General features: G+C 35.5%; 31 protein-coding genes, 2 long non-coding RNA genes, 1 other non-coding gene and 4 pseudogenes across 59 annotated transcripts; 21 read left to right on the top strand and 17 right to left on the bottom strand.

The window, feature by feature from the left end:
• Positions 1-5,845: 5,845 nt before the first annotated feature.
• LOC125578443 lies at positions 5,846-6,499 on the top strand. Its single transcript, XR_007316557.1, has 2 exons — positions 5,846-5,963; positions 6,181-6,499. It is a non-coding gene; the product is annotated as an uncharacterized LOC125578443 (long non-coding RNA).
• A 347-nt stretch (positions 6,500-6,846) lies between these two features.
• LOC106358853 (probable pectinesterase 56) lies at positions 6,847-9,701 on the bottom strand. Its single transcript, XM_013798650.3, has 3 exons — positions 9,250-9,701; positions 7,699-7,963; positions 6,847-7,616 (listed from the first exon to the last, which is right to left on the bottom strand). Exons 1-3 carry the CDS (start codon positions 9,415-9,417, stop codon positions 6,922-6,924), a joined length of 1,128 nt encoding a protein of 375 aa, XP_013654104.2. The 5' UTR covers positions 9,418-9,701; the 3' UTR covers positions 6,847-6,921.
• Positions 9,702-18,613: 8,912 nt separating this feature from the next.
• Positions 18,614-20,569, top strand: LOC106441224 (E3 ubiquitin-protein ligase AIRP1). Of its 2 annotated transcripts, none has more exons than XM_022716289.2 (5): positions 18,614-18,886; positions 19,503-19,598; positions 19,682-20,015; positions 20,108-20,217; positions 20,309-20,569. In XM_022716289.2, exons 2-5 carry the CDS (start codon positions 19,560-19,562, stop codon positions 20,330-20,332), a joined length of 507 nt encoding a protein of 168 aa, XP_022572010.1. In that variant the 5' UTR covers positions 18,614-18,886; positions 19,503-19,559; the 3' UTR covers positions 20,333-20,569. The 2 variants fall into 2 exon arrangements, with proteins under 2 accessions (XP_022572010.1, XP_013738508.1); XM_013883054.3 differs by having other exon boundaries at positions 18,616-18,901.
• Positions 20,527-25,159, bottom strand: LOC106441216. The gene is made up of 4 exons (XM_048741153.1): positions 24,725-25,159; positions 24,201-24,303; positions 23,368-23,863; positions 20,527-23,200 (listed from the first exon to the last, which is right to left on the bottom strand). The coding sequence occupies exons 3-4, from the start codon at positions 23,779-23,781 to the stop codon at positions 20,807-20,809; spliced, it is 2,808 nt and encodes a 935-aa protein (XP_048597110.1). The 5' UTR covers positions 23,782-23,863; positions 24,201-24,303; positions 24,725-25,159; the 3' UTR covers positions 20,527-20,806.
• Positions 25,160-29,635: 4,476 nt separating this feature from the next.
• On the bottom strand, positions 29,636-32,120 carry LOC106441208 (short-chain dehydrogenase TIC 32, chloroplastic-like). Its single transcript, XM_013883032.3, has 8 exons — positions 31,861-32,120; positions 30,946-31,177; positions 30,777-30,856; positions 30,553-30,706; positions 30,397-30,475; positions 30,221-30,308; positions 30,084-30,130; positions 29,636-29,945 (listed from the first exon to the last, which is right to left on the bottom strand). Exons 1-8 carry the CDS (start codon positions 31,964-31,966, stop codon positions 29,757-29,759), a joined length of 975 nt encoding a protein of 324 aa, XP_013738486.2. The 5' UTR covers positions 31,967-32,120; the 3' UTR covers positions 29,636-29,756.
• Positions 32,121-33,399: 1,279 nt separating this feature from the next.
• On the bottom strand, positions 33,400-33,563 carry LOC125579302. The gene has a single exon (XR_007317288.1). It is a non-coding gene; the product is annotated as a U1 spliceosomal RNA (small nuclear RNA).
• LOC106374447 (tetraspanin-5) lies at positions 33,400-35,255 on the bottom strand. Its single transcript, XM_013814473.3, has 3 exons — positions 34,670-35,255; positions 34,115-34,434; positions 33,400-33,956 (listed from the first exon to the last, which is right to left on the bottom strand). The coding sequence occupies exons 1-3, from the start codon at positions 35,159-35,161 to the stop codon at positions 33,920-33,922; spliced, it is 849 nt and encodes a 282-aa protein (XP_013669927.1). The 5' UTR covers positions 35,162-35,255; the 3' UTR covers positions 33,400-33,919.
• Positions 35,256-36,561: 1,306 nt separating this feature from the next.
• On the top strand, positions 36,562-40,148 carry LOC106441199. 4 transcript variants are annotated; one of them, XM_022716270.2, is made up of 8 exons: positions 36,562-37,394; positions 38,109-38,224; positions 38,298-38,384; positions 38,467-38,697; positions 38,814-38,969; positions 39,084-39,134; positions 39,291-39,437; positions 39,615-40,148. In XM_022716270.2, the coding sequence occupies exons 1-8, from the start codon at positions 37,385-37,387 to the stop codon at positions 39,978-39,980; spliced, it is 1,164 nt and encodes a 387-aa protein (XP_022571991.2). In that variant the 5' UTR covers positions 36,562-37,384; the 3' UTR covers positions 39,981-40,148. The 4 variants fall into 4 exon arrangements, with proteins under 4 accessions (XP_022571991.2, XP_048597097.1, XP_048597093.1 ...); XM_048741140.1 differs by lacking the exon at positions 36,562-37,394 and having other exon boundaries at positions 37,423-38,224; positions 39,291-39,347; XM_022716269.2 differs by lacking the exon at positions 36,562-37,394 and having other exon boundaries at positions 37,429-38,224.
• A 1,991-nt stretch (positions 40,149-42,139) lies between these two features.
• LOC111214118 lies at positions 42,140-44,198 on the top strand. The gene is made up of 7 exons (XM_022716267.2): positions 42,140-42,333; positions 42,453-42,539; positions 42,636-42,863; positions 42,979-43,134; positions 43,326-43,376; positions 43,476-43,622; positions 43,733-44,198. The coding sequence occupies exons 1-7, from the start codon at positions 42,178-42,180 to the stop codon at positions 44,108-44,110; spliced, it is 1,203 nt and encodes a 400-aa protein (XP_022571988.2). The 5' UTR covers positions 42,140-42,177; the 3' UTR covers positions 44,111-44,198.
• Positions 44,199-45,292: 1,094 nt separating this feature from the next.
• On the top strand, positions 45,293-47,561 carry LOC111214120 (annotated as a pseudogene).
• Positions 47,562-47,793: 232 nt separating this feature from the next.
• On the bottom strand, positions 47,794-49,021 carry BNAA01G13000D. Its single transcript, XM_013883007.3, has 5 exons — positions 48,686-49,021; positions 48,482-48,548; positions 48,334-48,382; positions 48,169-48,213; positions 47,794-48,023 (listed from the first exon to the last, which is right to left on the bottom strand). Exons 1-5 carry the CDS (start codon positions 48,905-48,907, stop codon positions 47,957-47,959), a joined length of 450 nt encoding a protein of 149 aa, XP_013738461.2. The 5' UTR covers positions 48,908-49,021; the 3' UTR covers positions 47,794-47,956.
• Positions 49,022-53,083: 4,062 nt separating this feature from the next.
• On the top strand, positions 53,084-55,736 carry LOC106441165 (cysteine-rich receptor-like protein kinase 24). Of its 2 annotated transcripts, none has more exons than XM_013882982.3 (7): positions 53,084-53,878; positions 53,973-54,092; positions 54,300-54,397; positions 54,489-54,699; positions 54,794-55,031; positions 55,103-55,256; positions 55,354-55,736. In XM_013882982.3, the coding sequence occupies exons 1-7, from the start codon at positions 53,131-53,133 to the stop codon at positions 55,657-55,659; spliced, it is 1,875 nt and encodes a 624-aa protein (XP_013738436.2). In that variant the 5' UTR covers positions 53,084-53,130; the 3' UTR covers positions 55,660-55,736. The 2 variants fall into 2 exon arrangements, with proteins under 2 accessions (XP_013738436.2, XP_013738434.2); XM_013882980.3 differs by having other exon boundaries at positions 53,087-53,878; positions 54,276-54,397.
• Positions 55,737-59,192: 3,456 nt separating this feature from the next.
• On the top strand, positions 59,193-61,966 carry LOC106441177 (cysteine-rich receptor-like protein kinase 24). Of its 2 annotated transcripts, XM_013882995.3 has the most exons (8): positions 59,193-59,536; positions 59,624-60,043; positions 60,223-60,342; positions 60,495-60,616; positions 60,717-60,927; positions 61,013-61,250; positions 61,322-61,475; positions 61,570-61,966. In XM_013882995.3, exons 1-8 carry the CDS (start codon positions 59,305-59,307, stop codon positions 61,873-61,875), a joined length of 1,803 nt encoding a protein of 600 aa, XP_013738449.2. In that variant the 5' UTR covers positions 59,193-59,304; the 3' UTR covers positions 61,876-61,966. The 2 variants fall into 2 exon arrangements, with proteins under 2 accessions (XP_013738449.2, XP_013738445.2); XM_013882991.3 differs by having other exon boundaries at positions 59,195-60,043.
• A 1,609-nt stretch (positions 61,967-63,575) lies between these two features.
• On the bottom strand, positions 63,576-67,532 carry LOC106441119 (putative cysteine-rich receptor-like protein kinase 23). 3 transcript variants are annotated; one of them, XM_048741063.1, is made up of 7 exons: positions 65,683-67,532; positions 65,464-65,598; positions 65,241-65,362; positions 64,752-64,962; positions 64,430-64,667; positions 64,197-64,350; positions 63,576-64,113 (listed from the first exon to the last, which is right to left on the bottom strand). In XM_048741063.1, exons 1-7 carry the CDS (start codon positions 66,827-66,829, stop codon positions 63,796-63,798), a joined length of 2,325 nt encoding a protein of 774 aa, XP_048597020.1. In that variant the 5' UTR covers positions 66,830-67,532; the 3' UTR covers positions 63,576-63,795. The 3 variants fall into 3 exon arrangements, 1 of the variants encoding a protein (XP_048597020.1); XR_007316516.1 differs by having other exon boundaries at positions 64,096-64,113; positions 64,197-64,362; XR_007316520.1 differs by lacking the exon at positions 63,576-64,113 and having other exon boundaries at positions 64,430-64,691; positions 64,843-64,962.
• A 232-nt stretch (positions 67,533-67,764) lies between these two features.
• On the bottom strand, positions 67,765-71,292 carry LOC106441111 (putative cysteine-rich receptor-like protein kinase 23). Its single transcript, XM_013882904.3, has 7 exons — positions 69,885-71,292; positions 69,612-69,746; positions 69,389-69,510; positions 68,879-69,089; positions 68,555-68,792; positions 68,320-68,473; positions 67,765-68,239 (listed from the first exon to the last, which is right to left on the bottom strand). Exons 1-7 carry the CDS (start codon positions 71,017-71,019, stop codon positions 67,922-67,924), a joined length of 2,313 nt encoding a protein of 770 aa, XP_013738358.2. The 5' UTR covers positions 71,020-71,292; the 3' UTR covers positions 67,765-67,921.
• Positions 71,293-71,758: 466 nt separating this feature from the next.
• On the bottom strand, positions 71,759-94,404 carry LOC106440399 (putative cysteine-rich receptor-like protein kinase 20). Of its 5 annotated transcripts, XM_048741043.1 has the most exons (22): positions 93,323-94,404; positions 93,061-93,195; positions 92,847-92,968; positions 91,038-91,901; positions 90,547-90,948; positions 90,306-90,446; positions 90,173-90,220; positions 90,027-90,095; positions 89,864-89,938; positions 89,699-89,767; positions 89,482-89,631; positions 89,320-89,391; positions 89,170-89,241; positions 88,969-89,103; positions 88,802-88,870; positions 88,622-88,708; positions 88,185-88,544; positions 87,673-88,101; positions 87,284-87,537; positions 87,115-87,196; positions 86,607-86,991; positions 85,999-86,510 (listed from the first exon to the last, which is right to left on the bottom strand). In XM_048741043.1, exons 1-22 carry the CDS (start codon positions 94,161-94,163, stop codon positions 86,245-86,247), a joined length of 5,127 nt encoding a protein of 1,708 aa, XP_048597000.1. In that variant the 5' UTR covers positions 94,164-94,404; the 3' UTR covers positions 85,999-86,244. The 5 variants fall into 5 exon arrangements, with proteins under 5 accessions (XP_048597009.1, XP_048597000.1, XP_048597007.1 ...); XM_048741050.1 differs by lacking the exon at positions 91,038-91,901; XM_048741048.1 differs by lacking the exons at positions 89,170-89,241; positions 89,320-89,391; positions 89,482-89,631.
• Positions 73,250-76,978, top strand: LOC106385933. Its single transcript, XM_048741113.1, has 3 exons — positions 73,250-74,654; positions 74,738-74,848; positions 74,943-76,978. The coding sequence occupies exons 1-3, from the start codon at positions 74,343-74,345 to the stop codon at positions 75,117-75,119; spliced, it is 600 nt and encodes a 199-aa protein (XP_048597070.1). The 5' UTR covers positions 73,250-74,342; the 3' UTR covers positions 75,120-76,978.
• Positions 82,341-83,923, bottom strand: LOC125578438 (protein AGENET DOMAIN (AGD)-CONTAINING P1-like). Its single transcript, XM_048741110.1, has 5 exons — positions 83,414-83,923; positions 83,234-83,332; positions 82,703-83,152; positions 82,572-82,628; positions 82,341-82,501 (listed from the first exon to the last, which is right to left on the bottom strand). The coding sequence occupies exons 1-5, from the start codon at positions 83,501-83,503 to the stop codon at positions 82,388-82,390; spliced, it is 810 nt and encodes a 269-aa protein (XP_048597067.1). The 5' UTR covers positions 83,504-83,923; the 3' UTR covers positions 82,341-82,387.
• A 1,255-nt stretch (positions 94,405-95,659) lies between the features above and the next one.
• LOC106440456 lies at positions 95,660-98,854 on the top strand (annotated as a pseudogene).
• Positions 98,855-100,728: 1,874 nt separating this feature from the next.
• Positions 100,729-103,925, top strand: LOC106366223 (cysteine-rich receptor-like protein kinase 24). The gene is made up of 7 exons (XM_048741097.1): positions 100,729-101,639; positions 101,798-101,920; positions 102,141-102,238; positions 102,310-102,546; positions 102,610-102,857; positions 102,939-103,092; positions 103,188-103,925. The coding sequence occupies exons 1-7, from the start codon at positions 100,820-100,822 to the stop codon at positions 103,518-103,520; spliced, it is 2,013 nt and encodes a 670-aa protein (XP_048597054.1). The 5' UTR covers positions 100,729-100,819; the 3' UTR covers positions 103,521-103,925.
• Positions 103,926-104,808: 883 nt separating this feature from the next.
• On the bottom strand, positions 104,809-105,351 carry LOC125578440. Of its 2 annotated transcripts, none has more exons than XR_007316548.1 (3): positions 105,274-105,351; positions 105,135-105,191; positions 104,809-105,058 (listed from the first exon to the last, which is right to left on the bottom strand). It is a non-coding gene; the product is annotated as an uncharacterized LOC125578440 (long non-coding RNA). The 2 variants fall into 2 exon arrangements; XR_007316547.1 differs by having other exon boundaries at positions 105,268-105,340.
• A 1,442-nt stretch (positions 105,352-106,793) lies between these two features.
• On the top strand, positions 106,794-111,209 carry LOC106440473 (annotated as a pseudogene).
• A 512-nt stretch (positions 111,210-111,721) lies between these two features.
• On the top strand, positions 111,722-115,342 carry LOC111198029 (cysteine-rich receptor-like protein kinase 24). Of its 2 annotated transcripts, none has more exons than XM_013882067.3 (8): positions 111,722-112,973; positions 113,152-113,271; positions 113,351-113,413; positions 113,500-113,624; positions 113,718-113,931; positions 114,014-114,251; positions 114,318-114,471; positions 114,561-115,342. In XM_013882067.3, exons 1-8 carry the CDS (start codon positions 112,232-112,234, stop codon positions 114,891-114,893), a joined length of 1,989 nt encoding a protein of 662 aa, XP_013737521.2. In that variant the 5' UTR covers positions 111,722-112,231; the 3' UTR covers positions 114,894-115,342. The 2 variants fall into 2 exon arrangements, with proteins under 2 accessions (XP_013737521.2, XP_022549274.2); XM_022693553.2 differs by having other exon boundaries at positions 111,723-112,973; positions 113,503-113,624.
• A 145-nt stretch (positions 115,343-115,487) lies between these two features.
• Positions 115,488-118,204, bottom strand: LOC106353175 (cysteine-rich receptor-like protein kinase 5). The gene is made up of 6 exons (XM_048741119.1): positions 117,398-118,204; positions 117,116-117,291; positions 116,910-117,031; positions 116,230-116,440; positions 115,911-116,148; positions 115,488-115,829 (listed from the first exon to the last, which is right to left on the bottom strand). The coding sequence occupies exons 1-6, from the start codon at positions 118,195-118,197 to the stop codon at positions 115,616-115,618; spliced, it is 1,761 nt and encodes a 586-aa protein (XP_048597076.1). The 5' UTR covers positions 118,198-118,204; the 3' UTR covers positions 115,488-115,615.
• A 5,019-nt stretch (positions 118,205-123,223) lies between these two features.
• LOC106440447 (cysteine-rich receptor-like protein kinase 19) lies at positions 123,224-127,020 on the bottom strand. The gene is made up of 8 exons (XM_048741086.1): positions 125,732-127,020; positions 125,431-125,568; positions 125,228-125,349; positions 124,659-124,719; positions 124,474-124,623; positions 124,149-124,386; positions 123,914-124,067; positions 123,224-123,828 (listed from the first exon to the last, which is right to left on the bottom strand). The coding sequence occupies exons 1-8, from the start codon at positions 126,549-126,551 to the stop codon at positions 123,514-123,516; spliced, it is 1,998 nt and encodes a 665-aa protein (XP_048597043.1). The 5' UTR covers positions 126,552-127,020; the 3' UTR covers positions 123,224-123,513.
• A 2,387-nt stretch (positions 127,021-129,407) lies between these two features.
• LOC106440404 (putative cysteine-rich receptor-like protein kinase 16) lies at positions 129,408-132,427 on the top strand. The gene is made up of 8 exons (XM_013882062.3): positions 129,408-130,272; positions 130,488-130,619; positions 130,702-130,743; positions 130,825-130,946; positions 131,053-131,263; positions 131,362-131,599; positions 131,689-131,842; positions 131,949-132,427. Exons 1-8 carry the CDS (start codon positions 129,498-129,500, stop codon positions 132,282-132,284), a joined length of 2,010 nt encoding a protein of 669 aa, XP_013737516.2. The 5' UTR covers positions 129,408-129,497; the 3' UTR covers positions 132,285-132,427.
• A 26-nt stretch (positions 132,428-132,453) lies between these two features.
• On the bottom strand, positions 132,454-135,230 carry LOC106440439 (cysteine-rich receptor-like protein kinase 10). 2 transcript variants are annotated; one of them, XM_013882105.3, is made up of 7 exons: positions 134,313-135,230; positions 134,033-134,170; positions 133,836-133,954; positions 133,549-133,759; positions 133,219-133,456; positions 132,990-133,140; positions 132,454-132,911 (listed from the first exon to the last, which is right to left on the bottom strand). In XM_013882105.3, exons 1-7 carry the CDS (start codon positions 135,130-135,132, stop codon positions 132,582-132,584), a joined length of 2,007 nt encoding a protein of 668 aa, XP_013737559.2. In that variant the 5' UTR covers positions 135,133-135,230; the 3' UTR covers positions 132,454-132,581. The 2 variants fall into 2 exon arrangements, with proteins under 2 accessions (XP_013737559.2, XP_048597041.1); XM_048741084.1 differs by having other exon boundaries at positions 133,836-133,951; positions 134,313-135,214.
• A 1,174-nt stretch (positions 135,231-136,404) lies between these two features.
• On the top strand, positions 136,405-145,492 carry LOC106440500 (cysteine-rich receptor-like protein kinase 10). Of its 3 annotated transcripts, none has more exons than XM_048741070.1 (8): positions 136,405-136,593; positions 142,786-143,560; positions 143,725-143,862; positions 143,942-144,078; positions 144,197-144,407; positions 144,500-144,737; positions 144,811-144,961; positions 145,043-145,492. In XM_048741070.1, exons 1-8 carry the CDS (start codon positions 136,549-136,551, stop codon positions 145,364-145,366), a joined length of 2,019 nt encoding a protein of 672 aa, XP_048597027.1. In that variant the 5' UTR covers positions 136,405-136,548; the 3' UTR covers positions 145,367-145,492. The 3 variants fall into 3 exon arrangements, with proteins under 3 accessions (XP_048597027.1, XP_048597032.1, XP_048597029.1); XM_048741075.1 differs by having other exon boundaries at positions 136,406-136,593; positions 143,963-144,078; XM_048741072.1 differs by having other exon boundaries at positions 136,406-136,593; positions 143,960-144,078.
• A 1,122-nt stretch (positions 145,493-146,614) lies between these two features.
• Positions 146,615-149,663, top strand: LOC106440492 (annotated as a pseudogene).
• A 4,952-nt stretch (positions 149,664-154,615) lies between these two features.
• LOC106440522 (glutamate--cysteine ligase, chloroplastic) lies at positions 154,616-158,031 on the top strand. Of its 2 annotated transcripts, none has more exons than XM_013882217.3 (16): positions 154,616-154,799; positions 155,000-155,302; positions 155,370-155,520; positions 155,605-155,712; positions 155,809-155,901; positions 156,026-156,109; positions 156,183-156,251; positions 156,338-156,408; positions 156,488-156,556; positions 156,675-156,768; positions 156,866-156,955; positions 157,038-157,118; positions 157,211-157,303; positions 157,388-157,468; positions 157,557-157,626; positions 157,709-158,031. In XM_013882217.3, exons 2-16 carry the CDS (start codon positions 155,010-155,012, stop codon positions 157,795-157,797), a joined length of 1,536 nt encoding a protein of 511 aa, XP_013737671.2. In that variant the 5' UTR covers positions 154,616-154,799; positions 155,000-155,009; the 3' UTR covers positions 157,798-158,031. The 2 variants fall into 2 exon arrangements, with proteins under 2 accessions (XP_013737671.2, XP_013737677.2); XM_013882223.3 differs by having other exon boundaries at positions 154,692-154,847.
• Positions 158,032-159,904: 1,873 nt separating this feature from the next.
• Positions 159,905-161,123, bottom strand: LOC106440536 (pathogenesis-related protein R major form-like). 2 transcript variants are annotated; one of them, XM_048741039.1, is made up of 2 exons: positions 160,614-161,123; positions 159,905-160,310 (listed from the first exon to the last, which is right to left on the bottom strand). In XM_048741039.1, exons 1-2 carry the CDS (start codon positions 161,060-161,062, stop codon positions 160,064-160,066), a joined length of 696 nt encoding a protein of 231 aa, XP_048596996.1. In that variant the 5' UTR covers positions 161,063-161,123; the 3' UTR covers positions 159,905-160,063. The 2 variants fall into 2 exon arrangements, with proteins under 2 accessions (XP_048596996.1, XP_048596994.1); XM_048741037.1 differs by having other exon boundaries at positions 159,905-160,307; positions 160,611-161,122.
• A 5,992-nt stretch (positions 161,124-167,115) lies between these two features.
• LOC106440551 (RHOMBOID-like protein 7) lies at positions 167,116-169,035 on the top strand. Its single transcript, XM_013882254.3, has 4 exons — positions 167,116-167,879; positions 168,110-168,437; positions 168,522-168,775; positions 168,914-169,035. Exons 1-4 carry the CDS (start codon positions 167,623-167,625, stop codon positions 169,014-169,016), a joined length of 942 nt encoding a protein of 313 aa, XP_013737708.2. The 5' UTR covers positions 167,116-167,622; the 3' UTR covers positions 169,017-169,035.
• A 101-nt stretch (positions 169,036-169,136) lies between these two features.
• Positions 169,137-172,385, bottom strand: LOC106440542 (protein IQ-DOMAIN 22). Its single transcript, XM_013882244.3, has 4 exons — positions 171,691-172,385; positions 170,313-170,525; positions 170,137-170,214; positions 169,137-169,929 (listed from the first exon to the last, which is right to left on the bottom strand). Exons 1-4 carry the CDS (start codon positions 172,270-172,272, stop codon positions 169,300-169,302), a joined length of 1,503 nt encoding a protein of 500 aa, XP_013737698.2. The 5' UTR covers positions 172,273-172,385; the 3' UTR covers positions 169,137-169,299.
• A 17,380-nt stretch (positions 172,386-189,765) lies between these two features.
• Positions 189,766-193,783, bottom strand: LOC106440561 (protein DETOXIFICATION 49-like). Its single transcript, XM_013882265.3, has one exon. The coding sequence runs from the start codon at positions 191,400-191,402 to the stop codon at positions 189,864-189,866; it is 1,539 nt and encodes a 512-aa protein (XP_013737719.2). The 5' UTR covers positions 191,403-193,783; the 3' UTR covers positions 189,766-189,863.
• Positions 193,784-197,817: 4,034 nt separating this feature from the next.
• LOC106374226 lies at positions 197,818-200,237 on the top strand. 2 transcript variants are annotated; one of them, XM_013814301.3, is made up of 3 exons: positions 197,818-198,624; positions 199,224-199,320; positions 199,517-200,237. In XM_013814301.3, the coding sequence occupies exons 1-3, from the start codon at positions 197,905-197,907 to the stop codon at positions 200,035-200,037; spliced, it is 1,338 nt and encodes a 445-aa protein (XP_013669755.2). In that variant the 5' UTR covers positions 197,818-197,904; the 3' UTR covers positions 200,038-200,237. The 2 variants fall into 2 exon arrangements, with proteins under 2 accessions (XP_013669755.2, XP_013669763.2); XM_013814309.3 differs by having other exon boundaries at positions 199,526-200,235.
• Positions 200,238-204,969: 4,732 nt separating this feature from the next.
• Positions 204,970-209,274, top strand: LOC106440569 (UDP-galactose/UDP-glucose transporter 2). Its single transcript, XM_048741009.1, has 7 exons — positions 204,970-205,417; positions 205,814-205,842; positions 205,935-206,136; positions 206,222-206,464; positions 206,565-206,666; positions 208,682-208,789; positions 208,893-209,274. The coding sequence occupies exons 1-7, from the start codon at positions 205,295-205,297 to the stop codon at positions 209,121-209,123; spliced, it is 1,038 nt and encodes a 345-aa protein (XP_048596966.1). The 5' UTR covers positions 204,970-205,294; the 3' UTR covers positions 209,124-209,274.
• A 3,405-nt stretch (positions 209,275-212,679) lies between these two features.
• LOC106440583 (SPX domain-containing membrane protein At4g22990) lies at positions 212,680-219,032 on the top strand. 6 transcript variants are annotated; one of them, XM_048741001.1, is made up of 11 exons: positions 212,898-213,095; positions 213,183-213,234; positions 215,845-215,900; positions 215,979-216,099; positions 216,180-216,491; positions 216,896-217,464; positions 217,538-217,845; positions 217,926-218,101; positions 218,171-218,361; positions 218,441-218,574; positions 218,677-219,032. In XM_048741001.1, exons 3-11 carry the CDS (start codon positions 215,848-215,850, stop codon positions 218,913-218,915), a joined length of 2,103 nt encoding a protein of 700 aa, XP_048596958.1. In that variant the 5' UTR covers positions 212,898-213,095; positions 213,183-213,234; positions 215,845-215,847; the 3' UTR covers positions 218,916-219,032. The 6 variants fall into 6 exon arrangements, with proteins under 6 accessions (XP_048596965.1, XP_048596954.1, XP_048596962.1 ...); XM_048741008.1 differs by having other exon boundaries at positions 212,680-213,234; positions 217,929-218,101; XM_048740997.1 differs by lacking the exons at positions 212,898-213,095; positions 213,183-213,234 and adding an exon at positions 212,687-212,879.
• Positions 219,033-220,759: 1,727 nt separating this feature from the next.
• On the top strand, positions 220,760-223,120 carry LOC106440611. Its single transcript, XM_013882329.3, has one exon. The coding sequence runs from the start codon at positions 221,235-221,237 to the stop codon at positions 222,948-222,950; it is 1,716 nt and encodes a 571-aa protein (XP_013737783.2). The 5' UTR covers positions 220,760-221,234; the 3' UTR covers positions 222,951-223,120.
• Positions 223,121-223,706: the final 586 nt, after the last annotated feature.

The raw sequence follows: 223,706 nt of genomic DNA, 5'->3' as shown, positions 1-223,706 counted from the left end.
CCGCTGCTTTACTTGAGTGATCAAGATCAAAGTAAACTATGTTGTTCAAGAGGCCATCATAGTCATCAAAGATATATTTAGAAGATATCCAAACACGTAAGTCGGTTTATATTTCTGTGGCAACTTAAAGTGCTATAACCCTCTTTAATCTTGATCATTCATAGCAACGTACAGGTATGAGAGTCCATAATTGCAACACTATGTGAGAGTTTAGACACATTGGGCGAACCAGAAGCTAAGGTAATAAACAAATTTGTTTGTGTGGTGTAAAATAGCTGGAAGCTGCTAGAGCCGTAGTAAATCTTATGTCAGTGAAACTCATACTCTTGCTATGTTGGAATCTTGATAGATGATTTGGATCATTGGTGATATGCTGAAGGAGTCAACACTCGACTTGCTTGCCGCTTCAAACATGTTCTTCACGGAAGCCAAGAAGTGCTCGGTTGGTCAACCCGGTCTCAATATGTGCAGTTAAGACTCCAACCCCTGAGATAAGCTCCTCTTATTTTTTTTGTGAAGCCATCGAGATTCTCTGCAGGCCTTGACTTAGAGCTTTATATTGTAAGTATTATTTTTTTATTCCTTCGTTGATTAATAATATTCACATTTCAACCAAAAAAAAACAAGTGATGAACGTTTTTTCTGTTTTCCCTCGATTAATATTAATACTGATTTAAATATTAAAAACGTGGCATTGTAATTTAAACTCTTTTATTAATATAAATAAATAATGATTAAAGCATAACAAGCGTGTTTCAAAAAAAAAAAAAGATTAAAGCATAACAAGCTAAGAAAAACAATTTGAATGAAAAAGCTTATAGAAAAAGACCAAACAATATCATTAGTTAGGGCTAATGACTGCATAATCTACTTTCTTTTCTTATGAAACATTCAAGAATCGTTAAAACAATGTTAGACAGATTTTCTGTGACAGTATTCTTTGTGATCAAGGATTGTGGTACTGGCTTTAACGTTGACAATTCCTCATTGCACGTAATCATATTGTCCGAGGCAGCTCCGGCATTAATGTTTACGGTGTCATAATCCTTGGCTGCCAAAGCTTTTAGAGCAAGGTTATCACGATAAAGAGAGCTTTCCTACATCTCTTTGCATAATTTGATCGTCTGCCAATCCGTCGTATTGCCTTCATGCAACTTTAATTGCTTCAACGTATCCGAAACGTATAATTGGTCAAAAAGTTGGCGAGGCCAGTAAAATCCAACTTTGGGTTTGGTTTTAGAACCTCAAAACAGAGTGTAGAATCGACATCTTTTATGTTGCATATGGACTCGATCTCACCTTCTGTAACCATCATGCTAAATCTTACGTATGATGAGACAACAAGAAGTAAACAATCATTAAAAAAAAGGGTTCTTTTGGATGTGTGTAACCATTTTTTCTTCTAACTTATTTTCTTGCGTCAAAAAAAGTTGGGCAACTTATGAGAATTTATAATGGTCGGCTAACTTAAAAAGCTCCATTTTTTGTAGAAACGAATTAAATATATAATATACACAGATTTTCTTTGATTTTCTTTCCTTTGCTGCGGTAGATGCTAATAGCTAGTATGCCATAATTAAATAGCAAATTTATGTGAAACTTGTGAAAATTTGCAGATTTACAATAATGTTAAAGGAAATAAAAATAACACAGATATGGAAAGTATCACCCAAAATTCTGCTTAAACTTAAAAAAGACCGGTCCAAATTGGAAAATTCGGATGAACCGACTCAATGTTCAAACCATCAGCGGTCTTGATTGCTATATCCTCAGCCGCCACCACATTTCGATGAATGTTCTTTTTGTTTTCCCTCGATTGATATTAATACTGATTTAAATATTAAAAATGTGGAGTTGTCACTTAAACTCTTTTATTAATATATAAAAATACTGATTAAAGCATAACAAGCTAAGAAAAACAATTTGAATGAAAAAACTTATAGAAAAAGACCAAACAATATCCTTAGTTAGGCTAATGACTACATAATCTACTACCTTTTCTTATGAAACATTCGAGAATAGTTAAAACAATACCAGATAGATTTTTTATAACATTATTCTTTGCGATCAAGGATTGTGGCACCGGCTTCATTGTTGACAATTCCTCATTGCACGTAACGATGTTTTCCAATGTACCTCCGACTTTAAAGTTTACGCTGTCGTAATTCTTGGCTGCCAAAGCTATCAGAGCATGATCATCCGAAAAAAGAGAAAGGTCATACAACTCTTCGCATAGTTTGATTGTCTGCAAATCCGTCGTGTTGCTTTCATACAACTTTATTTCCTTCAATACATCCGAAATGTTTCGAGACGTATAATTGATCAAAAAGTTGGCGAGACCAGTAAAATCCAACTTTGCAATTGTAGGGTTTGGTTTTAGAACCTCAAAACAGAGTGTAGAATCGACATCTTTTTTATTGCAAATGGACTCGATCTCACCTTTTGTAACCATCATACTAAGTCTTGCATATGATGAAACAACAAGAAGTAAAACAATCATAAAAACCAAAAAAAAGTTATTTTTGATGTATGCAACCATTTTTCTTCTTCTGGCTAATTTTTTGTTTGGGTCGAAAAAAAGTTGGACAACTTATGAGGATTTATATAAGGTATTCACAGATTTTCTTTGATTTTCTTTCCTTTGTTGCCGTAGGTGCTAATAGATAATGTGCCATAATTAAATAGCAAAATTATGTGAAACTTGTGAAAATTTGCAGATTTACATTAATGGTAAAGGAAATAAAAATAACACAAATTTAGAAAGTTGTGTCTTTGGAACACTCACAAATTTGGAAAGTACCACCCAAAATTCTTCATAAACTTGTGGTTAAATTATTATTATTTTTTGCGTACTTAAAAAACGATCCGGTCCAAATTGGGAAATTAGAATTTGCCGATTCAATGTTCAAACCACCGGTTTAGGTGGGTCATAATTAAATGAGTCGAATTAATACTCATTTTTGTTTTTGAAGCCATCGAGATTCTCTGCTGCCTTTGAATTTTACAATAATAACCAAGTGAGAACGTTCTTTTTGTTTTCCCTCGATTGATATTTATACCGATTTAAATATTTAAAAATGTGGAGTTGCACTTAAACTCATTTAATATATATATATATATATATATATATATAATGATTAAAGCATAAGGATGTTATTGGGAGGTTGATTCATGAAGAGTTTATGGATTTGAAAAGTTTATAGATTTTTGAAGAATTGGAAAGTTTTCATGGATTTTAACAAACAAGTGCATCCATATTTATAGAATGCATACAACTTTCATAGACTGTCATGGATTCATAATTACATTAATTTTTGTTATTGTTTATATAAAATAATTATATAAGAATATTCTTCTAGAAAATTTTCATATAATATGTGAATGATGTGTTGAAAATATATTGAACGTTAAATATATATAATATATCAATTTCCATGGTATTCAATCTTTGAAAAATCTGGGGTTTGTTATTTTATAATTTTTATGGTATTAACTTTTAGAAAGACAATACATATATATGAAAATATGGATTTTGTTATTTTATATCAATTTCTACGGTATTACTTTTTCAAATACATGTCAGATGTGCTATAATGCCACCATTCAATCTCTTTTTTATTATTATATATTTATGCCTTTTTTTATTGGTATAATAGATCTATATTTTTTATTGGGAATTTTTTTAATTTTTATCATCCAAACTTTGAAAATACCATCTAAAACTCTAGTATTTTGAAAGTAGTAATTGATGAGTTAAAAATGTACAGAATCATTGTTTCAATAACACAAAAGTTTAATAGAATTGCAAAATCTAAAAATACTCAACTTTTTGAATAACAAAAGATTCTACAATGAATTACAAAATCATACCAATAACTAAGGATTTAATGAGAATTATAAAATCATCACATCAATAACAAAAGATTTGATTAAGACTTTAAGAATCACTAAACCAATAACAATAGAATCTTTAAATTCTTCAAGTTCTTAAAAGTTGCTCTCCCACTAACTCCCCCTAAGAAAAAAAAAACATGAATGATAAAAAAAAAATTAAAAAAGACCAAACAAATGTCATTAATTAGGCTAATGACTGCATAATCTACTTTCTTTTCTTATGAAACATTCAAGAATCGTTAAAACAATGTTGACAGATTTTCTATGACAGTATTCTTTGTGATCAAGTATTGTGGTACTGGCTTCAATGTTGACAATTCCTCATTGCACGTAATCATATTGTCCGAGGCAACTCCGGCATTAATGTTTACGGTGTCATAATCCTTGGCTGCGAAAGCTTTTAGAGCAACGTCATCACGATAAAGAGAGCTTCCATACATCTCTTTGCACAATTTGATAGTCTGCCAATCCGTGAGTTGGATTCATACAACTTTAATTTCTTCAACGTATCAGAAACGTTTCGAGACGTATAGTTGATCAGAAAGATGGCAAGGCCAATAAAATCCAACTTTGGATTTGGTTTTAGAACCTCAAAACAGAGTGTAGAATCGACATCTTTTCTGTTGCATATGGACTCGATCTCAGCTTCTGTAACCATCATGCTAAATCTTGCATATGATGAGACAATGTTCAAACCACCGGTTTGGGTCAGTCTTAATTACTATACCTCAGCTGCTTTTGATGAACGTTCTTTTTGTTTTCCTTGGACTGATATTAATACTGATTTAAATATTTAAAAAAGTGTGGAATTGTCATTTAAACTCTTTTATTAATATAAATAAATAAAGATTAAAGCATAACAAGCTAAGAAAAACAACTTGAATGAAAAAAACTTAAAAGACCAAACAAATTCATTAGTCGGGCTAATGACTACAATAGATGCTTCCCTTTCTTATGAAACATTCAAGAATCGTTAAAACAATATTAGACAGATTTTTTATAACAGTATTCTTTGCGATCAAGGATTGTGGTACTGGCTCCATTGTTGATAATTCCTCATTGCACGTAATCATGTTGCCCAATGTACCTCCGACATTAAAGTTTACGCTGTCGTAATCCTTGGCTCCCAAAGCTTTCAGAGCATGATCATCCCAAATAAGAGAAAGGTCATACATCTCTTCGCATAATTTGATTGTCTGTAAATCCGTCGTGTTGCCTTCATACAACTTTATTTCCTTCAATACATCCGAAACGTTTCGAGACGTATAATTGATCATAAAGTTGGCGAGACCAGTAAAATCCAACTTTGCAATCGTAGGGTTTGGTTTTAGAACCTCAAAACAGAGTGTAGAATCGACATCTTTTTTATTGCAAATGGACTCGATCTCACCTTTTGTAACCATCATACTAAGTCTTGCATATGATGAAACAACAAGAAGCAAAACAATCATAAAAACCAAAAAAACGTTATTTTTGATGTATGCAACCATCTTTCTTCTTCTAACTTTTTTTTTGATAGGGTCAAGAATAAAGTGGGACAACTTATGAAGATTTATATAAGGTCGACCGACTTAAAAATTTCCATTTTTTGGTGAAACGAATTAAATATATATATTCACAGATTTTCTTTCCTTTGTTGGGTAGATGCTACTAGATAATGTGCCATAATTAAATGGCAAATTAATGTGAAACTTGTGAAAATTTGCAGATTTACATTAATGTTAAGGGAAATAAAAATAACACGAATTTGGAAAGTATCACGCAAAATTCTTCGTAAACTTTGTGGTTAAATTAAGTTTGCTTTCCCCTTTTTTGCGTAAACTTAAAAAAAAGACCCGGTCCAATTCGGAAAATTCGAATTAGCCAATTCAATGTTCAAACCACCGGTTTGGGTCGGTCTTAATTACTATATCCTCACCCGCCACCGCTGCTTTCGATTAAGCTAAAATGAGTTGAATCTTTTGGTGGATTCGATGATGGGAGGGAGATTTTGGCCGTCGGAGGTTGGCAGCACTCCGACTCCGATTCGTCGCCGCAGGCTAGCGACTATAAACATTTCCGGCGTGAATGTGAGTTCTCTCTCGAATTGAATTTTGACGATTTTCTGGATTCTAGCGATATGTTTCTGGTTGTGGAGTAGCCACTTTAAGTCGTGTTGTTTCATTTTGATTATGGGTTTTAGGGTCACGACAAGGATAGTGTAAATGATTGTTGTATTGGGTCAAGTTTTCTGATGAATTAAATTAATAATGCCTCTCTCTCTGTTGCTTGTTCCTAATATTGAAGATGAATCTGTTGCTTGGACGGCGTCGTTTGTAGCAAACTCCGAATTTGACCTGCCTGCAAGGTTGATTGAGTCACTTTAGATACATGTCAAGGAGTTTCACGTGAGAATATATTATTTTTAGTTTAATTGGCTAAGGCCATCATTTCTCTCTAGCATATTTAGACCAAGATGTGATCTCATCCTTTGCTTCATTTCAAGATGTGTGATATTTGTTACTTCCACTTATACTTACGTTTCATTATGTTCTTGTAAGACACATTTGTAAGGAAATGATTCTTACTTAGTTATTGTATCTGTACTATCTCTGATTTTCTCCCTTTTCTCTGAATCTCTGATGGGCATTTGGTTTCTTCAGTTTCCAACTAAGTACTATTTATATGGCTTGAGTCCAAGTTTTCTTACCACAACATTAGTTATGCTTTGACAACATTGGTTGGTCACATTCTGTTTACAGATTACTTTACAACTAAGTATTTATATGGCTTGAGTCCAAGTTTTCTTACCACAACATTAGTTACGCTTTGACAAACATGTACTCGATCAAACAAACAACACGAACGATGATATCCTGTTATATATCAACCACCAAGTCATTTATATTTTAATAATAATAACCTAATAAGTCATCAATTAAAGTACGAATAACCACAACTCCAGTAGAATTCAGCCACAACTAAGCTTATATTGTAAACAATTAAAGTAAGCATATTATAAGCATATATCCTTATACTATAAAGTGATCAGAGACCGGTTTCATACGGAACTCCAGTAGTATTCAGCCACAACTCCCCATGTATCAGTTGACCAACTGTAAACCGTTCAGCTTCCTTTGGATCTTGTATTGCCCTAAATCCTTTCCATGTCACACGTTCACTTGTGTTTGCTCCAGGGCCATAATTACCAAACTCCCCATAGTATATAGAAGGTGAAGGTTCTTTGCCGATGTCCCATGGATACCAACCGGCAGGGTCGATATGATCATCGATAAATGACTCCATCACAACTACTGTTGACATAACACCCCAAGGACGACCAAGATACGTCTTCACCGTTGACTTGACAGGAGAAAGATCCGCACTTGCGGTTATGTTGCACCGCTGTAGTGTGAATCCTGATTTTTGGTCTTGAGTGTCGCGGTTCTGAGCCGTCACCATATTGCTCTGTCCGTGATTAGGCTTTCGTGCCACTATTTGACAGTACTGAAACACAGCCGGCGCATGTCCGAATATGAAATCAACTGTTCCGGTGATGTAGCTCTTGCGGTAGAACTGGCTTCCACTAAAAGCGTAGAGAGTGTCTTGATAACCGTCGATGCGGCAGCGATATATGACGGCTCTTTCAGCACTCACACGTAGTGCTACGGCCTGAGACTTTGAGGGCCCCGCAGTGTTCTGAAAGCAGAGATCTTGAGCCACAAATCCGTCTCCATTAACGGCTGCAGAACAAAAATCCAAACAAAAATCAAAAATTGCATATGAAGAATGGTTTGGCTAAAAAACAGGGAAAAGGAACAATACCAACTGTGGCAGAGAAGAATGTTTTAACACCGTCTTTCTTGTTAAGACTCCCAGTGAGTATGGTCCAATCCTGGCCATCTCCAACAAAGGTGATGTTTGTTTTTGCAACCCCGATCTCAACAATCTCCGAGTAAACCCCTTGTTTGATGTAGATGATAAGTCGCGTGGGGCTATTCTCCGGAGCAGCTCCAACCGCCTCCTTTACGGTCACATAGTCACCAGAACCATCTTTTGCCACGACAAGGTTGGCGTTCATCTTGAGTACCTACAGAATAGTTTCACAAAGAAACAATTATAAGTTTGATCAGCTAGTCAAAGTCAATAGAAGCATCTGTTATCAGACTTCAACACAAATCTACTATTGACAAAATTTCAAAACATATTACCACATAAGTTTATCATGCATGATCAAATAAAATGGAACAGGTTATGGCAGTATTTCAAAACAATAACAAGTTTGATCAGCTAGTTAAAGTCAATAGAAGCAGAACAACCAAAATTGAAGATTTATCCGTCGAGAAAAATTTCAAAACATACTACCACATCATTTTTACTATGCATGATGATTATATTGATAATAAAATCTCCCCTGCAAGATCAAATCCAATGAAACAGGTTATGGCAGTATCTCATAACAATAACCCTTAATGACTCTCCTGATGTACTACTGTAACACTAATGGGTTTATAAATCTCATCAGAGATACAAGACCAACTGTCTTAAGGAACAAGATTATCTGGTTGAAAAGAGGCATATTGCAGCTCGACTCTCCACAAAAGAGGCTTAGCCAAAACAGGAAACATCAACAACTTGTTACCTCTGTGAGTGCAACAACAAGCGCTTATACAACAAACTTAAATCATTTTTGTGTTCTACTAGTGCTTATACAATGAGCTTAGTGTAATATAAACTCGTACCTCAAGTATACCGTGAACTAGTTAGTGACCTCAGCTTTGACAGCTACTTTAAGTTTTGCCTATTAATGTTTCATGAACTTAACATTTAGTAACTTCAATTACAGTTTTTTAATGAAAAATTGAATAAGAAATAAGTTTAAATTTTAATATACGAAAATGTTATAGAATTTAATAGTTTTATGAAGTCACTGAGAAAGCGATGTACAACTAATAAACAAGTCTTTACCCTTTTTAGTTAATTAATTACCAAAACTGTCACACTGCTCTGATTTTCTTTGCTTTGTCTTCAAGCTCATAAAAACACAGAGTTCCTAGTTTTCAGAGATTATCAAGAAGCAAAGGAGAAGACATTGAAACAAAGACAAGAGAGACAGATATGGCGAGAAACAGTTTGCTTTGGAAGGAATTTTTATGTGATCATACAATAAACATATTCGTCGGTTCTTTATAAACATATTCTTCGGTTCTTTATAATGGGCCTAGACTCTCTATAAAAAATTCTTAATGACTTCCAAGTTTTTTTTTTTTGTAAAATGGTCAAATCTCATATCAAAACGAGCAGAAGAAACTCAATTCATTAACACATCACACATGCAGGGGTTTATCAAATGTAGAATAAGATCATTTTTTTTACCTTGGAAGTTTGGAGGAAATTCTTCTCGATCCATGAAGGAAATTCATCAACAGCCAAAGCCAAGCAACTTGTGAAGATCATGAGAAAGATTAAGGGTTTGGCGAACATCATTTTTGAGAGAAAGAAGAAGTGTAAATGTGAAAGATGAAGGGTTTGGTACTTACACATATATATATAGTAGCATAGGTTATACTTATACCTGTATATAACTTGTGGAAACTGTTAAAGCTGTATTAAGTAGCTTTTATATACAGGTATAATTGTATAACATACATATTATGATATTAACGTACGAAAATACATATTATGATACAAAACAAATACTTATGAAACATTATTATAAAATCGTATTCAGACGTTATTGGAATACTTAATACTATATTTTGCATGCATGCAAGAAAAAGAAATAGACGGTACTGAATTTTCTGTGATTATATTTATAAGGGTTGGGTTGATTCAGATTCATGAGGGTTTTGAGTTTTCGACCGCCTAAGTTTAAGTCCTATTTGGAAAATTTTAAAAATCAGGTCGGGTTTAATTAACAGATTTAATGTTCTTTCATTTTCGAGTTTGAATTTTTCCGGATATTTTATTTTTTCCGGTTTTTGTTTTTTTTTAATAAAAAAACTGGTTCGAGATTTTTGGATTATGTTCATAGAGGCTTTCATGTATTCGTTTGGGTGGAATTTGAATATATGTGATAAACAAAATATCGCCTAACAGGATCCGTTCAGTTATGTTTATAAATCGGTTCGGTATTTTTGGTCAGACGCGGATTTCGGGTTTGATTACTTTTCCGGTTTTCCCCATCCTAAAATCTATAATGATTGGCACACAAATTTTCATGTTTGTGAATGATAAATTGATAATACAATGAATAATTATGAAGTCATGCCTAAAGGATAATTTGTGTGCGTTACAAAAAGAAATATAACTATATAAGTATTGGTCAGCTTGCAATAATATAAAGCATATGTTTCTTGCATATACTAATTACGCACTATTTTTAATCTAAGCGGCGCTATCCAACTAATCGATTGCTAGATTTTAAGCTACTTCTAACAACATTTTAAGCACTTTCTGAAGAATCCTTATGGAATGGAAATCAAACGGATAATATAATACTAAGCGTATACGATGAGTATAGTAGATTTATGATTTATCATTACCGGTGCTTTGATGAAACGCAGAGAATGGACCACTGACACCTATTTTCGTAGATTAATGAAAGTCTTTCTGTTACAAAAAAAAAAATGAAAGTCTTTATGTTATGATGTATGACTAATTTATGCAGTAGCCTAGGTATACTTAAAATGTTCACCAGTTCTTCTGTTAGTTTTCGTTGTTGTTAACTTTTCCAATTTCTTAGTCATCCGGTATTTTTTTTTGTTAAAGGGTTTATATTATTAATTATTTAATTTTTATTTTTTAAACTATATTTTTATAAAGTTATGTCACCTAAACGAAGAGCAATGGATGCCGCCGCATTATGTGTACCCAATTAAATAAATTCTCAGTTGTAAAAGTATCCAGGTTCAAATTTGGATCATCTGTAGTTTTATGCATAAATTTTTGTGTCTAGTGTTAGTTCCAGTAAATTTTTATATACAGAAAACGCAATTGGTAATGATGAGACCTATAGATAGTTTATATAGACAACGTATATAGCTACAGTCTTCTATTTCTGAATTTTAATAAGGATAAAAAGATAATTTACATACGACAATTTATTGAATAATGTTTCTCAAACAGTTTTTGCTTATTTTTTCAAATCAAGTATATATATTTATAAAAAGAAAAGAATATTTTGATTACAAAAATTACAAAGTTTGGTAAGTATCACTATAATCTGATAAGAACTTGTTTAACCAAAAAAAACCGTTGTTTTACTGCAGTAAAGAAATTAATTTAATTTGTGTCGTAACATTAATAAAGATTCCCTGTCAACATCTACTTGTCTTGTATAATTTTATTCAACCCCTAAACTGCTAAAAACTAAAATTCTCTAATGTGGTCTCTGATCATTCCAACGTCAGCAGGCAATAAACGAAAATCAAAAGGTATAGAGGTAATCACATGCGATAGTCGTGTGGTGTGGGTGTTAGAAGTGGAGGTTATCGTATGGCGTGCTATGGGCAGCAACGATATTTCCCCGATCATTGGTCTTTACTCGGTTCGAAAGTCTGTGAAATTGTTGTTTAAAATTCTTATGTGGTAGTTTATATGAGTTTTGGATTATTTTTAAGCTTTGTTTCAGTAAGTTGTCCCGGTGTGGGCTTTAGTTGTCCCGATGTGGACTCAAGTTGCCGCTTCTTATGGGTTTTCGGTTCTGGGACTATCTCGTTTTGTCGCCGGTGTATTATGTATGAACTCTTGTATTTTATGTTGGAATAATAATATATTTGACGGAAAAAAAAAAAAAAAAGAGGTAATCACATGCAGCTTTTCAACGTATTCATTTTCACATTCTAATTCTAAATTGTTTTCTAAGACTTTTAGAAATAAGCGTATTAAAATAAAAACATATGTCAAGGACTAGAAGAAATATAATGTTGACTTCAAGTCGTACTGAGATAGACAAAATAAATATTCCTTCATATATACTTACTAGGTTAAGACCCGCGCCTTGCGCGTGATGAACATTATATATATAAATTATTTTATATATTATATGTTTATAACATATTATGAAATAATAAATATATATTGAATAATTAAAAAGTCATTATATACTACTTATATAATTAAATTGGTGCGAACATATAAATAAATTTTATAAATCAGAAAAATATTTTTTTTATTTGATATGATATATAATTAAATTTAAATGATAGTAACATATATGTGGTAAATTTTAATATTAATATTTATTAGATGATGCTTTTTGCTCATAGTTTTTTTTATCATTTGTATCTGTTATAGCAAAAAGTCTAATTAGTGATAACAAAATTTTTACTGTGGGATTAATGGTTTAAATAATGTATAATATTTTAAAAAATTAAGTTGTCAATATTTTTCAAATTTTTTATCAAAAAAATGTTCAAAGTAAATTTCAAAATTAAGATATTTATGTATTTTTATATGGCATATAGTTTAATTTAAAATGATACATATATTTATATATCTTTTATTTTTGATACTTATTAAATGAGACTTTCAACTTATATTATTTTTTAATTATTTGTATCATGTCATAACAAATGTTTTAAATCATAGATCACAAAATTTGAATGTGAAACTTTTAACAGTTTTAGTAATTTATACTCGTTTTTAAAAATTCAAAATATAATATATAAATAATTTTAATAATTTTTATTATATGGTTACTATGATTGTTTAATTTATTTTAATAGTTTAAAATGAAACAAATATAATTATAATACACACTTATTTTTATCAAATCTTTATTATTCAAAATCATTAATTGTTATATATACTTTAGCCACATTAGGCAATTCCGTAATTTTATTTAAGGAAATAATGAAGCACATTAATAATGTATTTATTGTGGTTTAATAAAAAGCTTATTATATATTTAGATGAACCAACATATTTCTCTAAGGATTCTAAGAATCATTCTAGTGATGACACGTGGCTACAAAAAAATGTTGCAATGCTTCTCAAATAATATATAGGGGATATATATATATTTGTTGTTAATAACCAGCTTGCAAAATTATCCCTTCAAATCAGCTTCACATGTAAAATGGTATAACAATAAACCATTGTGCTTCTTTTATTTTCTTTGGATTAAGGATTCGGTTTTGTCTAATAACCAGTTTTTTGGCTACGGTCGTAACGTTTTATCGATTAACACCACCATATTTTTCCTCTCGGGACATTAAAGATAATTTTTTTAGAGTTCCAAAAAAAGGAGTAGTAACTAAGATCGTTGTTCAATTTTAACAAAATTATTTATTTTGGTAAAATACAATCTAATAATCTTTTTGTTTTGTTATTTTGAACAGTGTGCTCGCCAAGAAGACATCAACCTTAATACTAAAACCAAAAAAACAAGAAGACTTCAACTGATTATTTTAAAAATATAAAATAGTTTGAGACGCCCCTCCGTACACTTTCCTTAAACTCTTTCCTTTTGAACCCCAGGCTAAAGTGTTCGATACGCCCCTCCGTACACTGTTACATACCCGTTTTCGATTTTGTAGCACTTATATTATCCTTGGTTACCTTCTTATCTTTCCTTTTTTCCCCAAAAATTTATATTCTCATATTTTATTTTGGCTATTTGTAAAGACTTTGCTCCAATATTTTCTTTAATGTCTCCTAAGACCAAAAAGATGGTTATTTGTTTTTCTAGTTCAATTCTTGCAACTGAAATTAAATCATTTTCACTTTCTGTTCAAAATTTATATATGATAACATTTAAATGTATAGTTCATACACAGAGGTGTGCCTGCAGTATATTGAAAAAGACATTCGCTTTAGGCCTCGATTAATATGAGCTTTTTTAAGGCCCCAAAATTTAAAATAATTTATAATCTAATGGTTTAGATTTATTTTTTAAAAACCATTTTCACATAGTAGACTAACTAACCTTCTGAATTCATGTATTTTTTCCTATATGACATAATATAGCATAAACTTATTTTTTTTATTAGATTTGTGTATTTGGTAAAAGCGATATATCATATTGCAAAATTGTTTTCATGATAATTGTAATAAGTTTATTTTTAAAATTTGCCTACTCTTCGCATGGCACTGTTCATACACACGGTAATATACCTTTTCATACATTTATATTGAGGCAAGTTTCCTACTGAAGTTTTGAGAATAATATGTTAAATACTGTATCTAATTATATTCTTTAGCGGTATTATACTTTTCAAACACAAACTTGATCAAAACTAATGTGAAACTATGGTCCGGGAAAAATATTTATTAAGACCATCAATAAAGGATATGTATAATTATCCATGCATATATCGGACATGAGTGTTAATATCAAACCAATTTGTTTTTTTTTTAACAATCTGTTACATATAAAGGAAAATTAATATAATAATAGAAAACTAATATAATAAAAGTCTTTGGTTATTTCTTTACGCAATGAGATTTTCTTTAGAAAGGGCACTATATGATAATAAAAATTATAGATCTGCTATTTACACTTTTCAGTGGATGTGAATTCTCCACATTTTAAATGTTTAAAACTCAGTTTGAAACTTGGTTACATATATTCTCAGTGGACGGAGAAGTAAAACACACATATATCCATCTCGCCAATTGGATTTGGAATATAAATTGGCGCAACTGACTCACTGGAAGAGTGAAGAAGCGAGAATGTTTCAAGTGTCACGATCTATTTAAAAAAGAAAAAAAAAAGACATTTCGGACCAGAATCTAAGACCAGTCGGCCAAACTGTGGTTTTTATTAACATGCGACACTTACGCTTAAAAATAGAGTAACAATCTATTCGTGGATAGTGAAGCTCGTCATATACGTTCACATGAGGTCTAATTTTTGAGTTAATTAGGACATAATGTATATGGGAAACTATTTATAGTGCAAAAAGAGAGTGTAAAAAGAGGGAATTAGCTGTTCCCATGTGAGTTCACTGAGTTGTACAGAAGAGATTGTTGTTCCCGGAACGTCCGACGGATGCAGATAATATGGGGAAAGTAACTAACTCTCTTTCGGCTTGGATTCTTCGATGGAGGATTTCGGTCACTCATCTTTCTTGGTGTTTAAGGAGAAAGAAACTCTCTTTGAAAAGAGACTCTCACGCGCTAAATTTTGATCTAGCTATCTCTGCTACCATATAATCTTAGGATCGATTGATTTATTGCGTGACCATAAGGTCTACATTATTATACCGGGTTGTTTCTCCTTAAAGAGCTCTGGAGGACTAGCCTTGAAATTTAACAGCTCGTCTCTACAAGTAGACGCCGTTGCAAGCGTAGAGCCAATGTTAATGTTAAAGGTGTGGCTGCCAAAGTTGGACAACTTATGAGGATTTATTTAGGTCGACAGTCGACTGACTTGTTCTTTTTTCGTGAAACGAATTAAATCTTTGCTAAATATTCACATTCACGGATTTTGTTTTATTTTCTTTCCTTTGTTGCCGTAGTACTAGTTGCTAAATAGGTAATGTGCCATAATTAAATAATTCTGCTAGCAAAATTTGCAAATTTACATTTATTTTAAAGGAAGTAAAACAACACAAATATGGAAAGTATCACACCAAATTCTGCTATCGAACGTTGACTTTAAAAAGACCCGGTCCAAATCGTAATATTCGACCCGGTTCAATGTTCAAACCACCGGTTTGGGTCGGTCTAGAATTTAATTAAAATCAGTCAAAATCTTTTGGTGAATTCGTTGACGTGAGATTTTGACCGTCGGAGGTTGGCAGCACTCCGAGTCCGATTCGTCGTCTCAGGGCTGGCGACTATATGAATTTCCGGTGTGAACGTGAGTTCTCTCTCTATATGGAGCTCATGTGTTGAACTAAGTATTTTATTTAATCTTGGAAATTTACATGAATATGACCCGGTTCAACGATATTTGTCCGGAGTTGCGAACCGGTTCTACAATCTCTAATTTACGGTTACGCGTTTGTAGCTGGCTTCAACATTCAATAGGCCCCAGTTGGAATGAAAATGAGTTTAAGAAAGAAGAGATAGTTCGCTAATATAGGTTGGATTTAGGGGTATGTACGCGAATTTTCTTGTTGATTTGATTTACTTCTGTGATGGTGACTTCTTATACTGATAACTGATAAGCAAAATGTTATTTAGTATTGAGTTATTAACATAAATAGACACTTTCTATCTTTTTATTACACAATCAGACACATTCAACTACTGAGGTAGTTTGTGGAAGTAAAATGACAGCACTAACCCCTAACGACATTCACCTTTTGTGGTGTGTGAAAAAAGATTTAATTAGTTTAAAATATTTCAAAGGCACAATATCTTTTTCTTTCTTTTATTTACAGCCATACCTTTTTTATTAATAAAATTGTTTTTTTTTCTTTTTCATCACCTTCTTCCTCTCTCTCTCTGTGTCGATAAAATGGTTTTGATGGTGGGGTTTTTCTGCAAAGTCTTGATTCGTTGACTCTAACTTATTCTTCTCCACCTCTACCTTCAACCTCCACAAGAATAACCACAAGAGAAAGATCATAAAAACGAGTTGTAACCATAAGTACAAATGAAGGCAAAGGAAAAGTGGCTAAGAAATCCGATGTATCTCCACCTCCTGCTCAATCTCCGTCTCAGCCACAGTTGAAGCTAGATGATGTAAATCCGGAGAGATTGGAACTAAGTTGACGGCAGCTTGGCGAGGTAAGATTATCCATGTGTACGCCTCCTATAAGTTGTCCATGTGTACGCCTTGTGTAAATTGTCCATGTGGACGTCTCAGTTGTCCATATGAACGATATTTGGTGGGAATGCCTTGCTACTAAGTAATATTCTTATGGTTTTTTTTATTATGAAAGCCATGTATAAAAAATATCAAATGTTGTATTGCCCATACATATAATCTTGAACACTTGATTGGTATTTTGACTGAGGTGAGCTTAAGAAATCAGAATCAGTTGTAAGCACTCCACTCTATAAACGATTCCCATACATCACTCACATACTTTACAAATTTTTCTCATCTGTTAACTCACATACTTTGCAAACTCCAACCTTTTTTTCATCAGAACCTCTCACATTTCAAATACATATGAGCCTATGGCCATCATTACCAAAACCTTCTGAAAACCAAACCTTTTGCGTTATTTTTGTTATTTCCAGTTTTCTTTGGTTTTCTTTAGTCTCAGCACTCTGTCGTGTATGTCTTTGCTGTTAATTTTGTCTACGTCTCCGTTGTTGTCTATGGTCGATGTCGCATGTCTCCACTGTGGTATGTCTTCGCCATCATCTACATCTCTACAGTCATTGATACAGCTTCTGTCAATGTCACCGCGCTTTCATCTACATATTCACCGTGCTTTGCCCTCATCTACGTCTACACCGTCATCTACGATATAGCTGCTGTCTTCATCACTGAGCTTTGCCATCATCTACGTCTTCACCGTCATCTATGTTTTTGTTGTCATCGATCCAATAGCTTGATGTATCTTAAATTATAGATTAAACAACATAGATAAATGATTTAAGATAAGCTCTCTGGACAAATGATTTTGGAGAAAAAGATTTTGATTTAGAAAAAAAATAGAGTTTTGAAGAAAGAAGATGAAGAAGAAAGATAATGAAGAAGAAAGATAAAATTGTATTTCCCAATCTACCAACGTGTTTTGACTTTTTTAGTTAGGATAGAACTAAATTGAATAAACAGTAAATAAATAAAGGAAGAGAAAGGATATGTTGGAAATTTGTATGCTCAATATGTATCGATCAGTGTGAAAAACTACCTCAGGAGTTAAAAGTGTCTGATAGTGTAATAAAAAGATTCACTGTAATTGTTTCTTTAGTATTTTTTTGTGACCGACATGTAATCAAAAAGTTCACCAAGTGGAAACGAAAGACATTCCTACACGTAAACTACTTGTAATGTTTGAAAATTCGGTATTTTCTTCACAACATATATGCACAGATGGATGCATATAGACAATGTGCTCGTTATGCCGACGTTGAGTTAGTATGAATCATTGTTCTTATGTAACATACGGCTATAAGCTTCCTGATATTGTTGATATGATGAGTGAAGAAGATTCAGAGACCTACATAAGGTCAAATACAAGGCTCATATTAGCAAAATCTAATACAAAAACCAAATAAAATTGAATCCGTAAACATGAGGACAGTGTAGTAGCGTGACATGGAAGTAATGCCACCGAATATAAGGGTTTAGTCAGGCGCTTTGTATTAAAAGAATAAGCAGCTTCCGTAACCGAGCGTGTTTGCTATATAGTGGTTAGGATTGTTTTATACTCACGATAAGATATTGACCAAATTGTTTTTATCTTATTTTGTAATTTGTTTTGATAAACTTTACATTAAATCTTTAAATATATGAACGTAATATCTAGATTATCGACAGCTCGGTTTCATGTATTATTTCTTCGGTATCAATAATTAGGTTACTAATTCTTATACTAGCGTACAGTTGGGATTTTATATTTTCTTTCATTTTATATCAAAAGATTTTTTTACTAATTGAATAAAATATTTACTGGCCCCACCAAGATATTATATTAATTTCTCTATAGATAATGTTTTAAATCTAGTGATTTCATATCCAACATTTTTAATGTGTTAAAATATTTGCTGATTTATTAATCTAATTTTTTTCAATTGATTTAAGTAACACTAATTAATATTAAGAATAAACTAGGAGCGTGAATAGGCAATAAAATGTCTCATAAATCCGGAGGCTTTTTCATGTTTTTTGTCAAAGAAGTAAAAAAAAAGACGAGTTTCCTTGTACGATATGGTTTGTGATTTTTTATGAATATAAATACAAAAAGTTTGATTAACAACCAAAAATAACCATTAAAAATTAACGTGGTTTTGATTTTCATCTCTTTGATAAAGTCGCCTGCCTTGGCAGCCCAGTGTTTCTTCTTCTTCTTCTTTCGAGCTTTTTCTGAAAATTCTCCCTATTTTTTCTTGTTCAACACAAAGCCTCAAGAGCTTCCCAGGCAGGAGGATCCTATCAAAAGTAAGGACCTTTAAGGTAAAGATCGAAGCTTTTTTGCTGTGTTTCTGGTAATTTAGTCTTCTTACTTCGTATTCCCCTTTCCAAAAGAAGTACCTATATTTTGTTTTGTATGATCACGAACTCTGTTTGTTCTCTTTTTATTTTTTATTTTGGTAGTTTTGAGGTAGAAGGTTTTTTTGTTGTTGTTCTGTTTCAACCCACTTGGTTTAGTTTCTTGTTCTACTGTCTCTTGTTTTTATCTCTCTGTTTTTCTTTCTTTTTTTCTTAGTCAATTAGGGTTTTGTAATTGATTTTTGGTAGTTAGTCTCTCTGGTATAGTAAACCTAATTGAGGGTTTACTAAACTATCATGCTTAATTTTCTTTTATCTGTAAGCTTAAGATGTTCTAAGGATCATATTACTTTCCATGACTAATACTATTGATATCTATATAGTTTTGAAATTTGATTACACAAGAGTGTATGTACAATTGTATTGTTTTTGAATCTCATGGCTAGCTATTATCTCATCGTTAGTGCAAAGCTATACGTTACATTGAAGTGTTTAAATGTGGTTTCTCAGTTACAAAGTCATGATCATAGAGCTCGTTTTAATATATTTGTTCTGGTACTTTCAGGTCTTAGGAACTCACTGATATTCGAATAGTCGAAAACTTGGTATAACCATCCAAAGAATGGGTTGCTGCTGCTGTTGTTTCCCGATTCTACCCGAAGTAAAACTCTCTTCTAAATGATTCTGAAAATCTTGTTTTGGTTTTACTCTCTTGTTGATGTTTTTATTGTTGTTTTTGTGCAGAGCTCAAGAACTATAGATGAGCATGTTCCTCTATCTCGTGCCCCTCCTTCCTCTGTTGTACCTACAGGAGAAGTAGATAGAAATTTGGCCTCTAATCTATACACTTCTCTTCAGCCGCCTCTTCCTGTATCAGTTGCGCCTAGAAATCTTCAAACTCCATCGAAACTCCCAACAACTCAGACCAACTCGAGCGAAGGGTCTCGTGTAATCACAACAAACAGTGTTCCGGAAAAGGTTTCAGAAAAGGAAACATGGCGTGCTGATGATTTTACTGATATTGATCTAAAGAAAAAGAATAGAGAAACCATCGACGAGTGTCCAATTTGCTTAGAAGGTATGTTTTGTTTTTATCATTCAAAGTTGCATAACCAAAGATAGCTTTAGTTAAATGTCTTCATATTCTTCATTTTGTGTTCTGTCTTGCAGAATATGATTTTGACAACCCGAAGTTGCTCACTAAATGTGGCCACGATTTTCATCTCGCGTGCATCCTTGAATGGATGGAAAGAAGCGAGGCTTGTCCAGTCTGTGACAAGGTTTGTGTCAGTTCAAAAACTCCATTTACCACATGTTTTCTTTTACGAGTCACTTTGACAACAGTGTCTCTTTCTTTTGTTCTTTGAGCAGGAATTGGTACTCACTGAGTCATAATCAAGACAAAGAAAGGTACAGAAGATTTGATTAGGTGGCATTAGGTGATAGTGTGGTGGTATATGGTGAAACATTGTTTGCTCTATTTCATTCATCATTTATGAAGTTTCCTTTTGATTGTTTTTTTTATCTTCTTACCAATCTTTGGATTATTCACATCAGACAAAAGATACAGAAGAAGACATTAGCATGTAGACAGAAATTACATTTTGATTGTTTAATATACTTTGAAAAATTCTTGATTTGTTTCTAAATCAGTTTGAGAATAGCCTGAAAATACAGAGATTTTTACTGTGTAAAAAGAAGGATTCTCTGACAATTTTTCTTACATAATAATAGTTTTCTTTATTACTAAAGCCTCTGTATAAATCTAACTCTTATAACTAAAAAATAATGATAATTATGACAAAACCAAGAAACTCTAACCTTTTATAACTTTTACAACAAGACACAGCCCTAAGAAACCTCTATCTATCACGGCGAACTGTTCTGAATCTGATGAACATTGGATAAGAGTCTAGTTAACTTACTCAACGTCTCTCGAGCCGACACAGTCGCAGGATGATCCTCTCCTGAGATCGAAGTTCTTATAAAGATGGCTTTTCTAATCAGATCATCAGCCACACCGAACTGCCCACCTCTTAACATCAGCTTAGCTCGAGTCTCTAACACAGTGGCTCGAGTCAGCGCAAGCTCTTCCCAAAGAACAGGGTTTAACTGTGCGCTTGTCTGAACCGGTCTCCAACAAAGAGACTTATCTAGCCACTTCTCCACCGGCGTCACCAGCGTTTGGTCAGCCGCTTCGAGAGCGTTTGTGCAGACTCTAAGCAGCTCAACAGCAGCGCTGCACCGCGAAAACGTTATGAAAGTTCTAATCGCTAGAGGCAAGATTACTTGCTTCACAAGAAACAGCAGCTCTGTTATCTTCAGCTGAATGGTTGGAGCTTCGTTGCCGAAACCGAACAGCAAGAAGCATACCCCCCACATCTGCTCTGCTGTTTCAACCGTCGAGCCGCGGCTTATCACGGCTCGAACCATAGCCGGAGCATTCTCATTCACCACTACTCGATTCCTCGCGTAGAGCTTCACCAGCTCGTGTATCTGTATAAACCCTAGCTTGACGCTGCTGGTTCTAGCAATGTTGAACCTAAGCAACATAGAAGCAGCTTCAGCTCCTGATCGTTTCGACTTAGAAGACGCGAAACCACAAGTTATAGCCCGTCGCAGTCTCCTCCACAGCCGTTTCGGACCCTTATGTTTCTCAGGGAGTTTATAAGCAGCCAAAGCTAACAAAGAAGCTGGTACAGCCCCTGGAGCTAACCACCCGCCCGCAACGACCATTCTAGTAGCCAAACTCCTCGGTCCATCCGCGTGATCAAAGATCGAAAAACACACTTCAAACAGCTGCAACAGAAACACACTTCTTCTCAACAAGCTCCCATCCCGACCACTAGACATCTCTCTCAACGGCATTCTGTTTATAGTATCCAAAAGCCTGCTAGGGTTGATAGGAAGCTCCGACAAAATCGCTCCCACGACAGCTAATCCCAACGTTAACCTCCCAAGCTTCTCCTCAATCGCCCTCAACGCGTCCATTTCAGGGACAGGATAGTCTTTATTAACACTGTTCCCTTGCATCAAAGCCATAGCTTCAGCGCCGGATAAGTAAGAGAGCTTCAACGGCTCCATGTTCATAACCCGGGAGAGACGCGTAGATATCAAAATATGCGTCTCTCCCCCGAACCTAGGAAGAAGATCCATCACCAGCTTCGAGTCCCACCAGTCTTTTTCGCTCTCCAAGTTATCGATAACAACCAAGAACGGTATGTTCCTCATCATCTCCTTCCTGATCCTCGAAACCGCGGCGTCCTCCTGCTCCTCAAAGCTCTTCATCCTCGTCTTATCGGAACAATTCTCGACGCCGACATCGACCTCCAAGTAGTGGTGAAGGTTGAGATAGTTCTGCCTGATGTACCGGCTCTCGCCGCCTATCCAAAGCACCATCTTGTACCTCTGGTGGTGCCTGTAAGCGAACTCGAGAAGCAGCTCGGTCTTACCGATCCCGGACTCGCCCGAGACGCACGCCACGCCTTTCCCGTAAGCGATTTTCGTCGACCGTTTCCTCCTTCTCGCGTTGTTCCGTCTTAACTCGATCTCGATCTCTTTGTCAGACTCTTTCCACACGACTTTCTCTTTCCCTTTCTTGTTGTTCCACCCTAACGTCACATTCTTCTTCTTCTTCTTCTTATTCTTCCTCATTGCCTTGAGCTCGAAGTAATCTCTCTCGGAGTCTTTCCCAACGTCTCCGAATAAAACGAACTCTAACTCAGATAACTCCTTCTTCCTCCCGACGAAACCATCGTTCCTCGGATAAGGAAACTCTTCTTTCTCAGCTTTATCGCGCCATCTGCTCAACCTCTCGACGATACTCCTCCTCCCTAACCTCATCGCCAGCAACGTAACCGCTCTGAAGACACAGTCTCTCCAGTTACCTTCGTGAGCTTCGAGCTTCCAATCATCAACTACACGAGATAAACCGTGAACAGCTTCTCTCCACTCTCTTTCAATCCCTCCGTAACACTCCCAAACCTCGCCTCCGTGCTTCTCCCACACCTCTCCTCTCTTCTCCACTATGTCGCGGACGAGACACTCTCCTTGTGAGAGATCGAAGAAGACCGGGACGAGGTTCTTCTTCTCGGAGAAGAATCTTAGCTCCTCGATAGCGTAAGGGGATTTGAAAGACTTTCTGGTGAGGACGATGACTCCGAAGGAGGCCCCGTCCATGGCTTTCTCGATGATTCGCTGTTTACGCGAGCTTCTGCACTTTCCTCTGTCCGACATGAAACAGCTCATCCCTTGGAACTCTAGCTCGGCTCTTAGCCAGTGGCGGAGCCACATGTAACGAGACGGGGGCCACTGAACCCAACAACATTTGAAAATTTAGTGTAATTTGTTAAAACCTAAGCTATATGCACCCATTTTAAATATTGTAGGTTAGTATTCATGCCCCCAACAAAATTATTTCCTGCATCCGCCACTGCTCTTAGCCAATCAGCGAACCGAAGGAGAGAAGGTTTGTTACCGTGGAGGCCTAAGAACACGTCGCAGCATCTCACCCTGTTGTAAGAGACGGAGACTGAAGATGTCTGAGTGTAGGAAGACGAGTCATGCCCTCCTCCTCTGGGGAATCTTGGGATCACGCTGCTCGAAGGTTCGAGATTCTGAAACACGAGGTCGGAGCTGGAGGTGAGGGGATCGAAGCTGTCGCGTTGAGGATCGGAGCGAGTTGATTCGGAGTGTTCTTGGGGGAGTTTGGGAGATCTTGGGGAGAAGAAGGGAGATTGGTTAGCTGAGAAGAAGGCTGCGGAGGATGATGAAGACATGTTCCTGGAGGGCTTTGTCGGATACTGATGATGTCCGAACCTGGAACTGTCACCTCGTGAATCCATAATAATAACCACTGTTTTTCCTTTATTGATAGTCTATCAAATCCCATCAATGCTGCTGCCCTATCAATCCATCGAACCTAATCTGATTTTAAAAAAAAGGAAACAAAAAAGTCAAGATTTGGACAGAACAAGGAAAGTTAACAGCTTATAGTTTGGTAAGAAATTGAACATTACACGGTGATGAAAATAGTCCACAGTATATACTTTCTATTTTTGAGTGAATAGTTGCACAAAATAAAAACACTTTCTCAAAAGCAATAATAATAAGAAGAGAAGAAATGATGATTCTTTTTATTAAGGAAAATAATTGATTTTTGAGGACGTTGCAGATCTAAGCAGAAAGGGAAATAAAATAATCACTTTTAATGAAAATGAAAGTTTTCTTATTCGTACAGAGGGATTTAGATCTGAGAACTTACATAGCTCGACGTCCTGAAGATCTTCTTGAGCTTTTTGTGTTCAAGACTCAGCCAAAGCTCAGGTACTTCAGAAGCCACTTGAATGAAGAATGAGAGAATCCACCTGAAGAAGAAGAAGAAGCCAGCTCGAATTAAAACGACGTGTGTGAAGTCTTTTAAGAGAGTGTATCAATCAATGAGAAAGGAGTTGAAAGTGAGAGGATGCAAATGAGAGAAAGAGAGAGAATAAAGAAGAAGAATTAAAACACTAGAAAAGCTTTCATAGAGTTGTAGTCGAATGCATCGCCATTTACAGATAGACTTTGAAAATGACTCTCTTTTTATTTTATTTTCTTTAAACAAAAACAGGGGAGACAAAAACTGAGATATGTCTTAATGGAATATTCAAAAGATAAAAAAAAATTCGAATTTGAGCAAAAGCCAAGATGAGAACAAGCAGTGGTTCCTAATACCCACAAGAGGAAAAATCTATCAAGCGTGGGGTTTTTAATGATTTTTGATCAATTTAGAGAAGAGAGGCTTACAGTTTTGTGTTTGAAGCAACCGAGAGAGAAGATAATATGTGTAGGAAAAGGTTAAGTCTTTAGGGGGTTCTTATCCAATAAACAGAAACATGGGCACTGTCAAATCACATAAAGAAAACACAAAGTCTCACTCTTTCCCCTCGCTGTCTTGAGATTTGGTTCTCCTGTTCGCTCTTGAAATGTTATAATTGTTACAAAAGAAGGAAGAAGAGAAGAGACAGAGAGAGATTGGGAGAAGTGAAATTTCGAAATTAAACAAACAAAGAATTGAGACCTAAAATGAAAAGAGAGATCAAGGCTTGTGGGCTCCACCTCCACATCACAATACAAGTCTCATTTTTTTCTTTTTATATATTTTTCAATCCTTTCTTTCTGTCTTGAGACTCTCTGATGAACGATATTTTTGATAAGAAAATTTCATAAGTTTAGTCTCTGGGGGTAGAAATATAAACAGAGTTTCATTGTCACGTCCCTCCCCTATCAGGATATGGGCGTCACTGTGCCTTTTCGCTGCTATACTGTTGATAATTTTTTAAGTGTATATATAGTCCAACTGATGTATTTTCTCCATCTTGCTGCACATTAATGGGTAAATACAATTTGATAAAATATTCTTGAAATAGTAAAATATTTCAAAGAATAGTAGAAAAACACTTTATTAAGTAGAAAACAACTTTGACAAAAAAAAAGTAGAAAACAACTAGAAAGAGGAGTAGATTAATTTCACTAATACGATAGTTACTATTGTGAAAAGTTTATTAAATAACAATTAACAAAAAAAATATCAAAACATAGATTTATGATATCAAATAGCTCACTGAGGTAAAATCAGCAGAAAAAAGTTTAAAATATACATTTACAGTAATAAATTCAAATTTTCTATTCAACTTTTTGTTAATTATTTTAAAAATTAGGTTAAAAATTTAAACATGTATGTTAACTTTTAAGTTTAATAATGTTTATAAAATTGGAGTAACACATAAAGAGATTAGCTAAATATATAAAACATAATATCAACTATATGACAAACATAATCAAAATAAATATTAGTATTTTCATAAATAATTAAATATGATGCGATTCAGATTTTTTTTTTGCCAAATGCAATTCAGATTATAATTAAGGTTTTATGATTATAAATTCTATGTGAATTAGACGACAAAGTCACAAAGTATTTAATCAGCTGTAAAACCAGTTACATAACTGTCAAAAATAGTTACATTTAACTACACATGTGGTTTAGTACGTAGTAGATGGATTCTGATGAGTTAAACGACTCTAGTTCGAAATAACCCTACGATATTAAACATGTGTGGTCATGCTGATATAAATCATTTTTTAAATCTTTTTTTAAATATCCGAGAAAAAAGTAATCTGTGGATTGTACTTTTTGGAGATTAATTAGTCAGAATTCTTTCATAGATTTTGTATCCCTAATTAACAAAAAAAAATAGTTACATATAGCTAAAATTTATTTGAATTATATTTAATTGCATGGTAAGTTTCGACCGAGATTTGATAAATTTTTATAGTGTATAGATTTGGGATTTTTTTTTCTTTTTAACAGTACTCTTTTTTCTTCTTCTTTTTTTGCTTATAACAGTACTCTTTTCTCAAACATGAATTGTAACGTGTTAACGAACAAATGATTATATTTGCAGTAGTATGACTGAAAATATATAATTATAAAAAATGATTGAAAATGTTAATCGTATGATTGTTACTTGTATATGTTGTTGACATTGACAAAATGACAATATATATATATGACTTTAAAATCTACATGAATAGTTGACACAACAATAAACGTTGTGACGTGCAAGTCGTAACCAAAAGGAATCACGTAGATAAATTCGTTGCATGAATTATCCATTAGAAATGGAATATGGTGGGGCTTTATCAATAACAACGATATGAAACTTATTAATAGATAACTATTAGTAGTTTATTGTACTATTACTATTATGACGAACCTTGCATAGTTGAATACTTGCATTACAATAAACAATCTATTAATTAGATCATTTCTTTGTTAATTTGCCTACTAACGGTCGGGTCAATTCAAATTGATAGATCACACGTTCTATATAATGGCACGACAATATTAGAAACATATTATAATCGTTTGGTTTGATTTTTCTATTAATTAAAGTGTGCTTCTTATTTGTTTGTTTATGACAATATACTTCCATTTGACATAACATTTGATTTGATTCATACATTTTAACGTACTATACATCTACTATTCAAATGATCTCAAAGATTTGTTGCTTTTGTTATACTTACAAGCTAATTTAAATATGACATAAATAATTCGATAATATGTAGTACTAATTAAGGCTTCTTTTTCATTCGGTTAATTCATGTGCGAATATTAAACCATATATATTACATTCATGATTCTATCTACCTAGTCCATAAGAAGTCGTAAAACTAATGTTCTAGTCTGATCGGAATGACACACATGTTATCACATTTGGGTCGTAATTAGTATTAATCAGACGTGTTGACGACAAATGTTTTTGTGGGTGGGTCAATAATTGAAGACGTAGACCTTCCCATGAACGCAGTTCATGCAAGTCTCTGCCGTTCCAATCAATAATTATTGAGCCCCTTAAATAAATTCCATTACATTATGTTTATGATATGTATATATTTATGCTAGAGCCTTAAAATTGGGCTTACAGCTTAAATTTTGGTTAACAAAGAAGACGAATAATCTAGACGTGGCTCAATTTGCAAAAGGGTTTAACTACTAAACGTATAATACGTATAATCTGAACTAGTTTCAATTATAGTAGATGTATTACATTTTTCTTTTTTCTTCTTCTTTTTGTACCCCTTATGATTGCTTGGTCAAAGCTTGGCAATGAACTAATGCCTAGCCCTAACTCGAATCTTGAGAAGATTAGATGGTTATACAATGTAGTAAGATGTGAAATCAACAATAGGCAACTGTCTTGTTATTGACACCATATGTTTTATTGGGAGTCACAAAACCAACTCAATGATATGTGTTGTTTTCATGGTACACCGAATGATGTTCGATGTTTCCCTCGTTGCTTCCCAAGTCGGTCCAAAAGATGATTTTGTATCTACATGCTCACTCCCCCACGTGTCTTCACGTGATATTTAACCTACGGTCATGATTCCTTCGACCACTCCATTTTCACCCGAGTCATCCACGGCTCCAAATTAGCGCGTCTGCAACACTCGCACTTCAAAATTAGAAAGTGGCCCATCATCTTCATGAAAGCACACTATTAGGTTAAAAATGAAAACAAACGCTTTAGGTTTATCTTAATTAAGAAAGAAAACTGGGCTTAACCAAAAAGAGTAACGTCAAATGAGCTCTCTCAATTATGGAGCTTAGTTGTACTATAATTTACCTTTGATGTCAAACTGTAGAAAAGTACGTATTATATAGTAAAATGTTATACTGTATGCACGGCAGAAGCATACAACGAATGCGGCCGAATGGTACATGTACTTATGATAATACAACATGCATGATTGACTTTTTGGTAATAGTAAAATGTAATAAGAAATATGGAACTTACTATTACCAAAAATAAATTACATTGTAGTACCACGGATTAGTTTGCATAGAGAGTAAAACCAAGGTGTGAACTAGTATCCTTTGGCTGCTCTGCTCAGAGAGTTCTGAAATATTACTATTGTATATTCATTATTAGTGCAACCCCCAACGAGCCGATCTATGATTGTGAAACATGTTATTTTGAATATAGTTTTTCTATTTATTTATAAATAAAGGGTGTGAACGTTGTTTTTTCCATCTAAATTTCATTGATAACATTAGAAAAATATAAGGTTGAAACATTGAAGCCGGCGGAACAGATAGATTTCCCTGAAAATTAAATCCAAAAAGGATCGAAAACTCAAACACACGGGTGATACATGAACAACTAAAATATAAGCCAAATCCTAAACTCTTTCAACAAACCCATAAACAAATCAACACTAACTAAAAGGGGCAAAAACTTAACAATCTATGACTAACCCGATTTCTTACTATGAACTAAGCAAGATAAATTTCTACAAAAAAAAAACAGAGACTTTATTTGAACCCCAAGTTCACAATGACAATGTTCTTTTACTAGAGATAAGTATAAATAATTAAATATATATAAAATATGTTCCCTCTTAAATTAGAAACCCATCACCTCCAAAATGTAAAGAGGTCTATGATTATTGATTGGACTTCTTGGAAGTTAACTGTTTTGATGTTTCTGACGATAGCAATGAATTGTAATGTTTCATTGTCACTGAATCTAGTGACAAATATTATACCTCTTCAAACTGGAGCATGTGAACTTCATGGAAACATTTTCTTGTTGCAAACAGTATTTACATACAAAAGATAATTATAATGCACAGTTTTACTATGTCCAATGTAGCAATCACAAATAGTAGTATACTATAGATTTGAACATTTAGATATGCAAAATCATGTGAATATCGTTTGGTCCAAAATCAAACAAATAAAAAAAACTTATAGGGACAGACAATTATACATAGAGGTGTGAACAGAATTAATTACAGAGACTCTTCTATAAGAAATAACACTCCATGTCAACAAACCTGCACGTTAATGCTCCAGTCTAAACACAAAAGATTAATTTAAAACTCAAAAAGTTAATTTAGCTAAGAAGAATTATTAAAGGGTGATTTTAAACTAAACTAATCCTCACTGATATTCATTTCTGATGTCTCTTTATTAATGCATTGGTAGTACTGTCTCCCCTTAGCTTCTTCTGTTTGAATTCAAAAGTTGTCTTTAACATCTTTCTCATGATTGTTCACAAAATGTTTTAACATTTTTCTTGAGTCTCTCTGCTCTCTATTAGAATATACCAAGGAAGGTTTGGTGAAAGCTAGAAGCCAAACCGGTTAGAACCAAAACTAAACCAATATTTTGCAGAGTTGAAACTGATTCAGATTTGTTATTACATTTTATTTACTTTGGTAAAGGCTCAGATAGAAATCACAACGTAAAGATTCACTGAACATTTTAATTTGAAGTACTACTTTCTCCTGACTGGGACTCGGTAAGCTTAGTGCTGAAGTCCCAAACCTTCTTGGCCAATTCTGAATCTTTGGCAAGTGATATTGGTTTAGCAATGTTGCTGTCCAAGAAGTATTCCCCTGTAACTCCTGTAACCTGAGGACTCAATGCCACATAGCAAGTCGTTGCCGCCCCCTACAAAGCCAAAGACATGACAAACCAAATCAACACCTAAAAGCTACACCAGTTCATCTTTAACTTAACCGGAAAAATCTTGTGACCGGTTTTTAATTCATTGGTTGTTAGTGTGAGGTTTAGAATTTGGAAGCATACCTGCGGAACAGTCTTGAGCACATATTTAGCCACTGCACCAACAGCTCCTGCATCAAACCAGTGACAGAGAAGATCAGAAGCAAATCAAAAGTATATGTGGAGTTAATGAACGTGGAATCAGAAGAAAGAAGTTATACCAGCCAAATAGCTGTTGAAGTAGCGGCCAAGATTAGTCATAATGGCTCCTGGATGAAGTGAGTTTGCTGTTATATTGACTCCATCTTCCTGTTTACATTCATACCATTATCGAAGTCAAGATAACAATGGGAACATAGATTCCTGCTCTGATAGATCCTGTTGTGTTGTAGTTTACCTTCAGTTGCTTTGTAAGCTCGTTGGCGTGCAATATATTGCAGAGTTTAGACTGTCCATATGCTCGTATGCTACTGTAACTGCAGTGGAGTCACAAAACCAAGGAACAATGTTACATTCCGAAGTAAGGATTACTATTTGGTTTCACCATTAGTACCTTGACTTGTCATTGATCTTATCAAAGCGGACTCCTTCTGGATACGAGTACCGATGAGCTTCTGAAGATAGATTCACAATCCTGCCTTCTCTTTTGCTCTCACGTGATGTGTTCTTCATTGTGTCTAGCAGTAGCTTTGTCAACAGAAAATGACCTGAAACATATGATGATGAGTTCAGAAATTTAGGACAACGTCATAATGTTGTTTTGGTTATCTAACTCACCTAAATGGTTGGTTGCGAATTGAAGCTCGACGTTGTCCTTAGAGAGCATAAAGGGACATGCCATTATCCCAGCATTGTTGCTTACAAGATTGAGAGAATTCAATAACATTACTAAACCAAGAAGTTAATAGAATTCAAAACTGATATCACGGTGTTTGTGATAGCTTACATCAAGAGGTTGAGAGGACGACCAGATGATTTGTAATCAGAAGCAAACTTCCTGACAGAGTCCATTGAGCTGAGATCTAACTCCATGACATCCAGTTTAGCTCCAGGGACACGGTTGACAATATCTTCTTTGACTTTAGCACCAGAGCCAGTGTTCCTCACAGCCATAACCACGTGCACACCACGCAGTGCAAGAACACGCGCTGTTTCCACTCCTATACCACTCGATGCTCCTGAAAACATAAAAACACACAAAACAAAAAGCCAACCTTAAAGAAACTAAACAAGTCCAGCAAGATAAATGTAGCTATTTCAATTCAGTGATAGTCTGTTACGTAACGTTTAGTTGCTTCATATGTCTACTACTAACACATCAATTATGATCAACTAAAGAAGTCAATATACCAAGAAAATAAGCAACACTTCGCAGTAGAAGAAAAATATTTGGCTCAACTGATGATGCTAGACTCTAATTTTTTTTTTTTCTTTTGCTAAAAGCTAGACTCTAATTTAGCAAAAAGGATCAGATTATTCTTGATTGAAGTACATAACTTTTTTTAGCTTTACTTTGTCTCTGTGATTGAAACAGGGACAGTAGTATATGTACAACCACATGGTTGTTTTCGCAGATCTGAAGTTATCTTCCAAACATGTTTTACATCGAATTCACCAAAAAAAAAGAAGACAACTTTTAAACAAAGACCGAATTAAAAAAAAAAAACAGACCTTGACTCAGGTAATACCCAAGTGTATAAACAATAAAAGTCAAATCTCTTAGCCTAAAGGTGAAAATCAATTTCTGAGAGAGAATCAGAGAAGACCCAACATGGGGAAATTATAGGAAAGTCAACAGCTTTAGACGAAAGAACAAGTCCATGTGTGAAGGTTATGATAGAGAAGAAAGAAAGAAAGGAACCTGTGACAATGGCAGTGAGGCCAGTTCCGTCAACACCATGTGTTACTTCTTCTGCTGTGGAACGAGCCGAGAATCCAGATGCTCCTTTCTTTCCGAAAAACCACATCTCTTTTTTTGTCTGAGTCAGAGAAAGATGAAACTGTGTGAGAGAGTTAGGGTGAACGTTTTCTTCTTGAGTGGTTCATAGACTTCGCTTTTATTTTTTTTAATTTAATTTGGGTAACCTTTTTTTTGTTCATATGTGAAATGTGATCACTTTTTTTTAGTAAAAGAAAGAATAGAAAGCGATGAGAAGAAGATAGAATCCCTCACGCAAGTGGAGAGAAAGGTTGAAAGATGTGCAAATCCAACTCAAATTGAGCTTACGTCACGTCACACCTTTGGAACCAAAAGTCTCAAAGTTTTCATTTTTAACGACTTTTACAAAATGTCTCCCAACAGTTCATTACCTTATAATAACTTGGACAAAGTTTGTGTGTTTGTTTACTTAGATCAAAGAGTCAAGCCGGTCTATAGTGGCTCGTAGTTGACTTTACTTTCTGACCAAACTTGTTTATTTCTTACTGGTTTTCAACAGAGAAGCAGAACAATGAGAACGCTACATAAGTAGCTTTGATTGCATCACAAGATCCCATTAAGTTAGTAGTTTGTGGCTCAAGTCGAAGCAGTGTTTGCCATTGGTGTTAATCTCGCAAGCTCACAACTTGTTGCCATTTAAATCATAATCTGATGTGTGATGTGTCGATAGGTCCTGCTTAGTGGCTTCAGATGTTAAAACAGTCATGTATCAGAATAAAACAGTGAGCTAATGAAATTTTACTGGAGAGATTTGGGAGGGGACTCGATGTCTCCGACTTGGAGAGACCATAAGCTATACAGCACACTTCCACAGTGCAATGGATATCACTAGCCCAGGCCACTCAAAACGTCTTGAACGTTTGTTGACCCCGTCCAGGTATGTATCTTTTCAGGTTAGACTTTCTGTCTTATTTGATACTGTACAAGTGCTAGCTGTCTCAGAGAGTTTCCAATGTGGGATGTCAAAGGCTAAACTGAAAAAAATCCTAATTGTTTCCACTGTTTTTCATGTGCAGTAGTATTAAACTAATGACGAAAGGCAATGAGACTGTTCTAATAAACTCTTACATAGTCAATGTGGAACAGAACCACCCCATATCAGTGGTTTGGATTCCAGTACTAATCATAGTGTTCATTAAGCTTTAGAAAAATCACTCAGAAAATAATAAGGTTGCAATACTAGGAATGGAGAGTAATTTGTTTTCTCCTACTATGACTGAAATTAGCCTCTTCCTATACCGTTGAACCTATAATTGGACAGACACATCCATCCATACAGATGAGTAAAATTAGCAAGGATCTCGGACCAACATTTTTGTTCATGAAAATGAACACTTCGGTAACATTTTTATGCCCAGTAGAACCATATCTTGGGTGTTTCTGGGAATAAAATAAATCTAGCACAAAGAGGCTGCTTTGAAACCTGACATCCATCTCATAAAGTTAAGACTATGGAAAATGGTAGGGGCCGCGCGAACGCAGGCCCCAACTGCCACAAATAATGACGCAGGCTCTCCCACTTGGGGAGACCTTAAGCTAAGCGCCCCTCCGTTATGTGCAATGGATGTCACTAGCTTAGGCCACTCATCTTCTTGATCATGAGTTGACCCCGTCCAGGTAAGTACTTTTCAAGGTTCGACCTTCGTGTTCTTTTATACTAAGCGAAAGAGGAGTGTGCATCTCAAGACTTCCGATGTGGGACGAGCGCTAACGGACATTTCAATTGTTTTTAACTTTTTATTAGCCATAGTTTATATCTTGATGGCCCTCAACTTAGGGCCCTCCTTCATGACTAGCCCAAACATGCTGCAGTATTATACGAAACAACATGTCCATATTATTTGACATTGTAACTATCATCTATCTGTTAGTGTTATTCTTTTCAACAACAAATAAAAAAAGACACTGTACAACATGTATTTATAAATTAGAGGCCATGAGTTCAGTCACAACTCGATATGCACATTACATAAATATATTTTTAGTAATACCGATCTCTACCATGCCACCACCTCGACCTACATTCCACGAAAAGAAAAATAATTCATTTGTTTCACTAGAATAATAAAAGAAAACTATCAATTATATATGAAAGCACTTTTAATAAAATAAATAACGAATTTCTAATTTTTTATTTTGTAATTATTGAGAGTAAATAATAAACAATTGATCTCACCAGGACTGTTCCCAACCGGGTCGAGACTTGGACATGCCGTAACGTCCGTAAGGAAAACCATAATATTGAGGGCGTTTGGCGTTTTTAAACGCGCAACACCCAACGCAGTAAATGGCGATGAGGAAGAGAACAATGACGACGTTAACTATAGAGAGTTTATGCCAATCGCGCCGCACTGTCTCTAAAACGCCAGCTCTACACGAGTCACAGTCGTAGCATAGCACCGTTGCAGCGTTGTTCCACCGGTAACAATCGGATTCTTGTTGTATTGGCGTCTCCGTGTTGTATACACACGACGTCGGTGGTTTGCAGCATCCAGACTATTTCCCAATAATATTAGAATATTTCAGTATCTTGAATTAGTATGCACAAAACTTTCATTTTATATATCTTTGTCATGCTATATCTAGTGAACACTCATTTTAGCTATTGATTTTAATACATATATAGACTATCTATATTGGAATGATTTGTCATACCCGGAGAACTACTCGTTAGATGATCAATCGAACATGTTTATTAATTATTACAAACATAGATTAAAATTAGGAGTACCTGTAGAGGAGTCAAGTCCTTTTGGAGATAATCAATAGGAGTCCAAAGAGAGAGCTTGGAGCAAGTGAGTGAGCTCAAGAGACAAGTCTTTATAGTCAACCAATAATTAGCATCCATAACCCTTGTCTTAAGCCATGGATGATATTCTTCAAGCTTAAACTCTTTATAAACCCTACCAGTCACACCCACACCACCTCCATGGCTAGTTACAATAAACCCGAAAAGGGTCAAACCCATGAGGGCAACTATGATGAAGACCATGAAAAAGAGGTACACCCACAAGACCCAAGCCACGTCGCAGCATGCACCGATCAGACCAGCTAGTGATAAGACCATGATCGCTAGGCCTAAGACCAGAAGTGGCTTCTGAAGGAAATGCTCGCATGTTGTCTTGCTCTTACCCATCCATAGAGCCGATCCTATCATAACTATGGATGAGACTAGTGTTAGAATATTCAAGAATCCTATTACTGTATTGCTCATTCTGTTCATTCTTTTTCACTCTTTTTGGTTACTCTAAATCTTTGAAATGATTCTTTGAATCTTTTTGTATGTGTGTGTACTGAACACTCTTAACTGGCTTGTCTCTCTATATATCTGACTCACATATGTTTTAGCTACTTTATAATTAGGATTTTTATAATAATATTAATCGATGTTGTTTGGTATACAATTTTAATATAATTGGGATTTTTTTTTTTCTTTTACACATATGATTGAACATAGAAAAATAAAAACATATGAATAAAAAAAGTTGATGAAATTATTCTCCCATCTTTTTATGTAATTTCTTGGTGTTTCCTACTTTTTATGTAATAATGTATGCGTCTTCACTTGCTTTAATTTCATCGCTTTTGAATCTTGGTGAGTGGCTTTATCTTTTCTCAATTGATATATTTAAAAATTTGAAATATTATTTTTATTATTTCGTAGATGTGGATGTTTGAAACTTTATATCATATCAATTCAAACTGTTGGTTGAGAGTCTTTTTCAAATAGGCTTTACGGTTTTTTTGGTTGGAACTTGGCTATTAAGAAACCTTCACTCAGTTCGACTATCGATAAAAAAGAGTCCATATTTCACGAAGTGGGACAATCACAAGCCAAACTTCTTAACCATTAAGTAACTTTTCCCTCCCAACTTTTATAGCAATTTTGCTGACGGATTAATCCGAAGTTGAATATACGTGGCCACAACAATTTAAAATTTGAATATAGAAGATAAAACTAATCATTTAAAATAATTTTTTTTTTTTTAATGAATGTTAAATTTTATTCAATCCAAAAAACCCCTTTGTTTACATATTTACAATGCTACATATATAAGAAATTTTTCACTCTTTTCTTAATCTATACTCATCTATGAACTTGTATCTAATCTTGTTGAAAACCAGAAACTAAGCCCATTCTCCATCTTTGCGTCTCCCATTTGCTGAACTGAAGCAAATCTGTTTCTAATGTTTTTCTCCAAAATTCTTATCAGTGTTGCTGTATTCAACGGCTTCTCTCCATGTCTTCTTCCATTTCTTTCTCCCCATATCCCATGTACAGTTGTTTGAAATGTATACCTCAGTGTGAACTGCTGGAGAGTTTAAAATAATATTACGTTTATCAACTACAGTTACATCATAATTGTTTGTGAGTTTCAGGATATTCGATGCTAATCAACCATTTTTATTTATCAGCTAGATGACCATTCTTAATTTTCATTGGTCTCTTAGGGATTAGGTAGAAATTTCAAGGGCTTTTTACAGAATAAACAATGAACTATTCTGATTACTATTTGGCAGATAAGTATCATTTAGCAAAAGCAGTAAGTACGTATTATCTTATGGTCAAACACTTTTTTTATTTTTAAGGTTTGATTGTATTATTAAGCCATGTAGGCAGAAGTTCTTACACAATGAAAATTAGAAAAAGAATACACAATAAGTAAATATCATCATCTATTTTGTGTATAGATAACTAATTTTTTTTATATAAAAACATCATATTTGCTTTTAGAATATTTAATCTCAAAGGATAATTTTCATAATAATCTAAAACATCACATTTCAAATTGATAACGGTTGCTACATTTTTATTGCGAGACAAAAGTCAACCTTTTATATTATTTAATTGACAATAACAAAGTTAAAGAAATTACCATTTCATACAATTTACGGGAAGAACTCTATCACCATGCTAGTAAGAACCATCGTCACCATATGCTTTAAATTTTTCAATTACCTTTTTTAAACGGTCCAATTAAACCAAAAATTTTATCTTCCCAAGTCCATTGAAAAATGCAAAAAAAAACAATAAAAAATTTTACCAAATTTAAAATAAATTGACAATCAAACAAATTAAAAGAATATACAAAACAAATCAACCAAACCGATGTGAAAGGTATAGAAACCTCCGTCGATCCGCTTGAAGCTATACAAGATCCTCTCTCTCTCTCTCTCTCTCTCTCTCTCTCTCTCTCTCTCTCTCTCTCTCTCTCTCTCTCTCTCTCTCTACTATCTCTCTCTCTCTACTAGGGCTTCTCAATCGTATATGAAACCTGAACCTTCACACTTTCTTGCCCGAGTTGATGCATCAAACTATTGAAAGATGTAACTAGATCCGGTTCTTTGATTATATTAGTAGAATGTTACCAGTACCATGTGGAAAAGAACCAAGCATTTAGACATTGCAATGTTTTCTCCCCCATAAGATTTACATGTGTGTTGCATGGAACAAGGTAAATGTGGAATTTTATTCTTGTCGATCGGAGAAGTTTTGTGTGTTTGGTTTTCACTTTAGTTTCGTATATTCTGGCCACTGAGCTATATCATGTTAGTTGGCATCATTTACTTTCTAAGATGAAGAAAGACGATGAGTCTATTTATGAAGGAAATTATACCATGTTTTTGCAGTTCGTTTCAAATTATGAGCCTAATTGTAAATCCCATTTGAAATTCGTGTACTTGTGTCTTTGTTGTTTGTTTTAGCTTTATTTTTGTATATTCTGAGATAAAGAAAAAAAGTTTCAAAATGAACGATCCCTGGCCAGTTACGTCTTCGCACATTTATGACTCTCATTAGAATCCACATAAGAGAGCCATGCCAGTCAATAGGTTCTTTGTTGGTTTCAATAGTTTGGATATATTTTATTTTCATTTATTTATTAATTGTTTTAGGTGTTTTCTGATTCTATTAATGGTTTCAGATTTTCTTTTTAATTTTTAAAATTTTTACTAGTGTGACACCATATATAGTTTCTACGTTTCATTCATCTTTTGAGAAAATAGTTAAAGATCCTTGATTATCCATGAGAGCCATTTGTCATTTTGTTGGTATTAACAAAATGTCTCTGAGTGATGTGGCACCATATATATATAGTTGATTTCCTTCATTTATCTTTGTCCAGTTGCCATGATTTCCCCTAAGAAGCTTATTTTGCTGACTTTTTCAGCATTAGGTCTCATTATAGTTGCCAAGAGCGACAGAACATTATCACTGGAAAAGGATGAAAAGGAGCTGGTGAGATCACTCATCTCTATCAATAAACTTGCAATAACGAGCTTCCAGGTAAGTTTTGCTACAAATATGATATCATGTTTTATGCGACCAGAATCAAGTTCATTGCTTTGCATTTCGACAGACTGAACATGGTGATATATTGGATTGCATTAACATTAATAAGCAGCTAGCCTTTGACCATCCTCTGCTCAAGAACCATACTATTCAGGTCTTACTCTATATAAGAAGTACGCTCGTGGATATTCCTAAAAAAATCTAAGTTTCTGAAGGGATTGAATTATTGTGTGCAGTTAATGCCTACAACAATACCTAAATGGAATATAAACAACAACAAAAATTCAAAGAATGGTGATTCAGTTCCATTTCAACAAGATGACATAAGTTGTCCATCTGGGACAGTGGTTGTTAAGAGGATCACACAGGAAGATCTTATACAATCTCACCGTTTGAAATCAATGGGGTCTAAATACTCAAGCCATATTTCTTCAGAAGGAAAAAACATTGAGTTAACTGGTTTTCATGTACATATTTACACCATGTGCTAATACATTCTCTTCTACTTCGCGTAGCTTCTCACCTACAAGGATGAGAGCGCTAATCACTTATTTTCTTTTTATTTGATCTCTTTGTATTCTAGTTTGCGGTGGCTGAGTACAGACATCAAGTTTTTGGAGCAAAGGTAAACTTTAGCATTTGGGAACCAGAAGTTTCACCCACTCAATTCAGTTCTGCAAGTATGCTTATCGCCCAAGGCTCAAAAGAACAGTTTCAAAGCATTAGAGCTGGATGGATAGTAAGTCTAGATCTTGTGTATTACTTTGCTGATATCAATTTACATTAGTTATTATATTAATGGTGAAAAAGTAGAAAATATATAACTAAACCCAAATTTCAAATTGTCCCTTAGGTATACCAATGGTTGAACCAGAATCACAGTCGCTTGTACACCTATTGGACTGTATGTTCTCAAAAACTTCATGAATAACATATAAAGTTTTCTTCCACTCTCAATAAATCACTTATATAAGTTCATTTGTAGTAAACTCTAATAGCTTTAACATATTGAGTTTCTTCCATTCTCATGCTATGTCTTGTATTGTTTGATTCAAAACAGGCAGATGGATTTATCAAGACAGGTTGCTACAATATCCTATGTCCTGGTTTTGTACAAGTGAGCACCAGAATCCCACTCGGTATCCTTTTTGGACCAGTTTCGGTTTATGGTGGCCCACAATATGAAGTAGGGATAAGAATCTATAAGGTAGCACCAACTTCCTTAAATATGAAAGTAGAAGTCTCACGTAATGAGCCGAATCTACAAGAACTTGAGGCTCTAACTCTATGTTAATAAGAATGTTCATTGTGTTTACTAGTCATTTGAATGAATATGTTCGGTCCAAATTTTCAGCTGTATATGTAACAGTGCATGTGTAAACAGGATGGCAACACAGGAGATTGGTGGTTAGTGGTGTACGACGAAAATGTTGGATACTGGCCAAACTCATTGTTCACAAAAGCAGGCTTAGGTCATGGAGCTAGTTTGGTAGCGTATGGAGGAGAAGTATACAGTCCAGTGAAGGAGAAAAGCCCAAGCATGGGAAGTGGGCATTTTCCGAGTGAAGGTTACTCGAAGGCAGCCTATGTGAATAATTTTGAAGTGGTCGAAGGAAGCGTAGCTACGAAGCCCCTTTTTCCTGTAACGCTATTCTCAAGCACTCCGAATTGTTACAAAGCAAGTCTTACAGGTAAAAAAAAAGTTTGGTACAACGCTATCTTCTTTGGAGGGCCAGGAAAATGTGTTTAAGATATGTATCTTCTGTTTTTCAGTTTGAGTTACAAAAATAAAGTTGATATTCGGAAGTTAGAACTTCTTTTATGAGATTTAACAGAGATACAAGAATGTTTTGGTGTATGTTTAATTGGAGTAATTCAGTTAATATCAAAATTAGAATAAAAATGTTTTTTTTATGCACTCCGATTATAGATGTCCTATAGGACCACTCGCCAGAATTTCAGTCGGGTGGATCAGTGGATGCTAACTGGTAAAATACTGTGAAGTCCAAACAAGATAATTGAAATTGTACGCGTAACGTTTTCTTTTTACGGCAATAACAAAATTATTTGGATAACCAAACCAGAAATATGAAATCAATAAATAACAAAAGAAGAGAAGTACTTCGTGCACCACATCCACATGCAAACTTGTTTGTTATTATAGTTTGTGCTTTTGGCATATGCATGATCGTGAAATTACGAAATAATTGCTTACATCATCGAAATTAGGAAAATTATGTCATTGAATTTCGTCCACAGTAAAAAATAGTGTCGACATCGTTTTGGCCGATTGAGAACAAACCTTCATAAACTATATAGTCTTGCATTTCATAGTAAAAAAAAAACTTCATATTTTGATGTAAAAGTGATAAGCTTCGTCAGGTATTTATTGTCCCTATTATCTTCTAATCCTGTGGTATGGAACCATCCTTATCCTATAAAAAGGATTTTGTTCTTTCAAAACCCCACCTATACAATGTCATATATATAGTACTTTCCCTTTGTTGATTCAAGATGAACATACATCCTCCAAGCGTAACGGCTTCTAAATTATATTGTTTTTAGCTTTATCATCAATAGTAAAGACCTAAAGATATCAAAGCTTTTTTATAAATTTTAAACGTATGGACGTGTATTTTTTTTAAATTTCGATTGTTTTTTTTCTAACAAAAGGTATACACTACTCTTAAGAAGATTCCAAATCTATAAACTAGCTAGCTAGAACTGAATCAACATAAATCATATCAGAAAATAAATTCCAAACACCTCGTACAAATTTATCAGCCATTATATTTTCGTCCTTGGATATGATAAATGTCAAAATTTGGGAAAAAAAATTCTTTATAGCGTAAAAATTCTTCAATATATATAGTGAAGACCGACCATTCTGTCAGTGTAGACATTATTTTCACCAATTGAGAATAAAGAAGTAGTATTCAGTTGCAAATACTAGCTTTTTAGTATCTAGAGTCTTCGTGCACTCCATCTCCTAAATCAAAAATTCATATTCTGCATTTGAAAATAATAGACTCTTTCGAATATTTATGGCTCCAATCATACTTTTGGTAGATCTCTCTTTACTACATAACCATACTAGTTTTGTAAAATATTATGTTCTTTCGGAGCTCCATCAATACATCACCAACTGATATCTTCCAAATTCATGCTTATATATTTTGTGTCAGACTCTTTCACATCTTGTAAATCTTTGGTTTATGAATAAAATATCTTTAATCTCTGATATACATATATCTTTTGTGGATTTCTATTTCTATTTTTCGTACCCTCAATTTGGAGAGTTTAATATGCTATAAAAATTAACAATGATAGGAAAAACTATTAATGATTTCTTTCAATTTGTGCATATCATTTTTGCAATTGGATTCATTATTTAACATTAATATTATCTTAAAAAATAAAGAAAGATAAAAATATTTTTATAAATTATATACGAGTTATAAACTATTTAGTTGACTGGAATTGCTTCCATCTTTGTTAATTAATTTCTTTGTTTTAATTTACACATTATTTTGGATTTCTATAAAAAAATATAAATCGTGTTAAAATTCAATGCAAAAATATTAGTTACATAATATTTATTTAAAAAATATTTAAAGTAAAATTGAAACATAATTTATTCTAGATACTATTTTATTTAATTATACTAAAGATAAATTAATATTTACCAAAACAAGTTATAAATTGAAAGAAAGGGTGACTACTTTTTTACAGTTTGGGAATTTATTAATTTATTAAAAAAAAGTTATCTTAAAGTTTGCTCTTTAATGACTCATTTAAGAATCCTCAAAAAGGGATTTAGGAAGGGACATTTGTCAACCATTGTATATTGGTGCCTCGTTGGTATCAATAGTCTCGAAATTATTGATACCGTATATAATTGTTGTGCTTCATTAAACTTTTGGTAAAGATAGTCAGTCATAAGAGCCATGGTTTCCTTTGATAAGTTACCTCTGCTGACTTTTTCGGTACTAATTCTCATTATTGTTGCCGAGAGTCACAAAAAAGTACTAGTGGAAGACAATGGAAAGGAGCTGGAAAGATTACTCAACTATGTCAATAGACCTGCAATCAAAAGCTTCCAGGTAAGTTATAGCCTTTTCAAAACCATATTCATATTATGTTCATAAATTTGGCTTGTTTATGCGACCATAATCACTTTATTTTCAGATCATATCATAATTATTTTTTTGCATTTCGACAGACTGAATTTGGTGATATATTGGATTGCATCGACATTAATAAACAGCTAGCATTTGATCATCCTATGCTCAAGACCCACTCTGTTCAGGTTTTTCGTGCATATAAGAAGTTTGCTACTACAAGAAGCTAGTTGAAATTCTGAAATTATATTATTATGTGAATGGATTGAAACTATGATGTGCAGTTGAGGCCTACAAATACATCTAAATGGGCCATAAACAACAACAATTCAAAGAATGGTGGTTTTGTTGCATTTGGACAAGATGGGATAAGATGTCCACTTGGGACAGTGATTGTTAAGAGGATCACACATGAAGATGTTATACAAGCTCACCGTTTAAAATCCATGGGGTCCAAATATTCAAGATATGTTTCTTCAAAGGGCAATAATATCGACTTAACTGGTTATCATGTATTTAACCATATGCTAATTCATTATATTTTCCTTCACTTAGAGCATATCCTCACCTACAATGAGCATTTAACTTTATCACTCTTTCTTCTTATTTGTTCTCTGTGTAAACTAGTTTGCCGTGGGTGAGTTCAAATATGACAATTATGGAGGAAAGGCAAACCTCAGCATTTGGGAACCAGAAGTTTCACCCACTCAGATCAGTTCTGCGAGTATGCTTGTCGCCACAGGCAATTATGAACATTTTGAAAGCATTAGAGCTGGATGGATAGTAAGTCAGAATCTTGTGTTTTTCTTTCATTTATATGAAATTGCACTCATCAAATTACATTAATTATTATATCAATGTTCGAATGTGAAAAGTTAGTGCTGGATTGACAGCAAGTCAAGGATTTGTTGCATTTCTGGTTGCTTTCCCTGATTGCACTCATCAGTTTACATTTATTATTATGTCCCTCGCAGGTGTACCAATGGCTAAACAAGAACCACAGTCGCTTATTCACCTACTGGACTGTATGTTCTCCAAACATATAAGTCTTTTATATCTTGACTTTTCCCACTTTCATGATGTCTTGTCGTAAATATATCAGTCTATTCTTTGTTTGTAAACAGGCAGATGGATTTATCAAGACAGGTTGCTTCAATACATTATGCCCTGGTTTTGTCCAAGTGAGCACCAAAATCCCGCTGGGCTACCTTTTTAACCAAGTTTCTACATACGGTGGCAAACAATATGAAATAGAAATCAGCATCTTTCAGGTAGCATCCTCATATTAAATCATTTGAAAGCTTAATTCTCTAGTAAAATTTAATGAATATATAAGGTCCAAATTAGCAGCTGTATATGCAACAATGCTTTGTCTAAGCAGGATAGTAAAACAGGAGATTGGTGGTTGGTGGTGTTCAATGAAAATGTTGGATACTGGCCAAAATCATTGTTCACAGAAGTCGGTTTAGTCCATGGAGCAAGTTTGATATCATATGGAGGAGAAGTATACAGTCCAGTGAAAGAGAAGAGCCCACACATGGGAAGTGGGCATTTCCCTATTGAAGGTTACTTGAAGGCAGCCTATGTGAATGGTATTGAAGTGGCTGATGAAATTGACGGCAAACTATCAAAGCCACCAATTTCTACAGTAAATCCACTCTCAACCACCCCAAATTGTTATAAAGCAGAAACCAAATCAGATAGTAAAGTTCCATATGACGCAATCTTCTATGGAGGACCAGGAGGTTGCACATTCTAGGTAGCTTGTGTTTAAGATCTCTCCTGGTTAAGTATCTTCTGTTTTCAGTTTAAAATTTAAGAAAATAAATAAAATGGATATTTAACTATGTCGTGAAAACTTTATCAGCGCATTCAAACTTTATCTCTAATTTACTGTCATTTTCTTTTAAAAGATATATCTAGCTTAATCTATTTTGATATGTTATTTCATGTTTATTATTAAATTACCTCTTTTATTGTATCCAAGAAAGTTGAGCCAATGAAAGTAAGATATGTTCAAAAATACAGTTAAGTAAAATGGATGTTCTGATCTTAAAGCTTCTTTTGTGAGATTTAGGAGAGATAAAAGAATTCCTCCCTTCCCAAAGAAAAACAGATACAAAAAACTTTTGGCATGTGTGTGTTCACTCAATTATATTAGAAGAGATTATGCGAGCTACTTTCTGCTTCTCCTTTAAACTTTTTTGCTTGCTTAAATAAGCTTTAGCTGAGGTATTACAAAGCAGAGTTAATGTCAGAGGTTTTAGTAGCAAATTAGCAATTAATTTCATTAATGCACTCAAATTTCATTGATTTATTTTCCCATAGAAAAATGAAAGCTACGCCAGCGTATATTACATTATAAAAAGGACCTTTTGTTCTTTTAATTATATCTTTGAAATAAGGAGCAATATTTCCTACAAATATTAGTTGGTTGCAACATGGATTATATTATTTTTAACCAATAACTGCTCCATAATCTTGTACAAAAAACCTCTATAAATTAATAATGTTGAGACTACACCAAAACTATATTTTTTTATTAATTTATAGAGATATTAATTTATCGATATACTAATTGAACCAAAAACTCAATTGAGACTATAAAATTATATTATTTTATAGAGATTTTTAGTGTATATTAATTTATAGAATATTAATTTAAAGAAGTTATACTGTATGTAATGTTTTTATTGATTTTACTCAGTTATTTGCTTTTAATTGTTCTATTGGTATACTACTACTTTATTGATTTTACTAATTTTTTTTTTTATATTTACCTTAAATTTCAATAATTATAAGTGACACTGTTTTTTTTTCTTTTTTCTTTTTTTGTTTAGGTAAGCACTTGAAGAGAGCAAACTCTCTAATCATATATATATATAGATATATATTCGTTCGCATGCAGGAGAAAGATATAAGAGCAACTTTTGAGGAATCAATGGCTTCCTTCAACAACTTTGTGTTACTGGTTCTGTTAACATTCACTCTTATTTTAGTCATTGAATCAGCTGAGGAATGTGGAGCAATACCATCGGAAGAAGAGAAGAAAGAACTTGAAAGACAACCCAACGCTATGAACAAACCTGCAATCAAGAGTTTCAAGGTTGACCTAATAAGCCTGCACCGGTCTTAGATATTTAAATTATAAATCACATCTAATCATAATGATTTTGAACAGACCAAACAAGGTGATATATTTGATTGTATCAATATTCACAAACAACTAGCCTTTGATCATCATCTCCTCAAAAACCACTCTGTTCAGGTTCTTGCTTTCTGGAGAGTTCTTAGTTCTTATCAACATTCACAAACAACTAGCTTTGTATCAAAGATGAAGCTCTCTAGTAGATAATAATTTTGTAAACGCATTGGCGTATATGCAGCTGAAGCCGAAAAATGTACCTGAAGGGATCATAAGCAACAACATCTCATGGAAAGCTGATCCCTTGCAATATCTGCAAGAGGGCATAAACTGCCCAGACGGAACAGTAATTGTAAAAAGCACTACAATGCAAGATCTTATGCATGCACAGCGTTTGAAGTCCATTGGATTCAGTGGTCCAAGAAATTTTCTTATAGAGAGAAATAATACTGATGTAACTGGACCACATTATGTAAGAACACTTAGTGAGAGTACTAACCATTATTTCTCCTCTTTAGTTTTCTTAGTTATTCTTTATGTGAATGTTAGGCTGCAACGGTTAACTTTGGACCTAGCAATTTTTATGGAGTAAAAGGACATCTTAACCTGTGGGGTCCACAAGTCTCGCAAGATCAAATAAGTGGCGCATTCATGTCAGTGCCGGAGGGCCTAAAGAACGACTCTCCAGCATTTCTGTTGGGTGGATGGTAAGTCCCTTTCTGGTTCCTATGTTATTTAATAAGTGACATGAATATGAAGTTGACAAAAATGTAATGCAACAGGTGAATCCATCGCTGTACCAAATCTCTAATGATCATGTTCACTTATACACATACTGGAGTGTAAGTTTTGTATTACCAGTAAAGAGCTTGTGCTAATGTTTCTCAACTTCTTAAGGTCTTAAATGATATGTGTGTATATACCATTAACAGAAAGATAATCCCAAGTTCGGCTGTTACGACGTAACATGTCCAAGTCAGCAAGAACATACCACTTGGTGCCCTTCTTCAACCAGTTTCCATCTATAATGGCACACAATATGAAATAAGGTTGAGCTTGTATCAGGTAAACTCCAGATTCTCTAATCTCGACTCATCAAAACCATTTGTATATTCATATTTTCTTAATCAAGAACAGGATCTTGCTAGTGGAGATTGGTGGTTTGCGTATAACGATGAGAACGTTGGATACTGGCCTGCGTCATTGTTCCTGGACTCAGGCTTTGATAAAAGAGCAAATTATGCAGCTTGGGGAGGTCAAGTGTACAGTCCGGTGACAGAGAAGGCTCCAGTTATGGGAAGTGGGCATTGGCCTGGGGAGGGCTTAAGCAAGGCAGCCTATGTGAACAGTATCAAAGTCATCACTGGTTTTAAAAAGGTTATAGATCCTGAAATCAACCATCTGAAGGCACGTGAGACCAGTTCGAAGTTTTACAGAACCTTGTATGGTAATGGGGAAAAAGAACCTTGGTTAAGAACTCTTTATTATGGAGGTCCTGCTGGATGCATAGGGGCATGATCTATGATCTGAGGTGTTGCAAGATTTATATGCTCATATGAAACTAATGAAACTATAACCAAAGTGTAAAGTGTCACATTCAGTTATTATAAACTATTCATCATTTCTATTTTATAATACCGACAAACGGATTAGTTTATCAAGATTTAGTTGGTGGATGAGGTCTAAGGAAGGAAATTAGACTGATAGAAATCCTTGTGAGGAGCTTCTTCTTGTGAACACTGAAGATCTTATGCAGGCATGGAGTAACGGACGACTGAGATCGTCTCAACAGAGTTGTATTAAGAAAGCTGGCGAACAGGGTCTCTCTGGCGTTTTTTCTCTGCTATGAGGATGAGAAAGTGATACTTGCGCCACAGGTAATCGTTGTTGAGGGAAATTGCAGGAGCTACGAGTCGTTTAAGTGTTCGGAGTATCTGAAATTCAGACAAGTAATGAAGTAGGAAAGTCTGAGAAGATTGGTTACACTGTCAGAGACTTTGCTGGACTAAATGCTGCCTCAACCCGATGATCCTTAATTATCTCTAAACCGGTCTTTTGGTTTAGAGATAATTAAAACGGTTCCTGCTTTTAAAAGTGAGAAGAGCTAACCGTTGTTGTGACTTGTGTGTCATGCAAATCAAAGTATTAGCTAGTGGAGCCCGAAGCCACTTTTGGATTTTTATAATCTTGTGTAGAAGAATTTAAAGTAATATTTCGGAGGTTTTGACCATGTTTATTCAAAATGGGAACAGTAGTCAAGTTAGATTCCATTCATATAGTGAACAAATAAAGTCAGATCAACGGAAATCAACTGCATTCTACTTTATCACCACTTGTCAACATACGAAACAAACAAACAAAAACTTTTTAAAACATATAACCTTCTGTTACAAAAAGAACAAATAATCAAAATCTGTACGAGAAACAAGTGATCCAAAGTCCGTGAAAGCTGATGACTTGTCACGGAGGACGGAGAAGCTTGTTCACAGCCGTGTCAAGAACATCCACATTTCTCCTCAGGTGCTTTCTGCACATTTATTTATTAAGGATTCTAGAAACAATCTCCAACTAAAACCACAAGTAAGAAAAGCAAAACAATGAATGTCTGTGTCACTGTGGTGTTCAACATTCAAAACTCAAGGTTGACACGCAAAGAACCATATAAAGGATACAACCTAGCCGCCAGATTCTCAACGCCTTTAATCTCCTCGTTCAATCTTGCATACCAAAACCATACCACAGAAGAAGCCGTTGTCAAATTCACAATCATGAACGCATACTCGGTGTTCTCTAAGTTCAGATAAATAGTAAAAAAATCAAGATCATTACGAACGTACCTAAGGCAAGAGTTGATGTAACGGTTCCCTTTAGTAGAAGCATCTAAAGCTGCAAAATTAACAAAAAAACAAAGAACATCAAACTTATATCTCCCAAGTATTAAACAAAACAAGTAAACTCAAAAAACAGGTAGTGCCTTAATCTCACCAGTTTCCTGAAGCCGTCCTGCTGCATCTCCGAAGCAACCCATGTGATCAACCGAGCTACTCGTAGCCTATCCCACCACCAAACAAAGTCTCATAAGAACAAAACTTACAACCGAATAAAATAAAGAATCAGTTTTTTTTTTTTATGACAAGAAACAGATCAAAGTGTCATCAAACTTAACAAAGGTTTCATCTTTATTCTAACCTCGGAGAGAGTCGATCTGAGGGATACAAAGAGAGACGAGAAGCTCTCCGCGATTGCCTTCGAATCCTTCTCCACCGTCGAAAGTGTTCTCAAGATCTCCCCTTGGTTCGAGGGCGACGGCTCCGATCTTCCGCCGCTGTTTTGATTGGATCCAGACTCCTCCGCTGCCGGAGAATCGCTATCAACCGGCCGATCCACATCAGATTCAGCTCCGGCTTCCATATTCCCCGCTAGTTAGTTAATTCCGGTAGCTCCTACTCGATGTGGCGTCATTGAAGCGTTCTACGAGTTTACGAAATTACCAATTTACCCCTATACTCTTTTTGTTTGCCTATATTAAAAAATGTAGTCTGAGCAATATCCGACCGGAAAAGTCAAACTGAGAGCATTTCCAATTTTACTGCAAAAAAAAAATAAACTACAAAATAAAGTGAAAAATGCAATTATGAACAAACAAAAAAAATGCATTACTCTAAATATTCTAAAACTGATTCGGTTGGGTTCTGAATCTCGAGCAAAGTACATATTTTCTAGAATTGCTGGTCTCAGTTTGGAGTCGGGTTTTGTCCGAGACTTCGATCGGATACTTGAACTACTCGAATTTTTTATATATATTAAGACTATTTGAGTATTTTAAATATATTTTTATATTATGGATATTTTCTTTTAAGTTATCTATTTGGATTTTTGGTTATAATTTTTTAAACCTAAAGGATCGGCAAAAAAAAACGATTCAAAGCCGACCAGAAAACCGGCCCTAAAAAATAGGACTAGGCATTTTATCTATTAAATTTGATATGATTCGTTATTATTTCGACTTGATGCAAAAAATATCGATATTCATAATTCTTTAGAGTAAGAAAATATTAAAAATTAATATTCACTAAAATTAGAGCAAATAAAAAATACTAAATTTCCAAAGACAAATATCCACTCCCTCCGGTTTTTATACAAATATATGTATATAGAGAAATATGTAATTTAAAAAAAAAATTATATAATTATTATTATCTCCAAAATTACTTATAAAAGTTTTCATTTTTGTAATGTCTGATAACAACTGATAAGTTCAGTAAAACAAAGAAAACAAAGCAAAAAAAAAATTACATTAAAAAGCTTAATCTTAAAGGAAAAGATTAAAGAGCTCAAAATGTACTTTCTTGACAAATACGATCTGCATCCATGACAATCCTCCAAGCGCCGGGCAAGACTATAATCTACCATTACAAAAGACATTCTTAGCTATCTTTCTTGCAACATAGTTTGACGAAGAGGAGTCTGTAAGTTAAAACTAATTGTTAGTTTGAAAATAATTCATTTTAAAAATAATTCATTTGAAAAATTTACAAAACATATAGTTCCACTAATTGTTAATTTTTTATTTTATATTATGTAAATTTTCTTTAAAAAAAATTTGTATAATTTTTTTCTTTCTAAATTTATTTATATTAAATAAAATGGATGAGATAACTGTGAATATTTGTAAATATCCGTAAATTATTTAAATATCTAAAAAACAAAATATTCATATTTTTTTTCAAAACAAAACAATTAAAAAAATCAAAATACAAAAAGAATCATCCCACTATATAAAAGGGCTTAATTTTGAGGCTTCTTAGGGGTGCCACCTAGGCAAAATATTCCCAACCAATCATTTTGCCGTGTCACTGGCAGATTGGGCTTGAAATCAAAAAAAAATAGTCACCTTCGCAGCCCATTTAACCCATCTTGCAGCTCAATCCCGAACCTCTCTTGAAACCGTGTTGGTCGCAGCCCATTAAACCTATCGCGCAGCCCAATCCAGAGCTCTTGATACGGTTCATATATAATGAGGCACTTTTGCTTCTCCTAAAGTTATCCACGTGTCTATATTTTAAATAGTGTGGGTTTCACCAGAAAGATAAAGTCGAACTTAAATAAATCTGTTAACTGATATGTGGACATATTCGTTAAGTCTTTCGCCTATATCTTTAGATTTAAGGCTGAAGCCAAGCCCATGAAACAAATCCCCGTAGTGGCCCAAATAAGTTTTGATGTCGTCTGATATTCTCTTTAGTGAGATCTAGGGTTCTTTTACTCCTGCAATTTCCTTCAAAACCATGAACTCCTTACACGAACTCTTTATCTTCTCCAATCACTACATCTCCCCCTATTTACTCAGACCATCAATAATGATTATGTAACACGTTTCCGAACCGATATGACCATCCTCGCTATATAAAGTTATATTGCTGAGACTCCAAACGCTCACCATGATTAGCAGTTCAGTGGCAACTGTCAAACCCATAATATACGAACAAAATTATGGACCAAGGGATGACTTGGCTTTTGCTTTCTTATCTACCATCTCAAAGGGGAACCCAATACCACGAAACGGTCGTGGAAAAAGTTGCTCAATCAGTGCAAGGAGCGCTAAAGGTAAAAAAACATGTGCTTCTTGAGTTTTGGCTTAGTTGTGAACATTGTTGATCTTCATGTTTTATGTTTTGATTGTTTACATGATTGAAGTTTTTTTTACGGGCTGGGCGTATAAATTGAGAAACAGAATCTTCTCTTTGGAAACTTTGTAAATTTGTGTTTCTCCAATCCGACACTTCACTCCGGTACAACAGATGCGTTCCTCCGAACGTCAGTAGTCAGGTATGAATGGTAATCATCTCTCATATCTAAAAGAACACCATAATTTAAATACACGTTCACAGCTAACCTACTCTCTTTCCAGGTTCCGTTGAACTGGCTGTTGACGACGACAACGAAGTGCTACGTTTTGTGGTCTTTGACAGGGAGGTCAGCAAGAAAGATGCAAACATTCTGGCTCTTGCGGAGGTTTGTTTTTGCTCTAACACATTACATTAAAATTATTAAAATTGTTACGATTTCTCTGACCCTCGAATCATATATATAATTGTAACAATCATAGAAAATTGTTACAGATGAGAGGTGATGAAGGACCGGAGCTACCAAACTGCGTTGAACTGCTAAGTGGCAAGGAATCGTTTTTCACCATCTCTGCAGTCACTGAGATATCTTCTTTGGCACTCAGCCAGAGGTGGGTAATCTAAGTTCTTAATAACTTTTTCCGTTCAGATCTTAAATAATATACATGTACAATTGTGTCTCAGAGTAGCAGCAGCAGCCAAGCTCCAGTCGTGGATGTCCAAGCTGGACAAGCAACATCATCTGCCAGCAACACGGTTGATGCGGCGAAAAGAGCAATGGGAGTTGATGAAGCAAAACTGCCCAGCTTTGAAGACGAGCCAAATAGTCCAAACGCCCCCTGAGTGATAGTTTCAAGACCGAATTGTCATCTCCACTTATAGCTATCGTGTCATTTGAAATAAATATTTTCTTATGTATTCCCTACTTTGATCTTTGGTTGTGTCTTGAAATATCTTCAAACCATCTCCCACCGGGAAAAGAGTTACTTGGATTTTAAATTAAATAGAACGTCTGAAAAATAAGCATGTTCTAACTTAGTGTATCAATACATGTTCACATAGCAACACGATGCTATTGTCGACATTGTTTCAACGTAGAAAATGTTTACAGACTCATGTCAGGTTATTTTAGAGAATACGTCTAATTGGAGATAATTTGTTTAATTTAAATTGTGTAAATACAATAGTTAGTTGTACTCAAAATTTTAAGGTCCAGTTTAATGGATCGTATCATCAAACTAAATCATGAGTTTTTTATCCAATAACAGATTAATGAATGCCCCAAATGCATTTTTACAGGACTTGCAGTAGGGAAAAAACAATCTCTCACCCTCGCTTCAAACTAAGAGAAATAGCATCTGGTTTGTTTATGGGTTCCAAAAACGACCACTTATGCTCCGATCAGCTTCTTCTCAAGTTTCTTTTTTCTCAAACAGTTTTTTTTTCAAAGTATGCGTTATCGCCTCTTAAACCTCTGGCTAAAAAAAACAAACAAATTAAAGCTTCCAAAAAGCCTACTCATACAATAGACATCCACTATGAATAATATACCATCTCCTAACTAATGTTTCTAACTTCACCTATCATCTCTTACGTATACTTTTTTTGAACGACCATCTCCTCAATTCCTTATTCTTTTCTTATAGAAACTTTGTTTTTTTTCAACAACCATATCTTCTAACACAAAATACAAGTTTAAGATCAACTATCCCGCGCTTGCGCGGGGCCACGCTCCTAGTAAATACTAAAAGTTATAATATTATTCGTCTATGGCTACCCCTACTAAAAACGGCACTCCATTGACCTGGCAGATATGACCAAAAGTTTTAACTCACTAGTCACATCATTGACATCGACTGGTCGTCGTCCAAAGACTTTATAAGTTAGAATATTCAACAAGAATTGGTCAATTTTGTACAGCCAATTGAAACCGAAAATGAGTATAAACATTCAAGAATTCAAAGTTTTAATTTCAGACAATCAAACACAAGAAAAAAAAAGACCAAGATGGACGATTTGTTGTTCGTCGTCTTCTGGATTGTCCCCTTATGTTCTGTTCTTGTTTCTGCAGATATATGCTTTGAAAGATCTGGTTTTTTCACACCCAACGGTACTTACGACTTAAACCGCCGACTCATGCTCGCTTCTCTTCCTTCCCTCGTCACAGCCAATGACGGCTTCTACACAACATCGACCGGACAAGATCCCAACAGAGTGTACGGTCTAGGGATGTGTGCCCCTGGTTCTAACACTCGATCTTGCTCTGACTGTATCATCTCTTCCTCTGCTAGATTGTTACGGAACTGTACTAACCAGATGGAAGGTATAGACTGGAGGATGGACAGAACACTCTGTCTTGTACGTTACTCGAACCGCTCGTTTTACGGGTCGCTCGGTATGGAAGTTCTCCGGAGTGAGAACTATACAAGAATTTTTCAAGATGACATGATGACGGATCTAGACAGTGAATGGGAGGCTTTGATGATTAGTTTGATAGATCAAGCTTCCACTTTGTACTACGCAGCCGGAACGCAGAAGCTTGAGTCGTCTATCTCCCACGTTTACGGTGCTGTGCAGTGCAGTAGAGACTTGTCTCTTGAAAACTGCACTTATTGTCTGAAACAGGACGTGATTGAATATAGGTCTTGTTGCCATGGGAGACAAGGAGGCATTATTTCTAGGCCTAGCTGTTTCATTCGGTGGGAGGTTTATCCGTTCTTGGCACTTTTCGATAATATGCCTCCTCTTGATAAAGGTATGATCATATCAAACCTTGTTTTAATTTTTCTGCCCTGTTCTTAAGTTGGTGCCAATATTTTTCATTCATTTGGTGGCTTTGGTTGGTGCAGACGGCAAAAAGATTTCTAAGGGAACTATTGTGGCAATTGTCGTTGCTCCCGTCGTAGTGATTGCTCTTGGATTTGCTCTTTGGAAGAGGAGAAAAGCATACAAAGCATTTACAAGTGATTGTGAGTTTCTTGTTTTTCAAAACATAAGTTCAAAATGTTTTTTTCCTCTCTATGTTCTTCTCAGACGGTTACTATTTCTGTGTTACAAATAGATTTTGGAAGGCTTATAATGGTAAAGGACTATGGAACTGAGAGAGAAATGTATTTAGTATATATAAAATTATGTGTACATTTGTTCTGCAGCTGTGGATGATATTACAACTTCTGGTTCACTACAATTCGAGTTTAAAGCAATTGAAGCTGCCACAAGTAATTTTCATAGTAATAACAAGCTTGGTCATGGTGGATTTGGTGAAGTTTACAAGGTATATTATTTGTCCCATGTACTTTTTTTGTGTTACACAAGAACAAAACAGATTCCGGTAATTAAGTAAAAAAGATCATATGAATTGACAGGGAACGTTACCGAATGGAGCACAAGTTGCTGTGAAGAGGCTGTCTAAAAAGTCAGGACAAGGTGAAGAAGAATTCAAGAACGAGGTGTTTCTTGTAGCAAAGCTTCAACATAAGAATCTTGTTAGGCTTCTTGGCTTTTCTGTTAAAGGAGAAGAAAAGATATTAGTCTACGAGTTTTTGCCCAACAAAAGTCTCGATCACTTCCTTTTTGGTAAGAAACATATGATATATTACAGGCTTATATTCTCGAAACCTTGGTTCTTGATCTCATAGTCTAATCCGCTGATATATGGGATATATTCCAGACCCGAAGAAGAGTAGTCAACTGGATTGGACAAGACGATACAACATTATCGAGGGAATTACTCGTGGGATTTTGTATCTTCATCAAGATTCGCGGCTCACAATTATACACCGTGACCTCAAAGCGGGTAACATTCTCTTAGATAAAGATTTGAATCCGAAGATTGCAGATTTTGGTGTGGCTAGAAATTTCGGTGTGGACCAAACTGAAGCGACCACAGGAAGAGTAGTTGGAACATTGTAAGTAATTATTCATAGTAATTATATTTTGCCTATCAGTGTTGTTGTTGATAAAAAGTTATATTTTATAGCGGTTACATGCCACCCGAGTATGTGACAAGTGGACAGTTCTCCACAAAATCAGATGTGTATAGCTTCGGAGTATTGATTATGGAGATTATTTGTGGAAAAAAGAATAGTAGCTTCAACGAGACAGACGGCTCAATAAGCAACTTGGTCACATATGTTAGTACAAATTCCAATGCCAAGCTCAAACTCTTCTACTTGTTTTAGCAATGATCATGGATGTCAACACTATTTTCTTGATAAATGACTTGAATAGGTATGGAGGCTTTGGAACAATGACTCATTGCTGGAAATGATAGACCCGGCCATGGAGGAGAAATATGACAGAAATGAAGTGTTTAGGTGCATCCACATTGGATTGTTATGTGTTCAAGAAAATCCTACAGATCGTCCAACCATGTCCACAATATTTCGTATGCTCACTAATACTTCAATTACTTTGCATATGCCCCAACCACCTGGATTTGTCTTCAGGGTCAGATCCAAGTCAAACCCATTAAATGAGAGATTGCAGTCTGGTCCGTCTACTAGTATATCGATTACGTGTGTTAGTCCCCGTTGAATGCTAGGCTGATGTTTGATATGTATAGTCTTTTACAAACTTATGATTGATGAAGAAATATTAATTCAAAAGCCTAATATCAGCTAGTTCAGAAGGAAGGCCTAAAGATCTCTTATTTTCCATAAACCAAACTATAAACCGTGCGTGCATAGAGCCGTTACAGAAACCAAACTATAAACCAGAGTATTATTAACTTTCTTGCCGAGCACATAAAGAATATGGAAAATGGAAACAGCTTAGCTTAGACCAACTGGATTTTTCTTCCGAAGCAGGGATGAACGAGTAGGGAGAGCAGGTCTATCTATTGATATGTCTGCTGCATTTTCCAGATGCACAAACAAACATCACCTAAATGAATTATTTGGAGATAAGCATAATCAAATTATTAATTTATCTTTCATATATTTTATATTTATATTAAATATTTTAATTTCTTAATTTAGCAATAAATATTATTTTGATGAATTGTAATATATATATATATATCAAACGAAATTAGATAAAAATTTTAGAGCCATTTGCACAGAAAATATCAAATAAGTTGATAATTTGCATAGATGGAAAAACAGACAAAAGTGGAGAGAGAAAGAAGTTAAAATGACATTTTAGTCCTTTCTCTTTCTTACATCTATTTTTATGGTTTAGGTAATTATATATTGTTTCTCTTTCTTAAGTTTGATATTTCTCACGTTTATTACAAAAGAAAATCAATAGCTTCTAGCCGAAAACTCTCAAACTCATTTTTCGAGGGTCGTCGACTGATATACTACTCAACGCCGACGTCGATCTCGTTCCTCCTCTTTCATTCTTCTCTTTAACATATGATTCTTCATGGCTACTTTCTTTGTGTTGGCTGGTTCATTCCTTACGGTGTCGTCATCTTTATTGGTTGTACATCACCGGACATTCCTCGTCACACTATAAAAATGGTAGATTTGGTTCGGATTGTTTTACAGAGTTGACTAGGTGAGTTTGTTTTGAGTTAACTCAACATAACGAACCGGCTCATTATATAATTTGAAGTTGCAGATAAAATTTTACTTGTTCTAATAGCTGACACACAAATAGCTGAAATTTATTAGCCGGATAAACCTTTTCATGTTCAGCTAAGAAAAATATAAAACCACATGTACGAAAATGTTATAGGTGTGCACTTAAAATTATTGTTCGGATAAATTTTTTCATGATCAGCTAAAAATAATAATAATAGATGTTTGGATTGTGTCTGAATAATTGGATGTAAAAAATTCACATATTCGGCTAAGTATAATATTAGCTTCCTAATAATTCACAACAAGATATAATTTAAAAAATTGTTAGCCGGATAAAAATTTCTTTGTAGAACTAATTATTTTATTAGCTCTCATTTGAAACTGGTAGAAATTTAAAGAACACTGTTATATGTTAATAGATATGCTGACATGCTAACAATGTCATAAAACATGCTAACAATACCACAATATTATTCGAAGATACATAAACAGATAAATGGTTATATGCTATTAAAATTGTTAGCAGTCTAACATTGAAGGGTATTAAATATGTTAACAGTCTAGCAGTTAGTTATAGATATGTTGATAGCATTTGCTCGTAAAGAATCACAAAGAACATCGCGTCCGACACAACTCCTATGCACTGTCCAAGAAGTCCACATACGCTGCTCCTCTGATTCCAGTATACACGTAATTTGCCAAGGTGCTTTTGTGGAGGTTGTTGACTAGGCAGTTCATTGATGGTTCCAAAGATTGATATCCAGAAGCCATTATGTGCTCATCAAACAAAACAATAGCATCAACTAGTGACCTGATCTAGTCATCAAACAAAGCAATAGCATCACTTAAAGGTTATCTTGTTGCTCAAAGATCATGGCGGATCGGATAAGTATACAAATATACGGCTAAGTATATAAGGCTACGGATAAGTATACAAAGATACGGATAAGTATATAAAGCTACAGATAAGTATACAAAGATATGGCTAAGTATACAAAGAATATGTCTAGGTATATAAAGATACAGCTAAGTATATAAAGATCCAATGCAATAAGGGATAAATAGCCGGTTATTTAACAGGTACGACACACACAAAAAAAACAGACAACAACATTTATGGCCATCTTGCAAACATTACTAGCATGAGTACTGTCAGTAGATCAACTCTGGATTAAAGATGTCCTAAATAAACATGGCTATCGTCTTAACTGACCAGAGTATGGTGTCTGATCAGAAAGCTCTAAGAACTTACTGATAGATGATCTCTTTATAACATTGATTTCGTCTGCATCCAGAAAAACGCAAATAATCAAACAACTATAGGTCCAAAAATCAAACAAAAGAAGAACTGGATCTATCAAAACAGAGAAACACAATGAAAAAAATCAGAAAGACACAACACCAAGGGTAAAAATCCATCGGACACTGGCCCTAAAACCCAGATGTGTGTTGCTTTGATTCTCGCATACTCTAATCAAACCTTAAACAAGACAATATGACATTAACAACTAGGGACATGCTTTACTTCCGATGATATCAAACCCAGAAAATTCAGACATAAGCTTAGCAAATCAAATACTCAAACCGAAGTTAAAAAAACCCCACAAATAGAAAACCCATAATGAAATCGTGGATCCAGTCAAAGAAACCAAATCAAGAATCATATAAGAGAAGAGGATGATATACCCTGAAGACGAAGGCGTTGAGCAGCGTCATGGGATTCATATTGCATACAAGGAGGATTGCGTGAATCTCATCCTCACTATAGTTCCCAGCAGTGATCTCTTCGTCTTCTTGGTATCCGCCGTAATCGAAACCCTAGTACCACTCCCCACCATCCTCTATTTTTCAAACGAATATAGCTTCTGGTAAATGAATCTGGGACCAAATCGAAAAGGTTTGAGCAGTCCTGTATATGTATTTATACGAATACGCAGGAGAGTGGAGGATGGGATTTGAAACTAGATTGGTGTTTCGAGGAGGAAGGAGTAGAAGAAGAAAGAAAAGGGGGCGAGAAAGGAGAGAGGAGAGAGATATAGGGATTTTGGAAAACATACGAAATAAGTTGTGTAGAAAAAGGTAGGGACAAAACTGCCATTAAAAAAAAACACATCATCAAAAAAAGCATAATTCCATCGGTGCAAATATAGCAGTTATCGGTGTATAGGAGTGCTAATTTCTCAAAATTTTAAGTTATATTAACATTATTATTTAACTTTTTTTTGTCAAACATTATTATTTAACTTAACTAATTTAGATTGATTTAAATTGATTTATAGCAATTTAAAACGTGTCAAACTGATTTGAGTAGTATAAATCAAAATTTTTAAAAAGTAATTTCATTATAACCAATTTGCCGTTTAAACACTAAACCGATTTTAAGTATATTGAAAAAACTCATACTAAATAGGTAATTATAAAACCAAGTTAACCGAAAGTCTTAATTACGTCATATCACACTGAAATTGACAGACATAGACATAGACTGATCACCTTCCAGAGTCTAAAATATAGAATAATCAATGAGAATTAGTCAATTACGTACAGCCAAAGAAAATGAAAATCAACAGCTAGTATATTTTAAAATTATTAATTTCAAGAATTTAAGTTTTTGATTCGGAAAATCAAACACAAGAGACAAGACAAGACCAGGATGGACGACTTGTTAGTCGTCTTCTGGATTGTCCTCTTAACCACTGTTCTTGTTTCTGCAGATATATGCTTTGAAAGATCTGGTTTTTTCACACCCAATGATACTTATGACTTAAACCGCCGACTCATGCTCTCTTCTCTTCCTTCTAACGTCACAGCTAATGACGGCTTCTACACAACATCGACCGGACAAGATCCCAACAGAGTGTACGGTCTAGGGATGTGTGTCGCAGGTACTGACGCTCGATCTTGCTCTGACTGTATCATCTCTTCATCTGCTAGATTGTTACGGAATTGTACTAACCAGACGGAAGGTATAGACTGGAGGATGGACAGGACACTCTGTCTTGTACGTTACTCGAACCGCTCATTTTACGGGTCGCTTGGTATGGAGATTCTACGGAGTGAGAACTATACAAGAGATGTTCAGGCTAACATGACAGATCTAGAGATTACATGGGAGGCTTTGATGATTGGTTTGATAGATCAAGCACCCTCTTTGTACTACGCAGCCGGAATAAGAAAGCTTGAGTCGTCTATCTCCCACGTTTACAGTGTTGTGCAGTGCAGTAGAGACATATCTCTTGAAAACTGCACTCATTGTCTTCAAGAGAACGTGATTGAGTATAGGTCTTGTTGCCGTGGGAGACAAGGAGGCATTATTTCTAGGTCTAGCTGTTTCATTCGGTGGGAGGTTTATCCGTTCTTGGACCTTTTCGATAATATTGCTCCTGAGAAAGGTAACATCATGTTTTGTACTCATTGTTGCTGTTGTTAGATCAAATGATTATATACATATCAAACCTTTTTTTTGGGTCAACTATCCATATCTAGCCTTATTTGAGGGTTTTCTGCTCTGTTCTCTGTTCTTGTTTTGGTGCCAAAATTGTTCCTTCATTGGTGGTTTTGGTTGATGCAGATGGTAAAAAGATTTCTACGGGAACTATTGTTGCGATTGTCGTTGTTCCCGTTGTATTGCTTGCTCTAGGATATGCTCTTTGGGAGAGAAGAGAAGCATTCAAAGCATTTACAACCGATAGTGAGTTTCCTTATGTTTTGGTACGAAGATAATTTCAAAACATAAGTTCAAAATGCTAGAAATTATTTTGGAAGACATAATGGCATAGGACTAGGATTTGAGAGAGAAATGTATTTAGTATATATAAAATTATGTATACATTTGTTCTGCAGCTGGGGATGATATTACAACTTCAGGTTCACTTCAATTCGAGTTTAAAGCAATTGAAGCTGCCACAAGTAATTTTCATAATACTAACAAGCTTGGTCATGGTGGATTTGGTGAAGTTTACAAGGTATAATATTTGTTCCACCGTACTTATTTATGTTACAAAGTAGGTGAAAACGAACAAAAAAATATTCGGATAATAATGTGAAGGTCATACGAATTGATAGGGAACGTTACCGAATGGAACACAAGTTGCTGTGAAGAGGCTGTGTAAAATGTCAGGACAAGGTGAAGAAGAGTTCAAGAACGAGGTGTTTCTTGTAGCAAAGCTTCAACATAAGAATCTTGTTAGGCTTCTTGGGTTTTCTGTCAAAGGAGAAGAAAAGATATTAGTCTACGAGTTTTTGCCTAACAAAAGTCTCGATCATTTCCTTTTTAGTAAGAAACATATCATACATAGGCCTATTTTCTCGAAACCTTAGTTCTTATGATCTCATAGTCTAATCAGTTGATATATTCCCAGACCCTAAGAAGAGTAGTCAATTGGATTGGACAAGACTATACAACATTATCGAGGGAATTACTCGTGGGATTTTGTATCTCCATCAAGACTCACGGCTCACAATTATACACCGTGACCTCAAAGCGGGTAACATTCTCTTAGATGAAGATTTGAATCCAAAGATTGCAGATTTTGGTGTAGCTAGAAATTTCAGTGTGGACCAGACTGAAGCTACCACAGGAAGAGTGGTTGGAACATTGTAAGTAGTTCTCCACAGTATAATCTTATATCCTAGTTGTTGTTGTTGATAAAAAAAGTTGTATTTTATAGCGGTTATATGCCACCCGAGTACGTGACAAGTGGACAGTTCTCCATAAAATCTGATGTGTATAGCTTTGGAGTATTGGTTTTGGAGATTATTTGTGGAAAAAAGAATAGTAGCTTCAACGAGACAGACGGCTCAATCAGCAACTTGGTTACATATGTTAGTAAATTTCCACACTTTCTCAAACTGTTATACTTGTTTTAGCAATGATCATGGCTGTCAACATTATTTTCTTGATAAATAACTTGAATAGGTGTGGAGGCTTTGGAACAATGACTCATTGCTGGAAATGATAGACCCGGCCATGAAGGAGAATTATGACAGCTGTGAAGTCATTAGGTGCATCCACATTGGATTGTTATGTGTTCAAGAAAATCATGCGGATCGCCCAACCATGTCTACAATCTTTCATATGCTCACCAATGCTTCTATTACTTTGCATATGCCTCAACCACCTGGATTTGTCTTCGGGGTCAGATCCAAGTCAAACCTGTTAGAGGAGAGATCGCAGTCTGGTCCGTCTATTAGTATATCGATTACGTGTGTTAGTCCTCGTTAATAGCTAGGCTGATGTTTGATATGTATAGTCTTTTACAGACTTATGATTGATGAAGAAATATTGATTCAAAAGCCTAATATGAGCTAGTCCATACCTTAAATATCTCAAGTCTCCCATGATAATGTGACAACCCATCCTCTCACTAGGAACCTAGGTTCACAGCGCTGCAGCGCACCGACCCCAACCCCTCCATTATGAGTCCTCTCTGACTCCATAATTAGGTTGTTGGTGAGACTCGAACCCAAGTCCTCACCCTTTAACAACACTCCTCCAGGATGAGTTGTCACCAATTGATCTGCAGCTCAATTGGTGACAGCTTGTCCTGTGGGAATGCTGTTAAAGGGTGAGGTCCTGGGTTCGAGGCCCACCAACAACCTAATTATGGAGTTAGTGAGAACTCATAATGGAGGGGTTGGGATCGGTGCGCTGCAGCGCTGTGAGCCTGGGGCCCACGGAACAGATAGTTCCCACGGGGCGGGTTGTCACAGATAATTCAAATTAATTCTCATAATTTAATTGATAAGAACCAGATCTACTAAACACATACACATTATCTGAATCATCAAAAATATTCTTTTAAAAAAAAACTGATAAAGCAAAGCTCTGTAATAATCCTCTGTTCATAAGAAGTGCCATCCTAATCTTAGTAGGAAGTTGTTATTACAGTTACTATAATATTAATTTACTTATTTTCAAAATGATATTTTGTTTAGCTCTTGATTGGTCTTGGTTTCACAACATGTTTGCAAGAGAAGATAAGTATCCGTATTTGCTCCATTTTTCCTTTCATATCTGATGCGTTATTGGGTAGTTTTTAAGCTATACAGATCAATTTGAAGAAAACTACATCAACATCAAATTTACTTGTGGAACAGTGGAATCTGATTGAGATACATGACAATAAAAATCATCGGAAAAATACTCAACCACTTTCTGTTGTTGAAAACAAGCATATGGAAAAATCTTTTTATTACATGTGTTAGTCCTCGTTGAAAGCGAGGCTGATGTTTGATATGTATTTTCAAGTCTCCCACGACAATTCAAATTAGTGAATTTCCCACTGACGTAGAAATTTCAACTCGACACTGATTTAACCCACACTCTTATCTCAACCACCTAAAAAGCTGACAAAGAAAGCTCTGTAATAATCCCCTGTTTCGTTTTCTTCACAATATTAAGTGACATCCTAATCATTGTAGGAAATATTGGTGCATTGGTCGCTATTAGCGTTACCATACTATTAGTTAACTTATCTTCCAGCGAAAAAGAACAAAACTAAAGCGATTGAGTTAACCCTTGATTTGTCTTTGGTCTATGTATAAGACAGAAGTTAAGTATTAGTCTGTTACTCTGTTTTCCTTTCGTATATCATGGCCTCATTAATGGGTTGAATTTTCAAGTTATACGGATGAGTTTGAAAAAGCATTACTTGTGAAACATTGGGAGTTTGGTCAAGCTATATGACAGCAAAGATTCATCAAGAACTTAGAAGAAAAAGGAACTGAGCTTTTAATTACAAAATAAAAAACCTCTGACGCTTCCTGTTGTTGAAATGGAGCTGAACCTCCCAATTTATCCACAACTCATAATCTTCTGTAGAAAAGGGTATGATTTCTGAGCTATGCTAATAATAACTCACCGTACAGCCTTCCACTGTTCCACACACGCATGCAAGTTATGCTTAGAACGTACAAGCAATATATGTTAAAGATCGCTGAAATGAATCCTTGTTGAAGGAAACCAAACTTTAAAACAGAGTATTATTGTCTTTCTTGCCGGGCACATAAAAAAATTAAAGATGAGAAATGGAAACAGCTTAGCTTAGACGACTCTTTGTTCATTGTCGAGTGTAATACTCTAATAGTCCTCTAGTCTTGAATCATATATCATAACTTTAACATTGATGCGTTCTTTTTGTGTTCAACGAGGAGCTACACTAGTAATGGAAGCATCATCGACTGAACAGAGAGCAGACATATGCATAGATGGATCTGCTCTCCCTACTTGTTCATGCCTGCTTCGGAAGAAAAATCCAGGTGGTCTAGGTACGGCAAGAGCAATTGAACTAGTAGTGAGCATCTGGAGTATGGCTGACATAGTTGGACGATCTTCAGCTTCTTCTTGAACACACAGCAAAGCTATATGGATGCACCTAGTAATTTCGTTTGTTTGATAGTTATCTTGAAAGGACGGATCCACCAGCTCTAACGGCGATCCATTGCTCCATAATCTCCAAGTCTGTTGATCATATTGATAACTATAAGTTTGGTCCCTGTTGAATAATGCATCTAAAGTTTCAAAGATTTAGGGTGTATACTTACGTATGTAACCAAATTGCCAGCACTATCATCCATTTGATAGAGGCTACTGTTCTTCTTGCCGCTTATAATCTCAAGAACTAAGACACCAAAACTATACACATCTGATTTCATGGAGAACTGGCCGTACATTGCATACTCTGGAGACATGTAACCACTGCCACAATACCTGAATGTTGAGTTAAGGTAAACAAATAGCAGTCTACAGAAGCAATAATGGCAAGACCAAAACTTACTAGGTTCCGACTACTCTTCTCGTATTGGCTTCTGTTTGATCAATTCCAAAAATTCTCGCCATTCCAAAATCGGCAACTTTTGGATTCATATCCGCATCCAGGAGGATGTTACCGGCTTTAAGATCACGATGTATGATTGTGAGTCGTGAATCTTGATGAAGATATAGAATCCCTCTAGCGATTCCTGCAATGATCTTGCATCTTTTTTTCCAGTCTAGCTGGCTTTGCATCGTAGAGTCTGCTCATGCATATTCAAAACAGTCTGGACAAATAATGGAATGCAATCTAAGAAATTTTAGGCCAAGTATTGAACTCAACTGACCGAAAAGGAAGTAATCAAGGCTTTTGTTGGGCACAAACTCATAGACAAGTATCTTTTCTTCTCCTTCCAAACAAAAACCAAGCAGCCTTACCAAATTTCTATGCTGAAGCTTTGCCACAACAACAACTTCGTTTTCGAACTCTCTTTCACCTTGTCCTGATGTCTTTGATAGCCTCTTCACCGCAACTTGTACTCCACTAGGAAATGTTCCCTACAAGAGTACATTAAATCAATCATGGAAATAAAGATGTACTCATAAACAACTCTATGGATGAAAAGAATTGGCCAACAATAAAATTTTAAGAATTCAATTTAAATCCATGGCACTGTGGTTAGTAGTTACTGTGGTTTGGAATAGAGTAGCGAAGTTTTTGACAAAGGTCAACACAATTTAGAACATTTCCAACCTTTCTAACTCTAAACCTACTTTATCTAGTTCTGTTATGAAATTTGTACTTGGAAATAATCTATGTAATGGATTAATAATACCTTGTAGACTTGGCCAAAACCACCTTGACCGAGTTTGTTGCTTTCGGAAAACTTATCCGTTGCTGCCTCGATTGCCTTAAAATCAAACTGAAGTGAGCCTGCAGTTGTAATATCGTCCCCATCTGTAGAAACAACTTCAACAGCTTAATTAAGGAAAAGAACGCACAAGGACATTGGTTCGAACTGAGAATATAGCTTATCATTGGACTACTGGAGCCTTTACCAGCCAGTGGTTCAGTTTCATAAGCTGTCGTTTTTCTCTTTGACCGGAAACTGAAAACAGCTACAACAAGGAGAAAAATAACAGTGATTGGAACAACAACAGCGATGACTATGACAGAAGAGTTTCCGCCTTCTCCTGTATAGACATAAATATCTGTATACCATCACCACATCTGAACAGTTGTAAAAACATGTAATCAAAGGAACAGAGAATTCAGACCCGGCTGTGGTGAAGGAATTGAAATTGGCTGTGGTGGAGGAGGAGCTGAATCGAGCTGAGCTTGAGGTGTTTCAATGTTGGATTCGCTATAAAAGGGGGAAAGCTGGAATCTTGAACTACAGCTCGGCACAATAAGTCTTCCTCCAATCTTGTCCATAGGCAACTGATTGACGATCTGATTCAGACAACGCAAACAGTCTTGACTTATCAGATCAGGAGTGCACTGAACCAGCCCGTACAAAGTCTGGAACGCTGTGAAGTTGGCCTTTCCGGTAGCGAATCTCCGAGGACTGGTGGATGCCTCCGTGGCTGTCTGGTTCATGGTGGACAAGACCAAGTCTCTGAACCCAATTTGGTTCGACGTAATGTTCTGAGTGTTGAACAAGATGATGCCTCCGTTGGTGTTAAGGGTCGAGAGGATGTTGCCGTTAGAGTATCTGAGCATACACTCGTCGTAATAGAGCGTCACCTCTCTCTCGTTCGGACACCGAGTAACGGTTTCGTTGACAGCAAAGACAACACATCTGCGGCAAACTTCCGGCGTGATATCTCCGCGGCAGAGGAAAAGACCGGTGACTCTGTCAGGCGCTTGCCCGGCGGTGGCGTTTTGGAATCCGGCGGAGTAAGAGGCGTTGCGAGAAGAGAGAGAAGACAAAAGGGTTTGGAGGTTGGCCAAGTAAGTGCTGTTCCGTGTATAAGTTGTGGTATTTGGACAGACATGGTATACGTAAGTGGGATCTTTAACAGAAACTCTTAAGAAAGAGTACCTGAGCATGCACTGATCGTAAAGGATCATGACCTCTTTCTGGTTCGGACACCGAACTAAGGTGTCCTTCACGGAAAAGGCAACACAGCTACGGCAAAGTTCAGGCGAGACGCCGCCAGTGCAAGAGAAAAGTCCGCTGACCCCGTCCGGAGGTTCCCCGACGGCGTCGTTCTGAAATCCGCTGGAGTAGGAGGCGTCGGGAGAAGAGAGAGAGGACAAAAGGGTTTGGAGATTGGTGAAGTAAGTGCTGTTCCTTGAATAAGTTGACGTATTCGGACAGCTGTTGTATATGTATGTGGGATCTTGAGCAGATACTCTGAAGCTAAAGCTAGTGAGAAAGGAGAAAAGGAGGAGGAAGATGGAAGTAGCACAGAAAGACATAATTGCTTTTCCTCGATTTGTGTTTTTAATTTTCTGTGATAGATTAACGTGAAATAGGAGGATGTGTTTTGACCCAAAGTCTACTCCGAAATAGACGGATCTTGTAAAATGTAAGACTCTTCTTGTTGCTGAGTAGGATAACTGATCAAGCTTGGGAGGAAGGCGGAAAGGAAGAGAGAAGAACGTACCAAAGGAGGCATAAAACCGTTTATCCAATTCTTCTCTTTTCCATTCTGTTTTCTTAGTAGGTGGGGTTTGTTTATGTGTTTTGATCAACCTAAACGCATACAACAATATTTTGTAAAATGATTCAATTTTTTACAACGTCAACGAGCTAGTCAAGCGATGGTACAACTCAACTTTTTTTTGTCGACCACCTTTTTCATTAAAGCCAAATGGGTTAGTAGACTAATAGAGCCCTTGATAATATTTCCCAGCTAACACCTTCTTGTCGCCTTCATAGAATTGAACCTCATAACCTTCTCCTATGTACTTACACCCAAGATAAACTCAAGTTGTCAGCACAAGATGAGGTTTCTTCTTATTTCTGGTTTGTATCGAACACTACTCAGGATTACTATATATCTCTCTGGCTCGTCTATGGTTATCTTTCCCATTCATACAGTGAGTATTAATTCCTATCAAGACCTTTTCCAGAAGGATGACTTAAGGATTCCAAATTTCCAAGTCTCCCACGACTATTCAGATTAGTGAATTTCTCAATGATGTGGATGCCTATTGACGTAGAAAATTCAACTCGATCCTGATTTAGTCCACAAATCATAATCTTCCGTATAAAAGGGAAGGATCTCTAAGCTATGCTAATACTAGCTCCCCCATACATCCTTCCACTCAAACATGCAAGTATTGCTTAGAGCGGACAAACAATATCGCCTAAAGATCATTGATATGAATCATGCTGAAGGAAACCAAACTATTAAAACAGAATATCATTAACTTTCTTTCCGGGCACATAATTAATATGAAAAATGGAAACAGCTTTAGCATAGAAGACTCTTTGTTCACTGTCGATGCACAATACTTTCTTCGATCATATATCATAACTTTAACATCGATGCATTCCTTTTATCTTTAACGAGGAGCGACACTAGTAATGGAAGCATCATTAACGGAAAAGAGAGCAGACATATCCATTGCTGGATCTGCTCTCCCTGCTTGTTCATGCCTGCTTCGGAAGAAAAATCCTGGTGGTCGAGGTACGGCAAGAGAGATGGAACTAGTAGTGAGCATCTGGAGGATGGCTGACATAGTTGGACGATCTTCAGCCTCTTCTTGAACACACAGCAAAGCAATATGGATGCACCTGGTAATTTCGTTTGTTTGATAGTTTTCTTGAAAGGACGGATCCACTAGCTCTAATGGTGATCCATTGCTCCATAATCTCCAAGTCTGTTGAACATATTAATAATCAAAACTTTGGTAATCATCAAAGAAAGAAGAAAATGGATGTTTTAAGGCTCGATACTCACATATGTAACCAAATTGGCAGCACTACCATCCATTTGATAGAGGTTACTGTTCTTCTTGCCGCTTATAATCTCAAGAACTAAAACCCCAAAACTATAAACATCTGATTTCATGGAGAATTGGCCATACATTGCATACTCTGGAGACATGTAACCACTGCCACAAAGAGTGTTGAGTTAACATATAAATAAATGTATAGCAGTCTACAAAAGCAATAAGTGCAAGACCAAAACTTACTAGGTTCCAACTACTCTTCTTGTATTGGCTTCTGTTTGGTCAATTCCAAAAATTCTCGCCATTCCAAAATCAGCAACTTTCGGGTTCATATCTGCGTCTAAGAGAATATTACCCGCTTTAAGGTCACGATGTATGATGGTGAGTCGTGAATCTTGATGAAGATATAGAATCCCTCTAGCAATTCCTTCAACGATCTTGTATCTTTTTTTCCAGTCTAGCTGGCTTTGCATTGTAGAATCTGCTCATCCATATTTAAAATAGTCAAAACAAAGAAATAATGCAATGTGGTAAAATATTTTAGGCCATATATTGAACTCTACTGACCAAAGAGAAAGTAATCGAGGCTTTTGTTGGGCACATATTCATAGACAAGTATCTTTTCCTCTCCTTCCAAACAAAAACCAAGCAGCCTTACCAAATTTCGGTGCTGAAGCTTTGCCACAACAACAACTTCATTTTCGAATTCTCTTTCACCTTGTCCTGATGTCTTTGATAGCCTCTTCACCGCAACTTGTACTCCACTAGGAAATGTTCCCTACAAGAGTATGCATTATTTTGAATTAATTAGAACTGGCTGTCAAATTAGTAATGAAATGAAGTGCTCAAATGCAACTCCGTAGAAGGTAGAATTCGCTACAGAACTTTTAAAAATAATTCAATATATCCATGGTATTTTAAAAGAAATGAGCCTTCTCATGAAATTCTGTATGCGATGGGTTTTCAGGTAAGAAAAAATGAGCCTTCTCATGCACTAGAACGTGGAGACTGAACCTATTTTCAACTAGTTTTAGTTTTGGAATATAAAGGAATACGTATGTAGTGGGTATATAATACCTTGTAGACTTGGCCAAAACCACCTTGACCGAGTTTGTTGCTTTCGGAAAACTTATCCGTTGCTGCCTCGATTGCCCTAAAATCAAACTGAAGTGAGCCTGCAGTTGTAATATCGTCCCCATCTGTGGAAACAACTTCAACAGCTTAATTAAGGAAAAGGGCACACAAGGATATTCATTAGAACTGAGAAAATAGCTTATCACTGGACTAGTGGAGCCTTTACCAGCTAGTGGTTCAGTTTCATAAGCTGTCGTTTTTCTCTTTGCCCGGAAAATGAAAACAGCTACGAGAAGCAGAAAAATAACAGTGACTGGAACAACAACAGCTATGACAATGACAGTGGAGTTTCCGCCTTCTCCTGTATTGACATTATAAATAAATATGATATTCGTATAGCATCACCACATCTGAACCGATGTTTTAGCAAATCTTAAATGTCTTAAAAGAAAAGTTGAGCTTAAAACATGTACTAAAAAGGAACAGAGAATATTCAGACCCGGCTTTGGTGAAGGAATTGAAATTGGCTGTGGTGGAGGAGCTGAATCGAGCTGAGGTTTAGGTGATCCAATGTCGGATTCGTTGTAAAACAGGTAAAGCTCGTATCTTGAATTACAGCTCGGCACAACACTTCTTCCCCCGATTCGGTCAGTGGGCAATTGATTGATGGTCAGATTTAGACAGCGCAAACACTGTTGTGTCGTCAGATCAGGAGTGCACTGAACCAGCCCATACAAAGTCTGGAACGCTGTGAAGTTAGCCTTTCCAGTAGCGAATCTCCCAGGACTGACGGATGCATCGGTGGCCGCTTGGTTCATGGTGGACAAGACCAAATCTCTGAACAACCCAATTTGGTTCGACGTAATGTTCTGAGTGTTGACCAAGATGATGCCTCCGTTGGTGTTAAGGGTCGAGAGAATATACCGGTTAGAGTATCTGAGCATACAATCGTCGTAATAGAGCGTCACCTCTTTCTCGTTCGGACACCGAGTAAAGGTGTCACTGACAGCAAAGACAACACATCTGCGGCAAACTTCTGTCGAGAGGTCTCCTCGGCAGAGGAAAAGTCCGGTGAGTATGTCAGGGGCTTCCCCAGCTGTTGCGTTTTGGAAACCGTTGGAGAGAGAGGCTTGGGAGGAGAGAGAGGACAAAAGGGTTATGAGATTGGTGAAGTAAGAGCTGTTCCTTGTATAAGTTGCCGTACTTGGACATACATGGTATACGTAACTAGGAGCTGGCACAGAATCTCTGAAGAAAGTGTAGCTGAGCATACACTGTTCGTAACTGAGCACGACCTCTTTCTTATTCGGACACCGAATCAAGGTGTCCTCCACGGCAAAGGCAACACATCTACGGCAAAGCTCAGGCGAGACGCCAAAGCAAGTGAAATATCCGGTGACTCTGTCGGGAGGTTCCCCGACGGTGGCGTTTTGGAATCCGGTGGCGTAGGAAGCGTTGGGAGAAGAGAGAGAAGACAAAAGGGTTCGGAGATTGGTGAAGGAAGTGCTGTTCCGTGTATAAGTTGCGGTATTTGGACAGACATGGGATACGTAAGTGGGATCTTGAGCCGAAACTCTCAAGCTTATGAGAAAGGAGAAAAGGAAAAGGAACACGAAAGTGGTGGAAGAAGACATGATCACTGTAACAGATTGACGTGAAACAGAGGATGGTTCTTTTGACGAATGGCGACGAAAAGTCTCCTCCAGAATAAATGATCTTGTAAATGTAAAACGCTTCTTGTTGCTGAGTAGGAGAACTCTAGCTTGTTAGAAATGCGACAAAAGGAAGAGAGAACTCAGAGACGAACCAAAGATAAACAGACGTTTATGGCTTCTGAGTTCTGATCCGCATATAATAATCTCTGTAAGTTGATACAATTTTATGCATGTCAACGTCAATGTCAACAAGTTAATCAACCGAATGTTACAACTCAAATAATACCATTCTGATATACTAGTCAAATACCTAACTTTTCTAAATTTTACAATCCGATACTGAATATTCTTACAAATTTAGCTTTGATTACTATTTCGTGGGCGTAGACTTTTCATAGGTTTAGATTAGTTAATTATTAGTAATTAATCAAATTGAAAGGAGACGGCAAAAAAGGAGCTTTACCTGTGTTAAATCCTAGAGAGAAAACGATTTGAATCTTCATTTCAATCTAAAATATTATTATTTGTTTAGCCTATTTTAGTCATATATTTTTCGTTTATTGGCATCGATATGGAGCCATATATTAGAGAAAAACAAGTTTTAGGAACTCGTAGATCCGGCCATTGGAGATAACTATGACAAGTACGAAATCATTAGATGCGTCCATATTGGGTTATTGTGCGTTCAAGAAAATCCAGTTATCTACAAATCAGAATCTTCAATAGAATGGATATAACATCTGAACTGTACTAATAATAGCATCATCTTACAGCATCCCACACAAGCATGTAAGTTATGCTTAGAACGGACAAACAATATGCCTGGTTGAAGGAAACCAAACTTTACAACAAAGTATCATTTTCTTACTTGCCGGGTACAGAATGTAAATTCAAAATGGAACCAGCTTAGCTTAGACGATTGTTTGTTCATTGTAGATGCGTAATACTTTATTATCCTTGAATCATATATCATAACTTCTACATTGATGTCGTCTTTTGTCTTCAACGGGGAGCTACGCTAGTAATGGAAGCATCATCGACTGAACATAGAGCAGACGTATGCGTAGATGGACCTACTTTCTCTACTTTTTCGTCCCTGCTTCGGAAGAAGAATCCAGGTGGTCGAGGTTCGGCAAGAGCAATCGAACTGGTAGTGAGCATCTGGACTACTGCTGACATAGTTGGACGATCTTCAGCTTCTTCTTGAACGCACAGTAAAGCGATATGAATGCATCTGGTAATTTCGTTTGTTTGATAGTCATCTTGAAAGGACGGATCCACGAGCTTTAACGGCAATCCGTTGCTCCATAGTCTCCAACTCTGTAAAACATATTAATAATTAAAATTTTGGTCACTGTTGAATAAGGCGGCAAAAGTTTCAAAAATATTAAGTTGTAGACTCACGTATGTAACCAAGTTACCAGCACTACCATCCATTTCATAGAGACTACTGTTCTTCTTGCCGCTGATAATCTCAAGAATTAAGACCCCAAAACTGTAGACATCTGATTTCATGGAAAAATGTCCATACATTGCATACTCTGGAGACATGTAACCACTGCCACAATACTTGAATGTTGAGTTAAACGTAAACATATAGCAGCCTACAGAAGCAATAATGGCAAGGCTAAAACTTACTAGGTTCCGACTACTCTTCTAGTATTGGCTTGGGTTTGGTCAATTCCAAAAATTCTCGCCATTCCAAAATCGGCAACTTTTGGGTTCATATCGACATCTAAAAGGATGTTACCTGCTTTAAGGTCACGATGTATGATTGTGAGGCGTGAATCTTGATGAAGATATAGAATTCCTCTAGCAATTCCTCCAACGATCTTGTATCTTTTTGCCCAGTCTAGCTGGTTTTGCATCGTAGAGTCTGCTCTTAAAATAGTCAAAACAAAGAACGGAATGTAATTTGAAAAATATTTTAGGCTAGTATTGAACTCATCTGACCAAAAAGGAAGTAGTCCAGGCTTTTGTTGGGCACAAACTCATAGATGAGTATCTTTTCTTCTCCTTCCAAACAAAACCCAAGCAGCCTTACCAAATTTCGGTGCTGCAGCTTTGCCACAACAACAACTTCGTTTTCGAACTCTCTTTTACCTTGTCCCGATGTATTTGATAGCCTCTTCACCGCAACTTGTACTCCACTAGGAAATGTTCCCTACAAGAGTACATTGTTTTTAAATTAGTAGAACTGGGTGTCAAATTACTCATCATGAAAATAAAATGCTCTAATGCAACTCCGTAAATGTTAGAATTCGTTACACAGTATTTTTAATGAACATCCTGATGCAGCATCAGGATGTGGAGACTGAACTTGAATTCAACCATGCTGCGTTTGGGGCCTTTCGAGAGCACACTGACATAAAGAAGACCAAAGATAATTGTGTAGAACTCAAGTCCATCTTTCCTTCCATGATATCGTCTATATTTACTTCAATTAGGAGATGCAGTCCACCTTTCCTTCCACACCCTCATCGATCGTCCACTTTGCTAGATTCGACTTACTTGAGCTTGGTTGGTTTTATCAACGAACGAATAATCCTAGTTTAGATTTGGGAATTTATCGATTTGTTGGTTTTGTTTTGTCGAAGTAATAAAATATTGTAGACAGAAGGAGACTAAATTAACAAATTTTAAAGTTGAGTAGTTTATCCATTAAAAAGATAATTGAGAAGTTTATTTTAAGATTCATTTTAGTTGAAAATTTTTATTAGTAAAAACATGTAACGTTTCCTTTCGTCAAAACATATCGTTTTCTAACTTTTTTTATTCACATTTGATGATAATTTGTAGAGAAAATGACACAAAGAACACTAAATGAAGTTTTCCTCCCCAAACTAGCACTCAGGATCAGAATTCACAAAAATAGGTTTCATTAAAGGGGCAATTTACCCTTATGCCCCCTTCTTTAACTAATTTAAAAAACAAATTTGAAATCAATTTGTCGCCGTCCTCGTTTCATCGCTTCTTCTTCTCGTCTCTCCGTCGTCGTCGTCGTCGTCTCTCCGTCGTCGTCTCCCCGTCCTTGTCGTCGTCGTCTCTCCGTCGTCGTCGTCGTCGTCGTCTCTCCGTCGTCGTCTTCGCCTCTCCGTTGATCCGTCGTCGTCGTCTCTCCGTTTATTTATCGTCGTCGTCGTTTCTCAATTGATCTGTCGTTTCTACGTCTATTCATCTCATTCTCTCTCTCGTGTGTCTGATTTGATTAAGGTTTGAATCATTTCATTTTGTTATACATTATCTAGGTTTTGTTATATATTATTCATTTGTTGATGATTTGAAGTTGATTTTGTAGAACAATGGAAGTTTTGTGCATCTGTGGACAATGGATCTCAAAAGAATCTCTCCAGTGGGAGTTTCTTGTTGATTTGAAGAGGAATGCATCAATCATTTCCATAGAAGAAGATCTACTGTATGAAGATTTGATGAAGATTGTCTCTGAAGATTTTAGTGTTAAAGAGGAAGAAATCAGTTTGAGTTATGGTTTTTCATTGGATATGAAATGTATTATTGAAAGTTTCCCCCCACTCTCGATAGGTAATACTCGTCAGCTCAGAACTTTCATTTCCAAGACTAGAGCATTTGATGGAACCTGTCGTTTGTGTGTTAAGGTTTGTATGATTTTTTCTTAGACTTTTCACGATATGCTTCATAACCAAGTATTATGCCTTACAGAACTACTTGACTTATGCAGGTTAGTACTGATCCAGTTAGCTGTAACACTCAAGCTTCTGATACATTTGCTTCTACTGTTCCATTGAATGCCAATCCAGCGATTCTTTCTACTGTGCAGAGTGAAAAACAGGTACATTGTCCTTAATTCCTTTTTTCTGTTTGTGTTTGCATGATATGCTTCATAATCAAGTACTATGCCTTACAGAACTACTTGACTTTTGCAGAGTCTTCTATATGAAGGTGTTTCTACAGTTCCTCTGAATGCTCTTCCGGATTTTAGTACTGATTCAGCTAGCTGTAACATTCAAGCTTCTGATACATTTGCTTCTACTGTTCCATTGAATGCCAATCCAGTGATTCTTCCTACTGTGCAGAGTGAAAAACAGGTACATTGTCCCTAATTCCCTTTTTCTGTTTGTGTTTGCATGATATGCTTCATAATCAAGTATTATGCCTTACAGAACTACTTGACTTTTGCAGAGTTTTCTATATGAAGGTGTTTCTACAGTTCCTCTGAATGCTCTTCCGGATTTTAGCCCTGTCCATATTGGACTTTCACCAAACACGAGAGTAGCTGGCGATATTAAGGTGAATAGCTATTTTAAGACAAAGAGAGAGTTGATGTTGAGGATGAAGAAATGGGCTTTAGAGTGGAAGTTTGAGTACAAGACTGTCTCTTCTAACAAGTCAAGAGTGCTTTTGAGTTGTGTTGATGAAAATTGCACGTGGAGGATGCGTGCTATCAAGCTACCTGTTTCAGATTTTTTCGTTGTTAAAAAGTATGTTCATGAGCATACATGCGATACAACACACAGGAAAGCCAACCACAGACAAGCATCTGCAAAGTTGTTGGGTTCTTTGATTTCCAGCAATTATGGAGAAAAAAAGGAAGGTCTCAAACCGAAACAGATCATTGAACAGGTCAGGATGCTGCATGGTGTTCACATCAATTACAAACAAGCTTGGAGAGTGAGAGAAGAAGCTCAGATTTTGGTTAGAGGGACTCCTGAAGACAGCTATTACAATTTGTCTAGGTGGTTGTATAAAATCACAGAAACAAACCCTGGTTCCTTGACTTATCAACATGTTGATGCTGCAGGAAAGTTCAAGTATGCATTTGTGGCTTTTGGTCCATCGATAAGGGGATTTTCATTGATGAGGAGAGTTATTGCAGTAGATGGTACATTTCTGAAGGGAAAATTCAATGGGACTTTATTGGCAGCTTGTGCTCAAGATGGGAATTATCATCTATATCCTCTCGCCTTTGCAGTGGTTGACGCAGAAAACGGCGCCTCTTGGAAATGGTTCTTTAGAGGTTTGAGCCAGAAGATCCCGGACGCTTCGGATCTTGTTTTTGTATCAGACAGGGCTAACTCCATTTCTTCAGCGTTGGAGGATGTATATCCCTTATCTCACCATGGAATTTGCAGGATCCATCTGCTCCGCAACATCACTCCTACATATGCGAAGACTGGGTTGCTACCTCTGGTGGAAAGCGCTGCTGATGCCTATACGTGTCACGAGTTCTGGTTAATCTTCAAGGACATAAAGGATAAATGTCCTGAATTGGCTAAGTATCTGGAAGAGTCTGATTTTAGGAAGTGGGCACGAAGCTATGCGCCTGCGAACAGGTATAATATCATGACTACCAACATTGCAGAGTCTCTCAATTCTATGTTGAAGATGCCTCGTGAGTTGCCCATTATCTCTCTCCTTGAAACTATCAGATTGACGATGACCACTTGGTTTTTTGAGCGACGCGAAGCGGCTGCGAAACATAAGCACCTGGTTACTCCAAAAGTTGTTCAGAAATTGGTATCTAGGTTAGGGGCCGCAATGTTGTTGAATGTGTATCAAGTTGATCGAAGCGAGTTTGAGGTGAAGAATGAAACAATGAAGTTTGTTGTTGACTTGGAGAAGCGGCATTGCACATGTAATGTTTTCGACATTGACAAGATCCCCTGCATCCATGCCATCGCTGCTGCTAAGCATATCAAGAGAGATGAAAACCGTTTTGTTGATGCTTCTCACTTGACAGAAACGTGGGCTAAAGCTTATGCTGAAAGCATACATCCTGGTGGAGAGTTGTCAACGTCCACCTATCCAGAGAATATTGATGAACTGTCTTGCCCACCTCCAGCTACCAAAAAGAAAAGTGGACGCCCTCCTACAAAGAGAAAGAGATCCGTTGGCGAGTTTGGGGTTCCTGGATCTAAATCTCAGTCCCACAAGTGCAGCAGATGTGGCACAGGAGGGCACAACAAGATCACATGCCAGAGGCCTATAGGATGAAGTTCTACATTTTTACATTTTTATCGATTATTATTTGGATGTTTGGCTATTTGATGGTTACATGATATGCACAAGACCATATACATTTTTTCTTTTGGAACCCTATCCTGAATAAGTATGATTTCTTACAACTTTTGTAATATACAACATTATCTTTTGATCTCATTTCAATTTTTAGTTTAAACTTCTTTGCTAGAAAAAAACACAGTAATATTCAACTATTCTGGAATCCCATCCAACTTTTGTAACATCCAACTTTTGTAATATACAATGTATTATACTATAAATTGTATGGGTAAATTCAATTATGTGGAAGCAACTAACAGATGATTCTCCTCAGCCTAGCGGCTAAACCACGAAACCTATGATACCGAAACATTTGATCGACCCGGGTTCGACTCTCCTACGAGTAATGGGTGATTTTTTTTTTTTGTTCAAACATATATCTCAGGAATCACATTTGTCGCAATCGGAAGCCCATCCTGAACTATCAAAGATCTTTCCAATGTATTATACTATAAATTGTATGGGTAAATTCAATTATGTGGAAGCAACTAACAGATGATTCTCCTCAGCCTAGCGGCTAAACCACGAAACCTATGATACCGAAACATTTGATCGACCCGGGTTCGACTCTCCTACGAGTAATGGGTGATTTTTTTTTTTTTGTTCAAACATATATCTCAGGAATCACATTTGTCGCAATCGGAAGCCCATCCTGAACTATCAAAGATCTTTCCAATGTATTATACTATAAATTGTATGGGTAAATTCAATTATGTGGAAGCAACTAACAGATGATTCTCCTCAGCCTAGCGGCTAAACCACGAAACCTATGATACCGAAACATTTGATCGACCCGGGTTCGACTCTCCTACGAGTAATGGGTGATTTTTTTTTTTTTTGTTCAAACATATATCTCAGGAATCACATTTGTCGCAATCGGAAGCCCATCCTGAACTATCAAAGATCTTTCCAATGTATTATACTATAAATTGTATGGGTAAATTCAATTATGTGGAAGCAACTAACAGATGATTCTCCTCAGCCTAGCGGCTAAACCACGAAACCTATGATACCGAAACATTTGATCGACCCGGGTTCGACTCTCCTACGAGTAATGGGTGATTTTTTTTTTTTTGTTCAAACATATATCTCAGGAATCACATTTGTCGCAATCGGAAGCCCATCCTGAACTATCAAAGATCTTTCCAATGTATTATACTATAAATTGTATGGGTAAATTCAATTATGTGGAAGCAACTAACAGATGATTCTCCTCAGCCTAGCGGCTAAACCACGAAACCTATGATACCGAAACATTTGATCGACCCGGGTTCGACTCTCCTACGAGTAATGGGTGATTTTTTTTTTTTGTTCAAACATATATCTCAGGAATCACATTTGTCGCAATCGGAAGCCCATCCTGAACTATCAAAGATCTTTCCAATGTATTATACTATAAATTGTATGGGTAAATTCAATTATGTGGAAGCAACTAACAGATGATTCTCCTCAGCCTAGCGGCTAAACCACGAAACCTATGATACCGAAACATTTGATCGACCCGGGTTCGACTCTCCTACGAGTAATGGGTGATTTTTTTTTTTTTGTTCAAACATATATCTCAGGAATCACATTTGTCGCAATCGGAAGCCCATCCTGAACTATCAAAGATCTTTCCAATGTATTATACTATAAATTGTATGGGTAAATTCAATTATGTGGAAGCAACTAACAGATGATTCTCCTCAGCCTAGCGGCTAAACCACGAAACCTATGATACCGAAACATTTGATCGACCCGGGTTCGACTCTCCTACGAGTAATGGGTGATTTTTTTTTTTTTGTTCAAACATATATCTCAGGAATCACATTTGTCGCAATCGGAAGCCCATCCTGAACTATCAAAGATCTTTCCAATGTATTATACTATAAATTGTATGGGTAAATTCAATTATGTGGAAGCAACTAACAGATGATTCTCCTCAGCCTAGCGGCTAAACCACGAAACCTATGATACCGAAACATTTGATCGACCCGGGTTCGACTCTCCTACGAGTAATGGGTGATTTTTTTTTTTTTGTTCAAACATATATCTCAGGAATCACATTTGTCGCAATCGGAAGCCCATCCTGAACTATCAAAGATCTTTCCAATGTATTATACTATAAATTGTATGGGTAAATTCAATTATGTGGAAGCAACTAACAGATGATTCTCCTCAGCCTAGCGGCTAAACCACGAAACCTATGATACCGAAACATTTGATCGACCCGGGTTCGACTCTCCTACGAGTAATGGGTGATTTTTTTTTTTTTGTTCAAACATATATCTCAGGAATCGAAGAGTCTCTTCCAAACGACATCATGTAACTCAGTAACCGAAGAGTTTCTTTTCGTCAAGATTGGGTGTTATATGATTGGTTATTTCAGTAACTGACTTCAATAATCGAAGAGTTCCACAATAATCAAGAGTTTATTTTAACTGACTTCAATAATCGAAGAGTTCCTTTTTGTTCTATAAATATAAGGGACGATATCAGACCTTTTATTCACTCACTTCATTTCGCTTGATATATCCTTTTGCAATACAAGTTAGTTTTCGATTTTTCTCATTTTCCATTCAATTCATGAACTTTTTTCTATTTCTATTTTATCGTAACATCTTAGTTTCGATTTTGTTGCAGGACAAAGTTTCAATGGAAGGAAGTTCAAAGAAGATGATGAAGCGTCCCATAGAGGAGGTTTACGGATGTGATGCCGCCGAAGGTTTCAAGAAGGGGAAGAAGGAAACTGTGGAACATTACAGGGCTCTTCTTCGTTTGTCCAACGAATACAGGCTATCTGAGAATGATTGGAATCTTGCATCCAGCAAAGCAAATTCAATTGCTGTCCAAATCGAGTTGCTTGAAGATATTATCAAAGCTGATGGAAAATTTGATTTAACTGCTGAGTTGGAGAAACTCAAAGAAGAGCACTCGGAAGCGGAAGGAATGCTTGCTGATGTGAAGGTCAAAGTCCCTGATTGGGATAAACTTGGCGAAAGTTGGCTCCATCATGAGTAATTTCATGTTATCGTCTTCTCTTTTTATGTTTTTAAGGACCACATTATGTTTGATTTTCAGTTTTTATTTTAAATGAATAAGCACTTTTGTTTCTCTTGTGTTGTTTCTTCAATTAACAACCTAAATAAAAAACTTGTTCAATGTTTTTCACTATTTTGTAATGGTTTGGCCTAGTGTTCTTATAACTTGGTTATCTGATTTGCTTATTTGTTTTTGGAAAGCCATCCTGAATACATAAAATGATATCCAGATTATATAAATCTATCGTCTGTGAATAAATGAGTTCACATTTACTCTGTTATCGAATATCCAACGTAGCCTAGTGGCAAGCCCTTCTACTCTTAGTGTACCCTTATCACACAATAAGCCGTGTTCGATTCCCGTTGTGTATATTTTCACTTTTTTCTGTTTTTAATTAAATATTCAAAAGTTACAAGTTATTATCGTTTTATTATATCTTTTGGCAAGTATAACACCCTTGGCACAGCGGCTGCACACTTTGATTCATCTTTCGAGAGTTCACGAGTTCAATCAACATCGGATCACTTTCTTTTTCATTTTTTTTGTAAACTTTAAAGGAATATGCTAGGCTTTGGTGCATTTTGCTTTCTCACTCTTTTTCTGGAAACCCATCCTAAAAGTACCATAAGCATTTGACAATTCATCAATACATCCTAAAAATTTTTCAATAACAATCTAAATGAAAAAAACGTTAGGGATAATTCATTACAAACTTAAACTTAAACGTTAGGGATAATTAATATCAAAGTAGAAAAACAGTGTAGAAAACAGAACAAATATGACATTTTCACTTCCTTTGACCTTCCTGGAAATCTTTATCCATAAACTGGTCGAAGATCTCACAACATAGCTTGCTTCGTAAGTCCATCGCAGTTTCATCATTTATATTAGCCATGCTCTTCAATCCCAGTGACCTGCATTCCAGCATCTTCACAACAAAAATACCACAGTTGTATGGAAATTTTGTCTTTGGAAGCCCTTCTGCAAACTTAACTTCAAATGGACTGATATCTTCGAAATTAACCTCTTCACCAAGAAGTTCCATCTTTATGGCACTAATCAACACTGTCATAAATACCCAAAATTATACAATAAATCAATCACCAACAGACAACAAAATGAATATGTAAAAATGCATCACAATCACAAGCAGCAAGTGACAAACTTTTATTTTCTAAATTAGCTAATATTTTTACCTGCCAGTTCTTGGATTTGATTAAGAGCACGTTTGATATTTGCTTTTGGAAGACCACAATGGAAGAGTGTGATTGTGTTGTCCATCAATTGTATCTCCACCCCAATATAGTGACAGCTCAACTTATCTTCAATGACACCATATATAACATCAACATCTTCCAGCCATACCTTCTTTGGATGTATTAAACCTTTCACAAGTTCGCCTACACAGCCCTCCAATAACTTTTTTTTTTCTTATGTGGCTTCCTGACAGATTCATAAGCGTACCCAACCACTTCTAAGAATTTGACTGGTACAAAGCATGCTGGTGGAAGATTGTTGTTGCGGAACCAAGCACCTTGCTCAACCCTCTTACAATTTAGCATTTCAAATGCAACATTTATGTGCTGCCAATGTAACAATATAGTTAGAAACTTCATATAGAACTGCTATAACATGGACATCTAGCATAGCTCAACTCAACCTCTTCCTAAACATATCACACAATCAAATAGAAGACAGAACAGAGTGTTGATTACCTCTTTGTTGAGATTGTTTTCTGCATCGTCCATTTTTTGAAAGAACTCTTTTTCAATTTCTTTTCCATTGATATAAAACGGTCTGTAGTTGATAAAATTAACTAGTATCAATCGAAACTTTTACAAAATAAATTAGGAATATTTATGCGAGGACAAAAAGTTGCTTACACACGATATATGCCCCGTAGATCCATCCAGTGTGCAAGCCTTGAAAACCGAGGAAATTCAGGTGTCACAAATGGATCAATTGGAAGGATTACCTCAGGTGTTACAGGTATAGGAGGGTTTCTAGGTCGTATTGGCCTCTTCTCTTCTCGCTGTAGAAAAGGAAGCAAATCTACTGGCTGAGCATTTGCTTTCTTCTTCTTACCAACATGTGGCTTCCCCTTTAATTAAAAATAAAGACAAAAATTCAGGATCGTTTTTATCTTTATACTTGAATGCCTTCCTAATATGAAGTAAAAATATTTTTTATACCTTTTTTGCATGATCGTCTTGACTTGGTTTCACACTCTTACCCTGCTTTACTTCTATCTGTGAAACAAAACCGATATATCAAACTATTGACCTGAACTTCAATTCAAGTGGATCTTATTCATTTTTATTACCTCTTTTGCCATTTTCCCAACACCATCTTCTGATGGACCAGCTGCTTCATTTTTCTTACAAGCGACAGCCTTCGCCTTCCCCTTTTTGAATGACAAAAATTCAGATACATTTATATCTTAATTCCTAGTATGATGTATAAATATTTCATACCTTTTTATCACCATCTCCTTCACTTGGATTCACACTCTGCGTCTGCTCTTCTTCCATCTGAAAATCAATACCGAGATATTAAACAAATGACATTATTTTTCAATTCAAGTGATCCAAGGCATTTGTTTTACCTTTTTTGTCATCTCCCAAACACCATCTACCCATTTTCTTGGTTTTCGCATCTCAGAATGGTGGAAGTAAATTTGTTCTTTAGAATTGTTCAAAGAGACAAAACACGAGCCATCAAACAAAATGACTTTAACTTTTCCAGCGCACCAGGCACCATTGTCGAACGCCTCCACGTCCTGCATTAGCTCATAACTTTTCTTCGCTCCAGATCTCTCAGGTGGTGGTTGAGGACGTATTCTGTCAATTGATACACGTGTCTCAACACTCCTTTTCCTCTTCTTTTCGTCCAGAGACGGGACGAAGTACTCAACTTTCACCATCTCAACCCCATCAACCAAATATGTTGCCAACACATTTCCTGGATACCATTTATGACAAGTATTGTCATCTTGTGATGAAATCTCCACATTTGCTCCGATCTCAAAGGGATTTTGAACTCTGCTTTCTACATCCTGTGATGGTTTAGATTCAAGGATATCCAGTCATTTTGATAGTTGCTGAGTATTTATTAAAGGTTTTAATGAAAGTAATACCTTATTTTGCTCTGTTAAAAGATTTCTGCGAGCTCGGGTATTTGGCTGTGTGTCGGAAATGTTTGGTGAAATGATCTCATTCATAAGCTCGTGAGTCTCCTGAATTCAGGAATGGTTGAATGAACACGTACAAGGGCTTCCAAAAATTACTTGAAAAGTCCAATTTTTTAAAGAAGGTACCTGCTGCGTCTGAATTGGAGTAAGGACTGGAGTCTCAATATTCTGTTGAGCTATTGGAGAACCAGGTGTCTCTTTCGTGATCTCATTCATAGGCTCTCGTGTATCCTGATGTCAGGAATGGGATTATGAACACGTACCAAATTCATAATTTTATAAATACCAACAGTTTTCAAAATTATACTTGCCTCATTGTTAAGTTGTTCATCTGCTTGATCTGCATTGGCTTCACCTTGTCTGGAAGCCGTCTCATGAAATGGAGTTGTGTCAGTCTGTGCAAGTACAACAAAAATTAGGAAGGCAAGCCTAAATATGTATAACATCTTCCAAAATTACTTGACAACTCAAAACTGAATCAAGAACTAGATAAACATTAATTTTAATTTCCGAAAAAAAAGTTACCTCATTGTTTGGAGTTTCATATGAAGTAACTCTTTGTAGTTTCTCTAGGTTTGTCACACGTTCTTTAATCTGTTTCCTGTCTTTTTCAATCAAACACAAACGATCGTTCATGATCCTTAAATTATCTCCCACCATCTCGCTGATTCTGTTGATCTTTGATTCCAAAGACTCCTCCTGATACGAAGTAGAAGCTTGACTCATCCCTCCATTCCCAAACAGTAAAGATGCTCTTCTTATTTCTTCATTAGCACCGTATAGGTCTACTGACATGTTTCGCCAATCTCTAATTTTAAACTTATAACCTCTCTTGGATAAATCGGCCATGTCATCCAGATCTTTATTAGCTTCGTCTCCCATGCAAACATCATCTTCTGGATCATTAGAAATAGGAGGTAGGATGCATGTGACCTTAAGCTGAAACCATAAAAATAATTAGCTTTTAAATGGAGAATCATAAGGCAAAACAGAAACAAGAAAAAAATAATGTAAAAACTTACATGATCTTTGATTTCAATTAGGAGAACATCTATCAGCTGTGGAGAAGCTATTTGAAGGTACTTCTCACACAAAAATATTGGGGTAGACGGTTGAACGCTCAGAATAGGAACAACTTGACTGAATGCATACTGTAGCAAAGGTACTGACTCAAGTATCCATATAAGAAATGCCATAGGGAACCCTTGCAAATCATAATTGTTTTTGTCGAGGCTTTTGTCGACAGCTCTCTGAAGTGATTTTAACAGCAAATTATAAGCTGTTCTCCCCCATGGGTATGTCATCAAGACATCCATATCCTGCGCTATTTTCACATAATCCAAAGTAAAAGTTGTGCCACCGTCGAGAAGGCTCTTCTGTAGTAGTATGCTCTCAATCAGGAGGAGCATTGCAAGGCAGAATCTCTCATCAGAAGCATCTTCTCTTGTGTTTCTGAGCTGCTTCTCCACGTCCTTTACTGTATGAGTACGCCCTTTTAGGAAGTCCCACTTAAATTTCTCGGTTCCCTCTCGTGGTTCTCTTGCTTCACCACTACATTTCAAACCAGTCACCATGTGGAATTCTCTTATAGAGAACCTCATTGGCTGAGCACCAAAATGGAACCATGCTTCGTGTCTCTTCACTGTCTTGATGCTTTTGGTGAGAACTGCGTGCACTATCTTAGCTGATAATTTCAAAGACCTCTCTCCAAGCTTGATCACCGGTCCCAAAAACGTCCCTCTTATTCTGTTGAACTCATCATTTCCTAGAATTTCCTTAACAGTTTTGATATAAGCAACTATCGAGTGTTGGTTTATCGATATCGTCTTCTCTGGCTCTGATCCAATCGGATACCTCAGCTCAGGCAGTGCTAGTCTTAATGGTAATGGATCTCCCATCTTGTTTCTATCCTGCGTAAACAAGAAAAATTTTATTTGTCTAAATTAATTAAAATCCAATTTTCAGGAAGGGTTTCCTGAAAAAAATACAAATCCTTCCCGAAGTCTATACACATGCTTTCACATGAACTAGAATTCTACGAATCATATTAGGTTAAAACGAGCAAGTCTATACACAAGCAAAAACCAGGAGACCAATCTCTCAGAAAGAAAACACACATAAGGTTGAATCTGCAACATACCTTCAAGAGATAGAGCTCTAGAAATGGTTTTTCTCGGAGAATAGAGAGAGCTCGCGTAAAAGATCGAGAGAGAGAGAGTTCTGGAGATGGGTTTTCGTCGGAGATCGAGAGATATGGAGATGAGAGAGAGATTCGAGAGGCGGAGACGAGTGAGATTCGAGAAGTTTGAAACGGCGAGAGTGTTGAGACGGCAAGAGTTTTGTTTTTTTTCAATCGAAATGTATTGTTTTGGAAACCTATCCTATATTAATTGGGTTAAGTATGCTTATGTAATATTCTTTAACAGATGATTCTCCTCAGACCAGCGGTTAAACCAAGGCTTTTTATAACTCAAAAGTCTCTCTATCCCCGGGTTCGATATGTGGTGGATTCAAAATCTATTTTAATTCTTTTTTGTGTTACAGTTTGGAGTTAAATAAAATTAAATGTAATCCATAACAGATGATTCTTCTTGGCCTAGTGGCTAAACTCCCACACTATCCAAATACGCAGACTCTCTCCCTCTGGGTTCGATCCTTTGTGGTTCTAAATTTTTGTTGTCTGTAAACATCACAATTTTAAGCTTACCATATACATGTCCAATCCTTAGTATATAATCTCATTTCATTCTTTTTTACATTTGAAACACTTAACTTTTTTTCTGGAAACCCATCCAGAAACAATATTTTAACCTTCCAAGATATATGATACCCAAATAAAATACTTGATATCCTTCCAATCTTTCTTATGTAACCAGACGCCAACAACATAACAAAATAAACAGTCATAACTAAAACCGAGTCTTAACTAAAACAAAAAATGTTTTCATGCATCATTCTCATTTCCCAAAGCTCTCATCCACAAATTGGTTGAAGATCTCACAAGACAAGGTTCTCCTTAGCTCCAATGCATTGTCATCATTAATCTTTGTCATGTCTCCTATCTTCAATGACTGGCACTCCAGAATCTTGACAAGAAATATCCCACAGTTGAAAGGATGTTTTGTCTTGGGTAAACCTTGTGCCTGCTCAATCTCAAATGGAATCATCTTCACCTTATCTACCTCATCACCAGAAGATTCCACCAGCAGATTAGAAATCAACACTGTCATATTTAAAAATCAATATCAAGATAGAATCAGTTGAATATTTCAAACCAAGAAACAGATGAATACATCAAATACAGATTGTTTATACATACCTGCCAACTTTTTCACTTGAGGAATATCAATGCTGTTGCTTTCCTTTTGAAAACAATCATATACTGTGATTCTTTTCTTCTTCAAATGAATTTCCATCCCAATCCAGACATTGCTTTTTTTTCCAAGAGTAATCCCATACACAACATCAACATCTTCTCCCCATGTCTTCTCTGGATATACCTTCCCTCTCACAGTATCTTTAAATAAATCGTTGAAAATCTTTTTACCTTTGACCTTTTCTTTCTTGTAAGCCAAATCATCAGAGAGCAAGCAATGCAAGAACTCCATAGGTAGGAAGCACGCCTTTGGAATCTTGTAGTTGTGGAACCAAGCAGCATTCTCATTTCTTCTGCAATTTAGCATTGCAAAGGCTCCATCAATGTGCTGCAAAAAAAAAGGCAAACATTATCTAATTTGTTACTATATAATTTCCTGAAACTAAACAAATCCTTCCTGAATTTTTTTTTAAAAAAAAGCTCAAGGCAAGAACATATGTAAACAAATTACCTCTTTCTTAAGGTCCTTTTTTGCATTTTCCATGCTTTGAAAGAAAGATTTCCTTATCTTATTATCATTGATTGATAGGGACCTGCAGTCGATTAAAGATTCAAAGGAATTACCAAACCTCTTATACATAAATATAAGAATATATAGACAAGGACAGAAACATGCTTACGTTTCATGCATGCCGGGCTTTAATGTCATCCAATTTTGAAGCCTTGAAAGCTTATGTTCCGCAGGAGTTGAAAACGGATCAACTGCAGGTATAATCTCAGGTATTACAGTTAAAGCCGGATTTCTGTCAGACTTGAATGGAGTTTTTGTGTCTCTAGATCGTTTAGGCACCCTCTCGCTCCTTCTTAGGAAAACATTATCCATTCCTGAATTTTGTGATGAGGCAGCAGCTTTCCTTTTCTTATCAGGCTTCACCTTTAATCAAACAATAGACACCAAGCAAAATATTATCAAATTTGTTGCAATCGGAATTTCTGGAAACCATTCCTGAAACTAAAATGTATGTATATCAAACAATTCACGTGAAGTATAATTCTAGTTATGATTTACCTTATCTGCCATCTTCCAGACTCCATCTTTCCATTCTCTATGAATTCGCAAATCTGAATGTTTGAATAGAATAGTTTCCATAGAAGTATAGAGACACACCGAGTATGTGTTATCACCAAGTACCATGCTAATTTGTCCGCTGCTCCAGCCATTGTTGTAGAAGGCTTCTACCTTATCCATCATCTCAAAGGATTTTTGGTCACTAGTTGGTGTTGCAGGACGTATTTTGTCAGCCGTGATAGTATCCTGAAGTTTCTGAAGTCTATGTTGGTCTGTGAAGAGTGTCGTGTACTCAACTGTCAGCTCCTCTAGTCCTTCACACAGTTTAAGATCAACAACCTTTCCTGGATACCATATTTCGTCATCAGTAGACAAAATTTCAACCTCTGCGCCTATTTGAAAGTGAGCTAGAAGCCTGCTTACTTCAACCTATTAAAAATGAAGATTCAGTAACATCAGCGGTTTTAAATTGTTAGAATAATAATTAAAGATCAAATATACTCGATGCATACCTCGTTTTTTTCTGAAAAATCTATAGCACTTGTCTGAAGATGCTCTGTTTGCTGAGTAATAGGCGGCATCTTCGAAACATATGTGGAAACTAGCTCAGTAGTAGGTTCTGTAGTATCCTTGAGATTTTCTTCTGCTTGATTCTGCTCTGATGGTGTCTCATCGGATTGATCTCCCTCACTTGTCTGAAGGTGCTGTGTTTGCGGAGTAAGAGGCTGTGTCTTCGAAACATCTGTGGAAACTAGCTCAGTAGTAGGTTCTGTAGTATCCTTGAGATATTCTTCCGCTTGATTCTTTCTGCTTGATTGTGAATGCTCTCCTTCACTTGTAGAAAAATATTGGGTCGCAGTTTCTGTCTCACTCTATAAGACAAAAGTAAATGGTAAGAGTTAGTTGAATAGAAAAATATTACCTAAACATTTTAAATATTTCTTCTTACCAAAGCATTCTTATTTTCTTCAATAACTAGTGCAATTAGTGAAGACAATGGAGAGGAAGGTCTGTAATGCACAGCATGTGTATCCTCCTGTAATAACAGTAAAATAAAAGAGGTAGTTATGAAGAAGTTTCTACAATTTAAAATTCAAGTTGTACTTATGAAAGACATTTCTATGCTTACCTTTTTATTGTTTGCTGAAATGATCTCAGTCAATGGCTGTGTAGCCTCATACGTTTCCTCTGTTACCGTCTGCAAAAAAAACAAAAAAAAGTCAGGTAGGGGATCAAAAACACGTACAAAAGCTTTCAAACATTACTTGAAATCTCCAAGATTTTTTGAACATTTACCTGCTGTTTCTGAATTGGAGTAAAAACTTGAGCCTCAATACTCTTTGGAGATATTGGAGAAGAAGGTGTCTCATTCATTTCCAGTGTTTCTTTTTGCAAAACTTGAGTCTGAGCAGCAGGTGACTCAATCACAATCTGCAAAAAATATCAGGAAAGGCCATCATGAATACATTCAATTATAATTTCTAGAGTAAATATTACCTCATCATCTGGTTTTCCTTCTCCTTGATTAGTTTTGGGTGGCGTTTCATCAGTAGAGGTTTGTGTTTCCCTCTGCCAAAAATTAGAAAGGTCTATATATGTAAATCACCCAAAACTAATTGTAAACTCCAACTGTCATTGAGCATATACCTCTTTTGTCAGATTAGGAGTAAAAACTTGAGTATCAAGGGCAGGCGTGTCATCCGATGGCTCTCTCTCAATCTGTAAAAATTATCACGAAGTCAATCCAGAGTACGTTCTAAAGCTTCCAAACATTAACTTAAAAATCCAAGATTTTTTTTGACCATGTACCTGCTGAGTCTGACTTGGAGTATAAACGGGAGTTTCAATACTCTTTGGAGCTATTGGAGAAGAAGGTGTCTCATTCATTTCTACTGTTTCTTTCTGCAAAACTTGACTCTGACTAGCAGGTGACTCACTTGTTAATTTCTCTCTCACAATCTGCAAAAAAATATCAGGAATGGCCATCATGAATACATTCAACTATAATTTCTAGAATAAATATTACCTCATCATCTGGTTTTCCATCTTGATTAGGATTGGATGGCCTCTCACCGGTAGACGTTTCTGTTTCTTTCTGTCAAAAATCAGAAAAGCCTTTATATGTAAAAAAAAATCACCCAAAACTAATTTGTAAACTCCAACTGTGAAAACAATATCATTGAGCATATACCTCTTTTGTCAGATTAGGAGAGAATACTTGAGTATCAAGGGCAGGAGTTTCATCATCTGATTCATTCATTGTGTCCTGCAAAAATCAAGAATGCATTCTAGAATATGTACAAAAGCTTCCAAATATTACTTCAAAACTCAACAATATTTTATTGGTTACATACCTCATTTGTCAAATTAGGCTGTTGAGACATTGGAGATAAAGGCGTCTCACTCGATGATTGCGTGTAATCCTGCAAAAATCAGGAAGGCATTCAGGATTTTGTACAAGAATTTCCAAATATTTTCTTAAAAATTTTTGAGCATATACCTCATTTTGTTGAGACTTTGGAGATGCAGCTGATTCAATCATTGTCTCCTGCAAAAATCAGGAATGCATTCAAGAAGTACAAAAGCTTTCCAAATATTACTTCAAAACTCAACAATATTTATTGGTTACATACCTCATGTGTCAAATTAGGCTGTTGAGACATTGGAGATAAAGGTGTCTCACTCGATGGTTGCGTGTGAGACATTGGAGATAAAGGTGTCCCACTGGATGGTTGCGTGTGAGACATTGGAGATAAAGGTGTCCCACTGGATCGCTGTTTGTCAAATATTAGGAAGGCATTCAAGAATATGTACAAGATCTTCCAAAAAATACTTGAAAATGCAAATGTAAAAGAAGATGTTTTGAGAATTTACCTTTTGTGTCACGTTAGTGGGAAAAACATTGCTGTTTCCTTCCAACTCTGACACACGAGCTCTAAGATGTATGTTTTCTTCTTCCAGTAATGACATTCGATCCTTCATGCTCTTCAGATTCTCCTCCATTACCGTGATGATCCTGTTCACTTTTTCATTTACTGAATCCTCATCAATCGGAGTAGAAGCTTGGCCAGTCTCCTTATTTGCCATCATTTGAATAAGAGCATCCAATGTGTCAAATGTGTCTACACACCTATTTTCCCAGTCATCGGCTGTAATCTTGTACCCTTTCTTTGTTACATCTTTCACTGTTTCCAACTCGTCACTATATTTGTCTTCAATGGAGATATCATCTTCTGGATCATGAGGAATAGAAGGTAGTATGCAATGGACCTTCAGCTGAGAATATTTCAAAAAAAGACCAATGAGAAACATATTAAAAAGAAGAAGCCAAATAAACTGAGAAACATATACTTGGAAAAGCTTACCTTTGTATCAGCTTCAACCTGTAAAACCCTATCAAGTGATGGATTCTCTATCTCAGTGTATTTTTCACACAAGTAAGTCGGCCCAGGAACCTCAACTGTTGGTACACACTTACTGAACTTATTCCTTAGCAAAGGAATCGACTCTAGTATCCAAAGAAGGAATACTAGAGGATAACCTTGCAACTCAAATTTGGATTTATTCTCCAAATGATTCGCGACAGCGTTTTGAATTGACTTCAGGAGCACAATGTAAGCCTCTTTTCCCCATGGATATGTCATATCCTGTGCATTTTTCGCATATTCCAAAGGAAAACTCCCTCCTTTGCTCTTCCGCAATAATATGCTCTCTACCAGGATGAGCATTGCGAGGCATATTCTCTCCTCAGAAGCATCTTCTCTTGTGTTTCTGAGCTGGTCCACCACGTCACTTAACTTATGACTACGCCCCTTTAGCAATTCCCAATTAAATCTCTCGGTTTCCCTTCGTGGTCCTTCTAATGCACCACTACATTTCAAGCCTGTCATCATATGAAATTCTCTTATAGAGAACCTCATTGGCTGCGCACCGAAATGGAACCAGGCTTCATTCTCCTTGACAGAAACGATGCTTCTAGTGAGAATGGCGTAGACTATCTTTGCTGATAACTTCAATCCTCTCTCACTGAGCTTCATTACAGGTCCCAGAAATGATCCTCGGACTCTTATCATCTCATCTGGTTTTAGGATGCTTTTGACAATAGAGATATAATCTGAACCAGAGTATTGGTTGATTGCTGACTTTTCTTTTGGCTGTGAACCAATAGGATACTTCAGCTCTGGCAGTGCTAGTTTTAGAGGTACTGAATCTCCCATCTTGTTTCTATCCTGCGTAAACAAGGAAAAAAAAAATTTCAAACTTTTCTGGAAGGCTTTCCTGAAATAACACAAATACAAAACAACACAAAAGTCTTCATTTGCTTCGCTTGTTAATAAGAACGAGTAACACACAAATCAAAATCAAAACGCAAGCTTCCCAAATTTTAATTCAAAAACCCTAATTTTAAAAAGTTACCGATTTTGAGAGTAGAGAGTGTGACGCTGATGATTAGATAGCCGGAGAAGATGATTATCGAGCCGGAGAAGATGATTAGCGAGCCGGAGAAGACGATTAGCGAGCCGGAGAAGATGATTCCCGAGCCGGAGACTTCGATTCCCGAGTCGGAGAAGATGATTCCCGAGCCGGAGACGACGATTCCCGAGTCGGAGAAGATGATTCCCGAGCCGGAGACGACGATTCCCGAGTCGGAGACGACAGTGCCGGTGAGGGTTTGAAGATTCCCGAGAGGAGACGACACGATTCGCGATCGAATGAAATGAAATGTTTTTTTTTTCTATTCTTATAACAAAGGGTATAAAGGTAAATTACCCCTTTAATGAAACCTATTTTTGTGACTTCTGATCCTGAGTGCTAGTTTGGGGAGGAAAACTTCAAAAGGTGCTATTATTGACAATTGCCCTAATTTGTACGGAGAGGAATGACATTAAAAAAAAAAAATTGGAAGATGTATTCGTTGAAAATATAAGTGAGGTTGGAAGCTTTTCCTAAAGACCGTGTAAAGAACTCATGTTTTAATAACACTATAACTAAGTGATTTTTTCGTGTTTATGAATGGATATACATATTTATAAAATAACTAAATTATAATTAATTTACATTTTATGTTTGTTTGTTTATAACTTATAAGTTTAAAATTATTTTATAGTTTTTATACATAAACGTAGCATATTAATATATATGGAGAAATACGTAAGCAATGGATTAATTAATACCTTATAGACTTGGCCAAAACCACCTTGGCCGAGTTTGTTTTCTTGGGAAAACTTATCGGTTGCTGCCTCGATTGCTTTAAAATCAAACTGAAGTGAGCCTGCAGTTGCGATATCGTCGCCATCTGTAGAAACAACTTAATTAAGGAAAAGGACACACAAGGATATTCATTAGAACTGAGAAAATAGCTTATCACTGGACTAGTGGAGCCTTTACCAGCTAGTGGTTCAGTTTCATAAGCTGTCGTTTTTCTCTTTGCCCGAAAAATTAAAACAGCTACGAGAAGCAGAAAAATAACAGTGGTTGGAACAACAACAGCGATGACTATGACAGTGGAGTTTCCGCTTTCTCCTGTATTGACATGGGAAGAAGTGTTGTTTTAGCAAATTTTAAATGTCTTATAAAAAAAAAAAATGTCTTATAAAAGAAAACTTGCAGCTAAAACATGTAATTAAAGGAATAGAAAGAATGTTCAGACCCGGCCGTGGTGAAGGAATTGAAATTGGCGGTGGTGGAGGAGGAGCTGAATTGAGCTGAGGTTGAGGTGTTCGATCGGCGGCGGCTTCATTGTAAAACAGGTAAAGCTCGAACCTCGAAAAACAGCTCGGCACCATAACTCTTCCCCCGATTCTGTCAGTGGGCAACTGATTGATGATCCGGCTTAGACAGTCCAAACAGTCTTGGTTCGTCAGATCAGGAGTGCACTGAACCAGTCCGTGCAAAGTCTGAAAATCAGTGAAAGCATTTACAGTATCGAACTTCCGAGAACTGTTGGATGCCACGGTGGCTGCTTGGTTCATCGTGGACAAGACCAATTCTGTGAACCGAACTAGGTTCGATGTAATACTCTGGGTGTTTTCCATGCTAAATTCTCCATTGGCGTTCAGGGTCGAGAGTATATTCCCGTTAGAGTATCTGAGCATACACTCTTCGTAATAGAGCGTCACCTCTCTCGCGTTCGGACACTGAGTAAAGGTTTCGTTGACGGCAAAGGCGACGCATCTACGGCAAACTTCCGGCGTGACATCTCCGCGGCAGAGGTAAAGTCCGGTGACTCTGTCGGGAGGTTGCCCGACGGTGGCGTTCTGGAATCCGGTGGCGTAGGAAGCGTTGGGAGAAGAGAGAGAAGACAAAAGGGTTCTGAGATTGGCCAAGTAAGTGCTGTTTCTTGAGAAAGTTGTGGTATTAGGACAGATACGGTATACGTAAGTAGGATTTTGAGCACAGGCTCTGAAGCTAGTGAGAAAGGATAAAAGGAAAAGGAAGACGAAAGTGGAAGAAGACATAACTGGAGTTTCTTGATTTGTGTTTTTCATCATGTGAATATCTATATGATATACTCCCTCCGTTTCAATATACTTGATGTTTTAGAGAAGTTTTGTTGTTTCATAATAGATGAAGTTTGCACAAATCTATGTAATTTTAACTTTATTAAAAACTGTGTAACCAATTGGATTTTTTTAGTTTTTATTTATAATTAAATAAACTAATTTTATATTATAATTTAGTGATGATTTTGATAAAAAGTAGTTTTTCTTAATATTTGTGTATTTGAGTAAAACATCAAGTAATAAGAAACAGAGGGAGTAATGTAAAATGTCTACTTCACCGTCAACGTCAACCAACGTCAACGTCAAGCGATTATTATAGGTCAAATAATACAATTTTGATATTCTAGTCAAATACTTAACTTTTCTAAATTTTACAATCCGATATTGAATAGTCTTGGAAAATTAGCATCAAAGGACTTGTCATCGATTTAGAGTAGTCTAATTAGTAATTAAGGATACCGAAAGGAGCGGGCATGAAACGGAGCTTTAGCTGTGCAGAAAATCCTAGAGTGAAAACGATTTGAGTCTTTATTTCAATCCAAAATATTATTACTTTTTAGCGTATTTGTCATAAATTTTCTTTAATGGGCATCGATACAGACACATTAGAGATAAACCTTTCATGTATCAGCAGTATGGATCCATTCTAAAACCTTGAACTAATTGCTTATCAAAAGAAACTTTAGACTAAAATTCTATTAACGTTCATTTGTCGAAAATACTAAAAGATTTAGTGTCTTAGATACAAACTGGTTGATCATTCTGTTGGGCGTACTACACGCATGTTTCCAAAGAAAATAAGAGCATTATATCACTTATGTCTCAGGCACGAAATAACTGAATAGTAGAATTGGTTGACGATCCTTAGGGCATAATTAACGGGAGTCCTTGGTGGATTTCTTAGATGGTTGGTTCCACTTTTCTTGTAAAAACCGATCCTAAAAGGCATGAATTAAGAAATGATTGTGGAGGGTTTTTTGTACTGTTCGCAGACCCCACCGACATATGTGGTCTACAATTGGTTCGTTTTTTATTTTTTTTTTAATTTTTTTTTCAGACAAAAATTTTTTTTTGCCTAAAAACCCATGAACGGTTTTACCAATAATGATGGTTTTAGAGCATCTGATTAAAAACCCATTTGGGGTGCTTATTTTTTTTTATTTTTTTTCTCTGATTAAAAAAAAATTAAAAAAACTCACCAGTCGCAGACCGCCACGTATCAATCGGACCCGCAAACAGTACAAACAACCCACATAATTCGACGCTTATCTGGAAGCATCAAGCATCGGCTGTTACTTTTTGGGTGGAGCCCACCGACTATTAAACTATTTTTTTCTAAGCACTCTCTTCTTAAGCTATCCCGTTAAAAATGCTCTTAGATCTCTTGTCCATTCCCGTTCTTGTAAGCAGTCAGAGCCAAAATCAATCATAGGTTCCTTTCACTCTTTATTGAGGTTTAATTATATAAAGCCCATTGTTGGCTAGTGAAAAGGGGGTTTGGGGGTAAAATTAGGATTCTGCGCCATCCACCTCCACATACAAATTATATACATACACGCAGGAATGGCTACTTCCTACTTAATTCAACAAGACCGGTTACTGTGTAACTAAAACTAATTAATCAAAATTTATGAAACAAGCAATAAGACTTGGTCAGGGTGACAACAGAGCCATCAACTGTCATCAAAGTCAACTTGAGAAAATTCAATGACGATCTTTCAGTTTTGTACAGCACAAAGAGATTGAAATCAAAGTTGAAAATCCATGCCTGAAAAATTATATCATTCAAGACTCGAGGTTTTTAATTTAAGACATTCAAACACACAGTTATATTGAAAAATAAAAACAAAATGATCAACTTATTAGTATCCTTCTGGTTTGTGCTCATAAGCTCTGTCTACGCAAATACTTGCTTTAACAGATCTGGTTTCTTCGCATCGAATGGTGCTTACGATTTAAACCGACAAGCCATGCTCTCTTCCCTTCCTTCTAACGTCACAGCTAATGATGACTTCTATACCACGTCGATGGGACAAGATCCCAACAGAGTGTACGGTCTAGGGATGTGTTTCCCAGGTACTGAAGCACGATCTTGTTCTGATTGTATCATGGCTGCGTCTAATGGGTTGGTAAAGAACTGTACCAACCATATAGATGCTATAGACTGGAGGATGTATGGAACTACACTTTGTCTTGTGCACTACTCAAACCGCTCGTTTTACGGATCGCTCGATATGGAAATTATACGGAGTGATAATTATACTAGAGATTTTCAGGCTAACATGACGGATCTAGAGATTACATGGGAGGCTTTGATGATTGGTTTGATAGATCAAGCTTCCTCTTTGTACTACGCAGCCAGAACGCAGAAGCTTGAGTCGTCTATCTCCCACGTTTACGGTGTTGTGCAGTGCAGTAGAGACATATCTCTTGAAAACTGCACTCGTTGTCTTCAAGAGAACGTGATTGAGTATAGGTCTTGTTGCCGCGGGACACAAGGAGGCATTTTTTCTAGGCCGAGCTGTTTCATTCGGTGGGAGGTTTATCCGTTCTTGGCACTTCTCGATAATATGTCTCCTCTTGAGAAAGGTAAGATCATGTATCATAATCTTTGTTGTTCCTAGGTTAAACAAAACATGTTTGAAGTTTTTTTTTCTGTTCTGTTCTTGTTGGTTTTTAATTTTTATTCTGCTCTACTCATGTTAGTTTCCCTTAATCCCAATCAATGGTGATGTGGGTTCGTGCAGATGGCAAAGGTGTTTCTACAGGAACTATTGTGGCAATTGTCATTATTCCTATCTTGTTGCTTGCTCTAGGATTTGCTATTTGGAAGAGGAGAAAATCGCATAAAGCATTTACAACTGCAAGTGAGTGTCCGCATATTTTTTTGGTACAGAGACAGATCCAAACATAAGTAGTTTCTTTAATATTTATATGTTCTTCTCAGACGGTTATTTCTCTGCTGCAAAGAGATTAAAGAAGACTTATGATACTGAACTGCAAGATAACGGTAAAGAGATACGAATTTGATATAGAAATGTAATGACCCTAGGAAACTCTCCAGTGATGTAATACTATGTTAAATTCGTTATGCAGCTGGGGATGATATTTCAACTTCAGGTTCACTTCAATTCGATCTTAAAGCTATCGAAGCTGCAACAAGTAATTTTCACAACATTAACAAGCTTGGTCATGGTGGATTTGGTGAAGTTTACAAGGTATAGTGTTTGTGCTAGAAACTTGACGAGAAAGTAAAAAAATATACTCTGATAAATTATGAGACGTGCAGGGAACGTTTCCGAATGGAACAGAGATTGCTGTGAAGAGACTATCTAAAACTTCAGGACAAGGTGAAAGAGAATTCAAGAACGAGGTGCTTCTTGTAGCTAAACTTCAACATAGAAATCTTGTTAGGCTTCTTGGGTTTTGTGTCCAAGGAGAGGAAAGGATATTAGTCTACGAGTTTTTGCCCAACAAGAGTCTTAACTACTTCCTATTTGGTGGTAAGTAAAATAAGAACAAATGATAGGCTTATTATTCTCTGAAACCTTAATTCCTAATCTCATCATAGTCTAATGGGTCAATGAGGCATGTGTAGACTCAACAAAGAGGAGCCAATTGGATTGGACAAGACGATACAAGATCATTGGAGGGATCACTCGAGGGATTTTGTATCTTCATCAAGATTCGCGGCTGACAATCATACACCGTGATCTAAAAGCCAGCAATATTTTATTAGATGCAGATATGAACCCGAAAATTGCGGATTTTGGTATGGCTAGGAATTTCAGAATGGACCAAACGGAAGATAACACAGGAAGAGTAGTTGGGACATTGTAAGTATTTGCCGTTTTAATTATTATCTGTCTCTCTTTATTGTTGTTGATAAAACAGAAAGTTATGTGACATGTATTTTGCAGCGGTTACATGCCGCCCGAATATGTAGCGAATGGGCAGTTCTCAACGAAGTCAGATGTGTATAGTTTTGGAGTATTGATTCTGGAGATTATTGGTGGCAAAAAGAATAGTAGCTTCCACGAGATAGATGGTTCAACAGGCAACATTGTGACATATGTTAGTAAATTTCCACACTATCTCAGAATTTCTACTTCATTTATAGTAATGACTATTGTTGCTCTGAACACTAGTTTCTTGGAAAATGAATAAACAGGTATGGAGGCTTTGGAACAATGATTCATTGTTGGAACTTGTAGATCCGGTCATAGGAGATTACTATGATAAATATGAAGTCATCAGATGCGTTCATATTGGATTATTATGTGTTCAAGAAAATCCAACAGATCGTCCGGCATGTTCACAATATTTCAGATGCTCACTAATACCTCAATTACACTGCCTGCGCCCCAACCTCCTGGATTTTTCTTCAGAGTCAGAGCAGAGAATATCCCATTAGCTGAGAGCTTTCAGCCAGGTCCGTCCACTAGCATGTCCATTGCTTGTTCTGTAAATGATGCAACGATCACGTGTGTTAGTCCTCGTTGAAAGCCAGCCTATTGTTTAATATATATATAGATATATACATTCTTTCATAAACGAGTATTAATAATGAAACCTAGTGAAGTAACTTGGCTGAGAATCCATGCACCTGTTTTGTAACCTAGTGACGTCAGGTATCAAGACTGCCATCATCCACAGCCAAACATCTATCTTATCAGTCATTTATCATTGCACTGAAACAGAAAATCGATCTCCCTTACAAAATTCAAATGTCTCATTTGTAAAACAAGACAGAAGTTTGCTATAAAAAGGGAAGCAATTTCTCTCCCTATAGATCTGGTGGTTGTATAACCCCGAAAGTGTACATGTACAAAAACCGTAAAATTGTTTTTCCTTCCAAAGCTATAAATCGTATTTTTCTATTAGCAAAACCATATGTTCCTACCAAAACAAAACAATATATTTTTCCCCACTGAAATAGCAAAATTAATTTTTTTCATCAAAACCATGAAATAACTTTTTCCGGTCAAAACAATAAAATCACACTTTTCCTTCAAAACCGTAAAATCGCTTATTCTCATATCAAAATACAAATCAACAACATTCAAATAGAATATCTAAATAAGACATTTAAATGGAGCACCTTCCAATTGTACAAAAGAACATCCTTTTATTCATTCTCATCATTGTCATTTGTTTGTATGCTCCCAAGTACATATTAACTTTTTAATAGTTTTAATACTTATTTTTTCTTTTTCTTTTTAGGGCATCTCAAACCTCGCTCTATTTTTTCCTCCAAAATGAAGTAAAAGTGAAAATAGAGTAAGGATTTCTCCAACCCAACTTCAAATCTCACTCCATAATAGAATGTACTCCATAAATAGAATAATTTATTTTTTGTTTGTTCATCACTCCATTATAGAGTGAGAAATGGAATAGTAGAGTTGAAACATTTTTACTCAATTTTTACTTTTATTCTATTTTGAAAGAAAAAATAGAATATTACTGTAACATCCCGAGTTGTGATATGTGAAAAAGGCTTAAGATAATTGATTTGGCTACCTATGTCACCAAAGTTGACTTACCTTTTCCGGAACACATCCTGAAAGAACTCCAGAGTTAAGCGTGCTTGAGCTGGAGTAGTGGAAGGATGGGTGACCTATCGGGAAGTGATTCGCGATAGCGTGCGAGTGAGACCAAAGCATGGGAAAAGGTCGGGTGGTGATTGCAGGGTCAGTAAATAATGATTTCGAGCCTTTGGAAAATTAACGGACCAACCGTCAGACGGGATGGGGCCCACGGGCCGAGAGAGCGGGCGTGGGTGGCCCATTAGCCGTAGGCGGTTCGGGGCGTTACAAGTGGTATCAGAGCTGGTTAGCCGTCTCAGTTCTGACCTGAGAGGCGTCTTAAGACCTGTCGTGGGGCGCAACGAGGACGTTGCGTTCTTTGAGATGGAGTGAATTGTAACATCCCGAGTTGTGATATGTGAAAAAGGCTTAAGATAATTGATTTGGCTACCTATGTCACCAAAGTTGACTTACCTTTTCCGGAACACATCCTGAAAGAACTCCAGAGTTAAGCGTGCTTGAGCTGGAGTAGTGGAAGGATGGGTGACCTATCGGGAAGTGATTCGCGATAGCGTGCGAGTGAGACCAAAGCATGGGAAAAGGTCGGGTGGTGATTGCAGGGTCAGTAAATAATGATTTCGAGCCTTTGGAAAATTAACTGACCGACCGTCAGACGGAATGGGGCCCACGGGCCGAGAGAGCGGGCGTGGGTGGCCCATTAGCCGTGGACGGTTCGGGGGGTTACAATTACATTGGAGATGTTTTTAAAAGTATGCATCCTTATGTAGATGTGAATGCCTCCGTTGTAAAACAAGACCCCATTTTGCAATAAAAAGGGCCGCAATTTCTCTCCCAAGAAATCGAATACTTGGAAAGGGGCTCTCGATCTGAATCTGGTGGTTGTAAAACCTAAAGTATACGTGCAGATTAAAATAGTCGAGTCTTGTTCACGGAGAAGTCTAGGCGAACTTCCCATGCTTTGACGAAACATACAATAAAAGTTAGGTCACGGTTACATCAGAGCCATCGACTGTTCACCAAAAGTCCGTTTGGGAAAATTCAATGACGATTTGTCAAATTTGTAGACCACGGAGAGATTGAAAATAAAGTTGAAAATCCATGCTTGAAAAAATTGTATCTTTCAAGACTCGAGAGGCTTTCATTTTAAGACATTCAAACACAATTATAGGAAAGAACAAAATGATCAACTTGTTAGTATCCTTCTGGTTTGTGCTCATAAGCACTGCCTACGCAAATACTTGCCTTAACAGATCTGGTTTCTTCGCACCCAATGGTGCTTACGACTTAAACCGACAAGCCATGCTCTCTACCCTTCCTTCTAACGTCACAGCTAATGATGGCTTCTATACCACGTCGACGGGACAAGATCCCAACAGAGTATACGGTTTAGGGATGTGTTTCCCAGGTACCGAAGCAGGATCTTGTTCTGATTGTATCATCGCTGCCTCTAATGGGTTGGTACATAATTGTACTACTCAGACAGAAGCTATAGACTGGAGGATGTATAGAAATACACTTTGTCTTGTACGCTACTCAAACCGCTCGTTTTACGGATCGCTCGATATGCAAATTATACGAAGTAATAATTATACTAGAGATTTTCAGTTTAACATGACGGATCTAGAGATTACATGGGAGGCTTTGATGATTGGTTTGATAGATCAAGCTTCCTCTTTGTACTACGCAGCCAGAACGCAGAAGCTTGAGTCGTCTACCTCCCACGTTTACGGTGTTGTGCAGTGCAGTAGAGACTTATCTCTTCAAAACTGCACCCGGTGTCTACAACAAAACGTGATTGAGTATACATCTTGTTGCCGTGGGACACAAGGAGGCACTATTTCTAGGCCTAGCTGTTTCGTTCGGTGGGAGGTTTATCCTTTCTTGGCACTTTTGGATAATATGCCTCCTCTTGAGAAAGGTAAGATCATGTACCATAATCTTTGTTGTTCCTAGGTTAAACAAAACATGTAAAGTTTTTTTTTTCTGTTCTGTTTTTGTTGGTTCTTAATTTTTATTCTGCTCTACTCATGTTAGTTTCCCTTAATCACAATCAATGGTGATGTGGGTTCCATGCAGATGGCAAAGGTGTTTCTACAGGAACTATTGTGGCAATTGTCATTGTTCCTATCTTGTTGCTTTCTCTAGGATTTGCTATTTGGATGAGGAGAAAATCGCATAAAGCATTAATAACAACTGCAAGTGAGTTTCCGCATTTTTTTTGTACAGAGACAGATCAAAACATAAGTAGTTTCTTTAATTTATATATGTTTTTCAGATGGTTATTTCTCTGCTGCAAAGAGATTAAAGAAGACTTATGATACTGAACTGCAAGATAACGGTAAAGAGATACGAATTTGATATAGAAATGTAATGACCCTAGGAAACTCTCCAGTGATGTAATACTATGTAATGACCCTAGGTTCACTTCAATTCGATTTTAAAGCTATCGAAGCTGCAACAAGTAATTTTCACAACATTAACAAGCTTGGTCATGGTGGATTTGGTGAAGTTTACAAGGTATAGTGTTTTTGCTAGAAACTTGACGAGAAAGCAAACAAATATATTCTGATGACTTATGAGACGTGCAGGGAACGTTTCCGAATGGAACAGAGATTGCTGTGAAGAGACTATCTAAAACTTCAGGACAAGGTGAAAGAGAATTCAAGAACGAAGTTCTTCTTGTAGCTAAACTTCAACATAGAAATCTTGTTAGGCTTCTTGGGTTTTGTGTCCAAGGAGAGGAAAAGCTACTAGTCTATGAGTTTTTGCCAAACAAAAGTCTTAACTACTTCCTCTTTGGTGGTAAGAAAAACAAACATATGATAGCGTTTTATTCTCTTAAACCTTAGTTCTTGATTTCATCATAGTCTTAAGGGTCGATATATGAGATATGTGCAGACTCAGCAAAGAGGAGCCAATTAGATTGGACAAGACGATACAAGATCATTGGAGGGATCACTCGAGGAATTTTGTATCTTCATCAAGATTCACGGCTTACAATCATACACCGTGATCTTAAGGCCAGCAATATTTTATTAGATGCAGATATGAACCCAAAAATTGCGGATTTTGGTATGGCTAGGAATTTCAGAATGGACCAAACGGAAGATAACACAGGAAGAGTAGTTGGAACATTGTAAGTATTTGTCCGGTACGTTTAGTTATAATCTGTAACTCTTTATTGTTTTTGATAAGTTATATGCGATGTTTTTTTCAGCGGTTACATGCCGCCGGAATATGTTGCGAATGGGCAGTTCTCGACTAAGTCTGATGTGTATAGTTTCGGAGTATTGATTCTGGAGATTATTGGTGGAAAAAAGAATAGTAGCTTCCACGAGATAGATGGTTCAACAGGCAACTTGGTTACATATGTTAGTAAATTTCCACACTATCTCACAATTTGCTACTTCATTTATAGTAATGATTATTGCTCTGAACACTAGTTTCCTGGAAAACGAATAAACAGGTATGGAGGCTTTGGAACAATGATTCATTGTTGGAACTCGTAGATCCAGTCACAGGAGATAACTATGATAAGTATGAAGTCATCAGATGCGTCCATATTGGGTTATTATGTGTTCAAGAAAATCCAACAAATCGTCCAAGCATGTTCACAATATGTCAGATGCTCACTAATACTTCAATTACACTGCCTGTGCCCCAACCTCCTGGGTTTTTCTTCAGAGTCAGATCAGAGAATATCCCATTAGCTGAGAGCTTTCAGCCAGCTCCGTCCTCTAGCATGTCCATTGCTTGTTCTGTAAATGATGCAACGATCACGTGTGTTAGTCCTCGTTAAAAGCCAGGCTATTGTTTAATATATATATTTTTTCATAAACGAGTATTAATAATGAAACCTAGTGAAGTCAGGTATCAAGACTGTCATGAAGTTCATCGACAGCCAAACATCTATCTTATGTCATTTATCATTGCATTGAAACAGAAAATCGATCTCCCTTACAAAATTCAAATGTCTCGTTTGTAAAACAAGACAGAATATAAAAAGGGAAGCAGTTTCTCTCTCCCAATAGATCTGGTGGTTGTAAAACCCTGAAAGTATACGTGTATAGATTAATATAGTCGAGTCTTCTTAACGGAGAAGTCTCGGTGAAGCGTCCCTGCCCTAACCGTCTTCGACTGGTCCATGAGATCCAACATCTGTAATTCCAACAAGAAAATATTTTTATTCTTTCTTATGATTTTTTTTTTTGTTAAAACATTCTAGGGTTCACGTACTTGTTTTCTCTCTCGAAGTCAAAGAAAAGTTCCAGGTTTTAACATATTCTTGGTTTCTCCACACTCCTTTAGGCGCAAGGGATTTTCATAAATTCATATAGTGGACATGAATTTTTATGTTTTCATGTTGTTTATAAACCGCTGGAATTGCAACTTTCACTTAATCTCCTCTCACCGACCACCGTTTGTTTTCTCACCTTTTCAAATCAGACATTCTTCGTGTACATCGAAAAGTCAGTGTCTTTATGTATGGACTATTATCTTTTAGGGGATGATTGGTAAGGACTATACTTTTATATTTTTTACTGTAAAATTTAATCTATAGATTTATTTCTGTAATTTTCATTGATGTAGCTTTCATTATTGTAGTTTTCTGAAGCATTAATTTTTTTGTTCTAAAAATAAAATTTTTTACAACTATTTTTAATTTTTTAGATATATCTTTTGCTGCAGAATTTTTTTTTAAAGAAAAAAAATTAGATTGGTTAACATATATGACTCTGAACTAAATTTTGGCTTTTTAAAACACCTTCATCCACAACCAATCACCCTTCTTAGTTACTCGGTTAGCTCTGAACACTAAAGCCTTTAATTTGGGCTTGTAATGTTTTATCTTTGCTGCAATTTATATATGAAAGCTTGAGGAAAATTTATTAGGTGTTTGCAAGCGTGAGAGCATCATTATCCCTATAACCCCAATTGGGTTTCTCAATGACTTGTTTAATAATAAAAGTTAGTTAAGAAATTTAGTTAAGAAACTTATAAATTTTGTGCTCCATTGGAGGTTTCTTACATAAGAGTTCTTAAAAAACAAAATACCACACAAGCATTCATCAGATTCATCACATTCATCACTATCAACTAAAACGTGTCCTAAAACAAGCATTAATCACACCCATATTCACTGACAACAATCTAACTCTAACCAACATTCATCACTATCAACTACTATCCACATGTGAACGCAATAAACAAGAAAGCAAGACAATAGAATTAACCTTGACAAGACTGGCACCAACGTTCTTGACTTTAACCTTGAATTCAATGCTTTGAGTAATGGGTATTTGTTCTCCAACTTTGCTCGATCACAACATTACTTCCCTGCAAAGTCAAGACTGTAAATGAGTGTTTGTATATGAAACAAGCTTTGAGTAATGGAGCTTTATGTTGTCTCTACCTTCTTACTACCGAGACTGCACCTTGGACCCTCACTCACAATCTCGCTACCATCCATCTACAGAAGTAGAAAAAATCCTTAAAAACTGAAGCTCAGAGGAATGAGAATATATGTATTTTGAGTGGAATAGAACCTTAACTTTGAGTTTGAGCAGATCAAATTCTTCATCATTGAGGATCGGATTTCAACACAAGCCATTGAAGCTTCCAACATATATGTTCATCAGAACCTACTGTTTCCTATAACCAAACAAAAAATGAAGCATTTACCCTAAGAAACTAAAAACAAAACTAATAGTTGATTACTTACAATGACAACACTGATTCCTTCCCACATCAACTCTTCTCAGCCTTGTTGATGTTGCAATACAGCATGATGTTTCTATCCACATCTTCTCCTCCCACTTAACCTTAAAAGAAATACCAAAAGACTCTAAATTCAGAACTTTCAGTAGCAAAGGCTACAACTTTTGGGAAAATAAATTTCAGACCTGATAGCTCTGTGGTGGCTTTTGGAGGCAACAAGAAGAATCTTTTTCTCAAGGGAACAGTTCTTCCACGGCTGAGCAAAGACCATTGAGTCCTCCACGACGAGAAACAAGTGGTAAGTTTGCGAGAAACAGCGGAGAAAAGTGGATGACTCTGATCTTCATCAGAGGGAAACCAAATGAATTTTTATCAACAGAAACAGAAAGAAAAGATCCGCCTTCGTCGGATTCATGGAGAACACATCGTTCCTCTTTCTGAGAAACTGAGAAAAGAGGAAGAAAGAGAAAGAAACCAAAATAAAGAGAAAAAATAAATAAAAAATAAATTTATGTTTCATTGTGTGTTAGACACGTGTGTTTAGAACTCTTCTAATGATCGGTGTCCAAACTGCTCAATTAAGGATCGGTTACAGATGTATTATTTACTTTTGATTTAAATAAATCAGTGATTTAGTTTAAAACCCCTCATAAGAAACTGCAATAAAGATGCTCTGAGACAGTTGCTTTCGACGACACATATATACTAGGCTCTGTATATTAACTGATCTATACGAATATTGTCGTGCAATTTCACCGAGCCTCGTATATTTTCAACTAAAATAGTAAAATCAAATCTTTTCTTTTATAAAAACCGTAAAATTATTTTTCCTTCCAAACCATAAAATAGTATTTTTCTACTAGCAAAATCACATTTTTCTACCAAAACAAAACAATATATTTTTCTCCACTGAAATAGCAACATTAAATTTTTCCATATAAACCATGAAATTACTTTTTCCGGTCTGCAATAAAATCATACTTTTCCTTCAATATCGTAAAATCGCTTATTCTCACATCAAATCAACATGTAGATGCAAGTTAAGAAAACAAACAAAGTTGCATCTAGATGCATGTACAACAAAAATACAAAGGAACAGCCTTTTATTCATTCCCATCATTGTTTGTATGTTACCAAGTACATATTAACTTTTCAATAGTTCCAATACTTATTTTCTAGTTTTCTTATTAAAAGTATGTATCCTTATTATGTAGATGTGAATGCCTCCGTTGTAAAACAAGACCCAATTTTGCAATAAAAAGGGCCGGAATTTCTCTCCCAAGAAATCGAATACTTGGAAAGGGGCAATCGATCTGAATCTGGTGGTTGTTATGTATAACCCTAAAGTATACGTGTACAGATTAAATGTAACAGGGTTTCTGAAGTAAAGATAAATCCTATCTAGAATCCACCGAGGATCGAAGACAAGGTGAATCAAAGCCCATGAGAAGATCACAGAGGAAGAAGGATCATCTCTACAACAAGGATTTCTATAGTGATGATGGTTGATGATGTTATGATGAAATGATGATGACAATAAGGAGACTAGGTTTATTATTTGATTGATTGATTCCCAAAATGGGTAAACTCTTACATATAAGTGTTTGTACTAAACCAGATAGATAAACCAAAACGCATAAATGAAATTACTAAACCGATATTACCTAAACCGGATTTATAATTGATAATCTGTCACATTAAACTAGTCGAGTCTTCTTCACGGAGAGCCATCGACTGTTCACCAAAAGTCCGCTTGGGAAAATTCAATGACGATTTGTCAAATTTGTAGACCACGGAGAGATTGAAAATAAAGTTGAAAATCCATGCTTGAAAAAATTATATCTCTCAAGACTCGAGGTTTTCATTTTAAGACATTCAAACACAATTATAGGAAAGAACAAAATGATCAACTTATTAATATCCTTCTGGTTTGTGCTCATAAGCACTGCCTACGCAAATACTTGCCTTAACAGATCTGGTTTCTTCGCACCCAATGCTGCTTACGACTTAAACCGACAAGCCATGCTCTCTTCCCTTGCTTCTAACGTCACAGCTAATGATGGCTTCTATACCACGTCGACGGGACAAGATCCCAACAGAGTATACGGTTTAGGGATGTGTGTCCCAGGTATTGAAGCAGGATCTTGTTCTGATTGTATCATGGCTGCCTCTAATGGCTTGGTACATAATTGTACTACTCAGACAGAAGCTATAGACTGGAGGATGTATAGAAATACACTTTGTCTTGTACGCTACTCGAACCGCTCGTTTTACGGATCGCTCGATATGGAAATTACACGACATGACTACAATACCAGAGATTATCAACCTAACGGGACGGACTTCGATATGACATGGGAAGCTTTGATGGTTGGTGTTAGAAGATGTTTCTTCTACGAACTACGCAGCTGGAAGAGTAACGCTTGAGTCTTCCAACACCAACATCTACGGTTTTATGCAATGCAGTAGAGACATATCTCCTCAAAACTGCACCCGGTGTCTACAACAAAATGTGATTGATTATAGGTCATGTTGCCGTGGGAGACAAGGAGGTACTGTTTCGAGACCGAGCTGTTTCCTTCGATGGGAGATTTTTGCCTTCTTGGGACTTCCCGAGAACATTCCTCCTCCTGAAAGGGGTAAGACCATGTTTTATAATCTTTGTTGTTATCAGGTCATATGATTGTTTTAGCCCATATCTAACCATGTCTGAAGTTTTTTTTCTCTGTTATGTTATGTTCTTTTTTTTTCTGTGTTAGTTCTTATTCTGTGATTTGGGTTCGTGCAGATGAGAAAAGTATTTCTACGGGAACTATTGTGGCAATTGTAATTGTTCCTATCATATTGCTTGCTCTAGGATTTGGAATTTGGAGGAAGAGAAAATCGTATAAAGCATTTACAACTGAAAGCGAGTTTCCTTGTGTTTTTGTACAAAGACAGATTTTCAAAACACAAGTAGATTCAATACGTTTTTAACTCTTTCTATGTTCTTGTCAGACGGTTATTTCTCTGCTGCAAAGAGATTAACAAAGACTTACAATACTGCACCGCCAGATAATGGTAAAGAGATACGAAGTTGATATAGAAATATAGTGACCCTTGGAAACTCTCCAGTTATGTGTAAATGCTTTTCTTTTTTTTTGCAGCTGGGGATGATATTTCAACTTCAGGTTCACTTCAATTCGATTTTAAAGCTATCGAAGCCGCAACAAGTAATTTTCATAATACAAACAAGCTTGGTCATGGTGGATTTGGTGAAGTTTACAAGGTATAGTGTTTGTGCTAGAAACTTGATGAGAACGCAAATACATATATTCTGATAAATTATGTGACGTGCAGGGAACCTTTCCGAATGGAACAGAGATTGCTGTGAAGAGACTATCTAAAACTTCAGGACAAGGTGAAAGAGAATTCAAGAACGAGGTGCTTCTTGTAGCTAAACTCCAACATAGAAATCTTGTTAGGCTTCTTGGATTTTGTGTCCAAGGAGAAGAAAAGATATTAGTCTACGAGTTTTTGCCCAACAAGAGTCTTAACTACTTCCTCTTTGGTGGTAAGGAAAAAAAAATATGATAGGGTATTTATTCTCTGAAACCTTAGTTCTTAATTGATCTTATCTTAGTCCTAATATATAAGACCTGTGCAGACTCAACAAAGAGGATCCAATTGGATTGGACAAGACGATACAAGATCATCGGAGGGGTTACTCGAGGGATTTTGTATCTTCATCAAGATTCGCGGCTGACAATCATACACCGTGATCTCAAAGCCAGCAATATTCTATTAGATGTGGATATGAACCCGAAAATTGCGGATTTTGGTATGGCTAGGAATTTCAGAATGGACCAAACGGAAGATAACACAGGAAGAGTAGTTGGAACATTGTAAGTACTTGTCCTTTTAGTTATAATATGCATTTTCTATTGCTGCTGATAAAACATAAAGTTATATACTATGTATTTTTGCAGCGGTTACATGCCACCCGAATATGTAGCGAATGGGCAATTCTCAACAAAGTCAGATGTGTATAGTTTTGGAGTATTGATTCTGGAGATTATTGGTGGAAAAAAGAATAGTAGCTTCCACGAGATAGATGGTTCAACAGGCAACTTGGTTACATATGTTAGTAAATTTCCACACTATGTCACTGTTTGCTACTTCATTTATAGTAATAATTATTGCTCTGAACACTAGTTTCCTGGAAAACGAATAAACAGGTATGGAGGCTTTGGAACAATGATTCATTGTTCGAACTCGTAGATCCGATCATAGGAGATTACTATGATAAGTACGAAGTCATCAGATGCGTCCATATTGGGTTATTATGCGTTCAAGAAAATCCAACAGATCGTCCAAGCATGTTCACAATATTTCAGATGCTCACTAATACTTCAATTACACTGCCTGTGCCCCAACCTCCTGGATTTTTCTTCAGAGTCAGAGCAGAGAATATCCCATTAGCTGAGAGCTTTCAGCCAGATCCGTCCACTAGCATCTCCGTTGCTTGTTCTGTAAATGATGTATCAATCACGGGTGTTAGTCCTCGTTGATGGGCAGGCTAATGTTTAATATATACATATTCTTTCAAACCGAGTATATAATGTAACCTAGTGAAGTAACTTGGCTGAGAGTACATGCACCTGTTTTGCCGCCACTACCATCCATTTCATAGTGACTGCTGTTCTTTTTGCCACTTATGGTCTCAAGAACTAAGAAACCAAAACTATACACATATGATTTCATGGCGAATTGACCATACATCACATACTATGGAGACATATTGTAACCACTGCCACAATACTTGAAACGTTAAATTAGTAAAAACATATTATTACTGTCTACATAGGCATAAAATGAAACAGAAAAGTTTACTAGGTTCCTACTATTATTTTCGTATTGTCTTTCGTTTGGTTCACTCCAGCAATTCTCGTCATTCCAGAGTCTGCAACTTTCAGATTCATATCAGCGTCCCGTAAGAGATTACCAGCTTTGAAATCATGGATGATTGTGAGTCGTGAATCTTTATGAAGATATAAAATGCCTCTAGCAATTCTTTTAATGATCTTGTACCATATTTTCTAGTCCAGCTGGTTTTGCATCGTATATATATTTTAAATGGCATGGAATCTGAAAATGATATCTTAGGCTAGGTGTTGAACTCAACTAACCAAAAAGGAAGTAATCAAGGCTTTTGTTGGACACCAACTCATAGACAAGGATCTTCTCTTCTCCTTCCAAACAAAAACCAAGCATCCTTACCAAATTTCTATGCTGAAGCTTTGCCACAACAACAACTTCATTCTCTAACTCTCTTTCACCTTGTCCTGATGTCTTCCATAGCCACTTCACCGCAACTTGTATTCCACTATGAAATGTACTCTACAATTGAGTAAGTTGTTTTATAAAGAATCAGTCAGTTTGGGAATTATCGGTAAGATTAATAAAGAAGTTCATAAATGTAGCTCCGTGAAAACCTACATCTGCAATACCAGAATTTTTTTCTTCACTTTTTATGGATTTTGTCAAACAATTCTAGGGTTCACGTTCTTAAACGCTTGCTCTCTCAAAGTGAAGTTCCAGGTTTTATCAAATTCTTTGTTTTCTCCACACTCCTTGATGCATAAGGTGGTTTAATAAAGTCATATAGTGAACATGAATTATTATATGTTGATGTTCTTTGTAAAGGTTTTGTATAACTCTGTTCTTGTCGGTATATCATATGGTTTGGTTAGAAATCAAATAGAGCAGAACTCTATAAATTAATAATGTTGGGATATTAAAATTTTATTAATTTATAGATATATTAATTTACAAAAATTTCTTATTTAAGATATATTTATTTTAAGATAAGAAAAATATTTTTTTTTTAAATTTGACATTTATGTTAAATTTATTATATTATATGGTGTATATAATATGTGGTTTTAGATATAATATTACTAAATCTCATCAAAATAATATTAAGTGTTAAGAAAATATAATGATAATTTTATTATAAATATAAAGCAAACAATATAATAGGTTCTTACTTATATAAAATATATACATATAAATTATTAATTTATAATTTTAATAGAACCATGTATTTATATAAAATTTTCTAAAAAAAATATTATTTTATTATTTTATCGATTTGTATTTTGAATCGGTTCAAATTGAAACCGATAAAATTTATTAAATTATAAAGATTATTAATTTATCAAAAATTAATTTAGAGAGGTTTTACAGTATTGATGAAACAGTGAGATTACATGAAAGAGTGAGATTACCCCCACGATGGCTACTTAATTCAACTGGACCGATTACTGTGTAACCAAAATTAATTAATCCTAATTTAAGAATTGGGTTAAGTCAAGGTCGTTGACCAAACAAAAAATAGTAAGACTTAGACCATCTCCATCAGTGGGGATGGTGATTTGGAGTGCTTAACAAAAAGAAATTAATATTTGAATGTGTTAAATTTATATATGTTAATTTAATTACTTTAAAAAAATATTTGCAAATGAAAACAAAACATTTGACACTTATCTTTAAGTACCGGTTCCGAAAACAGAATTTAGAGAAGCTCACCTAATCTACCGATGGAAATGGGCTTAGGTCACGGTGACATCAGAACAATCTACTGTTCATAAACAGTCCACTTGAGAAAATTCAATGACGATTTGTCAAATGAGTCGACCACAAAGAGATTGAAAACAAAGTTGAAAGTCAGCTTCCGAAAAATTATATCTTTCAAGACTCGAGGCCTTTATTTTAAGACATTCAAACATATTATACGAACAAAAAATCAAAATGGTGAACTTATTAGTATCCTTCTTGTGTGTACTCATAAGCTCTGTCTCCGCAGATAATTGCCGTAACAGCTCTGGCTTCTTCGCACCCGATGGTACTTACGACTTAAACCGACGAGTCATGCTCACTACCCTTCCTTCTAACGTCACAGCTAATGATGGCTTCTATACGACGTCGGCTACAGGGCAAGATCCGAACAGAGTATACGGTTTAGGGATGTGTGTCCCAGGTACTGATGCACGATCTTGTTCTGATTGTATCATGGCGGCCTCTAATGGGTTGGTACAGAATTGTACTACTCAGACAGAAGCTATAGACTGGAGGATGCATAGCAATACACTGTGTCTTGTACGCTACTCAAACCGCTCGTTTTACGGATCGCTCGATATGCAAATTTTACGCTATGAGTACAATACAAGAGATATTCAACCTAACGTGACGGACTTTGACATGACATGGGAGGCGTTGATGATTGGTTTAATACAAGATGTTCATGTTTCGTACTACGCTGCTGGAACACAAACGGTTGAGTCTACCAACACCAACCTTTACAGTTTTGTGCAATGCAGTAGAGACTTATCTCTTCAAAACTGCACCCGGTGTCTACAACAGAACGTGATTTATTATAGATCATATTGCTCTGGGAGCCAGGGAGGCATTGTTTCGAGGCCGAGTTGTTTCGTTCGATGGGAGATTGATACGTTCTTGGGACTTTTCGATAACAGTCCTCCTCGTGAAAAGGGTAAGATCATGTTTTATAATCTTTGTTGTTATTAGGTCATATGATTATTCTCATATCTACCCATGTTTGAATTTCCTTTTCTTTTTCTTTTTGTTCTGTTCTTGTTAGTTTTTTTCTGCTATATTTTTGTTAGTTCCCTTAATCGCAACTGAACCAGTGGTGATTTGAGATCGTGCAGATAAGAAAATTGTTTCTACAAGAACTATTGTGGCAATTGTAATTGTTCCTATAATATTGCTTGCTCTAGCATTTGCCATTTGGAGGAGGATAAAAGCGTATAAAACATTTACGACTGAAAGTGAGTTTACGATCGTGTTTTGGTTCAAAACATAAGTAGATTCAATAAGTTTTTATATATCTTTATATGTTCTTCTCAGACGGTTATTTCTCGTCTGCAAAGAGATTAAAGAAGACTTATGATACTGCACCGCTAGATAACGGTAAAGCCATACGAATTTGATATAGAAATGTAATGACTCTTGGAAACTCTCCAGTAATATATAATACCATGTGCAACTTCGTTTAGCAGTTGGGGATGATATTTCAACTTCAGGTTCCCTTCAATTCGATTTTAAATGTATCGAAGCTGCAACAAGTAAGTTTCGTAATACTAACAAGCTTGGCCATGGTGGATTTGGTGAAGTTTACAAGGTATAGTGTTTGTCTCAAGTATTTAACTTATTTGTGATAGAAACTTGACGAGAAAGCAAATACATATAATCTGATAAATTATGTGACGTGCAGGGGACGTTTCCGAATGGAACAGAGATTGCTGTGAAGAGACTATCTAAAACTTCAGGACAAGGTGAAAGAGAATTCAAGAACGAGGTTCTTCTTGTAGCTAAACTTCAACATAGAAATCTTGTTAGGCTTCTTGGGTTTTGTGTCCAAGGAGAGGAAAAGATACTAGTCTATGAGTTTTTGCCCAACAAGAGTCTTAACTACTTCCTCTTTGGTGGTAAGAAAAACAATAAGTTTAATTATCTGAAACCTTAGTTCTTGATCTCATAGGTTAACGAGTCGATGTCTGAGATGTGCAGACTCAACAAAGAGGAGCCAATTGGATTGGACAAGACGATACAAGATCATTGGAGGTATCACTCGAGGGATTTTGTATCTTCATCAAGATTCGCGACTGACAATCATACACCGTGATCTCAAAGCCAGCAATATTTTATTAGATGAGGATATGAACCCGAAAATTGCGGATTTTGGTATGGCTAGGAATTTTAGAATGGACCAAACGGAAGATAACACAGGAAGAGTAGTTGGAACATTGTAAGTAATTGGCCTTTTTAGTTATAATTAGTTATAAATAGAAAGTTATTGACATGTACTTTGCAGCGGTTACATGCCTCCCGAGTATGTGACAAGTGGACAGTTATCCACAAAATCTGATGTGTATAGCTTTGGAGTTTTGGTTTTGGAGATTATTGGTGGAAAAAAGAATAGTAGCTTCAACGAGTCAGACGGCTCAATAAGCAACTTGGTCACATATGTTAGTAAATTTCCACACTATAACTTTGTTACTTCTTTTAGGAATGATCATTGCTCTGAACTTTAGTTTCTTGGAAAACAAATAAACAGGTATGGAGGCTTTGGAACAATGATTCATTGCTGGAACTTGTAGATCCGGTCATAGGAGATAACTATGATAAGTATGAAGTCATCAGATGCGTCCATATTGGGTTATTATGCGTTCAAGAAAATCCAACAGATCGTCCGACCATGTTGACAATATTTCAGATGCTTACTCATACTTCAGTTACTCTGCCTGTGCCTGAACCTCCTGGATTTTTCTTCAGGGCCAGATCAGAGAATATCCCATTAGCTGAGAGCTTTCAGCCAGGTCCGTCCACTAGCATGTCCATTGCTTGTTCTGTAAATGATGTATCAATCACGTGTGTTAGTCCTCGTTGAAGGCCAGGCTATTTTTTTGAAAGGACTTAAACAAACGAAGAGCTCTGTGATAATTTCTTCTTGTTGATAGTCGTAACTGCTATCCTAATCTCGGAAGAACTGTATCAGTAACTTACAAATCAAAGCATGCACATTAATTGCTTGAGGTATTAGTCCTTGTTATTGTCTTTGTAGGGAAACAGTGTTTTTTTTTTGTAACACTTAGAGAAACAATGTTTAACTGGACATTTTACCAGTCATATATCAATGCTTCGAAAAAGAAAATCGATCTCCTTATGAACTGAAAATGATTCGAGTATACCGAAGATTATCATGTCTCTAAATCTTATATGTAACAGTCTACAATCATATTATATCACATCATTTTTTTTTTTTGAATAGATTTGTATTCAACGAGGAGTTATTTGAGTAATGGAAGCCTCGTCTACGGAACACGTGACAACCGCATCCATAGACAGATCAACTCCTACTTGTTCATGCTTACTTCTAAAGAAAAATCCAGGTGGACGAGGCAAAGTGAGAGCGATGGAGCTAGTAGTGAGCATTTGGACGATATCTGACATGGTTGGACGATCTTCAGCTTCTTCTTGAACACATAGTAAAGCGATATGGATGCATCTCGTAACTTCTTCTTTTTGATAACTATCTCGAAATGATGCATCCATGAGCTCTAATTGCGATCCATTGCTCCATAGTCTCCATGCCTATTAAAGATTTTAATTTTAATAATCAAAACTTTGGTCATTGTTTAAAGCAAAATAACTATGAACGTGTATACTCACATATGTAACCAAATTGCCAGTACTACCATGTATTTGATAGAGACTACTGTTCTTTTTGCCACTTATAATCTCAAGAACTAAGACCCCAAAACTATACACATCTGATTTCATTGAGAATTGGCCGTACATCGCATATTCGGGAGACATGTAACCACTGCAATATTCTTGAAATGTTAATTAATAAAAGTATATTATTACTGTCTACATAGTCATAGAGTGAAACAGAAAATCTTACTAGGTTCCGACTATTCTTTTCGTATTGGCTTCCGTTTGGTCCATTCCAAAAATTCTTGCCATTCCAAAATCTGCCACTTTTGGGTTCATATCAGCGTCCAGTAAGATGTTACCGGCTTTGAGATCACGATGTATGATTGTGAGTCGTGAATCTTGATGAAGATAAACAATCCCTCTAGCAATTCCTTTAATGATCTTGTACCGTATTGTCCAGTCCAGCTGGTTCTGCATCGTAGTGTCTGCACATGCATAATTATTTGTTTATAAATGGCATGACATCTAAAAATGATATCTTAGGCTGGGTATTGAACTCAACTTACCAAAAAGGAAGTAATCAAGGCTTTTGTTGGGTACAAACTCATAGATAAGTATCTTCTCTTCTCCTGTCAAACAAAAACCAAGCAGCCTTACCAAATTTCTATGCTGAAGCTTTGCCACAACAACAACTTCATTCTCAAACTCTCTTTCACCTTGTCCTGATGTCTTTGATAGCCTCTTCACCGCAACTTGTATACCACTAGGAAATGTACCCTATAATCAATGATAAGTTGTTTTACAAAGAATCAGTCAGTTTGGGAATTACCGGTAAGATTAATGAAGAAGTTCATACAGAAGTATTTATTCCAAATGGAGGAATGTAATTAAGGCTAAGTAGAGTTTTTTTTTTCTATTCTGCAGCTCTGTTGAGTTGGGAACGAGAATGAGTTTTGTGTGTGAGGGTATGGCGATTATCGTACTTACTTCCATACATTTTAATATGCTCAAAGTACCGTGCGAGTAATGTGATTAAACAGAGGAAAAACAGAGTACTCTGATGGAGTTGGTTTACATGTAAGTACTTTGTCAAACAACTCAGCCTTCTTTCGCTTTTCACTTTCAAGATTTACATCATTTAACAACTCTAAACCTACTTTTATCTTAATGTGTTATGAAAATTTATGCTAGTACATAATCAACTACATTGGAAGCTATATGCAATGGTAATAATAATAATTAATACCTTGTAGACTTGCCCAAATCCACCTTGACCAAGTTTGTTAGTTTCAGAAAACTTATCAGTTGCTGCCTCAATTGCCTTAAAATCAAACTGAAGTGACCCTGCAGTTGTAATATCTTCCCCAGCTGTCAAAACATTTAACATCTGGATCACAACAGAATAATCATTCGACCTGAGAATGCATATACTTTATCAGTTCAATCTTTTACCTTCAGCAAGTGGTTCCGTCTCATAAGTTCTCTTTTTCTTTTTAGCACAAAAAATAAAAACAGCTACGAGAAGAAGAAAAATAACTGTGATAGGAACAAGAACAGCGATGATTGTGACATGTGAACCCCTACCTTTTCCTGTATTCAAAGAAATACATATGGTTATTATATTGCGTCTTGTAAACTCATGTTATAGCAAATCTTGAGTATCTCACAAGAAAATTTGGGATGAAACATGTAATCAAAGAGAAGTGAATATTCAGACCATGTCTTTGGGAAGACCGTGGAGGAGCTGAATCCAACTGAGGTTGAGGAGGTTGAGGTTCTCCTGTGGGGGTTTCTCCATAGAATTGGTAGACCTCATACCTTGAGTTACAACTGGGCATAAGAAGTCTTCCCCCAAGTTTGTCAGTGGGTAATGAACGGATAGTCTGTTGTAGACAATTAAAACAATCCTCACTCGTCAAATCGGGTATGCACTGAACCATTCCATAAAGTGTCCGAGACGATGTGAAGTTGGACTGGCTAACCGCAAACTTTCTTGAACTATTAACAGCCTCGTTTACACACTTGTTCATCAAAGAGAACACTACATCACGAAACCTATCAGACTGGTTTAGTGGAACAAACTGAGTGTTCCACATGAGTATTCCGTTTGTTCCATTTTGGAATGAAGATTCCAAGAAAATATTCCGGTCAGCGTATCGAAGCATGCACTCGTCGTACCATATCAACCCAACCTTCTCCTCTGGACATTGTTTCAGAGTGTCGCTGGCAGCAAAGACGACACAATTACCGCAGACTTCCGGCCGGAGATCTCCCTGGCAAAGGAAAAGGCCGAACACCAAGTCAGGGCTTTGACCTGCCGCTGTGCTGTAAAATCCGGTAGTGGAGGAAGAACGACTGTTGGAAGAAAGAGATGACAAAAGAGTTCTAAGATTGTAAGAGTATGTACTGTTTTTGGAGTAAGTTGTCGTGTTTGGACAAACATGGTATATGTAATTAGGGTCTTGTTGCTGTGCATAAGATCTTGAGCTTGCAAGTAAGACGAGGAGGAAGATGGAACAAAAAGCAGACAACATTATCTCTTAATTCTTTGATAAATGCGATGGAAACCAAGCATGTTAAGAGAATACAATTTCTTACAATTCAACGTCATCTTCTTATAGGCGGGTATCGTCAATAATAACAATAACCGATCCATCATATTTGACTCTTTCTTCACCCTGTTGCTGCCTCATCATCCACTGATAAACTAGAGACTGACACGTCATCTCTTCCGTATTTCCTTTTCTCACATGAGACAGCGTAATGGGTTTACACGGGTTGATTAGGCCATTACAAGAAAAAAAAACATTATTTCATATTTTAAACCTAAGTTTACACTTCACCTTCAAAGGCCCAACAAGAATTTTATCCAAAGACCAGACCACCATTGTAACGCGTATTCTTCGTTCCTCTTACGCACATTTTCACACATCACAATCATCACCCACCTCAAGTTGTGTGGCACTGACTTCAACTGCGACAATAAGCTAATGGCTGATATCAAACTGCGAGATGAAAGAGACAAACAAAAAAGCTTGAATCTTTTTGTCCGACAATGGATTTGATCGGGGGAATCGACAAATGGGCTGAGTGTTTGTCCCGAACTTGGGATTTCTCTGAAAATATACTGCTCTGGATATCTCGAGAACGAATATCAAATCAATCATCAAAAGCTTAGCCTCTCTAATGAATCAGCTTTCCACGGTTGTTTCGCTTCCTTGAAAGACAAGAAAATAGAATGTCTCAAATACATTCTTTGTGCTATAATCAATAATATAAGCAAAAAAGGGGAAGTTGGTTTTCAAAACACATGCAACATAAATGAGGAGCTATGTAATTGCAACATGACAAAAGACTTAAGAAATCATACCAGTGCTGGATTGATGTTGTGAGAGCGTAGATACTCTTTACATTTGTTTCAATGTTAGAAAACAAGTATGTAAACAAGTTTATTTCCTTTTGAATCAAATTTAACATTTTATTACAAAAATAAATAACAATAACATCTTCTTAATAAGCTTAAATGCCATCCAAAACTCAGAAGGAACTGTATAAGTAATCTTACAAATCAAAGCAACCACATTCGTTGCTTGACGTTCACGCATTAGTCCTTGTTAGTCTTTTGCGGGCAAACAATGACGAGAATTTTCAAAATTTAAATGTTGTATTAGAACATTTAATATACAATTTTGAAAGAATAAAATGTAAAGAAGAAAATTCAAAGTCTTCATTTACTTGTTCACAAATCTCCTATATATTAATTGAGAATCTTTGTAAAAAATGTAACCTCAAGTTTGTACTAATTTACTTGATTAGGTGGCAATCCCTTAATCTTTTTATTGCTTTTTTTTTTTGAACACAACTTGTTTTCATTAATCATTATAACTAGAGGGAATTAAACTTCCTCTTTGATTAAAAAGATAAACAATAACATAAGCTAAATGAGATAAATCTTCATAAAAAGTTGACAGCGAATTCGAGACGAAGCTTGAATGCGTCGATAAAACCTTCGCGATCAGCTGAAAGATAGTCACATAATGTGACGTTGAAAGCCAGCTCTCACCTACGAGAAACCCAAAAGTAATCTCGGTTGCCTCTTCAGGTCCCGTAGAGACCGCTACACAAGAAGACAGACTGGTAGAGAAACTAAAGCCAGAACTCAGCAATAGAACCGAGAAAGTATATCCTTTCATTGAAATAAGGTATGAGATCCACTCCTTATGAGAGGAGGGTAGAACAAGCAACCAAGATGTTCCCGATGAATCCAACGGAAAACTCTTCATAACTAAAAGATATATCATTATGCGCAATTCAAAGGGACCAATGAATCCACCGGAAATCCTTTGCGACTTAGCCAAAATCAATGAAACCATGTCCATTTCTGAACTGTGTTTACCTGAGCTAAGCCGTGAGCTGATAATATCAGCAGTAATCATAGTGAGCCTGGCCCAAAAAGTTATCATTAGCAACCCAAAGACAAGCCAACGAACGGTTGTATGCGGTTGTGGAAAGTCGCCGGCGGTATCCAAACGGCCAACGATTGAGAACGGGGGAGCATCAGGCGGTGAACCGGAGCAGTCAGCACATCTGGCGGGACAGGTCGGAGATAGGTTAAGTACTTCGCCACAGTGGCGGGTCTCGTCGATAGCACATGTCTTCGCAGCACCAGTGGAGAAATGAAATGGAAAAGGTTTGGATGGAAGAGGAGGCGGTTTCCGGCGAGGATCTACGAACACAGAGCCTTGAGTTACAGATCTGGCGCACCAGAAGTAGGAGCCACAGCACCAAGGAACACGCAGAACGGAGGAGCAGCGGCAAGGAATACGAGGAGCGGAGGACCCGCTTGACATTGCTTTCCGGGAATCCCCAGATAAGCGGACAGCATAAGAGACGGTGGACTTCCGGAGCACGCTTGAACCCAAACAATTTGAAACAGTAGCAGTAATGGTGGAGACGAACAACGCGGCAGTCGCGTCGGAGACGAACGGAGCAGCAGTCGCGGCAGAGATGAACGGAACAGCAGCAGCGATGGAAAGAGAAGCATACTTGAAACGGGGCATCAAGGGAGACGGACGAAGACGACGCCGGCGAGCTAGGTCGCTGCCGGCGTCGACGAAACTAAGAAGAAACGGCGCCTCGATTTCCGTGGCAGGGAGAGACGAGCTAGGGCGAACTGTGTAATAATATCTTTTTATTGCTTATGTGGCATCATTAGAAAGAGTTTAAGCAAACATTAGTGTAAAATTATTAACCCCTAGCAAAATCCATATTCGGACCAACTAATTTAAGAATGATGTTGTGCTCGTAACTAAAAACATACTATACGAAAGTTTTTTTTTTTTGGAACACACTTACTTTCATTAAAAATTCAATCTTCTTCCATACAACAAAAAGAGGGAATCATCCATTCTCTTTGTCCATAAACATAAAATGCAATAAATAAATAAGCTAAACGAGATAAGTCTTCAACCGAAGATGACAGCGAATTCGAAACGATGCTTGAATGCGTCGGGGAAGTTTTCACGATAAAGTCGGATAGCTTAGAGATAGTCACAAGTGACGCTGAAAGACAGTTCTCACCAACAAGAAAAACCGAAGTAGTCTTGATTACACTTTCAGGCCCCGTACAGACCGCTCCACAAGGTAACAAACCGGTGAGTAAACTGAAACTAAAGCTCGAAAAAGAATCCGAGAAATTTGCTCCATTCATAAAAAGGAGATATGGTAGTGAAATACTCTCCGCAACAGAGGGAGAGATAGAAGTTGTGCGTAGACAACATGCCTTTACTACTTTTGATGGCTCAGAGCTGGACGCCGGAGTGGATTCCCACCTACATCGGACATCAGATTCACAAACAGATGAAGACATGGTTGTAAAGTTGTCAAGGATGGTATAAGTTTGCCAAACAAACTCGGATCTGGTCGGAGGATGCTACGGATCTGGCGCTGGAACTGGAGGGAAGCAAAACCCGAGAAGATTTTGGACTCAGCTTTTCCTTGTTGAAGAAAGGGAGAGCACAAGTGATGAACATGATGCTCCATGGCAGATTGAAGAGCTTGGACAAAGCCTTCCGTGTGACTTGTCCGTCAGCGGTAACACATGGGTTCAACGGAGATTACCCCCCATAAACAAAGCACAGCAGCGGTGGGAGAGTCCTCCAGACTCATTGCTGGTGAACAGAACAAACGAGAGGGAAGAGACACCAAGAGGACGAGAACCAGATCGATGGTTCTCGTCGCGTGCTTCGTCGGGATCTCCTTCCTTCACAGAACATGAAGAGAAACAAAGCAGAGCAAAAACAAAGGACAAGCAGTAGCGTGAAGAGCAGAGAGCAGAGAAGAGATGGTGGCCAGCGCCGGCGATAAAGAGCCTCACCGGCGCCTGAGATCGTGAATCGCAAGGTCTCCTCGATGTTCGTGTCTGAGAGAGCTACTATACGAAAGTTTATTAAAACAAACCTAAGCATTTCAATAAAATGCACATAGACTATTTAGATGTAATATTCAAGTGTTGTTACCTGTTATACAATTGCACATTGATGAACGAGAAAGTTTGAGTGTGTATCTTTGGGATGAGTACCAAAAGAACCTGTAATAGGTTGTGGATCCTCGATACTGCCACCATTGTTTGATGATGCTCTGCCGCGGCCTCTTTGATTGATCTATTGGTTTGACCTTCCCTTAAGCCGATCACCCCACCACTTAGGGTAACCTATGACGACGAAGAAGTTATCAGATGAATGCCCTCCACGATTACAGTGCCTACATGGGCCCTGTCTTTCTCGATCCTCTGTTTTGTAACGAAGTCGCGTCTGAGCTGCAAACGCCGTGATCTCTGGATTATCTTCGACAATATGTCGATTGTTAAAGACATCTTTTTCTTGTCTGAGGATATTGTAGACTTCTTCGAGACTTGGCAGAGGTACCTGAGAAGTCAAGCTTGATCGAATCGTATGAAAGTGTGTATCATCAAGACCGTACAAAAACTGATGAACCATGTCATTACACTGGCAGCGACCTCATGTACATGTGCGAAGTGGTCTGTAGTTGTTTATGTTGTCCCAAATCTTGTTGAGCTTCCCATAATATGCCTCCACCAGACATACCACTCTGTTTGCAGGTTGCTAAGTCAGCCTTCATCTTCTGATTCCTCGGCCCATTAGATACCGAGAACATCTTCCTTATATGTTCCCATAGTTCTATCGCTACATCACGGTGCGATATGTTTGTCAACAAATCTGGATGAATCGTCATCTTCATCCATGAAACGATCAAAGCGTTAATAGTCCACCAATCCTCCATCCAGGAACCCGAACTTCTTTCTTAAACGAAGAGCTGTGCGAAAACCACAAGCCCACTCATCATAGTTGTTGCTCTTCAGAATCAGATGGGAGATCACAGCTCCTGAGTTATCTGCTGCAGTCAAATCATATGGAGAGATCGTTCTCCTCACTTCAGTTGCGACCCGGTTTCCTGTTTCCGCCATTCTTGTAAGAGATTTGTTTAGTGAAAGACTTGGTCAGGCTCTGATACCATGACAAGCCAAGAGAGAAGCCATAATAGGGTAAAAGGTTTTCTGTATTATTCCATATGACGACTACAAGTATATATATGAGTGCTTAACCTACTTTCCTAAAGTGCTGGAATACAGTAATTACAACAGATATAGCGTATATCACGACATTATACCCAAGATCGTCACTTAAAAGGTAGACTACAAAAGGTCTTGAATACCTCATAGGAAAAAAAACAAGGTCCGGATGAAATATTCATGAGTCTCTAAATCTTATACGTAACAGTCTTCAATCCTTATTTCAAATCAATTTTTTTATTTATGAATAGTTTTGTTTTCAACGAGGAGCTACTTGAGTAATAGAAGCCCCGTCCACAGAACCCATGGCAAACGTGTCAATACTAGGATCCACTCTGACTTGTTCATGCTTACTTCGGAAGAACAATCCAGGTGGTCGAGGCAAAGTGAGAGCGATGGAGCTAGAAGTGAGCAACTGGACGATCTCTGGCATGGTTGGACGATCTTCAGCTTCTCCCTGAACACATAGTAAAGCGATATGAATGCATCTCGTAACTTCGTCTGTTTGATAATTATCTCGAAAGGATGCATCCATGAGCTCTAATGGCGATCCATTGCTCCATAGACTCCATGTCTATTAAAGATTTTAATAACCAAAACGTTGGTCACTGTTAAATAAAGCAAAATAAGTAAATGAAAGTATTAAGGTGTATACTCACATATGTAACTAAATTGCCAGCTGTACCATCCATTTGATAGAGACTGTTGTTCTTTTTACCACTTATAATCTCAAGAACTAAGACTCCAAAACTGTACACATCTGATTTCATGGAGAATTGGCCGTACATTGCATATTCCGGAGACATATAACCACTGCCGATATTCTTGAAATGTTAAGTTAATAAAAGCATTATTACTGTCTACATAGGCATATAATGGAACAGTAAAGCTTACTAGGTTCCGACTATTCTTTTCGTATTGGCTTCCGTTTGGTCCATTCCAAAAATTCTTGCCATTCCAAAATCTGCAACTTTCGGGTTCATATCAGCGTCCAGTAAGATGTTACCGGCTTTGAGATCACGATGAATGATTGTGAGTCGTGAATCTTGATGAAGATATATAATCCCTCTAGCAATTCCTTTAATGATCTTGTACCGTATTTTCCAGTCCAGCTGGTTCTGCATCGTCGAGTCTGCACATGCATATTTTAATATATATTTTTCTAAACGGCATGAAATCTGCAAATGATATATTAGGTTAGGTATTGAACTCAGCTTACCAAAAAGGAAGTAATCAAGGCTTTTGTTGGGCACAAACTCATAGATAAGTATCTTTTCTTCCCCTTCCAAACAAAAACCAAGTAGTCTTACCAAATTTCTATGCTGAAGTTTTGCCACAACAACAACTTCGTTCTCGAACTCTCTTTCACCTTTTTTTTTTGAAAAAAAAAAAGCTCTCTTTCACCTTGTCCTGATGTTTTAGATAACCTCTTCACCGCAACTTGTATTCCACTAGGAAAGGTGCCCTATAAGCAATAATAAGTTGTTTTACAAAGAATAAGTCAGTGTGGGAATTATCAGTAATGAAGAAGTCCAAATGGAGAAATGTAATTAAAGATAAGTACAGTTCTTTCTATTCTGCAGCTTTGTTGAGTTGGAAATTGTGTGTGATGGTGTGGCGATTATAGAAAAATTCTTTAAGTGAGTAGGTTATCCTACTTACTACCACACATCTTAAATGCTCAAAAATACATGCGAGTAATATGATTAAACAGAGGAAAAACAGAGTACACTGATGGAGTTGCCGAGTTGAATTACATGTAAGTACTTTGTCAAACAACTAAGCCTTCTTTCGCTTTCCACTATAAAGATTTACATCATTTGATATTGAGAGAAGTTGAAGCTTTTGACAAAGGTTACACAATTTAGAACATGTTCAAGTTTCTATAACTCTAAACCTACTTTATATTAATGTGTTATGAAATTTATTTTATTATAATCAATTACATCTGAAGCCCTATGCAATGGTAATACCTTGTAGACTTGCCCAAATCCACCTTGACCAAGTTTGTTAGTTTCAGAAAAATTATCAGTTGCTGCCTCAATTGCCTTAAAATCAAACTGAAGTGACCCTGCAGTTGTAATATCGTCCCTATCTGTCAAAACATTTAACATCTGGATCACAACAGAATAATCATTCAACCTGAGAATGCATAGTTTATCATTTCACTTTTTACCTTCAGCAAGTGGTTCCGTCTCATAAGTTCTCCTTTTCTTTTTAGCCCAGAAAATGAAAACAGCTACGAGAAGAACAAAAATGACTGTGATTGGAACAACAACAGCGATTGCTATGACAGATGAGTTTCTGCCTTTTCCTGTATTCACAAAAAAAAAAAAGAAAAAAAGAAAAAGAAAACATATGATTATGACAAAAGAGTCAGATTACATATGAACGCTTGTTCTAGCATGCAAGTCTTGAATCTCTCACAAGAAAAGTTGTGTTGAAACATGTAATCAAAGGGAAGTGAATATTCAGACCAGCTTCTTGGGAAGGCGGTGGAGGAGCTGAATCCAACTGAGGTTTAGGAGGTTGAGGTATTGATGTGGCAGTTTCTTCGAAGAATTTGTAGAGCTCGTACCTTGAGTTACAACTCGGCATAAGAAGTCTTCCCCCAATTTGGGCTGTGGGTAATGAACTGATGGTCCGTTGTAGACAATTAAAACAATCACCACTCGTCAAATCGGGTGTGCACTGAGCCAGCCCATAAAGTGTCTCAACCGATGTGAAGTTGGACTTGCTAACCGCAAACCTTTTTGAACTATTAACAGCCTCGTTTGCACACTTGTTCATCAGAGAGAACACTTCATCACGAAACCGTTCTGATTGGTTTTTTGGAACATCTCGAGTGTTCCACATGAGTATTCCGTTTGTTCCATTTTGGAGTGAAGATTCCAAGAAAATATTCCGGTCAGAGTATCGAAGCATGCACTGGTCGTACCATATCAACCCAATCTTCTCCTCTGGACATTTTTTGAGAGTGTCGCTGGCAGCAAAGACGACACAATTACCGCAGACTTCTGGCGGGAGATCCCCCCGGCAAAGGAAAAGGCCGAACACCAAGTCAGGGCTTTGACCTGCCGCTGTGCTGTAAAATCCGGTAGAGGAAGAACGGCTGTTGGAAGAAAGAGAGGACAAAAGAGTTCTAATGTTGGAAGAGTATGTGCTGTTTCGGGAGTAAGTTGTCGTGTTTGGACAAAGATGGTATATGTAAGTAGGGTCTGGTTGCTGTGCATAAGATCTTAAGCTCGCAAGTAAGGCAATGAAGAAAACAGAACAAAAGGAGGCACAAGCAGACATATCTCCAGTTCGTTCTTATTATTTTCCTTCGTGTTTGTTTATTTTTTTCTTCTATTGAGTCTTTAATAAATGTGATAAAAAGCCATTAGCCTTGTTTTTTTGGCTTCAGTGGACTTAGTAAAAATTTCAATAATTTTTTTTTTCAAATTTGGGAACTTTTTTCTATAAATTTAGGGATCTATGTTCATATAATTTTCTTTACAAAAATTTGGGGTTCTAAGTGAATGTTTCATCTAGTTTTATCTAGAAACGGTCATGCCTTCCATTGAGTCTTTAATAAATGTGATGAAATGTTTAGTAAGATTTTAGAGGCCCTAAGTGCTTTAGTAAAAAAATTCATAAAACTTTTTTTTACAAATTTGAAAACTTTTTAAATAAATTTAAAGGCTTACGTTCATATAGTTTTTTTCGAAAAAAATTGAGGACCTAGGCAAATATTTCATCCAGCTTTAAATCAGGACCGGCCCTGCCATTAGCCAAGCCTATACGTTATGTGTAAAAGATGCAATTTCTTACAATTCAATGTTAACTTCTTATTGGCGAGTATCGTCAACGCTTTTTAAAATAATAGTACTAACATATCCAACCAGGGCTGGTCAAGCGTCCAATTATGGGACATTATTATATTTGAGTAGGTAGCCTTATGTACATCATTAATACATGATTTCAATTCCTAATAAGAATTCTTTTTTTGAACACTCAAAGACCTAAGAATAAAATTATATTGTTCAACATGAAAGATTTTTATACCGTTTTCATTCTCTTCTTTTGATTACTGCATCAATCTAGATTGTCTCCAATCTTTATTGAATACTACCTCTCTGTTTCACAAAGATATATTTTTAGTATTTTCACACATATAAGAAAACACATTAAACTACCATAATAAATATATTATTTTCTGTAATTTTCAATAACTTTTAACCAATAGTAATTCAATAACTTTTAACCAATAGTAATTCAATAAAGTCAATTAATTTTTTGAAGTATACAATTTTTTCATAAAAACACAAAAAATACATATTTTTGAAACAAACTTTTTTCTAAAAAATCTATCATCAAAGAACACAGGGAGTACATAAGAAACTCTATAAATTAATAATTTTTATAGTCTGGAGTTGTACCTGTTCAATTTAATTAACATTTTACTAGTGACTTCACGTATCTAAAGCCTTTTAATAATTGCCAACATGATGTATTTTGAGCCTCCAGTATTGACAAATCCAAGAACACAAGCCTATTTAGCTTTGACCCTTCCAATACAAGAAACAAATGATTTTTTTTCAAAAATTGGTTAGAAACAATCTCTTGCCGATCTTATTGGTTATCCTCGTTTCAGTTTTGTTCCCGTGTCTGGACAAATATGCGAGGACAGTGCAGAGACTTTCAGACCCAACTCTACTTACGACTCAAACCGTCTACTCATCCTCTCGTCTCTTGCCTCTAAACGTAACGGCTGGAGATGCCTTTTCCTACAACTCTTTTATTGGACAGGAACCAAACCAAGTCTTCGCAATGGGCTTATGCATCCCCGGATCAGAAACAAAGGATTGCTTCGACTGTATAACCGAAGGAGTTACAGAGCTAATACAGAGTTGTCCCCAAGACTCCCAACCAAACTGAGGCTTATTCATGGCCAGACACCAACACACTCTGCATGGTTCATTACGCAAACCGTTCTTTGGAGAACCATGCAGAGAGTATAAGGAATCAGAATATAATCAATCAAATCACTACAATCTTGGATTGTAATCAATCATCATAACTCTCTAAATATTTTGTTACCTTTTATACTATCATACATTCTGTATAAATGTAAACTCCCTACGTCAATAATAATCATTCAGTCTTCTTACCTTCATATGGTGTCAGAGCTTTGATCCATAATCAAAAACCCTCAAAAAAAAAAAAAAAAATCCGCCATGGCAGCAAACAACAACGCCGCTCCCGTTAACACCGGTGCAAACAACACCACCGACACTCTTGTCACCAACACCAGCACTCTCCTTCATGTCGATATGGCAAACATTGCTAAGCTGAGTGCATCCAACTACATTAACGGCTCCAAGCCAACACCAGATCCAGTCATCACCATTGAAGGCAACACTATTGCAAACCCTTAATACGTGTTTCACACATACCTAAGTATATTGTGGAGAATATTGTCACATGTGAGTAGAACTTAAGTATATCTGTTTTGGTGCCAGCTTGCCATAATGGCATGTTCTTGACTAAATTAAATTTTGTTACCAGGCTTGGAGGGTATGGAGAAGTGGGCCACCCTTAGAACTAGTGGATCAAACCATTGTAGAGAACTTTTAGAGAAAGACAAGAGACATCGACCTGGGTCGTATGTGTTCAGTAATTTCCTGATCAGTTTACATGTTCCTCAACCAACAAGAACGAGATGGCCTTGAGTCTAGCGAGTCTACGATCAACTCCAAAGCCTTTGGAGTATGTGCGCCATTTTTGACTTGAATAGTCATCTGAGTTCTCCAAAACCAAATTTACAAGCATGTTCCTGTATTCCACATTTGGAGTGCAATGCCAAAGAGATAAAAATTGTGAAGAACCTAATGAGTCTTAGTTTTTTGGATTTACTTTGTAGTCATATTCGTCTTCGACAGACTTACTCTGCTAGCCATTTCGTTACCATTTTCTTCTTCACTTTCTTCTACAACGTGTTCTTTTCGGAGCCACATGGTTCATTCATGAAATTGCAACATTCTTTCTACAAGTACCAACATGTTGACTACGCTTGACTTAAAACAGAATACTAGTCAACTTAATTAGACATTGACCAAGACAAAGGGACATATGCAGTGGGTCAATGACAACTTGGAACGGAAATTTTGATTGACGCAAAGATGTTTTTTGGAGATAAGTGTATGAATATATACACACACACACACATTTGCTTGCTATCCTAACACAAACATCATCTTTATGATCTTCAAAATGAAACTGGAGAATCTATTACTAATCTTATGGTTCTTCCTTGTAGGCTTTCATGTAGCGTGTGCACACAAATGCAGTGAAACCGGTTTTTTCATACCCCATGGTAAGTTTGATACAAACCGTGGCCTCCTCCTCTCTTCTCTCGCTTCTAATGTCTCAGGTCGTGGCGGCTTCTACAATTCTTCCGTTGGACAAGGATCAGATCGTGTGTATGCTGTGGGGATGTGCATCCCAGGTACTGAACCAAAGGTATGCTCAAACTGTATCCACCTTGCTTCTAATGAGTTGATGGAGACATGTCCTAATCAGACAGAAGGTCTCCTCTGGTTCGAGAAGGAGACTCTTTGCATGATACGTTACTCCAACCGTTTGTTTTTTGGAACACTCGAGATGGAACCAAGTTATAAGGTGTACAATACAGCAGCTTTCCAAGTCAACTTGACAGAGTTTGATAATACATGGGAGGCTTTGATGCTTCGTGTGATCGCTCAAGCTACCTCATCTTCTAACCCTATGTACTATGGTGCCGGCATACAGAAAATAGGGACTTCGCGGAACATCTACGCTTTTGTGCTATGTAGTAAAGATATATCTCCCTGGAACTGCGCCAAATGTTTAAGACAGAACGTGGATGACTATAGGTCGTGTTGCAGTGGGAAACAAGGTGGTCTTACAATGAGGCTGAGTTGTTTCATGGAATGGGATCTCTATCCATTCTTTGGAGTTTTTCAGAATCAGACCTCGCCAACTACTCATAAAAAAGGTATAACCTCAAAACTACTGTGTCCTGCTCTATTTTTTTTAATGTTTTAGCTAACCATGATTAAAGTTTGTTTGATCTGCTCTGCTGTTGTCCTAACATACGTTTATACTGCCCATTAGTCCCACTCATGAATCTAGTTTGAACCTTACATTATTACCTTTAGTCCCATATGTTCCCTTAACTGCAAGTAACCTATGTGACTTGTGCATGTTCAGATAGCAAAAAGATTTCTACAGGAACTATCGTTGGAATCATTGTTCTTCTCACCTTCATGAGTAGTGTGCTACTTGCACTAGGGCTTGCTCTATGTAGGAGGAGGAAAACGTACCAAGAATTTGCAACTGAAAGTGAGTTGTTCTTCATGATTTGGCACAAAGTGAACATTTATGTCTTCTAGTCTCTTCTCAAACGGTTATATTTCTCTTGCAGGGAGATCAATGACAACTTATGGTACTGAACCACAATATGATGGTAAAAGATTATGTCTCTTTTTGCGAAAACTGTTAAAGTCCCTTGGATACGCTCTTAGCATAACACAACGTATACTTTCAGATGCAGATGATATTACAACTTCAGGTTCACTTCAATTCGATTTTAAAGCAATTGAAGCGGCTACATGTAATTTTCATGAGAGTAACAAGCTAGGTCATGGTGGATTTGGTGAAGTTTACAAGGCATAATGTTCTTAAACTCTCTCAACTAGTAGTTTATGTTATAATCTTAGGTGCATATTAAACAAAAGTAATTCTGATAGTGAGTGAAGATCATATGACTTGACAGGGAACGTTCCCGAATGGAACAGAAGTTGCTGTGAAGAGGCTGTCTAATTCTTCAGGTCAAGGGGAACAAGAGTTTCAGAACGAGGTTCTCCTTGTAGCAAAGCTCCAACATCGAAACCTGGTTAAGCTTCTCGGGTTCTCTGTCGAAAGAGAAGAAAAGATACTCGTCTATGAGTTTGTGCCCAACAAAAGTCTTGATTATTTCCTTTTTGGTTAGAAACATATGATATATATATACACTTCTTTTCTATGAAATCATTAATGTTGATATCAAAGACGTAGACTAATGGTTTATACGTTGCATGTGTAGACCATAGAAAGAGGAGTCAGCTGGATTGGAGAAAAAGGTATAACATTATCGGTGGAATCACTCGTGGGATTCTATATCTTCATCAAGATTCACGGCTAACAATCATACATCGTGACCTTAAAGCTAGTAACATTCTCTTAGATGCTGACATGAACCCAAAAATCTCGGATTTTGGAATGGCAAGAAACTTCAGAGTTGACCAGACTGAAGCCAATACAGGAAGAGTAGTTGGAACATTGTAAATATTTTTCCTTTTAGTTTACACACTGTCTCTCCATTTTTTTTGTTTAGGATAAAACTGAAAGTGATATCTGATGTGTTTTTCAGCGGTTACATGTCTCCAGAGTATGTGGCGAATGGGCAGTTCTCGATGAAATCTGATGTTTATAGTTTTGGAGTATTGACTCTAGAGATTATCGTTGGCAAAAAGAATAGTAGCTTTCACCAGATAGATAATTCAGTAGGGAACTTGGTGACATATGTTAGTACTAAAAAACCACTACAGTCTCAAACTTTCCTACTCTCTTTTAAGTTTTTACTATAATTTTGACTCTGAACAATGAGTTTCTTGACAAATGACTTAACAGGCTTGGAGGCTATGGAACAACGAATCATTGTTGGAACTGATGGACCCGGCCATGGGAGAGAATTATGATAAAGATGAAGTCACTAGATGCATCCATATTGGGTTATTGTGCGTTCAAGAAAATCCTGCAGATCGTCCAACCATGTCCACAGTGTTTCAGATGCTCACTAATACTTCCATTACATTGCCTGTGCCTCAACCACCTGGATTTTTCTTCAGGGTCAGATCTGATCTAAACCCATTAGCCGATAGCTTGGAGTCTGGTCCGTCTAAGTCTACCATGTCTTTTACTTGTTCCATTGATGATGCATCGATCACAAATGTTAATCCTCGTTAAATTTTTTTTTTTTTTGTTATAATCTAATGCTCACTAGCAAAACATAAGAAGCATAGTAAGTTTCACTTTAATGTTTTTGTAAGTGGTAAACTGTATAATGCTACAGTCCGTTCTACAATTGAAGTTTTTATTACAAGTGACTATTTTTCTTCTAGAAGAAACGTGTAAATAGTATACAACTCATACTATATGCTTGAGGTTACAATAACAATACAAACTATCACACTTATTTTCAACACCAATTGATTTAGAAATCAGGCATGAAGATACTATGTTTGTCTTCAACAGAACTGGTCTTCAACGAGGATATACATCTGTGATCGAGGCATCATCAACAGATCCTGCGAGAGATTGGGTTGTTGTATATTGGGCCGAATCAAGCGGATCTTTTTCTTTTTCCGGTCTACTTGGAAAGTAAAGACCTGGTTGCCTAGGCACAGGTAATGTCACAGTATTACTGGTGAGCATCAGAACGATGGTTGACAAGGTCGGACGCTCTACCGGATCTTCTTGAACACACAAAAGACCGATATGGACACATCGAACAACTTCATTCCTTTGGCAATTATCTACAATAACTGGATCCACCAGGTCTAGTGGTGTCCCATTACTCCAAAGCCTCCACGCCTAGAAAATATTAATCAATCAATCAACACTTGAAACCATGACTAGATAAATATGGAACTTGCTTGGCTCTTCACTTACATATGAGACCAAGTCATGTGCACCATCAGTTTGGTAGAAGCTGCTGTTTTTCTTGCCGCTTATAATCTCAAGAACTAACACTCCGAAGCTATAGACATCAGATTTCATTGAGTATTGACCATGCATTGCATATTCAGGAGACATGTAACCACTGAAATCCACAACAAAAACATTTGTTAGCAAACTAAAGTTAAACAAAATCCAACTTATGAGAAGTAGGAAGACTTACTAGGTGCCAACTATTCTGCTTGTGTTCTCTTGTGTTTGGTCCAATCCAAAGATCCTAGCCATTCCAAAATCGGCAATTTTAGGATTCATATCCCCATCTAAGAGAATGTTACTTGCTTTGAGGTCACGATGTATGATTGTGAGCCGTGAATCTTGATGAAGATATAGAATCCCTCTAGCAACGCCGCCAATAATCTTGTAACGTCGAGACCAATCCAGCTGAGCTTGCTTTGCAGGGTCTGTGCACAACCATATATTACAGTTAACTCTTAACGATTTGCATCCCCAATGTCTCAAGAATCATTGAAACAAAGTGTTAAATATTACTGACCAAAGAGGAAGTAGTCAAGGCTTTTGTTGGGCACATATTCATAGACTAGTACTCTCTCTTCTCCTTCTAAACAAAACCCAAGAAGTCTAACCAGATTCCTATGTTGTAGCTTTGCAACAAGAACAACCTCGTTCTTGAACTCCACGTCACCTTGTCCAGATGACTTTGACAGTTTCTTCACTGCAACTTCAGTCCCATCCAATAATGTACCCTATCATTACCATCAGCATCAATGTGTTGCCACAAATTTTCAAGACAAAACACACAACTTAAGGCAGTAATAGTACCTTGTAAACCTCACCAAATCCACCTTCACCAATCTTATTACTCTCTGCAAAATCAGCAGTTGCAGTTTGAATCGATCTATAATCGAGCTGCAGCGAGTCTGAGGTTGTTATATCATCTCCTGTTGCACAATGAAACCCTTAGAAGCTAAATAAGACACTAATCAAACTCCAAACCCCAAAAAATGTTGATAACTTACCATCAAATGCAGATGTTGTGTGATAAGCCTTCTTTGCCCTCTTTGTAAGGAAACAATAACCAGCTATGAAAAGCAGAATAGCTACTATAATAGGCACAACAATGGCTACCACAAGCACAGTTGAGTTCCCGCCTTTCCCTGCTTTTCACAAACATCATTTTCTTAATCAAAAGATCAGACAATGGCAGACGACTAACAAATCAAATGTTCTGTCCCAAAAAACAGAGCTTTCTATGGAAACATGAACAAGAAAAACAGAGAAAGGAAACAGAGGTCTGACCAGGTGGAGGAGGAGCTGACACAGGAGGAGTAGAAACCGGCGGAGGTGATGGCGGTGGTGGTGGCGTTGGAACGGCGGATTCATTGTAAAACGGGTAAAGCTCGTATCTAGAACTACAGCTCGGCACAATAAGTCTTCCCCCGATCTTGTCCATAGGCAATTGATTGACGATCTGATTCAGACAACGCAAACAGTCTTGACTTATCAGATCAGGAGTGCACTGAACAAGTCCGTACAAAGTCTGGAACGCTGTGAAGTTGCCCTTGCCGGCAGCGACTCTCCGAGGACTGGTGGATGCCACGGTGGCTGCTTGGTTCATGGTGGACAAGACCAAGTCTCTGAACCCAATTTGGTTCGATGTAACGTTCTGAGTGTTGTACAAGATGATGCCTCCGTTGGTGTTAAGGGTCGAGAGAATGTTGCCGTTGGAGTATCTTAGCATACACTCGTCGTAATAGAGCGTCACCTCTCTCTCGTTCGGACACCGACTTAACGTGTCGTTTACGGCAAAGACGACGCATCTGCGGCAAACTTCGGTCGAGACGTCTCCTCGACAGAGGAAAAGTCCGGTGACTCTGTCAGGGGCTTGCCCGGCGGTGGCGTTTTGAAATCCGGTGGAGTAGGAGGCGTTGGGGGAAGAGAGGGAAGACAAAAGGGTTCTGAGATTGGTGGAGTAAGTGCTGTTGTTTCTGGAGAAAGTTGTGGTGTTTGGACAGATTTGGTATATGTAAGTAGGATCTTGGCCTTGAGCAGAAGCTCTGAAGCTTGTGAGAAAGGAGAAAAGGAAGAGGAATACGAAAGTGGTGGAAGAAGAAGACATAACTGGAGTTTCTTGATCAAGCTTTGAGATGCTTTGGTAGTAATGAAAACAAATTGATTTTCTTTTTGTTTATATCAAGTGACTGTATATATTAGGACGAAACAGAGGATGGTTTTTGTGGCCAGTGACCAGTGTTACGTAGCGACGATAAGTCAAGGTCAACGTAAACGCGTCTTGTCTTGAATTGTCTTTGCCTCCCCACTTGGGTAGGTAGGTAACTAGTTACTAAACAATAATTAACATTTCTTTTGGTGAGCGATTGAAGAAAAAACTTTATAAACCTGACAAGACCGTTATCAATTTAAATATTTATTCAAAAAAATAGGTTAAAACTTAAAACCATGACTAGGTCTTTGACATGAGACATTTATGGAACTACGTCATAGCGTTATGGCGGAATGAGATACAATAACAATTGAATTCAGAAAGAGATGTGACAATAAGGCTGGTCCTTCCACGAAAATGAGATGAGCATACGGTGGATAGCGCTATCAGTATTCGCTTAGTTAATGGAGATTGATTAACGTTGTGCAGTGAAGAGATCATAAGCCTATAAATTAGTTTACTCATAAATGCTTGTTAGGTATAGTATAATGGAAAAAGTGTCGGCCGATTGGCAATAGGTCCGAAGCTAATGGATTAGTGCAAAATTTAATGAGGACGTGGTATCTCCAATCCAACACTATTTTTTCTTTTAAAATGGAGTAAAAAGTATTCAAATTCTACTATATTTTTTATTCTATAATAAGATTTACTCTATAAATAGAGTAATCTATTTTTTGTTTGTTCATTATTCCATTATAGAGTGGAAAATGGAGTAGGGTTGGAACATTTTTACTCTATATTTATTTTTATTTCATTTTGGAGAAAAAAATAAAATTTTACATTGGAGATGTTCTGATATTTCTTGTTGTATTTTGCAGGGAAAACTTTAGACTATCTCCAACTCGCTCTATATTTGATTCTAATAATAGCATTTAGAAGTAAATCTATTTCGATTCACTTCTAGTTTTTTATTTACAACTAACGAAAAAAAGGGTTCAGTAAAGTAAAAGATGAAGAATATGAAGCAGAACTTCTATTCATTTTTTTGGATCAAAAAGAATCTAGATCACCTTGACTTTAGTCATTGGTAAGAAAAGTCAATTAAAGAAAAAACATTGAATAGGAAAGCAGGCCATCATTGCTTGTTGGTAGCCTATTGGTTAACAATTTGACATAATGGCATGGATTAGAGAAATGTTACATAAAGATTTATAGCCGTAGATTAGCAGGGAACAAAAGTTGTGCAGGAAAATTCAACTCACCCATTGAGAAAAGTCACCATTTACGTTTACTTTGACTTTGATTGACTTATCTTCGTCACAAGACCATCATCATGGCCACAGAGAGGAACAAAACCAATTATTTCATAGTATGTGCAAGCATCAAACAAATCGAAGGAAAAAAAAAATGTCTTACATGTTATAATTATATTATATATTGTTTCATATATAAGAGGTGTCTATTTGTTTGATCATGTTACGTAAATAATAGAAAGTAGAAAAGAATAATAATCTTAATAAATGAGAAGAAGAAGTAGTATACCAAATAAGAGAGATTGATGTTATTACGTTCGAAAGGGGCAATCTGATCACAATGCATTACATGCTTTATATAGAAGAAGAATCAGACAAATAATACTGTAAGAATTTATGATGATGGGCTCCACATTAACTTGTATACGCAAGTTCTTGACTTTGTAACACTCCCCCTTGGAGACCAGCATCATGTTGCCTCATTAAAAACCTTAATAGGAAAACCCAGTAGGAAAAACCATAGTAAGGCAAAAAGAGTACAACTCAGAAGCTCCCCCTCGAATAGACGATCATTACAGGTCTTGTTGATGACGCATTCCAATGTTGTAAACATGTTTTCTGAATGTCGTAGTGGATAGCGACTTCGTAAAGAGGTCTGCAGCATTATCACAGGATCGAACATATCTCACTTCAATTTCTTTATTCTTCTCGAGTTCTTGGGTATATGAGAAGAACTTTGGTGGAATATGTTTGGTTCGGTCACTTTTGATGTATCCTTCCTTTGTTTGAGCGACACATGCTGCATTGTCTTCATTTATGATGGTCGGTTTTGAGTCGACGTTGATCCCACTACTTGATAGGATGTGTTTACTTATTGATCTGAGCCAAACACATTCTCTACTCGCTTCATGAAGAGCAATTATTTCAGCATGGTTCGAAGAAGTGGCTACAAGTGTTTGTTTCTGGGATCGCCATGATATAGCGGTTCCTCCAACCGTGAAGACGTACCCTGTTTGTGATCGAGCTTTATGGGGGTCAGATAAATATCCTGCATCTGCAAAGCCAACCATTTCTCCGTTAGTATTATTAGGATAAAATAATCCTAAATCAATCGTTCCTTGGAGATAGCGAAAGACATGTTTGATCCCATTCCAATGTCTTTGCGTAGGGGATGAACTAAATCTTGCCAAAAGATTAACAGCAAATGATATATCAGGCCGAGTACAATTAGCAAGATACATAAGTGCTCCTATTGCACTTAAATATGGCACTTCAGGACCAAGTATATCTTCATTTTCTTCGTGTGGTCGAAAGGGATCATTTTCGACATTAAGTGATCTGACGACCATAGGAGTACTAAGTGGAGTCGATTTGTCCATGTTGAATCGTTTCAACACTCTTTTCGTATATGTAGACTGGTGTACAAATATACCCTTTTGAGAATGCTCAATTTGTAGGCCAAGACAATACTTTGTTTGTCCGAGATCTTTCATCTCAAATTCTCCTTTTAAATAATCAGATGCCTTTTGTATTTCGACTTTAGTCCCAATAATATTTAGGTCATCAACATATACGGCAATGATAACAAATCCAGATGATGTTTTCTTGATGAAAACACATGGGCATATAGGATTGTTTACATATCCTTCTTTAGTTAGATGTTCACTGAGACGATTATACCACATGCGTCCAGACTGTTTTAAACCGTATAATGATCTTTGCAATTTTATTGCACATAACTCTTTAGGTTTAGAACTTAATGGTTCTGGCATTTTAAATCCGTCAGGGATTCTCATATAAATATCAGTGTCCAAAGATCCATATAAGTATGCAGTAACAACGTCCATTAGACGCATCTCTAGATTTTGATTAGCCGCAAGACTCATCAAAAATCTAAATGTGATTGCATCCATAACAGGAGAATATGTTTCTTCATAATCGATTCCAGGTCTTTGAGAAAATCCTTGAGCTACAAGGCGAGCTTTATATCTCATAACCTCGTTTTTCTCATTTCGTTTCCGAACGAAAACCCATTTGTAACCAACTGGCTTCACAGCTTCAGGTGTGATTATAATGGGACCAAATACCTCTCGTTTGTTAAGTGAATCAAGTTCGACTTGTATTGCATCTTTCCATTTTATCCAATCATGTCTCCTTTGACACTCCAAGATAGATTTTGGTTCAGGGTCATCATTCTCTTCATCTATTTCCTTCGAAACAAAGTATGAGAAAAGATCATCAACACCATTCACTTTGTTTCGATTCCATATTTTTCTATTATGAATGTAGTTAATAGAAATCTCATGATTTTCTTCAGAATCATGATGTTCAACATTGTCATTGACCTCGTTGTTAATCTCTTCCAACTTTTCTTCTATATTGGAAAGATTTTGTTTTTCTGACTCCTTTCGTTTTCTAGGATTCTTATCCTTAGAACCAATAGGTCTACCACGCTTCAAGCGTATTTTAGACTCTCGTGTATTATCTTCTACTCCACGTTCATGTGGCATTTCTACGCGAGCAGGAGTATTTGCAGCCGGTATATGGGATTTTGTAACCAATTTGGTGTCTGCAAAAGCATCGGGTAGTTGATTTGCGATGCTTTGTAAATGCATAATCCGACGGACCTCTAATTCCGATTGTTTTGTAGGAGGATCAAGGTGTAATAAAGATGGTACACACCATTTGATATCCTTTCCTACTTGTTTATTTTCTCCCCCTAGAACTGGGAATACTTTTTCATCAAAGTGACAATCAGCAAAACGTGCCGTAAATACGTCACCAGTTTGCGGTTCTAGGTATCGTATAATTGATGGAGAGTCACAACCAACATATATCCCTAACCTCCTTTGAGGTCCCATCTTTGTACGTTGGGGAGGTGCAATCGGCACATATACAGCGCAACCAAAAATTCTTAGATGAGAAATGTTTGGTTCTCGTCCAAAGGCTAACTGTATTGGAGAGTATTTGTGATATGCACTTGGTCTTATTCGAATCAATACTTCTGCATGCACAATAGCATGTCCCCACACAGAAGTTGGGAGTTTAGATTTCATAATCAATGGTCTTGCAATCAGTTGCAGACGTTTAATTAATGATTCGGCCAAACCATTTTGTGTATGAACATGAGCAACAGGATGTTCAACATCAATTCCAGTTACCATACAATAATCATTGAATGCTTGGGAGGTAAATTCACCAGCGTTGTCCAGTCTAACTCTCTTTATCGGATAATCAGGAAACTGAGCTCTTAGTTTGATTATCTGAGATAAAAATCTCGCAAATGCCATATTTCGAGAGGACAATAGACAAACGTGTGACCATCTACTCGACGCGTCGATCATTACCATAAAATAATAGAATGGTCCACAAGGTGGATGTATAGGTCCACAAATATCACCTTGAATTCGTTCAAGGAACTTTGGTAACTCTTTATCTATTTTGGTTGGCGATGGTCTTATAATCAACTTTCCAAGAGAACACGCAGTACATGTCATTTTATTCCCTTGATAAACTTCTTGGGGTTTCAGTGAATGACCATGTGAGTTCTCGATGATTTTTCGCATCATTGTAGTGCCTGGATGACCAAGACGATCATGCCATAGTGTAAAATCACTAGAATTTTCTTTGATCACCAAATGTGATTCAATGGCACTTATATATGTATGATGTAGACCAGAAGAGAGTTTTGGTAATTTTTCCAATACCTTTTGTTTTCCCGATTTCTCAAGAGTAATATACATATACTTCTTTCCATCCTCAGTTGCAGACTGAGTATCAAATCCTTGAAGATATATGTCTTTAAAACTCAACAAATTCCTTTTAGAATTTGGAGAAAATAGTGCATTATTTATCGAGAATTTTGTCCCGTTGGGTAACGTGAAATGGGCTTTACCAATCCCTTCGATCAAGTCTGCAGGACCTGATATTGTATTAACAGTGATATTTGTCGGTTTTAGTTCAGAAAAATATTTTCTGTGCTTCAGAATAGTGTGCGTTGTTCCACTATCTGGTATACAAATATCTCTAGCATTGATCTTGGTTGATGTTCCATTTGTAATGTCCATTTCTGAGACAAACAAAAAGAATTAACATAAGATAATATTATTCATAAAATATTATACATCATTAGCAAACATTAAACACATAATAATTATACATAAGAAGGTGAAAAGCACACAATAATTATACATTAATCTTCCACAAACAACAATTATTTATGATATAATTGTGGAATTTCAAGAGTCACATGATGGGCACTTAGGCTTCCGTGATAGCGGTCTCCTCGAAATCATTCACAAAGTCAGACGCATCGAGGTGCGTTGTACCCTCAGAATGTTCCGCAAAGTTTACTTCCTTTTCTTTTCCTTTGACGGACTCTTTGTATAGAGCGCAAAGGTGTGCAGGGGTACGACATAAACGAGACCAATGTCCCTTAGTACCGCATCTGAAACAAGCTTCTTCTCGCTTCTGGGAGGTATTTCCTTGGTGTTCTTTTCCCTTAGGGGTTTGCTCAGAGCGGACCCACTGGAATGACTTCCTATCTTGTGGATTGTACTTTCGTCCACGTCCACGGTAGTTTTGACGACCACGACCGCGACCCCAATAGGCTTTATTTTCCTTGACTGGTTTCTTCGCATCTAACGCGTTTGCTTCAGGAAACGGTTTTGAACCAGTTGGACGAGTCATGTGATTCTTGATCAGAAGCTCGTTGTTCTTTTCTGCTATGAGAAGCGCCACAATTAATTCTGAAAATTTGGTATATCCCCGCAACCTGTACTGTTGTTGTAGGGTGATGTGGCTCTTATGGAATGTGGTGTATGTCTTCTCAAGCATTTGAGATTCGGTGATTGTTTCACCACAATATCTCAATTTGGCCACAATTCCTAACACAGCCGAGTTGTAATTCATCACTTTGTCGAAATCTTGAAATCTCAGACTCTGCCATTCATCCCGAGCAAGTGGAAGTGTTATGTCTTTCTGATGATCAAAACGATCTTTCAGAGACTTCCATAGCTCTTTAGGATCTCTCATGTTGGCATAGTCATAAATAATACTTTCATCAAGGTGTCTTCTAAGGAAGATCACCGATTTAGCCTTTTCTTGAGGCGTTGAAGTATTAATCTCTTTAACGGTCTCGGATAGACCAAGAGATTCAAGATGAAGTTCGACATTTGTAACCCATGAAATGTAGTTGGTGCCGGTGATGTCTAGAGCGGGGAATTGGAGCTTCTCCATGTTTGCCATTGGATTTCTAAAATCAAATAATATATTAGAATTTCATAATTTTAAAATGAACCATTTATATTAATAATACACGCAATTACAAGGAGAAACAGCGCATAGAAAAGTAAACCGACATTGAGCGTAAATTCCTCAGGAGCAAATTCTCCGATAAAAAGACCGTACATAGAAGCAAAAATTAGAATTGCACATACAACCAAAAATATGCGAATCATCCTTTTTGTAATGATAAACCGTAATGGAGCGATTTGAAAATATTTGAGAGAAGATGAAATGTTTTGGATGAAGTAAATGAGTGAGAAATGAGTATATTTATAGATAAAAACACTGTTCATAGCCGTTAACTAGCCGTTTAGAAAGTAATTTTTTTTTTTTTTTTTTTTTTTTTTTAAATTTATATATGACCGTTGGAGGTAAAAGAAAAACATAAGATAGAAAAAAAAATTAATCATAAACAATCAGTGAGCAATTATAAAATTTATCAATTTAAACATATATATAAATATATGTGCCTACTTAAATATATTTAGTTATCTATGGGGATAAAATTATCCGTCAAATTTGAAAGCAAAAATATTAAGGTGATCAAATCTGTAAAATAATAAATTATGATAATGGACTCAAATATAAAATAACAAGTTAAATGTTTAGGCGGTATACCGGCCATCATGGTGCCTTAAGCAACCATTGTAAAATTAACAATAAAAGGCGGGGCGGCAGGGCCGCACTCCGGTAATCATAAACAAATAAAATGGAGGCCCCACTCCGAACATAATAATCAAAAGAAAGAATTATAATAATAGAGTGATCGTGCTGATAACGTGTTATAATTATATTATATATTGTTTCATATATAAGAGGTGTCTATTTGTTTGATCATGTTACGTAAATAATAGAAAGTAGAAAAGAATAATAATCTTAATAAATGAGAAGAAGAAGTAGTATACCAAATAAGAGAGATTGATGTTATTACGTTCGAAAGGGGCAATCTGATCACAATGCATTACATGCTTTATATAGAAGAAGAATCAGACAAATAATACTGTAAGAATTTATGATGATGGGCTCCACATTAACTTGTATACGCAAGTTCTTGACTTTGTAACATTACACATATTTCTTTTGTGTTTTCATATTCTCATCAGTCCTCACAATTTGCGCGCAAAACCATACTTATGTGTACCATGACTGTCCGAACACTACAACTTACTCAAGCAACAGCACTTACTCCACCAATCTCAGAACCGTTTTGACTTCTCTCTCTTCCCTCAACGCCTCATACTCCACCGGGTTCCAAACCGCCGCATCGGGACAAGCCCCCGACAGAGTCACCGGACTTTTCCTCTGCCGTGGAGACCTCTCGCCGGAAGTTTGCCGCAGCTGCGTCATCTTCTCCGTCAACGACTCACTCTCTCGTTGTCCGAACGAGAGAGAAGCCGTGCTCTATTACGACGAGTGTATGCTCAGATACTCTCACCGGACTATTCTCTCGACACTTTCAAGAAACGGTGAAGCTGTCTTTAGGAATGACACGATGATTCCATCTAACCAGCTAGATGGATTCGGTAATGTGCTCATGTCGAACCTGAGCCAAGCCGTCACCAACGCGGTGTCAAGTCCTAGAAAGTTCGATGCGAGAAAAGCTAAGTTCACAACATCTCAGACTGTTTACTTACTGGTTCAGTGCACTCCTGATCTGACCGATCAAGATTGTTTGACTTGTCTGCGAATCTCCTTCAATCAGTTACCTCAAGACAAGATTGGAGGAAGATTTATTCTGCCGAGTTGTAATTCAAGATTCGAGACTTATCCGTTTTACAACCAAACCGCCGTCAAAGCCCTGCCACCACCACCACCACCACCGGTTTCAGCTCCTGAACGACCTGGTCAGAGCTCTGTTTTATTTTTTTTGGCCAGAGCTCTGTTTTTTTGGGCATTGATATCTCAAAAATAACAATCAAACTATTGAAGGTTTTGTCCTTTCGTACTGATTTTAGATTTTTTTTAATACTAACTTTCTGATTGTAAGAAAATGATGTTTGGAAAGCAGGGAAAGGTGGGAATTCAAACATGTCGGTGGTAGCCATTGTTGTGCCAGTTATAGTGGTTGTTCTGCTTTTGATAGCTGGTTATTGTTTCTTAACAAAGAGGAAGAAGAAGGCTTATGATACAGCACCTTCAATTGATGGTAAAATTCATCCTATGGAACCAATCTTTATCCAGTCTGATTAATGTCAATCTTAAGCATTTTTTCTCACTTTACTAAGACTTTCATTGTGCAAAAGAAGATGAAATATCAAGCGCAGACTCGCTGCAACTGGATTATAGAACGATTCTAGCTGCAACAAATGATTTTTCAGAGAGTAACAATATTGGTCGAGGTGGTTTTGGCGAGGTTTACAAGGTTAGTACTACTACTATTTAGTTCCTTAAACTGAACCTGATTTTGTGTACTATTATCATTTAAATTTGGGTTCAATGTATTTATATAAACAACCGGGTGATGCTGATGTAACTGTTAGGGTACATTACCGAATGGGACTGAAGTTGCGGTTAAGAGATTGTCGAAAACTTCAGGACAAGGTGACGCAGAGTTTAAGAACGAGGTTGCAGTTGTTGCAAAGCTTCAGCATAGAAATCTGGCTAGGCTTCTTGGATTTTGTATAGAAGGAAAAGAAAGGATACTGGTCTATGAGTATGTGCCTAACAAAAGTCTTGACTACTTCCTCTTTGGTCAGTTACACTTAATACTTTGCTCCATCGTGTTCTTAGTTTTAGCTTTTGCAAGTATTTAGAGCTAAATAAAAATGTATGGATGCATGCAGACCCTGCTAAGGAAGGTCAGCTGGACTGGAGTCACAGGTACAAGATCATTGGTGGAATTGCTAGAGGGATTCTATATCTTCATCAAGATTCACGACTCACAATCATACACCGTGACCTCAAAGCAAGTAACATTCTCCTTGATGCGGATATGAATCCGAAAGTTGCTGATTTTGGAATGGCTAGGATCTTTGGAATGGACCAAACCGAGGAGAGTACAAGGAGGATAGTTGGGACTTAGTAAGTCTTCCTCTTAGCTCACTTGGATATTTTTTCCCCAAAAGACTAAAGTTTTTGTTGTTCTGAATTCCAGCGGTTACATGTCTCCTGAATATGCGATGCGTGGCCAGTACTCAATGAAATCTGATGTCTATAGCTTCGGAGTGTTAGTTCTTGAGATTATAAGCGGCAAGAAAAATAGCAGCTTCTTCGGGACAGAAGGTGCACAAGACTTGGTCACATACGTGAGTTTTAAGTTTTATATTTGTCCATTTCTGATGTTTTATGCTGTATTTCTCTCATACATTTATCAATTTAACATTTAGGCATGGAGGCTCTGGAAAAACCAGACACCATTAGATCTGGTGGCTCCGGTTACGAGACATAATTGCGAAATGAATAAAGTGGTTCGATGCATCCATATCGGTCTTTTATGTGTTCAAGAAGATCCTGCGCACCGTCCAACCTTATCAACCATTGTTATGATGCTCAGTAGTAACACTGTGACTTTACCAGTGCCTAAGCAACCGAAGTTTTTCGCTCAGAGTAGACCCAAAAAAGACCTGCTTGATTCAGAAAAATCTACTAAAAGCAACTCTGTCCCTTGGTCGATTGACAACGCATCAATCACTGAATTATATCCTCGTTAAAAATGAAATGCCTATATCAACTTATGTTATTGGACGTTGTTTTAAATCTTCTTTAGATGTAGAAATGTTTGTATGAAGAGTGTCTTTTTGATATTTTTTACATATATTAAGAAAATGTTTGGAATATATTTATGTTCTTATTAATTACACTTAATTAACTAATAGCGTTATAAATAAAATTATTTTAAAAACTAATGCAATTTACAATTAATATTAAACTGAAAGTTTAAAATAATATTTTTTGTAATAAAAAGTGTGAAAATGACACTAATTATGAAATAGAAGAATTACGTAGGTTGTAATTCGAAGTATGTATGAAATGCAAGCTATTGACACGTTTTTTCTTAGGTTTGAAAATATGTCCCACAAAAAAATTGTCTCCTTTATAAAAGACATCAGCTAAAGTTGCATCAAGGCCTGTAATTAACTATTAGATTACCATTATAACATTTATACTAGTATGTGTTTAGATTTGTTATATATGTACATTAAAAGTAGAATAGTATGTGGTTGAGAGTAAAGCACACTCACACTCCCATTCAAACGCAGTGAGGGAAAGAGTAGTTAATTTGTTTTACATAGTAGTTATTCTACTAATTCATTGTAAAATATTTTTTCAGATGAATAAATTACTTTGCAAAAAACAATGTACTATTTTGATGACAGAAAATTATTCTATATATACAATAAATGAAATTTTTGTTAGCTTGGCATTTCAAGTTAATTGAAAAGCTATACATCTTTTGGTAGGAGTTAGAAGAATCCACTTCGACCTGTGATTAACAAATAAATTATGATGATGACTATTTAACTAATTCTTTTGATCTAAGATTTTTTCCTTTAGCATTTTATAATAATAATAATCAGAAAATGTTTATTTTGGCTAACTGGTGTCCTATTAGATATTTTGGTTACCTATAAAGATTTCAAAGTCTGGTCTCTAATACCCCTTGGCCGTAACCAATCTTTACCAAAACTTCATGACATGCCATAAAACATTTTTTTCCACTGGAAATCAAACTAAGAGCGCCATAAACATAACCAATGCATGCGCTTAACCACTCGCACAAAACTTCATATGGTTACACTAGTAGTTTAAGGATGGAGAGGAGTAAGTTATTTTATGCTTCTTTGTTCAGTTGTTGTATTTTGTAAGTTTGGCTTAGAGAAGCCCTTAAAGATAGAAAAACCAAAGTATAGCTTGACTTTGTCACTAGTACGAAAAGTAAACTAAAGAGTTTAGTAGGAAAGGAGGCCATTGGTTATTGGGTATAGGACAATTCAAAAGTTTATATAGGTAAGCAGGGAACAGAAGTTGGGCATATAATTCATGTCACACATTGAGAAAAACATAGCGTTTACTTTGACTTATCGTCCTCACAAGACCACCATTTGAAACCAACTAATATACAATCAGAGAGAAAACAAAATCAATTATTTCAGAATATATTCAAATTCAAGCTTCAAACAAATCGAAGAAACCTGAAAATATACAAATGTCATCTTACACCTACTTCATATTCCTTTTCCTCTTCCCATCACTCCTCACAGTTTGCGCTCAAAACCATACTTATGTTTACCATAACTGTCCGAATACGACAACTTACTCAAGCAACAGCACTTACTCCACCAATCTCAGAACCCTTTTGTCTTCTCTCTCTTCCCCCAACGCTTCCTACTCCACCGGATTCCAAAACGCCACCGTCGGGCAGACCCCCGACAGAGTCGCCGGACTTTTCCTCTGCCGAGGAGACGTCTCGCCGGAAGTTTGCCGCAGCTGCGTCGCCTTCTCCGTCAACGACTCACTCACTCGTTGTCCTAATGAGAGAGAAGCCGTGCTTTATTACGACGAGTGCATGCTCAGATACTCTCACCGGCGTATTCTCTCTACCCTTACGAGATCTGGTGAAGCTGACTTTAGGAAAGAACAGAGGATTCCATCTAACCAGTTAGAACGATTCAGTAATGTGCTCCTGTCCACCCTGAACCAAGCCGTCACGGATGCGGTGAAAAGTTCTAGAAAGTTCGATGCGCGGAAAGCTAACGTCACAGCATCTCTAACTGTTTACGGACTGGTTCAGTGCACTCCCGACATGACCAGACAAGATTGTACGACTTGTCTGCAAATATCCATCAATCAGTTACCTATAGACAGGGTTGGAGGAAGTTTCATTTTGCCCAACTGTAATTCGAGATTCGAGACGTACCCGTTTTACAACGAAACCGCCGTTAAAACCCCGCAACCACCACCAACACCACTTCCGGTTTCAGCTCCTGTGCGACCTGGTCAGAGCTCTGTTTTTTTCCTCTGTTTTGGCCAATTATTTCTCGAAAATATCAATCAAAAAAACTATGTAAAGTTTTAGCCTTTCACATTGATTTTTAGGTTTATTGTAATGTCTGATTTAAAGCAGGGAAAGGTGGGAAATCAAACGTGTTAGTGGTACCCATTGTTGTGTCAACCATAGTGGTTGTTCTGCTATTAATAGCTGGTTATTGTTTCTTTACAAAGAGGAAGAAGGAGGCTTATGATACAGCACCTGCATCTGATGGTAAGGATTCATCTAATCAAACGATCTTTATCTACTCTTGTTAGTGTGTCAATGATCAACATTTTTTTTTGTCTCCTTACTAGTACTTTTATTTTGCAGGAGGAGATGAAATATCAAGCGCAGACTCGCTGCAACTGGACTATAAAATGATTCAAGCTGCAACAAATGGTTTTTCAGAGAGTAACAATATTGGTCGAGGTGGTTTTGGCGAGGTTTACAAGGTACTACTACTATTAGTTCCCTAACTGCACTTGAGTTTGTGTATTGTTTTCACTAAACTTGGGCCTAACATAGTACATGTTAGGGTACATTTCCGGATGGGACGGAAGTAGCGGCAAAGAGATTGTCAAAAACTTCAGGGACAAGGTGAAACAAATTTTAAGAACGAGGTTGCAGTTGTTGCAAAGCTTCAGCACAGAAATTTGGTTAGGCTTCTTGGGTTTTGTCTAGAAGGAAAAGAGAGGATACTGGTCTACGAGTATGTGCCTAACAAAAGCCTTGATTACTTCCTCTTTGGTCAGTTACGCACTTACACTTAATACTTTGTTCCAATGATTCGTTAATTATTCTTCAAATTTGGGTTTGCTTATATATTTAGAGCTAAATGAAATGTATGGATGTGCGCAGACCCTGCTAAGGAAAGTCAGCTGGACTGGAATCACCGGTACAAGATCATTGGTGGCATTGCTAGAGGGATTCTATATCTTCATCAAGATTCAAGACTCACAATTATACACCGTGACCTTAAAGCGAGTAATATTTTTCTTGATGCTGATATGAATCCGAAAATTGTGGATTTTGGAATGGCTAAGATATTTGGAATGGACCAAACTGAGGAGAGCACAAGGAGGATAGTTGGGACTTAGTAAGTCTTCCTCTTAGCTTCACATAATTTGAAGTTTGATAGTTAATTTTTTCGAAAAGATTAAAAAATATCTTTTGTTGTGGATTGCAGTGGTTACATGTCTCCTGAGTATGCGATGCATGGCCAGTACTCAATGAAATCTGATGTATATAGCTTTGGAGTGTTAGTTCTTGAGATTATAAGCGGCAAGAAAAATAGCAGCTTCTTTGAGACAGAGGGAGCACGAGACTTGGTTACATACGTGAGTGTTAAGTTTCATATTTGCCTCTCTTCCAATTAAGAATAGTTGAAAATATTGAATGATTAATATTCTAGGCCTGGAGGCTCTGGAGGAACGAGACACCGTTAGAACTTGTGGCTCCTGTTATCGTACGTAATTGCCAGGTGAATAAAGTGGTTCGATGCATCCATATCGGTCTTTTATGTGTTCAAGAAGATCCTGCCAACCGTCCAACCTTATCGACCATTGTTATGATGCTCAGTAGTAACACTGTGACTTTACCCGTGCCTAAGCAACCAAAGTTTTTCGCTCAGAGTAGACCCAAAAAAGACCTGCTTGATTCAGAACAATCTACTAAAAGCAACTCTGTCCCTTGGTCGATTGACGACGCATCAATCACTGAATTATATCCTCGTTGAAAATGAAGTGCCTATAGCAACATGTGGTATTGGAAGTTACTTTAAAACTTGTTTCGCTTTAATAATGTTTTGTATGTAGTTGTAAGGAGAAGTATACATAAAATGTAAGCTATCTACATGTTTTTTTCTTGAAAAGGGCAAAGAGAATAGCAGTGGCCTATTTCTCAGAAATAATCTCAAAGAGAATATGAACTGTATGGAGAAATGAATCCAAGATCATGTGAGTATTTTTGAGTTTTAACATTTCAGTTAGGAAGGTGAGTGTGGAACTTGACAGGCCCACATCTTATTTTCAAATCGAAACTCCATAATATAGTTGACTTCTTTATTCTCGTTTTTCATGTGTTTGGTTATTCAATATATTAAATGATTTTGTGGAGCAATCAATTCGATGTCGTGACTTTGCTTCTTTTTTTAAAGTGCCTAGGGAGAAAATATTTTGGCAACTTCGAACTCACTGTAGTGCTACAATTTTTACTAACGTATGGTTGATCCATACTTATATTGAAAAAGGTTAAGGTTATAGTTAATTAACTAGGTTAAGATCTGCGATTTGCGCGGAATTAAAATTATATATATAAATTATTTTATATATTATATGTTTATAATATATTATCAAATAATAAATATATATTGAATAATTAAAAAGTCATTATCTACTACTAATATAACTAAATTAATGAGGACATATAAATAAATTTTATAAATCGAAAAAAATAATTTTTCTATTTGATATGATATATAATTAAATTTAATTGATAGTAACATATATATATGGTATATTTTAATATTAGTATTTATTAGATGAAACATTTTGCTCATATTTTTTCTATCATTTGTATATGTTATAGCAAAAAGTCTAAATTAGTGATAACAAAATTTTTCACTGTGGAATTAATGGTTTAAGTAATTTATAATATTTTAAAAAATTAAGCTGTCAATATTTTTCAAATTTTTTATCAAAAAAAATTTCAAAGTAAATTTAAAAATTAAGATATTTATGTATTTTTATATGGCATATAGTTTAATTAAAAATGATACATATATTTATATATCTTTTATTTTTGATACTTATTAAATGAGACATTCAACTTATATTATTTTTTAATTATTTGCATCATGTCATAGCAAAAGTTTTAAATCATAGATCACAAAATTTGAATGTGAAACTTTTAACAGTTTTAGTAATTTATACTCATTTTTAAAAATTTAAAATATAATATATAAATAATTTTTTTAATTTTTATTATATGGTTACTATGATTGTTTAATTTATTTTAATAGCTTAAAATTAAACAAATATAATTATAATACACACTTCTTTTTATCAAATCTTTATTATTCAAAATCATTAATTGTCATATATACTTTAGCCACATTAGGCAATTCCGTAATCTTATTTAAGAAAATAATGAAGCACATTAATAATGTATTTATTGTGGTTTAATAAAAAGTTTATTATATATTTAGATGGACCAACCTATTTCTCTAAGGATTCTAAGAATCATTTTAGTGATTATACGTGGCTACAAAAAAATGTTGCAATGCTTCTCAAATAATATATAGGGGATTATATATATTATATGTTTTTACATGAAATAATAAAGATATATTGAATAATTAAAAGTCATTACCTATTACATATATAATTAAATTGGTGCAAACATATAATTAAATCAATTTTATTAATCCAAACAATTTTTTTTTCTATTTGATAGGATATGTAATTAAATTTTAAATGATATTAACATACATATTGAATTTTTATTTTTAATGTCTATTAAATGGTGCTTTCTACTCAAATGATTGTTTGATTATTTGTATCTTTTATAATAAAAACTTTAAATTACTGATAACAAAATTTTTATGGGATTAATATATAGTTTTAGTAATTTATATTTTAAAAAAATTAAGTTGTCAATGTTCATTCAAATCTTTTATCAAAAACAATTGTTCAGATTAAATTTCAAAATTCAAATATTTATGTATTTGATATGGTTTATTATTTAATTTAAAATATATCAATCTTAATAATTATTTAAATTAGATTTTTACTTATATGATTTTGTAATCATTTTATTTTTTCATAAAAAAAATTTAAAATTTGAATGTGAGACTTTTAACAGTTTTAGTAGATTATAGTCGTTTTTAAAAATTTAAAATATAACATATACAGAAAAATCTAAATTTTAACTATATGGTTATTGTGGTTGTTTAATTTATTTTAATAGTTTAAAATTAAACAAATATGATAGAAGATACACTAATTTTTATCAAATCTTTATTATTCAAAATCATTAATCTTCATATATATTTTAGCCGTACTAGGTAATTCCGTAATTTTTATTTAAGGAAATTATAAAGAACATTAATAATAAATTTATGGTTAGTTTAATAAAAAAATATTATATAATTAGAAGGACCAACATATTTTTCTAGTGATTCTAAGAATCATCCTAGTGATGACACGTGGCTACAAAAAGAAGTTGTAATGCTTCTCAAATAATATATAGGGAATTATTTATATTTATATATCTATAAATTAATTATAACATTTTTTATCTCGTTAATGAATCATGTTTTGATCATTTTTACTACTTGTGTGTTCTTTTGGTAAAAGAAAAAAAATCTATTTTATGGTCTTTTGAAAAAGTTTACTTTGAAAAAAATAAGCTAATCAGCATCTATCTCTCAGCTTTTGGCTAACCTAAATATTGGCTAAGCTAGATGTAGTCTTGTCTTAGGGCATCTCCAACAATGATACCAAATTTAGTGTTGAAATTACATCAAATTTAGTGTTTTGGTGCAATTTTATTTTGTCATCTCTAACAGTAACACCAAATCTTACACCAAAATAATATTATATATTATTTGATGTTTTCAGTTTTAAAACTTTTATATTTCTATTATTTGTAATTGATAAATAATAATTTTGTTACATCTAGATTATATTTATATTTTATTATTTCTAAGTGATAAATAATAATAGTTATTTACTAATTTATTTTGAATATAATAATGAAATAAAAATTAAATTTTTAATTATATGAAAATAAATTAAAAATACAAATAATATAATATTATTTATGTTTAATTACAAATTAGATAGTAATTGATCTATATTATTAAATGGAACATATTAAAATGTATTTTAGAATATTGTGTGATGAATATTATTACACCAAATGTGAAAATAAATTTAAAATAAAAATAATACAATGTTTATGTTTAATTACAAATTTGATAGTAATTAAACTATATTTTTAAATAAAACATATTAAAATATGTATTTTAAAGATTTGGTGTGATGAATAGTGTTAAACCAAATTTGGTGTAATACTATTCACGTTACATCAAATTTGGTGGGATAGTGTCAAATTTGGTGTCTTGTTGGAGATGAATTCACATCAAATTTGGTATTTTGGTGTCTTGTGGGAGATGGCCTTAGTTGTCTCTACATGATATAGTTAGTTATAATAGATAAATAAATATAAATAGTTAGCTGCAGTCTGAAAATGTAACGGATTTTGTTTCAACTATATTCTGAGGTACAGATTAGATGTTAAGTCACATTTCAAAGTGACTAAATTTCAAGTTTCTAGCGGTGTTGTGAGCCTTGTTGCGACGCATTCTAGTAAGTAGTAACACTCTGAATTTGTTGTCTGTCTATCCTAGAACTTTGGGTATCTTTTATGATGTACTGTTTTCTGTTTGTGGAGGTTTGTTTAACTCCTTCTCCTTTTGTATTCCGAATGTTTGAGTTTCGTAATGAAATGAAAGTAATGTTCCTAAATAGAAAGAGACGAATAGTCAGTAAGCAAGCTCGAATTTAACCACATTCTGACGGCTACCTCAATCCTTTTTGTTAGTATACCTTTAAGATTACATGACTTATGTCAGATGTTAAATATTAAATTATAAAGGTCTAAGATAAGCTTCGTGAAACAATGGTGACGAATTTCGATAGGAAGGCAACAAGAAACTGTAGAGGTGGATTCCGTTTACGGCTTGATATGTGGAGCATATACAAGTCATGGCCGCCAGATATTTGAATCACGTGTCCACCTACCTACTTTGCTTTCGTGTATATAGTTTTTGTTCTTGGAAAAAAAAATTATATACACAAATGCAAAGTAGTTATATACATACATAAGTTCTTATATCATATTAATTCATGTTCTATAAAATATCATTTCTAGTGACATTTAATAACTATATAACATAGAAGTGTTTTATTTACAAGAGTTGTTTGCTTACGTATATGCACACGCAAGCAGTCTGCCGCTACTTGCTTTTTCAGTGGCAGCCATAATTGATGTTTATAAAATACATTACCCAGACTAAGGGCACATGTTCTTTCGGCACATTTTCAAGAATATCGATATGTAAAACAGTTACGGATCCCATGGTATTATCTAAACACTACTTGGGTTTTAAACCTTGAATGGATACATATAGTTATATTTTTTCTTCATTGTAATCCAAAATTTCATTTGTTTTTTCAGATATTAGTATCAAAAGGTTTCTAACAGATAGTATCTTATTTTAGCCAAGGAAAAAGTCTATATGTGTATATATAGATAGACTCATCAAATACGGACTATCTGAAAATTTACACAGAAAGTTAGGGTGATAATTCATCTACGATTCACATGTTTTTCATTCATTTTTTATAACATACTATATAGTTAGGTTTGGTTCCACCTACTGAGACGTAGGGAACATTAACATATGATGCCAATATTTGTTCGAAGAAACAATTCTTTTTTCATGGACACAACCAACCCAATATCGATTTATGATGATGATATTATGGTTATTTGATATCGCAGTAATTTATTTGAAGTAATGTGGTTAGTAACACATTATTTTCACTACTTTTTGTTCTAATAAATTATTTGGAAAGAGAAGCGAAGTTCATAATGATAAATCAGTATATGAGATGATTTATTGATATTCATGTGTCATAAACTGGGCTTGCTAATATTTGATTAATGTAATAAATTTACAAAAATATACAGAAATATTGCAAAATACATAAGTAATAAAAAAATCATTTTTCTGTTAACCACGTAAGACGGATTATATATGTTTTACATATAAAAGTTCATGAGAAAATATAATTGAATAAAGACAACAAAATAAAAAAAATTATATACTATAATGGTAGTTTTATATAAGTAAAGGGGCAAATTTATGAATAAAGGAGAAGTAAGATGCAAAATGGGAAAGAATCTTTTTTATAACAATCATTAATCATTATTTATAATTTATCGCTTTCTTCCGCAGACAGCTCAGCTCCACTGATAGGATTATAAATGGCGTCGCCGATGCGAACTTTCTGAAAAGCTCTTCCTTCTTCCTTCACGAGATTCAGGTTCGTGTGTGTGCGTGATTCCTCCTCCTTCCCCTTCTCGTGTCTTAGGTTCTGAATCTTAATTGTTTTGTTGATTATATCGTATTCAGATTTGTTTTTTTTTTGCTTGTTTCTGGTTTGGTGAACCGGATTTTGATTTGTAATTTAAACCGAGATGATTTATGGGTTTTGATTGATTGTGTGGTTTTTAATTGTTGCAGGAAACACACCATGGCGTTATTGTCTCAGGCAGGAGGAGCATACACTGTCCCTTCCGGACACGTAAGCTCAAAGATCAGGACTACTTCAGTTTCTGGTTGTGTAAGAAATTTGAGGATGAGTGAAGCTTATGTTAGCTCCTACTCCAGGACTCTCTCTACCAAATCAAGGAGCAAGAGAGGGCATCAATTGATTGTTGCGGCAAGTCCTCCTACAGAGGAAGCTGTAGTTGCCACCGAGCCGCTGACTAGAGAGGATCTCATTGCCTATCTTGCCTCTGGTTGCAAATCAAAGGACAAATGGAGGTACTTTGTTTTTGAGGTCATAAAGATTGGATTCTGTTTCGCTAACTTGAGGGTTGTGAGTTTGCAGGATAGGTACAGAACATGAGAAGTTTGGGTTTGAGGTTAATACTCTGCGCCCTATGAAGTATGAACAAATAGCTGAGCTGCTTAACAGCATCGCCGAGAGGTTTGAATGGGAGAAAGTATTGGAAGGTGACAAGATCATTGGTCTCAAGCAGGTAGAACATTCCCCTGTGTTTCATCCATTAGCCTTCAAGATTTGATTTTGCTGTAGTTATCTTTGTGTCCTTTTGTTGAATCAGGGGAAACAAAGCATTTCACTTGAGCCTGGTGGTCAATTTGAGCTTAGTGGTGCGCCTCTTGAGACTTTGCACCAAACCTGTGCTGAAGTCAACTCACACCTTTATCAGGTAACTTTTGAGAGATGATAATAATAATTGCTCAGTATGCTTGACCCTGAAAGGCTTCAAACGAACAAACATACTCTCTCTATTGGATGTTAACAGGTCAAAGCTGTCGCTGAGGAAATGGGAATTGGTTTCCTAGGAATGGGTTTCCAGCCCAAATGGCGTCGTGAGGACATTCCCATCATGCCTAAGGTATTATTTTGCCTTTCTTTAATTTTGTTCTACATGAACCAGGCTTTGTCACAACTTCATCGCTGTTTTGTATTAGTATACTGTCTGATCATGTCTTTGAACTATAATGTGTTGTTATGTGCAGGGGAGATACGACATTATGAGAAACTACATGCCGAAAGTTGGTTCCCTTGGACTTGATATGATGCTTCGGACCTGTACTGTTCAGGTTAGACGACTATTCTCATTTTTAAATCTTTTCAGAATTTTGAAACGTAGGCCTTACATGCATTTTTTGACAGGTGAATCTGGATTTTAGCTCAGAAGCTGATATGATCAGGAAGTTTCGTGTTGGTCTTGCCTTGCAACCTGTGAGAAGCTCGACCTCTCTTATGACATAGCCTGAAAACTTCTTGTTAATGATACCGACTAACCAATTTTTATTCAAATTCAACAGATAGCAACGGCTCTGTTTGCAAATTCCCCTTTCACCGAAGGAAAGCCAAACGGGTTCCTCAGCATGAGAAGGTTTCGTCGATGCAAATCCATAGATTCTTTATGTATGTGTTTCCCGTCCACGTTATAACTCTTGTACGTTTCGAAACAGCCATATATGGACAGACACTGACAAGGACCGCACAGGAATGCTACCGTTTGTTTTCGATGACTCTTTTGGGTGAGTTTGAAACTTTTTATCCAGCAACAACCATTGCATTAGATCTCTTGCATATGCATTTGTTAAAGATGCTCCTTCTGATAAAACAAGCTTTGTCTTTTGTTCTTATATGGTATAGGTTTGAGCAGTATGTTGACTACGCACTGGATGTTCCTATGTACTTCGCCTACCGAAACAACAAATACGTGGACTGTACTGGAATGACATTTAGGGTGCAAATCTAATCCTTAATCTCTCGTCTGACAATAACAAATTGTAAACTATTTCATCTTCTTGAGCCATCTAATCATATTTGCATTGATACTGCAGCAATTTTTAGCTGGAAAGCTTCCTTGCCTCCCAGGTGAACTGCCTACATATAATGATTGGGAAAATCATCTGACGACAATATTCCCTGAGGTTTTATCATCTGCATCCATTAATTTTAGCCAAATGACTTTCAGTTCCCTGAGCCTGACGACATTCCTTAACACACTAATAGGTTCGGTTGAAGAGATACATGGAGATGAGAGGCGCTGATGGAGGTCCCTGGAGGAGGTTGTGCGCCCTTCCAGCTTTCTGGGTAATTTACATACTCTTGCTTGCTTCATGAGTTCTCTCTGATTTCGAGATGCATTTTGGCCGTTGCTTATTGATAATTTTGTGCAAATTCAGGTGGGTTTGTTCTATGATGAGGACGTTCTCCAAGCTGCCTTGGATCTGACAGCTGACTGGACTCCAGCAGAAAGAGAGATGCTAAGGAACAAAGTAATAATACCACTACATTTACACACTCCTCTTCTACAGTTTAAAAAACATCTCTTTTAAAATCGATTCTTGATTTTGCAACAGGTTCCAGTAACTGGTTTAAAGACACCGTTTAGAGATGGTTTGTTGAAGCATGTGGCTGAAGATGTCCTGAAACTCGCAACGGTGTGTGTTCATAAGCACTCTCTTAGAAAAGCTTCAAGCCAGCTTTCTAACTATAACTACTATTGGGTTTCGTTTCCTTGTACCTCAGGATGGTCTAGAGCGTAGGGGATACAAGGAAGCTGGTTTCTTGAACGCTCTCACTGAAGTGGTCAGAACAGGTAAGTAACGCTTCCCAATGTGTAACTCACATCTTGTTCTCTATTAACATTGGTGGTGAAATAATTATTTTGAAAACGACAGGAGTTACACCGGCGGAGAATCTCTTGGAAATGTACAATGGAGAATGGGGACAAAGCGTAGACCCTGTGTTCCAGGAACTGCTGTACTAAAGGTTGACATGAGAACAAGTCCGAAGGTGTGAGTATGTGCTATCTGCAGAACTCAGGTCTCTCATGAATAAGGTTTTCTTATTTCTTGTAATCCGGATTTGAGAACTGATTTTATTTTCTTTTGGAATTTGAAGCTGTCAAAAATAAAAATATGTACTAACGATTTCGATATGGGGAAATCGTAAGGGAAGTTGCAGTGTTTGGATCTTTGAATAAAATTTACCCATTTTTCTTGGTGACAAGTTTGTCAATTTCAAAACGAAATATGTGTGTCCCTGTCCCATTCTAAATTGTTAGCTGTCTCGGCTTGAATAACATGCATGTTCTCTAAACTTGACCAAGAAACTTGAATATCAGCTACTTTCAAAACAGTTTCTACGTATGGATTGTGTTAATCAACAAATCTGAACGGCAGTGTAATTGCTAATCGAGGTAATTTATTACAAAGATTAGTTTTCTACAAAAAAAAATGAAAATTTTCATTTCTTTTCAAAAATATACATATTCTAGATTTTTCACATATATTAAAAAACATATTTAAAATTTGATTGTAAATGTATTGTTTTTTATGAATAACAATTTTCCATAATTTTAGGCAATAGAAATTCAATAAACACTATTAACTTTTTTGAAATTTACAAATTTTTATTAAATAATACATTAAAAAGTAAAAGAAATGTATCTTTTGAAACAATATTTTTTTTAAAATATGGACTTTTCTAAAACGGAAGAAGTATGTTTTAGAATTTTCACATAGATTTAAAACATGTTATTAAATGAATTTTTTTGTGATTAGTTCTTTTTCATATTTTCTAACCAATCAAAATTTAGAAAACACAATTAATGTTTTACAATTTACCATTATATATGCATTGAAATAAGTGAAATATGTATCTTTTAGAAACATTTCTTTTTTTCTAAAACATAGATTATATTGAAACAGAAAGAGTATATCAAAAAGGCAAATTCCAAACTATAACTAGACCAAAGCCTTTATAATACAATCACACTCCTTCCTTTTTAGTTTAATAGTCGTTGTAGAACTAAAATTTCCAGTTTCAGTTTAATTGTCGTTGTAGAAATAAAATTTTCGATTCAAAATCACTGTTATTTTATAATGTTAATACAAAAAAAATTATGTTTTATTTTATTTTTTTACTGGTTGAAATGTGGTTAGAGGTATAAATAATAATGTTTTTATTTAAAAATATTCAAAAGTTTTTTTTTAAACTGTCTGCACAAGTATAAAACGATAACTAAAATGAAATAAAGAGAGTATATGATAAAATTCTAAATTAGATATTTTGTTTTATTTATAAGTATAAACATATCGGTGGTCTTCTTCTTTTTTTGAACTACCATCGGTGGTCTTCCTAAAAGCCTTTATTTACTTCTGGATAACTTGTCAGTTTTTCACGAATGAGCTCAGCTGCTATGACTACAAGTCCACCGATTATGATGGGGTCGACAAACATATTTTGAAGATTAAAAAGCTCATCTGTGCATTCCTGCCAAATTGTACTACGTTTTACTTTTCTAAAAATAATTAATGAAAGAATGTAAATTCCTATTAAATACTTAAATGCGCGCGTTGTAAAATGCATAGAGAGACGACAAAAACTTTAGAAGATAAGTCGGTCGTATATGAATGATGTTATGGCCACATGGTGGCAATGAAAAGTCATACTAAACACTAGTCTCTAAGGTAATCTCCTAGGACATCGACTTGCCTGAGTATCTGAATAGTCCATTTTAATGAAGGTTTACATTTGGAATTGGACCATATAATGTAGATCATGGTCAAATAAGTTTCAGAAAAGTAAGCATTACAAATCCAATCTTAACTTGCTTTAGTTATAACCGCAAGAAATAAATGACCACAGAATGGATGTGTTCATATCATCTTGTATGTACGTTTATATGCTTAGACTATAGAAATATACAGCAAAATATAGGAAATCTATCAAGGATATATTCATTATTGAATAGATTGTTAAATGTTTTGCTTTGAATGAAGATTCATTCTCATGATTTGATTCTCCATAATTAGACCAATGTTTAAACCACCGACGGGAGTAGTATAAAAATGAATGTGTTGATGTTTAAATTATCCAAATATGAGATCTTTATTATTAATAAGCCAAATGAAACATATGTGTATACTCTTCGATTTTATTCAGAGCAGCTTGTCTGGATCATCATATTGATTATTATTGGGTTTTGCGTTGCTCGTATGATATTCTAGCCTCTTGTTAGACATTTTCATTCACGGACAGAATATAACATTGTAGTTGGTTCCGCTAGGGCAAGTAAAAAGGCTGGTGCGATCATCCTTAGGGTAACTATAGGCATCTGGACAACGTTGCTTGAAAAACATGGAGAGTGGAGTCGGTCCGCAATTACCGGAGTTGCAACAATGTTCCTCCGTCTTCAACACCGGACATGGTCCGTTGCAAGCGCCGTTCATTCTTAGTTGGGCTGGACATTGAGCTATAATATCTCCGGTACACCTGTAAATGTGAATATATTTACACACCAAACATTTATGCAAATGGTTTCACAGGAAAATAAATATAATTTCTAAGACCGTAATTTAGAATTTGCAACTAAAATATGAACATGCTTGGACACAAAACCAAAATTATTTCATTATGTTTTGAAATGTATTTGAATATGTATATCGAGACCAATAGTGTTTTTATAACATATCAGATATATGTGATTATTGTTTTTGTTTTTCATATGACCTATTATGAGATGGCACTAATTTGTATGGTTAGTCGTTTTATATGTTATTTCGAAATTTAATTTACCGAATTTTGCGGGTGCATTGTCCAGATGCAGAACTGAACTCCATTGGAATATTGAATCCATCGATCACCGAAATATCGATGAAATCTTGGTCTGCATATTGTTTAAGAGCATATTCTGCCAATGTATTTGGTGCTCGTCCATAAGATCTGCACTCAAGGACACCATTACAATCTCCAGTTTGGCATCCACCTCTTCCAGAGGCATCGAAGTTGCAGTTGGTGCGACCCCAAATCCGAGCCTGAGTGGTACCTGGATCACCATTAATAATCCACGTTTCGCCTTGATTGAGTCGCTTCCCACCACCAGGCTTTCCCGGAGCAGATGTGGCAGCCCACACAACATATGGGCAACTGTTCCTTACTGTGAACGTAGCCGCATCTGCTAAGATCACAAAGTATAGTGTGACAAATGCAAAGAAAAAGACTATGGAAAGTGTTTTATTATAAATCATTTTTGAAACTAATCAAGCTTAACCAAGCAAGCAATTGTATACGAGTAGACTTTGTTAGAGGATGTTCTAGTGTTTATATAGAGATATCTCACTGAAGGGGTAACACTGTAATTCATGGATAGCAATTATGACGGTGAGAAAATGTATGGTTCTCCCATGACTTAATTTTGAAGCCATTATTGACAAGTTGAGTGTTTCGTAGATATTTAGGCAACAAAGAACTTGTCCTATACAAAAGATAATACTTAGATAATAACAAATAAAAATGAAATATAGATGTTGCCAAAAAGATGAGATATAACTAGGCCATGATTTGTCCAAAAAAAAAAAAACTAGGCCATGATAATAATTTATTTCTCTAATATTATATATACACTAGTTACTAAGAACATATTCTAAAAAGTCATTTATTGATATATGGTTCTTACACTAAAATTAAAGAAGATTTTTGAATTTTTATAGATAGTTTAGGAGCAAGCTTACTGTTATTGATTTAATATATTTGTCATTTATAACTTTCGACATACCAACTTTTAAATAAAAGTTATGATACTGCTGATTTATACAAATCGTTAGAATACAAATTTCATAATAACTTGATACCAGTTTATATATATGCGTGTGTATCATGCCCGATCCTAAGGGGAAGCTGTCAAAGCAGCCAAAGATATGTGGCACAACATTTCATCGTAGTTGGTCTGGTATAGCCTTCTATTAAATTTAGGATTTTGAAAATATTTTTGTTATCTTTTATTCATTTTTCTTTTTTTTGTTAAAGGTTTTTTATTCATTATTCATTTTATAGTTTTTACGTTTTAGATTTTTGCCACCATGCTTTCTTGCTGATTTTCAATCAAATATTAATCCTTTTTCAACATTTATCAACGGTACTTCTTTTTGCCTTTTTGTTAGATAACCACATTAGTGTACCAAAAAACCAAGACAAATCATTTTTTTTAAACAGATCACATGTATCGCAAACACGTCCCACATACTTGAACGTTAATCCAACATTCTATCACTAGGGTTTGTTAGGCCGGTGGTCTTTTGAACTATCTTAACTTACAAGAACTAAACATAGTTAAGTTAGCTCTATGTGTGTGCCAACGCTTATTAAAAGTTCATGTACGGACTAATGCATAGAACGTTTACAAATTAAAAGATTCAGTCATACTCCCTTCGTTTCTAAATAAGTATCATTTTAATATTTTTTACATATATTAAGAAATTAGCAGAAATATATGTAAGCTGTTATTAATTATACCTTTCTGATTAATATAGTATTATTTATAAAATCAATGCAATTTTCTATTAATTTTTAACTGAAAATATGTATAATTTGCATTAAATTGTATAGTGACATTCTTTTGGTAACAAAAAAAAAAAGATTAAAATGACATTTATTATGAAACAAAACGGAGTTTAAAGTAAGAATGTTGATGGCCATGGAAAAGTCGTTCGAAACAGTTATTAAGGACGCAAGCAAGATATCGCAATAAGTCCAATGAAGTTTTTGGCTTGATTTGGCTTTAGCTTGACTTAGAAAAGTAAACAACAACTTGAATTTAGATAATTTGACGTCTAGTCCTGAAAACAGTGTGACTTTATAGTCAAAAAAAAAAATGTGACATTAATGTTTCGAATGTTACGAACCGTCTTCGCACCGCAGTTAACAATAACAAATTTTTTTACGTATACCATATATTTATACGTTTTTATAACTGTTAAAACCGCACTGCAGTTAAACTGCTCAAACCGCAGTTACCATTCGGAGCCTAAATTGATGTGTGGATGCCATCATTATGTATGCTGTCCGTAAATGTTTACACTTTCGAAAATTAGTTGAAGGTAGAGGAGCAAGGATATTCGAATATGCTTTGCTCTGGTTGAAAAATCACATGTATTTATGTCCTCAGACTTATGTATATATAATCATCATAAGAATCCATGGCGGATTTTTTTTTTAATCCTCCGATGGAGTAGAAATGCATATTTAGAGGTGCTTATTTAATCCAATTATCCAAATACCTGATTTATACCATAAAGTTTTTATAATAGCAATTAGCAAGCCAGATGAAACATGTCGACTAGACAAATACATCAACTTTGATTTTGAATACCGCAATTGCAGATCACATTGGCATGCATGGATTAGTACAGGCTTGCGGATACTGTTCCTCGAAAAATCTAGAGAGTTCAGCCGGCCACAGATCCGGTTCATTGCAAGCGTCATAATGAAACTATACTAAACCGACACAAATTATTTTTAAATTACTTCTAATCTTTTAATTTATGGTCCTACTTTTAACAACTATTAACAAGTCATAGTATAATCACTTGAAAATTTTATTACTATGACATGTCTATTTACATTAATAATGAACTACATATTAATTTGATTTTTTTAATTATAACTAAAGCTGTTAAAAAAGAATCTAACAAAATCTAACTTAAAATTTTAAATTTTTATATAATAAGACCATTAATTAATTATATAATTAATAATATAATATTGTTATAAATCAGTGTTAACTAAAATTTTGTTATAAAATAAAATTTCTATACTCTTTTTTATAAATTCTATAATTCTATTATGTATTAGATAAAATAGAAGTGCTATATGAATTAAATATGAAAAAATATATTAAATAGATAAATTAAAAAGTCTATTTTTTTAAATGGTTTCATCTAAATAAATTATCACTCATCATTAGAATGGGTTAAAATTCGTAAACAATTTTTTATACAAAAATAAATTTATTTACATAAGTTGAACTTTTATATCTAAAACTATATATTATCTTTTTATTTATTCTGAAACTCTCAACAATATATTGTTTAAAAATGTTTATATACAAAAATAGAATAATATATAATAGTATTTAGTTCATATACTATTTTAAAAACACCTTGATAGAAATTATATATTTAAACCATTTATAATAATATCAAATACGTTTATAAAATAAAAAATATCTACACGTGCGGGTTAATATCTAGAACCCTATTAATTTCGAAATCACACAAACTGAATAAACCAAACAGCAACCGAATCAAAACATAGGTTATCACCCCTAATGAAACTCTTAAGATTATATTATATACTGTAATAATTATAGTAAAGGTAATTATGTTATATATTACTACTAGAGTAAAACTGTTTCAGATTGCAATTGTAGCTTTAAGTCAATAATAGTTGAGTAATTCTTGGGTTCACCCCCTAAGGTGAACCTCTAGGTTCACCAACCAATAGTGTTTGATTATTTGATATTTGATATCTTTTAAAAAAGGAAACAACATTGAATTTTCAAATTAGATTATCTTTTTAAAATAAAACAATAAAAATACATAAAAATAGTTACAAAAATAAATAAATAAATATTTTTAAGTCTTTAGCAAAATACTAAACCCTATACCCTAAATCTTAAACCCTAAACCCTAAACCTTAAACTTTGGATAAACTCTAAACGTTTAAAAATCTTAAACCCTAAATCATACATTAAAAACTAAATTTTAATAACACTAAACCCTAAATCCTAATCACTAAACCCTAAACCCTTGGGTAAACTCTGAACCTTTGGATAAATCATAAACTCTAGAGTTTAATTTTAAATATTTTTGATTTACAGTTTATGATTTATCCAAGGGTTCAGGGTTTATCCAAGGGTTCAGGGTTTAGTGATTAGGATTTAGGGTTTAGTGTTATTAAAATTTAGTTTTTAATGTATGATTTAGGGTTTAAGATTTTCAAACGTTTAGAGTTTATCCAAAATTTAAGGTTTAGGGTTTAAGAATTAGGGTATAGGATTTAGTATTTTGCTGAAGACTTAAAAATATTTATTTATATTTATTTTTTGTAACTATTTTTATGTATTTTTATTGTTTTATTTTAAAAACATAATCTTATTTGGAAATTCAATGTTGTTTCCTTTTTTAAAAGATATCAAATATCAAATACTCAAACACTATTGGTTGGTGAACCTAGAGGTTTACCCTAGGGGTGAACCCAAGAATTACTCATAAATCATAATAGTCTAACAATCCAACTTTTCTATGTACTTAATTTCATGCTACTAATTTCCACAAGTAGTCATTTCACGCAAATAGTGAAAATAAATAGAGAAGAGAGACGACTTTTACAAGTCAAGTTTTCAGCAGTTTATGCTAAATCTTCTTCATCGTTTAGGGATTTCCACATGTTGGAAGTGTACTTGTGAGCCTCTTAAAAAATTGTTGTTAAATAATTGCTAGTCATCAACTTTCGGTTCAACTCCACTATATATTTTTTTTAAATCGACCCTCGATCGTTCACGTTTATCAGTTTAGACTTATTATTATTACTTCGATTTTTAGTTGATATTATTACATTAAAATAAACTTTACAAAGGAGGGAGTTATACTCAGTCAGGTAACATTTTTTAGTTTCAAGCAAGGAAATTATAGATAGAGAGTGAGAATTCAACACGTATAGTAAAGTGCAAACAAAAAGGTCTGGTTATATGCTTCTGCCTATAAAAATGTTTGTAATGCTATTAGGAACTTTGGCCATGGATAATATGGAACTAGTGGAAAGCAAGAAATAAACTATGTTTTGATAATTGCTCGTTTACAGGTTCGGAAGTGCTACTTAAATCTATTAAGAATGCCAAGGAATGGCAGGAAGCACAGCTACACGAAGCCAATTATGGCTCTCCCAATGCTCAGCATGGCGGTAATCACAACAACACTATCACTACTAGTTTCACAACAGGTCCGAAGTGTCACGCCGACGCAGCTTAGAGTCCGGTCACCAGGTCCTGCGGCACTGGAGTCATCTTTAGCGGCCCTATCCAACCTCCTCTGCCTATCATCCGGCTCTCCCGGCGTTTTATCTCCTCAGCATTTATGGCGGAATACCTAGCTGTTCGTTCTGCAGTCATGGCGGCTGCTGCGTCAAACATCCGATCTCTTACGGTTTTCTCGGATTCTCAGGTCCTCACCAGGATGCTGAAGGCCAAGGAAACTCGACCATCTCTGTTTGGGATCTTGAGCGACATTTATCAGTTTAGTAAAGCCTTTGAGGCTATATCTTTTGTTTTTATTCCTCGCTTGCAAAACTGTGAGGTAGACTTAGTGGCAAAAGCTGTTCTAGCACTCGAAGATACCTTCTCTGTTGTAGAAGACTAATTCTGTTTTTATATGCATTTTGGTCATTATAATTAATTACACATCATATTTATAATTTTTAAGTATTTTCTCATTTATCATTTTAATCTTTAAAATTTTTGCATATCATAAATATTTCAAATTTATTTTTATAAATTCAAATTTTACACATAAAATTAAATAAAAATATTAAGATAAGATTTATAATATTTGAAAACTAAAATTAGACAACAAGAATATTACAAAAGAAACTTAATAATTTTTATAAAAAAAAAATTAACAAAGACATAATTATTGCACAAATTTAAATATTACAATAACACTAATAGTTTAGTAAATTTGCTCCAAAGCCTCTAAAATATTGTCCAAACAAACTTTGTGTAACCGATGATAGATATTACGGAAATAATGTTATGGAATAATGTGATATTTTATTTGTACTTTAATATTTAGTTATGTATTTCTATTTATAATTTTATATTTTAGTGTAAGAATTTATTAATTAGTATTACTGTAATATTTTTATATATGTGCTAGTTATTTATAAAAGTTCTATCATTTTTAATAATTATGAAAATATAAGAATCATAGGGTAAATTACAAATAGTTTTAAAATTAAATTTAAAGTTTTGATTTTGGAAAAAAAAACTTTGAAACTTCAAATATAGAGTTTTGTAAACTCTAAAATAAAGAGTCTTTTTAGAAATGCTCTAAAGTTCATGAAATTCATGTCCTAGTAATAAGATTATTATCATTTGTTGGTGTAGAGTCACACCAAGATTTATGTTACCATCACTCTAATTCATAAACAAAAAATGTGAAATCATGTCTTTGCTTGAGAATCTTCCAATTGTTTTTTTGTTAATGACCCGCACATTATGGATTTTTTCTTTGGAAAGCAGATCTTTTCCAAAGAAATTTTAATATATGGCTTTTCAAAATTCTATTAGATAATCTAACAAATTTATCCAGTAGACTAGTTCCTCTTTGGTGGGAATCCTCTAATTAAACTAATTGTCTTCAAATTTTCTACCAAATCTATCCCAAAATATTACGTCATAATTGTCACAATAAAAAAACGTTACTTGTGTATATCAAATAGTGGCCGTTCAAAAAAAATAGTGTATATAAAATAGTGTTTACTGTAGCACGTACATGCATATCAACACATATTTATTTTTTCCAAAAAAAAATAATATTACAATTGGCCTCCTTGACTCGTTTCAGTTTAATAAATAAATAAAAAAACTCATGACAGCAAAATTGCTCTGTACAAAGTTACATGTCTCAAGCTGTTTGTTCTTGTTTCAAATAAATAAAAACATAAGTTGGAACTTTTCTTTCCAAAAGCAATCAAAGTTCTTGCAAAAAGAACTTCAGAGTTCTTAGTTGCATTAAGCTAGAATACGTGAGAGATGGTTTCCGAGGAAGATCCTGAAGTAGGAGGAACAGAGCGAAGAGTCGGTAATCGCGGTGACGAGACGACGCCTGATGTACGATGGACGTCGTGGCTGATTCCAGTGGTGGTGGTTGCCAACGTCGTCATTTTCATTTCGGTGATGTACGTCAACGACTGCCCTCACAAGAGCGATCGTTGTCTCGCAAAGTTCCTCGGACGCTTCTCCTTTGAGTCTTTCAAGAAGAACCCTCTGCTTGGCCCTTCTTCCTCTACGTGAGTGATTCCAACATTTGTATCATCTGATCTCTATTTAGGGTTTTTTCGTTTCCTTGCCACTCAAGTTACCAAACATTCTATCCACATCTAGGTCAACGCCCCAATAAGATTCTATTTTTAGATTTTGATCATTTCATTTGAGCAGAGGAGCTCTTTTATGACAAATTCAGACACAACATTATTAGTTCATAGGTTTGGTTCTGAGTTAAACTATTAAAATTTTGCAGATTGGAGAAAATGGGAGCTTTGGCATGGGGGAAAATAGTTAACAAGCGTCAAGGTTGGAGACTCTTAACATGTATGTGGTTGCACGCCGGTGTTATCCATTTGCTAACAAACATGTTTTGTGTCGCCTTCATTGGATTTCGTCTCGAACAGCAGTTTGGTTTTGTTCGAGTTGGGACAATCTATCTTGTGTCAGGCTTCTGCGGGAGCATACTATCTTGTCTGTTTCTTCAGAATGCCATATCCGTTGGTGCTTCAAGCGCCTTGTTTGGACTCTTAGGAGCAATGTTATCAGAATTATTAATCAATTGGACTACCTATGACAACAAGGTATGCTCACAAACCAACTTCTTTTTTGCATTGAGCATAAGAAACTCTTGAGTGCATTGTGATGATTACTGATTATTTTTGTAGGGTGTGGCTCTGATAATGCTTTTGGTGATAGTTGGTGTTAACTTAGGATTAGGTACACTTCCTCCTGTTGATAATTTTGCTCACATTGGAGGTTTCTTGGGAGGTTTTCTTCTCGGTTTTCTTCTCTTGATTCATCCACAGTTCGATTGGGAGGAAAACGGAGTTTCTCTTGTTCCCGGTTCGATTGTTAAACCGAAGTACAACACTTGTCAATTCGTGCTTTGCATAGCTGCATCCATCGTCTTTGTGGTCGGGTAAGCTTCAGAACTTTCTTAGTCCTTCATGATACTAATTACCACATTTGATTAACTCAATCCTACCCGTGATCTCTAGTACATACATTTGATTAGCTTACTAAACCGGTATTTGGTTTGAATAATACCAATGTGCAGGTTTGTTACTGGGTTGGTGTTACTATTCAGAGGAGATAACTTGAACAGATATTGTAAGTGGTGTCATAAACTTAGCTACTCTGTAAAATCCCAATGGTCATGACAATTTTTTTCTTTAGTGTTAGATTGCTTTCTTTCTTTTTTTTTTGTAATTAACCCGATTCTTTCATTTAATTTTTAAAGCATATACAATAATAGTGATTTATATATGTCAACTGAAAAGTTATGATTAAGCATGTTCTATTTGCATAATTCACTCAGTCCAAACTACAAAGATAGTGAACAGCAAAGGTTCAATCCACTGATCTACAACAAAACCGGGTTTAACCGGTTCTCCACTTCTACATTTGATTATTATCACAACCAGACCAGTCCCTCATATTTTCTTAGTACCGATAACTAATTGGCATCCCTAGACGGTCCAACCGACCTGAACCAGGGTAAGCCTTGTTCATGAAACTAGCGTGCAGAGCAGAACCTTTCTGCGGACCTGACTTCGTATCACCACCACAGTATGGCACGTCAACAAATCCAAACCGTTTCGACGAAGACTGATCGTAAAATAACTGAGGGCGTGACTTTGGGGCACTAGCAGACCGGGCCTTGGCCCTAGAGGACTCTGTACAAGCCATGTAGCTTGGATGGTCCGCGTAGCAGCAACTTTTAGTGCAATCGCTCGGTGCAATAGAACTAGCCGTGAAAGCACTGCGTTTGCTTACGGAAGTAGCTGAGTATAGCTGAGGACTGTTCTCTGCTGTGAAAAACTGGTTTACAGTCTCTTCATGTGACGAGGACGGGCTAAAAGGCATGGGGTAAACTGGTCCGGACCGGCCTGAGTTGTCTAGGACGAGGTGGGAGGAGTAGAACATGTCCGGTCTGCTGCGTCTTGTGTAAGAGCTGTTGTGTTTCCTGTCGATTTCAAGGATCTTTTCTTCTTCGTTCATGGCTGAGAAAACTTCTCTGTGAGCAGAAGTGTACGGTTTGTTGCTGTTGTTGTTTGCCTTAGAACCGTTCCTCTGAAAAATTGTAACCCAATCTCTTACTTTAAGTAGTAGTAGGAGTCACAAATAAATAATAAAAGAAATGTAAAATGGATAAGCCTAACTAACAATATAAACCTAATATGTTTTGAACATAAGTCATGTTTGTAACTAATATAATATATAAACCAAAAATTTCATATTAGTAAGCAACTAAATGAGGAGAAACTGAAAATGTAATACCTTGAAAAGATGAGAATGACCGAGCTTGGAGCTGCGAGAAGAGATAGAATGCTCAAGTTTTTCCGGCGTTGGTGGACCCTTAATGAATAAACAGAGTTGTTAAGGTGGAACCTTGAACTAAAAGGCATGTTCTAGATTAAATAAGAATAATCTTAAGAGGCTTTAACCATGCTTACGGGGTTTTGGAAGTGAGAAGATTTGGTGTTGTTGGATTGAGAAGAAGAGGATTCAGACGTGACAACAACCCGAGAGGCACGCACACGAGCCTGGGCTCTAACCAAAGCATGCATCCTACGCAGATGGACTGACATTCTCTTTCGTTCAATATGGCCTCTAACTATAGCTTGAAGCCTAACCAGTCCCTTGAGTGCCCTTAACGCTCTCCTTGCCTGATTAAAATTAATCAAAAAAACAAAATCACAAAGAGCAAATCAATCCTACAAAGGTCAATTAGTGTTGAGCACAAGCTCTTATTATGGATAGGACCACAAAAGCATATTGAATTTCAAATAAACATTACTTTTGATAGAAGTTGGCGCGTAAAGGAGGACAAAAAAAGCTAGTCGACCTTTGAGGAAATTGAACTTTCAAATATTCATTCACGAAGACTTCAAGAAAATTAAATACATGAAATGATGAAGACATTTATATCATTACATGTATTGTCACTCTCTCTACAATAGGAAACATGAATAATAATCTAATAATGAAAGACTTTCCTGTCGATGAGTTCACATTTGGGTCTGAATTGTCTTACACACACACTATTGTCTTAAACACTCCAACAAAAAAAAAAGAAATATAAGATTCGCCCATTAACTATAAAGTAGGCCTGCATTGAAATATTAATATACATATGTAAAATTAGCTACGTCTAGCCTATATACTGAACGGAATTAATAGACTAACTATAGCAAGCCACCATCACCATGTAATGATGAAGTGGTCCAGAGGAGAAAACATTCACAAACCAATAGAACAAAACTTCAACTACTTCGTATTGGTTGATGTTTACTGGATCTTCCACTGGCTATTTCTATGAAAATATTTCATTTAATTTGGTCAGTAATGACTTTCGACTGTAAAATATATATTATTTCCTCACATTTAAACGAAAGCATTCAACTTGTTGAGGGTCGGCAACTCTACATTGTTTTTTTTTTGGTCTAAATGTTAAGACAACTCTACATTGTTGGAACCGGAATCAATTTAAACAAATGGTTTAACTGAAAACAATACCTAACCGGTGAATATAAAATTGAGAAGAAAATAGCAACTATGTTTTTTGGGTTTCAGCAAAAAAATTACTTTATATGAAGGATATTCAAGTGCTCCAATATGAAAACAAAATTAATAAATGGGAATATAGAAGGTTAGTGTCTAAACACTCGTCTAGGGGAGAGGAAGCAGCAGAAGGTTTACGACATCGAAAAATGTTATATCGACGTTAATCCCCGCGACTTTTTTAAAAAATCTATAACAGTTTCACTTTTAAACTCCTACGCAATAAATATTAGCAAAACAAATTATAAAAGAGGAAGAAATAAAATTTACCAAATAACCGCGAAATGCGGATTGTATCTTAATCGCCGCAAGATCTTCACAAACGCCGCGGCCACTTCCGTGCCCGTCGAACTTGCTAACATACGCCGGCACGTCCTCGAACCCGTTGCTAAAATGCGCAGTGACGGGACTACGCATAATCCTTCCGCTCTTGCTCGTGAGCCTAACGACCGCAGCTGCCGCATTAGCGGCGTTGACGGCGGCTTTAGCAACAGCAGCAGTCGCGGCGGCCACCGCAATCGCATGCTTGGCGGAATCGTCGTCAACCTCATCCTCCCACACAGGCTTCTGTTTCCGCCTCCGTGCTTGAGACGACGGAGACGATTGGTGGTACGGAGACGGAGATGACTTGGGGTAGTATGATGACGGTGGAGGAGTAGAGTTCGGTAGCGACGACGGAGGAGGAGGATGCTGGTTCGGCGGTGCGGTTTCTTTTTCGCGTTTGGATTTGACGAAGCTCCATCGGCGTTTTGTGTAAGAGCGAGAAGGCGTCTCGAGGGATGGATCCGGGTAACCCGGTTCGGTTTTTTTAAGTCCGAATAGATTCCTAAACCACCGTGAAGCTTTTCCCATAGTGTGGAAACTTTAGTCAGACGAATGAAACGATGGCGTTTCCTCTTGCCGGAGTTTTGCTCAGTTTATAGAGAGAGAGAGAGAGAGCGGGGAGATAAACTGAGAGCTTGTTTGAGTTAAGTAGTCGCAGCAGTTGACAACAGTGTTTTTAACTAGAACCACGCACCTCACTCGCGCGTGTGAATCACAATCTCTCTATCTCTTTTCCCGGGAAATTTCGTTAGTCTCTACTCCCTCTATTTCATAATATTTGATGTTTTGTAGTAGTGCACAAAGTTTAAGAAAATTATATTTTTCTAGAAAAATATTTTAAAAATATAATTTTAAAATCAGTTAACCAATTATAAAAAAAACTGTAAAATCTAATTGGTTGAACAGTTTCCAATAAAGTTAAAGTTAATCTTAAAATCTCAAAACTTCTTTAAAATCTCAAAACTTCATGTAAATTGAAACAAAACAAACCTTCTAAAACATCATCTATATTGAAACAGAGGGAGTATTTATTACTCCCTCTGTTTTTTAATATAAATTGTTTTAAAAAAGTTTTTTTGCTCTAAATTATATGTCGTTTTCGATTTTCTATGTAAAATTTATTAACAACATTATTTTTTGTTAACAACATTATTTTTTAACAACATTATTTTTTGTAAAAATTATTACATAATTTATGAATATTGATCATTTTAAAAGGTGAATGATATTTAGTCACTTTAAACGGTGAATGATATTTTATTTCTTTATCTTAATTAAAGTATTTTTCAAAATATATTGGTTTACCAATTCAACATAATTTTAATATGTTTGAACAAAAAACATAATTTAATATGTAATTCATTAATTACTTCTATTTTAATATAATGTAGAATATACTTATAAAATTTATAAAATTAGCATAAAACTTCATTATTTTGTTTATAATAAAAAATTAATTAAAATTAATTTATAATAATATCATACTACTAATTATGAAATTAATCAGTATTAATTAATCAGTGCATTAATTAATAGAATATTTAAATTTTTAAAAAGATTTTGTTAGATTTTTTCTCAACAGATTTTGTTATTCTTAAAACTAAAATTTAAATTTATAGTTAAAATGGATTTGTTATAAATATCCTTATAATTATTTAGAAATGTTATACACTAAAGAAATTAATGTAAACAATAAAAATATTATTTGAATATATGGACCTAGACTTCTAGTATGACTATTTTGTAGTAGATAAAAATGGTATTTCCCTTTTAATAGATAAGACTAGATTTTGACCCGCGCTTTCAAAGCGCGGGATCACTTTCGAAACATTCCAAGTTTATTTGATATAAATTTGTATTTTAATTGTATCTACACTTAGATATTACAAATAGAACATTATATTTAATGTTTTGAAACCCGGCCCGACACGCAGTAAAATTGGCAAATTCGGTGGCTCATATGTAATCCATTTTAGTTTTTTTTTTAAAACTGTTATTTAAAAATTCTATAAAACTCGTAACAACCGCTAAAACCCGAGATGTGGTTATCGGTTGAGCTAGTAGATGACCCAATATGTAATTCGGTTTGATTTATTATCATATTTAGAGTATTGTAATATATATTCATGAATATTCAGATGAATAGTGAATATATTATGAAAGTAATATTCCAATTTAAATACAATTCTAGTGCAACTAAAATTCCATCTTGTTAATGGATCAATATTTGAGAGGATGCATACTAAAAATGAAATAGATTTGAGCATCAATAATGTGTATACGTCTATTACAAATTAATGATTTACGTTTGCAAAAAAAAAAAAATTGTTTATTTATTTAGTTAGTTTACTTTTGTTATTCACATGTTATTAGATACTTTTTGATGTTTTGTCTATGGCTTATTTTAAATTTAAAAGTTAATTTCATTATTCGCATTAGAAATGTAAATATTTATTATAATATTTATTATTTTATTTTGATATATAATTTTAGTATATTTAGTTCTTAATTTTTATAATTTATATATATATATAATTATATTTTTAAATAATTAAAATATTAACCCTTACTCTCTGGCATCGATTCATGTTAATGTAATGTTTTATGATATATTTTTGTTAATATATTTGTTCAATTAGTTTATATTTGATATATATGTTACATGTCTCTTTGAGTAACCCGTAAAAATATATTCATAAAGCTATCAACAGTAACATGTTTCATCGTATAATTACTATTAATATTAATTTTATCATATATATATATATATATATATTTAATACTCTAACTATAAAAATTATATTTTTATGTATTTGGTGAGGGTTTTGAACAATTTGTTTTTTTTTTTGCATTTGGATTAATATATAGTTGTATATATACAAATGAATAGATATATATATAAGTATTTATTACATTAATAACTAAAATATAATTGACTAGTTATTTAAATTTCGAATTATTATAAATTAAATTCATTAGTTTAAAAATAACAGATTAGTTAGTTAGTTCCTTAATTTTAGGTATGATGTTTAATAATTAAATTAGATATGAATAGAAATAATAGGAAATATAATTAAATATAATGGTCCAACCTAAACTATTTGTAAGTAGATAAAAATTGCTTCTGTTTTAATAGTATTGATTAATGATTTTTTAATTTATGTGCATAACTGTAAAACGACTTATATTAAAAAAACGGAGGGAGTATTTTATTTAGAGAGCGTTGTGTAAGTTCTTGTGTTAACAACACTTTAGATTCACTTCTGACTCAAAAAAAAAAGATTCACTTCTGACTTGGTACTAATTGTGAGCTGTGAGCTTTGAATAAAAGAAAAGATTTACTTATTGCTCAAAAAAAAAAATCACTTCTGACTTGTCAGCTGTGTTATATACTTATATATCTACTGCATTAACAATAAATACATCTAATGCAAGCCCTCTGTAACCTAATAAATTTGATTTTAGTGAATGTGTTGTTACATTATATTTTTGTCATGTGAATCTGAAAAATATCATGGTGACTCCAAAGAACAGAGAGATGACAAAAAGCGTCAATACCTTTTGCTTGGAGATGGACCACACTATAATCCGATACGGACCCATACCCGATGATGATGCACCGTAATCCAATGGCTGATAATAAAACGTTTTTTCCCATCACCATCACGTTTTTATGGTCCCTACTCCGTTTCTCGTCTCTTAACGGGGTCGCGCCGTCCGCTGCACCGTCGTTTTGTGTACATGGCAATCGAAGTCGGATTACAATTCTCATAGTATTCGTTTTTTTTGTTTGTTTTCTTTCTCTTTTGTCTATCACGCATTTAAAATGTTTTGTCATCAGATTTATATAGATGTTAAAAATTTTGGACTTTATAGGGAACAATAGACTGGTTATTTTTGGCTGCAATGCTATTCGTGATAGCTGTATGATTCTACGAACGAGAAACTATATGAGATATTCGATTTTTATATATATAAGTAAATAAACATTACGAGATTTGTCCTTAGCACCTAAATCACAATGGACATTAGAAGATATTACGACAAGAGATGGGACTAGTTAAACTAGTTGTGTATACTGGATTTTTACTATGTCAGAGATCTTGGATACCATCAATTTTAAAAAACAAAAAAAAAACTAAATACAGACAACTATATAGATTTAATTATATGTCCACCATGTTGTATTTCTACGCCAACTAAAAGTATTGTGGAATGATATAAATGTATACGAATTACGAATAGATATTTGTATATTGTAAAAGTTATTATATTGCAAACATCAGATAAGCATCCTGGACTAGTACTTATTGTACTTAAACGTATCAAACAAACATTTCAAAGAACAGCTTTATATCGTGACAGTCAGACTAAATTCAGAGCTAAATTAATGAACCAAAATGAACTTACTTACGAACTAGGGTGAGCTGTGAATCTTCCAAATGTACAGCCATAATTAACAAATGAACAAAAACTGTTAAAAACACTGTTAACAAAGATATGTCTTAAAGTACATCATAATGAATCCAATGGTTCCAATGGTTCACGTGTAAACCACTTTGGAGAATCTAACTCGTAGTCGCGAATGGAAATAAGTAATTGGACCGACAATTAATCCACTGGAATCTTCGGTATTGCCTCATGCAAATGAGAAAGAGACATCACAGAGGCTCAGAGAGATGGAAGAAGAGGCATCAGACCGAAAGGCCGTATTTTGCCACGTGTCATACAAGTACAAAAAGTGGAGCCTACATGAATCTTAGTTGGTCGTAAACAGTGGACTGCGAGTGGACGGTTGTTGTGGACTTTGGTCAACGCTTCTTCGTGTATGAACCCGTCGTACGTGTCTCTCGCAGATGGTCAAATATTCCAGCGGAATTATTGTTTGTTTCTCCAAATAAATAGTAGCATTTGTTAGCCAAGAGACTAATAAATGTCAAGATTATGACTATTGTATGATACTGAGTAATAGCTAATCAGTCATATAGTCGAAGCAGGAAATCTGGATAGGAACTAATCAACGATGATTATGATTTATTTACAAGATTAGGTGCACCTAATAACAAATCATTATGACTAATATGAAGCATCCAAAGTTGCTTTCGTCGTTTTTCCTTCATGTAATGAGATTACAAATGAAAATCCGAAACTCATCTACAAGAACAAAACTGTCATTAGAGGTTGAATTCAATCATTCACGCCATGCAACAACAACGAATTTTATTTCTATCGTCGAGAGAATGCGCACCGGTCGTGGTTAAGTCGCATACAGTCGGATAAATTTTGGAATGTTCAATCAAATTTTCTGTTTGATTTTTATTTTCCAGTTTTTTAAGATTAAAATTACCATCTTAGTTTCTCAAGTGTGTAAGATTATACATAATCAATGAAATACAACTGATTGCAAAAATCATAAGAATGATCTAACTAAAGAAACAAATTTTCACCATGATTGCTGTCGCATATAGAGTTTTATTTGATATCAGATGAAAAATATTATTAATTTAAATTACATATACAATCACTGTATTCCGTTGACGTAGTATTCCGTATAAGAGACTGCTAGGGATGACTCGTTATCACTCAATCACACCTACAAGGCAAAGCTGCTACGACTCGTTATAATATAAAGGTAAAGTAAAGATGACATTTCAATTGAAATGCTACGAAACACATACAAGGCAAGAGCCTTTTTTTTTAACAATACAGGGCAAGAGCTAAGAGTCTAAAAGTTCTATTGTCTAGAGGTCACAAGCATGTGTTTGTGAACTCAATATTACTACTATGCAACTCGATGTGATTTGTTCTGACTTACCCAGACAAGTAGACACACATCTTCATCCCCAAAAAGAGATTTATTTCTTTCAATAACTTTTCTCTTCACGCACATGCATGCACATACACTCGATGATACACTCACACATCTATGTATCCCTTGCTTTAATATACAAATTATGATTAATATCGCGTCTATTTCAAGATGCTGAATTGAGTAATTACAAATAAAAATTAAAAGAAAAAAGATTTACGTAGTATTCTAGGCTTCTGGGTGGCTCTTATAGTAGGTGCTGAGAAGCTACAGACGACGCAGTGATGGGAAGCTGTAAGAGAGAATAAAAAGGCAGAAGAGGCAAAGCTACGCATTGTCACTGTTCACTCTTCATCTTCTTCTTCTCTCTCCCCCAGACACCAACTACATTCCAAATCACAAAAAGCCACCAATCTCTAGTTTTCTCTTGTGATTCTACATTTCATCCTTTTGTTATTCAATTTTACATATGTGCCCTTCTCTTCAATACAAATTTTGGTTTACAACTTAACATTAACACATAAATTAGAATAAACAGAACCGACACCAAATTTTAAACCAAAGAAAAAGAGTCGGACCAAAATAATTTACCAAACTAAACCGGGAAATTATTATACATCTTTTTGAACTTTTCATAAATCTACTATACATCTTCCAAAACTGCAAAAGATAATTGAAACTGAAGGCCTTTGTGAGCCGTTAACCAAAATTTTATGATGGACCTTTCTACTTCTTTTTCAAATAAACGAAAATATATAACTAGTGTGACATAATCGGATAATCCAATGAGAAACTTTGTATAATTAACTAATCAGAACAAGTCCTTTGCAACCATCCTCTAACAATGAACCGTTTACCTTTTCAGTCCTCGTCTTCTACCCGACCCGACCCCGCTAAAAGGAACAGGCTCATCATCCGGCTAATTATTTCCTTCAAATGAAGGTCGTCATACTGGATCACTGTTCCACTAATTTGTAACAAAGATCATACAAAGGCCGTCCAGAATAATCTGAAGGAATGTTTAATGACGCAGTATATACATAAATAAGGCTACGTTTGCCAACAATCCTGTATTATGGAAGCAATCCATGAACCCGACAACTCCAACAACCTATTTAAACTTGGTCAGAATCTTTCTGATAATGCTATAAGTCTAATAAGAACAGGATTTGAAAGGTACCTAGATAGAGTTTAGACGGTCCCATGGTATAAAAGTAGTCATTAGCTATTTAGCATAGGATGACTCCAAAGCTGAACAAATCACACCTGTTACAACAATAGTAATTATATTTGCGTTCGGTCTTCCATGTTAAATGTGTCACAAGAAAGAGAGTAAGGAAGGGTTAAAATTATAACGACGGATTCTCATTTGAAGGTTCATTACCGAGAACTTCAGGGCATCCACAGATCCACTGCGGTGCACATAGAAATATATATATATATATTTTTTGTAACAGCACATAGAAATATATAATAATGGTTAGTTACAGTAATCTAAGTATGTATTTTTTGTGTGGATTTAACTGAGACGGCTTACTGTTCCTTTGCCCGATTTAGTGCTTACGAATGTTGCGGTCTTGCACTTTGACAGCCCAAAGTCTCCAACCTACAGAAGGTAAAAATTTGTAAGTAAAGAGGCTAAACTCATGTTTACAGGACTTTCATGAGTGTGACTTGTGGAGTAAACTGAAGCCGTTTATTTGTAGTACCTTGACATATCAGTTTCTGTCGACTAGAAGATTGGAAAATTTCAAGTCTCTATGTATTATTGGTGGATTTCTGCGGTGTAAGTAATTCATTACCCTAGCCTGCAACAACAATGGAACCTATAATCGATTTATGAAATGAGTTTAGCTTATAACACGAGACATTAAGTGTCCTACAAAATGCCAATGAGAAGACTAAAGTCTTCTTTAAGTTTACAGACAAAAGACATAAATTTTGAGCCATACTTTTCAAAAGTTGTGGACGCAACAGCCGGAACATTTTCATTTCTGCTCCTAGAATTCTGATTTGCTTAGACGCCTTCTCGGGTCAGCAGACAACAACGTAGCAAACAATCATTCATATTACACGCAAACCCAACAACAACAAAAGGAAACAAAAAACCTATGTGGTTCAGAATGTGAAGTTTACAGGTTTGAAACAGTTAATGAAATCTGTGGGATAACTGGAACTTGTGGTCCTGCGTCAATATGAGGCCTCCGAAGGTGCCATTGGTGCTTTCTCAACTTTGATTCATGTCTATTACCATGTTCTTGTTGCTGATGCTCACTTACTCAACGGATGCATCCCATTAAAGAGTGTTGCATTGCTTTGATACAGTAAAAACACCAGAAAGCTCTCCGCGTTCATACACATGACTCTTAGTCACCAGCGCCATGAAGAGCACACATGTTTTCTTCTAATTCAAATGAATGGAGTGGAATTTTATGAGCTCTTGATTTAAACCAAAGCATCTACAACCGCACCAAGAATACACATGAATATTAAACCATGCATGTGTATCAGGCCTTACCAGAATGTAATTTCTCCCGACCCAGCTGGATGTCACATGAATCGTGTGTCCCATTGAATCGATAATAGAGTAGAGGCCAAAACGGTAACATTAATTTGACTGAATTGGTGGGCGAATGGTGGTAGCATTGACTGAATGAACATCAGTATGTTTTACTCCTTTCTTCTGTTCCTTAATATTACATATTCTAGAAAAAAAAATTGTTTTAAAAAGATCTATTTTTTACATTTTCAAGACATCTTTTATTAACTAATTGCAAATTTCAAAACACTTAATTGCACTTACTGATTTTTGATTGGCTTAAAATTATGAAACAAAGATAAACACAAAAACTATGCAAATTTAATATGTTTTATTAAAATGTGTGAAAAAACTAGAATATGTAACATTAAGAAACAGATGGAGTAGTGTTTAAACAATTTATTACAATCTCTTTTTCGAAGAATTCTCCAGTGTTGGCCTTTTAAAATATTTTTTTTTTAACTTTACATATTCCATTTAAGTTCTCGAAATTATCACTGATTAACTATAATTACTAAACTTTGAAAAACTAATAAACATACTATTTAAAAGATATTAAAATAAAATATTTTCTTATTAAAATATAATAATATATAGTCAAATATAACTATAAATATTATAAAAATTGGTAATAAAATATTTTAGTCATAATATTGTAAAGAAAATATAACGATATGTACTAAAATATGATATATATATATATGTATATATATAAGGTTTTTCATGTATTTGTGAGACATATAATTGTGGAGATCAAAGTCAAAGTAAATACTCCATCCGTTTCATTTTAATTGTCGTTCTAGGTTCATGCACACAGATTAAGAAAACATATGATTTTGTATATTTCCAAAATAAAAACACAATTAGCTATACACCTAACCATATTTCAACCAATAAAAAAATAAAGTAAAAAATCTTATTAATAAATTTTGCATTGAAACTTTAAAATAACATTTATTTTGAAACGGAATTTCTTTCCTACAATGACAATTAAATCGAAACTGAAAGAGTAGTATTTTAAGGGGATATATTAACAATGCCTCATTAAATTATAAGGTGTACTATTTGCATCCTTTAAACTTAAGGGAATAAAAGGCTCTTGTAAGACAAAACCCCTTAAAAATAAAGGATAAGAAGCTGTTGGAAATGCTCTTGCAGAACAATAATGAATATAATTGGATTACGAAATGAAGTTTTCACAAAGTTTTCAGATCTTTAGAAACATAAAAAATAAATGAATGTTTTGCAAGTCAATCAATACGAATAATAGTTAGAACTACTGTCGCTACAAGGTTAAGAATCTTTTAACTATTAACATGTATGCAGGATCTAGATGAGTTTTCTCATATTGTTGAAAGTTAACCTACATTTGGACTATGAATATATAAATGTTAATAACCACAAATGTGAAGCATAATAACCTTTTTTATAAATCATGTATTTTCCTCATTTGCAGTAATTTTCGACTTTACAAGATTGTGAAGCCTAACTTACAGGCTGATAAACTTTCATAAATAGATGTATACAAATTTTCATTGGAGACGTCGTCTAGTTGGTTATAACGAGCATGCTATGCAATCAAACAGATTAATCACTTCTTCATCAATCTTATCAAATACACAGATTCATAAAAACAGATACTGCCATATTCTAGGCATGCTTTTGGCAATGAGGAAAGTTCATCGACTATAAGTCTAAATATCTAGATAAGGTCGGTTTAACGAGCAAAACAATAAGCATTTCTCTTTTAAAAAAAATTCTTATTATCTAATAAGGTTGATGAAAATATACAAATTTGTTTGTTTTATTGAGCTTGAGACTGGGCTATAAAAGGAAACTTTTCCGACGTAGAGTCCAAATATTTATCATCTTCGAATCAAAAGAGCAGTTTATATTCGTTGCTCTTGTAACATATATGCATGTTATTTTAACTCTATAGTATTCGAATATAGAGAGTCCAAATATTTATCATCTTCGGAACTTTGGGAATTAAAAAGATATTCTTCACTTTTTGTGACAGCATAAATGTTAAATCTGAGGGGTTTTATGCACTTTTATTCAAAACACAAGAGTGGCTACTTCCATTGTTTTTTTTAATCTATCACTGTAGGTGTCTTTAGAATTTAAATTGATTAGTATAACTAGGATCGTGTCCGCGCTACGCGCAGATATTGGATGAAGTTAAAATTTGTGTATAACCATAGTTGTGGCTGTTTCTGGTTGTTGTTAAAATAGATTTAAAGTAATTATAAGAAGGAATATATGACATTGAGATTTTTAAGATTGATTGTTCATTTTTTTATGCGAATGTTGTTGGAAGTCAATCAATAGAGATGTAAAAGTAGAGGGGAGTTGATGTTTTTGGTTGTGTATATTAGTTTTCTGTAGTAATGAAAATTAAATTAACGTGTTGAAAATTAAAAATATGAAAAAGTACTTCGTAATTGAGATATTGTTTAGCATTATGGTGTTTTGAATTTGGAAATAATCTTTTAAAAGTGTGTTTAGATCTTTCATTAATAAACTAATTGGAAATTTTATGAATTACATTGAAAAAGACCCCCTTGAAAAAAACTTATGAACTAAAAAACCAGATAAATTGATCAAAAATTTAATACTAAGGTTTTATTGTGTTACTTACGTAGTATAACCTACCAAATCAAACTATCTCTACGCTTGATTTTGCATTTAATAGTTAAGATGTTATGTCCGGATTTTGGACAAATGATTTCTTGGATTCCAGAGAGGGATGATTGGGTTCGTATGTGTTCGAGAAGTCTATAAACGCACAGTAAAATTATAATTTTGATTTACCTCCAGCAGGTGGAGGATCATTGTGGTTTGATTTGACCATCGTGTTGAGGAAAACGACCCTTTAACGAAAGAAATAATTAGAAAATGAGTCAGCTAAAGAGAGAGATCTTGAAATGTGAAAATCCACTGATTGAGTAACTGACACGTAATAGTTGTCTCCGCCTTTCTTCTCGTTGCAAATTTCTGAGTGGAAGATGATGTGAATGTTATGTGGAGCTGAGGTTGTTAACCGGTTTGTATCAAATATGCAATGTTACTGAATTTATTCGTATATTTTGTTGATTTGGATTGATGAGACAAAAGATTTTTTTGAACTTTCAGTGCAGCCGGTGATTGTGGCAGAAGATGTGCTACTTGCCTTTCTGATATTATTGTCTATCGAGAAGAACATTTAAGTATTATAATCTGTTGAAGATTTTTATATTTAACGTGATACGTTTAAAATTTGAAAGTCTTGTGTGAATTGAAATAATTAGTTATAGTCATCAAATTGAAGCGAGAGAAAAAAAAACAAACAATCCGATAATAAGAGTTCATAATTTGTCTTTGTTCATTACTCTTTATCTCTGTTTTAAGGAGAAAAGTAACAAAACAACATAATAGGTTTTGAATTGCATAACCAAGATTCTGGTGCAAGAACAAACCACTATATTTTTTAAACAGACTTGATAGCTGTCTTTAATCTTTTTTTTGAGAAATTTAATTTTTAAATAAATATTAGGAGCTATATTAGTCTACATTTTGATCCGCGTTTCGAAAGCACGAGTTTTTTCGGTTAATAAAAATGTGATATGAATGGTATTTTGATTATGATTTATATTATTAAGTTATTATATAAAATATTTTTTAAAAAATTATATAATTTGTCAATTTTTTTATTTGAAATTTTGTGTGTACATTCTTATCTCACAACATCATCTTTATATTTTTATGCATTAGATAAGAGTTAAATTTGTTGGCATATTTTAGACTAATTTAAAAATATATATTTGCAGGGGTTACAAAATATATAGAATATAAATGTAGTTTCTAAATGTAATTATATTTCTTTAAATTGGACACAACCTTTATTAACTGGACATGTTCCTAACTTAATAGTATTGACTTGAATTAGTAAAACAAATAGGGATTTTTACCACCATAGATTTTCCGGTTCATATATGTATTATTTATTGTAAAGTTCATACATATTTTTTAATAATAGTGCTTTTAAAAAACAATTGTTTGTTTCGTCGGTGGCTGTGATACATGCGTGTTACACGGTATATAATTTCAAATATAAACATTTTTAATCTATATTCAATGGTCTTATTGATTATTAAGACACATTATAAATTTGAATCCATGAAGTCCAAAGAAGAAGGGCAATCTTGTTATCAAAACAGATTTCAAAGATTTGTTTAAACGTTATTGGGTTATGCTGGTGTTGGGCCAAAGGATTAGTATTATTATTATTATTAGGGTTGTTAAATTCGTAATGACGTGGAGGTATGATTGGATGAGAATATTTCATCCTATGTGGCACCTCTAATTGAGCTCTAAATTAGTCCCTTTTATATAGTAGGATAATCAAGATCCGAAAGAATGAAGGGAAATTAGCATGTATAACCATAAAAAAAATATAATTCAACAAATAACCATATGAACTCTATGGTTAGAATATACAATATACTTTTATATAATATTACAATATCTACCCTTAAACAATTTCAGCCTTTGATTCTTTTCTTTTTTCTTTTATTTTTCTTTTTTTACCCCTCTCATTTTATTTGATCTATATTTTATTTATCAATACAATTTAACAAAATAATAATATTATATTAAATCATACATTTTTCTTACATATACTTTATTTTAAATTTTCTCAAACGAATATAAATCTATCAATCGACCATCACTCCTCTGTGCTGGATATTAATTTCTCTGCAGGGGCCTTGTGCAGTCAATCCCCTACGGGCGGTCGTCCGTCGTCGTAAAGTAGTCTTTCAGTATAGATGTGATGCCCTAGTAGCTTTTTCAAGGGAACTTAGGAAGAAGTTGACAGACTTGCTGGATGCATGCTTTATCCAGCATACTGCTGACTGTCCGAGAAGTGTTCTGCTGAGGTAAGAGAAAGCAGATGAACAACTCCATGTGAAGAGAAGAGAGTTTGCGAAGGAACCGGACCGCTCACAGTAGTTCTACCTATAAAAAAGATCATGAAAGAGGGTAGGGAGCTGGGCGATAATAGCTCCTCTGCATCCCCAAGCGTGCTGCCCTCCTAGCCACGCGCCTCCTCCTTCCCTTTGACCAATGCCATGATGCTCATAGGCAGAGCTAGCAATCCAGACCGTATTGAAAAGGTTCCTAAAACACATGAGGAATGATAGGATCTTTCGGAGTATATTAGTGCTCCAAAGAAGTCCAAAGTAACTATGCATTTCTCATGACAAAAAAAAAACTATGCCTTTCTCAGTCTGGTTAGGCTTTCCGGAAAATTTCTTTCAAAACATATGTTATTTACACTAATATAGCATTATATTCTATATTATCTGTATAGAATAACACATATTTAGAATCATTCTCTCTATCTATCTCCCTCACTCTCTCTATTTCTCTCTCCCCTTCTAAACAAAAGAGACAATATTTTATCGTATTATATTCTATTTAGAAATCATAAAATAAAAATGCAACATTACAATTCTCTCAACCTCCTATCTTCCTCCCTCTCTACTCAATCTCTTTTTTCTTCTATTTACCCATATATATCTCTCTCTATCTCCTTATCTCTACCTCATCGCTCGCTCCCTCTCTCTACCCAATATCCTTAATTTTATCTTCAAATGAGTTAATACAAGATTGTATTCTATTCTATTTAGAAAACCTAGAAAAGAAAAGTAACATTTCAACTCTCTTTCTCTCTGTTTGGAGCTTCATCTTTTCTCTTGATTCCTTTCTCTCTCCTCCTTTTTTAATTTGTTTTGTTTGATTTCACTTGGACAGTTTGTAATTAGAGATTGTACTATGTATTGGTCTTCATTGTGTTCCGTGGGTTGGAAATTTTTCTTTTGTTTGGTCTGACTAGTGCAGTCAGTAAGACAATTATGCTTAATAATATGTTATTGGTATAAATGAAATATGCTATACTATTTTGTCAACACATATAGTGTAGTACAATTGTCATTCTTTATCAAGCCTAATAACTCTCCAAATAAGAGTCTAGATTTTAGCAATGTGAATGTTTCTGCAATCAAGTTCTTATGGCATAGTATATATTTGTCGTTCCATTTATTATATATTGTACACCATAATATATGAAACCTAGAATTTAAGCAATGTCGTTAGCATACCATACAATTATGGGATATATAAATAGAATAGCATACACATCTATAACATATTAGGCTTCACTCTACACTTGCTAGTGTGAACCCTACTACTTGTGTCACATACTAACTTATTGTGAAGGAGAGAAGCGTCCACACTTATGCATAATTATTTTCTCACCTCTAACAATTTTTTGTTATGGTTATTTTTTCAAAAAAATTAATCATGGTTATTCCACCGATTAACCCTAAAATGAATGCTATAAAAAATAATCTCTAAACTGTTTTTCAACAAAAAAAATATATAGGTGGCCAAAATAATTAAAGGAAATAAAAGAAGTGAGGTGATGGAGGTTGTGGGTTTCAAGAAAAAAAAAGAGGTGATGGAGGTTGAAAGACATCAGAAGCTACGTTTATATAACAGCAAGTTGGCACACTTGAGGAAAAGAAAAGTTTGATTTTAGTGGCAAATTCAAAACTAATTGCATTTCTTCTTGCTTCATCTTATGGGTCTTTTTTGTTCCTTTCTAACAACACCATGACTTTGTTACATTCTTAGTCTAACAGTGGGAAATAATATATTTCTACAAGTAAAGTGTGAATCCAAATTTTTAATATTATATTTTCTAATTACGTGGACTGAAGCGGGTCGGCTTATCGGGTCAAGTCGGCGATTTTAGTGGAGTAAAAGAGAGTAAACGATGAAGAAGACAAAAGAAAAGCGGGTCGTTCACGTCGTCGGCTACCTTGACGGAGACGTTAATATTTCTTGCCGTCGTCAAAGAATCACAACTCTTTATGTTATTTACACGCGCTTAGGCGCGTAAACCCACGAGTGCATGGAGGACCACCAAACACTTGTTCAGGCTGTTTGATGTAATAACAGAAGTCTTCTTTTTCTTTCTCTTGCACAAGAATTTCCCGGCAACGAAACCAACTTCTATCTTGTCCTTTAATTGCTTAACCAGATTCATATATATACATACACATTTACATTATATAAACACAAACCACTTGACATAGAGAACTCAGTTTTAAAAGTCATTTTCATGAAACAAGTCACGCCCAATGATATTTAATGACATGAGACATGTTATAAGATTTACATCTAATCACTTTTACATTGCTTTCAACAAGGGAAGATTAACTTTTTTTTTTTTTTTTGTCATCAACAATACAGACTCATATTGACTCTGTGAACCAAACCGGGTGATATGCATCCATGTGAACGACGAAAGACGGTTGTTTTCTAGCACTGCATGCTAGACTATCCGCCTTTGTATTTTGCGTCCGTGGTACATAGATTATTTCTGATCGCGTGAAACTCTCTTTCAGGGTCTTGATATCTTCCAAATAAGTTGCAAAAGCTGGTCATTCTTCTGGTTCTGAAACCATCTTCACCAATTGAGAACAATCCGTTGCAAACGTAACCTGAAATTGACGTAAGTTCCTCATGCATTCCATTGCCCATAAAAGTGCTTCCATCTCCGCATGAAGAGGCGAAAGACTAGCCCTTACATTCCTCGCCCCCAGTAATCCATCGAAACCTTCCAAAGTACTAAGCCAACCTTGTCCTGAAAATCTAGTACCCTCCTTCCACGAGCCATCCGTAAAACACCATCTTCCTGGGATCGACGGCAATACCGTGTCTATTCTTGGTGTTAGCATCCTTTGGTCATTTACTACTTGTGCCTCAGCCCATAATGTTGATTCTGTTTCCGCCAATTTAATCGTATCCATAGGATCTATATCCAAGTTGCTGAAAACTTTATTATTCCTACCTTTCCAGATATACCATAGAATCTATGCAAACTGGTGATCCTCCATCTGCGGGAGAACTCTCCAGAATAGATGATCCATATTTGTGAATAGGGAACTTGTTGGAAAATAGACTGGGTTTGATGGTATCTTCGAAAGAGCCCAAACCTGGAGAGCTGGAGGACATTCAAAAAATACATGATTTATTGATTACTCAGGAGCTCCACATCGGGTACAACAAATATCCCCTTGAATCCCCCTTGCTTGTAAATTCTTCCGAACTGCTATGCATCCTGTCACTAATTGCCATAGAAAATGCTTTAGCTTTGGTGGACACCGTATTTTCCAGCAGCAAGCCTTCAAAACATCAACCGTGGGACCAATCAGTAATGGTGGTTTTTCTTTGTCTGGATAAATCCGTTCTACCTGATATCCTGATTTAACCGTATACTTTCCATTTTTTGTAAAGTGTCATCCCTCTCTATCCACCCTCTGATTCCTACTTAGTGGAATACTTTCTATAAGTTTTGCATCCTGAGGATCCACCAAAGCCCGAATTACCTCTAAATTTCAAGTACGCGAGGTAGAGTCAATGAGGGACTCTACTGTAAGATGGGGATATAGATTGTGTTGATTTTTATTAGCTGGTCTCGGGCGAGTGGTTGGGAGCCAAGGGTCATTCCATACTGATATAGAAGATCCTGATCCCACCCTTTTGATTAGTCCTTTGCTAACCAGAGATCTAGCATAAACAATACTCCGCCAGCCATATGACGGAGAATATGAGCGAATCGGTTCCAAGGGTGAAGCATTCCTATAATACCGACCTTTGAATACTCGAGAAAATAAAGTATTTGGCTTCTCTATCAGACGCCATAACTGTTTACCAAGCATTGCTGTGTTGAAATCAGTGATATCTTTAAAACCTAAGCCACCTTTCTCCTTATCTGCACATACCTTGTCCCATGATTTCCAGTGCATTCCTCTTGTGATTCCCCCTGGGCTCCACCAAAATTGTGATACCGCACTTGTTAGTTTTTTCACCGTTGCTTTAGGTAATCGATAACATGACATCGAATGATTTGGTAATGCCGTGATCACCGACTTAATAATCACTTCCTTTCCCCCTTTTGTAAAAAACTTGAAAGTCCATCCATTTACTCTATTATTTAAACGATCCTGAACAAAACTAAAAACTTGAATCTTTGATCCCTCCAGATTTTCTGGAAGACCAAGATATGATCCCATTCCTCCAAGATTCTGAATACTCAAAATATCCCTTAATTCCTGTCTGACAGGTTCTTCAATCTTATATCCAAATTGAATGGAAGATTTATCAAAATTTATTAGCTGGCCTGAGACTGCCTCATAATCCTTTAAAATCCTAAGGATGGTTTGACACTCTTCCTTTTGAGCTTTACAAAAGAAGAGACTATCATCCGCAAAAAGCAAATGAGAAATCGATGGGCAAGCTCTAGCTACCTTCATCCCTGTAATTTGTTTCTCTCTCTCCGCCTTTTTTATGTTTGCAATTAAAGCCTCAGTGCAGAGAATAAATAAATAAGGCGATAAAGGATCTCCTTGACGTAGACCTCTATGTGGAACAATGAAGCCACGGGGTTGACCATTTATAAGAACCCGATATTGGACCGATGAAATGCATTCCATCATCAATTTAATCCAATGAAGATCAAAACCCATTTTCTGCAATAAAGCCTCAATAAAATCTCATTCTACTCTATCATATGCTTTGCTCATATGATGCCATAATAGTTTTAAAATCAAACGATTTCAAATGTTTGAAGTGTTTTCTGAAATAATGAATTAGAGAGTTTACAATGAAAACAAATTTAGTTAGTGCCACTGCCAACAAATCAAACAAGGAGACAAAGATTTAGACCACATTCAAATGCTTGTTGTTCCCACATTCTTCTATATCCAACAGAAGAGGCATCGTATTACTTCCGCTATCGTCATCATCATATTCACCATCGCCATCACATGAACTACTCATGAGTTCTTTTGCCCTATGAACCTCAGCTTCCCAATCAGTCTTAGCCAACACGACCAACATCGAAACAAGGCACGAGCCTTGAGCTGCAAAGAGACCAAGCCACAGTCCCTTGAAGTCAAACCCACCAAAGAAACTTAACCATATAGCCACAGGCATCCCCACAAAGTAGAAACAACACAAGTTAATGTTTGCTCCTAATTTAGGTCTAGCACTTCCTCTCAAAACACCACACATTGTTGTCTGAGGACAGTTCCCTAGCTCGCAAAGCCCGATGATCGGTAAGACCATGGAAGTCAACTTCAAAATCTCTTCCTCATCAGTGAACAATCGAGCCCAGCAGTTCCTCACCATAAAAGCGAAAAACATGGCGAAAAACCCTAAACCTAGGCTTAAAAAGAGACCGGTCCTCGCGGCTATCCTTGCTTTATCAGGCTGGTTCGCGCCTAGCTCGTTCCCGACGCGTGTTGAGACACTGAAACTAAGAGATGAAGGGAAAATGTAGATCAAAGCGGTGGTCTGGATCAAGATTCCCATAGACGCGACGGTTGCTTGCGGGTGAAGTAACAGTCCACAAAGAAGAATCATTATTTCGTACCACCACCATTCTAGACAAACCGAGACGCAGCTAGGGATTGCTAACGTTAGTAAAGATCTCCACCCTTTAAAGCAATCCATTGAGAAGCCTCCCCAAGTCTTCTCGTAAACACCCGAAAACACGATGTAGATGATCAGAAACCCTAGTAGGTTAACATTACTCCAGATTGCTCCTAATGCAACTCCTTTAAGGCCGAGACCGAAGGAAGAAACGAGAAGGTAGTTGATCGGAATGTGGAGGAGTACAGCGAAGAAGGCAGAGTATGTAAGAGGAAGAGTGATGGATTGAGATCGGAGGTAGATACGGAGAGGATGCAAGAATGATTGGAGAAACAGATCAGGGAGAGAGAAGAGGATAAATATCTCTGCTTTGTCCGAGATTTCTTGGTCTTGTCCGAAGAATAAAAGGATATTCTTGATGTTGAGCCAGAGGATGGAGACGGGAAGGGAACAGAGGAGGAGCAACAGTATGGTTCTTTGCAAAGCGAGGCCTAAGAGTTTGAATCTTTTGGCGCCAAAGGCTTGAACGCAGATGGGTTCCATACCGGTGGAGAGACCGGACAGGAGAGAATAGCCGGTGATGTTGGCGAAGCCGAGGGCGAGTGAGCCGCCGGAGAGAGAAGGGAGATCGTTGAGACGGCCGAGGAAAAGCATTGAGATCATTGAGCGAGAGTAGAGGAGTAAACCGGTTAAAATTATTGGGAGGGATATTTTGGCGATTGATTTGGCTTCTTGGATCGAAGAGGAAAGGCGGGTCGGGTTCGGGTTCGGGTTTGGATCTTGTTGGTGATCTCTGTGGTACTTGAGGATCAAAGGAGCAGCCATGACTGCAGGTTTGAGAGAGAGAGGAAGGGAATGAAGGTGTTGGTCGATATGTGAAAATTCGTGTTATAAGTTTCAAATTAAGTCACAACTTAGGCTTAGACAAAGTGATAAAGGAAACAAGAGATGTTATTTGACTGAAGAATTAAGTTTTAGTATATTTTTTTTCCTTAATTATAACATAACTATTTTGACGGTTTTTGACCAGCCATTATGTCATAGTTATGACGCATCTTCCTACTAGAGATAGTATTTTATTTATTTTCATTTGGGAATTACAAAATAAAATAAGTTTCCAAGAAAATACCTTTTTGTATGTCTATTTGGAATTATTTTCTTTTATTTACGTTTATTTGGATTATTAGTATTATTTTCATTTGTGGAAATGGTTTCTTACAAAATGACAAGCTACAAGTCTTATACATTGACTGGAATGTTCTTTTAGCTGGGTTTTGGTCCATAAAATTTGGCTTAAACTGTATAAATGAATTCTAGATTTGCAGTGCATGCAATTTAATTGTTAGACTAGGTGATAACCCGCGCCTTGCGCGGAGTGAATTGACTCGGTGATTTAATGTTTGACATCCAAAATAAAGTCTGTATTTGCAATATATGATTGATAAAGTAGGACTTTATAACACCAGAAGAAAGTTTCAAGAACGGTAAAAACATATTTAAACAATAAAATAAGTCTTTTATAACTTAAAAGCTCATTTATTATTAAGATGCATAATTAAAGAATTTATCATAATAGTTCTTAAGTAAGATATTGAAAGCCAAAACAAAAATATAAATGTGAATAGAATACTAATAAAACGAAAAAATCTCCAGTGTGGAGCTGCGCACCTTAGCGAGCTTGGTCATGTCTCGGTTCTAAGATACAGAGTGTACTCTGCTTCAAAGTGTTCTCGTCGAGATGAATAGTCATGTCTCTCTTCTAAGAGAAAAGAGTGGATTATATAGTTCATACAATATATACACGTTCAAGAACCATTATGCAGTGTGGATGAAAAATGCTTAGCGAGCTCGGATGTATCGTTTCTAAGATTCAGAGTGTTCTCTTCTTGAAAGTGTTCATGCTGAGTTCTTCGCCGATATGAATGTTCATATCTCCCGTATAAGAGAAAAGTTAATTACGTCTTCATCTTCTCGATTCTGTGTTTCTAACTTACATGTGTTACTATCTAGTGCTTCGCGATATGCACTGACAGAGCACACCCGTATATGTTCTGGAAAGTCTTCATGATGGGAAATAATCTTTACGATGGTACGGTGATGTCGTAGCTTAAGCTTTACGTGATAACTCATTCCACGAGTGGTTTTTTTAATTTTCTAGACAACGTTTCCAAAAATTCTGTAATAGCAAAACAAATTAAGGCAACTAATTTGTGAGAGTCTCTGTACAATGGACACGTGTCATACATGGTGTGAAAGCATTAACTCCAATGCTCCTCTTTTAATATATAAGGGATACACAACTAATTAGAAATTGAGTTCCTAAAGATAAGACGAGAGACGTTTTAGGGAATTCTTTTTTTTTTTAATTATAAAAATATAGAGTAACAAATTGACTCGTGTCTTGTCTCCACTTTAATAGTTCAACAACAAGTGTCAAAGCTTATTACATTTAAATCTGGATACTAGAGGATTACTATTTCATCTAATATAAACAAATAGAAAATTGATCAGTTCGTGAGAAATAGGTAAAGATGACCGATCGTCGTCAGAATTGAACCCACTGGGCGGCCTGGTGTAAAATTTGCGATAGTATAACACTGATTCAAGTAGTTCCATGTTCGACCAATAATATAAGAAACTTATCATTATTATTATTTTTATTATACTTTTTGAAACAACTTATCATTCTTTTCTATATAATACAATTTCGTTTTTATTTTTGTGAATCCATATTATAAATTAATTAAGTATAGCTGTAAAGATTAATACCAAGTTGTTACCAAATATATTGAAAATTCTGGACGATTTTATATAAATTTTTTGAAGATGTTGATACTTGGAATAAAGTCCTATAATACATGTTTTTAATTTTCATTATAAAAATTCCATTATAATATATTGGACCACTCTATTCATATGTCGAGTGGGGAAATTATAGTTTGGCAAAAAAGGATGGTTTGCTTTCATAATTAAGTTTTTAATGAAATACTTTATGAGTTTTGATATATATATGGAATATACATTATTATTTTTGCATAGGTATTATTGTAACGTCACATGCTTCACCTCTATAGAATGTGGACCATTAATATATATATAGCTTAGTTGAGGATGGTGGGAACAAAAACTATGTTATCTTATCACGAGTTATGTCGATCGTTTATTATATGACATTAAATTATTACATTATAAAAAAGAATGCACAACTGCAAATAGAAACTGATGTTCCCAAAGGAGAAATTATATGATAAGAAATAAAATTTACATAGTTTTAACAGAAAATATAATGATAAAGAGTTTTCAAATATATATATATATATATATATATATATATATATAATGATAACTTTAAAAGTTCCATAAACTTTATAGGATATTGTCACTTTGTAAATCTCTAAGTGACCGAGAATATGAACCAAAGAGAACTTACACATATTTCATTAGCGCAAGAATAAATCACGGATTAAATTATGAAATGTTGATTATGCTTAATAATAAGAAAAATTATATTAAGAATGTTGCATTCTAAACATTTTCTTGAAGACTAGGTTAAGGTAACCTAGGATCTATACTTAAAGTTCCTAACCAGTTAATAATTGTGCACCCTGTCAATGTCTTTGTCGAACGCATACATGTTAACTGTAAATGGATTACGAGATAATGCGATCAAATTGGTTATATTACACAAATATAAATTTCACTTTATATATATATTCAATTGTATATAGCTAAAATTTGATTTGATCAGTACACACAACAGTTAAATACTTAAATATTAATTGTTCGAATAAATGCTACGTTTGACACAAAATGTAATACCAAAAAAAATCAAATTTCCTTTTTGCTTAAAACATTGAAACCTTTTTTAATATTTAAAAGATTGTCTAAAACCTTTTTTAATATTCAAAATATTTTACTTTCGCAAATAGGATGATGAAAATATTCATTAAACTGATTGTAAAGTATAATGATATCTAAAATACATATACATATAGAAAATGTATAAATAGTATATCCTACATATAGAAAATGTATAAACAGTATATCAAATTTAAAATATTTAATTATTTATTAAAAAGGTTTTAGACAAAAATATTCAAATTTTAAGTATAGTGGATATCAATTGTCTAAAACCTTTTTTAGTGAATTTTAATCTTCTAAATTTGATATACTATTTATACATTTTCTATATGTATATATATTTTATATATCATTATACTTTACAATCAATTTAGTGAATATTTTCATCATCCTATTTGCGTAAGTAAAATATATCTAGTATATTATAATCAATATACTGGATATTTAATGGTATTTATCCATATACGTTCTAGAAACAGTATGAAGTATGATCAGGTAATAAAACAACAATATCTTGCGAAACAAAAGGTGTAACATTGTCAAAAATGTACAAAAAATTATAATATCTTCAGCATAGAAGGAATCAAGACCATAAAGATCCTAAGTAATAGGAGGAATCCTAAAGGTATAAGTTATAAATGTCTAGTTCATGCATTCTCATGCATGTAGCTTAACTAAACAAACCTTCTTGTCCTGTCGTTTTTCGACCTCGGTTTATGATATAAACCATTATCCGATAAGCATAGAGTAAGTATAGTACTCCATATTATTCAATTGTTATGTTTTAATAAACTAAGGGTGGTCCTGTATTCATTATTCTAACAATAGAATGTGTTTCGGTCAAAATAATAATAATAATAATAATAATAATAATAAAATGCATCGTGGGAGAGCTAAGATATCAATTACGTATATCTTATAAAATTGTTTGAAATTCAATTTTAGTTTATGATCTTCTAAGTTTATAGACTAAATCCCTTTTAAATTCTTAAAATGCAAATATATTTTATTATCTTCTAAGTTTATAATATGTTGTAAATTTGTTTCTATCAGTTATAATATTGACTAGCATTGATAAACTATACAACTATTTTAACGTTTAAAATAGTGATATCTTAGTTTACGACGAATGAAAATAGTTATGTATATTGTTTCCAGTGAACATAATTGTGGTATTAAACTATAGGTATCCATCTCTTGTTCTATATGTTATATCCAAACAAGATAAATTCTAGGTCTTTAGAGCTTAACTAATTAAAAAAACAAAAGAAGAAGCTTAAACAAACATATTTCCAAGAACACCAAACTATGATACATTCTGTTATTGAGATAAAAAAGGGGAAACCATTAGTTTCTCAAATACTCGAAGTTATGGATATCAGACTTTGTCCCCTAGTGCCTTAGAACTGACGTGAATATCCTTTTTTACTCAGTAATTTTGGAATATTTCAGCCGATTACACCAAAGACGTAGTTTGACAATTCCATTGTATGCATGCATATGTGACTGTAAATTTCGCTCATCATTCACTGTTCAAGAGTGAGTTTGGGTTTATATTTAAGACATGATTAAAGGACAAAGTGGATCGGAAATCTCGTTTATATTAGAAATAAATCAAAGTAAAAGGGAGTTTAAAGTGAAGTGAGTTCGATGTTCGAATCGAGTTCTCTCTCACAAGAGAATTGAGATCGCTTAAATAAATTATATTCTCTATTCGCTCGTGAGGAAAGTTGGTCTTTTGTGTGGTTAGTAAAAGTCTTCTTTTAGAAGCAAAGAGCGTCACACATAAGACAAAAGAAAACTTGTCGTCCTTCATGATGAGATATTATAGTTGGTTTTTGTCAAAATGGGGTCATATATTTCTTGCGACGCAGATTCAACTTGCCTCGTCCCTAGACATTTAATACGAATCACTGTATCATCTATACTTTTCTGTCCGTTCAATACGTCTGTCGAGAGTAAGGACTCTATATCGTTTGGTCAAATGTTATTTTCTTTATTTTCGTCGGTTAGCTTTCCGAGTTTTGGGCCGTTGATAAGTTTTAAATAAGTTGGACCGTGCATCAAATGAATTTCTATTTTTCCTTTATAGTTTCCTCTATAATTTCTTCTAAAATTAAATAATTATATTATGAAGTAATTTTTGCTTTAATGCTATTACTCTATAATATTATTATTCTATTATAGAGTAAAATATAGAAAAATGTTATCTTTATACTTTGAAAGTAAAGTAAAAAAAATAACAATTCTTTATATTTTACTTTATAATAAAATAATTCTATTATAAAGTAATATCATTATAGCAAAATTTACTCTATTATAGAATTAAAAAAATAGAGTGACATTGAAAATGATTTACTAGGCGTGTGTAACTCACCTCCAACATTCACGATCGGAACATTTTGAACTATAGATAATAACTATGTGCATGAAATTGTTACTCTTACGAATTTATTTGTGAAACCTATTTCTCATCCTATCTTTAATATCACAGCCATTTTTATTAAACTCTACCTAGGCAGCTAATATTTGATGTCAGGTTCAGATTTGGTGTCAATCAAACAAACTACCCATCTACAGAAAGAGGTAACACTTTAAATCAATCAGAGTGTGGAATCCCAAACGGGCCAACAACAAAACAAGCCCAGAGGAGTAAGAAAGAAGAACTGAGCCTCGGCAAAACGACCAAGCCCACTGGACATTCTGATGAAATGGTTCTGTTTTAACTTTGTGAATGAAACAGAGCACCTGAAGAAGGTTTTAAGGTCAAATGTACGGTTATGAAAGCAAAAATCTCGTCACTTGTCTTATTGAAGAAATGAAGAGGTCTAGCTTGAGGTCTTTACTCTCTTAAACCCATAAACAAATAAATCCAAACAAATAAATCCAAACAAATTTAGGTACCTTTCATTATGCTCGTTTTAACTACATCTTTGATTGCTTCTTAAAAAGACTAAAAACATATACTAATTATCTAAAGATGATGCCGTGAGTTACACACAAAGGTTTTCAAATCTGCATATGATTTTGTTTTCGGTTGTTTCATTTATATTAGTACAGATCACTAAGCAATCACACCTTGTGTACTAATTTAGATCTGCCAAAATTTATTTTTTCATTTACTTTGTAATGGAACTTTTTAATTTGAATATTTAATGACAATTCCCCGCTCCTAATTTATCAAAATAAAAAGCTAACCTCTTACTCCATCAAATCAATAAAATATCCAACATACGTGATTCCAATTTCAAAAGATTAAAGAAATAAGAAACAAAACATATTAACTTGATCACTAACATATTAAATGGCTACACTAACTACCAAAACCACACACATGAGCTTATTTTCCTTATGAGTTAGCTCTTCTTATATGGTTTAGAATATATGCTAATGCAAACGCTCTCTATCTCACATTCTTTACTCTCACCACTCATACGTTTATGCTCTTAAAAGTTTCATTTCTCCAATGGCGTCCTCGATCACTTCCTTCGATCATCACCTTCCCATGAGCAAGAGACGATTAAAGTCACTGAGTCTGAGAGATTACCTTCTTGATGATCTCAGCTCTTGCTCATCCAACGGCTTCAAATCCCTCCCTCGTCTCCTCGAAGCCGACATCAAACGGTCCGGAATACTCCACCGCAAACGGTGTTCTAACTGCGGGCTGGCGTTTAGCCACGCCGTTAAGAAAGCTTCCACGGCGTTACTCAGCGCCGTTAAACTCTTGCCGTTCCCTTCCTCCTCCGTTAAAACTCCTTCTCCCTCTCGGAAGAAAGGGATGTTCTCGAGGAGCTTCTCTAGAAACCTCTGGAAGAAACTTTCCTACCGTGAAGTTAATAACGTCGACGACAGAGAGATTGAGGGACGTGAACAGAAGATCCAACGAGGGAGATCATTGACATTCGGTGAGTTTCTGAAAGAGAGTCTAGACCAACCGTCCAATGCATCATTTTCCGGTGAAGCGACGTTGTCAAACTCCACCGGCTGTGACTCGACGAGCGTTGGCAGCGAGTTGTTCACGAACTCGGAGGTGACTCAGTCGAGTGGCGAATCTGAGACGTCGAAGCAAAACGACGCCGTGGGAGATGGCATGGAGGAGACAAGAAACAGAGTAGTAGTTATGATGAGTGGGGATTGTGTAGGGTCACTCGTCAGTGACAGATCGTCTGTCAACGACAACAGAGAGGTTAGTTGGTTAACAAACTTTCAAAGCTTTTTCTGCTATCTTATTAAGCTTTTGTCCAATTATCATCCAGCACGTCACACGACTCACAGCACAGATAAACTCTATTCATTAAAACATCTCACCAACTTATTACAACAGCAAAACATTAGGTCAAGTCATTTGGCTTAGCATGTAAAGTACTCTCTGTGTGTTAGTTTTAAAGCTGAGTTGAGTTAGGTTTTTTTAAAGTTGTCGGTTCATGCGTGCGAGTCACGTGAGGGTTAAGAGGAATTATATTTTAGAAAGTGATTAATGAATGGTATTTGCGATGAAACCGAGGGACTTGGTGGCTTCGAAACCGGATTCTACGGATGATATCACTCACTTACCAAGGCAAATTGGTCCTGAATTTGTATTCGTAATCTATAAAAATATCCCACACAGTTGCACTAGTTAAAGAAAAGTTTAAAACCCAAATGTTTTGAAATTACCGAATTAGTATAATACTTGTAATGATTTGGGAATATGTGGAGATATGTAAAATGTTGTTGTCATGAAGTGGGTTGACTTTATATAATTTACTTGTAACAATGAAGTAATTGAACCACTATAAAATGTAGGAATGCGTGAACGAAGAGAAAGAACAACTCAGTCCGATATCTATCTTGGAATGCACATTCCAAGATGATGTAGTAACTCCTCATTCGCATCAAAAAGGTAAGTTCACCGATGATCATCTTGAATATTCGATTTTAGGGTATAAGGTCATTGCTTGTGTTCTTTCTATGTATCATATAATGTAATATTCTCAATATAATGTGTTTATGTTTAAACAAATAAGACTATATACATAATACATTACGAATGAGTATTGTTTATATATACTGTATAACGCAAAGTTAACCTTTTATAGTATTTACAGAAACCCATGGGAAGAAGCTATTGAGGAAGAGTCGAAGATTTGAGACTTTGGTACGACTTGTGCCTGTGGATTTAGAGAAACGTATAGAGCAATATGTTGAAAGACAGGATTATGACTCTCATCCCATGGTCCAAACCGAAGAAAATCAATCCGAAAACCGAGCAACCCGTTTGTTTGCTCTACTGAAGTCTAGATTGACTGAGGAACCGAGCCAGTTACTGGCGTCTCAGAAAGTAGACAGTCTTTTGCTAGATTTTTTCAGAGAAGACGGGAATACTGACACAAGAGACGAGCATAAGTTAGTGAAGATTGTTGAGGAATGGCTGATGAGGAGACAAGAAGAAGAGTATATGTTTATGAGTTGGGAAGTGGAAGAGAAGAGAGAGATTTATGTGAAGGAAATGAAATGGGGTTTTATCAATGGTGATGAGCAAGACTATGTAGTTGAAGAGTTGGGGAATGGTTTTGTTACTTCCTTGATTGATGAACTTATTCTTGATTTATCACTATGAGAATAAGATTTTTTGTCACATGTTTGTTGCCGTTCACTAGAGTCTATATTTAAAATTTATGTCAATATGTATTCAGTGGCGACGCTAGATTTTGACTTGACATGGATCATAATTATTTAGGATTGGTTAAAAAGATATACAATTGAGATTTGAACTTAAGACATGTGGGTCAAAAGAAGAGGTTTTGACCAATTCACAACAATGACAACTGTGAAAATAAGCCTAAAAACTAAACTTTATATATTTCATATGGGTCACTTGACACCCTTTCTTCTAACGTGGTTCTGCCACTGTATGTATTATTAAATTTTTGATATGATATAGTTATGTTATTTAAAAATTGGTATGAATAAGTGTAGGAGATGGATTTCATCCCTTCACAAGATCCATCAAATAAGAGACTTGACCCAATGAATCGGCTCAAAAAGTTGGATTCGGTCCATGAGGGATCGGTCGGTCCCAAAGATCAATCTCACTACAGAAGGTCCATTAGGTCAGACTAACCTGGAGTGGGGGAATAAGGCAACAACTATAAAAGCAAACGAAGAGGGGATCCGAACATACACATTTTCTTGGCAGCTAGAAATAAGGTTTTATTTACTTTGTATTATTGCCGATTTGTACTTTTTCGGCCGTCACTTTCCGAGCACCGACTTATTTTCCTATCAAACTTTCTTTAGTTGTAACCTTGTCGTTCACTGAATAATAAAACGCCTTTGAAATAACCCATTTATTCGTTTCGACCAAACTCGGTTCAAACAACGAGTGGTTAAATGATGTTTAGTACTAGTGTTTGGTATTAGTTACAGATTAGATATTCTAATTGAATTATTACCCATGTGCGTCGTAGCATCCATAATACTTTGATTTGATCTGACGATAAAAGATTTGTATGCAACCAACGTCGGACTCCTCTAATCCAATCATGAAACCCAAATCTTACAAGTAAACCTATTATACTTTACCAACCCTATATTGACGGCATTACCAGTGCCCACAATCTAAGATCACTTCACTTTTGGAAAGAAGGAAACAAGTGTAGCTGGACCTGTCTTCAGTTTGGTAATATTCCGATATACTGTACATGATGGCCGAATGTAGGCCCCGTATGGGACCTACACTAGTTGACCGTACGTCAATGGATTGTTTCTCACCTTGATTCGTTTGTTAATTTGTGAATTGTAATCGGTTGCTTCTATAATCAAAAGTCTCGAAGTCTTCCGGTTACTATAAACCACATAAATGATATTCCCTCCGTTTTATTAAGATAGACTTTTCAGAAAAAAAATTTGTTTCACAAAAATATTTTTTTTTGTGTTTTTTATGAAAAAATTATAAACTTCAAGAAAATGAATTGACTTTGTCGAATTATTATTACTTAAAAGTTATTAAAAATTACAAAAAATGATATATTTATTATGCTAGTTTAATGTATTTTCTTAATATGTGTGAAAATATTAAAAAGTTTATCTTTATGGAACTGAAGGAGTAATTGATATCTTTAATATGTGCAATTTCAAATATATCTATTACATATTTTTAAGCTTCATCTGCTTTACTATGGTTTTTTGTTTTAATATAAAGTTATAATATAAATTTATTTTTAAAATACAAATATATTTTTTGTTAGTTTTGATAACAACAAATCTCTGATAATAATTTTGTATTTGGTTTAATAGTTTTTAATTTAAAATTCTAATGATATTTTTTAGATAAAAAGTAATTTTTTAGATAAAAAGTAATTTTCTTAATAAGTGTGTTTTACCTAAAAAATCTTATATTCAAGAACAGAAGGAGTATTATTTTCTAATATCTTCTTTTACATTTCAAAAGTGTAAACAATGCCACACTGTTGATTTGCTTTATACAAAGATTCTATGAAATCATATGCATGATTCTAGTTATTGTAAAAAGTACCACTATATTTTAATTTTTAAAATGGCTTTAACTGGTCTCTCAATATTCGAAATAATCGGTTAAAATTTGTAAATAAAATTTTAGTTTCTGACTAATAATATAGTTTTATATTAAAAAGAATCTAATCTTTTTAAAATAACCGGACCAAACTGCTGATGGGATACTCATACTCAATGAGTTCATGCGATAAAAAAAAGAAATGTCACGTGGGTGACGCTAAATGTTACCGAGAACTTGAGTTCGAAGGATTAACTAGAGCTTGATTCGCATGCCCGTGCAGATATTCGTTTTTACCTTTTTAAATAAATGTTTATATGGTAAAAATAATAGTTTATATTTTAAAATTTTACTGTATGAAATAATTATTTAAAATGGCATTTTTAAATAATTTTTTTATAGTTTATATTGAGTAATTTTATTTTGATTTTTAAACTGTTAAAATATGAATCACGCGTCGGCATAAGTATATTTTTATTTTTGTATATATCAAATTTTTAATGTATAATAAAATTGTTAGATACCATATTAGTTAAATTTGGTGTTGTATATTTTATATTCTTCAACAGTGATCATATTTGATTTGCATTGGACTATTATTTATATATAAAAATATACATCAAATTCTGTGTTTTCGCATGTGTGGGGTTTGCTTATGTAAATCAACTATTTCTTTGTTTTAGTTATGTTATGTTTCAAAGGTATCCGAATGTGGAAATAAATATATTTGAGTTATGTATATCACTATATTATTAGCATAATACGTAACAGTAACAAATAATCTTTATTTTAAAAAAATATTCATTAATACTTCCGTAATACTTCCATAATACTAATAGGCATCTAATTGTTATATTTTTGGAAAATATTTTTTGTATGGAAGCAATGGTAAACTGGTTTTTCTAAATTAATGTCACCAAATTTTTTAAGAAGAGTAAAAGAGATTTCTGAAATGATTTAGTAAAATAGAAAAACACACGGATTGCTTAAAGTTAGGATTATTTAATATTTTAGTGGCATTGCATTGTAAATAACTTGTAATTTGTAAATTTTACAGGTATTTTTTATTTGTACTTCTGTTTTAATAGATTAGACATAAAATTAGTCTGAGGGTTTGTTTGAAAACATTAGTTTTTACTGGAAGAGAAAAAACAATGGGAAAATTGTTTTTGTAGGTAAAAAAAAGGTAACTATGTCCCATTATTCCTATTTTGTACTAATTTTGATTTTAATGCCCTTTAATATTTTCAAAAATAAATCAAATAAATAGTTTTACAAACTATTTTTTTTTTGAAAAATAGTAACTACTGATGAAACACCTATATAAACTTAGTGGTATTTTTTTCCAGTTCTAAAAATATTTAAATCATAATTTCAAATTTTGTTCTACATAAAGTAGAATTGTCATTTTACGAAGTAGAAAATGAAATCTATTTTTTATTGAATCTAATATGTTTAGAATATATGATTTACCTAAATAATAATACTCTACAAATATTTAGGCTCCGACTGGTGACCTTTTAGGGAACACGAGGAACGAATAGGAAAGTAACATATAGGAATAAAATTGCAGGAATTAAAAGAAATGCTTGTTCCTTATCAAATTTAACAAGGAATATTTTTGTTCTATATTTTTCTTTAAAAAAAAGAATGGAGAGGAACAAAAAGGAAAAACTATTCCTTGCGAATGGTGATTTTTTTTGGGAATGATAAGGAATTCAGTGTTCCCCTCCGTTCCTTGGTCACCATTCAAAGCCTTAGAATACACATTCCGTGCTTAACCTATCGCTATAAAATTTATAGAAATCAGAATCTACACATTAATATAAATCTAAAACCTGTAGAAATTGAAATCTACATATTACTATAAATCTAAAAACGTATTAAAAAAATTCTAAAGATTTACTGTAAATCTAAAACCGGTAGAAATCGAAATCTACACATTACTGTAAATCTAAAACATGTAATAACCGAGTTCTACAAATTTACTTTATTATACGGATAAGATTAATCAGTTCCGAAAAATATGGGAGAAAAATATTTAAAAATATTCAGTTTCTATATATGAAAAAAATCAATTTTTCAAAAAAAATAAAAAATAAATCGTGGGATATAAAGTGTAGGTTTAGGTTTTTTTTATTTGAGGATTTTTAATGTTTTCTTTTATTTATTTAATTTAATTATTTATTATATTTTAATATTTAACAATTATTTGTTAATTGTAATGCCGAATTTATAATTGAAATTAAAAACATTATTGCTATTTTGAAAATAATTAGCTTAATGAGACATGAATTATACTAGATTAGTCTAATGGATATAGTTACCATTTTTTTTAAAGGAAGAACGGCTACTGAGAAAAACGTGTCAAAGAGTGGCGAATCACGCGACGAGTATTAAGGGTATGACTGGTTTTCCCGCTACTACCCGCAAACGCAGCTTTTGCGGTTAGTAGCGGTTGCTGGCGTTTTGCAACAATCGCTCAAACCGCTCTAAACCGCTCCAAATCGCTCTGAACCTCATAAATTCAAAAGCTGGTTCCAGCTAGCGTTTGCGGTTGCGGGCGTTTGCGGGAGGATAATTTTTTTTTTTTCCAAAACAATATAAATACAAAAATAAAAAAATTCAATAAAAAAATTAAAGTGAAATTATAAAAATGCTAAAATATATCAATTAAATTTTAATTAATATTATAAAACTTTAAAATAAAAATATTTTCTATATTTTTAAAAAATTTAAACTATAACTTTCTAAATATAAATTTTATATTTATTATAATATTATTATTTTTTGATATTTTTATAATTGTATAAAATGTAAATATTATTAATTTATTATTTAACAGCTGCTGCATTTGGTAGTTAACCAGTCATAAGTATCCCGCAAACGCACAAATTTCTAACCGCAGAACCAGTCGTACAAATCTCTTAAAACCGCTAGAAACCGCAACCACCTGCATCCGCAAACTCCCGCAACCGCAACCGCAACCGCTGCGGTTAAACCAGTCAGGCCCTAAGTCTTGACGCGCCTCTTCTTCTTCTTCATGTGTTTCCTCCTTCGGTTTTAAAAGCTCTCTTCTTTCGTTCCCAAAGCCATCTCTCTCTCTCTCTCTTCTTTAAAGTTTTGAGATAAGACTTTGAAGAGTGAATTAGAGGATATTTGATTTGGGTTGGTGTTGTTTCTGTGATTACTCTGTTTGTTCTATTATTTCTAGGACTGATTTACCGTTATGGGTCACTTTACATGCTTTTGATCATTTACTTGGAGTTTTTTTACTCGTGTTCATTTTGGCTTTTACTTTGATTCTTTTTGTCTTTTGGTGATCAAAAAAAGAAGAAGAAGAATGAAGGAGGAACAATCAAGAACTCTGTTTGGAATATCTCTGTCTGATCGACCAACTTGGCAACAGTTTCTCATTTGCACTTCTGGTTTCTTCTTTGGCTACCTCGTTAACGGAGTTTGCGAGGTTCTTTTTCTCCCTTTTTTTAAAGTTTATTTTTCTGTTCTAATTTTGCTTCTGAAAATCCCGAAATATAATCGATTGATAACGTAGAATCATTTTGTTGATAATTCGGCATCTTTCTCAATGGAAATATGTAATATTCAAATTAATTTGCATGCTAAGTGTTTTATGTTTTGGTCTCTTAAGGAAAAGAAACAGAGGAATAAGAAAATTGCATGACGAACTAAACTCTCTCCAAACACACACAAACTTGTTGATTTCTATACATTTCATAAAATATAAATTACAAAACCATCTAATACCTTGTGAGATCAGTTATGATCTTGTAAACAAAAACAGACTTTGGAGAATTTATTGGATAAACCATTTTGATTATTGACTTGATTTTTATTTATACAGGAATATGTTTATAATCGGCTCCAATTTAGGTGAAGTCAACTTCATTTACTTCAACTCTTAGATTTTTAAAACAGAACAAGAAACTTAACAATGGTGTTTTTGTTCTCTTTCTTTCTTGTAGCTTTGGTTGGTACTTCACGTTTATACAAGGATTTGTCTACTTGTTCCTCATCTACCTTCAAGGGTTCACCACAAAACATATTGTGAATCCCATGAGAACTTATGTGAAACTCTCTGCTGTTCTCATGGGATCACATGGTTTAACCAAAGGATCTTTGGCTTATCTCAACTATCCAGCTCAAATCATGTTCAAATCCACCAAGGTACATTCAGAACTCCCCAAATTTTTACAAATTCATTTGAATTGACATTAGCTAGTGTTCAGAGAGTGATCAAATGACGGTTTAGGTGTTGCCGGTAATGATAATGGGAGCGTTCATACCCGGTTTGAGAAGAAAATACCCGGTCCATGAATACATTTCAGCGTTCTTGTTGGTTCTTGGTTTGATCCTTTTCACATTAGCAGACGCACAAATGTCTCCTAATTTCAGTATGATCGGTATTTTGATGATTTCTGGTGCGTTGATCATGGATGCTTTCTTGGGTAATCTTCAGGAAGCCATTTTCACGATGAATCCCGAGACAACTCAGGCAAGAAAACACAAAAAAAAAAACGGTTCTGTCTGGTTTTCTTATACCGTCCGGTTTTGTTTTGTGCCCGAGATTCTTGCTAATGTATAAAATGTGACAGATGGAGATGCTTTTCTGCTCAACGGTTGTTGGATTGCCCTTCTTGTTCGTTCCCATGGTCTTAACCGGTGAGCTTTTCCGTGCGTGGACTGCGTGCTCACAAGTAAGTCCAAACCTCTATTTTGGTTTTGGTAAACCGTAAAGCTTAACCAAACCAAAATAACCGGCTTTAGTTTTGCTTTATACACTAGTCCATTTGAAGCCAAAGTGACAAAGAGTAGATTTTGTATTAGCTATGAAAGTTCTTGGCTCATAGTTTTTGTCCGATTAAAGGGCATGTTTGTTTCCCCATCCGGATGAGCCATTTGGATAGAGATGAGAGTTTTGTTCGTTTAGACACTAATAATGCAAATCCGGATGACTTTCAAAAATTTAAGCTTAATTTTAAAGTTCATTAAGCTGAACCAATTTGGACCATTTGAATAGAGATGGTTCATTTAATATAGTATAATATCTATTATGCCCCTGATATAATTCACAAATTACAAACCTAAACATAATATCATTTTGTCACACACGAAAACTGACAAAATCACAAAAACGCATTTTCCCGCAAAAACCTAAAAACGAATTTTTCACGCCAAAACCCTAAAAAACCATTTCCGGAAAAAATTGCAAAAACGTGTTTTCCCGCAAAATAGCAAAAACATGTTTTCATGCCAAAATCACAAAAACGCGTTTTTACGCTAAAACCCCAAAACACAAAAACACGTTTCCCGCCAAAACCGAAAAATGCATTTTCTCATCAAAATGCATTTCCCACCAAAACTGCAAAACACGTTTTCTCATGAAAACCGCAAAACGTGTTTTCCCGCTAGAACGCATATTCCCACGAAAACCGCAAAAACATGTTTTTCCGCCAAAACGCATTCTCCCGCGAAATCCGCAAAAACATATTTTTCCGCCAAAACGCATTTTCTGCAAAACCCGAAAAACGTGTTTTCATGCCAAAACTACAAAAACGTGTTTTCACGCCAAAACCGCAAAAACGTGTTTTCTCGCCAAAACCAAAAATTATCGTTTTCCTGCCAAAACCAAAACATCTTTTCCCGCCATAACCAAAAATTTCATTTTCCCGCCAAAACCAAAAAAACATGTTTTCCTTTTCTCACCAAAACCGCAAAAACGCATTTTCCCACCAAAATCACAAAACGTGTTTTCCCGCCAAATCGAAAATTGTATTTTTCCGCCAAAAACGAAAAATCTCGTTTTCCCGCCAAAACCGAAAAATCTCGTTTTCCCGCCAAAACCGAAAAATCCCGTTTTCCCTCCAAAACCGAAAAATCTCGTTTTTCCGCCAAAACCAAAAATGTGTTTTCCCGCTTAAACCGAAAATCTCATTTTCCCGTCAAAACCGCAAAAATGTGTTTTCCCGCCAAAAGCGCAAAAACGCGCTTCTCGCCAAAACCAAAATTGTATTTTCCGCCAAAATAAAAAAAAATCTTGTTTTTCCGTCAAAATCGAAAAATCTCGTTTTCCTGTGAAAACCGAAAAATCTCGTTTTCCGCCAAAACCGAAGTTACAGTCGGTTTATTATTATGTTTAGTTTGAAACTCTAAAGTTTTTTTTTCAAATACATGTTTATCAATTTTTTTGTTTAGTAGAAGTTATTATTATAGTAAAATTTTAATATATGATTAAATCAATACAATAGTATTTTGGTAATTTGTTTACTAAACTCATTTGGATGGAAATGAAAATGAAAAAACAAACATAAGATCCATTTAGATGATTCATCTAAATGAGCTATCTGGATGGATAAACAAACAGACACAAAAATCTGAATGGACCATTTGGATAGATCATACAAATGAATCATCCGGATGGAAATGAAAGATGCTGAAACTAACTGCCCCTTTTTGGTTCATGGTTCAAATCGGAGTCAGTTTCGGTTTAATGAAAAAGTCAAAGTTTGTCGGATTCTTGGTACCGTCGAAATGAAATCATTGACCGAGGACGTGCCTTAATCAGCCAACTTTTTTCAAAAGTCAATTGTCTTTTATGATAATGAAATGGAGTGCTTGTATTTGAAGCCAGATGCCTAAAACTAATGGTTTTAGTGATTAGCTAGTAGGTTGGTGTATTAAAAAATCAACTCTACTTTGTTTGATTTTGCAGCATCCGTACGTGTATGGAGTGCTTGTATTCGAAGCCATGGCCACATTCATCGGTCAAGTCTCTGTTCTATCGCTCATTGCACTCTTTGGAGCCGCTACAACCGCCTTAGTATAATCTCTTATCTTGTCTAACAAACCCTTACTGGCGTTATTGCATTGAGTATGCGTTATAAAATCATGTTACTGTTTTAAAAACGTTTTTGTGTGTGTAGATAACAACAGCGAGGAAAGGTGTTACGTTGTTGCTGTCGTATTTGATATTCACAAAGCCATTAACAGAACAGCACGGATCGGGGTTGCTGTTGATAGCAATGGGAATTGTATTGAAGATGGTACCGATGGATAGTAAACCTCCGAGCAAGATTCAGGCGAGACCAGCGGTTAGGAAAGATGGAGGTGAGGGTGAGAGAGGAGATGAAGAGGAGAGAAAGTCACTGGTTTAATATTGTGCCATATAGCTATCTATACATATTCTATATAAGAAGTTCAAAGGGTTTATATAGAATAATATTGGACTAACAAAAAAAAGCGAATAGAGTACTGAAAAATTGTTTTATTTTGCTGGAAAGATAATGTTGAGCTGTTATACTGTTAGTCCCAGTGGCGAAGCCAGGGCAGTGATTAAGGGGGCACGTGCACCCACAACATTTGCAAGATTTAATATTTTAGTATGCAAAATACAATAAATCAGCTAGGATAGATGACTTTAATGATCTTGTGCACCCATTAATAGCACGGATTCGATCAAAGTATGTCTCTTATTTTAATTTCTATTAGTTATGCACCCACAAAAAAATATCTCTACATTCGCCCCTGGTTAGTCCATTGGTGTCAGCGACATTGTAACGAGGAAAGCCAAACATAATATGGGAAGGGGGAACAGGAGGTTGCAAGAGCTTATGCTGAATACAGATTTCTATGGCGGGTTCCAACAGCAATATAATAATCCAGTAAACCCGCGCGAGTTCGAGACCTATATTGACCCTTTTAAAATATTGCATGCAGCTGTTAGGTATGCCGTATGCAGCAACATGAAGAATTTCATTTACCATTCGTTTCTTCCGAGATATTTTTGAGGGAACAAATATAGTTGCAGTTATTAGTAGCATAAGAACACCGGTGAAAGTCACATATGACTTCTATGCTACGTGCACAAAGGCACTCCAAACTGTGCCATAGAAACTATCCCGCCATGTTGCCAGAAAATGAATCACCTCCTAAGATTTGGCCTAGCTTACTCCGAAACCATCAAGGAATACCTTCCCATGACTGTACATGAGCAGAAAAAGATACATAAGACCAGTCTCGGTTTCACCATTTAGTAGTGGATGCTGATAATGTTTACCGTTTTAATTGACAATCTTAATAATAACCAACTCAGGCTACAATTGTTGACAGAAGAACCAGTTCATGGGAAAAGAGAGTTTTAAAAAGCCAAACCGCACCTTAGGAAACAAAGACCAATAGAAAGTATATGATGCCATGCACCAATGAAATCAAATTGCCAGATATGAATAATTCATATTCAGTATAAGCTTCGTAACCACTAGGCAGTAACTATAAGGACCCGTTGCTGTATGGATATAGACAAGAAAGGCAACTATATTCACAATTTTTTTTTGTGAAAAGAAAATTCGACATATGTGAATTATGGAGAAAATGCGAATTAAATTCAGAACACTACAGATGTCTATATGGCAGTGCACATTAATGGCACCCACCATATACCGTCACTTTTTAATAGATATGGACAAGAAAATTTGTTTGTTGTCTGTGTGTAGATCACATATAGTTTTCGACACTTCTTGCATGCACATGGGAACTTGATTTTTGGGGTTTTATACGTCATCCTTAGTTAGGGAATATATATATATATATTTACGCTTTCTATCTTTTGATAAGATGTGGTGAATACATTAGATCCTATCTTTCCAACTTATTAAAAATTGTAACTGTCTCACTTCACCCTAACGGCAATAGAATACAACATAAAATCTTGTATATGTTTTATTTTTTTTTTGCTAATTAAATCTTGCATAGGTTACATGTAAATCTTGTTATATACCGAGTGTTACAGATTAATATATCACAAATGTGTATCATTATTTGAACGCCTTTAAATATACCTCATATATAGTTACATTGTATCATTATATTAGTTGTTGGCCAATTGGAATAAAGAAGAGATACATTTAAGAATGACGACATTTGACAACACTGATAGTCATCAACGGATCCTTTTATGTTGTTGGCCACTATAATGATATAATTCTTGTACAAAGGAGCAAACTGGACCAAAAATATGCAAATATCTTATAGAGAATGAAACATTTCTAAAACTTCATTTTGATTAGGACAGAACTTAGGTTTACCCCCTAGGGTGAATCTTTAAATTCACCCCACCCTTTATGACCAATCAACTTTCCATATAGATAATTAATTAAAAAATATTAAATTAAATAAAAAATAGCTACAAAAAAAAATGCTAATTTTAACGATGCTAACGCTTCCAGCGAAACCCTAAACCCTAAATTTTAAATTCTAAACTCTATACCCTAAATTCTAAACCCAAATCCAAACACCTAAACCAAAACCCTATACCCTAAACTCTAATCCTAGACCCTAAACCCAAACCGTAAATCCTAAACCCAAACCGTAAATCTTAAACCCAAAACCCTATACCCTAAACTCTAATCCTAGACCCTAAACCCAAACCGTAAATCCTAAACTCAAACCGTAAATCCTAAACTCAAAACCTATACCCTAAATCTAAATTCTAGACCTAAAATCCAAACGGTAAACCCTAAACCCAAACCCTGAACTTAAATGCTATAGGGTTTGGGTTAAGGTTTACGGTTTAGGTTTAGGGTCTAAGACTTAGGTTTAGGGTATAGTGTTTAGGTTTATAGTCTATTTTTTGGGTTTAAGGTATATAATTTGGATTTAGGGTCTAGGATTAGGGTTTAGGGTATAGGGTTTGGGTTTAGGGTCTAGGATTAGAGTTTAGGGTATAGGGTTTTGGTTTAGGGGTTTGGATTTGAGTTTAAAATTTAGGGTATAGGGTTTATAATTTAAAATTTAGGGTTTAGGATTTCGCTGGAAGCGTTAGCGTCGTTAAAAGTAGCATTTTTTATCTTTTGTAGCTATTTTTTGTTTAATTTAATATTTTTTAATTAATTATCTATGAGGAAAGTTGATTGGTCATAAATAGTGGAGTGAATTTAAAGGTTCACCCTAGGGGGTGAACCTAAGTTCTGTCCTTTTGATTATATGTAACCAATATTTAAGAAAACTTGTGTTGTGAATTTAGATGATATACGTTTAGGGCTGCTAATACATGACAAGGGAAACAAATATAGAGGGGTCAGGGAATTGATTTTCCGGAAAACTCGTTGCATCCTAACGCTGTAACGCATATATGAAAACGAAATAATATCTATCTCTTGTATTTCATGCTATAGGCAATCTCCATCATTGGACGCAACAAGCCTCATCTACGAAGGAAATTTTATCCTTCCTAATTCCTATGAGTCTATGACCATGAGTTTATACAAAAGCATAAGAGAATGTTAGATTTCCCACGTAAAAAAGACAAATCATGTCCCATTAGTATATGCTTATTGTTCTGATAAGAAGAAAAAACAAGTCATGCAAATAAGAAACAAATTCAAAAATTACAGTCGATGTAAATACTTTGTTCTATATGCCAAAATTCAACATAACACGCATTTTCAATATTATATCTGATGGCAAAAAATACTATAAATAGAACAAAAGGGATGACGTATCTTTTACTTTTTGCCGTCATAAAAATAATTTTGCAAACTGCAACAAAAGGAAATTTTTTGTTACCAAGATAAATCATTATCCCACGGATCAAAACTGAAAAAAAAGAGGAAAAGAAAGAAATTTGAGGATCAGACAAAATGAAGATGGAGCCCACAATGGCTGCAACGCTGATCACTTCTTTCCTCTTCCCTTTACTATAAAAATTGTTCAACGTGAATTCACACAGAACCTCAGAGCCGCACTCTGTTTTTTCCTCTTTGGTTTCTTCTTTACATTTCTTTTTTCTTTTTGTTTCTTTACTCACCGAATCAAATACGATTTTGCTGCCTTCTCTCTCTCTCTTTCTCTGAGATATCTCGTGTTGTTTCAACTTTCTAGGCTCTGTTTTCTCTGTTTCACAAATTACAAAGGTTTTCTTTCTCTCCTCTCTTTGTTGATTAGGAGGGTGATTTTTCTTGTCACTTAGTTCTTGCCCATTTGAAGCATAAATGATGTTTGATTATTGGTGATTTCTAGTACTATATGCTTAGCTTCTGCAGTTCAAGTCTTTTACTCGTTTATTTGCGGAATTGTTACCATAACTTCTTTGATATTCACCGAGAAAAGATTGGAACTTCGATTGAAACGTAAACTCCCCCTTTTATAGCACAAGTTCTATCTTCTTCTTTTTTCTTTTCTTTTTTGCTCAACGAAAAGTTCACTGGGTTACTCAGAATCTGAATACATCAATAACGAGGAGAGGAACAGGGAAGAAGACGATAAGAGGTTTTGTTCATACAATTCAAAATGATCAGTTTAGCATAATGTTTTTTTTTTTTTTTTTTTTTTGACTAAATTTGATGCATTAAAATAAAAGTAACCAAGGTTTACAATTGTTCGATAATAACATCTTACAATTGAGAAAACATATATCTGAAACAGATATATGAGAAATTATAGAAGAAGTTACAAAGTAACTTAGTACTTGGTTAAGATGGGAGTTTTCCAATGCATGCACGGAGCATGATGACAGAAACCTGAGATTTAGAGGCGTTTAAAATGGAGGTCTATGATCTCTTTGACCGCCACGACCGCCACGGCCTCTATTTTTTCTTCCTCCTACTAAAGTCCACTGCATTTCTTGAACTTTTTGTGTTGGTTTAATTGGTCGACCTCCTCGAGTCCTTTGAGAAGGATCTCCCATTTCAAACCCTGAAAACTCTGAATGTAATGCAGCAAAATGGCTACCAAAGACACCTCCTTCAACATTCTCAGTCACTAAATCTGAAGAAGTAGAAGAGAAAGTTACCAAAGCAGGAGATGAGCCATGAGATGGGGTATGGATGGCGCTTTGAAACGCAGCAGGGGAAGTTGCATTAGATGCAACAGCAGGAGGAGGGGTACGGATGATGGCGCTTTGAAACGCAGCAAGAGAAGTTGCATCAGCTGCAACAGCAGGAGGCAGGGTAGGGATGACGCTTTGAAACGCAGCAGCAGGTGATGTTGCTTCAGATGCAACAAGTTCAAATGGAGTTGTGGCTTCAGGTTCTGTTTCTGAACTTGGAAGAGTTGGAGTATCAGAAGCTACTTCCTCATGAGTATTAGTAAGAGGTAATGTTGAAAGTTTATCATAAGCAGCAACGGGAGTAACAGCTTCGGTAGGTGCTAGACCCACTTCTTTCACAACCTGATTAGATGCAGTGAATCCCAGATCCAATGATTCAGACTGCAGACATCTTGATTTTTTATGGCCGAAATGACCACATTTCTCACACTTATTTGGAATCCATGAGTACTCAACTGAAACCATGGAAACATTGCCTTGTTTATCAGTAGCTGCAATTCTCTGCGGGAAAGCTTTTTCTAATTCCACTTCCACCATTAACTTAGCCTCTCCCATGAAAGTAGGATCTAACCATGGCTTGTTAGAGAGCATAGGTGCTCCTAACCCGGAAGCTATCCAACTTATTCCCCATAAAGAATATAGGCAGTGTGGAATGTTTTTCAAAGTGACCCATAAAGGAATTGTAGTTATCTCAGGTAAGTCGGCTAAGGAAGGAGCAGGGGACCAAGGAACAACAAACATAATGCAACCATCAAATTGCCATAACCTTCTCTCTAACACCCAAGCTCTAGTTGATTCGTCTGGAATATGAAACAGAACAGAGGAATCTCCTAACTTTCGAGAGAAAATCTTACACTTATTGCCCCAAATTCGATTAGCCACTGCGTGAATGAGACCTCCCGGAGGCAAAGAACATCGAGAGAACTGTCCAATGACATATTCTTTTTGATTCTCAAGCCCTTGCATCAGAACATGGTTTGGAATCTCAACCATAGGTGTACCGTCTTCCAAATAGGTTGGCGAAGTTGTGCGGTAAAGATTTCGGATTTTTGGATCCATCTTTTCTGCCCACGGAAACCGCAGTTGCCCGTTCTCTTTTATCTCTGGTGGGAGAATGTCGGTAGCGGGCTTGCTCTGCTTCTTAGGAGAATCACAGAACAGAGGATTTTGGGGTATTGGATCCTTTAGCTCTGGAATGATTTTTATCCTCTGGGCCCATGCTCCTAATGAAGGAACAAAGGGAATTGATTGCTTTGAAGGTTGAACGGCATCAGTACACGGTGTTTCTGCTCCTCTAAGTTCAGAGACTGCACCAATAGGAGAACCAGTAACAACAGCCTTAGGAGAGCCAGTAACACCAGCCAGAGAAGCCGTGGAATCAATCTCAGTAGAAGGAGCGAGATCAACTGAGCTACGCTGTCTCTTCCCTGAGTCGAACTCCACCGGAGATTCGCCAGCAGAGGGAACATGAACCTCCATGAGTTCATGGTTGAGAGACATAGAAGTAGGAGGAGCGCCGGTGGGAGAGAGAGCGGTGTCTGCAGGAGGGTCGCCAGTTGGAGAGAGCGGAGTGTCGGTGGTTGCAGGAGGAGTACCGGTGGAAGAAAGCTCGCCGTCACGAGAATCTAAAAAACCAGTCGCTGAAGTGGCCATTTTTGAAATACAGAGAGATGGATCTTCAATATGGAGGTAGTGGAGGCTTCAATCGCGTGTGAACTGATGACGAAACCCAGTAACGACGGTGTTCACCGCAGTTTAGCATAATGTTTGGCGCAGTTGTCCCTGTTCTTGAATCATTCATTTAAAATTTAAATACAACAAACTCATATCAGTCAAAGCTCGAATCTCTATTTACTTGTAGCAACATGTCTTATTGACAAGTTCACTGTGTTTATCTCATATAGACTCATAGTTACATAAGTTCACTGATACATAGAAAGGAGGGAGACTTATTCTTACAATACTTTTTATATGACTTTTCTGTATCTGATCATTCTTTTTAATAATAACGCTTATTTCTGATTTTTCTATGTGGCTTTAATTGAACTCAGAAGATGGTCGCCTTTGGGAAAAAGCTCAAAGAACGTAGCATTCAAGAATGGCAAGGGTAACGTTTTTTTTCTCTCCGTATAACACTTTTCGAAAACTCGTTAAAGGTTTGTCCTATCACAACGTCCCCTTGTAGATATTACATCAACTACAAACTGATGAAGAAGAAAGTGAATCAATACGGTCGCCAGTTACAAGGAGGGAACCTAGAGCGTCGCCAAGTTCTCAAAGATTTCTCAAAGATGCTTGATAACCAGGTACTTCATTTACTTCCTTCACCACAGTTTTTGTATCATTTTATTAAGACAAAACTGTTGAATCTAAAATGCATACGTAGATCGAGAAAGTCGCATTGTTCATGTTGGAGCAACAAGGGTTACTTGCAAGTAGGCTACAGAGGCTGAGGGAGTCACACGATGCTCTCCAAGAGGAGCCTGAGATATCTCACATAGCTTATCTAAAGGACGGTTATAGAGCTGTTGGTCATGATCTTCTCAAGCTCTTGTTCTTCGTTGAGATGAATGCTATTGGTGTCCGTAAGATACTCAAGAAGTTCGATAAACGGTTTGGTTACAGATTCACAAACTATTATGTCAAGACTCGCGCTAACCATCCTTACTCTGAACTTCAGCAAGTCTATAAACATGTTGTAAGTACAAAATGCAGTAAACTTGTAACCAATTATCAAATTTCGGTAAGTAGTAACTATGCACTTAGCAGAGGACTAACAACTAGTCGAGACCTAGTCGTTAACCAGTTATTAATTTATTTTTGTAAATTATATATATTAAATATTTTAGTTTTAGGTTTAATTATAATTGAGATATAGAAAAAAAAAGAAATTTGACAAATTTGTGGATTTAAATCACTAATATTGCTTGATTTAATAGATTTAGATTAATTTAGGTTGATTTAAATCGATTAATTTAATCGAATAAATCGATTTTTTTAAAAATGGTTTTGTCTATGACTAATTTGCCGCGTTTAAACCGAATTTTAGAACTTGTAACTATCTATCTCTCGGTTTCTAAACTTATAGTTGATCATTTGTAGGGTCTTGGGGCTGTTGTTGGAGCTGTGTCTCGCAACCTTCATGAGCTTCAAAACAATCAAGGAAGCTACTTATCCATCTATGATCAGCCTGTTCTTCCACTTCAAGATCCTGTAGTTGACTCCATTAGAGCAGCAGTGGATAGACTAACACACTCAACAAACTTCTTGAACTTCATGGCTCAGCACGCGTTTATCATGCAACAAGAGTTACCTAGTCCACAAGACGAGGAAGAAGCCGTTGAAGAGGACAAGAGATATCACTTCATGTCTCTCTTGTTGAATCTTGTCAACACGTTTCTCTATATGGTTAATACTTATATCATCGTCCCTACAGCAGATGACTATTCCATGAGTCTCGGTGCAGCAGCAACTGTGTGTGGTGTCGTGATTGGTGCTATGGCTGTGGCTCAGCTCTTCTCTTCGGTTTACTTCAGCGCATGGTCTAATAAATCTTACTTCAAACCGCTTATATTCAGTAGCATTGTCCTCTTCATTGGTAACTTGTTATATGCATTGGCTTTTGACTTTAACTCAATAGCTGTTCTCTTGATCGGCCGGCTTTTCTGTGGGTAAGTCCTTTTAACCATAAACCGCAAACCCTAAATCATAAACCCTGAACGCGTACTGTATTGTATGTATCAGATTGGGATCGGCCAGAGCAGTGAACAGGAGATATATAAGTGACTGTGTACCGTTAAAGATCAGGATGCAGGCTTCAGCTGGTTTTGTAAGTGCAAGTGCTCTAGGAATGGCGTGTGGTCCTGCGCTTGCTGGTCTATTACAGACCAAATTCAAGATCTATAAGCTTACGTTTAACCAAAACACATTGCCTGGTTGGGTTATGGCTATTGCTTGGCTTATGTACTTAGTCTGGTTAGCTATTTCGTTCCGGGAGCCGGTACTTGAGCCTGAGGAGAGTCATAGTACTTCAAAGGATTCTAATAACTCTGGTATGTTTCAGTCCTCAATCTATCTATCTCTCTTTGGTAGACCAATAGAAGTTGTTATCTCATTTGGTGTTGAGTAATAGAAGCTGTTCAAGATGGGAATCTGGAGTCAGGCATTAAACAGCCATTGCTGATCACATCAGAAGAAATAGAAGAACAGATTGAAGATGAAGATGATAGTGAAGAAGCTTCTGAGGAATCTCGTGCACCTGTGAACTCCATTGGAGCTGCTTATAGGTTACTTACACCTTCAGTAAAGGTAAAATGAAACCCCAAAAATTAAATGTGCAATACTGAGTGATCAAAATTGATTATTTTCATCTTTTAGGTTCAACTATTAATATACTTCATGCTCAAGTATGCAATGGAGATTCTTCTCTCTGAATCTAGTGTCGTCACCACTTACTACTTCGGTTGGTCCACTAGCTCGGTTGCTATCTTCTTGGCTTGTCTCGGTCTCACGGTTCTTCCTGTAAACATCGTTATTGGAAGCTATATCAGCAACATGTTTGAAGACCGGTAAGTAAATTCTCACAATCTTATTCTGTTTTACTGATTTCTTGTGTTACAAGGTAACCTAAAGTCATTATCTTAACAGGCAAATTCTGTTGGTGTCGGAGATTATGGTTTGTGTCGGAATACTATTCAGCTTCAATGTCCTTGTTCCATACACTGTACCACAATACGTTTGCTCCGGACTCATCATGTTTGTTTCTGCAGAAGTTCTTGAAGGTAATCAAAAAGATTTATTACTGAAAACAAAGGCCAAATTTTTTTTATTTTTAGCTCAATGCAACCCCCTCAAGATTCTGAAACTTATATTGATTTTTGAAGGTGTTAACTTGTCGTTGCTCTCGAGGGTTATGTCGTCGAGGCTATCGAGGGGGACTTACAACGGAGGTTTGCTTTCGACGGAGGCAGGCACGATCGCACGTGTGATTGCCGACGTGACTATTACCGTCGCCGGTTACTTTGGGCGGGATATGCTTTTGAATGTCACTTTACTTCCCTCTCTGGTCACTTGTGTTGTGTCCATCGTAGCTACTTGTTTTACTTATAACTCCTTGTACTAGTAGTACTCTTCTTTTTACAAATTTGTCTGCAGACATTCAGCTATCGTATTCAAGCAATAAAGCATGCAAAGAAAAATAGAGCCAAAAGGTTATGAAATAAGTATACTTTGACTTCAACGTTTAGTGCGTTATTGACATTGGAGCTCCTATTGTCATTATTAAAATTGCAATATTCTTTGATATGTGATCACATCAACTATTCTTTTTTTTTTTTATAATCTAATAAATTTCTTCCAGAATGTAAAAACGGATTTCGTTTTGCACTTTTTCTTTGTTTTATGCTGGTGACTGGTGTTCTTGTATATTAACTTATATTTTTCTTTTGATCGAAACATTTTCTTGTTGTTGTCTGTTTGTTTCCTTGTGTTTCATAGTGGATGCCACACGGATTATAACAACGCCAAAATTATATAAATCATCATAAACTTGTGATTTGGTTTAATTGAAAATAGAAGTCAGTCGCCACTACCCACTAGCAATTGTTCCTTGTTTTTATCTCACTTTTGTTGTCTATTTTATTTTATTAAAGATATAGTACTTTATAAAGTTAGTAAAATGAGAATTTGATGAAGCTGATTTATTATTCGAACATAAAATTTGTATATACATGATATATATGATAGATTTGGTAACTATTGTAAGATATGTTTCAGATGGTTAATCAAGTACTATATATGTAATATACAATTTATTAAAAACTAAACAACAATACAGCTTATTGTACCACCCAACATCCCATGCTAGTGGAGTCAGACAGGAGTGGGTGATATATATATGGACACGTAAAATATGTATAAACGCACACACATGCGTACTTTAGATGTTTTGATTGTGATAAAGTATCATAGACATTACTGATTAATTTAAAGCGTAATTAATGTAAACACGAAGCCTTTAGTTAAAAAAAGAATTTAATGTAAAAACACGAGAGATTGACCAAGTCCAAACTGCGTCGCCCTCAAGGTTCTACTTTCTCGCGTGCATGAAAACGCCATCCACTTTTTGTCTTTCACCCTATCTTAAGGAGTTTACAAGCATAATTTAAAACTTTTTTTTTTGGTAAAACTTATGTAGATTAACTTAAAAAAACTTTAAAACTTCTGTAGATTAACTTTAAAAAACTTTTCGCACTGAGGTAAGAAGAATTATTAAACAAAAAAATTCAAATACTTTTTTTTTTGGAAAAAGGACATAAAATTTCAAATACTTTTGTCAATACCATACGTCGTTATACGTATTTAAGTTTGAATAGTAATGCAATATCGTCACTTATACAAACTTGGTTAGAATAAGTGATTTCATATATTAAAAACCTGGTTCTACTTTCTCGCGTGCATGAAAACGCCATCCATTTTGAGTCTTTCATCCTATCTTAAGGGTTTTACAAGCATAATTTAAAACTTATGTAGATTAACTTTAAAAAACTTTTCGCACTGAGGTAAGAAGTGTTATTAAACAAAAAAATTTTATTACTTTTTTGGAAAAAGGGCATACAATTTCAAATATTTTTGTCAATACCATACGTTATACGTATTTAAGTTTGAATAGTAATGCAATATCGTCACTTATACAAACTTGGTTAGAATAAGTGATTTCATATACTAAAAAATAAATCAAAACTACATCTCTTATTATGACCAGAATTTGTGGTCTAAAATATATTCACATTTAGCTTGCTAAAAAGGTAAACAAACATAAATCTCAAGTAAATTCGTATCAATCAAATATCACAAATGGAGGAAGAATTTTAGTGGTTATCAGTCAATCAACATCTGGCTATCACCTTAATTAATTCAAAAAATAATACTAATCTCTTGATTGATTGTTTTTTTTATACACGGTTCTTGTTTGTATTTTTCCTTTCTTTTGGAATTACACTAACATAATTTACATTTCTCATTATCAGTTCTAAATTGCTAATAATTGTAGTACTATTCTATGACCTAATAATATAAAGCTATACAGAAGTCAACTCCGTTCAACCACAGACGTGGCCATAATGTGTACCTAGCAGCCTATTCTAGTCTTTCTATACATTAATTTGCTAATTTTATTTAAAATTGACTATTAGTATCAGCAAAATCGAAGTCTAAGTTTTGTTCATTTGATTGATGAGAATCAAACGTTAGGTATGTGTTACCTTTCATCAAAATAACAGCAACTTTTCCATTTTATTGACCATGTGATTTAGATTACGACATTCTAATTGTTGATTAAAGACCCTTTAATCCCATTGACTTCAGCAAGTCGCGCGCACACCTCTTTTCTCCAGACAAAAAGAGCAGAAGCAACAGGAAGAAGGAGAGAGACACAAAAGAGATGAGTTCACACTCCTCCATACAAGAAGCTTGCTTTAATGTCTGCTGCTCATCACCATTCTCATCTCACTCCATGACTCAGAAACAAGAACAAGAAGAAGAAGAAGAGCTCGAGTTCTCAGTAATCACACCAGGAGCTTCGTTTCTAACAAAAGACATCAAATTCACTAGCCAAGAATCTCTCCCTCCTCTCCGCACATCTTTCTACGACCTCATCACAGCTTTTCCTGATTACTTGCAGACGAATCAAGCCGATCATATCCGATCTACAGAGTACCAAAACCTCTCGTGCTCCTCTCGCCACGTGTTGTTATCCCACACAAGCCAGCAACAGCCCTTGTTCTCATACTCCCAGTTCCGACAACTCTCCGGTTTGAATAACTCTCTCTTTACCTTGTCTTCCACGCAAGTGAGCTCCGGTGAAGAAATGTTATCGCTCGCGAGAGAAGAGTCTCAGTTTCAGACAAGGATGAGGAAGAGACTCATGAGTTTTATGAATCTTGAAGAATCTGAATACGATATGATCCTAACTCAAGACCGCTCCTCTGCTTTCAAGATTCTAGCGGAACTCTACTCTTTCAAAACAAACCCGAATCTCCTCACTGTCTACAACTACGAAGACGAAGCAGTGGAAAGCATGATCAGAATCTCGGAGAAGAAGGGTGTAAAGCCCAAATCAGCAGAGTTCTCGTGGCCGAGCACAGGGATAGTGTCTGAGAAGCTGAAGAGGACGATCTTGAGGAGTAAGAAAAGAAGTAAAGAAGACAAAAGAGGACTCTTTGTGTTTCCGCTTCAGTCTCTTGTCACAGGAGCTTCGTATTCTTACTCGTGGATGAGTTTAGCTCAAGAGAACCAATGGCATGTGTTGCTTGACACCTCTGCTTTGGGTTCTAAAGACATGGACACTTTAGGTCTTTCTCTGTTCCGACCAGATTTTTTGATATGTTCTTTTACAGAGTTTTTAGGGCATGATGATGATGATGATCTTACTGGTTTCGGTTGCTTGTTCGTCAAGAAATCTAGCTCTCAAGCTTTGTCAGAAGAAGAAGCAGTCACGGATCCTGCAAATCTCACGGTAGTAAAAGCGGAGCCAAATTGGATAATGTTACAAAATGACGAAACTACCCTTGAGGACCACAACAAGGCGTCCACGTCTGCCACTGAAATCGAGGAAGACGACAAAGCAATAATTGAGTTTCGAGGTTTAGATCACGCGGACTCTCTCGGGCTGATACTGATCACTCGAAGGTTGAAGTCGTTGACTTTATGGCTGGTCCGAGCGCTGACGTGTCTGAAACATCCAGGCTCTCATCAAACGGAGACGCCTCTGGTGAAAATCTGCGGACCGAAGACGAGATCTGACCGAGGAGCGTCGGTTTCGTTCAATGTCTTCGACTGGCAAGGAGAGAAGGTTGATCCTTTGATGGTGGAGAGGCTGGCGGAGAGGGAGAAGGTCGGTTTGCGATGCGCGTATTTGCAGAAGATTGGTAGCGTGGGAAACAAGAAACGAAGAGATGGAGAGAGTATGAGTTTGAGAGTGTCAGTGGTGAGTGTTAGGTTAGGGGTTATGACGAACTTTGATGATGTTTTTAGGGTTTGGGGGTTTGTGTCGAGGTTCTTGGATGCTGATTTTGTTGAGAAAGAGAAGTGGAGAAAGAAAGCTCTTGAGAAAGAAAAAAAAACAAATGAGAGGCGTAATAGTTTGAGAGCCTTTTGATCTAAATCCGAATCGTTCAGTTCCACATTTGGTTGAACATTTTGGGTTTGGGTTGGTTTGGTTCGATTAGGCATTCAATTTTCTTTCCTTTGTTTTATTTTGGTACAATATTTTTAACCCACTGTTTTTTTAGTGAATGTTAAATTTATTCTGTCAGAAAATATTTATTACATCAAGTGTAACAAAGAATTAGTGCTCTTGGTAGTTGTTAGAGGCTGGTTAGTTTTTGTGATCCAGATGGAATGTCATCTTTGGACTTTTTAAGATGTATGTCGGATTGTCGATTTCGTTTATATAGAAATTTCATCTTGAGTAAAAAAACAAAAGTGTAACAAAGAATTAAAAGAAAAACAAAAGAATGATCTTTTTTTTTTCCTTAAGTTTAAAAGAATGATGTTCCTACCTCAAAAAATGAATGTAATTGAACGTTCTTGTTCCAAACCAGAGTTGTAATCTGTGGGAACCGAAATTCACACTGTCGATTTCCGTTTAAATAAGGAAACTAAGAAAACCCTAGTTTCCCAGAGGACCCGGATATCTGTTAATTACCACACGTCAAGCAATCAGAACACGAGAATAACAACGATAAAAATAAGAAATCGAAAAGAGAGCAAAGTAGATCTTATTCCGAATCTGCGTATGAGCGTTACAACAAGGTATAAGCCTGGGTTCGAGAGCTGTCGGCGAGATTCCTAGTTCTAGCAACCCTAAGACGGCTAAACCTAATTGAGTCGCAGCTCGAAATAACAAAAACGG

The sequence above is a fragment of the Brassica napus genome, chromosome A1 (assembly GCF_020379485.1).
Source record: "Brassica napus cultivar Da-Ae chromosome A1, Da-Ae, whole genome shotgun sequence".
NCBI lineage: Eukaryota > Viridiplantae > Streptophyta > Magnoliopsida > Brassicales > Brassicaceae > Brassica > Brassica napus.
The sequence above is the reverse complement of the archived record's forward strand: the minus strand, read 5'-3'. Positions and strand labels throughout refer to the sequence as shown.

Coding starts and splice junctions, on each gene's coding strand:
- LOC106374447 (XM_013814473.3), bottom strand. CDS start 35,161: ATGAACAGAATGAGCAATACAGTAATAGGATTCTTGAATATTCTAACA. Junction 34,435..34,669: donor AGGACTTGACTCCTCTACAG/GTACTCCTAATT, acceptor ATTGGGAAATAG/TCTGGATGCTGCAAACCACC. Junction 33,957..34,114: donor CCCGGTTGGGAACAGTCCTG/GTGAGATCAATT, acceptor CGTGGAATGTAG/GTCGAGGTGGTGGCATGGTA.
- LOC106385933 (XM_048741113.1), top strand. CDS start 74,343: ATGGAAGTTTTGTGCATCTGTGGACAATGGATCTCAAAAGAATCTCTC. Junction 74,655..74,737: donor CCTGTCGTTTGTGTGTTAAG/GTTTGTATGATT, acceptor TGACTTATGCAG/GTTAGTACTGATCCAGTTAG. Junction 74,849..74,942: donor CTGTGCAGAGTGAAAAACAG/GTACATTGTCCT, acceptor TGACTTTTGCAG/AGTCTTCTATATGAAGGTGT.
- LOC125578438 (XM_048741110.1), bottom strand. CDS start 83,503: ATGAATGAGATCACGAAAGAGACACCTGGTTCTCCAATAGCTCAACAG. Junction 83,333..83,413: donor CTCCAATTCAGACGCAGCAG/GTACCTTCTTTA, acceptor TCCTGAATTCAG/GAGACTCACGAGCTTATGAA. Junction 82,502..82,571: donor AAGGAGATGGTGATAAAAAG/GTATGAAATATT, acceptor TCATTCAAAAAG/GGGAAGGCGAAGGCTGTCGC.
- LOC106353175 (XM_048741119.1), bottom strand. CDS start 118,197: ATGTTGTCTGCTTTTTGTTCCATCTTCCTCCTCGTCTTACTTGCAAGC. Junction 116,441..116,909: donor GATTTGGGCAAGTCTACAAG/GTATTAATTATT, acceptor CATTGATTATAG/GGTACATTTCCTAGTGGTAT. Junction 115,830..115,910: donor AAAAGAATAGTCGGAACCTA/GTAAGATTTTCT, acceptor AGAATATTGCAG/TGGTTACATGTCTCCCGAAT.
- LOC106441119 (XM_048741063.1), bottom strand. CDS start 66,829: ATGTCTTTCTGTGCTACTTCCATCTTCCTCCTCCTTTTCTCCTTTCTC. Junction 65,599..65,682: donor AATTCCTTCACCACAGCCGG/GTCTGAATTCTC, acceptor ATGTCTATACAG/GAGAAGGCGGAAACTCTTCT. Junction 64,963..65,240: donor GTTTTGGCCAAGTCTACAAG/GTATTATTAATC, acceptor GTACTCTTGTAG/GGAACATTTCCTAGTGGAGT.
- LOC106440399 (XM_048741043.1), bottom strand. CDS start 94,163: ATGATGAAAAACACAAATCAAGAAACTCCAGTTATGTCTTCTTCCACT. Junction 87,197..87,283: donor AAGCCCGGCATGCATGAAAC/GTAAGCATGTTT, acceptor AATCGACTGCAG/GTCCCTATCAATCAATGATA. Junction 86,511..86,606: donor TCAAGTGAAAAAGTTGGCAG/GTATGTATAAAC, acceptor TAAATATGACAG/TGTTGATTTCTAATCTGCTG.
- LOC106440542 (XM_013882244.3), bottom strand. CDS start 172,272: ATGGGAAAAGCTTCACGGTGGTTTAGGAATCTATTCGGACTTAAAAAA. Junction 170,215..170,312: donor CTTCTCACTTCCAAAACCCC/GTAAGCATGGTT, acceptor TTATTCATTAAG/GGTCCACCAACGCCGGAAAA. Junction 169,930..170,136: donor GTCATTCTCATCTTTTCAAG/GTATTACATTTT, acceptor ACAATTTTTCAG/AGGAACGGTTCTAAGGCAAA.
- LOC106366223 (XM_048741097.1), top strand. CDS start 100,820: ATGCTTGAAAAAATTGTATCTTTCAAGACTCGAGAGGCTTTCATTTTA. Junction 102,858..102,938: donor GGAAGAGTAGTTGGAACATT/GTAAGTATTTGT, acceptor TGTTTTTTTCAG/CGGTTACATGCCGCCGGAAT. Junction 103,093..103,187: donor CAGGCAACTTGGTTACATAT/GTTAGTAAATTT, acceptor ACGAATAAACAG/GTATGGAGGCTTTGGAACAA.
- LOC106441165 (XM_013882980.3), top strand. CDS start 53,131: ATGGACGATTTGTTGTTCGTCGTCTTCTGGATTGTCCCCTTATGTTCT. Junction 54,700..54,793: donor TCTCGATCACTTCCTTTTTG/GTAAGAAACATA, acceptor GATATATTCCAG/ACCCGAAGAAGAGTAGTCAA. Junction 55,257..55,353: donor TAAGCAACTTGGTCACATAT/GTTAGTACAAAT, acceptor TGACTTGAATAG/GTATGGAGGCTTTGGAACAA.
- LOC111214118 (XM_022716267.2), top strand. CDS start 42,178: ATGGTTTCCTTTGATAAGTTACCTCTGCTGACTTTTTCGGTACTAATT. Junction 43,377..43,475: donor GCTTATTCACCTACTGGACT/GTATGTTCTCCA, acceptor GTTTGTAAACAG/GCAGATGGATTTATCAAGAC. Junction 43,623..43,732: donor TAGAAATCAGCATCTTTCAG/GTAGCATCCTCA, acceptor TTGTCTAAGCAG/GATAGTAAAACAGGAGATTG.
- LOC111198029 (XM_013882067.3), top strand. CDS start 112,232: ATGGTGAACTTATTAGTATCCTTCTTGTGTGTACTCATAAGCTCTGTC. Junction 112,974..113,151: donor CAGTCCTCCTCGTGAAAAGG/GTAAGATCATGT, acceptor GAGATCGTGCAG/ATAAGAAAATTGTTTCTACA. Junction 113,932..114,013: donor TAACTACTTCCTCTTTGGTG/GTAAGAAAAACA, acceptor TGAGATGTGCAG/ACTCAACAAAGAGGAGCCAA.
- LOC106440404 (XM_013882062.3), top strand. CDS start 129,498: ATGATCTTCAAAATGAAACTGGAGAATCTATTACTAATCTTATGGTTC. Junction 130,620..130,701: donor CCAAGAATTTGCAACTGAAA/GTGAGTTGTTCT, acceptor TTTCTCTTGCAG/GGAGATCAATGACAACTTAT. Junction 130,947..131,052: donor GATTTGGTGAAGTTTACAAG/GCATAATGTTCT, acceptor ATGACTTGACAG/GGAACGTTCCCGAATGGAAC.
- LOC106441177 (XM_013882991.3), top strand. CDS start 59,305: ATGGACGACTTGTTAGTCGTCTTCTGGATTGTCCTCTTAACCACTGTT. Junction 60,617..60,716: donor GATTTGGTGAAGTTTACAAG/GTATAATATTTG, acceptor ACGAATTGATAG/GGAACGTTACCGAATGGAAC. Junction 61,476..61,569: donor TCAGCAACTTGGTTACATAT/GTTAGTAAATTT, acceptor TAACTTGAATAG/GTGTGGAGGCTTTGGAACAA.
- LOC106440569 (XM_048741009.1), top strand. CDS start 205,295: ATGAAGGAGGAACAATCAAGAACTCTGTTTGGAATATCTCTGTCTGAT. Junction 206,667..208,681: donor CGTGGACTGCGTGCTCACAA/GTAAGTCCAAAC, acceptor TTGATTTTGCAG/CATCCGTACGTGTATGGAGT. Junction 208,790..208,892: donor GAGCCGCTACAACCGCCTTA/GTATAATCTCTT, acceptor TTGTGTGTGTAG/ATAACAACAGCGAGGAAAGG.
- LOC106440561 (XM_013882265.3), bottom strand. CDS start 191,402: ATGGCTGCTCCTTTGATCCTCAAGTACCACAGAGATCACCAACAAGAT.
- LOC106441199 (XM_022716269.2), top strand. CDS start 38,069: ATGATTTCCCCTAAGAAGCTTATTTTGCTGACTTTTTCAGCATTAGGT. Junction 38,225..38,297: donor TTGCAATAACGAGCTTCCAG/GTAAGTTTTGCT, acceptor GCATTTCGACAG/ACTGAACATGGTGATATATT. Junction 38,970..39,083: donor GCATTAGAGCTGGATGGATA/GTAAGTCTAGAT, acceptor ATTGTCCCTTAG/GTATACCAATGGTTGAACCA.
- LOC106440447 (XM_048741086.1), bottom strand. CDS start 126,551: ATGTCTGCTTGTGCCTCCTTTTGTTCTGTTTTCTTCATTGCCTTACTT. Junction 125,569..125,731: donor ACCGCCTTCCCAAGAAGCTG/GTCTGAATATTC, acceptor TTGTGAATACAG/GAAAAGGCAGAAACTCATCT. Junction 124,624..124,658: donor ATCTAAAACATCAGGACAAG/GTGAAAGAGAGC, acceptor CAAAAAAAAAAG/GTGAAAGAGAGTTCGAGAAC.
- LOC106440500 (XM_048741070.1), top strand. CDS start 136,549: ATGTGCAAGCATCAAACAAATCGAAGGAAAAAAAAAATGTCTTAC. Junction 136,594..142,785: donor GGAAAAAAAAAATGTCTTAC/ATGTTATAATTA, acceptor TTGTAACATTAC/ACATATTTCTTTTGTGTTTT. Junction 144,079..144,196: donor GTTTTGGCGAGGTTTACAAG/GTTAGTACTACT, acceptor TGTAACTGTTAG/GGTACATTACCGAATGGGAC.
- BNAA01G13000D (XM_013883007.3), bottom strand. CDS start 48,907: ATGGAAGCCGGAGCTGAATCTGATGTGGATCGGCCGGTTGATAGCGAT. Junction 48,383..48,481: donor AGGACGGCTTCAGGAAACTG/GTGAGATTAAGG, acceptor TTAATTTTGCAG/CTTTAGATGCTTCTACTAAA. Junction 48,024..48,168: donor GAGAATCTGGCGGCTAGGTT/GTATCCTTTATA, acceptor ATAAATGTGCAG/AAAGCACCTGAGGAGAAATG.
- LOC106440536 (XM_048741039.1), bottom strand. CDS start 161,062: ATGATTTATAATAAAACACTTTCCATAGTCTTTTTCTTTGCATTTGTC. Junction 160,311..160,613: donor GGACAATGCACCCGCAAAAT/TCGGTAAATTAA, acceptor TATTCACATTTA/CAGGTGTACCGGAGATATTA.
- LOC106441208 (XM_013883032.3), bottom strand. CDS start 31,966: ATGTGGTTTTTCGGAAAGAAAGGAGCATCTGGATTCTCGGCTCGTTCC. Junction 30,857..30,945: donor CGTCCTCTCAACCTCTTGAT/GTAAGCTATCAC, acceptor CAATCTTGTAAG/CAACAATGCTGGGATAATGG. Junction 30,707..30,776: donor ATTCGCAACCAACCATTTAG/GTGAGTTAGATA, acceptor CATATGTTTCAG/GTCATTTTCTGTTGACAAAG.
- LOC106374226 (XM_013814301.3), top strand. CDS start 197,905: ATGGCGTCCTCGATCACTTCCTTCGATCATCACCTTCCCATGAGCAAG. Junction 198,625..199,223: donor CTGTCAACGACAACAGAGAG/GTTAGTTGGTTA, acceptor TATAAAATGTAG/GAATGCGTGAACGAAGAGAA. Junction 199,321..199,516: donor TCCTCATTCGCATCAAAAAG/GTAAGTTCACCG, acceptor AACCTTTTATAG/TATTTACAGAAACCCATGGG.
- LOC106358853 (XM_013798650.3), bottom strand. CDS start 9,417: ATGTGTAAGTACCAAACCCTTCATCTTTCACATTTACACTTCTTCTTT. Junction 7,964..9,249: donor ATTTCCTCCAAACTTCCAAG/GTAAAAAAAATG, acceptor ACTATTCTGTAG/GTACTCAAGATGAACGCCAA. Junction 7,617..7,698: donor ATTCTTCTCTGCCACAGTTG/GTATTGTTCCTT, acceptor TTTGTTCTGCAG/CCGTTAATGGAGACGGATTT.
- LOC106441224 (XM_022716289.2), top strand. CDS start 19,560: ATGGGTTGCTGCTGCTGTTGTTTCCCGATTCTACCCGAA. Junction 19,599..19,681: donor GTTTCCCGATTCTACCCGAA/GTAAAACTCTCT, acceptor GTTTTTGTGCAG/AGCTCAAGAACTATAGATGA. Junction 20,016..20,107: donor GTGTCCAATTTGCTTAGAAG/GTATGTTTTGTT, acceptor TCTGTCTTGCAG/AATATGATTTTGACAACCCG.
- LOC106440583 (XM_048740997.1), top strand. CDS start 215,848: ATGGTCGCCTTTGGGAAAAAGCTCAAAGAACGTAGCATTCAAGAATGG. Junction 217,846..217,925: donor AAAGGATTCTAATAACTCTG/GTATGTTTCAGT, acceptor GTTGAGTAATAG/AAGCTGTTCAAGATGGGAAT. Junction 218,575..218,676: donor TTCTGCAGAAGTTCTTGAAG/GTAATCAAAAAG, acceptor TGATTTTTGAAG/GTGTTAACTTGTCGTTGCTC.
- LOC106440439 (XM_013882105.3), bottom strand. CDS start 135,132: ATGTCTTCTTCTTCCACCACTTTCGTATTCCTCTTCCTTTTCTCCTTT. Junction 133,457..133,548: donor CCTTGACTACTTCCTCTTTG/GTCAGTAATATT, acceptor GGTTGTGCACAG/ACCCTGCAAAGCAAGCTCAG. Junction 132,912..132,989: donor CACATGACTTGGTCTCATAT/GTAAGTGAAGAG, acceptor AATATTTTCTAG/GCGTGGAGGCTTTGGAGTAA.
- LOC106440551 (XM_013882254.3), top strand. CDS start 167,623: ATGGTTTCCGAGGAAGATCCTGAAGTAGGAGGAACAGAGCGAAGAGTC. Junction 168,438..168,521: donor GGACTACCTATGACAACAAG/GTATGCTCACAA, acceptor TTATTTTTGTAG/GGTGTGGCTCTGATAATGCT. Junction 168,776..168,913: donor TCCATCGTCTTTGTGGTCGG/GTAAGCTTCAGA, acceptor ACCAATGTGCAG/GTTTGTTACTGGGTTGGTGT.
- LOC106441111 (XM_013882904.3), bottom strand. CDS start 71,019: ATGTCTTCTTCCACCACTTTCGTGTTCCTTTTCCTTTTCTCCTTTCTC. Junction 69,747..69,884: donor AATTCCTTCACCAAAGCCGG/GTCTGAATATTC, acceptor ATGTCAATACAG/GAGAAGGCGGAAACTCCACT. Junction 68,793..68,878: donor CCTCGATTACTTTCTCTTTG/GTCAGTAGAGTT, acceptor ATGGATGAGCAG/ATTCTACAATGCAAAGCCAG.
- LOC106440611 (XM_013882329.3), top strand. CDS start 221,235: ATGAGTTCACACTCCTCCATACAAGAAGCTTGCTTTAATGTCTGCTGC.
- LOC106440522 (XM_013882217.3), top strand. CDS start 155,010: ATGGCGTTATTGTCTCAGGCAGGAGGAGCATACACTGTCCCTTCCGGA. Junction 156,769..156,865: donor GTACTGGAATGACATTTAGG/GTGCAAATCTAA, acceptor TTGATACTGCAG/CAATTTTTAGCTGGAAAGCT. Junction 157,469..157,556: donor ATGTCCTGAAACTCGCAACG/GTGTGTGTTCAT, acceptor CTTGTACCTCAG/GATGGTCTAGAGCGTAGGGG.
- LOC106441216 (XM_048741153.1), bottom strand. CDS start 23,781: ATGGATTCACGAGGTGACAGTTCCAGGTTCGGACATCATCAGTATCCG. Junction 23,201..23,367: donor CTGATTGGCTAAGAGCAGTG/GCGGATGCAGGA, acceptor CTAAGAGCCGAG/CTAGAGTTCCAAGGGATGAG.